General features: G+C 48.2%; 2 protein-coding genes and 1 pseudogene across 7 annotated transcripts in view; 2 read left to right on the top strand and 1 right to left on the bottom strand.

Annotated features, from left to right (window-relative positions):
• On the bottom strand, positions 11,888 to 55,028 carry LOC100625004 (annotated as a pseudogene).
• SHB (SH2 domain containing adaptor protein B) lies at positions 103,930 to 249,550 on the top strand. The gene is made up of 6 exons (XM_021066254.1): positions 103,930 to 105,264; positions 155,327 to 155,447; positions 198,051 to 198,266; positions 217,609 to 217,780; positions 224,780 to 224,899; positions 248,738 to 249,550. The coding sequence occupies exons 1-6, from the start codon at positions 104,554 to 104,556 to the stop codon at positions 248,919 to 248,921; spliced, it is 1,524 nt and encodes a 507-aa protein (XP_020921913.1). The 5' UTR covers positions 103,930 to 104,553; the 3' UTR covers positions 248,922 to 249,550.
• The window catches only part of SLC25A51 (solute carrier family 25 member 51), a 29,331-nt gene continuing 4,359 nt past the window's right edge, over positions 262,742 to 287,713 (top strand). The window contains exons 1-4 of one of the 6 annotated variants that reach the window (XM_021100847.1): positions 262,742 to 263,018; positions 267,256 to 267,380; positions 267,479 to 267,536; positions 287,577 to 287,713. The exon at positions 287,577 to 287,713 is cut by the window's right edge and continues 4,359 nt beyond it. In XM_021100847.1, the coding sequence (XP_020956506.1) occupies positions 287,618 to 287,713 (96 nt within the window). In that variant the 5' untranslated portion in view covers positions 262,742 to 263,018; positions 267,256 to 267,380; positions 267,479 to 267,536; positions 287,577 to 287,617. 6 annotated transcript variants of the gene reach the window in all.

Raw genomic sequence — 287,713 nt, 5'->3', positions numbered from 1 at the left:
TATTATTCATTCAAACTCTGCCAGCTCATCAACAGGATACCCAGATATATTCAGTTATAATTAAATTCAACTGTATTTGGTGTTTTGTTGATTTTCAGTCATATAAAAATTATAGCTTTACATATATTCTAAATTTTGTCATTTTGGAGGTATATCTGTCAAAGCAAGAAATGAAGATATGTTATTTAATAGTCTGTTAACTTGAATAGATAAATACATGGTTTCTGGGTCTCCCTTTGTATTCTTGTCCTGATCCCTGCAAATATCTGGAGCAGCCTGGGCCCTTTAGGAGGGGGCAGGCTTGGCTGCCTTTCCCTTTCTCCACTTTGACCTTTCTGCTTTGCTGGAACATAGACATGATGGCTGGAGTTTGGCTACTATCTTGTGACCATGAGGAAGAGGACAAGTAACTGGCAAAAACTTAGGCATGGCATCACTAAATCTAACTTAGTAACCACCCACCACAGACCCTCACCATGTGAAGAAAATATATCACTATATGGTTAGGTCATTGTTATTTGGGTTTTCTAATATAAGCAGCTAAACACAAACTCCTTGATATAAATTCCAACTGGGAGGTGGCTCTCCCTTCATGGTTCTTCTGATGCATCTATAGCTCCCACCACAGGCTGGTTTGCATCACAGTACATTCAGTCATTCAATAAATGTTCGCAAGTGCCTATTCTATGCCAGGCCCAGAACAGTTCTGGGGCTACTATGAGGAACTAGAGAGAAATACAGAGAGAGTTCATCATAAGGAGCTCACAGCCTGGTGATGGAAACAATTACAATGGATCCTTGACTTACTACAAAATAAATAAGTTAGGAGTTCCCATCGTGGTGCAGTGGTTAACGAATCTGACTAGGAACCATGAGGTTGCAGGTTCATCCCTGCCCTTGCTCAGTGGGTTAACGATCCGGTGTTGCCATGAGCTGTGGTGTAGGTTGCAGACGCAGCTCGGATCCTGAGGTGCTGTGGCTCTGGCATAGGCCGGCGGCTACAGCTCCAATTGGACCCCTAGCCTGGGAACCTCAATATGCCGCGGGAGCAGCCCAAGAAATGGCAAAAAGACAAAAAAGAAAAAAAAAAAAAGAAATGTTAGACATTTCTTCAAAGAAGACATATAGATGGCCAACAGGTATGTGAAAAGATGCTCAACATTGCCAATTATTAGAGAAATGCAAATAAAAATTACAATGAACTACCTCACACTGGTCAGAATGGCCATCATCAAAAAGTCTACAAATAATAAATGTTGGAAGCCAAGACATGGAAACAACCTAAATGTCCATTAACAGATGAAAGGATTAAGAAGAATGTAGTACATTTATACAATGGAATACTACTCAGCCATAAAAAAGAATGAAATAATTGCTGCTATTTGCAGCAACATGGATGTAACTAGAGACGATCATACTAAATGAGGTCAGAAAGAGAAAGACAAATACCATACAATATTACTTATATGTGGAATCTAAAATATGGCACAAATGAACCAATTAACAAAATAGAAACAGATTCACATTAGAACAGACTGTGGTTGCCAGGGGGAGGGGAGAGGGAATGCAATGGACTGGAAGTTTGGCATTGGTAGACACAAACTATTATATTTAGAGTGGATGGGCAATGAGGTCCTACTTTTGGGATAGACCATGGTGGAAGATAACATAAGAAAAGGAATGTATACATATGTATGACTGGGTCACTTTGCTGTACAGCAGAAATTGGCAAAAGACTGTAGATCAACTATACTTTAATTTGTTAAAATGCTTAAAAAAATAAAAATAAACACTGGAGAGGCTATGGTGAAAAAGGAACCCTCCTATAATATTGGTGGGCATGTAAATTGGTAGAGCCACTATGGAAAACAGTATGGAAGTCCCCTAAAAAATTAATTACCATATGATGCAGCAATCTCACTCCTGGGCATATATGTGGAGAAAACTATAAATAAAAAAGATACACACACCCCAATGTTCACAGCAGTACTATTTACAGGAGCCAGGACATGAAAACAACCTAAATGTCCATAACAGATGAATGGATAAAGATGTGATATATATACACAATGGAATATTACTCAGCCATAAAAAAATAATGAAATGATGCCATTTTCAACAACATGAATGGACCTAGAGATTCTCATACAAAATGAAGTAATAAGTCAGATAAAGACAAATACCAAGTGATATCACTTATATGTAGAATCTTTTAAAAATGATATAAATGGATTTGTTTACAAAACAGAAACAGACTCACATGCATAGAAAACTAACTTATGGTTACCAAAAGGGAAAAGGGGTGGGGAAGGATAAAGTAGGACTCTGGGTTTACAATATGTACATCATTATATGTGAAACAGATAATCAACAAGGACCTACTGTATAGTACAGGGAGTGCTACTCAATATCTTGTAATAACCTCTAATAGAAAAGAATCAGAAAAAAAATTCATCTACACACACACATAATTGAATCAGTTTGCTGTACAACTGAAACTAACACAACATTGTAAATCAACTATATTTCAATAAAACTTTTTTAAAAAGAAATAGATTAGATACTATAAGTCTGGGCTGATATGGCAGCTTTGGCTATGAAGCTACTATGGGCCCAGGCTTCCTCTCTCTTGTTGCTCTGCTATCCTAAGATTTCCTCATTCTCCTGGTTCAAAATGACTCACCATATGTCCATTTCAAGCCAGTTAGAAGGGGCAGAGGAGAACATGCCTCTTCCCTTTTAAGGGCACAACCTCTAAGTTGCATATATCTCTCACTTCCTATTGAGCAGAACTTTATTATACAGCTGCAGGGAAGTCTGGGAAATGTAGTCTATTTTCCTTCAAAGTAGAAAGAATGTGGTACTTTAACTAGGTCATCTTGAGCTATATCAAAACATGAAGCTGTTTGGAGTTCCCGCTGTGGTGCAGTGAGTTAAGAACCTAACTGCAGGGAGTTCCTGTTGTGGCACAGAAGAAACGAATCTGACTAGTAACCATGAGGTTGCAGGTTCCATCCCTGGCCTCCTTCAGTGGGTTAAGGATCTGGCCTTGACATGAGCAGTGGTGTAGGTCGCAGACTCGTTGATCCTGCATTGATGTGGCTGTGGTGTAGGCAGCAGCTGTAGCTCTGATTTGACCCCTAGCCTGGGAACCTCCATATGCTGCAGGTGTGGCCCTAAAAAGCAAATAAAATAAAATAAAATAAATTAAATTAAATTAAAATAACCAAGAATCCAACTGCAGCAGCTCAGGCCAGCTGCAGAGGCACGGGTTGATCCTCTGCCAGGGACCTTCCACATGCTGCAGGTGTGGCCATTAAAAAAATTTTTTCAATGTAAAAGTTGTTTGCTTTCTGTGTACACCCACCTTAATCTCACCCTACTTCTCAGCCTCAATCCACTTCTTGCTCTACTCCCTCTTCATTCATTGTCATTCAACCACAAAATTTATGACTGTAGCAAATGGCCCATGATAAATGGCCCTAGTAAAATATCTGTTAAGTCCTCCATTCTTCTCCCATGGGAGATTTAATAAAAATGAACTCAGATAAAAATACTCATTAAAAATTGAAACAGAGACTGATAGACAGTGCCTAATTTATAATTAATACATGAGAAAATTATGGTCTCTTTCTCAAGGGTATTTGAAAATATTTTAGTCTCGTAATATTTTACCAGTATCAAAATTGTGCCATCAATTCTCATATTTTAATAATGCCATGATGGGGTTTTTCTTTACATAGATATAGTATTCTAGGTCTCTTTTGGGCTGGTCCCTCTACTGGCAAATCCCCAGATGGCTTTGACTGGGTTGACATTTTTAGTCTTTACCTTTCATTTGCCTTTTATGACCTGACCTAACATTGGTCAAAATAATGAGGTTTAGTGGGGTTTATTTTTCACAACTTTGGTGGCTTTAAATAAGTGTCTTTGACCCAATTTTTCAATGGCTGCAGATTTTAAAGTATATTATCTACTAAAGCATCACAGAGAACCTCTGGGTCATTAGCTGCCGAAAGCAGAATCATTTGAGATACAAGTGGTGAGAATCAAGCCACTTCTATTTGGTTCGTTTTTTTTTTTTTTTTTTTGGCTTTTTGGCTTTTTGGCTTTTTGCCATTTCTTGGGCTGCTCCCGTGGCATATGGAGGTTCCCAGGCTAGGGGTCTAATTGGAGCTGTAGCTGCCAGCCTACACCAGAGCCACAGCAACATGGGATCCGAGCCACGTCTGCGACCTAAACCACAGCTCATGGCAACGCCAGATCGTTAACCCACTGAGCAAGGGCAGGGATCGAACCCGAAACCTCCTGGTTCCTAGTCGGATTCGTTAACCACGACAGGAACTCCTATTTGGTTCTTTTAACTCTTTCTTGGCTACTGCCTTTTACAGTTTGAGGGGCACAAAATGGAAAAAAATGTTTAGTAACCAAGAGGACTGAATCGGTTGCATCTAGTGTGTCCTGCTCTCAAATCATTTCTACACGTACTCAGTTTCCTCCTCTAAGAAAGGGAATAGTAGTGGTACCTAACTAACAGTGTTTGCGGATTAAGTTATGGAAAATACTTAGCAATGGTACCTGGCATATAATAAATGCTCATTGGATAAGAGCTACTGTTCTATTTTTGTTATTCTTTAGGGCAAAGTTAAATTGTAAATGTTTTACTTCCTCAAAAAGGCATCTGTGAATATTGGCATAGTCTCATAGCATGACCCTACAAGTTACTGAGGGAGAAATGGTGCCATCATAGTGGAGTAAGTTAGGAGACAACAAAGTAAACAGGTGATTAAAACTAAATCGACAGTGGTGCAATGACTGACATCATATGCTCTCTGATGCAGTACACTGAAAAAGCCCAGTGTCACTTTTATGTGATTCCTGCCAAGAAAGCATAGCCTGGGTCTGAACATAAGAAAACACTGGATGGATGATGGCTGAGGAACCTGAAGGACGTGCATGAGCAGGAAAGACTGGGGGATGGCTCCAGATTGAAGGAGACTGAAGAGTCACGATGGCTGAGTGCAATGTGTCAGTCTAGGTTGGTCCTGGACCAGACAGGGAACAGAGATTCTGTAGGACAGTTGACAACAATGGGACTTCTCTGTATAACTGGTTTTGCAACTTTTTACTAAATTTGCAATTACTTCAAAATGAATTATTATTATTAAAACGTCTGTATATTTCTTCATGCCTTGAGGCAATGCACTCCAAACTGGAAACACAACTGTTCATTTCAGTTGAAACTATACACCTGCTGCAAGGGAGTGGCCACGAGGCTGAATGTACCTGAAGTGCTTTCTCCTGGTGACTCCAGGTAACCTGAGATCATCAGGAAAATTGCAAACTATGAGTCAGGGCACTTCCACTACTGCTCACAAAGGATTAAATGCTACAGAAATTGCCCTCCTAGCCTAAACAACCAAAAACTAAACAAAATGAGTAAAATATGTCTTACAGATATTGGACCCAGGATACAGAACTGTGATTTCTGACTCAGGAAAAACCACAGGTGAGTCTACAGTTGTCTCAGCTGACTGCTCCCTCCAGGCCACAGCATAGGGAAGGGGACCCAAACCAAGACCAGCAGACCTACTGATCAGAGTTTGACGAGGCAGAGGCAGCTAGAATCTGCAGTATAAAATGCCGAAGAGAGGAGTTCCCATCGTGGCACAGCAGAAACAACTAGGAACTATGAGGTTGCAGGTTCAATCCCAGGCCTTGCTCAGTGGGTTAACCATCTGGCGTTGCCATGAGCTGTGGAGTAGGTCGAAGATGTGGCTCAGATCTGGCTCGTTGCCATGGCTGTGACTGTGGTCAGGACCTGTAGCTCTAGCCTGGGAATCTCCATATGCCTCAGCAACAGCCCTAAAAAAAATAAAGCAAAAAAAAAAAAAAAAAAAAAAAAGAATGCCGAAAAAAGCAGAGATGCTCCAAGAGAGCTTCAGAGACCCACAGTAGAAACAACTAGAGGGAGTTGTGGCTCAGGGGTAACAAGCCCAACTAGTATCCATGACGATGTAGGTTTGATCCCTGGCCTCCCTCAGTGGCTTAAGGATCCAGCGTTGCCGTGAGCTGCAGGGTAGATCACAGACGCAGCTCAGATCCTGTGTTGCTGTGGCTGTGCTGCAGGCCAGCAGCTGCAGCTCCGATTCGACCCCTAGCCTGGGAACTTCCATATGTCATGGGTGCGGCCATAAAAAAGACAAAAAACAAAAACAAAAACAAAAAACCACAACTAGAAAGCAGATTACTAGTTGCCCACTACCAAAGGGTGTGCAAAGGAAACTGGCTGTAAAGAAATGCCAGGAAACTGTTGGGGGTGACAGAAAAGTTTTATACCTTGATTTCAGTTGTGGTCACACAACTGAAAACATCTGTCAAAACCCATCGAATTGTACACTTACAATTAATGATACTGTACATAAATTATATCACAGTAGAACTATCTATAAAAACAAGTAAAAATGTGACCAGAAACCATCTTGAAGACTCAGACTCAAACAGCACAGTAGAACTATCTATAAAAACAAGTAAAAATGTGACCAGAAACCATCCCATCCTGAAGACTCAGACTCAAATAGCAAAATCCTTGCAGCCCTGAGATGTCTAGAAGCCAAGTCTGTGTTAGCCCTGAGAATCTCTGCCCTCATCCCTCACCTTCATTGGACTGCTTTTTGTTGTTGTTGTTGCTTCAGGATTTAGCAATTTCCCTTCCCTGGTCTTTGAAGCACCCTGAAAAAAGCTCCACTGAGAATTACAGAGGAGCCTGAAGAGTTTCTCAAATGCAATTCCTGTCACATTAAATTTTGGGACTCTCTTCCACACTCAAGAAATTGTTCACCCATGGCTGAACTTCCTCTGCTGTCTCAGAATGATGCAACGTAGCTTTTTATTCACATGAAACACCCTTGTCACCACCCCAAAATCAAATGGCTTCTTAAGGCTAAATCTATCAAAGTAGCAAACAGACATTACCTTTGTCCTACTGGCTTCTGTTTGGCACCTGTGCTAGAGGAATAAAAATGCCCATGTGAACAGGTTCCCAAAGCAATGACCTGTTGCTGTGATAAACTGCATCAATGCACTTACTAATCTGAGTCATCCCTACATTCCTAAAACAAAACTGACTTGACCGTAATGTATCATTCTTCTAACATACTGCTACTGTACCGAACCCTATTTCACTTGGGATTTCTGCCTTTATGTTTTTTAGTGTGTGTCTTTTTAGGGCCACACCCACGGCATATGGACGTTCCCAGGCTAGGGGTCGAATCGGAGCTACACCTGTGCCACAGCAACGCCGGATCTGAGCCATGTCTGTGACCTACACCACAGCTCATAGCAACGCTGGATCCCTGACCCACTGAGCAAGGCCAGGGATTAAACCGGCATCCTCAGGGATAATAGATTCATTTTCTCTGCACCACAACAGGAACTCCCTGCCTCTATATTCTTAAGTGTGAAACCAGTTTATCAAACAGTCCAACATCAGCATAAACACAAAATTGTTTCACTTCTTTGTTCATCTGCTTACCTTCAAATGAATTCTGTCAAATCTCTCCTTCCTGCCCCATACTGACATTTGAACAGATCACATGGATCTCTGGTCACTTTAGTTTTTGAAAACCTATAAAGTTATTATAGGTTTAAACTTTCAGTTACAGTGTGACAGCATCTTGCCTAAGTCCAAGTCTATCAAAAAAGTTTCTTAACCTAAGATTGCTGAGAAAAGTTTAGGCTCAGAACCCTACAGAAGAGCTTTAGAAATGTGCAGACACCTAAAATACTTTTGATCTTCCTCTTGGTCAGTGTGAGTTACGGCAAGCAGAGGAAATCCAGAACATCTGGAAATAGCAGATGTCCTTTGGCAAAATCAAGGGGGTGATGGCAGCCTTGGGTGGTTTATCTAAAGTACTAAGATAATCCACACCAGGCCAGCAAGGAGTTACTAGGAGAAGTTACATGTCTCTGGTCCATAGAACTTGATATGAGCCACGTTCACCACCAGCCTGGACGTGGAGGTCTCTGGAGACACTCCCCCACTCCATGGATCCACACCTGACCGGCTCACCACCCTCAAGAGGAATGTGGAAGAAATGAAGCACTGATGCAGACTACAATTTGGACAATCCTTGAAAACCTAATACTAAGTGAAGGAAACCGGTCATAAAAGACCACATGCTATATGATTCTATTCATCTGAAAGTCCAGACAAGAGAAATCTATAGCAACAGAGAGTAGATTGGGCAGTTTCTTGGGGCTGGGAGAGGGGGTGGAGAGATAGAAGGGTGATAGTTGAAGGGTACAAAGTTTATCTTGAGGTGATGAAAATGTTCTAATATTGAACATTGACTATGGTGATGGTTGCACCTATCTGTAAATTCACCAAAAATCACTGAATGGTACACACTTTTAATGTGTGAATTATATGGTATGTGAATTATCTTTCAATAAAGTTACTGAGAGAGAGAGAAATTCTGCCAGCCAAACTGTGTAGGAAAAGCAGCATGTTAAGGCACAATAGTCGCCTGTCTGCTGGTTTGAGATGAATTCCTAACAACCATCTGGTCCATGCAGCAGGCACAGTTGGGAAGGTTCAAATCAATGGTGATGAGGCATCAAGCACATCTAAGTCTTCAGAAATAGGGAAGGAAGGGGATCATGGGTCATGACTATGGGTACTCAGGCCTAAGGGCACCCCTAGCATTCCAGGACATAAGACTCCTCTTTCTGCCTTTCTCTGGGAAGAATTTATTTTGTTCTGATCTGGGGACAAGGAAGGGAGATGGAGAAGGACTGACTCTTTCTAGGAAAATTAATAATTTTTGTCTGTAACACACTTTCCTCTGGATTTCCAGTATCAGAGCTTCTCTCCAGCCCTGGCCCCATGCACTGGCAGCCTTCTCGTACAGGGAGTGAGCATCAGAAACTTCAGAGCTGGGATTTCTCTCCTTCCTTTGCCTCTGGTTGGAATGAAGTCTTGCTGGGACATGAGCTCCCTGGCCCTTGCCCTTGCCCCACCCCCTACTCCCCCTGGGAAGAGGCCTGGGTCCTGCTGTGCCTTAACCCTATGAACATCAACTAGAAGAGAGAAGAACTTAACCAAGGCAAGGAGAAGGCCCCTGCTGGAGCTTAGTGTGAGTAGGAGTGTTAAGTGATGTTTTTAACAGCCAACAGAGATCTAGGAGGTTTTAGAATTCTCCCCCAGGGGTGACTGAAATGGAGGATTTTACCAAAATTATTCAATTCATAGACAGAGAGAGGTTGAGGGAAAAAAAGCTCCTTTGGTGCATGGCCCCCCTTTTCTATCATCTTCAACAAAGGGAAAGCCATTGCAGACCCCACTGTTGAGAGGCTAGGCTAATTCCCTACTTCACTGATGGATCCTGGGAGCAGCGATACCCCAACAGGAATGAGCACCCATCTGAGATTCCAGATCTTGACTTCTAAATAACAGTATCCACTAAAAGGAATAAGAACTCCTTAGAGAAATGGCTGACTCCAGGATTTAGGGAAAGTACACATGAGCTTGGAACATCTTGTCATCCTAGAAAGTAACGAAGTCCTCAAAGATAATGCAGCCACAGGAACCAGCTTAAAGGTGCTACCAAACACAAATCTACTGGCCAACCTCTAATCTACTTTCTATCTCTATGAATTTGCTTATTCTAGGTACCTCGTGTAAATGGAATCATACAATATTTGTTTTTTTATATCTGGTTTCATTCAATTAGCATAATGTATTCAAGCTTCATTCATGTTGTAGCATTTATCAGAAATTTATTTTTATGGCTGAATAATATTACTTTGTATCCATACACCACATTTTGTTTATTCATTTATATGTTGATAGACACTTGGGGAGTTCCTGTCATGGCGCAGTGGAAACGAATCCACCTAGGAACCATGAGCTTGTGGGTTCAATCCCTGGCCTTGCTCAGTGGATTAAGGGTCTGGTGTTGCTGTGAGCTGTGGCATAGGATAGCAGCTGTAGCTCCAATTAGACCCCTAGCCTGGGAACTTCCATATGCTGCAAATGCAGCCCTGAAAAGCAAAAAAATAAAATAAATAAAATAAAATATAGATACTTGGGTTGTTCTCGCATTTTAACTATTGTGAATAATACAGCTATGAATATTGGCATACAAGTATCCATTTGAATTCATGCTTTCAGCTGTTTAGGTACACACCTAGGAGTGGAATTGCTGGATCCCATTTAATTTTTTTTGTTTTTGTTTTTGTTTTGTCTTTTTGCTATTTCTTGGGCCGCTCCCGCGGCATATGGAGGTTCCCAGGCTAGGGGTTGAATCGGAGCTGTAGCCACTGGCCTACGCCAGAGCCACAGCAACTCGGGATCCGAGCCGCGTCTGCAACCTACACCACAGCTCACGCAACGCCGGATCGTTAACCCACTGAGCAAGGGCAGGGACCGAACCCGCAACCTCATGGTTCCTAGTCGGATTCGTTAACCACTGCGCCACGACGGGAACTCCCCATTTAATTTTTATATTCCTATTTTATTTTGTTTTGAAAGTTTCTCTACTAGATAGCATATAATCTAAGAGTTTTTGTCTTGAAGAAATGTAACACATTTATATTAATTGTTGTAATTTTGATATTATATCTATCACCTAAAGATAATTAGAAGAATTCATTCTGATAAGAATTTTTGTTTGTTTGTTTTTAGCTTTTTTTGGTGTTTTTTTTGGGAGCCACACCTGTGGCATGTGGAATTTCCCAGGCCAGGGAGTAAGCCCATGCCACAGGTGCAATCTGTACTACAGCTGCAGCAATGCCAGATCCTTAATTCACTATACCATAAGAGAACTTCCTGATAAGAATTTTTATGATCTACTCTCCCTGTCAAAAGGTACAATCTTCCAGTTATAAAATAAATGTCATAGGATTTAATGTACAGTATGGTCACTATAGTTGATACTAGATTGCATATTTGTTGGGATTTTTTGAAAGGATAAAATTCCTTAATTTTTTTTATTGGTACCACTACCACAATTTACAGAGCAATATACTTGATATAATGAAAGATAAAGCTACAACAGACAAAAGACTTTAGGAATGCATGTCTATTTGACATATCATATTAATCAGCAGCTGTACTTTTTGCAAACTGTGGCTATCAGAGTCCTGAACAAGAAGGGTTTTGTGTTTTGTTTTGCAGGGTTTTTTGTTTTGTTTTGTTTTGTTTTGTTTTGTTTTGTTTTTGCTTTTCAGGACCACACCTATGGCATATGGAAGTTCCCAGGCTAGGGGGTCCAATCAAGGCGACAGCCGCCGGCCACAGTCATAGCAACTGTGACTGTGAAGTATCAGGTATCCCAGCCACATCTGCGACCTATGCCATAGCTCACAGCAACGCCAGATCCCTCACCCACTGAGCGAGGCCAGGGATCAAACCTGTATCCTTATGGATACTAGTCAGATTCATTTCCCCTGTGCCACAGTGGGAACTCCCAAAAATGGTTTTCTGTTTAAGCTTTTCTATGGATCATTGGTCCTTCTGTTGTAGATTTTTACAGTTCCTCTAATGCGTTAGGGACAACTGTCTCAAAGCAACCTGCAGCTTTCCTGACAACTCCTCACTCTCTCTCCTGCTAAGAACTGTAGCCCTTTTTTTGCTGTGTTTTTAGAACTTTCTGCTACTATATCCACCACTTCCACCGCTGGATCTATAACCGCCACAGGGACTACTGAGCTTCTTCTACCAAAATTGCTGTCCTTCATGGGTCTATAATTGAACTGCTGTTGTCCACTATAACAGCACCACCATAGTTACCACCAAATTTCTCCTTTCATTGTAACCATCATATCCTCCACCACTGCCACTATATCTACCACCCTGATTTCCATATCCTGGTCCACCACCACCTTAACCTCTTCTTCCACCAAAGTTGCCGCCACAGCCAGAATTACCTCCACCATCTCCAAAGTTTCTTCCACAACCCATAAAGTTGCCAAATCCACCCTCACGTCCTCTTTGTAATCCAGCAGATTGCATTTCTTGTTTAGAAAGGGCTTTTTTCACTTCAAGGTTATGCCCAGTAATAATGTGGTATTTCTGAGCAACAATTTTATCAACTATATCATGCTCATCAAAAGTTACAAAAGCAAATGCTCTCTTTTTCTCATTCTGCCTGTTTTCCATAACATCTATGGTTTCAATCTTGCCATGTTTTTTCAAAGTTGTCTCTCAAATTGTATTCTTCTGTATCATCTTTAGTACACCAACAAAAATTTTCTTCACTGTTAGATGGGCACTAGGCTTTACAGAATCCTCTCTAGAAGTGTCTCTCTTTGGTTCTACTATACACCCTCAACCTTGTGCGATCAAGCACATGTTGCTGCACCTCCTCTTCAAACACAAGAGTAATTAAATCACAAAACCAAAGCCTGTGGAACGTTCTGTTTGGGGGGGGGGGTCTTTCATCACCACACAATCAATAAGTGTGCCTCATTTCTCAAAAATGTTCTCAAACTATCACCTGTAGTTTCAGAGCCCAGCCCACCAATAAACAGTTTTCTCAACTGCTCTGTTTACCTTGGATTACAGCCCTCCTCCGGTGGGTGGTGGCCATGGCAAGGGTCAGGCTGGGGGAGACCAGGCAGTGGTTTTACCTCCGTTTTGAGACTGAACTTGGCCCTTTCAACTCCTGGATTGCATATTTAAAAGTTACTAAGCAAGCAGATCTTGAAAGACCTAAAAATTATTTTAACGCTTTCTTGCTCTTTTAATGTTTATGGTTTGGTATGTGGACCATGTGTTCTTTGCTTTTCATCTTTCTGAGAGAGAGAACACAAACATACATATTATATATTATACATTATAATGTATTTTCTATTATGTATATTTATATATAAGTAGTTTATAATTCAACAGTTTTAATTTTATTCTTTAATCCACTTTTATCCTAAATATCAGACAAGAGTACATCACAATTTCCTGAATCCTCATGTCCTTTTTTTCAGAGTATTTTAAACTTTCATTATTTTGTACCATTTTTACAGCGTCTTATATTTTCCTCTCTTTAACAGGCACTCGCTCTCTGTCCCTACATACCAGGGCTTCTCTACTCTCAGTTCTTAATTTTGTTTCATCTATTGACAATCTTTACTACTTTTTCAAGTTCCTTATTCAAAAGGGTGCAAGATGGTATGTCCTTTAAACTCTGGAATATTTGAGAGTATCTTTCTCGAGACTTCAAATATTAAATGTACCTTGGTGGGGCATCAAATAATTTGATTTCAATCTTTTTCTTTATTCTTCTGAAAAGTCTATAGATGTTCTCCACTGAAATTGAGGGCAACGAGGAGTTTTCATCGTGGCTCGGCAGAGATGAATCTGACTAGTATCTGTGAGGATGCAGGTTCGATCCCTGGCCTCAATCAGTGGGTTAAGGATCCAGCGTTGCCATGAGCTATGGGGGTAGGTTGCAGATGTGGCTCGGATCTGGCGTTGCTGTGGCTGTGGTGTAGGCCAGCGGCTACAGCTCCAATTCAACCCTTAGCCTGGGAACCTCCATATGCCATGGGAGCAGCCCTAAAAACACAATAAACAAATAAACAAATAGATAAATAAATAGTTTTTTTAAAAAAAAAAAAAAGGAAAGAAATTGAGGACAACAAGAGTCTGAAGGCAGTCTGATTTCTTGTAGGTTTCTTCTTTATTCTGCACACATACTCGTAGGATTTTAAAAATCTTTTTTCCTTCTTCTTTTTATGGCCGCACCCACAGCATGTGGAAGCTACTGATCTAGGGGTCAAATCGGAGCTGTAGCCGCCAGCCTACACCACAGCCTCAGCACCATCAGGTCCAAGCCACATCTGCAACCCATGCCATAGCTTGCAGCAATGCCAGACCTTTAACCCACTGTGCAAGGCCAGGGATGGAATCCCCATCTTTATTGACACTATGTCTGGTTCTTTGCCTACTAAGCCACAATGGGAACTCCAAAAATCCACTTCTTCCCACATTTTTGTGAGTTTCTAGATATAGGTCCATCTTAAGCGATTTTGCCTGGCACACTGATCTCTTCTGAGCTGCACACTCAGGACTCATGGGGTTTATCTTGTCTGTTGGACAATTCCTTCTCTCTGATCTCACCAACAGAAGTGAAATATCTGTTTGGCACTGCTTTATACTCCGGTCTCCATACCTATAAACTTTCTTCTTGTCATTTTAATTTCTTTATCTTTTCCCCTGCATATTTGATGAGAGTTTTCAACCTTGACCTCTACAGCACTGATTTAATATTTTACAGCACCAATTCTGTTCTTTAATCTAACCAAGGGATTAATGGTGAGTTTTAATTCTGTGATTACATTTTTAGTTTCTCTCACAGTGTTTCCTTTTCTCATTAATTCCCTTTTCATTTAATCTTTTTTAAAAAATCTCATTCTGTGCCTTTTTAAAGAATGTCTGTCCCTCTTTTCCTATGGCTTTCTACCTTTATTTCACAGGGCCCTATCTTCGGATGTATGTAACAGAGCATTGAATAGGTTTTTCCTTATTGATCCAGAGTTGATGTTAAAACTCAAAATAAAGACAAAGGGCTGGATGCTCAAGTTCAGGGTATGCAGCTTGGGTGGACCCCATGACTCAACTGTGTAAATTTGCCTCCTTGGGGGCTGCAGGCCATTCGTGGGGCTCCTGAACAGACAGCTGGGCTTGCATTTCTGAGAATGCTCCCACAGAGGGAAGACAAAACCTCAACTCCTAGCTTCCCTCCCTTCCCTTGAAGCTGGCAAATCAGGTCTTCCAGAGCCTAGGAGGCTTCTTTTATAGGAAAAAGCTTTGGGGCTTCACCTAGTCAACATCATCCCTGAAGGGAAACTCAGCCTCTCACCAGCTTCAAGCTCTTTCAGTTTTCTCCCCAGCACTTCCTCCTTGCCTCAGCCTGAGAACAAAGACAATTGAACACATCCACAGGAACATGCTAATCGGCAAACAACTCAGGCTCCCGTTGCCCTGAGGGGTTCATAGGCCTCTTGGGCACTGCCAGAGGAAAAGAAAAAATGAACACCTTGGCAATGGCACCCACTCCTATATTTTAATGTATTCAAATACATCCCCTCAAGGAGTTTGCAGGCCCTCAGGGGTACAGGGAGTCTGAGCTGAAACAATTTCTCCTAATTGTGAAGCAGACACCCAAATAGAATCCTGGATATAAGGCTCCCAAATGGAAATTGGCTCACTCTGGCTAGAGGGTCAGCAAAGACCCACTCTAAATCAGGATCTGCCAAAGTGGGTTTCTCAGAGCACTAATTTCCACAAAATGTCGACAGTTATTTTTGAAAATAGGGTTCCAGTGCAAATAAATTGGAGATGTGCATAGTAAAAATGGGGGCTGTTTCCTTTCTGCAGGACTTCTTGGCATCTTGCACAAAATGGCCTATTTTTCGGTCAGTCATTCTGCATTCACTGAGCATATACTGTGCGTGAAGCATTGCAGAAACAGGTGAGATTCCACATGGTCCACACTAGCCAGCACCTCTCAGCCGAGCACTGCAATAGCTTAGTACTTAAGTCCTGGTTTGGGCTGTAGCTGCAACACCAACTGAAAACTTGCTAGAAATGCAGTCTCCAGACCTACTGAATCAGAATCTGCATTCTAACAAGTTGCTCCAGTGACTTATCTATGTTAAAGTCTGAGGAGCCTGGGATAACACATTGCTGAGGGGCGAAGGGGAGAAGACAAGGAGAAAGGCTGTCTGGGATGCTGAAGACCTTCTGCTATGGAGCCCAAGAAAAACAGTAAGCTGCAGAGGTGGGAAGGAACACATTGCCTCACTCCAGCAGAGACACAGAGAGGCTTTGGTCAGGAGGATGGAGGAGAACACAGTTCCACTTTGGCATTAGTATTAGTTGAGGTAAAGAAAAACTCTTACTGTAGAGTAACTATATCCAGTCTCTTGAAATAGACCCTGCTGGAAGATAATGTAAGAAAAGGAATGTACATGTATGACTGGGTCACTTTGCTTTACAGCAGAAATTGGCACAACATTGTAAATCAACTATAATTTTTTTAAAAGTAAAAAAAAGAAAGAAAAACCCACCAAATAGTGTCTTAAACAAAATAAAATTTTATTCTCTCTTACTTTTGAAAAGTCTAGCAGTAAGAAATACTGGGCTGGTGTGGTATACTACAAGATATAGAACCCATGTTCCTTCTATCTTGCTACTCTATTGTGTATTCCCAAAGTTGACTCATGGTCCTATGTGACTGCTGGATCTCCAGCCATTATAGTTTCATTCCAACAAGGAAGAAGTAATAAAGAAGGGCATCACTTCCTACTTTTATTTATTTATTTATTTATTCTTTCTTTCTTTCTTTCTTTTCACAACTGCACCTGCTGCATATGGAATTTCTCAGACCAGGGTTTAAAATGGAGCTGCAGCTGCAGGCCTACACCATAGCCATGGCAACACCAGATCCAAGCCACATCTGTAGCCTATACCACAGCTTGTAGCAGTGCCCAATCCTTAATCCACTGAGCAAGGCCAGAGATTGAACCTGCATCCTCATGGACACTGTGTCAGGTTCTTAACCCACTGAGCCACAAGAGGAACTCCCTTTTCCTACTTTTAAAGGCACTTCCTAGAGTTCCCTTGTGGTACACTGGGTTAAGGATCTGGTGTTGTCACTGCAGCAGCTTGGGTCACTGCTGTGGCACAGACTCACTCCTTGGCCTGAGAACTTCCACATGGGCATGACCAAAAAAAGACACTTCCTTAAGGTTTATATACCATCTCTATTTATATCTCATTGTGTGAACACATGTGGGATACACTCAGGGACCAACCTGGAAAGAATTAAAGAAGTGACTGAAGAACTAGCAGAATTTAAATTATTCTTGTTAGAGTAACCTCCTTTGTACCCACAGTGAGTGAGGATCAAGGAATTGAGGAGACTCTGTTTGCTAAGGCTCATTCTCCAGAGAGAATGAGACAATTGGACATGGTTCTCCAACTCTGGTGCTTTGGGAGTTAGATGGGGTCATTTACTCAATGGTTTTCATATAATGATAATATTACATTCATGAGGAGAATTTTCTGAAATTAAAAATTTTATTTGATACATTTTTCTTAAAACTCTAGTGCTTGCAATTGCTTGTCTACTTTTGAGCAAAGATTTTTTTTTAAGAAGTGAACAAATGGTAAGTGGAGAAATTAATATTAATGGGAAAAGAATAAAATTGTGAGTTCAACAACTTTTCCATGAGCGTATGGTTTTTTCTGTATTTTGCACACACAGAAGAGAGCCATGTTTCCTACAGGAAAGCTGTTTCTGATTCTCATTTACATGATGGGCTTAAATGTGTTGAGATTTCCCAGGGAACTGCAAAGGGAAAAATGATGTCCAGACGCTCCAGCCCTGAATGGAGTTGAGCTCTACCGCTCTAGGCCAAGGCAAGGCAGTCCCTAATACCTGAGAGGCTGAATCAAGGGACCCTACCATCCTCTGTGGTCCAAACCAGAAACCTGCGGTGTCAACCCCCACAGCCCTAGTAGTCATAAGGCCTGCTCAGGGCCCCCAAATTTTCTCCCTCTGCTGTCTCTGTACCCTGAGAGGCAAGAGAGCATATGGCAAAGGATGTGGACTCTCATTAACTGCCAAATTTTGGCTTGATTTAATAGCTGTGTGACCATGGGCAAATCTCCTAACTGCTCCAAGCCTCAGTTTTCCCATCAGTGAAATGGGGATAAAAATACCACTTCACACGGAGGCTGTGAAGGGTAAAGGAGTCCATGGAACTGAAGCAACCAAAAGGATGCCTGACTCACAGGAGCCATGTGAGCATCAGCAATTCCCCCATCACTATGGCCACTGCCTTAAACCAGGCCTCACAGAGACTACTGTCTCCTCAAAGCCAAGGTCCAAACCACTAAGACAGCAAGTGCCCAAAGCCCTGAACCCTTCACTCACTCATTGAGAAACCTCTAGGGGTTTCTTGTTCACCACAGAATTAAGCAGAAACTTCCTTTCTTTCTTTCGTTCTTTTTTTTCTTTTTGCTTTTTAGGGCCGCACCCACAGCATGTGGAGGTTCACAGGCTAGGGGTCAAATCAGGGATATAGCTGCTGGCCTACACCACAGCCACAGCAGCACGGGATCCCTAACCCACTGAGCAAGGCTAGTGATCAAACCCACAACCTCATGGTTACTAGTTGGATTCACTTCCGCTGTGCCACAACGGGAACTCTCTTAAGCAGAAACTTCTAATCATCCCTTTCAATGCCCTTTACGATATGGAGCTCCACAGATGACTAAGGAAAGAAGAGGATAGAGTAAAAGAATGTAGGAAAAGAAGGAAAAGATGAACTAGAGAATTCCATCATCAGCCCTGTTTGTTGGCTACTATCCTTAATAAGTGGTCAAGTTGACAAACTATCTATTAATGTGTGCTTGTTCCACATCAATCATTTGATTAAACTGGTTATCTCAGGAGACTATTCCCTGTGCATTTCACAACCTAGACTATAAATGGGTTAATGTCAAAAGAAACTTACCACTCTGAGATATGCATTTGGGGATTTGTCTGTAAATGTCCCAAGGGGACACAGCTCTACAGATCCCCTCAGTGTTCAGGGCCCTTAACTAGTCACACCATAGCTGGACAAGACCAACATGGGGCTTGAAGCACGTGGAGCCATCACAGAATTTGGCTATACTTGCTCTTTTGAGCAAATCAAAGGCATTTGATGGTAAGGGGACCAAATGTCCCCATAGTGGCAAAGAAAGTCCTGCATCTCAGGAAACCCTTCAGTCCTGGGCAAACTAGGGTGGTCAGTCCCCTCATGGACCCAGCATCAGTGGATTTATTCAGGCTTTCAGAACTCCACGTTTGCTCTGAGAAGTCACCAAAAGAATCAAAATTCTTCAGGACTGTGTGTGCACGCATGCATGCGTGTGTGTGTGTGTGTGTGTGTGTGTGTATACGTGCATGCACACAGGTATGTGGAAACAAAGAAATACCAAGCTAAATGAAAGGCTCTGTCCTCAGTACTCACATACACATTCATGTTCACATTCATTCATTCATGAACACATGTTCTCATACACATGCAGAGGCATATGTCCACACACTGGACCACAGTTAACAGGCATACTGGCTTATTCACCTACCCATACATATTCACGCATTTCACATGCACATCCAGGCCTGAACAGACACCACCTCCTGAGTCCCACATCTGCTCCCCTCCCCTGAGTGACAGTGATGGTGCCATGTCAGTAGCACTCAGAGGTCCATTTCCAGGTGTGGTAGAACCACATGCTGCTATCCTGGCCAGTATACTGCTGTCTCCAGATCTTTCTGTCCAGATTGCTAGACTGTACTGAGCCTTCCAACCAATCTGTGGCAATCCATTCCCAGAACAGCCCTGGGACAAGTGAATCACCATAGCGATTTGTTATCTTGTCTCTGTGTGGCTTCCATCTCTACCCTACCTCATAGGATATGAGTTGCGGGACCTCCTTTTTAGTTGAAAGGACTTTAAGGGATCATCCTTTCTGACGTCTTCAATGTGCAGAAGGGAGGCTGAGGCCCAGAGAGGGATAGGATTTACCCAAGTTCACAAAGCAAATCAAAGGCAGAGCTGAACTTGAACCCTAACTCTAGGGCCAGAGCTCCTTCCACTTCATAGCCCCCAAAAGAAGCCCCTCTCCCCCACTGGAGTCCTGATCCTACTGCTGAGCCTTCCTGGAAAACCTAGAGGTAGAACAGCACAAAGTAACAACTATAAGCGGCCAAGAGTGCCCAGTGACATGCTGACCACATAGACAAGAAGGGCCAGAGCTACTGCTGTCCAGCCTATGAGAGGCCTCCATCCACTGCCCTCACTTCTTCATGCAGGCCCCTCAAACAAGTTACTATTGCTAGATCCCTGGAGCTCAGAGTGAAGGAGCCAGAGGAGGGAGTGGGCAGAGAAGCAGGCAGGGGAGGCAGCCAGAGCTCCAGCACCTCCTTTTTCTAGAAGATAAAATATGGGCCAGTCATTCCATAAATTATCTTCTTGCTCCCTATGCCTATTTTGCTCTCCCCTAGGGCCACCCATTCTCCCTGCCTGATGTCCAGATCCATGACAAGCTTGGGGGTACCAAGAGGAAACAGAGCTAGGGCTATCACCTCCCCACAAAACCCACTACTGCCACCCAGCATAGAAGGAGCTCTGTGGAGGGGCACTTTCCAGAGAAGGGGATACCCCAGCAAGCCTGGCAGAGGTTAGCCCCATGAAGCGGGAAGGAGAGGCATTCCAGGAAGAGGGCAGGCAGGTACAAAGGCCTGGAGGAGAAAGTGCTCAGATTGATCATTAGCAAGAGTGGGGCAGACATGCAAAGCAGAGAAGAGTCAGAAGAAAAGACAAAAGACACCATGCAGTCAGGAAGAGGGCAGCACTGGAAGAGGACATTGGAGCACTCTGGTGATCCTCAGGGCTGAACTTGATCCCAAGTTGGCCTCATCACAAGGCTGCCAGAAATAGCATACTGAAGAAGAACAAGATCAGTCCTCTCTTAATACCAAAGGGGTAACTGAAGCCCAGAGAGAGGTGGAGATTTGCAGCAATGTGAACACAAGAACATCGGCTCCCTAACTAACAATCTAAATATTAGGTCAAATCATTCCTTGCTGCTTGCAAGTTTTGCCCACCCCAGGCTGGGGTATAAAAACATTCCTAGCAAGAGTGGTAAGAGCACAAGTCTGAGGATGATGGTGGCTGTTCCTTGCAAGAAACAACCTGCTGAGAGCAGAGAGAGGACCCCTAGAGGGACCCATGGCTGGGTTCCCATGAGACAACATTCTAAGCAGTGCACACCTTGAATGCCCAGGCCTATGACCCTGAGGTAACACACCACCCAGGGGCAGCTCCAGGAGGATGCTCCCTTTTCATCTGCCTCCCTTTGCATAGTTGGGGGGAGAACCCCACAGACCCTCCAGCTCTGAGGCTGGGTAAGGCCCTGAGCCCACGGAAGCCTCTGGAGACAGAACAAGCAGCTGTTCGGGTCCCATCTGTTGCTATGTGTATACCTGGTCAGGAGAATTATCTCAAGAGAAAAGAGGGAATTATATTTAGCATTTTCTGCCCCACACATTCAGTTGGAAAAAGAATGTTACCTTTGCTATAAAAATCAACTAGAATAAGGGAAAAGCTTTTAAACGCAACAAAATTCTCAGCCACAGGATGCACAAGCATTAATTAACAATGCTGCTGCTCTATCTTTACCATCATCTCCAATCTCAATTCAACAGGAGAAAACATAGGGTCAAAGAATTCCTATGGTGGGAAGGCCAGGAAATACCCCTGTGAAGGGATCCCTGGGCTCTGGAAACAGACCACCCCCTAAATTCCTGCGGCAGCACTGGCTGAGGCACAGAAGTGGGGAAGGGAGCATGTTATCCCAGAAGACAGGCAGAGGGGACCTTGCCAGAGCCCAAGCAAAGCTCTCAGATGCCCAGCTCAGCACAGGTGTCAGTGAAGGGACCCAACATATAGCCCAGCCCTCTGTGACTCAGTTTCCTCACTTGTATGATAGTGAGGGAGTTGGCTCTTCCAGCTGTTATGTTCTCTGACCCTGCAGTCTAGACCCTGTTGGCAAACTATAGCCTGTAGACCAAATCAAGTCCATAGCTGTTTCTGTATGGCCTGAGAGCTAAATTTTTTTTTTTTTTTTTACATTTTTAAAGGGATAGAAAGAAAGAGAGAGAGAGAGAGAGAGAGAGAAAGAGGAGTTCCTGTAATGGTGCAGCAGAAATGAATCTCACTAGGAACCATGAGGTTGTGGGTTCGATCCCTGGCCTCGCTCAGTGGGTTAAGGATCTGGTGTTGCCGTGAGCTGTAGTGTAGGTCGCAGATGTGGCTCGGATCCTGTGTTGCTGTGGCTGTGGTGTAGGCCGGTGGCTACAGCTCCGATTCACCCCCTAGCCTGGGAACCTCCATATGTCAGGGGTGTGCCCTTAAAAAAAAAAAAGGAAAGAAAGAAGGACAGGAAGAAAGGAAGGAAGGAAGGAGAGGAAGGGGCAGAGAGGGTGAGAGAGAAGGAAAGAAAAGAGAAAAGAAAGAAAGAAAGAGGAAGGAAGGAAGAAAATCACAAGGAAGGCTATGTGAAGGAGACTATGTGGCCTGCAAGTCCTAAAACACTATCTAACCCTTTATAGAAAGTCTGCTGATTTCTGCTTTAGATAATGTTAGATCTGTGCTCCTTCTCCTTTAAAGTTCATAGAACTCTCTGAAACTCTGTAAGATAAGTAGGGTTTCTCACAGCTGTTGCAATCGGTTTTTAAATCTCTCTCTTCCTTCTGTGGCTCTAGGGCACTCTTAGACCCTGCCAAGAAGCAGACCTTCAGTTTAAATGAATAAAGTCTGTGTTGCTTTGCATCCTTGTAGCCTGTATGCACACCACACAGGCTGAACAATTACTTCTGCATAATAGAGACTGTAACCATACACTTATTTTATCCAATTAACCATCACTGAGGGTTTTACTAGGATGAGGTTCCATGCTAGACTGGTGCTCAGCGCTGGCTCTGCTCACTAGGAGCTCACAGTCCAATAAAAAGATCAGACATAGACACAAATAACTATAATACAAGCTAGATCATGCAGAAAGGCAAAGAAAGTAATATGCACACACAAAAGAAAGGAGCAATTAAATCTGAACAGAATTAACACATTACTAGATAAATGTGCAAAACCAGGAAAAAAGACAATTCACAAAAGGGACTATATTCTAATAAAACAAATATATGAGGAAATCTTCAGCCTTACTAGTATCCAGGAAAATGCTAATAAAAATTACAAATATATCTTTTTATGATTATTAAAACAGTAAAAAATCTATTTCAAGTCATAATACCCAATGCTCTCAAAGGTACAATGAAATGGCTCTCTCAACGATGAGAGTGAAACCTAATAGCTCTTTGAAATCAATTTGGTAATGATATCATGTATAAAAATGTACAAACTTTATGATCCAGTCATCCCACTTCTAAGAATTGGACCAAAGCAAATAATTCAAAATAAGAGAAAGTTTATACGCTAATACATACGACACTACTGCAGAGGTTATTTGGCGGCAATGTAAAATCTCACCATGGAATTCTCTCCCCTGGATCCCCTTTCTATACCACCTACCTGGTTGCTCAAGGATGACCCACATTCGTAGAATGTGACCCTGCCCCTAACCACACAGGAGGAGTCTGCTCCTAAAAGAGAGGGACCCGTCTCCAAGGGGGTGGTTGCATTATTACATGAAAGCTTGGACATCTTATGCGAGTGTTTTCTCCCATGTGGACAGGAAAATCAGAAAGAGCAGATCAGCTGGGTGCAGGAGGAAAGAATGAAGGAGACACAGTCCTCTCATGACATTTACATCCCCGTTCTGGGGGTCCCCAAGGCCCAGGCAGAAGCCTACCCTTGACTTCTCTGCTTAAAGATCCCTTTTCTGCTGAAGCTCATTTAGGTTGAATTTCTGTCACTTAAAGCCAAAAGATTACTGTTATACAATGGAACGATGCACAACCATTAAACACTGTGATGAAGACTATGGATGTAATGTGGGAGAAAAGCCTTTTGACTTAATAAGGATAAAAACGAAATCAGCTACAACATTACAAGTGTGCTACATATTCAAAACACATGGACAGAAAAAAACTAGGAAGGAATACATAAAAATGATAAACATCGTGCCAGCAGTGGGATATTAGGTGATTATTTTCTCTATTCCCATACTGTTGCATTGCTTTTCTTAAACTTAAGAAAAAATTCTGAGTGAAGAGATGAGTCATAGACCAGAACAACTGTGATTCTGAGTGAAGCAGTGCTCGCTGCCCAGATGGAGGGCAGATCACAGGGCCATGGAGCCCAAAGGAAGGATATTTTTATTACCTTTATCAGAGAGATCAGAGAAAAAGCCTTGAAGGAAGAAGCATTTGAAATGGGCATTCTGCAATGAGAAGAACTTGAACAAGTAACAACGTATCCAGGAGAGGAAGGAAATTGAGATGGAGGGAAGGAGAAACAAAAGGGTGGAGGTAGAAGGGTACCATGTTTGGGAAAAGATGAGCCATTCCTTTTGGCTAGAGAAGAAGGACCAAGTGAAAATCAGTAGTAAGTCAAGTTACATTGCAGAGGTTTTAAACTGGTGACCTCTGGGTCACATTGGCCCAGTTTTTTATTCAGTCAACACAGCAATCACATATCCCTAAAGTAGTTTCTATGTCTTTCATCTCTAACCTAGTTCGGGCATTGTGATGCCAGACCTGGGACTCTGGTGTTGGACTTGGTCAGCTGGCGCCTTCTTACCCTCTGTGGATAGGGGCCACTAGAGGGAGACCACAAGGTAGAGAAGGGAAACACACACTTTAGGTGGGAGCATTTGCTGATTTGGCTTTAACTTATATAGAGCTGAGTGTTTACATACTATATGATCCAGCAGTCCCACTCCAAGGTATATCTTTGAGAAACTCTTCCATGTGCACTGGGAGACATGTCCAAGAATGTTCATAACAGCATTATTCATGATAGCAAAATACAGGAAGCAAACTAAATGTCTAAGGCAAAGGAATACTTCGATAATATGTGACATCCCACACAGTAGAATATTATACACCCGGGAAAATGAATTAACGATAGCTACATGCATCAACAAGAATGGATTTTAGAAAAAATAATGAGTTTAAAACAGTATTCACAGAAGATAATATACAATATGATACTACTTTTATGAAGGTCAAATGCTAGCAAAAGTAAATAATGTATCCATATGCAGTCGATACAGACATATGTGCTAAAACTATTACAAAATAGGAAGGAAATGACAAACACAAAATCTGGGTTGTGGTCACCTCTGGGGGAAGCAACAAGATATCATCCTTTGCTGTGACTATGTACATCACAAATATTGGGCAGAGGGGTTGTGTGTGTTAATTCACACACACACACACACACACACACACATATAAAGTTTCATAATAAACATCTTGAAAAATTCAGTCACAAACCAGCTTGTGACCAACAAGTAGTGTCCTCAGGCGGTCCCTGTGGGCTCTGCCCACAAACATAGCAATGGCTGAGGGCTGGAAGTGGATGGAAGATGGTGGGCTGGACCCTGACAAGCACCGCATCCAGACATCCCACCTGTTTGCTGCATCCTCAGGGCCTGGCCACTTCTGAGGGGAAGCAGGAAAAGACCTGGCCTGGAACTCTGGGCCTCTGGCTTTCTAACTTGCCTCTAATTTACTGGGTAACTTTAGTCAAGCCCTCCAGGCTCAGATTCCCCATTTATTCAATGGTTGATCAGAACAGGTGCTGGCTCAGAGCCTTTGTTCTTAGTGTTATTGACTTGCCTGGCACCTTGATGGCAAGATCTGCTGGGAGCTCAATGGTCCTGCCATAATGAGCTGGGGAACTCTGGGCAAGTTCCTTGACTTCTCTGTGCTTATTTTCCTTAAATGTTAAATAAGGATGGAATTAGTATCTGTCTCATCGGATTTTGTGAGGAATGAAGCAAATAATACTTGTAACGTATCTAGCTCAGAATCTAGAAAGAGGAGTCCCTAATAGACAACAGCCACGGAGGAAACCTAAGCAGCCAGGTGACCACACGCATACATTAGAAGGTGTCCTCTCATAGTGTCACACTCCAGAGGTGATGCCCAGCCAGGCCATTTTCACCTTTAGCTTTAGTCATGGCTGGAACTGATCAAATCACTCTTGTCTCCACTTTGTTAACTCCTTGGCCTAGCATCCAAATCCCACCAAAGTCGAACTCCAACCTCCTGCCCTGAATTCTCCCTCATGTCCCTGTAACATGGCTCATTATCTGGATGCTCCTTCTGGCTCATGCAACACTGCCACCCCCTCTCTGAGACATCTCTCTTGGGCCAAAATCCTCTTCCATTCATCAGGAATGGGCCCTCTTCCAGGAAGCCATCTCTGATCTCAGCAGCTAGGGGTATACCCATGCCCTTGTCTCACATCCCTCCACCCTCCACCTAGACCCCAGTTCTTTGTCCCCATCTCAAGACCACAAGCTCTGTACCCCAGCATTACAGCTGTTTGTATCAGCTCTAGCTGAAAGAGAGGCTCTGGAGACCACAGCTGCACCAACAGGATCTGACTCTGGTTGGCTGCACCAGCATGGATAACTGCCCCACTTCAAAAGGAGGGTGCTAGTCCCATTCACCTCCTTCATGGATAACAGGGCTGAGGTTTGCTCCATGGCTCACAGGGTGCAGGGACGACTTCATGCTTTCCGTAATAAAGTCCATTTGCTCACACATGTCCACAGTCAACAAGAAGTCCCTTCACCTTCCCTGGACAGTACAAGAAGCCCCCAGGTTTACACAGTGCAAGTCTCAGGCAACTGTCCCTCATGGTCACAGCTTCCTATGTTCTGGTTTAGGCCTGTGGGGCCATCCAAAGGCAGGTTACCCTGCTGCTCATCGCTCTCCTTCTTCCCTAAGAAAGCTGTTGTGGGGGGCAGTTTGCTGAGCTCCTGAGGTTCCTGGCCACCTCAGGCCACCTGCCTCCCAGGAAAAAACATGCTGTGGTGAGGTTCAGGCTTCCCCATGCAATTAGGAACCTGCTGTGCCACCCCCCTCCCAGGGTAGAGGAGGGAGAAGAAAATCAGGGAAGAAGCATACCCTCGAGTGGGCCCTCCATTTTTCAACCCCCAGAATACAAAGCCTCACGCCCTCTCCTCCAACTTCCCAAGGTAACTCCATTCACAGAGGGCCTCAATTCACCTCCATAAGGCCAATTTTCTACTCCATCCAAAGGACACTAAAAAACCTGCTTACTTCCCCAACGAAAGGTTACACAAAAGGCCCAGACCCTTTGAAAAACAGGCAGGTTCCTCTCTGGATAGGGAGGTATATGGGGCTATGATAAAACCTGAGGGGAAAATGCTTTTGTTCCTTCTGGAAAGCCCACAGGAGTCAATAAAACAAGATATCAATTAATTTCTCAAAAATTCTGTCTGTTACATATCCAGTGTTAGCTAAAATCCAATCTAGTCCACTTTAAAAGAATAATTCTTATCTTCCCCACCCCATAAAGTACAAACTAAAAGGACAGAAAGCTGCACATAGCAGGTAAGTAATGATCTTCAGGGTGGCAGGAAAAAGTCTGTCTTGTCAGTGAGAGAGCTGTTGAAATGCATTCTGGCTCCCTCTCAGATCTGTGGTTGGCTGAGTAATGAATGACCCCAAAGATATCCAGGGTTCTCATCCCTGGAACTTGGGAATATCATCTGATACGGTAAAAGGGGCTTCACAGATGAGACTGAGTTTAAGGTACTGAGTTGGGGAGATTATCCAGGATTGTCCAGGTGGGCCCTAACTGTGATCGCAAGGGACCTTACAAGAGGGAAGCAGAGGAAGATTTGACACAGAGCAGGAAAGGACAATGTGACCTTGAAAGCAGAGGCTGAAGCGATGCAGCCACAAACCAAGAAATGCCCATAGTCACCAGAAGCTGGAAGAGGCAAGGAAAAGAAAATGGAATATCCCCCAGGGCATCCTGAGGAATGAGAGTTAGCCCTACAAGAGTATAAGATTCAACTTGGATTTCTGATCTCCAGGACTCTTAAGAGCATAAACTTTCCTTCCTTCCTGCCTGCCTTCCCTGCACCTATAGCTTACAGAAGTTTTTGGACCACGGATTGAACCTGAGCCGCAACAGTGACAATGCCTAATGCCTAATCCCTAATCACTAGGCCACCAGGGAACTCACATAAATTTCTATTTCTTTCTTTTTTTCTTTTTAGGGCCACATCTGTGGCATATGGAAATTCCCATGCTAGGGGTTGAATTGGAGCTGCAGCTGCAAGCAAGCCTATGCCACAGGTACAGCAATGCTGGATCTGAGCCACATCTGCAACCTACACCACAACTTGAAGCAATGCCAGATCCTTAACTCACTGAGCAAAGCCAAGGATCGAACCCACATCCTCATGGATACTAGTTGGGTTCTTAGCCCACTGAGCCACAATGGGAACTCCAAATTTCTATTTCTTAAGCTACAAAAATAGAAAGTTTGAGGTGATTTGTTAAAGCAGCCACAGGAAATTAGGACAAGCCCTGACTGCCAGGGACCTGACCTCAGTGGCAACAACCTTCTTAGCCTCGAAGGCCTAGATAATTAGTTTCCCCCTGACTTATCAATAAGGTACAAAGAATCTGTGTCTAGGAAGGAGGAGGGGCGTGAAACTGAAGAAATAAACTGAGGCCAGACCATGAAAGACTTTAAATGAGAAACTAAGGACCTTTTCCTTAAGGTTCTAGGAAGCCATAGAAGGTTTGGAGTGGGGAAATGGTGTGAATAAATTTTTTTAAAAATGCACTTCAGTTCAGTAGAAAAGGAAATGGGAGCTGCAAAACCATGTGCCAGGAGACCATGTGCCTCCTGGGCAGAGGCGGTTGCAATAATGCAGGAAAGGGATGAGGATGAATGGAAGAGAGGTCAGGTGGAGGGATGCCCATAAGGGCATCTGGCAGAGGAAGTGAAAAGAAGGGATGTAGAAGGAGAGCGGGTAATTTCTAAAAAGGACAGTCCAGGTTCCATCTCACTTTGATGACTTAGACAAGAAAAGGAAGCCGTTTGATTGGGCATGGTGAGCCACAGATACTTCCCTGGAAATGTTTTCAAATGCCAAAAGCCAACCAAAATAATGCACTTAAAAAGAGAAACTCTTTTAAATTTCAAGAAGAAGCACTTTTAATTTGGACTCTGGCTGGTCCAATGATCAGTGAAAGCCAGCTTACACACTCACTTTGAGCCCAATTTTGAAGAACATCCAGCTGCATTTCACATGGGCCTTATGTGATTAATCCAAGCACACAGACGTGGGGCTTTTACAAAGGAAGTGTCCTGGGAAAGAGAAAGGTCCTTCAGGCTAAGGAGGCAGGGTCTTTTGGGTTTAGTCCTCGCTTTGCCTCAGGCAAGTTCTTGCCCCTCTCTGGGCCTGTCTCCCCCATTCAGCAATTCAAGTGGCAGAGCTCTCAAATTCTGAAGAGATGCCTGGGGGCATAAAGTCCTGGGAACTGCAAGGAGAGGGTAAGAGTCCCTCTCTTGTCCTGGCCACTTATGGTCTTCCCTTGGCTGACAGTTATTGACTACTCATTACCTGCCAAGCACTGGCTAGGGCCCTACTTAGAGTACTTATTTGGCACAAAGAGATGAAATAGCTTGCTCAAGGCTGCAGAGCTGAGAGAGGACTGAGCTGGGATGTGGACACACAATCTGGCTCCAGGGCCTGTGGTTTCAGAGGCTTATTTCCTGTGCTGGGTTTTGTGCTCTCCTTCCTCTGTGCTCCCAGAGCCCCGGGTTGTCCTCCATCAGCCCTGTAGCACACTGTCCACTTTGCTCTTCCTGGCCACACTGGGAGCACCTTGAGGATCAGGGCTGAGTCAGGATTATCTGTCTCCCCCCTGGCCATGGGCGTGGCTCCTGGTGAATGAAGGTTTGAATGGAGTCAGAATGGAGTCAGAAGGAGTCAGAAGGAGCCCAGCAATGAAGCAGGTCCTCTGCCAATGCACTGGGCACAACCTGTGTGCCAGACCCTGTACCGGCACTGTGACTCCAACAGCCCCCTGACTTCCGAAAGAGCTGCCTGGCCAAGTAGACAGATCTGGAAGCTGATAACAGAAGCCCTGTATGCTATTGTCTGGTGACACCCAGACAAACTGCACTTTGCATTGGGAAATAATAATGAAATCACATAAAACCTGCCTCTGCCCCTGACGGCTACCCAACCTCACCTGCAGACTTGGAACCTGGCTGGTCATGGGGGCAGGCAGATGGCCGCACTGACAGGCCAGCCCCCCACCCCCATCTGCCACAAAGGGCCCTTCCTTCCCTGTTCAGCCAGACACAACTGAGGAGTGTTGGGGCTGGCCCTGGAGGGTGCAGACAAGATGGATCAGACACAGTCCCTGCCCTTGGGGATTTTGCACGCTAGTGGACATGGTAAGCCACAGACACATAACTGCCTCCACTAATACACAAGACTCAGACGCTGGCAAAGCACCTCCAGCTGCAAGGTGGGGAAGTGGATTCGTGAATCACAACTGCTCAACACACATTTAACCAAACCTTGACTTTACAGGTACAGAAACTGCGTGCCAAAGTGAGGAGGGGGCTTTCCCACGATCACACAGATGTCAGCAGCAGAACCAGAACAAGAACCCAAGCATTCTCTCCCTCTTCACACCCTTTTCCCCAGTTTGGAAGGTAGAAATCTTGAAGATTTAAAACCTGTTCTTCCAGCAGGTATTAATCTCTTCCTTGCTGAGATCTGAGGAGCAGCAGACCAAAAAGCCCATGCTTTTGTTCCCAACACCCCACCCCCACCCCCAGGCCCACATGGACAGCAGCCACAGCCTTGGTGCAGCCACAGCCTCGGTGCAGCCGCTGCTCTCACACCCAGCCTAGACCAGGGCCTGTCTAAGGACCCATCCCTGACCATCACACCTCCTCCCAGAGCCCCAGGGGCTTGTCACCTTCTCAGGTGCTGGCTGCTCCCAACCCACACTGGAAGGCATTTCTGTCCAGGGCAGGAATCTCAACAAAAGGGAGGAGGTAAGGGGGACTCCCACTTGCTCTGCACCTACTAGGTGCTGGGGGGAGTGCTAAGACCCTCCCAAGTGCTGTCTCCATTCACCCTCAGGACTCTCATCTGGCCCCAGAGGGCAGAGGATGGGGTAGGATGACCCCATCTTTCAGGTAAGGAGATTCAGGCTCAAAGAGGGGCTGCAGGGGTCACTGCTGGCCAATCACCAAGCTCTGCAAGTCAGAAGAAGGCTCAGCATCAACCTGAGGACTGCAACTTACTGTCCATTTGTGAACACTATTTCCTACAGCTTCTCAAAATCCTGAGAAGGAGGAGGTGAGAGGTCAGCCTCCCATTTCACAGACAGGAAGCTGGGGCCCAAGAGCCAGTACATGGCTGAGCTGATGCTAGGACCCTGATCTCCCAGACCAGAGCTCTCTGGGAGCCCTAAGCCCAAAATAAGTTTTTGCCAGGAGTTATTGTGGGGTTCACTGAGATCCTGGGTTGAGATGGCAAGAAAGAAGAAAGCTGCCAATAGCTTTCCACCAAGGAGGGGAGGTAGTGGGAACATCAAATAGGGTTCAGGGTGGGTTCAGGATGGGCCAGGGGTTCCATACAGAGACACATGGTCTGGGTCCCTCAGCCCTGACTCACACTCTCAGTCAGACCCAGTCATTCAGGACCAGGGCTGTTGCCAGATAGAGCCAATATCACCCCCCTAAACAGGCTCCATTTTCAGCCCCTTGCAGTGCAGGCAGATGCTGTAATGGGTCACAGGGGGCTGGACACAAGCCAATAGTGGGAGTGTCTTGCCGGTGTGTTGAGCCATCAAGAGGGGCTCCCAGAAGCAGTGAGTGTGGTCAGCAGGAACATGGGCTCTGGAGGCAGAAGGAATGCAATCTCAGGTGAGGGGCTTAGCACCCCTGAACCTGTTCCCTCATCTGTAAGATGGAGACGATGATAGACACCACCTCCAAATGGCTGTGAGGACCGAGTGAGTTAATGAATGTAAAGCACTGAACACAGTGCCTGGTAAGCAGGGAGAACTTAGAGGACACAGCTGCTGGGAGTAGTAACAGCAGTATGAGTGGTGTTAACAGTGGTATCCCCAGAATGGATAAAGGCCATGGGTTTCAGACTGGGTCTCAGGGCTCAGAGTTCAAGGGCTACCAGACATGGTGGAACCAGGTAGGGCTCATCCTATAAGGAAGCAGAACCTGGGGCAATTCAACTAATGCAGAGGCTACATTATCAACTATATAAATCATGAATGCTATAAAAAGGTAGGTGCTTGATGGCATCAATCTTGTGCAGCACAGCCAGCAATGCCCCTAGGTACCCTGCCCCCTCCCCACATGCAAGGGGTCCAGAGGAGCAGGGAAGTGCAAAGTATTTTTGCTCATATCCTCAATGAGAACAACCCCAGTCAAAGAAGAGACACTTTTTTTTTCTTTATATAAAAGGCCTCAATGCAGAATTTCCAGTTTTTATTTGTTTATTTTTGCTTTTTAGGGCCATACCCACAGCAAATGGAAGCTCCCAAGCTAAGGGTTGAATCAGAGCTACAGCTGCTGGCCTACATCACGGCCACAGCAACGTGGGATCCCAGCTGCATCTGGAACCAGCTGCGTCTGTGACCCACACCACATCTCATGGCAATGCCAGATCCCTGACCCACTGGGAAAGGCCAGAGATCCAGCCAGCATCCTCACGGTTATCTGTTGGATTTTTTTCCACTGTGCCACAACAGGAACTCCATCAATGAAAAATTTCCTTTGAACAAAAAAGGGTCTTTAGGAATTTACCATGTGGTACAGTGGGTTAAGGTTCTGGCTTTGCCACAGATGTGGCACAAGTTGCAACTGCAGCGTGGGTTCGATCCCTGACTGGGAACTTTCACATGACACAGGTGCAGCCAAAATAATAAGGGGTGGGAGTCTTTTAAAAATACAATTGAAATCCAATGACCAAGTTCATGCTCCTTCTTTTACAGAAGGAAAAACCAAGTCAGAAGGACCTGCCCAAATGCACACAGCTCAGCAGAACAGTGAGTTCCCACAGACTCAGGCTTTCTCCTCCACCCTGTTAGGTCATCTTCCAGGACAGGGCTGGGCTGGGTGCTGCTGGAGCTGCAGCCTCTGGGCGCCCGCTGCCAGAAGTGCAGGGAGGGTAAGGATTCTCTGATTGCTCTCATCACTAGAAACAGACCCTGAGTGCAGTCAGAGGTGCAGCCCAAGATTTATGCACCAGGATGTTTATCATCATGTTATTTATAATACTGAAAAATTGGAAACGACCTAGAAACAGGTTAATAAATTATGCCACAGTCTTTTGATGGAATATAATGCAGCTACCTAAATTCATCTCCTTGGAGACTGTTAAATGGTAAGTTAGAATCAAGGCAAGATAAAAACCTCTAAGGCTGACACCAATTTTTAAAAATACATATATTCCCAAAAAAAAAAAAAGGCTGGTTGGAAATATATCCTAACGCTAAGAATGATTATTTCTGGGGAGGCTAGAGTGAGTGGTTAATGGGTGATTTATTTTTCTTCTACGTAATTTTCTGTATTTTCCAAATTTTCTACAATAACTATTATCTTTAGAATCAGAAAGGGGAAAAAAATTAAGATTCCCTGACCAGGGCCAGGTCTCCCTGAGAGAGCCAAGACTCACTTATCCTTTGATCTAGCAAATATTCACTCAATGTTTTTTTTCAGGCCCAATGTCTCCATACATTGGAAATGTCTCAGTTTAAAGGCACAGATGCAATTTTAAATCAATTTCATGAGTAAGTCACTGTATATTAATAGGCTGCCTCTTAACTGCTCAATCAGCCATTAGAAATTCTGAAAAGTGTTGTAATATATATTTTGCATTTATGAAAGCAATTTAAATGTTCAAGCATTAAAGCCCCAAAAGATACTATTTGTGCCTTTTGCACCCTATAGACTGTTTTTTGTCTTCTAAGAAGGAATTATGCCAGCTCTTTCCCCTGCATAGACTGATGGTTCCTTTTCCTGCCACTTTATCACTGGTGTTAATATTTCCTGGTATACCGTGTGATTTTGAACCAGTCACTTAACCTCTCTGGACTTCAGCATCCCCTTCTGTAAGGGATTTTCCAGCTTGAGTCTTAACTTCTCTCAATTACTTGGCAGTAGGCAGCTTCCAGTTCCAAAATAAAAAGTTTTAGCCTACAGACAGACCCCTTAACTGGGTCCTTACAAGATACCCCTCAAAATCTGGGCTGCTGATTTCCACATCCAGACTTCCAGGCATTTCAGAGAAGAAGTGGCATCCTTCAGGGGTGGGGTGCTAAGATAAAATCAGAATCCTAAATGGGCAAATCACTCTGATCTAAATCTTTATGGGGCTCCCAGTGCCTCATTAAACATCCAAGGCCTGGAGGCTCTGAATCACAGCTCCTCTTTCCTCGCAGCCCTTCAGGAAGACTTCTGATTAACCTATAAATTACATGGTGTCGGAGGGTATCTGCAGGCCCTTCATCTTGCAATCCAGCCGCCAACGTTTTTATAGGATATGGATCCTGCCAGGCTCCCACTCTCTTCCATCCCCATGGTTACCAGGGAGGGCCCAGTGGAACGTCTTGCTTAGAGCCCTGGCTCACTCACCACTGATGTTTCTCCCCTCCCAGGAACACATTAAATCCTCCCAAATGGATAGTTCTTTCTATCAGAAGCCTTTGTTCTCAGCTTTCCTGCCAAAATAACATCTAGGTGGCCTGCGGATCCTGCTGCCTCAATGAAACTGAACAAGCCACTTTTCCAGACATTCTTACTCCTCTAGGGAGCCCCAGGGGCTTAACCCAATGGTCCACTATGAGGACTCCAAGCTCAGGGCCAGACCCCAAATAGTAGCCATGGTGACCAGCCAAGAAAGCACCATAATGATGGAGCCATCAGGTAGGGGAAGCCATTAAAACCAGGTGTAAAGAAGGTCAAAATCCACTCAGCTCACCCTCTCAGTTCAAAATCTCTGTCTCTCAGCTCCAAGGGGCCTGCCTTTGATGTCCATGCCTAGAATGTCTCTATCTCACCCCTCTGGCCACTTAGGTCCATTACCTACTGTGTTACTTGGGTTTTCCCAAATGTTGACCAACAGACAAGAATTCAGGTATAAATACATATTCGGGAAGTGGCCCCAGGAAGCACCTGCTGGAGTCAGGGAAGGAAAGGCAGCCAATAAAGGTGCATGATCGGGAGTTCCCTTCATAGCTCAGTGGTTAATGAACCCAACTAGGATCCATGAGGATGCAGGTTCAATCCCTGGCCTTGCTCAGTGGGTTAAGGATCCGGCATTGCCGTGAGCTGTGGTGTAGGTTGCAGACACAGCTCGGATCCTGCGTTGCTGTGGCTGTGGCGTTAGGCCAGCAGCTGTAGCTCTGATTCGACCCCTACCCTGGGAACCTCCATATGCCTCGGGTGTGGCCATAAAAAGAAAAAAAAAAGTGCACAGTCTAGTTTCAAACCCCTGGGGAGCCCTGGGAGTTAAGTTCTACCCCCTCCCCTGCCCGCCCTCAGTGATTCTTTGGAGGCCACTGAGGAGCACACTTAGTTCTCTGGCACTTCTGACCTGCCATGGGCTCTGGTCAGCAGGATATAGCCCTTGGACAAAGAGATACAGATGCTAACACTGGAAACCAGGTGTTCGTCACAATGGGAAGGGTAAAGGGGTCATCCGTTACAGCTACTTAGACACTTTGCAAGCAGCTCACCTCCCCTAGGAAGATGCTCTGGCTGCCATATCCTGTGCAGAGTTAGGCCAGCTTGATCCCCTTTTGTAACCTTGCCTCCCTGTAAGGGAGCAAAGAATGTGTGGACACTGGGCCCCAGGGAAGACAGTGAGTGCCCTCACAGGCAGTGGCTATGAGGATCAGACCCACCTGCTGATATCACCAGGTTTGATGGTCTTTCTCCACCCTGATGTCCCTTCATTCCCAAGGCCAAGGTGATGTATTTGCTCTCTCAAGATGATCTGGGGGACTCAGAGGTACATGCTTGATGATGCACATCTATTGGCTGCCTGCTCTTCTCTGACTTACCTTCTCACTCCCCTACAACTTGCACACAAACCCTTGCCTCGGGTCTACCTCTGAGGAACCCAAACTAAAACAGCAGGCAACAGAGTTCTCAGTGTGGTACAATAGGATCGGTGGTATCTCTGGAGCACTAGAACATAGGTTCAATCCTTGGCCCAGCAAAGTAGTTTAACGATCCAGTGTTGCTGCACCAGGGGCACAGGATACAACTGTGACTCAGATCTGATCCCTGGCCCAGAAACCCCATAGGCTGCAGGGCAGTCAAAATAAATTAATTAATTAAATAGAAGGCAATGGGCAGACATGGTCAGAAAGGTGAGACGGAAACACTTTTCTGGAGAAGTCTGTATAGCAAGACTATACATTTATAGTATAAAAATGTCAGTCCTTCCCAAACTAAATTCTCTGCTTAGTATAATACAATCACAGTGGAATAACATTTAGAATTTAGGTTATAAAAGGAAGTGTATCAGTTTCCTATTGCTGCTGTAACAAATTGCCACAATTAGTGTCTTAAAATATCAGATTTATTCTCCTACAGTTCTGGAGGGTCAAAGTCTGAGGTGAAGCTTAAGGAACTAAAATGAAGATGTTAGCAGGGCTTATTCCTCCTTAAGGCTCTAGGAGATACTCTGCTCCTTGCCTCTTCCAGCTTCTAGGTCTGTCTGCATTTCTTGGCTTGTGGCCCCATCATCATCTCTCTGCTACCCCTGCCTCCCTCTTATAAGAAACTCTGTGATTACACTGGGCCCATCTGGATAATCCAGGGTAATCTTTCCATCTCAGGTCCTTGACTTCATCACACCTACAAAATCCCTTTTGCCATGTAAGGTAACATTCACAGGGTCTAAGGATTAGGACACAGACATCAGTGGGTGGGTGGGGGCACTATTCAACCTACTAGACTCAGATTAGACAAATAAATAAATTGGAATTGCTAAGAAACTTTTGAAGAAATATAGAGTAACGAAAGTGAACTTGCGTACTTGATAAATTCCCAAACCTAACAGTCAAAAAATTTTCTATTAGAAAAATCAACAGTAACACAGTAGCATAGAAGCAGATCCAATTATATGTTTAAGATAAATTAAATAAGTGGGGAAAGAAAGAAGTGATTGTTCAATTTATAGTTAAGTTGGTTAATTATATGAGGACAAAACTTTTTCTTACAACTTAAAATGACCAAAATTATAGGTAGATCAAAGAGTTTAATGTTTAGGAGTTTAATCAATAAAGTAGTAGAAGGAAATATAAGTAAAAATATTTACTAGTTTTTGGTATTAAGAAGGATATCTCAGTGTAAAAGCAATAAAATTCATAAAAGAAAAAATTAATGAATTTGATTACATTAAATTTTAAGTCTCTGAGTCGGGAGTTTCCATCATGGCTCAGTGGAAATGAATCTGACTAGCACCCATGAGGCCGCAGGTTCGATCCCTGGCCTTGCTCAGTGGGTTAAGGATCCAGCGTTGCTATGAGCTGTGGTGTAGGGCACAGACACAGCTTGGATCTGGCATTGCTGCGGCTATGGTGTAGGCCAGCAGCTGTAGCTCCAATTCGACCCCTAGCCTGGGAACTTCCATATGCACAGGTGTGGCCCTAAAAAGACAAAAAAGCAAAAAAGTCTCTGAGTCAAATTTACTATTAAATGACTGACTAATAAGCTCATGAAAAAGTGTTTGATATCCTAAGTCATTAAGGAAATGAAAATTATTGTTACTAGGAGACAACACTAACCCACTAAAATGACTAAAATTTTAAAGACTTACAACACCACATATTGGCAAGGATATAGAGAAACCAGAATCTTATGTACTGCTGGTGGGAATGTAAAACGGTACAATCACTTTAGAAAATAGTTTTGCAGATTCTAAAAAACTTAAACATACAATTACAATGTAATCCAGCAATTGCATTCTTAAATATTTATCCAAGAAAAATAAAAACATATGTCTACAAAAAGACTGGTACAAGCATGTTCACTGGAGCATTATTCATAGTAGCTAAATACGAGAAACAACCCAATATCAATGGGCAGTACAATGAATAAACAAACTGTGCTATATTCATACAAAGGAATACCACTAAGCAATAAAAAGGAACAAAGTGAATCAACAGTAACGACATGACTAAATTTCAAGTACACTACATTGAGTGAAAGGAGCAGATGGAGAAAGGTATGAATTTCATGCTTCCTTCTGAATGAAATGCTAGAAGAAGCAAGACTGATCTATGGTTGTAGAAATCAGAACAGTGATTGCCTCTGGCAGAACAGGTTGGGGCTGAGGATTGACTGGGATGGGACACGGAAACTTTGTGAAGTAATAGATATATTCTATATTTTGAAAGAAATGTGGGTTACATGGGTATATGAATCATTTGTCAAAACTCCTCAAACGTAACATGCTCTGTGCATCTCAATAACAAAAAGAGAAAAATAAAATTAGAAGATAAATAAAAAAATAGGTATAATATTTGTTAAAAATATGACAAAGTCTCATAAATTTAATATTAAAGATTATTTGGAACTCAATAGGAATCAACATCCTACAAGAAAAAAAGTGAACATGAAGAGTCAATTTCCTTCAAAAGAGGGACTATACATACACACACACAACAGGTATAAAAAGTAGTAAGAAAATATATGAAAAATCACAAAAGAAATATATCCATATGGAAAAGCAGTGATAAAAGAAATAAGAATTAAAACAATAACTCTAAAATTAATCAACAAAGACTGTTCAGTAATGATGGAACTAAATGGCTGTCTGGATAAAGTCTGGGGAGGATACTCAACAGCTGGTAAGAGTAATTAATAGTAATTCTCCCTCTTCCCAACTTTTTTCCTACTTTGCAGCACTGGCCTTGGGAGAATTTCTCAACAAGCAGAAATGACACTCAGGTTGGAAATCTGAAATACAGCCATGGCTACCTGGGTCACCTGAAGTTCTGTTCAGAAGCTCAGAGATGAAAAGCATGGAACCCAGCATGTTCTCTATGCTGATCACAAATTTGTATCCAGGCTCACAGATTCCTTCCCACCTCTCTTACCTCTGCAACCCACCGTCATTGCCGAGAAAGTCCTAGACATTCTGTATTCCTGACTACACTCGTCTAAGTCTTTTTAATCACTGCCACCACCACATCTCATTCAAGAGATTGGCTTAATTTTTTTTTTTTTAGGGCCACACCCCCAGCATATGGAAGTTCCCACGACAGGGGTCAAATCAGAGCTACAGCTGCCAGCCTACACCACAGCCACAGCAACACCAGTCCTTAACCCCCTGAGTGATGCCAGGGATCAAACCCACATCCTCATGGATACTAGTCAGATTCGTTTCCACCTCCCCACAACAGGAACTTCAAGATTGGCTTAATAATTTGATATCAGTCAAAAACCTCCCAGAAGATCACAGAGCCTGAGGAAATAAGGGCTTCCCTGATAACACATTATCTTATTTTCTTTGGATAAGACTGTGCTATCCATCAAATGAGCAAAGAAGAGGAATGGGCAGTTCAGAGGGATGAAAATGCAGTTAATTAACAAAAATATAAAACTTTTTACTTCATTGGTAATAAAAAATACAAATGGGAGTTCCCGTCGTGGCACAGTGGTTAATGAATCCGACTAGGAACCATGAGGTTGTGGGTTCGGTCCCTGCCCTTGCTCAGTGGGTTAAGGACCCGGCATTGCCATGAGCTGTGGTGTAGGTTGCAGATGCAGCTCGGATCCTGCGTTGCTGTGGCTCTGGTGTAGGCCGGTGGCTACAGCTCCGATTCGACCCCTAGCCTGGGAACCTCCATATGCCGTAGGAGCGGCCCAAGAAATAGCAAAAAGACAAAAAAAAAAAAAAAAAAAAAAAAAAAAAATACAAATGAAATTGAGGGCCTATTTTACCCATAAATTAGCAAAAATTAATTTTTATTAACAAACCCTATGCTGCTAAGAGTATTACAAAATTGGGGGTGCAATGTATTATACTGTTCCCTTAAAAAAGCAATTTGACAATATGTATTTAGTCATAAAAATGTTCACACTATTGGCCCAGCAGTTCATCTTCTGAAATGGTACACTAAAGAAAAAAGTCTAAAAGAAGAAGAGAAAATAACTTTATGTAGAAAGACGTTCACAGTCATTTGGAAATAATACACGTGGCCCACAAGAATATTGTTAAGTAAATTGGGACACATACATAAAATGAAATATTCTGTAGGCTTTAAAGGAGTGTAACTCACTAGAAATGGAAAAGGCAATTTACTGAAAAATGATAAGCCACCTTTGTGATTAAATTAATGTGATTAAAGTAATAAAGATATACCATTTTTCATTCTTCAGATTGGTAAAGATTAAAAATTTCATTAATGTCCTCTTGTGAAAATGGAGGCATGTTCATTTACTCTTCATGGGAAAGTGTGTGTGTGTGTATGTGTATGTGTGTGTGTGTGTGGTGTGTGTGGTGTATGTGTAGTGTATAAGCTATCCAAACATACAGAAAAAATATGGGCGGGAATATAAATATCCACATATCTCCTACCCAAGTTTTGAAATATTAACATTTATAGAAGCTCTTTGAAGAGCAACTTATTATCTTTTAAAAGTATTACTCTTATATACTGCAAATAATTCCGTTTTAATAATATGTATTCTCTTTGAATGAACATATTGTTATATACTCCAATAATTTCATTCCTAGAAATTTAATGTACAAAAACAGTTCCACCTATGCACAAAGACGCATGTAATAAAGTGCACACCGAAGAATTATTTCTAATGAAAATAGATTGGAGACAATGGTAAGTCCACTCAGTGGAGAACTAGTTGAACAGACACTGCTTCACTTCACAGTAAAACACCATCCTGCTTTTGGAACAGAATGAGTGATGTCAATATATGTTAATAAGAGTCTCCAAGATACAGTATTGAAAAAAAAAAAGGTAAGGTGCAGAGCAGAATGCATTGCAGGAACCCACTTGTCTATTTTAAAATATATGCATATATACACTTATATATGCATGAGAAGCTTTTGGAAGAATTCCCACGAAAACTTTAAAAAGCAGTTACCTTGAGGAAGACAGCCTGAGAGAAAATGGAAAAGACTTTTACATTACATCTTTATTTCTTTCTGAATTGTTTGCATTCTATTTTATCATATACAAATGTGATTTCTGTAATTTAAAAACCAATTGTAAAAGTTAAGTATAAATACTGTAAGGCAAACGGGGAATGCTTATGATACAATACTGTCACCAAAACAGTAAAAAACAAGATGGATTGTGCTCTCTGCATGTAGCATGGCTATGTGCAGGGGTTCTCTTGGAGACAAAGGTAATCCTGCTGCCTCTGCCCTTAATTCCAGCCCTGCTCATCTCCTCCAGAGTCTCCTCCCTGTCCCCAAACTTCAACCTCTCCCTTAAAATCTCTCCCTTAAGCATTAACACATGATCAGGAGTTCCCGTCGTGGCGCAGTGGTTAACGAATCCGACTAGGAACCATGAGGTTGCGGGTTCGGTCCCTGCCCTTGTTCAGTGGGTTAACAATCCGGCGTTGGCGTGAGCTGTGGTGTAGGTTGCAGACGCGGCTCGGATCCTGCGTTGCTGTGGCTCTGGCGTAGGCCGGTGGCTACAGCTCCGATTCAACCCCTAGCCTGGGAACCTCCATATGCCGCGGGAGCAACAACAACAACAACAACAAAAAAAAAAGACAAAAAGACAAAAAAAAAAAACAAACAAACAAACAAAAAAAACACATGATCAAGTGTCTCCTCATTAAGACAAAAACTCACCAATATTTCTGGTTCCCTTGCTCTCTTATTCCCTTCATAGCCCCTCCAAGCTGGCTTCCCTCCCACCTCTCCCTGGCTTTTTCCGAGCTCATCAGTGGCTTAATTGCTAAACCATGGGTACCTTTTCATTGCTGATCCCCTGGACCTAGCTATCATTTCCTCCTTGAAATGCCTCTTCCTGAGGCCTGGGTTGACCTAGACCCTGCCTGCCTCTCTTGGCTCCTGCATGACTCTTTCTGGCCAGTCTTCTGCCTGTAAGTTCACCGTGAATTTGGTCAAGTTGAGCCTTAGTCCTCTTCTCTCTCTAGTCTCCCAAGGTGATCTTATCCACTCCTCTGGCTTCAGAATGACAACCTATGCAGTGGAGTGTAGCCCATGGATGCTACAGTGTACACTGGCCCACGTGCATCCCCAGAAACAACACCCCATTTCTACTTTGGGGGATTTCTCTCTCCCCATCCCACACGATCATAGTAGAATTGCCAGTCATAATGGCAGCCCTCCCCTCATCCCAGGGCTCGGTACCCTTATTCATATCCAGTCCTAGTCAATCAGAATTTCCCCAGAACTTTGCTACTGACAGAAATTAGCCTCTTCCACTGGAAATAATAAGCCTGTCTCGTAGAGAGAGGCTACATACAGAATGAAGCCAAGCAGGAGTTCCCGTCGTGGCGCAGTGGTTAACAAATCCAACTAGGAACCATGAGGTTGCGGGTTCGGTCCCTGCCCTTGCTCAGTGGGTTAACAATCCGGCGTTGGCGTGAGCTGTGGTGTAGGTTGCAGACGCGGCTCGGATCCTGCGTTGCTGTGGCTCTGGCGTAGGCCGGTGGCTACAGCTCCGATTCAACCCCTAGCCTGGGAACCTCCATATGCCGCGGGAGCGGCCCAAGAAATAACAACAAAAGACAAAAAAAAAGACAAAAGACAAAAAAAAAAAAAAAAAAAAAAAAGAATGAAGCCAAGCAGAGACCACAGCAGAACTGAGATATGGACAAAGAGACAACTTTGAACCCCTAGATCCAGACACATTTAAAGTCAGTACCAATCAACTCTTGGACTTCCCCACTTACATAAGCCAATAAATTGCTTTTTTGGCTTCATCCAGTTAAGGTTGGTGTTATGTCTCTTACAAATAGAAAAACCATGGCTAATACACTTGTAAACCTATAGCCAAAACTTCAAATTCATGAGCACAACAATATGCTGGGTGGCTCCACTTGGGAGTCACCGTGCACCTTAGGCTCCACACAGCCAGAATTAAATGTCTTCCCCTCCCCCAGCAGACACACTCTTCCATCTGCATCTCTTTTCTCAGCCTCTCCAGCTGCTAGACACCCAGGCAAAAACTGAGCCAAGAGGGAAGCTTAAAATGACAGCTCTTTCTACCCCGTTTGAGATTTTCCAATTCAATTGTTAAAGCATCAAATATTCAGTTGTACAAGCTCCAGGAAACTAGGTTAAAATGGCATTCTTAGAAAGACTGAGGATCAGCTGAGCAGGAGCTGTGCATTGATGCCTCAAGCAACTGCTTTCCAAAAGGTTCGACTTGCTCCCACTTCGTTGGCCCAGAAATCATTACTAATGAGTCCACACAGATTGGATTTCACTTTTCTCAAACCTGATACTTTTAGCTAATGGCAGTCCCAACACTACCAACAGAAGTGACTTGCTAATCACTGCATATCTCCCATTCCACCCCTCCACTCTTCACGAATCTTCTGTGTATCCCTGTCACCAAAAGGCTTCAACTGTCAGGGATCCATACCATTCCCTGAACATAACACACAGGTTCCTGCCCCTGGGGCTCCTCTGATTTCTTGTCGCTCATCCTTCTACTTCCACCTCCTCTCTGCTTCCCTTCTCCCAAGGTCTGGCTCAAACTCTGTCTAATCCAGGATGTCTTTGTGACACCTTCATGCCCAAACAGAAAAAGATGTCCTCTTATTCCAAAACCCAAAGCACTTCTTCGTGTCTCCTATGCCTCTGAGAACATACTGCCTTTGGTCTATGTGTTCACATAGTTCATCTCCCCAGGGAGGTTGTCAAGTCTACCTGAAGCCTCGTCTGAGGGTGGATGGATGTCTTCCTCCTCCAGCTCCCTCTGCAATAGGGCATGGCTTCCCACTCTGCCTATCACAGTGACTGTCACTACCGCTCCCCAAATCTGGCTCTCCTCTTGAAGTACAGGGCCAAGCAAACTCCTCTCTGTCTTCATGGCAAGACTAGATGCAAGAAGAGCCCCTGATTGCCTTTACCTGGTTGTCTCTAGTACTATCCCTCTAACCAGATGCCCAGGTGCTTCTGGGAACCTGAATCAATTCAACTCAGCCATAAAGGAGCAGGTGCTGGGATTTCCCTTGTGGCACAGTGGGCTAAGGATCCGGCATTGTCACTGCAGCAGCTTGCGTGGCTTCTGTGGTACAGGTTGGACCCCGGGCCCAGGAACATCCACATGCCATGGGTGCAGCACACACACAAAAAAAGGAGCAGTTGCTGCTTTATCTAGGGCAAGAGATAGGAGAAGACACAGTGGGACTCCTCTGGGGGCACTAGCAGTGAGGCCAAATGCACAGAGCTAGTCACTCCTTCAACTGCTGACAGCCCTGCCCTGGGATCCTGATGGCAGGTTTGCATAAGCACATCATACTGAAAGCTGCCAAGCCTTCTCCCTTAGAAACATTTCAGGAGCTAGAGGAAAATCAGAGAAGACAAGGAGGAGCAGTCTGAGAAGAGCAGAAAAATCAAAAGAGCCAGGTATCCAGGAACCAAGGAGAGTTTCAAGAGAAAGAGAGTGACCTTCACGGCCAAATGCTGCATTCAAGGAGAGGTCTAGAGAAGGAGAGGGATGACTTGGCTTCCCCACCCTAAAGGGAGCGCAATTTGACTGGCAGGGATGGGGAGGGTGGGGTACGTCCAAAGATGCTGGAATCCTTCAGACCTGCCTCTATAACACATAGGAGGAGAAACCCTCTAATGACGCTTCCTTCCTGCAAAGTCCTCTCGACCTTGACTGCCCAGTTGATATCACCTCTCCACATAGCTGCCCCCTGGAAGTCCCCAGACGGGAGGGACTGCCCCATCCTCTGAGCCCAATGCTTTGACTTGACAAAAGGGGTTCATCCTGCTGCACCTCACAGTTATGTGTGCCCTCTGAGCTATGAGAGCATGATGGAAGGCAAGCAGAGAGGAGGAAGGGCAGCAACACCTGCAGACCTACTGTGTGTTGAGTTCAGGCCCAGATGCTCTCCCTGCCTCTGATTTGAAAGCTCCTGTGGGCTGAAGACCCTGAATGCACACACTACAGGCTCTAAGGATGAAATTCAAAACAGCTATCAGAGGTGAGATATTTCTTTTCCTTTTAAAAATGTGTACACAGGAGTTCCTGCCATGGCGAAGTGGGTTAGGAATCTGACTACTGCGGCTCAGATTGCTGCAGAATGTGGGTTCCATCCCCGGCCTAGCACAGTGGGTTAAAGGAGCCGGCATAGGTCACAGCTGCAGCTCAGATTCAATCTCTAGTCTGGGAACATCCATATGCTGTAAGTGCAGCCATTAAAAAAAAAAAATGTGCAGAGTTCCCATTGTGGCTCAGTAGATATGAACCCAACTAGTATGCATGAGGATGCAGGTTCAATCCCTGGCTTTGCTCAGTGGTTAAGGATCCAGCATTGCCTCAAGCTGTGGTGTAGGTCACAGATGCTGCTTGGATCTGGCATTGCTGTGGCCTCTGGTGTAGGCCGGCAGCTGGAGCTCTGATTTGACCCCTAGCCTGGGAACTTTCATATGCTGGCCCTAAAAAGCCAAAAAAAAAAAAGCACATAAAACCATAATGAAATACTATCCCATACCTATTAGGATGGCTACTATGAAAAAGAAAACAGAAAATAACAAGTATTGTTATTGGAAAACTGGAAGATTATAAACTGTGGTGGGAGTGTAAAATGGTATAGCCAGAGTGGAAAACAGTATGGCAGCTCTGCAAAAAATTAAAAATAGAACTACTATATGATCCAGTGAGTCCACTTCTGGCTATATACTTAAAAGAATTGAAAGCAGGGTCTCAAACACTTGCAGACTCATGTTCATAGCAACATATTCAAAATAGCCCAAAGGTAGAAACAAGCTGAGTATTCATAGATGGATGAATGCAAATTGTGGTGTATACATACAATGGGATGTTATTTAGCCTTAAAAAGAAGGAAATCCTGTCACATGCTACAACATGGATGAACCTTGAGGATATTATGCTAAGTGAAACGTCATTCACAAAAAGGCAAGTGCTGTATGAGACCACTTACATGGAGTATCTAGAGTAGTTGGATAGAGACAGAGACAGAGAGTAGAGTGGTGGTTACCAGGGACTAGGGGGAGGTGAGGATGGAAAGTTATTGAGTGGTTTCTTTCTTTCTCTCTCTTTTTTTTTTTGTTTGTTTGGGTTTTTTGTTTGTTTGTTTTGGTCTTTTTAGGGCTACACCCATGGCATATGGAGGTTCCCAGGCTAGGGGTTGAATTGGAGCTACAGCTGCCATCCTACATCACTGCCACAGCAAAGCCAGATCCGAGCCACATCTGTGACCTACACCTCAGCCTGTGGCAATATGGGATTCTTAACCCACTGAGCAAAGCCAGGGATGGAACCAGCATCCTCATGGATACTAGTCAGGTTCATTTTTGCTGAGCCACAAGAGGAACTCCAGGAAAGTTATTGTTTAATGTGTACAGAATTTCGGTTTTGCAAGATGACAAAAGTTCTTGAGATTGGTTGCACAACAATGTGAATGTACTTAACACTACAGAACTGCACACCTAAAAACAGTTAGGGTAGTCAAGTTTATGTTATGTGTATTTTACCAAAATTGTTTAAAGTATGCAATGTACATTCTACTCCAGAATACATCCATCTGATTTTAACATAAAAATATACGTAATTTTTCTCTCTCAAAATCTTTCATAACAACTGATGCTCCAGGAAGATGCTCTATGTTTATCCTGACCCAAGAGGGAAGCCCAGACACTAGGATCCCTATGAGGGGAGGCTGTGTGTCTGACCCTTCCTGCCCTCCCCATGCTCAGGACCTCAGGTGCTCTCTGGTAACCAGCCATGCTGACAATATCTGCCTCCTCAGCACAGTGGCTGGCCAAAGCTTCAGATTACCCCAGGCCCTAAAGGACAGAACCTAAATCTGCCTACCTCAACTAGCTGATGGCAGAGCCAAGGCCAGGGAAGGAAAGCTAAGTGAGATGTTATGATTTGAGGAAAGCAGCCTCTTTGGTTGATGGAGTTTCACAGAGCAATCCCTCTTCCCTTTCCTTAGAGTAGTGCTGTCTCTCTCCTGGCTCCTGTGGAGATACAGCTGCACAGAACAAAGGCGTTCAGTTATGCTAACATAGCTTCTCCATAATTGTGCATGGAGTCCTGAGGCTACCCTAGGATAAGCCCATAGCTGCAACCCACCTCCTCTTTTGACTTCAATCTCATCCCCTTCTTTCTACACATCATTGAAAGGGAATTCCCAAAACAGGTGACTTAGCAACCCTAGCCAAAGCACTAAGCTACATAGGACAGAGTCAGATGAGTGTGACCCCATCACTTTCCTGTCCTCTGTGGCCCCCTCATTGCCTCCAGGTCAAATCTGAAGCTCTGTAGCCTTATTAATAAGCCTCACTTCCTACTACTTGCCCCATACTCTAGTGGTTCCCCGCTCTCATAGCTTTTGCACACTCTGCTCTCTTTAGCTGATTCTAAAACTACTCTCATCCCAGAGCACCATCTCAGTCTCCCATTTATACCTGGAGCACTTCCTGCCTTGTGCTTTGTTTTCCTGTTTAACTGCGATGGCCCTGAACTTGAGGCTGCTCACAGCTCAGCCCCGACAGGGCGCAGCATGTAGGAAACTTCAGTAGGCTCTCCAAAGAAATGGACCAGTGTGGGCTCCTGGAAGGAGGATCCCTAGCTCACTGTGGTTTTCTGTTTTGAACTCCTGTGGTCAGGCCATGAGTGGACATCTCACTCAACTCCAGAACAGTTTAAGACCTTCTGTGGATTTCCCCATCTGTACCTTGAGGCAAAGCTCTGAGCCATAGGTCACCAGAGAATGGTCAGCACTGTGTCCCCTAACACAGAAGGAGCTGATAGAGAATGGAGCTTAGTTACAGATAAGCAGAGATGAAAGATAGGAGGAGGGGCTTGACCACATTTGAGTTCCTATGTCCCTGAAGCCAACCTGGACATGATTTGTTGATATGGGAAAGGCCCTCCCATGATTTAATGACATGGGAAATCCCAGTATCTTCCCAATAACCTCCTCTCACCCTTTGCCTACGCATATGAGTTGGGTTTATGTGATAACCAAAAGCATCCTAAGTGAACCAAGTGCATTCTGATTTTTGCCTCTGTTATAAGGAATCCTGAAGTCAAGCTTGGAACACTCCCTGTAGGAAGAGGTCCCATTGTGCCCCCTCACCTACTTGGGGCAATAAGAGTTCTCGGCCATGCCACTGCTCCTTCTTCACCTGCTCTAAATTCTACCTTCCCTTCTAGAGAATTCTGTGAAATCTCAAAGGACTTATCCTCACAGTGGCTTCCTGTCCTTCCTCCTTGGTTCCATGAGCACAAGACCTAAAGAGTGGTATACTTGCTATTACTCACATCTCCCCCACCCAGACTTTGTCCTGAGACCCCACAAAGATGGCCTGGCCAGCAGAGGAGCCCCTGGAAGGGAGGCCTAAGGTGGGTTCCACTGCTGGGCTTGAGTAGGGGGCATGGAAATGGGGAAGGGTTTGTTTCAGATGATGAACTGTACAAGCCAAGAGCTATTCTAAAGTTGATGTGAAGATCCCGTTTCAGAGCTGCCTCTCCAGCTCCTCTTCCTTAATGAGATGAGACAAGATAAGATAATGGGTAGGAGACAGCTCTGGAAAACCCCTGGCTGGTTTAGAAGCCCTGGGCTCTAGTCCCAGCTCTGCCCTGACTGGCCATGTGGCCAAGCACACAAGCCCCCTTCCCTTCTTAGGGCCTCTTTCTCCAGCTGTAAAATGAGGACACTAGAAAATTTCTAAGGGCCCTTCTGATGTTTGTGGATTCCTCTGTTACATGGAAAGGGAAATCAGGGAATTTCCAGGGGTGGGAGGAGAAAGTACAGCAAACATCAGTGGTATGGAGCCACATGGCAGGCTGGGATCCCGTCCAGGCACAGCCTGAGACCAGTACTTGCCACCCTACCCTAGCCCCTCACTCCAGACAGCAGGGTGATATGGGGACCCCATAACTAGAGGTAAGGCCCTCATGAACAAGTTCTTGGCTCCAGCCCCAAATGGCATCTCTCTGCATCCTACAGGTCCCCTACTGTGTTCCACTTTATCTTGGCCCCTTTGGTGGCATCGAAAAGGCAGGAAGGACTAGAGGACAAATACGAAAAACAGGCATCTTTGAGGGAGGCTTTGAGAGTCGGGGAGGAGTCAGGAGACCCAAGTACAAAGCCCAGTTCTGCTATCTTCAGCTGTGTGCCCTCAGGCAGTCCATTTCCCTCCCCAGACCCAGGTCTCCACAAAAAGATAGGTGAGAACATATGACTGCTAAAGACCCTTCATTTCTGACATCCTGGGGTAGGAGGGAGGGGCTACTCCAGTAACAATTCCAGATCTCATTCTCCCAAGGATAGTGCAGCTATAACCTCATAATCTCATTCTCCAGGGCATCTGATGACCATCCTGAGAAGGAGAGAGACAAAGGACCCCTCTCACTCAATTTATAATCTTCAAGCATCCATGGGCAGCCAAGAAGCCTTACAGATAAGACTGTGCCACCTCCCCATGCCAACCCTGCCACCATTCCCATCTTCAACTGACAGGTCACATCTTTTATGTGGCACAGAGAAGTGTTATGAGAGGGGTTTGGGCAGAAATAACTACCTCCCTCCCCCAGGGAAGATGTGGCCCAGCAGAGCAGGCACCTGTGCTGTGGAACAATGCCAGGATCTAACAGTCAGCTGTGTGGTCTCAAGATGACCAAGGGAGAGAGGAATGCACAGTGTCAGGAAACAGGAGGCATAAGGGAATTGTGGTCTCCAGACTCCTTTGCATCCAGAGCAGCGAGCTTCCTTGTGGACCTCATACAAACTACCTGAGTAAACACTCCCTCATTTAAACACAGGCCCTCAGGCAGCCCAAAAATGTGTAAAAAATGATTTGTGAATTATATCAACCACAGCTTCACTCTATGTAAACAGATGAAAAGTTGGTTCTAGCCCCACTAGACCCTGCCCTCTAAAGTCAGGTCCCTGTCCTGGGACCTTGCTGTGTTCAATCACTGAGACTGAAGGACTATTTGTTAATACAGGTCACTTACGCTAACTAATACACTGCCCAAAGTAAATAACTATATCCATCTTTCTTAGAGTGCACAGTGCTTAAGGTTCTCCTTGGTATTTTGAGGATCCCCAGGATCTGTCTGGGGAGTCCTCTGTCCAGTCCAGCTCTGCATGCCTGCACCCAGATCATTGCTCCCTCATTCCCAGCATTTCATCACCAGCCTCTAGGCCTGGCCCTTTCCCCATGACTTTTAACCCCACCCACACCCCAGAACCAATAAACATTAGAGCCACATAAGTTCACTAAAAGTCTGAGGGTCACAGCAGGTAATTACTTCACAGAATAAGAAAACCATTCAAAATTAAACATCAGGGCATTCCCGCTGTGGCTCAGGGGGTTAAGAAAACAACTAGTATCCATGAGGATGTGGGCTCGATCCTTGGCCTTGCTCAGTGGGTTAAGGATCCAGCACTGCTGTGAGCTGCAGTGTAGGTTGCAGACATGGCTCAGATCCAGCATTGCTATGGCTGTGGCTGTGGCTGTGGCCGGCAGCTGCAGCTCCGATTCCACCCCGAGCCTGAGAACTTCAATATGCTGCAGGTGTGGCCCTAAAAAGGAAAAAAAAAAAAAAAAAAAAAAAAAACTCAACATCAGGCATTACTCTTGCCAGAGCTTTCCAGCCAAACATACCATGAGGAGTCCCTTATTGCTTCAGCTTCTGGTAAGACTCCAGCCTCCTTATACTTACTTATTCACTCAGCAATACCAACTGTGCACCTACCATGCCATGGGCATCTAAATGCTGGGGATATGCAGAAAACAGGACAAAGTCCCTACTATTATGAAGTTTACTTTCTAGTAGGGACAAAAGACAAAAGCAAACAAACATATGATGTCAAAGTTAAGAAAAATTACATGGTGCAGTGGTAACAAATCTGTCATGGTGCAGTGGTAACAAATCAGACTAGGAACCATGAGGTTGTGGGTTCAATTCCTGGCCTTGCTCAGTGGGTTAAGGATCTGGCGTTGCTGTGAGCTGTGGTATAGGTTATAGACATGGCTCAGATCTGGCATGGCTGTGGCTGTGGTGTGGGTCAGCAGCTACAGCTCCAATTCAACCCCTAGCCTGGGAACATCCATATGCTGTGGGTGCAGCCCTAAAAGGACAAAAAGACAAAAAAAAAAATTATGCAAAACATGAAAAGAAGGCCTTTTTAGCTACAGCATTGTCTAATAAGCTGTCTAACTGTCATTGGACTTCCCAGGGCTATGCTGTCCAACAGGGTAGCCACTAAAATGTACAGTGGCCATTTAAATTTAAATTTTATTAACCTTATATTAATTATATTTATTATAGTAAATTATGTATTTATATGTAATTTATATTTATGTCATAAACTATATTACATTATATTTATATTCTATTAAGTTACATATCTTCTTGGTATATATTTCTTTCATCGATATAATTTAATGTATCAATTAAGTTTATTGAGATTTCATTTAATCTAAATAATTAGATATTAAAATTCTGTTTCTTAGTCACACCAACCACATTTCAAGAGCTGACTAGCCCCATGAGGTTAGGGGCTATTATCCTGGATGGCATAGATACAGGACATCTCCTTCATTATAAAAAAAGTCCTTTTGGACAGCATAGCTCTAGGAGAGTAATGTAGACGTAGTATTTGCTACTGATTAAGCCCAGACTCTAAGAAGTGAAATGTTAAGGAAGATTGATAGGCTGCAAATGATTTTTGTCCAGCAGAGTTCCAAATGATTTCTGTCTGAAAGAAAAGATAACTCCAAAGGTTACCATTTCATTGTGCCATAAGGCATTAACCAATTTAGTATCTAACTTTACAATCTTACTCCAGTGTTCTTTTTCCATCGATTACACACATCTGCTTCTCATACCCCCTTTTAACCAACATTGTCATCCTGCCAGTTCCCTCACTCGTGAGTTAAATAAGTCACTGACACATCCCCCTGGATGCTTATGTAAGAGTCATGTTTTTGACTCTTTGGAAATTATACTTTGACATCAGGTAATGATCGGAGCGTGAAGAAAATTTAAGCCAAGTAAGGAGACAGCAACAGTGTGAAATTTTAGCTGGGTAAGTCAGAGGAGGCCTTCCTGAGGAGGTGACATATGAGCAAAAACTGAATGAAATGAAGGGGCAGGCTGTTTGGATATCTAGGGGTGCATGGTTCAGTAGATGGACACAGGTGCAAAGGCAGGTGTTGAGGCTGCCTTGAGCTTGGAGTTTGAGGGGAGTTAGGAAGCTGGTATGGGCTGAGCCATGTGAATCTGATAGGTAAAAAGCTATGGGAGAGGCAGAGCCCTGATATGTAGGGCCTTGAGTCTAAGGTAAGGACCCTGGAATATATTTTACAGGTGGCTGAGGATTTTAAGGTAGGAGTATATCTCCCTCTCATAATCCAGGGGTAGTGTTGAAAAACATTCTTTGTGATCTGTCCTGCTGAGACTCTCCTGGGCAGGGGTGGCAGGAAGGAATGGGACTCCCTTTACAACATACTGTGTCCCAGAGGTTGCATTCACATAGAAGCACTGTGAGTGGGCCCCCAGAGGTGTGCAAGGCTGGACCTGGGAGTAAGCTCCCCTGATCACTCTAGCACCACTCACCCCATGTCTTACCTAAAGGCTCTTAAAAGAGCTTCTCTAAACAAAAGGAGCAATTTTCTCTGGAAGAAGACTTTGGCAGACCTTCCAGAAGGCTCCAAAACAGCCAGCTTTCAAACAAGAGTTTTTTGTCTCATTCCAGATAGGTGAAACCGGGTTTTCTCCAGACATGGGGGCAGGTCTGGGGCTTCAGAGACCTAATGAAGTTGCTAGTATGAGTGCAAGGATTTCGGATGATAAAGAGAAGACAGGACAGGCTAGGAGACTGGGAGAAATGGAGGAGAATACAAAAGGCACCTAGACATGTCTCTAAGGTGGAGGAACAAGGGCAGAGGGAAGCTGTGCCCAGGGAGTGACAGCTGAGATTTCAGGGATGGTGAAGGCCCTGGTGGGTGTGGGTCCTGGCACAATGGTTCCTGCATCAATTCCCAGCTCTGCTGATTAGGACTTGCATGATCTTGGGCAAATCATGTACCCTCTCTGTTTTGCACTTTTCTCATTTGTAAAATGACAGGATAATAGTATTCCCTCCAAAGAATTCATTTTTGGAGCACCAAATGAGATAATGTGTGGAGGCCCTAGAACAGTGCCTGTCATGGGGCAAGTACGCCATAAATTCTGCTGTTGTTGTAAGGGGTGATCCTGAGACTGCAGAGCCAAAGCTGAGTGTGAGTCCAGGGGACAATGAGGTAGCTTAGGATAGTGGTGGGGCTTGGGTAGAGAAGAAAGATGTATTGAATTGAATGCTGCCAGCCAGAGGCAGGAGAAGGCTGGGGCTAACTCTCAGAATGATGACCTGCCTGCACAGGCACCCTTGAGGGACATCTTTCAGGCTCCAAATCCTGCTCTTCTTCCCCAGTGGCACCCAGAGTAACCCCAGGCCATTCAGAACTCTCAGCATTATGGAGTCCTGAGAGCTTCACATGCATCATCACATTCCATCCTCCTACAACAGTGAAAGCCAAGTATGATCATCTCCATCTCATGTATCAATCCATGGCCTGGGGTGAGTTAATCAAGGGCTCAGCTAGGCAGGATCCTCTTTCAACCAGAGCATCCTTCTTTTTCTTGGTGTCCATGTTGGACTTTTACTGAATATATTGCTTAGCAAAAGGATACCACAGCTTATGGAGTTCCTGTTGTGGCTCAGCGGGTTAAGAATCCAACTAGTATCCATGAGGATGTGGGTTCAATCCCTGGCCTCACTCAGTGGGTTAAGCATCTGGTGTCGCATAGCTGTGGTGCAGGTCTCAGATGTGGCTTGGATCCCACGTGGCTGTAGCTGTGGCTAGGCTGGCAGCTGCTGCTCCAATTCAACCCCTAGCATGGGAACTTCCTTATGCCGCAGGTGTGGCCCTAGAACGAAAAACAAACAAAAAACGATACCAAACAAAAAAGGATCAAAGGACTGAAAAGACCCGGCCTTGATCAACTTTAAAGGGCTTTTAAAATTCTGACATTTTTGACTCCCAAACTGCACTGAAAACCTCCAGGTTACCCTTAATCTCAGTATGATTCAAAGAAGTCTTTTCCCCCAAAGTCTTTGCTAAGCACGCTCCTTTGGTGTCACACGGATCCACTAATAAAATGTCAGGGATTCTGGGAGGCTCTGCTCATGGGCAAAGGCAAAGTGCCAAAGGGAGAAAAGAAAAGGAATATGATCTTGTTCCTTTCCAAATCTCCTTTGCTCACTGAGATTTGGCAGCAGCCTTCTTTGATACACTTCGATACGCTCCCCGGGAATGACACAGAGAACGCAATGATCCATGAAGCTTATCTGCTCACCCAGGCGGGTCACAGGACAAAGGGCAGGCAGAGGAAGAGCCCATTCTGCTCCACCCTACCCCACTCCACTCGTGTCTAACTCTGTAAGCAGTATGTCTGCTTTCATCACCCCACGAGCCACTTCCCTTCCCGAGAGAGGGCAGGACCCTCGTCCCTGCTGATGGACATGGCTGCTCTGGAACAATCCCTATCCACAGACACTTTCCTTCTGCCATCCATACTGCTTCCTCCAACTAGAAGGGAGTGTTCTTCTGAGTCAGGAACCTCCTACCTCCATCTCTGAGTGTAAAAATGACCCCTCTCCTGGATCTTTACGGCTGGGAAATGAGCCTTTGGTTAATCTGAAAGTTTTCTTATTTGTACTTTTCTATGCTCCTTGGTTCTATTGAATTAGCAGGTATGACAAATATAAAGCAATAAAACTATTATTTTCATTTAGATTTCTTTTTTTCTTATGGTTGCTTACCCTTCAGAATCCAGAAAGAACTTCCTAATTCCTAGCCAGGAAACTTCTACCTCCTCTGAGCCCCTAAGTCTCTTCACTTCCTTCTCCCACATCCCTGAGCACTGTAGGTCTGCAGTTACGGTGTTGTGGCCAGGTCATACGTCCTTCCCAACCAGATTGTGAGTGCACTGAAGACCAAACTGGGTGATCTGTCTCCACTGCCCAACTCCCCACTTCCAGTATCTCCGTCATTACCACTACCGTTCCCCTTTTCAACAACACCTCACTATTATATCCACCAGCTACCAACATCATCACCATCACCTCTACCTCCACCACTACAACTACTATCACTCATCACTCACCATCACTAACACACAACCAACAACCACCAGAGTCACCACCACCACCACTCCCACCATCACCACCATTACCTTCACCGGTACTCCCAACTTGATTTTAGCCTAGTGAGCCCGGGACTTCTGACCTAGAGAGCTAGAAGGTAATAAACTTGTCTTGTTTTAAGCCACTAAAGTTGTGATAACTCATTGTGACAGAAATAGAAAATATAACCTCCATCAACAATACTGACACAGTCACTCACCCACCGTCACTACCCTCTAAAACACTATCCCATTACCATCATTAAAACACCACCACAACTACCACCTCCAAAACCACAGCTATCATAAATAACAACAGATCACCACTGCCATTACCCTTATTAGCAATACCTTTACCCTTGGAGTTCCCTTTGTGGAGCAGTGGAAATGAATCCGACTAGGAACCATGAGGTTGCGGGTTTGATCCCTAGCCTTGCTCAGTGAGTTAAGGATCTGGAGTTGCCATGAGCTATGGTGTAGGTCGGAGATGCACCTCAGATCTGATGTTGCTGTTGCTGTGGCTGTGGCGTAGGCCAGTAGCTATAGCTCCAATTAGACCCCTAGCCTGGGAATCTCCATATGCCATGGGTGTCACCCTAAAAAGCAAAAAAAAAAAAATTTAAAAACTTAAAAATAATTTAAAAAGACAATACCTTTACCCTAAAACACCTGTCACTACTATCCCAACCACCACCATGAAATGACACTCCCTGCCACACCCACATCAGCACCACCATTGTTACCACCCACCAGCAACACTACAATCACCACTGCCCATCAATACACCTCCCAAAAATACCCATCTACCATCACCACCCATCATTACCATAACTACCAACCTATCACCACCATCACCCCCACCCACTACTACCACAATCACCAACAAAAGCACCCCCTACCATCAATGCTACCCACCTCCACCACTCCCGAGCATGTGTACCATGAATGATTGGTTGTTGGTTACATGAATGAATAAGTAAAGGAATAAAGAAAAAGACAGTCTCAGAATGTCTATGAAAGTCAGCTTCATCATTCAGTGATTTGTGGTATGTGATGTAAATAGATTTGTATGTCAGAGCTCCATCTTTTTAATATCCTTTTCATCTTCCCAACTACCTCACCTGCTGCCTTCTTCAGCCACTGTCTAGCACTTCCCAAAGCCTGAAGCAACCTCCTCCGAGATAGTGCTGTCAAGATGTTAAGACAGAAGAGCTGAAAGTCTAAGGTCTCAGTGAATGAAGGGTAAGTGTACAGCCAGTGACCTCTCAGCCTCGGGGGCTATAAGGTGGGGCTATCCAAGGAGTTCTGAATAACAACCTAATTTAAAGTAGAGATCAGGAGTTCCCATTGTGGGGCAATGGTTAATGAATCCAACTAGGAACCATGAGGTTGCAGGCTGGATCCTTGGGTTAAGGATTCAGGGTTGCCGTGAGTTGTAGTGTAGGTCGCAGACGCAGCTCGGATCCCACGTTGCTGTGGCTCTGGCGTAGGCTGGAGGCTGCAGCTCTGATTGGACTCCTAGCCTGGGAACCTCCATATGCCTCAGGGGAAACTCTAAAAAAGAAAATAAATAAATAAAGTATAGAACAGGAAGGGAGAATCAGTGCCGCCCACCCCCAATTCTTGGGATGTTTCTGGAAAGCAGCTATGCTCACCAATATATCACCAATGTGCACTGGGGATGTTTCTGGGGCCCTGGCTATTCTCACTGCCTATGAGACCCCAGGCTTGTCCTCCCAACTTCCCTCCCTGCCAGTCGGTATATGGCCTGATGTCCTGGGATATGGCCAAGAGTGAGCAAATCTAAATTTTATCTTCTAGTTCTGAAGGGTCTCTGCCTCCCCATCTGAGCAATGAGTAAATTAGGAAAGATGTGTCTGGTGTTCCTCCAGTTCTGATGGTCTATAACGTAAGATTTCTATCAAGATTTTTTTGGAGGCATAAACATGTGGAGTCAGTCTTCTTGGATGGATAATCCCTCTCTTCTCACATCTTTGATGGCAGACATGATCCCAAAATAAAGATTGAGCATCCAAGAAGAAGGGATAGAACCCTTTATCTTTAGGTCCAGTAGCTGTCATGAGTTTTAAAGCTAGAAGGCTCAGGAATCAGTTGCTCCTGGGTTGAAAACCTTCTCAAGATACCCAGCCAGGCAGTGGCATACCCCAAATAAGGGCCAGAGTTCCTAATGTCCCTGCTCTGCTGAGCTCTTTCTGCAGCCCCAGGAAATCTAGAAGAAACTACTGGATCAACACCAACACTTTTCTTGAAGTCCCATCTCATACCCACATAGCTGCTACAGCCCACACATCAACTGAGGAGCTAAAGCCCTAGCCCCAAGTAAAGATGTCTTAGGACTTCTGGGGCCACATCATACTTTGCACACTGAGAACCCAAAGGGAGCAACAGTTGCATTCAACTTTGAAGATTTCCCAGGGCTGGGTAGAGAAAAGAGATTGGACAAATAGATAGAGGGCTGTGTTATAACTTTTCTCCATCTCAGCTCCCTGTCTCACACACTGTCTCTTTCTGACTCTTTTGGTTTCTTCATTCATCTGCTGGTCTTTGATCATTTTTCATCTCTATCTCTTTCTTTGTCCATAGCTCATTCTCTCTGTGTTTCTCTCCACATCTTCTCTCCCTCTTCCTCTCCCTCCCTCTCTCCTGTCTCCCCTACTCATCATCAGTGGCTCTTTTCTTGAAATATAAAAGTGCCAATTTTAAGGTCTTACTAATCCAGCTCTAGGAAAATCTCTGATCGTGAAACAAGACATGAAGGAATTACAATTTTTACAAAACCCTGTGACCTAGTGGAGAGGGAGGAGCTCAAGCCTAGGAGTGAGTGTTCTGGATTTGTTTCTCAACCCTGCCCCAACCTGCTGGGTGATCTTGAGAAGCCTTCTTGGGGCTTTAGTTCTGCATTTGTTTAGACAACCGATCTCGAACACCAGCTCCAGCTCTGACAACCCAGTATTTGAAAGGCTCCAGGTGTTCAGATTCCCGAGCTCAGTCAGTGCAAATCCTAGCTGTGGGTGTCATCAACCACTTGCTTTTGTGCAGACTGGCAAGGAATTCCACCAGAGTTCCCCATGCCAGTAGGCGTCTCTGTGCTCAATGATTAGGATCTTGCACTAATCCTTGCTTCTTCCTGCTCCTTTGTTTAAATGTGGATGAATATGATGTGGGTTTGGCAGAAGATGAACCAAGCCACCCTTCAGGAAGATCTCTCTATGGCAGGTAGATTGGAGAGGGCCTCTCCATTTGCTAAGGGAGTAAATCTAAAGCCAGAAAACCAGAAAGGTTATTTCCTTTTTCAACAAACATTTACTGAGCACCACTATGTGCCAAGCAACTGACCTAAAAATCAGACACTATCTTTGCCTTTATTATATTACGAAGAAGAAAGAAAATGATTCTTCTCTGTTGATTAAGTAGCATTCTGTGAGAATCCAGAAGTTCCAGGGTTTTACTCTGACTGAAGATCTCAAGAAAGGCTTCATAAGAAAGCGATAGCTTACTACCCAAAGCAATCTACAGATTCAATGCAATCCCTATCAAATTACCAATGACACTTTTCACAGAACTAGAACAAACAATCCAAAAATTTATATGGAACCACAAAAGACCCAGAATTGCCAAAACAAAAACCAAGCAGGATGCCTGTAATTACTTCAGGCAATATTACAAAGCCACAGTCATCAAGACAGTGTGGTACTGGTACCAAAACAGACAGACAGACCAATGGAATGGAATAGAGAACCCAGAAATAAACCCGGACACCTTTGGTCAGTTAATCTTTGACAAAGGAGGCAAGAACATAAAATGGGAAAAAGACAAGTATTGCTGAGAAACCGGGACAGCTGCATGCAAATCAATGAAACTACAACACACCCTCACACATGCACGAAAATAAACTCAAAATGGCTGAAAGACATAAATATAAGACAAGATACCATCAAACTCCTGGAAGAGAACATAGGCAAAACATTCTCTGACATCAACCTTACAAATGTCTTCTCAGGTCAGTCTCCCAAAGCAACAGAAATAAAAGCAAAAATAAACCAATGGGACACAATCAAACTGACAAACTTTTGCACAGCAAAGGAAATCAAAAAGAAAACACAAAGACAACTTACAGAATGGGAGAAAACAGTTTCAAACGATGCAACTGACAAGGGCTTAATCTCTAAAATATACAAGCAACTTATACAACTCAACAGCAAAAAAGCCAACAACCCAATGGAAGAAATGGGCAAAAGACCTGAATAGACTGTTCTCCAAGGAAGATATGCAGATGGCCAACAAGCACATGAACAATGCTCAACATCCCTGATTATTAGAAAAACGCAAATCAAAACTACCATGAGATACCACCTCACACTAGTCCGAATGGCCATCATTAATGAGTCCACAAATAACAAATGCTGGAGAGGGTGTGGAGAAAAGGGAACCCTCCTGCACTGTTGATGGGAATGTAAGCTGATTACAACCACTACGGAGAACAGTGGAGGTACCTTAGAAATGTATACATAGAGGGAGTTCCCGTTGTGGCGCAGTGGTTAACGACTCCGACTAGGAACCATGAGGTTGCGGGTTCGGTCCCTGCCCTTGCTCAGTGGGTTAACGATCCAGCGTTGCCATGAGCTGCGGAGTAGGTTGCAGATGTGGCTCGGATCCCGCGTTGCTGTGGCTCTGGCGTAGGCTGGTGGCTACAGCTCCGATTCGACCCCTAGCCTGGGAACCTCCATATGCTGTGGAAGCAGCCCAAGAAATAGCAAAATGACAAAAAAAAAAAAAAGAAATGTATACATAGAATCACCATATGACCCAGCAATCCCACTCTTGGGCATATATCTGGACAAAACGTTCCTTGAAAAAGACACATGCACCCACATGTTCATTGCAGCACTATTCACAATAGCCAAGACATGGAAACAACCCAAATGTCCACTGACAGATGACTGGATTAGGAAGATGTGGTATATATACACAACGGAATACAACTCAGCCATAAAAAAGAATGAAATAATGCCATTTGCAGCAACATGGGTGGAACTAGAGACTCTCATACTGAGTGAAGTCATTCAGAAAGAGAAAGACAAATACCATATGATACCACTTATATCTGTAATCTAATATATGGCACAAATGAACCTTTCCAAAGAAAAGAAAATCATGGACTTGGAGAATAGACTTGTGGTTGCCTAAGGGGAGGGGGAGGGAGTAGGATGGATTGGGAGCTTGGAGGTAATAGATGTAAACTATTGCTTTTGGAATGGATTAATAATGAGATCCTGCTGTGTAGCACTGAGAACTATGACTAGTCACTTACGATGGAGCATGATAATGTGAGAAAATAGGATGTATACATGTATGTGTAACTGGGTCACCATGCTGTACAGTAGGAAAAAAATTGTATTGGGGAAGTAATTTAAAAAAAAAATTTTTTTAAGTGATGGCTGATCTGAGGCCTGGTAGGTAAGTAGGATTTCAATGGAGAAGTGCAGAGGAAAGGTGCAGTCCAAGCAGAGGAACAGAGAGCAAAACAATAGAGGCGCCATTCCTTAGGAAACAGCTGAGTAGAGAAACTGAGTTGAGATCAAACTCTAGAGGGATATGGGTATCTACAAAAGGAGGCTAAAGAAATAACCCTTATCCTAGAGATGTGGAGATCCATTGAACGTTTTTTAGCAGGGGAGTGACTAGCTCCAATTTATGCTTCAGAAAGACCCCACTGGCCACCAAGTAGCAGCTAGATGGAAAAGAAGAGACAGAAGGCAGAAACTCTCCAGAAAGGCCAAAAGAACCAGAAGTAGAAGTTGTGACAACAATCAGGATAAATTTGTACATCAGTATACATACCCTAGGCTACAGGGTAGGGGCAGAACCAAGAGAAGTGAGTCAGGGACAGGAAATGAGGTCTGAGTAGAATGCGGCAAAGGAGAATTTGCTGTAGAAGACAAGTCTGTCAAAATAGGGAAAGAGGGAAGGAAGAACATTTCAGAAGCCCCATAAATGACCCTTGTATTCCAAAGAAATCAAATGTGATAAATCAGCAAGCATCAGAGCTGGCAGAGTCCTTCAAGACAGTTCAATTCTGCATCCCCATTGCATGGATGGGGAAACCAAGGCCCAAAGAACATGTAGGGCTTTCCTGGGTTCTCTGGCAAGCCCGTAGCAGAGCCTCAAATAGAATCAAGATCTCCTGCCTCCAAAGCCCATAGTTTACCCTCTTGCACACTTTGTCTGACTAGTGTGTGGCTCCACCTTGCCAGGAAAAAGTACAAGAGGCACAGGGACCACAGAAAGTTGCCTGGAATCCTAGCTCCTATGAGGTAGGCAGGTAGCAGTCATATCAGGGGGTGTCACTCCACTCAGAGCTCAGCGAGGGCAGAGCTAGGGCAAAGTCAGTGAAGCTAGAAAGAGAAGGTAGAGAAAGGAATATGTGGGGGGAAAAAAAGTTAGCAGGATTAAATAAATGATACTCTAAGAAGAGAGAAAAGAACCTGGGCATCCAAAAGCTCTGGTAATGCTGGATCCATGTGGGATTCATCATCGTTAGTGAACATGACCTGATCAGAGGTGACCTCTGAAGTAAGGAGGCTTGGGGACTTATTTGGAAGGAAATGACAAGCTTGGTTTGGATAGGCTGAGTTCCAAGAGATGGTGGAACCCCAAAGCTAATATTTTTGAGTACTTACTTTATCATAAGCACAGAGTATCTATGCTATCTCCTTTAAGCCTTACAAAAACTTCTTGAGACAGCACAATTACTATCCTTATTGGGTAGATAAGAAACTGAGGAATAGAGCTATAAATAAATTTGTCCAAAGTTCACCATCTTGCAGATATCAAACACATTCACCTAACTCCAAAGCCCACTCTTGTGCTACAGTTTCATCACCAAGGAGCTACAGAGAGAATAGTTGAAGAAGTAGATAAACTCTTGGAAATGGAGAGGAGGGAAAGTATGGTAAACCCCAAGCACATGATGAGCCCTGTAAGGATTCAGAGAGGAACAGAGATGGACGGAGAATAAATGAGTCTTTGTCACAGAAGCCAAAGCTGGAGGAAGTTTCAAGCCAAATGTCAAGACAAGTCTTGAAGTCAATCCAAAATGCCTTGTGTGAAGATATGCTGATCACAGTAAACACAGAAGAACTTTGGGGAACAAGAAATCCCAATGTTTGCAGGTGCCTGGCCTGCCCAGAAGACTCAGAAGGGAGAGTCAGAGTGAAAATGAGATTTCTGGTTGGGGCAGGATTAAAAAAAATCAGATCTCTGAAGGCATATCAGAAAGCATGCCCTGACACACTCCAGGGAATAGCAACAACAAACTCTAGGAATGCGGAGAAAATCTTATTTCTGGAGTTGCCTTTTGTATTACTGGGTATGTCCAGTTTTCAACAACAAAAAGAAAAAGAAAAAAGAAACCCTATGTCATACACAGGGGGAAAAAAGCAATAAATAGAAACTGTACCCAAGGAAACATAGTTATTTTAAATCAGCTATCTTAATTATGTTTAAATAATTCAAGGAAACCATGTCTAAAGAACAAAAGAAAAGTGTCAGAATAATACTTCAGTAAACAGATATTAACAATAAAGAGATAGAAATTATAAAGACAAGCCAAATAGAAATTCTGAGGTTGAAAAGTACTATAACTGAAATGAAAAATTCACTAGAGGAGCTCAACAGCAGAATTGATTAGGCAGGAGTATAAATAAGCAAACTTATAGTTAGGTCAGTTGGGATTATCCAGTTGAGGAAGAGAAATTATAAAAGGGTGAAGAAAAATAAACATACCCTCAGAACCCTGTGGGGACACTATCAAGCAGTCTAATACTCACATAGTAAGAGTACCAAAAGGAGAAGAGAAAAAAATCAGAGAGAATATTTGAAGAAATAGGGTCAAAAACTTCCCAAATCTGATGAAAAACATGGACTTACCCATCCAAAAACTTTATCAAACTCTAAATACAATAAACACAAAGGAATCTAGACATAGACACATCATAACCAAAATATCAGAAGCCAAAGGTTAATGGAGAAGAATCTCAAAAGCAGCAAGAAAGAAGCAGTCCGTGTATAAATGAGGTCCAACAATATTAAAGCTAATTTTTCATAAGAAATCATACAGACCAATAGCAAGTGGGATGACATATTCAAAGTGCTGAAAGGAAAAAAACCCGCCAATCAAGAATTCTATATCCAGGGAGTTCCCCGTCGTGGCACAGTGGTTAACAAATCCAACTAGGAACCATGAGATTGTGGGTTCGATCCCTGGCCTTGCTCAGTGGGTTAAGGATCCGGCATTGCTGTGAGCTGTGGTATAAGTCACAGATGCAGCTTGGATCCCGCATTGCTGGGGCTGTGGTGTAGGCCAGCGGCTACAGCTCTGATTAGAACCCTAGCCTGGGAACCTCCATATGCCACAAGTGCAGCCCTATAAAAGGCAAAAAGACAAAAAATAATAATAATAATAATAATAATTCTATATCCAGGAAGTTCTCTTGTGGTGCCGCAGCAGGTTAAGGATCTGGCATTGTGACTTTGGCAGCTCAGGTTGCTGCTGTGGCACAGGTTCAATCCCTGGCCCTGGAATGTCCACATGCTATGGCCACAGCCTCTGCCCCACAAAAAAGAAGGAATTCTACATCCAGACAAAAAGATTACAAGAGGAAAAAAAATACAAAACAATATATCTTATGAATATACATGCAAAAATCCTCAGCAAAACACCAACAAACTGAATCAGGCAAAATATTAAAAGATTTCATACACAAGGACCAAATGGGATCTTTTTTTCCCCAGGAACGCAAGGTTGGTTAAATATATGAAAATCAACCACTGAGATATCATACTAATAGAATAAAGGGGAAATAATCACCTCTTTAAACACAGAGAAGGCATTTGACAAACTCCAACATCATTTCATGATAAAAGCACTCAAGAAACTAGGAATAGAAGACAACTTCCTTAACGCAGAAAAAACCCACAGATAACTTTACACTTTATGGTGAAAGTCTTCATGGTGAAAGAGTAAAATCATTCTCCCAAAATCACGATCTTGTCTTTCTGCTTCACAGCATTGTACTGGAGGTTATAACCAGGGCAACTGGGCAAGAAAAAGAAATAAAAGGCATCCAGATTGGGAAGAAAAAAGTAAAGTTAGCTCTGTTTGCAGATGGCATAATCTTAGAAATACACATACACACACATACACACCCAAACTATTAAGCTAATATGTTTAGCAAGGTTATGGAATACAAGATCAATGTACAAAATACAGTTATATTTCTGTACACTAGCAACAAATAATCCAAAAATGAAGTTAAGAAAACAATTCCGGGAGTTCCTGTTGTGGCGCAGTGGTTAACGAATCCGACTAGGAACCATGACGTTGCGGGTTCGATCCCTGCACTTGCTCAGTGGGTTAACGATCCGGCGTTGCCATGAGCTGTGGTGTAGGTTGCAGACACGGCTAGGATCCCGAGTTGCTGTGGCTCTGGCGTAGGCCGGTGACTACAGCTCCGATTCGACCCCTAGCCTGGGAACCTCCACATGCCGCGGAAGCGGCCCAAGAAATAGCAACAACAACAACAAAAAAAAAAAAAAAAAAAAAGAAAAAGAAAAAGAAAACAATTCCATGTGCAATAAAATCAAAAAGATCAGGAGTTCCCGTCGTGGCGCAGTGGTTAACGAATCCAACTAGGAACCATGAGGTTGCGGGTTCGATCCCTCCACTTGCTCAGTGGGTTAACAATCCAGTGTTGCCGTGAGCTGTGGCGTAGGTTGCAGACACGGCTCGGATCCCTCGTTGCTGTGGCTCTGGTGTAGGCCGGTGGCTACAGCTCTGATTCGACCCCTAGCCGGGGAACCTCCATATGCCGCAAGAGCGGCCCAAGAAATGGCAAAAAGACCAAAAAAAAAAAAAAATTAAGAAAAGAAGTATAAGACACACTTTTTTTTTTTTTTTTTTTTTTTTTTTTTTGTCTGCACCTCTGGCATATGGAAGTCCCCAGGTCAGGAATCAAACCTGAGCAGCAGCTGTGACCTACAGCACAGCTGCGGCAACACCAGATCCTTAACCCACTCTGCCAGTCCAGGGATCAAACCCACACCTCAGCAGCAACCCAAGTCACTGCAGAGACAATGCCAGATCTTTAACCAGCTGCAGCAGAGCAGGAACTCCCAGACACACTTAAATTCCAAAACATCATTAAAAAAAAGTAAGACCTAAATAAATAAAAAGACATCTCAGGAGTTTCCTTGTGGATCTGGCATCTGGATCCCTGTGGTGCAGGTTTGATTTCTAACCCAGAAACTTCTATGTGCTGCAGGTGTGGCCAAAAAAGAAGAAGAAAAAAAAAAGACATCTCATGTTCATGAATGAGGTATTGTTAAGAAGGCATTATTTCTCAAAGTGATCTACAGATTTCAACTCAATCCCTATCAAAATCTCAGATGAGATGTTTGCTTATTTTTAAGAGGCTGATAATCTGATCTTACTAATCTTAAAGGGAAATGTAAGATATCCAGAAAAGGCAAAACAACCTTGAAAAAGAAGAAAAATGTTGGAGGACTTACACTTCCTGATTTTAAAACTTACTACAAAACTACAGAAATCAAGACTATTTGGTTCTGGCATAAGGACAGACTTATAGATCACTGTAGAATTCAGAGTCCAGAAATAAACCTATACATTTATAAGCAATTGATATTCCCCAAGACAATTTAATGGGGAAAAATAGTCTTCTCAACAAATGGTGCTGGAACAAGTACATATACATACATAAAAGACTGAAGTTGGACCCTTCACACATTTATGAAAATTAACTCAAAATGGACTAAACATCTAAATATAAAAGCTAGAACTATAAAAACAATTACACAAAAACATGGGTGTAAATCTTCGTGATTTTATATTAGATAATTATTTCTTAGAATGATATCTAAAACACATACAACAAAAGAAAAATAAATTGGACTTCACAAACTTAAAAATTCTTGTTCTTCAGGAGTTCCTGACATGGTACAGCAGAAATGAATTCAACTAGTATCCATGAGGATGTGGGTTCAATTCCTGGCCTTGCTCAGTGGGTCAGCAATCCGGTGTTGCCATGACCTGTGGTGTAGGTCACAGATGTGGCTCGGATCCCAAGTTGCTGTGATTGTGGTGTAGGCTGGCAGATGTAGCTCCAATTCTACCCCTAGCCTGGGAACTTTCATATGCCACGGGTACAGCCCTGAAAAGCAGGGGGGAAAAAAAAAAAGTTTGCTATTCAAAGAACACTATTAATAAACTAAAGAGATAAGCCACAGATGGGAAAAATATTTACAAATCATATATCTTATAAAGGTCTTGTATTCAGAATTTTTAAAGAAATTTTTAAATTCAGTAATAAAAAAAATCCCAATTAAAAAGTGGACAAAGCACTTAAAGCAATAGACATTTCTCTAAAGAAGATATTCAAAATACCATAAACGCATGAACATTATTAGTCATTAGGGAAATGCAAATCAAAACCAAAGTGAAATACTACTTCATACTCACTAGGATGGTCATAATAAAAGACAGACAATAACAAGTGTTGTAGAGGATGTGGAGCAGTTGGAACACTTATACGCACACTCCTAATGGGAATGTAAAAAGGTACAGCTGCTTTGGAAAATAGTTTGGCAGTTCCTTAAAAAATTATGCATATAAAAATCAATGAAGTTAGAACACTCTCATACCACAGACAAAAATAAACTCAAAATAGCTTAAAAGACTTAAAGACACCATAAAACTCCTTAGAAGAGAATATAGGCAAAACATTCTGACATAAATTTTACCAACATTTTCTTAGATCAGTCTCTGAAGGCAATAGAAATAAAAGCAAAAATAAACAAATGGGACCTATTCAAACTTGTAAGATTTAACACAGCAAAGGAAACCATAAGCAAAATGCAAAAACAACCCAAGGACTGGGAAAAAATATTTGCAAATGATGCAACCTACAAGGGCTTAATTTCCAAAATATACAGACAGCTCGTACAATTCAATAACAACATCATCAAAGAAACCACCCCAACGGAAAAATGGGCAGAAAACCTAAAGAGACATTTTTCCAAAGACATAAGGATGGCCAGTAGGCAAGTGTAAAGATTCTCATCATCACTAATTATTAGAGAAATGCAAGTGAAAACTACAATCAGGTACCACCTCACACAGGACAGAATGGCCATCATTAGAAAGTCTACAAATAAGGAGTTCCTGTCGTGGCACAGCAGAATGAATCTGACTAGGAACCATGAGGTTGTGGGTTTGATCCCTGGCCTCACTCAGCAGGTTAACGATCTGGATTGCTATGAGCTGTGGTGTGGGTCACGGGCATGGCTCGGATCTAACGTTGCTGTGGCTGATTAGATCCCTAGCCTGGGAACCTCCATATGCCACAGGTGTGGCCCTAAAAAGCAAAAATAAAAATTAAAAAAAAAATCTACAAATAATAAATGCTAGAGAGGATGAGGAGAAAAGGGAATCCTCTCTTACACTGTAGGTAGGAATGTATACTGGTGCAGCCTTTATGGAAAACAGTACGGAGGTTCCTCAGAAAACTAAAAATAGAGTTGCCATATGATGCAATAGTTCCTCTCCTGGACATGCACCCAGACAAAACTATAATTTGAAAAGATGTATGCACCCCTGTGTTCATAGCAGCACTATTTACAATAGCCAAGACCACCTAAATGTTCATCATAGAGAAATGAATAAAGATGCTGTATATATATACAATGGAATACTACTCAGCCACAAAAAAAGAATGAAATAATGTCATTTGCAGCAGCATGGATGGACCTAGAGATTATCATACCAAGCAAAATAACTCAGAAAGAGAAAGACAAATACTATATGATACCACTTATATGTGGAATCTAAAAAAAAAAAAAATGATAGAAAATGAACTTATTTACAAAATGGAAACAGACTCATGGACACAGAAAACAAATTTGGTTACCAAAGGGAAAAGGGGGTGGAGAGGGATAAATTAGGATTTGGGGATTAGCAGATACAAGTGACTATATATAAAACAGATAAACAAGGCCTAACTGTATAACACAGGAAAATACATTCAACAGCATTTGATAAACCATAATGAAAAATAGTATACACATATATATATGCATAACTGAGTCACTGCGCTGTATAGCAGAAATTAACACAACATTGTAAATCACCTATACGTCAACAACAAAAAAATGCTTTAAGTTATACACAGAGTTTCATAGGACCCATATATTTCACTCCTAGGTATATAACCAAGAGAAGTGAAAACATATGCTCAGATAAAAACTTTTACATGAAAGTTCACAGTAACATTATTCAAATAGCTAAAAAGTAGAAGCCACCCAAATGTCTATCAACTGATGAATGGATAAACAAAATATGGTATATCTATACAACACAATATTATTCAGCCATAAAAAGGACTGAAGTACTGACACATGCTACAATGCAATGAACTCTGAACCCATAATGCTAAGTGAAAGAAACCAGACATCAAATGCTCCATTTGTATGAAATGTCCGAAATAGGCAACTCCGTAGAAACTTTAGAGACACAGAGATTAGTGGTTGCCAGGAGCTGAGGGGAGAGATGAATGGAGAGGGACTGCCTAATGTGTATGGGATTTGGGGGGCAGTGATGAAAATGTTCTGGAATTAGATAATGATAAGAGTTGCACAATGTGAGTATCCTAAAATCACTGTATTATATACTTTAAAAGGGCGAATGGTATGGTATGTAAATTATACCTCAGTGAGAGAAAGAACAGGTAGAACTTTCCAAAGCAAATATTGAGTGATTATTTAACATCTCAAAGAACATCAAATATTCATTTAGATGGTCTAGAAAAAAAAACAGATTTTATTCAACTGTTAAATTCTTTTAAATTTAGTGTTCTGAAGGCTAACTTATGTTGCATTTTGTACTACCTTCTTATAAAGTGATCTATTAATTACAGCTGGATTTATAGAGAAATGCCTGGAAGGATGTTATCTGAAATGTCAACAGTGGTTACCTCTGGGAGATGATACCTTGTGTGGTTTTAAATTTATTCTAACACTTTTATGTATCACTTACATTTTCTATATGCATATTTATCAACTTTACAATCACTAAAGTCTATAAAGCTCTTTTTATTTTGGAAAAAAAAAAACATAAAACCCTGGCTATGTTGAGAAAATGTTGATAGATAATTTTAAAAGTTCTTTCTACTCACATGAAACCAAAAGCATTTTGCTAGTTGCTCCCAAGTGGGTAAAAATGTCTAATTAGCCAAGTGATTACAATTCAAGAATTATTTTTTGGATACTGAACAAGGCCCTGTGCTAAGCCATGCCGTGTGAGAGAGAAGGACATTTAGGGCATGGTTCCTGCATTCGAGTCTTTTGATGTAGTAAAGGACCTCAGATATGTAAATAAATAACTGAAAGAAGACAGAACAGAAGTCTAGCAGAGAGGCACCTGAGACGCTGCAAAATCCCTGAGGAAGCTGCCGAATGGCTACTGTTTTTATGCAAAAAGACTGACAGCTTTAGAGTTTGGTCTTGAAGGCGAACTGGATTTCACTGGCAGAGGCCGGAGAAGCCAAGGCTGAGATGAGGCATTTCTGAGCCCTGCCCACCTTTCCCACACCCCTACCCCAGCATCCCACCTCCCCTTCAAGGCCCCAGCCTTCCTGTATCACCACTGGGCACCAGCTGCCTTTTCACACCTTCACACTGTTGTTCACCTGGAATGCCCTTCCCTCCCTCATCGCCTAGCTCACTCCTGCTATTCTATAAGACTCAGGTTCCTCACTCTTCCAAGAATTCTCCTGACTGAGGTAGGTGGAGTTCAAGGCCTCTGCCCGTGCTCTGATAGCACTGTACACTCTGCATTGTAATGATCTGTTAAGTATTTGTCTGTGAGCTCCAGTGAAGGAAGGGCTGACACCCAGGCACAAAGTGTTGGTGCTCATCTCACTGAATGAATACATGCAGCAGCTAGTCTGGGAAGTAGGGGTGGTAACCAAAAAGCTCGGTGTGCCCAGCGTACTCTCCTACTCCCTTCTTCTAAGAGCCCACACTGCCCTCCTGGCCCCCGAGTTGAGGAGGTCATGCTGGATGGGCCAATTATCACTTCCCATGCCCCACATACTGAGATTTGTCCAGGGATGCAGGGGTCTCAAGCCAGGCCTCTCAGAGTCCTTCCCTCAGGGCAGGTGGGAAGAAGTACACTTTCCCCTAGGGCAGTTCAGCTGACTGTGGCCTTACTGCTTGCCAGGTAGAGAAAACCTATCTGCAGAAGAGAATGGTACACGAGCCAAGCAGAAATGAGAGGAAAGCAGAAATGGTGTGATAATAGTTACTGACAGTCTTGGAGACGCTGGTTCCAGTCCTTGAGATTCCCAGAGCTGGGCCAGTTCAGGCAGGTCTTTCTTCATACCGACATCTTTCAATAAACTCCTTTGTTGGTATAAGCTAGTCAGGCACGTTTCTGTCCCTTACATGAATATCCCTGTCCAGTGCTGGGGTCAGTAAGACATAGAGCTGGAAAAATCAGCAAAGGCCAGATTGGGGAGGAGTCTAAATGCCATTTGAGGGTGGTTGGAGTTTATATTGCCAGTGCAGTGTGGGTAATGGTGCCTCAGGAAGTGGCACCAGCAACATGTAAGTTTTGAATTAGACGGAGAAAGGAGACAGAAAGCCAGCTGGAAATGCAAAATAAAACTACCCCCATATATCACAGAGGTCAAAGAGAAAGAAGGTTGAGGAAAATCCTGATTTTATTATGTAGGAAAGAGCGGCAAGGCTTGTGATAAATGGGAAAGTAAAGGAGAAAGGTAGGCATGTTGAATAAATAGTCATTTCTAAAACACTGCAAACAGCCCCATGTGCAAACATTAGTCACTGATACAAATGGGATCTCAGGGGTTTTATAAACAAGCAAGCCACTGCCAAGATTCACATCTGGCAGATGATACATCCATCATGTGTAAATACTTCACATAGCATCGATTACCCTGATCAATTTTAGGCATCTATCACTTTCCAGGCCTGCAAACCAGCACAGGGAAATCACAAACAAATAGAATGTTCTGATCATCCTATGCCTACAGCTGGCTCATAGGAAAACAGTGAAGAAAATGTAGCAAAACTCAAGTGAGTTCTGGGGCATAAAGAAAAAAAAAATGCTGTTTTGTTTTTCCATAGAATTCTTTCTTAAATTGGATCAAGAAACCACCATTTTCAAAATTCACTACAAAAACCATCTTCGTCTTGGAAGGGAGAAATATCAAGAACAATACCAAGATATATGGACAAAAAATGGTTAAAACTGGGAGCCACAGCCATCGGATCTGATACAGTAGCATGACTTCTGCTTAAAGGAAGAGAAAGTGAGACTGGAAAGGTGGAAGATGGTAAGGAGTGTACGTTTTATCTTGTAGGCAAAGGAGAATCATACGAGTTTTTGTAAGCCAGAAAAAAACATGGTCATAACAGTTTAGAGCCTTTTCTAGGCAAGTATGAAAGGTAATAAGGTCTCTGCACATGGGGAGAAAATCAGCAGACTCAGGATTGTCAGTCAAAAGAGATGATGGGGGTTGCAGTGGGATGTGACTGAGGAGCCATTAAGACAAAGGTGGCAGCCAAGGCCCTGCAGTGGGCAGGAAAGCGTGACTGACATACTAAGGAGAAAGAAAGCAGCTGGCGCTCATTGAGCCCTTATTGGGTACCAGCACTATGCTGGGCATTTCCTACACATTATCTCATTTAGTCCCTAGAACAAATCCTGCAGGGTAGCAGTTATTACTTCAAATTTACAAATGACAAAAAAGAGGGTCAGAGAGGTTAGGAAGTTGCCAGAAGCCATGCAGATATTTGGGGCACAACAGCCTGGGTCTTTTTCAATATAAGACACTGCCTCCTGGTGTACATTATTTATCCCTCTCAACCTCATCAGGAAGGCTGAGATGTAAAATTTTACTGATGCTCCCAGCTGATGAGTGCCCAGTTCTGGACAGGAGCCCAAGCCAGGCTTGCTCTCATTCCCCCTCACCTCCCTATCCAGCTGACCTGTTAAACAATAAGCCTTTGTTCTGCCACATTGTGTAGCTCCTTGGCGTTTATTGTTAATCCAGAAAGTCTTACTGGGTTTGTTTTAAACGGGCCCCTAGGAAGGGCCTGGGGGAGTTTTGGAATGGGGGTGGCTCTTCCATCCAGAAGGAGCCTCAGCACCTTTGAAAATAATTCTCCCAAAGTCTCCAAAAACCCTAGGTCTCTACCCAGCAGCCCTGGCCTGCCAAGGTAATTTCCAAAGCCCCAGCCTCGAAGGCTCACAAATCCTCTGTTCATGTTCAGACATATAAATTGCATTAGCGGAGAGGAGAACTACGGGTCTGGTGGTGTGATCTCAAAAAAGAGAAGTCGCTGGCGTTCAAGTGCACCCACGCGAGCACGCTCAGGGCCTGGCCCATCGCCAGCAGAGCCCGGTGGGAAGGCTGGGCCTCTCCAGCCCTCTCCAGGCTGAGATGAAAGGAGCCCATTTCCTTCTTAAGAGTGTCCTAGAAGTGGGGAAGAGGGATGTGCTGCACTGCAGGCTGATGCACATGCACTCCAGGTCATTGTCACTGGAATTAACATGTTTGCTCAAGAGGCTCGACTCAGAGGGTCTGCTGGAGTGTGTGGGGCAATTATCTTTTCCTATGGACAAACCAAAACTCCTTTTTTTTTTGTTTGTTTTTTTGACTTTTTGCTTTTTCTAGGGCCACTCCCTCGGCATATGGAGGTTCCCAGGCTAGGGGTCTAATCAGAGCTGTAGCCGCCAGCCTACGTCAGAGCCACAGCAATGCAGGATCCGAGCCGCATCTGCGACCCGTACCACAGCTCGGGATCTAAGCTGCATCTGTGACCTGCACCACAGCTCACAGCAACGTTGTATCGTCAACCCACTGAGCAAGGCCAGGGATCAAACCCGCAACCTGATCGTTCCTAGTCGGATTCATTAACCACTGAGCCACCATAGGAACTCCATCAAAACTCCGGATTTTTTCCTTCAGCACTTCCAGCTAGTGGTTTATCAGAATTCCCATAAACAAAATATTTTTCAATCTCTTCATATTTACCTTAAATCCCTGATCTGTTTTAGGTTCTGTGCTGGGTTCTAAGGACCCAGAGATGAATTGGAAATGGCCCCTGAAGAGTTCCTGTCCTGGCTCAGTGGTAACAAACTCGACTAGCATCCATGAGGACACAGGTTCAATCCCTGGCCTCCCTCAGTGGGTTAAGGATCCGGCATTGCCGTGAGCTGTGGTGTAGGTCACAGACACAGCTCAGATCTGGCGTTGCTATGGCTGTGGTGTAGGCTGGCAGCTACAGCTCCGATTGGACCCTTAGCCTAGGAACCTCCATATGCTGTGGGTACAGCCCTAAAAAGATTTAAAAAAAAAAAAAAAAAGAGAGAGAGAGAGAGAAAAGAAAGAAAAAGGTGGGTAGATTTTGACACAAAAAAAGCCAGGAAAAGTCACTGTGAGGGGTTAAAGGGAAGGATACATAGGTGGAGTGGTGAAGGGGCTTTTTAGGAAAGTGAAATTCTTCTGTATGATACAGTAAACAGTGGATATATGTCAGCATGCATTTGTCAAAACCCACAGACTGAACAACACAAAGAGCGAACCCTAATGAAAGCTATGGACCTAATAATAATGTATCAACAACTGGTTCATCAGTTGCAGGAAACATACCACACTAACACAAGATGTAAATAATAAGGGAAACAGGAGGGGGTAGGGTACGTGGGAACTTTTATTTTCTGGTCATTTCTTCTGTAAACCTAAAAAAAAAAAAAGCCAATAAAGAGGACATGTGGTGGGAGCATGAAGAACCTGGGGAACAGTGAGGCCAGAGAGGTAGGTCAAATATCAAGTTAATGTGTTTAAGCTTTATCCTGAGAGTATGGAGACACGGCGAATATTTCAAACAAGGTGCTAAAATGATTAGTCTGCATTTAAGGATGATCAGTTAAGACTGCCCCTGAACAGACAGGAAGCTGTAACACAGGCCAGGACAAAAAATGAAGAGAGTCTGAGCTAGGACAGCAGCAGCGGGATGGAGAAAGAGGCCAGGCTGTTAGATATCCTGAAGTTGTCTTGGACGGGACTTAGCGATTAACTGATAGATTGACTGACGGGAGTGGGAAAGGGGGAAGAGTCTAGGAGAATGCCTGGTTTCTGGTTTATGCTAGATGAGGGGCAGGGCCATCCCTTCAGAGACCTGGAATGAAGGTGAGCTAGATCTGAAGACACACATGACCTGACCAGCTTCAACACGTTTTTAGGAGAATATGATTTCTGATGTTCTGCAAAACTCTTTCTAGAATTCTCCTGACCTGGCCCCTTAGGCTGAATAGGGGATCACAACCTATAGACATGGGCCCATGCTTGCCCGTGTGAATACTTCGCCTGTTATAAAGGTCTTTCCAATGCTCACCTGAAGGCTGCCTCCCTGCAGCTCTCCCCACTGGGCCCAATTTGGCCCTTGGGGGCCTAACAGACGGGATTTCTCTGCCTCAGGACAGCCCAGTAGAGACATACAGGCAGTATGCCTTGAATCTGTCCTTCTTCAGTGAAACATCCCTCAATCCTTCACCTGTTCTAACACAGTACAGTTTCCAGGCTCCCCTCTCCTGACATTCTCCAGGACACAAAAGCCCAGGAGTGTCTGGTACAGCCCAGAGTGTGTAGAAATTTAGCCTCCCTCCTTCTAGACATTATTCATCAGTGAATCCTGAGATCTTCTTGGCCCACAAAAGTAGCCCCTCATACTTCTCACTCATCTCCATCAACTCCGTCACCTGACCCCTTCTCTCATTTTACATCTGTGGAACCAGAATTCTACAACTAGATTTTTGGCTCCAAGAGTAAGACTCAATATTGACCCTGAAAAAACTTCACCCTGCTTTGGGGCCATCCACAGGACAAACTAGTTGGAAAGGGGAATCACAAAGAGCTCCAGCCAAGCCTTCAGAGGACTCAGAAGCAGGTGAGGGGCAGCTGAGATGGTCCTGGCCCTACTCTGGCCTCAGCTTCTCCATCTTCCACATGGGCATGAATAGTCTGCTTTCCTGCCACTCCAGGAAGTGGTCACACCCAGGTGATCATATCCCATCCCCCAGGAGCAACAGACTCTGAGAGGTCAACCTACACATTCTTCTTGTGCCAGACAACAATTTCCCTAATCCATGTGAACAGAAAATTCCGCAGAAGCTGTGAAGTGCAAAACCACATGCAAGCAAAAGTCCCATAACACTTTCCAGGACAGAGCACCCCACTAGCCAAGGGCACTCAACACCTCACAGTCATCCCCATCCTAGCAACTTGCTCTGTGGGGAAACAGGTCATCTCTTTGAGGAATACAATTGTGCTGTTCCCAGCTCTGAAGCCCTATCCAGAGGATGATTAAAGGTCTGATTTGCCGGAGTCCCTGTCGTGGCTCAGGGGTTAAGGAACCTGACTAGTATCCATAAGGACGTGGGTTCGAGCCCTGGCCTCACTCAGTGGGTCAAGGATCCGGCATTGCCATGAGCTGTGGTGTAGGTTGCAGACATAGCTCAGATCCCGAGTTGCTATGACTGTGGTGTAGGCCAGTGGGCTACCGCTCCTAGCCTGTGAACCTCCATATGCCGTAGGTGCGGCCCTAAAAAGACAAACCAAAAAAAAGGTCTAACTTGCTTATTCAGCCCCTGATTTCACTCAAAATTTAGCCCACTGGAAACAATATATTTGAAAAAGAGAAGCAGGTGATGTTGCTGACCACAGCAATGATCTAGAAGACTAACCTCGGGTCATTTACCTTTAAAATTCAATTAATTTTGATTCAGAAATACCAATATAAGGTATAAAATGAAGTGATCCAGGAGTACCTGTTGTGGCTCAGTGGTAACGAACTTGAATAGTACCCGTGAGGATGCAGGTTCGATCCCTGGCCTCACTCCATGGGTTAAGGATCTGTCATTGCTGTGACCTGTGGTGTAGTTTGCAGATGCAGTTCAGATCCCAAGTTGCTGTGACTGTGGCTGTGCCTGGCAGCTGCAGCTCCAAGTCAACCCTAGCCTGGGAACTTCAATATGCCACAGGTGCAGCCCTAAAAAGCTAAATAAATAAAGTGATCCAGAGTGACAGTGACAAAATGGCAGAGTAAGGGTCTCCAAAAATCCTCTCCATGCAAGCAATGAAAAAACACTGGCAAAATTGTCAGAATCAACTTTTCTGAACTCTGGAAATTAACCAAAGGCTTGCAGCAATCCAGGGAACCGTTGTTCAAGAAACCATATGTTCATTCAGAAACTTGTACATGAATGCTCATAGCAACATTCTTTATAATTGCCCAAGTGTGGAAACAACCCAAATGCCCATCAACTGAGGAAAGGATAAACGTGCTATATTCTAACACCGCAATATTACTTGACCATAAAAAGGAATGAAGTACTGATACAAGCTACAATATGGATTAACTTGAAAACACCTTAAGTGGAAGAAGCCAGTCACAAAAGCCACATAGTGCATCATTCTATTTCTATGAAATATTCAGAATAGGTAAAATCATGAGGACAAAAAGGAGACTAATGGTTGCTATGGGCTGACAGGAGTGGTAAATGGGGAGTCATATGAAAGATTATGGAGTTTCCTTTTAGGGTGAGGAAAGTGTGCTGGAAATAGAAAAACAGGGTGGTTGCATGGCCTTGTGAGATAATAAAAACAACCAACTGTACACCTTTAAAGGGTGAATTCATGGTATATCAATTATAACTCAATTTTTAAGAAAAATCCAGTAAACGAAAAATAAAAAAAAAAAAAAAAGGAGTTCCCCTCATGGCACAGTGGAAACAAATCCGACTAGGAACCATGAGGTTGCAGGTTCGATCCCTGGCCTCACTCCGTGGGTTAAGGATCCAGCGTCGCCGTGAGCTGAGGTTTAGGTCACAGACACAGCTCCGATCTGACGTTGCTGTGGCTCTGGTATAGGCCAGCAGCTGTAGTTTTGATTAGATCTGTAGCCTGGGAACCTCCATATGCTGCGGGTGCGGCCCCAGAAAAGACAAAAGACAAAAAAAAAAAAAAAAAAAAAAGCGACTATAGCAAAACACAAACTATATCTGACGAAGCCCGTTAAATAAAATAGAATTTGGGTGATAAAATAAAAGTCTAACCTTTTTTTTTTCGTTTGTTCTTAGCCTAGTTTCACTTGCTCATAGCGGTCACGAGCAGAGGCCTCCCACCCAGTTCTTCAGAACTGAGTTCCTGGTGCAAAGTGGCTGCGCTGACACCTCGGCTGAGAGCCCCGGGCTCACACTGTGCACGACGCTCAACTCAAGATGGCGGCGGCGGGCCGTGTGCAGAGCCGCCGCCCCAGTGCTGCCACCTGAGGTGTGAGCAGCGCAAATGCGCCTGCCCGGCAAGAACTCCACCCCCTCTCTGTTGACTGACAGGAACGGATAAAACAGCCCCCCAGAGAGCCTGAGGGGAAGTGTTTGGCCCAGTAGAGTCTAAGCTCTAGAGTAAAGTATACTACTTTCCGCTGCTTGTGAACTGAACTTTGTCTACTCTTGCCTTGGGCGACACCAGGCAGGAGGACCCTTGTTGGGGCAGGACAGGAAAGGGTCTGTTCCTCTACTGTTTAGACCTCGTCAATAACTCCCAACGGTTCTTAGATTGAACCAGACCCTGCATAATACCCCCGCCCCCGCCCCGGAGCCCACATCAGCCTGCCCATGCTGGGAAACCACACTGGCCCCCGTTCTATCCCCGTACTCCGGAGAGCCCTTCCCTGCAGGGCTGCTCACTCTCCATCACGTCCCCTTCTCATTCACCCATTCCACAGCCCTCTCAGTTCCACATACCCACTATGTGTGGTTCCTTGTTTGCTATCTAGTGCCCACCCTAGAAATAAACTCCATGAGGACAGGGACTTGCCTGTCTTGCTCACCATAGCACAGGTCAGGCACTCACTACATGCTTTTTCTTTATTTTTATTTATTTATTTTCTTTTTTGGCCTCCCGACAGCATATGGAGTTCCCCAACCAGGGATCAGATCTGAGCAGAAGTCCTGACCTAAGCGGAAGCAATGCCGAATCCTTAACCCAATGTGTTGGGCTGGAGATGGAACCTGCATCCCAGTGCTTCCAAGACGCAGCCGATCCCATTTCACCACAGTGGGAATTTTACTACATGCTTTTTATAATAAGCATGTCCTCTCAAAGCTTATTGTCTTTTGAAATTAATTTTTTTTAATTTTATTTTATTTTTGGCTGCACCCCTGCATATGGAAGTTCTCAGGCCAGGGATAGAAACTGCACCACAGCAGCCACCCAAGCTGCTGCAGTGACAACACTGGATCCTTAACTGGATGCATCACAAGATAACTCCTGGAATATTTTTTAAATTTCTTCCATTCCTTGCAATATGTCTCTTTCCAAAAAGGACATTTAGTCTGATTGGTCCCCTGATTAGGATCCTTAGACTTGGCTCCAATCCTGCGTTGCTATGACTATGGCACAGGTCAGCAGTTGCAGCTCTGATTCTACCCCAGCCTGGGAACTTCCATATGCCACATGTGTGGCCCTAAAAAGAAAAAAAAAAAAAAATAGGTCAAAGGAGCCCAAATTCTAAGACTGAATTAAGCAGAAAAAAATCTGCTTCTGAAGATGGCCTGTAAGAAAGGGCTTGGCCGGCCAATGGTCTGGGCATCCACACCAATGGTCCACGTCATGCTCACCACTCCTTGGGCACATTTGCTGCCTCCCTTAGTCTCTGGGCCTTGCCATGCTCCTTAGAACCTCAGGGCCTTCACACCTGTTCCCTTGGCACGTTCCCTTTTTCTCCTTCTAACTGGCCATCTCCTTGTTATCTGTCAAGTTCAACTTGTAATAGGCTGTTTGGGCCCTCCCATAGCCCTCTTCCCCCTTACCCTTTCCCATAATTGTCATTCAGTCTTTGTGTGAACATTTGCTTTTTGCTTGTCTCTCCTGCTTCACTGGAATCCCCAGGAAGCCAGATCTGTCTTGATTATGTCTGGTCCCAGCCTTTGGCATGGAGCTTGGCACCATCATGGGCTGAATGAACGAAAGGAGACAGATGACATAGAAAGGACCTGGCACTTAGTAGGCATATTTTTCCACTTCCCTCCTTCCTGAGATCCCAGAACTGATCCAACTCCGCACAGTCAAGCCGAAGATGTGGCATCAGAGTTTTAGAGCCAGCCAAGGCACCGAGAGGTGAAGAGGCACACAGGGCACACAGCCTGTCTACTATAGAATGGGGTCCAGACTCCTGGCACAGTGCTCCAAAGAGCTAGCACGTGGGGTTGGCTGCAACCCCAGGCTGGGCTTTGTTTTCCCATTGCCCAAATCCCTTCCAGGAAAGGAGTCTCGATATGGTGGAAGGGAGTGAATAAGTCTTTCATGCCACCACTGATCTCCAGGGCAGGGAAGCCTGGGCTCTGGGCTGTTTGGATCTTGTTCAGCTCAGCAGTAATCCCATGCGTCTTTACACTGTATTTTCATTTCCAGAGCACTGTTGTTTTCTTATTCTAGCCTCACAGAAATCCAATGAGGATGGTCAAGCAGCTGATTACACAGGAGAAACAAGAAGCCCAGAGAGGCATGTCAACTTGACCAAGGCCACACAATGGGTGAGTGGACGAGCCAAGCCTAGAAGCCAGGCCTCCTGATTCCTAGTCCAGAGCTCTTTCAGTATTTCCAGCATCTGACCGTGACACTCAAATCTTTGTTTTTGTTTGTTTGTTTTTTGGCTGCACACCAGGTCCTTAATCCACTGAGCTACAAGGGAATTCCAAATCTTTTTTTCTTTTTAGGGCCACACCCGGGGCATATGGAAATTCTCAGGCTAGGGGTCAAGTCGGAACTACAACTGCTGGCCTACACCACAGCCACAGCAACACCCGATCCCAGCTTAATCTTCGACCTACACCACAGCTTGCAGTAATGCTGCATCCTTAACCCTCTGACTGAGGCCAGGGATCGAACTCACATCCTCGTGGATATTAGTTGGATTCTTAGCCCACTAAGCCAGCAGGAACTCCCCCAAATCTTTGTTTCTTACAGCACTTTTTAGTCAGTCATCTCAGTGTTGTTAGCGTTTGATAAACAGCTGAGGGAGGAGCTGAGGGGGTGATGGGTGAGGCCCCCCCCCCCAGTGACCCTGGCTATCACCGGGCCTTGGTTTCCATCACCCCTATCATGTGATCTGGACCTCGTGGCTGTTCCTTTCCTGGCCCCTCTGCTGTGATCGTGACTCTACGAGCAAAAGGGATCCTATCTTCTCCCTCCACGTGAAGCCCCTGCAAAGCAGGCAGGTCAGGCCTTGGGGAGCCCGGGGAGTGTTTGCCATGGAATCAGAACCAGGGATTATGTGTACCAGAGAGGAAAGTACAAGCACTCTCTGGTTGACAGGAACCTGGGCTGTGAAAAGAGAGAAGAGAAAGGGGTGGGGGTGGGGGCAGAATTCAGAACGCTAAGCATCTGACATAGAGAGCATTAAGAACAGAGAACAGGAGTTCCCATCGTGGCGCAGTGGTTAACGAATCCGACTAGGAACCATGAGGGTTCGGGTTCGGTCCCTGCCCTTGTTCAGTGGGTTAGGATCCGGCGTTGCCGTGAGCTGTGGTGTAGGTTGCAGACGCGGCTCGGATCCTGCATTGCTGTGGCTCTGGCGTAGGCCGGTGGCTACAGCTCCGACTCAACCCCTAGCCTGGGAACCTCCATATGCCGCGGGAGCGGCCCAAGAAATAGCAACAACAAAAGACACAAAAAGACAAAAAAAAAAAAAAAAAAAAAAAAAAAAAAAAAAAAGAACAGAGAACAATATGTTGGGAAAAGCCCAGCTTGGATGTTTAGTTCTCACTTCCAGTCAGATTTCATGCTGTAACCTTAGACAAGTCACTTCTCTGGGCTTTGATATTCTCATTTGCACTATTGCATGGGAGGAGCAGAGGAGGTAGGATGTCAAGCTTCCAGTCTTTGCAATTTATTCTGACTGACCCTCAAACTGTCACTGTGACAGTTTCCACGAATACCTTACATGAACGATCACTTAGTAAAATATCCACAGAAAGAAAGTCCTGGACTTCCCATGTGGCTGACAACAAAGAAAGAAAGTCCTCATTATCTGGGACATCTTAGACCAAGTGCTTTTTGCTTTTTTTTGTTTTTTTTTTTTTTTGGCCACGCCCATGGCATGTGGAAGTTCCAAGACCAGGGATCAAACCTGTGCGAGAGCAGCAACTCAAGCTACAGCAGTGACAAAGCCAGATCCTTAGCCTGCTGAGCCACCAGGGAATTCGGGAACACAGCACTTTAAGAGCATATGTTCAGAAGCCAGAATCCCTGGGTTCGAATCCAAGTTTGCCACTTATTAGTTTGACCCTGGATAAGTTACTAAACCCCTCTGTGTTTCAGTTTCCTCCTTTGTAAAACAAGAGTAATATATATGCAATTACATAGGGTTGTTATGTGGATCAAAGGAGTTAATACAAGTAAAGCACTTAAAATAGCGCCTGAGATGTGGTAAACATTCATTAAGTGTGACTCTTATGATTACCCAGCAAAATCTGGTACTCTCTATTCCACTTAAATGAAATTTACTGATAACTGAAACTTCCCTTTGGCCAAAATATTAAAAACTATAATTACTTTGGATATAAATAAGAATTATAATCATTTTAAATGTAAATCTTTCTAAAGCACACTGTAAAATGTCTTGCTTTCTTAAACAGTATCTATTAATTATAGTTCACCTCCTTTCCTGACTCAGGTCAACAAGAATGGGAGATCATCGAAGACTAGATCATTCCTTTTTTTTCCTAGGTCCGCACCTGCGGCATATAGAGTTCCTGGGCTAGAGGTCGAATCAGGGCTATAGCCGCCGGCCTACACCACAGCCACAGCAACGCCAGATCTGAGCTGCATCTGCAAACTACACTGCAGCTTACGGTAACGCCGGATCTTTAACCCACTGAGCAAGGCCAGGGATCGAACCCACATCCTCGTGCATACTAGTCATATTCTTAACCCACTGAGCCACAATGGGAACTCCTAAACTAGGTCATTTCTAAAACCCTTCCTAGTCTAAGTTCTAAGATCTCCAAGGTAGAACAGGTAATGAAAGCTCACCTCTATCCTGTGCTGGCTTGTGACATACTCCTGTCACAGCTGAGTCCCTGGGAGCCCAGGGCCCATGTCTAGCCCCTCAACCTGTTGTGCTGTTTGACTCTCTAGAATCTTCTTGGGCCCACCATCAGGGTCAACAGAAAAGTTATGCTTTCAGGTTCCTGTGCTCTCCAACATGTTGAAACTCAAGCCCATTTGGCAAGAAATTTGGCTATAGTGGTGCCAAGGATGGCAGTCTGCCCACTGTCCCGCTGTGTGCCAGGGCTGGCCTGCAGGCTGGAGCTTGCTTCCCTTCTACCCAGGGCTTGTCTCAGACCAGGCAGGGACCACGGGCCACCTGGCTTCCCACGTGGCCCAGGAGAAGGTTTCTGGCAAGAGCACACCAGCACTCCACGACGCCCCTCTCGACCCCTTTGAGAAGAGACCCTCAGTGCTGAATGGGAGCCAGTGATAGTGTGGGTTCCTTGTCACTGGCAGAAAACCTCCTAGCATTCCCAAACTAAGAGCCTCTGGTGTTTTTGTACCCCCCACCCCCGCAGATGGGGGGAACTCTGCTCCTTGAAAACTTACCTGAGGCAAAGTTTGATTTGAACTCTTGAAACGAGGGAAGAAATCTCTCTAATGGTCCACAGAAAATAGACAAAATGTCTCTGCTCAGGTTTAGGGTCAGGCAGACAAACCTGGTCCAAATGTGTTATTAAATTTCCTGATCTTTCCTGCAAGACTGGTGGGGTTGATGGCAGGGGCAGGGATGGGAGGGGGGCTTATTTTTGTTTTTAACGTTTACAGTGGTGTCTGAGAATTCCCACTGTGGCTCAGTGGTAACAAACCTGACTAGTATCCATGAGGACGCAGGTTTAATTCCTGGCCTCACTCAGTGGGTTAAGGATCCAGCATTGTCATGAGCTGTGGTGTAGGTCACAGATATGGCTTGGATCCGGCCTTGCTGTGGCTGTGGCCCCTACCTAGCCTGCAAACGACCCCTACCTAGCCTGCAGGCGTCCCTTTGCCACAGGTGCAGCCCTAAAAAAATAAATAAATAAATAATAAAATTAGGAGTTCTCTTCATGGCTCAGCAGAAACAAATGTGACTAGGAACCATGAGGTTGCAGGTTCAATCCCTGGCCTCGCTCAGTGGGTTAAGGATCTGATGTTGCGGTGAACTGTGGTGTAGGTCACAGATGCTCCAGCTGCGTTGTTGTGGCTGTGGTGTAGGCCAGCGGCTAGAACTCCAATTGGACCCCTAGCCTGGGAACCTCCATATGCCGCAGGTGCAGCCTTAAAAAGCAAAAAATATAAAATAAAAATTTTTTAAAAAGAATGATGTCTAGTTTATCGATTAATAAATATTAGCTGACTCTTCCACTTCCTGGAGGCGTCCTCATCCTACACAGCCAACACACATGCACACAAATGCACGTCTGCACAACACATGCCGTTCCCAATCAAGGCCTAGAAGCCTAGATTAAAGAGCAATTAGAGAGTAGGCAAGGGACCAACCCACTCCCCACCAGTCTCCTTTCCAAGTATGACTTTTTCCCACCCCCATCACACTGCCAAGAAGCCCTAAAGCCCACTCCCTCTTCCACCCCAGATAATTAATTACACATAACACTTGTTGAGCACGTCCTCTGTGCCAGGCCCAGGGCTAAAAACACCTTTCACGTGTTATTCTACCAGCCAGGTCAACCATCCTCAGGCATTCTAGCCAGGCCCGCCCATACAGATAAAAACTTCTGGGTCTCTTGCGGCCCCAAAGTCCAATTCTTTTAGACAACGCCAGCCCAGAAGATCTCCAAGTATCCTTTCCTGAATTCAGAAATTCCTAGAAAGTAACTTAGCTTCAGTGCTCTCCCACAGTCCACCTTTTAAAAAAAGTCGTTTATTCATTTGGCCATGTCCTCAACAGGCAAAAGTTCCTGGGCCAGGAATGGAACCCACACCACAGCTGTAACCAGAGCCACAGCAGTGACAATGCTGGATCCTTAACCCACTGCATCACCAGGGAACTCATTCCTTCACCTTTTTTTAATCTTCAGATTATCATTTAGATTTTTTCCTGAACTGATATAGCAGTGCTCTTTAAAAAAAAAAAAAAATTACATGACAATTTACCAAAGTCATTTTTTTGTTGCCTTTTAACTGGCTGATCAACTTTGCTTTTCAGATGAGTTTTACTGATTTGGACAAATTGGAACTACAATAATAGCTTTCCAGTCTTTTAATAAATATAGAGACCCTCAGCTCTGAAACTTGAAAGGGAAGGAAATTATCCGTTTAAATAACCAGTTGTTTTGCCCATCAGCTCCCTTTCCCCTTCCTTTCTCTCTCTCTATACATATTAACATAATTTCATAAGATGTCTCCAGGCAGCGTTTCCACTGTAATTAATTGCCTTTCACTCAAAGTGACACATTTTAGAAGTGAAATAGCACCAGGAAAGATATATTTAAGAAATTGAGAGCTCAGTTAACTTTGTTACTGATTGCTGTGAAAATGAGGCGCTCTTCTCTAGAAAGAGAGGGACTCTCAAGGATTAAAGACATTTGCCTCACTTAGAGGAAAAAAACCACAAGAAACAGATCAAAATGTTATCAGTGGTTGCCTCTGTGTGATGGAGTGATGGATAAATACTCCTTGCTTCTAATGCTTTTATGAGGTTTATAACTTTTATAACGAAAAGAAAGGAGGGAGTCCCCGTGGTGGCACAGCGGAAATGAATCCAACTAGTATCTTTGAGGCTGTGAGTTCAATCCTTAGCCTCACTCAGTGGGTTGGGGATCCAGCTTGCCATGAGCTTCGGTGTAGCTCGCAGACACAGCTCAGATCTGGCATTGCTGTGGCTGTAGCATAGGCTGGCAGCTGTAGGTCTGATTCAACCCCTAGCCTGGGAACTTCCATATGCCACAGGTGCTGTGAGGAAGGTGCATATCTAAAGAGTTATTTCCGGTCTCTCACTTCCCTGGTCTGAGCCTCTTAAGGAAAGGGTAGAGGACCACTGTGGGAAGAGGACCACTGTGTGGCAGGAAGCTAGGAAGACAGTTACAGTCCAGTTCCTGCAGAGACATAGAAGCTTTAGGAAACAACGATTAATTTCCAAAGCAGAAACTGGAAGAAATCAGCCCCTGCCGCTGCTGAGCTGCCTCATATGCCCAAGTCATTGATGGCCTCAGATTTGTTCCATAGCTTCTTGGTATCTCCCTGACTTTTCCAGCTTTTGCTCAGACACCTACCTGAACCCCCACCTTCTTGTGTCCTCCTGATTTTAATAACTGTTTGCTGCTTCTGCTCATGCATTCCCTCGTTTGTTCTTGCATTCATTCTTCTGTTCATCCAACCATGTGATATATCACAGCGGTTAGGAGCACAGACTCTGGAGCCTTATAGCCTGGGTTCCTATCCAAGCTTTTCCTTTTTCCAGCTGTGTGATCATGGGCAAGTTACCTCTTTTCTCTGTGCCTCCATCTCTAAAATGACAATCAACACAGTGCCTACTTCAAAGTGTTACTCAGAGATGAAAGGACTTACAGCCACGTGAAGCATGTCAGGTATGATCATTTGTTCATCAAATATTCGGAGTACCTACCACATATCGGGCATAGGCTAAGCTAGACTGGGGTCATGAGAAAAAGAATCTAGATAAAGTGCCCTTGAGTTGTTCCCAGACTAGCAGGAGAAACAGACTTAAAAGCAACTAAAGGAGTTCCCGTCGTGGCGCAGTGGTTAACGAATCTGACTAGGAACCATGAGGTTGCAGGTTCGGTCCCTGCCCTTGCTCAGTGGGTTAACGATCCGGCGTTGCCGTGAGCTGTGGTGTAGGTTGCAGACGTGGCTTGGATCCCGCGTTGCTGTGGCTCTGGTGTAGGCCAGTGGCTACAGCTCCGATTAGACCCCTAGCCTGGGAACCTCCATATGCCGCGGGAGCGGCCCAAGAAATAGCAAAAAGACAAAAAAAAAAAAAAAAAAGCAACTAAATATAAACCCAAATGGGAAATAAAACCCTATGGGGCAAAGGGACAGAGAGAAAGGAGAAAAAGAAACCGATTTAGGAAGGAAATCTTCACAGAAATCTGGCAGCTGATGGAGAGTTCCCATCTTGGTGCAGGAGAAATTCATCCGACTAGGAACCATGAGGTTGCGGGTTTGATCCCTGGCCTCGCTCGGTGGGTTAAGGATCCAGTGCTGCTGTGAGCTGTGGTGTAGGTTCCAGACGCAGCTCGGATCTGGCGTTGCTGTGGCTGTGGCATAGGCCATCGGCTAGAACTCCGATCGGACCCCTAGCCTGGGAACCTCCATATGCCGAAAGGGCTGCTCTAAAAAGACAAAACAAAATAAAAAGGAATCTGGCATCTGAGCTGGACATTGTAAGACAATATCAGCTTCAAGAAGCTGAGACTGGAGAGCACCTTTTCCTAGTGAAGCTTGAACCCAGAAACATGTCAGTACTCGGGAAGTGAAAAGAAGTGCTGTGTTCCTGGGGAAGGGTTGCCAGAGAAAATACAGGCCATCCAGTTAAATCTGAATTTCCAATAAACATATAAATTTTTAGTACAAGAATGTCCCAATACTAAAAAGTTATTTGTGACCTGAAGTTCAAATATAACTGAGCACACTGTATTTTTATTTGCTGCATCAGACATCTCTATCCTGGGGCGAAAATGAGCCCTTTCTGAAGCCTGTGTCCTGGGCCTGAGCTGTGTCCCCGCCTCAGCCATGTGTGGTTTGCCACCTTCATGAGTCACTTGGCATTGTTGACTTCCGGCTCCAGGGAGACCCTGATGGACTGTCAGCGAATCATTTGGTGCCACTTTGTTATTAACAGTCACCCTCTCCATCTCCTAGACAGAGATGATGGAAAAATACCACATTTGTTCATTGCGTTGAAGGTCACTGGGTCTGCCGTTTTTATGTTAGCGTCTTTATTTTTTCTGAGAGCACAGCTCTTTTTTTTCCCCCCTTGCGATTCATTAGGACCATGATGGAACTGGATTTATTCCCTTTGCCGTTAGAGAAAAAGAGAGAAGAAAATAAAAACATACACACACTGGAATTTCCTGGCAGCCTAGAAATTAGGGATCTAGCATTGTCCCTGCTGTGGCTTCAGCCACTGCTATGGCACAAGTTTGAACCCAGGCTGGGAACTTCAGCATGTCTCGAGCATTGCCAAAACAACAACAGCAGCAACAAAAACAAAACTAAACAAAAAAAACCCCAGCAGAATGAAGTATCTGAAGACGATAGCTCTGGCTGTGAAATGTACCCAGGGGACCAAGGTCTCCACGTGGAGCCAGAGGGTTACAGGCTGGTAGCATTTTGTGCCAATTCTTTTAAGTTTCTCTCTGTAGCTTCCACCCAAGCTGGTGGGCCTTTAAAGCTTCAGATGAGCAGCAGTGGGCGCAGAGGCCTGTCACCTGCAGAAGAAGAACCTGGCCATGGGCAACCCGGTCGGAGGCTGAGGAAATTAAAGGTGGTCCTCAGGACCCTCCCTTCCCTCATCCATAAAACATGCCTCGCAAAGTCATTTCACGCCCCAGCATCTGCCCGCTGTTCCAGAAAGGTACACCTATTCATCTCTCTCAAAAATGTTTATGGAGAGGAATTGTCAGCAAGAGAAAACAAATTCTCCAGCAAGGTAGTGCCCTTTGTGAGATAACTATTTCTGTGGAAACCTTGACAATGGGGATGGTGTCTGGCTTGAAGGACTGGGAGGTGCCTGTCTACAGAATTCCCCAGCAGGGACATTCTGCCACCTCCATGCCTGCCTCTCTGACTCGGCTGCAAGATATGTTACAATGAAGTTTCTCAGATGAAAGGGAAGTGGGAGGGGGTGTCCTTTTCTTGCCGAGGCACTCAAAGCTTGCTCAGGCTCTCAGGCCAGAAGACACAAGACAAAATGTAATCACTGAAAGACGTGACCTACCCCCAACCCTGTCTCAGCTGCCTCAGGCAGGAGGATTTTATTCATCAGGTGCCATAGAACATAGGACGAAGGACATAAAAGCTTTTCAAGACCTTAGAAAAATACTCGCACACCACAAATGTTCTCATCGACTCCAAGATACAAGATAAAAATTCCAAAATTGAAATTTAGCTAAAAGTCCATGAAATACAGTATTTTGTCAACTCCCTAAATTGTTCAGTTTGGTATCCATCAAAATATTATATTTGAAAACAACTGTTTTGGTTTCTCGTCTTTTTTTTTTTTTTTTTTTTTTTTGGCCGCACCCTCGGTATATAAAATTTCCTGGGCCAGGGATCCATCCCTTGAACTTGGGCAGTGCCCTGTGACAATCCCAGATCCTTAACCTGATGTGCCACAAGAGAATTCCTGAAAACAATGAATGGATTCTTTCATTTCAAGGAATCCCTAGCTATGTACAATAAGGTCTGAGAAATCATAGCACTGAAAATTAAATTGGCAAAGTAATCTTTTTTTTTTTTGTCCTTTTAGGGCCGCACCTGTGGTACATGGAGGGTCCCAGGCTAGGGATCAAATCGGAGCTGTAGCCGCCGGCCTATGCCAGAGCCACAGCAACTCAGGATCCGAGCCGTGTCTGCAACTTACACCACGGCTCACAGCAACACCGGATCCTTGACCCACTGAGGGAGGCCAGGGATCGAACCTGAAACCTCATGGTTCTTAGTCGGATTCATTAACCACTGAGCCACAATGGGAACTCTGGCAAAATAATCTTGAATGCAAAATTATTTTTAAATGCCCTCAAGACTATCTTAAAGCAAAATAATTGCACTTTTAGTGGAGTATAGGGACATTTTTATGTGTGCTCTGACGTAGCATCTAAAAGTTTAGACTGCTTGGCTATTTAATGATCTTTGAACAGCCCGGGTACCACAGGATCAGGCCCATCAAAAGATTTAAAGAGAACAGGTGGACACAGACACCTGTGAAGGTCTTTGTAGCCAACTGAACTGCTTTGTTCTCATAAACCCAGACCATCTAAGCTGGAAGGATCCTTGGCCATCATGGAGCCCAGTGCAAAGACAGGGCTAGTCTCTGAGTCTGCAGATACCAATCCTCTTTATATAAAATGAGATAGCTCGGGCTCAGACAGGGGCAGGTCATCCCACAGGTCACACAGCAAAAGCATTCATCAGTGCCATAGACAAAGGGCTGAGGACTCATAGGCTTAGAGGTGGAACTCCAAAACTCCTCCCTCCTAGGCTTTGCTTTGGCCAATATATCATGCCAGGATTCCTTCTTCTTTCACCAAAGTACTGAGCAAATGCTTGCCCTTAGCGAAATATCTAGATATCTAGATAACATCACTCACTACTTTGATTTGGAAAGGTCTAGCTCATATTTTACATGCCTGTTGATGACTGCCATCCACCTGTTCATCCTCTGGCTTACCCAATTTTGGTTTAGGCACCTTGCTTTCAGGTCTTCTGATTGGATACCTGCCTTATCCCATGCAAGGCACCTAAACCAAGATCTCCTCAGCAGAGCTCAGATAGCTGACCTGGTGGCAAATGCAGGTGCCACATCTACAGCTTGATACCTTGTGCTCTCTGCCGCCGCCTTGTGGCCACTATGAGGGGTGCGCTGCTTGGGGCTCAAGGTCCACCCCTGTGTGCCAAGCATTTTTGAGCAAACTTGATTACTCTTTCTGGAAAGGCTTCCCTATTCCTGGATAGCTGGCACCTGAATAGCATTCCTCGCCTCCACTCCCACTCTTTCAATTTATTGCCCATGGCAATTTCAGCATCCCTGTTGAGCAATCAAGCCATCAATTCCCTGGTATTAATTGAGTGCAAGTCAATGGTGATAAACTCGGGGATGGGGGGTTGCAGAGGGGATGTAAAATGTAGTTCATGACGTTGAGGAGTTCAGAGTCAATAAGAAGAGTCAAAGCACACAAAAATTGTTAAATAATTCGATGTTCAATTCTTCTGTGCTAAGAACTTCCAGAATTCAGAAATGAGGTGAAACAGTTGAGGAGGCCTTGGAAATAGCAGATTTGAACTGGTGTTAGAAGACAGGAAGTATTTCAGAAACAGAAAGAAAAACACTCCTATATGTCTCCTTTCATCTCGTACTACCTCCACACGACTTCTGCCACCAGATACACAGGTTTTCCAAACATCAAGCAATTCTGTGACACCAACTGGCTTTCCAACAATATAACTAAATTCTGACACTATCTGCCAGAAGACAGCATCAGATCGGGTAGATTAAGGGCTTCGTCCCACAAGATTGCACACATATAACCCCCTCGGGAGGGCCAATTACAAGTCCAGTTATCTGTGCTTCTGACAGACCAATTATAGCTTGGAGATTCCCTCTACCCCCCTCAGGTTTGATTAATTTGCTAGAACTGTCCCCAGAACTCAGGAAAGGTTAATTTACTAGATTACTGGCTTATTATCAAAAGCTATAATTCAGGAACAGCCAGATGAAAGAGACACAGGCCAAGGTATGTGGGAAGGGGCACAGAGCTTCCACGCCCTCTCCAGGGCACTACTGTTTCCAAATCCCAGTGTGTTCACCAACCCAGAAACTCTCCACACTCTGTCCTATTGAGTTTTTTAAGGAGGTTTCATTACTAGGATTTCGCATAATGACTGATTAAATGATTGGCCATTGGTTATTAATTCAACTTTCAGCCCCTCTCCCCTTCTTGGAAAGGGGCGGGGGCTGAAAGTTTCAAAACTCGAATCACGAGGTGGTCACCCTGGCAACCAGCCCCCAGCCCGAGGAGTTTTCCAAGAGTCACTTCATTAACATAAACTCAGGTGTTGTTGAAAGGGACTTGTTTAAAATAACAAAAAACAGCTATTTCACTTCTGTGCTCCTAACTTTTATTAAGAAATTCCTAGGATTTTAGGAGCTCCAAGCAGGAACAGGACAGAGACAAGATGTAACTTCTTTTTTTTAAAATATCTTTTTTTGGTCACACCCATGGCATGTGGAAGTTCTTGGGCCAGGGATCGAACCCGGGCCAGGGATCAAACCCTTGCCACAGTAGCAACCTGAGCCACTGGAGTGAAAATGCTGATACTTAACCCACTGTGCCACAAGAGAACTCCTGTATATTTTTTATTATACATCACCTCACAGGAAGGAAAAGAAGAAACATATTCTGGAAGGAAGGAAGAGCCATGAGAAGTAACAACTAAGAAAAAAATTATGGCTAAAACAATATTTCCATGATAAAAAATAAAATGGAGATGAACTCTTATTATCTTCTCTGGATGATCTTACTACTCTCTTCACTTCATTCTTTGCATAGCACACCGTGTCCTCCGACTCTAATGTTCACGAGTCCCCTTTCTGCTAATCATTAGGACTCTGGTGGTTGCAACTAAGCAGCAAATTAAATTAGCTTAGGTGAAAAAGAAATTTATGAATTGGAATAATTGAGAAGGACATAAATAGCAATGGCAAAGGGTATGACCAAACCTAGGGTTGACACAATGTCACAGTGTCATCAGCTTGTGCAAGCACTCTCCCTCCATCTCTATTTCCACCTGTTTTTCATGTTCTCATTCTTTGAGGGCCTCATTCTCTCCCATCACAGCTGGGCTTTCTCTAAAAGTCAAGGACAATGGCCTCTAAGATAGTCAGTTTCATGTACTTCCAGTTGTGGCTTTAAGCAAGAGAAAGTCTTCCCCACTTGTGCCATCAGAAGAGTCCCTGGGGGGAGTTCTCATTGTGGTTCAGTGTGTTAAGAACCTGACACAGTGTCCATATCCATGAGGATGTGGGTTCAATCCCTGGCCTTCCTCAGTGGGTGAAGGATGCAGTGTTGCTGAAAGCTGAGCTGTGGCATAGGTCTCAGATGCAACTTGGATCTGGCATTGCTCTGGCGCAGGCTGACAGCTACAGCTCCAATTCAACCCCTAGCCTGGTCCATGTGCCACAGGATGCGGCCATAAAAAAAAAGAAGAGTCCCTGGGAAAGACTTCCAGGGCCCAGCAATAGTAGAAGCAATGACCATGACCATTCTATGCTCTTCCCTTTATCCAGGGGCCAGAAGCCTGGGAAGTGCATGTCCCAGAATCCCTGCCTATAGAGATAGTTTTTCAAGGAGAAGCACTTTTCAGGATGTAAAAGGCAGAATAAAGTAGGAGCCAGTTAGTGTCAAACTTTGGGCTTAAGCAGACAGGACAGTTTGTGGTAGTCTCTTAAGTATTTTCCTGAAAATCTCGGGCCTCATGATGGGAGGCAGCTGTGATCATCCTCACTGGTTTCCTGAGTGCCTCCAAATTCCTCTGTATGAAAGCTAGTGACAAAACTGGTGGCCTTCCTTGATCTTTGTCCAGGCTTTCCAATGATTCTGTAAGGACTGTATGCCCTTTATTTAAACCCTTCCTACTTAAAATACCTTGAGCGGTTCCTATTTGTGATCATATCCTAAAGGATACATGCATACACCCCAAAGGTGGAGCATGAGATAGGGTTTCTAACTGTAATGAGGAAAGAGGAGGAAGAGCAGGTTAGTACAACCACATTTCCCCATGAAAACTAGTGGGAGGTATGTTCAGGTGCGTGGAATGAGGTGAGACTATGGAAGGCACTGAATGCCAGGCATTCAGGCTTGAGGAAGAAGGAAGTCAGGTGAATGTGATGGCAAGGGTCACATCTTAGGGCATGAGTGGTGGTACATGTGAGACAGGTTAGAGTGTGGGCGATGGAAAGGAGACAGGGTCAACCAAGTTGCCCTAGAATGGGAGACATGGGAAAGCACCAAAAAAGGTGTATCTGAGACATGTGTTGAAAAAAAGAAATAGGATGTTTGGTATATTGCATTTAAGCACTTAGTAATAACTGCTATTTATGAAGTTACAATTAATTATACATCAGATAATCTGCTAAGGTTTTTACTTAGGTATAATCCTACCTAAGGCGGAAATCATCTGTGGTTACAAATGAGAACACCAGGGGTCAGGAAGATTAACTAATTCACTCAAGGTAATCACCTAGAAACAAGAGCCAGGAGTTGAACCTGCTTTTTTTTTTTTTTTTTTTTTTTGGCCATTTCTTGGGCCACTCCCTCGGCATATGGAGGTTCCCAGGCTAGGGGTCAAATCGGAGCCACAGCCACCAGCCTACACCAGAGCCACAGCAACGCGGGATCCGAGCTGCGTCTGCCACCTACACCACAACTCACGGCAACGCCGGATCCTCAACCCACTGAGCAAGGCTAGGGATCGAACCTGCAACCTCATGGTTCCTAGTCGGATTCGTTAACCACTGTGCCACAACGGGAACTCCTGAACTTGCTTCTCTTGCTCTTCAAGGCCTGCACTCATTCCAAGCTAGGCTACTTTTCTTCCAACACTGGTCCTTGTAACAGTACAAAGGGCCAAGCTTGATCCTCACCTGGCAAGAGGCAGTGGAGGACAATCAAAAGGGCAAAGCCTTTGTCCCTCGGACGTGAAGCCCTAAAAAGACTACGATCATGAGGAAGCAATGTGGCAAATCCACACTGAGGGATATCCTGCACAACAACTGTCCTGGCCTCTTAAAACATGTCAATGTCATAAAAAACGAAAAATAAAGACTAGAATGCCATGGTCTAGATGAAAAGAGACTACAGAAATGTGACAACTAAATATAATGAGTGATCCTGGACTAGATGCTGAATCCAAAAAAAAAAAGCTACAAAGGATATTTTATAAACAATTGGTAAACTAGATATTAAATAATAATGTATTGATGTCAGGCATGTCATCCAATGTCAGCTTCCCAAGTGTGATAATTTTACTGTGGTTTTGCAGAAGAATGCCCTTGTTCATTGGAGATGAGCTGAAATATTTAGAAGTAAATCTACACAAGGCTTCCCAGTTGCTCTCAAATGAATTAGTGAAGATAGACAGACAGACAGACAGACAGGATGAACTAAAAAATGTTGCTCACAATCTGGTTCTACAAGAATTAAGTTACTAGTCACTGCAGTCACTGACCTTTAACATACCCTGAAAGGAGTTCAGGAATGAGGCGCCCTGCTCTGGAAAAACTGGCAGAACAGGCCTTCAGATAGATATTTTCAGGAGAAAATTTTATGAACCCCATTTCTTACAATTTCTCATTCCTAGAGGAGCCTAAAATCATTAACAGTGACCAGCCGCCACCTCTGCACAGATGTGTGCTTGATTGCATGTACCCCCTTCACCAAAATCAGATATATATTGACCTCCCCTCCCACTTCAAAGCAGTTCCTCAGAGCTATTCTTTGAGAGGCTGTCTCCCAGGCTATAGTCCCCAGTAAGCCCCAAAGGAAACTGAACTCGTGTGCGTTTTTGGTCTTTTTGTTGACAGTGGGTAGAGCCCAGATGTCAAAAAATGTTAACAAGGAGTTCCTGTCATGGTGCAGAGAAACGAATCCAACTAGGAACCATGAGGTCGTGGGTTTGATTCCTGGCCTCACTCAGTGGGTTAAGGATCTGGCGTTGCCGTGAGCTGTGGTGTAGGTCACAGATGTGGCTCGGATCTGGCATTGTTGTGACTGTGGTATATAGGCTGGCAGCTGTAGCTCTGATTCAACCCCTAGCCTGTGAAACTCCATATGCCGCAGGTGCAGACCTAAAAAGCAAAAAAAAAAAAAAAAAAAAAAAACAAAAAACAATTAAAGGGTCTATGGGTTTGGCTGGACTATTCTTTTTTTTTTTTAATCTTTTTAGGGCCACACCCTTGGCATGTGGAGGTTCCCAGGCTAGAGGTTGAATCGGAGCTGTAACCGCCGGCATATGCCACAGCCACAGCAACGCCAGATCTGAGACACATCTGCAACCTACACCACAGCTCACAGCAATGCTGGATCCTTAACCCACTGAGCGAGTGCTGGGATTGAATCTGAGTCCTCATGGATCCTAGTCAGGTTCATTACCACTGAGCTACAGTGGGAACTCTATCTGGGAAAATTTTAAATGCATTGTCCCCATGCTACCCCACCACCACCCCAAAAAAAGGAATGAAAAGAAGAGGCCCTTAAATTGAACATGCTGAGTTCAGCTCTTACTAGCTGTGTGACCTGATCCCTCCCGTCCTCAACTGGAAGGTGGGTGCTAGTGCCCACCATGCACGCTTCTGTGGGACCATGAGCCTGGACCACAGTGGCCAACACAGTGTTTCCTTGTGTTCTGTGTTCACATTTATTCTCTGCCCTTCCTCCTGCCTGATCTCCACCTCTTTTCAGAATCCATTACACGGGCCACTGAGGGAGATCTGCTCAGAATAAATAACAACAACCGTATACTCTGTAGTATGCACAGCTGAGATGACGTTACACCCTGCAGGGACACTTAGTGCCTGAGAGGCAGGCTGGAGGACCCTCGGAACATCAAGTCACAGGGACAAAATTCGGACTGCCTCCACCCACAACTTGCTGGTTCATGCCATGGATAGGAGCTCAGGGACTAGGCAGAGCTCCTCCAAATGGGATAGCTGGCCCATCTGAGCAGAATCAGGTGTGGTTCGTGTAAATGCAGATTCCTAGGCCCTGCCAAGCTCTGCGACAGCGTCTCTGCAATGTGTTGGTGTTGTACATTCTAACACTGTTTTCTAGGCGATTCTGAGGCACAATCAGAGTTTAAGCGCCCCTGATCCACATTTTGGCTGTGGTGGATGCGCTACTTTATAACAAAACTGGTCCACTGGAGAAGTGGATTCCTGCGGTTAGAGCCTAATAATAACATTAAAAGGTTATACGTACAAATGGGAACAAACAGAAGCACAAGTCGGGTTGTACATAAAGATAAAAGCAGGAGACTTAGGAAAGCAACACTCCTCTCTGGGCTTTGCTAACTCCAAATTCAAGTATATGAATGAAATTCTGCCCCAGACTTGGGGGTGAGGGGAGCTGGCAGTTTAAGGCCCCAGATCCATCACTGCACCTCAGGACTAAAGGGGAGGAGCCCCTACAATCACTGTGACACCGAGAAGCTCCAAAAAGCAAAGTTCCCTCCCCTGGACCTGGATGTGTGTGATAAGCAGTGGTTCGGTAGCGTCTTATAAACCCCAAGAGCTCCAGAAATTCCACTGACAGAAAGGTTCACTTAGATTCTGCCCCTGATCTGATGGCACCTCTCCTCTCTGGGGACAATCACTCTGTAGGATGCCATCTGGGTGAAAGAAGCTGACACTGGTCAACCTGGTTTCCCTATGGCCCAGTGACAGCTTGTCGGTGGACATGTGCTTGGGAAGGTGCTGGGTTCCTCTCTCTTCCAGCCAGGAGATCAGGTCCTTTGGCCGGGAAAGCTCCCCTCAGATCCTGAGAATCTTCTATTGCAAACCGGCTCTGGGCAGACATTTACCCACAGGGTAGGAGTTATTTTGGGAGATTCAACATCCTGCACTCAGCCCCAGGGAGGGGAAGAGAAGAACAGACAATTGGGCAGTCTCCACCCCCAGCCCACCCCCAAACTTGGAGGACTGCTGCCCTTTGCAAGTTTAACCCTTTCCTGCCTCTGGCTAAGACTAGTGCATCCCCTTTAGGAAAGCCTCATGTGGCAGCATGGGAACCATTTTTATTTAAGAAAAAATTAAAATGTAGAGGGAGAAAATTATACATGGAAAGCGACTTTTAAAAATTGTCTTTAGGAGTTCCCGTTGTGGTGCAGTGGTTAACGAATCTGACTAGGAACCATGAAGTTTCAGGTTCGATCCCTGCCCTCACTCAGTGGGTTAAGGATCTGGCGTTGCCATGAGCTGTGGTGTAGGTTGCAGACTCGGCTTGGATCCTGCGTTGCTGTGGCTGTGGTGTAGGCAGGCAGCTACAGCTCCGATTTGACCCCTAGCCTGGGAACCTCCATGTGCTGCAGGAGCGGCCCTAGAAAAGGCAAAAAGACAAAAAGAAAAAAAAAAAAAGAAAGAAATTAAAAAAAAAATTGTCTTTAAATATTATAACCAAAGTGAGAGGATGGAAATTGCATCAGAAGATCATTTAGTGCGTGTGTGTGTGTGTGTGTGTGTGTGTGTGTGTGTGTTAACACTGAAGAAATAAATCACTTTCCCAACTGTAGGCCTTAAAGTAATACGGTACCTTTTCAGGAACTCTGAGGTTTATTTTGAAGATGAGGAGAAGCAGAGTACTGGCTTCAGATTTATAGTTTTCCAAACTAGCACACAAAGTTGTTCACACTGGACCCCAGGTAAGTGTGATCTTGGAGGTTTCAATGGCTGCTGCCTTTATGCCTTCTTTCCCAATTGTTCCCTGCAGTGTGCAAAGCCCCCGCTGGGGAGCTGGGCCTTGCACAGGAGGGGTGCTCAGTGGAAGGAAGAAAGGCAGGCAATAGGGAGGAGAGCCTGCAATGATTCTACAAGGGTGACAAGTGCCCTTTTGCATGTGGAATGTCTGTGGCTCCTCAGTGGTGTGGTGTATTAAGGCCTGAGGTGATAACTCACATTTTAAAATGCTGTTTTGGAGTTCCCGTTGTGGCGCGGTGGTTAACGAACCCGATTAGGAACCATGAGGTTGCAGGTTCGATCCCTAGCCTTGCTCAGTGGGTTGAGGATCCGGCGTTGCCGTGAGCTGTGGGGTCGGTTGCAGACGAGGCTCGGATCCTGCATTGCTGTGGCTCTGGCATAGGCCGGTGGCTAAGGCTCCAATTAGATCCCTAGCCTGGGAATCTCCATATGCCGCAGAAGCGGCCCTAGAAAAGACAAAAAAAAAAAAAAAAAAAAGTGCTGCTTTGTTGGATCACTCAGGGCCTAGCATTTGGCAGGTGCTGAGCAAATCTTGATGGTGGACAGAAATGAATCATGCAGGGCCTCTGCTACTTACCCTCCAGAAGTCTCTTGAGGACAGCAGAGTCACACACCCTGGGAACCTGGCATCCCCCCAAGACCAATCAACCTGGGTCTCTGAGACCCCCATGGGTAAAAACTGACAGGTGCTAGTAGGCTTACATTTTAGTCTTCTGAGGTTGCAGAAAAATGCTCCTCAGTTCTTGATCATTGCTTTCTTCTTAAAGCAAAGCAAATCAAAGCAAGCACAGCCTTCCTTCTCCTCCTCCTCTAGTTGGGCTCAGCTTTGGCCTGCCCTGGTCCTGGCCCCTCGCAGAAGCAGTGCCTGACTCAGCCTAACCAGCCCTGGAGATAACCTTGTTTTCTCACTGCCCCCAGCCTCCTTGGGACCTGGGCTGACCTTCTGCCCCCCTGACCCTGTCTGGTTCCTTTCGGTCACACTTTCTGCTTCCTTCTTGCCCACGGCTCCAAACCCCTTCTGCTGGGACTTCAAGCCACCTGACCCAGAACTGTATGCCTTCAGACCCCTCTGGCCCACGTCTGGCTTTTCTTGGCCTAAGCTGTTGTGCTGTCAGGTGACAATGAAAGCCTTCAAGACTGCCATCAGGACCAGAGTCTGAGACTGAAAAGGTCACTGCTCTGGATGAGTTTGCAAACCCCATAATTTAGGCTGCAATTGCCAAAGGACAGGCAGTTTGACCATTAAGATGCATAACTGCAAAGCAATTCAACTAATTCACTTTCCTAGCACCCACTTGTTAATCAGGTGCCCTACTGTCATCAAAAGAACTTTCAAACTTGCTCTAAAACTTCAGCTACAGTGCAGTCACCTGGAGGGTTTGCTGGGCCACAACCCCCACTGTCCAGTTCTGAAGTTATACAAGTTGTATAACTTGTATACAAGTTATTTGTATTTCTAGCATATTCTAGGGTGAGGCTGATACTCTGGTCCAGGGACCTCACTTTAGGCACCCTTGCTCTAGTCCATTGGTTTTCAAACTTGGCTGCACATTGGACTCACCTGGGGAATTAAAAAAATTGTAGGCAAATGCCTGAATCCACCCTCAGAATTCTGGTTTAACTGGTCTGGAATACTGACTGGTCACTAGGCATTGTATAAGCTCTGTAGGTGAGTCTAATGTTCAGCCAGGGTTGAGAAGTCTGCTCTTGTCCATTTCTTTTTTTCTTTTTGCCTTTTTCTAGAGCCGCACCTGTGGCATATGGAGGTTCCCAAGCTATGGGTCCAATCGGAGCTACAGCTGTCGGCCTACACCAAAGCCATAGCAACATGGGATACAAGCCGCGTCTGTGACCTACAACACAGCTCACGGCAACGCCGGATCGTTAACCCACTGATCAAGGCCAGGGATCGAACCCGAAACCTCATGGTTCCTAGCCGGATTCGTTAACCACTGAGCCACGAAGGGAACTCCTGCTCTTGTCCATTTCACTTGCGTGAGCTCTCCAGATAAAATGTAGGACACTCAGTTAAATCTGAATTCTAAATAAACAAATACTATTTTACCATGTGTCCCCCCCCCAATATTGCAATGATGTCCATTTTTGTTGTTATTTTGATTTTTCTAAAGCTGGCAACCCTGCCCTTAAACACTTTGCCCACACAGAATGAGACACAACAAACGATCTGTCAGCTCCCATTTCACAAAGTAACACCGAGGCCCCAGAGGTCGTGTAGGAAGTCAGAAGAGAAGTTTTTGGCATAATGCTATAGCATTACAATAATAAGAACTCGGGAGGCTTGACTTCCATCCAGAGCTCTTTTCCTTCCATCACACTTAACTATGCTAAAGACACCTGGGCCCTTCTCTTGTTAGGAGGCTATTGCCTGGAGGTGACTTCAAAGGGGTCAGTATGATTTACATCCTCTGCTCCTGTCCCAGTCCTCCACCCCCTTCCTACTGCTGCTGGTATCACAGAGGCTGTCCTGGGCTATGGCCATTCTCAGGGCCGAATCGTTAGTTAATGGCCACCTCGGGGAGGAAGTGGGCTGGAAGTGCCACCAGCCAGATACAGCTGTGAGCAAGAGCCCATAATTGGGTAACACGAGGACAAGTGGGATTTGGCACAGGCAAATGACAGGCAAAGCATGTTGGGAGAGGCCCACTTAATTCACAGAGACACTTGGAATTAGTTGTAAATTCTCTGGGAAGAGATCAAGGCAGCAGCATAAACAGCTCAATTAAACTGTCGGCTCAATGTTCAATGCACAGTAATGGTCAAAACACAGCCTTTAATCTAGATATAGAGGATTATCTTTCGACCAGTAATGAGATTCCTAAGATTAGTTGTACCTGAGGTAGAGGGAACAACAAAGCTGGCTCAGCAACACCACAATGGGCTTGCATTTCAGCGTGCCAGGGACTTGATTGAAAGGGGCTACCTGGACGCCACAGCCTTCCTGGAGGTCCCTCCGGATGCTGGGAAGACAGGGATGAATCTCATTCTGCTTCCTCCGAAGAAGAGGCACGTCTAGGAATAGGACCTCTGAACTGGCTGCTGTCTTGTGAGAGAAGCAGGGAAATGGGCAAGAGACACCTGCAATGATACGGACAAGAGATGGAGTTGCACCAGGATGGAAGCAGTGGAGGTGGCGAAACATGGTAGGACTGTGTATACTCTTTGCTGATGTGCTGCATGGAATAGGAATTAAAAAAAAAAAAAAATCTCAAGGATGACTGAGGGTTTTGCTTCAGATCTTCAATGAAGATTAATGACTCACAAATTTATGCTTCCAGCTCAGACTCCTAGGCTGGTACATAGCAAGGGACTGACATTAACAGTTGATGGGCTGAAGTGAAAAGTAGACAAATCTGTCAGGTTGGTGGCACCCTTTTCCCAGGCCTTTACCAATGGCATAGCCTACCTCCAGATACTGGAAGTGCAGAGAAAAGAGTTGCCATTTACCCACCTTCGTCTAAAGTGAGAAGATGAGACAGGGCAGAAACAGAAATGGGACCACAGACAACCCTTCCAATAAGAAAATCAGGGACAACAGGCAGGATATAAAAGTTTTTTTTTGTTGTTGTTGTTGTCTTTTTAGGGCCACACCCCATGGCATATGGAGGTTCCCAGGCTAGGGGTCTAATCGGAGCTGTTGCTGCTGACCTACACTACACCACAGCTCACGGCAACGCTGGATCCTTAACCCACTGAGTGAGGCCAGGGATCGAACCCGCAACCTCATGGTTCCTAGTCGGATTCGCTTCTGCTGTGCCACAATGGGAACTCTAGTATATAAAAGTTAAAAGTGCCGAGAATGATGGGCAAAGTGTTGGGTTTGTGATGTCAAAGATACTGAATGCCAATCCCAGCCATGCCTCTTGATTCGATCTCTTCCCTTCACTGGTCCCAGTTTTCTCTCTGTGAAATGGGGTGGCTGGCTTTCTGAAAAGTCTGTCCAGCTCTAACCATCTATAGAGCTCTGATCTTTTTCTTACAAGTCCCTGTCTCCTCTAACCACTTGACACACTGCTTTTCCAACATTGTCTTTAGGGAACTTTTCTGCTTCCTTTCAGAATGATTATTTCTGACTCTGAGTCTTATAAGATGTCTCTACTAGTTCCCAAAGGAAAACACCCATATGTTTTTTGTTTTTTTTTTTCTTGCCTGCTTGAAATAAATACTACCTTAGGCCAGTTACCCCATCTGTAAACTGGGAATAATACCAGATTGTAGGGATGCTGAGTAGGGTTAATTACATACAGAACGTGTAGGGGTTGAGCAGATACACAAGCGCTCTGGAAGCTTTTGGCATAATGCTATAGCATTACAATAATTTTGGCTTGCAAATTATACCCCAGCAGAGGCATCACATGGAAAAGTGGGTCCGACCCTATGGCCCGCTGAAAGTGAAATGGAAAAAATAAGTTGTGAAGTATTACTTCTCTTCCTAAACCTTTGGAAAAGGCAGAGATAACACTTCCATGTGCAACCAACATGCAGGGAACACGTTTCCAGATCTTGGAGAAGAATTTCTTGCCCATGGTCACCTGGCCTGTTACTAGGGTCTGGCCATTCTTCCTGAACCTAGAAGCAGAGATGGGAAGGGAGGGAGCAAGGGAGGAATGGTGGTTGGTGGAAAAGGAAAGGTGGGGCTCAAAATGAGGACGTCCTCCCTTTTCAGGTTTTCTATTCGAGCTTCCCTTATTTGCAGGATAATTAAGTGCTTATACAGTAGAGGAATGATTTAAAGGATAATTTGAGATAGTTAAGTCCAGGGACACCTGAAATAAACATCTTGGCCCAGGTCAACTTCTGGGCCTTCTCTCCCCCAAGACACACCACACCACACACACACACACACACACACACACACACACACACACCCCCTCCACATCCTAGATTATTTCCTGTGAACTTCTAAATAAGTAGATCTCAGGCAATGAAGAGGCTGAGTAGTTGGTAATGGTGTCTGTGACTGTCTGGGTCACATAGTGGGTTTGTAAAATTTAACTGGCTCATGGAAGATGACAGTCCTGTCTAACCAGAGGGAAACAGCAAATAGCTTGATCCCGAAGGGACAATTTGCAGTCAATACCATTGCATCACTGTGTGTCGCTGAGTGGACAGAGCACAAGCTTTGGAGTAAGACCCAAATTGGAGTTCCGGTTCTGGCACTACCCCCTCTGTGGCCTCAGGCAGAGGAAGAGTCAACAACTTTCCGGTCCTCCTTGTCCAGGAGCCTCAGACTGAGAGTTTGACCTCCACCTCCAGTCCTGACCAAAAGAGCCAGTGGCCTTGCTCCCTGGTTTTTCAGGTGCCAATTTTCCTATAGGATATAGGAAAAAGTAGATTCTCCCAAAGCCCATCTGTAATGTACATGTTGCAAGTGGAGATAATTAATGATTTGGACAACCATCCTAATAAATCAGCATTTTTAGAGAATTTCTCAGATCTCAGTTCTTACCCATCAGGGTATGTCATATTCTGGGGCTTGACCAGCCAAATTCAAAGGAGCTCTAGTGCATTTACTTCCTTTCCAGGCAGTTCTTCAGTCTCTGGAGAGCGTATCTGCCTCCCAGGGAAAGCTTCACTGAGCATGATATGCCCCTGACTCGACCATGATATGCCCCTGACTCGACCTCAGTTTCCTCATTTTAATAATCAAAGAACGATGGGAAATGACACAATTTCGGCACCATCAGACTACTTAGCTGGCATTCAGGCCCACCTGGGTGACCTTGCTCTGAGCCTCAGTATCTCCATCATGTAAAGTGAGAGCCCTGGATTAAACGGAGCCTTGCCAGCTCCTACAACTTTAGGCATTAAATGTTCCAACAGTTCATTCTGCCAAGCTGGCTGTGAGCTGGGTTAAAGCCATGGCTTCCTCAGAAGTGAAAAGGTAAGCAAACATTTCGACCTCTCAGGTTGGCTCTCCCATTGGTGCGGAGCCGGGCCCCTGCCACCTATCCTGGCTGCATCCTTCATCTGGATTGCTAAAACACTTATTAGCATAAAGATTTTTTCCGATGATCTGGCACAGGGGGAGGAACGGGAGTCTTCGTGTCTTTAAGCAGGGGATAGGCACCCTGTTCCTAAGGGGCCTTGGCACCGCATTTCCTCCAAGTGGATCAAGCTGTTAACTAAAAATGTCCCATGTCCCCAACAGTGGGGATCCCTGCGTAGCATGGCGCGTGGATCTCAAGGGAGGGTTTGGCTTCTGCGCACAGCAGGCTCAGGCTGGCAACCTCTCGCCCTAGGCGGCGGCGGGCCGCGAGTGAGGCGGGGTTGGCTGCGCCGCAGGACCCCGGCGCCCTCAGGCGCGACCCGGGGACTGGCGCCGAGGCGGCCGCGGGAGGTGGCGCTTGCTGAAAGGGAGAGAAGTACTCCAGCCGAGGACCTGGGCGCTAGCGGGGTAGGGCCAGGGCCGAGGTCTGGCAGCAGGGCTGGTGGGGGTGGGCGGGGCGGGGCCTGCGGGGGCGGGCTGGGGGCGGGGCGCGCACAAGCCCGGGGAGGGCGGGGCCGCGGCGCGGGGCGGGCTCTGGCGGACAGAGTGTCACACACGCGGCGGTTCGGGAGGCGGCGACAGCGGCAGCGGCAGGCGCCGCCGGGACGGGCACGGGCGCGCGGGCTCGGGCGGGCGCCGGCTGCCTCCCTCCCTCCCTCCCTCCGTCGCTCGCTCGCTCTCCCGCCTGCTTGCTTGCCGGCCGGGGGCCGGGCTCACCCCACCACTCTTGGGAAGGAAGAAAGGGGCGGGGGGACCGAGGAAGCCGACAAGTTCCCGCAGCAGCGGCGGATCCCGGCCAAGGCGGAGCCTGCGGCTCCGACGGGACAGGAGCGCGCTCCGCGGCGGAGCGCACTGCCAGAGCGTCCGAGGAGGGGGGCGTCTGGGCCTTTCGCTCTCCTTGGGGCCGGGGCCGGGATCCCATGAGACGCGCCCGCGAGGGGCGAGAGATCCGAAGCCCAGGAGGCGCGCGGCGGAGGCGGAGGGCGGTGCTGCAGCTGCCGGAGCCCGGGAGCGGCCGGCAGGAGGCGGCGGAGAGAACTTGAACTTGGCGTCGGGAGCAGGCGCCCCGGACGCCCCTCGCCGGGGCCGGGGCGCCGTGGGACCTGGGAGGCAGCGCTGCCCCCCGAATGGCCGCGGCGGCGGACCGGGCTCCCGCGCCGCGGCCCTAGGCGGCCTCTCGCCATGGCCAAGTGGCTGAACAAGTACTTCAGCTTGGGCAACAGCAAGACCAAGAGCCCCCCACAGCCGCCGCGGCCAGACTACCGCGAGCAGCGGCGCCGGGGCGAACGGCCCTCGCAGCCCCCCCAGGCCGTGCCGCAGGCCCCCGCGGCCGCCTCGGCGTCCTGCGGTACGGCCGCCGCCTCCTGCTTCTCGGCCTCGTCCGGGTCTCTGCCCGACGACAGCGGCAGCACGAGCGATCTCATCCGTGCCTACCGCGCACAGAAGGAGCGCGACTTTGAGGACCCCTACAACGGGCCCGGCTCGTCGCTGCGCAAACTGCGAGCCATGTGCCGCCTGGACTACTGCGGCGGCGGGGAGCCGGGCGGGGGCCAGCGCGCCTTCTCGGCCTCGTCCGCGTCGGGCGCCTCGGGCTGCTGCTGTGCCTCCTCCGGCGCGGGCGCCGCCGCGTCCTCGTCCTCGTCCTCTGGCTCCCCGCACCTCTACCGCAGCAGCAGCGAACGGCGGCCCGCCACGCCGGCCGAGGTGCGCTACATCTCCCCCAAGCACCGGCTCATTAAGGTGGAGAGCGCCGCGGGCGGTGCCGGAGACCCCCCGGGGGGTGCCTGCTCCGGCGGCCGCACTTGGAGCCCGACGGCCTGCGGAGGCAAGAAACTGCTCAACAAGTGTGGCGCCTCGGCGACGGAGGAGAGCAGTGCCGGCAAGAAGGACAAGGTAAGGCGCCCCTCGGCCTCACCCGAGCTTCCAGAGCCACTGTGCGCACGGGGAAACTGAGGCACCGCTCTAGTTTCCAGTGCTTACATATGTTTCAGGCTAGGACCCTGGGGTCAGGGTTCCCACGCTGCTTCCCAGTTTTACATCCTTGCACGCGCTTTGCCCCCAGTCGTCGGCCTCCTGACACAGTCTCTTTTGCTGCTGCTCCCAAAACGTCCTCTCTCTCAGCCCACAGCCAGGTAACCACTTCGAAAGTAATCTGACGAGAGCGCCCTGCCCAACCTTGACCAAGAGACACCCATCCAGCTCCTTAGCAACCCCCGCCCCCGAAAAAAGTCAGAGAGAGCTGTCACGGACTTGAAAGAGCGTTTACTCTTGACCACCCTCTCTCTCCCCGCCTCCCCCCGATTCTGTAGATGGGAAACTGAGGTCCAGAGCCAGCAAGGAACTCGCCAGATATCCGGCTGTCTCTAAACGGATATATGTAAATCCCTCTAAATGCCCCGCCCTGCCCCACCCCCCCGCGCCAGGTTTCCCAATGGGGCGGCCTTTTGTACTGGAGCTGCACCGGGATGCCCCACGCGTGCTTTTCCGGCCTGAAATGCTCTGGCCTGCAAGAGCGCTCCACTTTGACCTGCCAGTTCTCCAGCCCCAGCACGGCAGGGGTCCGCCTACTGGGCCAGCAGGAAGGAGACCCACCCTTGCAATCCTCACCTTCCTTCCTGAATTTACCCCCACCCCATTACTGCCCCAGGGATGAAGGGGACGATTTTGTGCATCCCCCCACCCCAAGATCAGATCATCTTGATCTCCCACGTTTGAAGCAGGCTAGTTAATTACAGCCAGACTGGGCCCTCTCCTTCCCTTAACACTCCTGTGACCTCCTCCCGTCCCCCATACAATAATACTTGTTCTGTCTACTTCTTGTGGAAGGCAGTGTTTTGATTCCGTCCGAGGCTCCGCGCCCTGCGATGGCTATCAGGCTGCTGTCCCTCTTGTTCTCCCCCTCCTCCCTACCTTCTTCAGAAGGTAAACTTTTGCCCAGGTGTGTGGGCTGGGGGAAACTGATAAAGTCTGAGTTTCTTTTAGGACTGGATGTCCACACACAGGAGGAAGACAGCCTCCTACCTGCCAGCTTGTTTTCCAGGAGGAGGGAGGGAGGAGTCGCCCCTCTTAATTTTTCTGCCTGACTTCCTCTCCCCAAGGTCCGGGTCCTCAGGGTACCCCTTACCTGCTGTTTCTCCCAAAGGCAGTGCGGGCAGTTTATGGATTCCACCTCCTCCTGTGGCCAGTTTGGGCACACATCTTGGAAGTGTGGACTCTGGGCTTCGTAAGCACCCAGGATGCCACACCTAAATGACAAGGAGCTGGGAACCAGGTGGTCACCCAGGTGCTGTCTTGGAAGCAGAGGAGATTTCTCTGCGAGCCCCCAGGAGCATGGATTTGCGGGTGATCTGTAAGGGAAACAGCAGAGAGTTGCCCTGCCGCCTTAGGTATGGCCCAGGCTTGACTTGGTGCCGGCCTGGGAGAACCTGAAGTTCCTGGGGATGGAAGGTGTGGGAGCCCAGCCTAGCTCTCCACAGAGACTCAGGCAGTGGTGCTGGACTCCCCTCCCTGCCTTCCCCCTGTTATGCCATGACCACCTCCCACTATCTCATTGCCTGTGGTTCTGCCTGCTCAGTAAAGTCTACCGTAATGGTTTTCAAAACTTTAGCAAATGTTTTTTCCTAATTGTAATTAAAACTGTTTCAAATACTGAGGAATAATAAGTTTTATAGCTGGAATGTCAGGCATGTTGAAGACTTGGCTTCATTCTACTAAGTATTTCTTACAGGTCTTCTCTGTGCTGTCCCCTGCTGGGTACTAGATGGAGCAGGGTCCAGGGAATACTGTGGGCCAGGCCGCAGTGTGCATGATGCGTGCTGTGATGGGAGGGCTGAAAGGTGGTCAGGCAGAGCCGTTATTATGGTTGCCTGCAGAAGAGAGCCTGCTACTTTGGGGGACTGCAGGTAAAGACCCTGTGGCTGGAATTCAGAGGTTAGAGGTGGACAGGACCCCAAGGCGGTCAGGAGCGCCTGGGTCAGGGAAGATGTTGTAAACTAAGCACAGTGAAGGCCAGTGGGGGGATTGAGCTACTAAATGATGTGAACAGATAGGGTTTTTTAAATTTTTAAAATTTTATTTATTTCTTTTTTTATTATGATTGATTTACAATGTTGTGTCAATTTCTGCTGTACAGTAAAGTGACCCAGTCATTCATCTATCTATCTATCTATCTATCTATCTACATTCTTTTTCTCCCATTATTCTCCATCATGTTCCATCACAAGTGATTAGATATATAGTTCCCTGTGCTATACAGCAGGAGATATGGTTTTTCTAAAAGAAGATCTCTGGGCTGCATTTCACCTACTAAGTTGTGACTTCGAGCCCTTTGATCTTTTAAGAAGTTGTTGCAATCCTTGATCCTTGAAGAAGGAAGTTGGAGGAATGGTGGCTACCAGATGTTCTTTCAAGGGAGCAGGAGGGGCAGCAGCCAGGGAGTGTCATACTATGCAGTGGATCTCAAAGCAGCATCTGGAGGACTGGTTAAAACACAGACTGCAGGACCCATCCCCCGAAGTGCCCAGGCGTGGGGCCTGAGAATGTGCATTTCTAACAAATTCCCAAGTGCTCTCTTGCTGCTGATTCTAGGATCATGCTTCGAGAACACCAGTGCCACAATGGCTTCTTAACCCTCCTCTGGGTCTTCGAGGTGGAGCTGCTTTGGGATGCAGATGCCCTAACCTGTAACCTCTGTGTGCAGCTGCCTCCTAATCCCAGGGCCATCACCCACCCCCATTCCTGGCCAGGCAGCAAGGAGGCAGCCTGGTTTTCACATTATTTCTAACCAGACAGCTTTTGGAAGGCCAGGCATACTGCAGATCGAGCCCTGAACATCCCCCAGAGCCTGCCTTCTACCCCTTACCCGTGGATCCAGGAAAACCCACCTCTAGTTCACTTAATCTCAGGCCCAGCTGCCTTTTGTCAGTTGTTAGGGAATAGGACAAGAACCGATAGACTGTTGAATACCCCCTGTGTACCAGGTACCGTGTTTTTCACATCAGCCTGTGTTGAGAGTTACTGTGGTGTGGAGTAGGAGCTGTTTGTCCACAGCTCCTCCTTCCAGGGCTTCTCTTGCCACCCTCTCCCCTGCTTTATCTTTGGGGGGCCCTTGTCCTGCCTCCTCAATTCCTGTGCCTCCCTCTGACACATACTCAGGCATCCTCCTCTTCTCCTAGGTGAGTCCTGGGGCACACACACATCTGGTCACATATGCCCCACTACCAGCCAGCCTCTAGTTTGGGGCATTTTCCCTTTTAGAATCATGTGGAAGAGAGACTGTGTTTTCAATTTAACCAGTTTTTACCCAGCACTTATTTTCGGGCTCAGCAATCTCTCCGTACAAGGGTGAGCTAGGAAGGAAGGGAATAAAGGCTGCAGAAGACTTGGCAGTAATCTCTGGCCTAAGCCTCCAAAGGAGATGGACACACATTGTCATTTCATCATTTGTCTCCCAGTGTTCAATTTGTCTTGGGGAATTTAGAGAGGTCTTTACCTCAGAGGCAGCTTTGAGCTGGACCTAGAAATGGAAGTGCAATTTCAGCACATAGGAAGGGCTGATTGCAGCCTGCAGGAGCACTTGGGTGCCCGTGCTGTGAGCATACATGCATATGTAAGTGTGTGCATACACGTATGTGTGGGAACGTATGTATGTGTACCTGTATGTATAAAACCTTAATGTGGAAGGTATTCTTGGAAACCAGAGCTTTCTTGCAGTGCACCTCACTTGGGGAATGAGAGATGACAGTATGAGATAGGCAGGGGCCTGAGTTTAAACCCCACAAGAGAATCCCTAAAGACTGTTGAGCCAGGAGAGGGATAGACTCAGAGCCATGGTTGAGGAGTATCCCAGGCTTTAAATAGCTGCTGCGATCTGGAGAAGATGGATTTGGAGTAGAGGGCAATTGCAATATGGTCTGAATGAGAGACAGTGAGGGCCTGAGCTCTTAGGAAAAGAAAGCAAAACACTAGTAGGTGGAATATTACTCCTTCAGGTTGTCTTAAAAAAAAAATGATGACAAAAGAGGCCGGTAACTTGGTAGATCTTTTGCGCAGCCAAACAGGTCTCATCCAGTTATGTTTTCTGCTGAAGCCCTGTTTCTTTTATCATAATTAAGTGAATGTTTCCACTGTAACTGAGGAAGTCAAGATGCACCATGACATCAGTTTCCCAAGTTTTAAATACATGCTGATGTGTACCAGTACTTTATATTTTGTCAGCATCCACAGAGTTGAGTTAAATAACATGTTTCCTAAGGAATAAAGAATATCATGTCTAACTTTCTTTTTTTTTAAAACACTCAGCAAACAATTTCTGAGCAGCGAGCTAGGCAGGGGGAATTTAGAGAGAATAAATGGTGGCCAGTTTTCCAAGAGAGAAGCTTCTCAGTTTGCAGTTGAAGAGCAGCTTCTCAAGATCGGGTATGGGAGACGGACACAGCTACTGAGGCAGTGTCGCAACCTGAGGCATGCCAGAACAGAAGTGTGCGCACAGGGCTGGGAAGGCCTCAATTCTGTCTATGAATTCAAGGAGGGCTTTCAGGAGGTGGCGGCCCTTAAGCTTCTTTGTGCAGAAGCTTGTGCCAGCAGAATGGTTGGAGACTCTGAAGGGCCGGTGTGGTGGGGGATTACAGAGGGAGGTTGGAGCCACAGAAGGAAGAGAGTGTCTCATGTGCCTTTTGGGGTAGTTGTGGCTTGTCTTTTGGTCCTTTTCACATAAAATCATTGATAACGTGGCTTGATCGAAGCCAGGGTCAAGCATGAGCTGTCAGTCATTTCCTTTTGGTTAGCAGCTACATTCTCCAGTTCTTGGGAAGTAATTGATTCAAAAGGTAAGAGCCAAGCTTGGTGGCTGTGGTTTGGCTTGGGACACTTTTTTCTTTGAAGTCCTGTCCCTTGAGGGTAGTGTAGGAGAAATGCTGCATATCAAATCCAGTTTTTCCCATTGATTCCCCAGAAGAGCAATATCTTCTCCAGGCTTCAGGCTAAATCACTTAATTAGTCCTTTAATCTTCACAATCACCCTAGAAGAGTAACTGTATCAGTTAGCTCTTGCCCTATAACAAATCACCCCAAACTCTGGTTTTAAACCAGGGGTTAGCAAACTTTTCTTAAAGGGCCAGTAAATATTTTTAGCTGCAGGCCAGAGAGCCTCCATCACAACTATTCAGCTACCATTGTAGCTTGAAAGCAGCCATAGACAATATATAAATTAAAGGGTATAGCTATATTTCAATAAAACCTTATTTAGAAAAACTGGCAACTGGCCTATGGTCTATAGTTTCCAACCCCTGCTTTAAAGGACAAGCTTTTATTATTCTCCTCACATGTCAACTGAGTAATTCTTCCGCCCTCGGTCGGGTTCAGTCGGGCATCTGCCATCAGCGTGGAGTGGGTGTGTGGCCCTGCCAATCCTCTCTTACATGTTTGGGGGGGGCCTGGTTTAGGATGGCCTTGGCTGTGTCCGTTCGGCTCTGCTCCACGAGATCTCTCATCTAGCGGCTCAGCCTTGTTCATATGACAGTGACAGTGTTCCAAGAAAGTACAGAAGCCCCTGTAATTCCTTGAGGTTAGAAGCCAGCACACTGTCCATTCTGCTGTATTTTGTTGACCAAAGCAAGCCACAAGGCCGGCCAGGATTCAAAAGAGAGGAGGAGCTGCGGAGTCCCATGGCAGAGGGCAGGGATACAGGCAGGCCACCGATTAGGGCCTTCGGTGCCCCATGGGTAATATCGCCCCCATTTTACAGATAAACTGAGGCTTAGAAGTGATGACTTGCCTAATGTCACAGCTCCCAAGGGACAGAGCCAGGATCACACCTGTGTGGTCTGAATTCAAAGCCTGTATGTTTTTTGTCAATTTGTTCCACTCTTTTCAGTGATTTAGCTGGAGATAGTAAGGCTCTGATCCCTACTGAAATATGTATTGTATGTTTCTTCCTCCCTTTCACTTAATGTTTCCTCTCTTGTATCCTTCTGCCCTAACTCCCATCCCATCCCTTGCAGTCCGGGCTTTGGTTGTCCTCAAAGGGGGCCCAGAGCTGGCTTTTCTCTCTCCTTCCCCATCTGCCTCTGAGTTCTTATATGAGATGTTAATGCAGCACTTGAGTTATTTCATAGAGAAATTCTGTGCACAGAGTTGGCACTTCCCAAGGGACAGCTGCACAAAACGTGTGTCTTGTAACTGTCATGTCTTCTCATTCTGCCACCAAGTGTTCCCTCCCTCCAAGGACTGGCGAGCCTGTGTGTGCTCTTTTTTTTTTTTTTTTCTCAATGAATTTATTACATTTATAGTTGTACAATGACCATCACAATCCAATTTTATAGGATTTCCATCCCACAACCCCAGTGCATCCCCCCACCCTTGAACTGTCTCCTTTGGAAACCATAAGTTTTTCAAAGTCTGTGAGTCAGTATCTGTTCTGCAAAGAAATTCATTGTGTCCTTTTTTCAGATTCCACATGTCAGTGAAAGCATTTGATGTTGGTGTCTCATTGTCTGACTTCATATTAGCGTGATAATTTCTAGGTCCATCCATGTTGCTAAAAATGCCAGTATTTCGTTCCTTTTAATGAATGTGTGTGCTCTTTTAAGAAACAAAACAAAGCAAAACAAAACACTGGTACCTTGGCCCTTGTCAACAGGGAACCTGAGTTTCCTTGAAGGAGATCAGGTGACCGTCCTCTGATCTGACAATCTCAGAACATGACTGATTTCCCCAGACTTAACCCCTAAGACTTGACCTTGTCCTCTCCCCGCCCCCAAAGCATTTCTGACCCATAAAATAGGCGTTAAAAGGCAAATCTGAAACAGGTGTGGTTTCCTCTGGTCATTTAAGCAAAGCTGAACTTGCTTGTGGTCAGGTGCTCCGCTGGGCAGTTGCCCTTGGAGCTGACTTCTCATCTTGTGCTGGGAGAGCCAAGTGGTGGTGGCCCATGGGGAAGCAGTGGGTCAGGCTGGACCCTAGAAAATAAGGTGGGATTTGTGGCTTTGAAACAGAGAGCTAGGCTGCCAGCCTGCTGATGGTTGCGTCTCCGCTGGCTTTCCAGAGACAGGGTGGGGGAGCAGTATTTCTGCAGGACGGAGACAGAGACTGCCGTGGTCTCTTCCATCCTGACTTTAACTTCTGTTTGGCCTGTGTGGATGGAGAAATGGCTATATGCAGGCTCCTATCAGGAGGTGTGGATACAGGGGAGAACCAAGAGGCAGGTAGTTCCTGACTCTACGGAGCTTATCTTCTAATGAGGACACAAGGACCAAGGTTAGAACACAGCCTGTGTGGCAAAGTTTGTCGATAAACAAAGTGGTGTGGGTGAACTGAGTGCCATCCTGGCACAGAAGCTGTTCTGGGCAGACTCTTGATTCCTTGGAGCTAACAGAGAAGCAGGGTCAGGAAGAGGTTTTTTTCCAACCAAGCAAAGTTGGGAAGGCTTCTTGGAGGAGGCGGCATTTGCAATAAGAAAGAGGAGTCACTTGAAATGAAGGAGCTTTCCACCATAGCAGTATTAGTTAGCCAGTACTTCCACTGCACATACTCTGAGCCAGACACTATTGGTTCCCTATATGCATTAACTCTTCCTGCTCACCAGAGTCCTTTGAGGGAGGTGCTTCTGTCATTCCCATTTGACAAAAGAGCACTGAGGCAGAGAGGTTAAGTAACTTGCCAGTAAGTGGCAGAGATGAGATTTGAGGCCCGATGCAGAGTCTTTGTTTTTAACCACTGTCGTAAACTGCACAATCTCATGCCTGAATTTCCTCTGCCTTACTTATGGCTAGACTTAAACTCTTTATAAAAATCCCTCTAGCATTGTAGGAGCTACTGAATCCTACATTTGGGTGAGTATTCCACAGCTTTAAGTACGCTTTTTTCACCCATAATGAATTTGATTCTCAGAGTCACTCTGTGAGGAAGGTGCTGTAACCCCCATTTTGCAGATGGAAAAACCAAAGGTTCGGGGAGGCATGGAGTCTGCCTGGCCTTACAGGAGGTAGTGGCTGAGCCCGTGGCCAGGCTGTTGACCTTGTGTTCTGAGCCCAATGTCCTTTGTGCCAGGGTATTGTGGAGGTGGTTTGGCCAAAGCTCCGGTCCACAGGAAGGGTGACAGCCTGATTGATTTCCGGTTCTTTCTGTGTTTTGATTCTGAAACATGTTACTGAGGCCATTAAGGAGCATCGACAGAGGACCTTGCTTCCACAATGGAATTTTCCTTCTCTTCCTGTTTGGTATTTTCCAGTAATATTTCTATTAATGTTTCACTTTCGGAGGCACCGGCTTCCTGAGAGTTTGCGCTTTCTCAACTGCTGAGCCAGGAAAAGTTGAATTTTCCTCTAAATCATTCAGTTCCTTTCCATTTTCTCCAAGAGGAGCTCTCTCTGGATTTCCCATTATACTGTAGAGGAAGGATCTTGGAGGTGGGTCCAAGGGATGGAGAGAGAATTAGTCAGGGCTCTGGGGAATGACTCAGGCCCTGTGTTTTCCAAGCAGAACTTAAGAGTAACGGTCAGCAAGATGCTGGTAAGGGGAGAAGTGACTTGACAGGTGGGCGAAGCGGGGGGAGGTGGATATCCCTGGCCCACCGCTGGACCTACACTTGTAGGTTGGACCCAGAGTCCTCAGCTGGGCCATGAGAGCCCTCCTCATTCATTCATTCGTTCATTCATTCAACAGACATTGTTGAGAGCCTGCTACGTGCTGGGTATTGTTCTCTTTAGAAGGGATAGAGCTGTGAACTAAACAAAAAATTTATGCTCCTCTGAGTTTGTTCCCCTCTCACGAGAGGAGTCAGGCAAATATAGACTGTCGGGTAGAGCGTGGAGAAAAGTCAAGCTAGGGTGGGCCTGAGCTTGGGGTGGGTGCTATTTCAGATGGGTGGTCAGAGAGGGCTTTGCTGAAGGGTGTGATGGTGTGATTCACACGGCTCAGGGAGAGAAGCGCATTCCAGGCAGAGGGAAGAGTCAGGGCAAAAGTCCAAGACGGGAGCACGCCTGGCTGCTTCAGGGAGATCAGCGTGACTGAGTGCAGCAGGTGGGAGGAAGTGGGGAGACGGGGTCCGAGAGGTGGGAGGCCGAGTGTTTGGGGCCTTGGAGGCGCTGAAAGGGTCTCACTTTAGCTCTGGGTGAGATAGGAAGTCGGTGGAAGTTCTGAGCGGAGAAATGACGTGATCTGACTTGGGTATTGAAAGGATCACTCTGGCTGCCTAGTGGAGAACAGGCTGGAGGGGGGCCAGCCGGGAGGCCAGCCTGGGGGGACCCACCGCCCCTGGAACTGGGGCACTAGTGGTAGGTGATGAGAAGAGACCAGATTCAGCGTGTGTCCTGAAGGTAGAGCTGCAGGATTTCCTGACAGATGAAAAGTGAGATATGAGGGGGTGGAGAGTCACAGATGCCTCCAGGTTTTAACTTGAGGGTGGATTGCTGTTGGCCGAGAAGGGGAGGACCCCGGTGGTGCCGTCACAGCCAGGCTGGTGGGGTTGATCCAGCAAGTGAGTCCTGGGCCTGAGAAGGAGACATGCTCCGAGAACCGGGAGAAGGCACGAGTGGCCTCTGTCTGGGGCTGCGGAAAACCACCAGGAAGAGGAAGTCATCTGGGAAGATGGGTCCAGTGGAAGCTGCACCTGCATCCCAGACTAAAGGGGGCCTGTCCACAGTGATTGAGATCAGAGAGGGAGCCCTGCTGGGGACAAGCAGGTGTGCCAGAGCACGGGGATTACCTGGTGTATCTGCAGGTGCAAAGGAAGGAGGCAGGCGATTACGTGTGAAGAGATGGTCTAAAATTGCCCCTGTTCTTGGAGTGCCCGTCATGGCTCACTGGTTAACGAATCTGACTAGGAACCATGAGGTTGTGGGTTCGATCCCTGGCCTCGCTCAGTGGGTTAAGGATCAGGCGTTGCCGTGAGCTGTGGCGTAGGTTGCAGACGTGGTTCAGATCCCACATTGCTGTGGCTGTGGTGTAGGCCGTGGCTACAGGTCCGATTCAACCCCTAGCCTGGGAACCTCCACATGCCGCGGGAGCAGCCCAAGAAATGGCAAAAAGACAAAAAAATAAAAATAAGAAAATTAAATTGCCCCCTTTCTTTTGATTCAGGAGGTCACCTGCTGTGTGGCCTGGCTGAGGTGGGCACCAGGGCAGGGTGAGGACGAGGCTGGAGCCTACCTTTTTTGCTAAGCAGAGCATTTCATTGCTGAGCACCTGTGATTGTTGGAAAAGTTCTCCCTAGGACGTGGGAGGAGGCAAACAGAAATAGGAGAAATGGAACTTTCTTGGTTTCTCCGGGCCCTGGATAAATTCTAAAAATGAAAATGACCAGAAAGTTCTTCACAGAAAAGCTTCACTGTTTGGTGGGATGTGCATTCCCGGAAAGCCAGACGCCTCGTAATCTTCCTGGTGCATTCCAAAGCCACGCATGTGACTAGGGGCCCGCGTGGCATCTGTGGAATGGTGCAGCCCCTACCTGCCCTCCCGTGTGGGGCAGTTGTGAGTTGGCTGTGTTCTGAGGCAATTCCTCAGAACAGCAAGCTTGGGTTTTTGGTGTTTTTTTGTTTGTTTGTTTTTTGTTTTTTTTGCTTTTTAGGGCCACACCTGTGGCATATGGAGGTTCCCAGGCTAGGGGTCGAATCATGCCTACCTATAAATCATGCCTGCCTACGCTGCAGCCATAGCAATGCGGGATCCAAGCCAAGCTGAATCTGCGACCTACACCACAGGTCACAGCAACGCCAGATCCCTGATCTGCTTAGTGAAGCCAGGGATCGAACCTGCATTCTCATGGATACTAGTCAGACTCGTTTCCACTGCGCCACAACCGGGACTGGATTTTTTGATATATTTCAACATGTACCTCTGTGCTAACTTTTCTTCCTCTTTCAATAAAACAGACGTGTTTGGTATAAAAATGCAGATGAGCAAAACTAAGAAACCAACTAATTCCACAATTCAAAGGAACTACTGTTAACAGTTTTACTGTTTTTCCATCTAGACTTTTTTGAATGTGTGTATATATACATATATTTTTTTTTCCCCTCTAAAAAAATTAAGCAGTCTTTTGTGTATTTATGTTCTTTTTGCTGAAAGACATGGAAAGATGTCTACATTGTCTTAAACATTCGACAACAGTAATTTAATGTCTGCCTTGTATTCTTTTTGCCTATTTAGGCTCTCCCTAGTTTTCACAAATTTAACAGTGCTATAATGAACATCTTTGTAACTTAATTCTTTGCATAAGTAAGCCTGTGATTATTTCCCTGGGATTGATTCCCAGAAGGAGAATTGTTGGGTAAGAAGGTAAAAATTTTGGTAGATGCTTTCAAATTGTATTCTAGAAAGACTTTTCAAGTTCACTCCTGCTTTACTCTAATAGAATTTAATTTAATTTCTTGGGTTACTAGGGCATGTGTGCGTGGACCACTCGTATCTCTTTCCCAAATTTGTGTACGTCTATCTGTGGTCCATCCTTTCTGCCTCAGAGTCTGTCTTTTTATTGATCCGTAAGAGCTCTTTATGGATTAAGGAGGGCAGCCCCTTGCCTGCCATTTGAGTTAATAGGATATTACTTTTACAAGTGTGTAATTTGCCTTTTGGCTTTATATCTGGTGGTTTTTGTTGCTTATGCTGAATTGTTTTGACGTTTCTAAATCAGTCTTGATGTTTTTCATGACTCTCGAGTGTGCTGCCTAGAAAAGTTTTCCATACTCCAGTATATTTTCTTCTAAGAATACAGTTTCTTATTGTTCCCGTTGTGTCACAGTGGTTAACAAATCTGACTAGGAACCATGAGGTTGCAGGTTTGATCCCTGGCCTTGCTCAGTGGGTTAAGGATCCAGCATTGCTGTGAGCTGTGGTGTAGGTTGCAGACGCGGCTCAGATCCCGCATTGCTGTGGCTCTGGTGTAGGCCAGTGGCTACAGCTCCGATTAGACCCCTCGCCTGGGAACCTCCATATGCTGCGGGAGCGGCCCTAGAAATGGCAAAAAGACAAAAAAAAAAAAAAAAAAAAAAAAAAAGAATACAGTTTTCTTATTTAACGTGAATTTTAATCTGGAGTTTGATTTCAGGGTATGAGGTAGGGTTTTATTTTTATTTCTGTTTTCATTTTGGTAGGGTTCTAATTTTATTTTTCGAATGACCAGTCTGTTCCCTCCTCTCCTCCTTGCTTGCTCTATGATCTGTCTGTATTTCTTCAGATACCTGTTCAAACTTCAATATTTTGACTCTGTCTCACTCTGACTCTGTTGAGGTCTCATCAGCTATTATGATAATGATGATTTCACCTTGTCTTCATAAAATGACACCTTCAGTCTGCAGATACCCATGCGCTTATTACACATTCAGCTCCTGACACCTGAGGGAAATAACTGGGTATTAGCACTTCATCTTTGGATGCAGACCTGACGCTCTAGGTGGGGTGAGGCCAGGAAGATTTTGCCTCCTTCTGATGGAGTCACCTTCCCCTTCTAGGACCAAGGGGCCCGCTAGCTAGATATATCTAGGGCAGCCACTTGCTGTCTGCCCTGCCTGTGTCGCCTCATCTGGGTGTGTCCGGTTCAGCTTTCACACGGTGACTTTTGCGGAGAAGGAATGGAGCATTCAGTCATCTGTGCAGCAGATGTTTTTTTAGACACTTGCTATGTTCCAGCAATGGGCTGAGTCCTGCAGACAGTCAGCAGTAAGCCCCAGCACTCGAACTCAGAGCCCAGGAGGGGATATTGGAAAGGCCCAGGAATATCTCTACTCTGAGGCTGAAGGAGTTCAGCGCCAAGATGCAGAAGCAGGTACACGACTCTGAGTAACAAGAAGTGTTAGAGCCTGAGGTGGGCGCAGGCAGTCAGAGAGTAGACTGTGGGTAGCAGGGCTCAGGCTTTAAGGACGGGGAGGACTTAAAGGTATGACTTGTGGGGACTGTATTATTATGGTCATTTAGATTTGTTTCATACCCACCAAGACCAATACAAGTGACATGAATTCACAGACGTCTTCCCCCACCCCTCCCCCGACCCAGCTATCCTATGTCTTCAATCAGTGAGAGACCCTCTCTGAATCTCTGTTGCATGTTCTTCTTTGCCTGGCTCAGGCCAGTGTCAGGATAATCCATCCTGCAGTGTCTGCTGTGGGGTTTGTGACAGTAATGAATTGCTGTCAAGGAACAGATTAAGTCCAGGAGTGTTCACGGGAAATATAGATCAAGGGGAAAAAAAAAGCAGATTTTTGAACACTGATGAACAGATCTATGGTTCAAGAGGCCGAGGGTGTCTATGTAATTCACTCTACTATGTGTCACACCACGTCAGGGAACCGTACCTAGACCAGCCCTGGTGGCACATTAGAATTCCTGGGAGAGCAAAATTTGTTCAAAATTTTTAGTTGCCTGGGCTCCAACCTCAGACTAATGACACCATGGTTTCTGGGAGAGCGTCAGTAGTTTTGGAAGGTGCCAGATGATTCTGATATGCAGCCAAGGTCGAAAGTTGCTGTCTTGGACCTTAGTTTGGGGTTCCAGGGGAACCTGGGGATCTCCAGTCCAACCCTTCTGCATCTGTGCCCAAAAACTGCCAGTGATGAGGGCATGTCTCACATAACCACACACTCCTTTGCACAGCTGGGCTTTCAAGTTTTTTTTCTGCTCTTCCCTCCAGTTTCGTATGGGTTTGTTGAGTACCTGGTATTTACCGGAGCTCTGCTGGCTACCTCTTTCTCTCTGTAGATTCTCTTGTTTTCGTTGGATTCTTTGCGGTCAAGCAGAACCAGTCTAACCTTACTTCTTCCACATGACGACCCTCAGGTGTGTGATTGTATCTTCAAAGGCAGAGGGAAGCTGCAGGCTGTAACATTTCCCTCCCAGAGCCAGATTCCCAGCCAGGACACCAACTGTTAAGGGCAGGTACCCTTTAGCATCCCCTGTGTGGGGGGCATTGATGGACCCTCCCAGTCCGGGAGCTTCTTGGGCAGGAAGCAATAGTAGATTCTGAGTGGATGTCTGAGGTTGACACTGAGAAGTTAACGGTGCTGAAGTGTGACCCGATGGGGAGCAAGGTTGGATTCCCAGGTGAACTGGGGGAGGGGTCATCTCGGGGCACGGAGAGCAGGAGAGCAGCAGTCAGGACTAGCTTCCGGGGGAGCCAGGGGGATCTTACCATCAGGACCTCAGCGTGAGCAAGTGGGAACAGAAGCATCCCGGCTGAAAGAGGCCAGGGATTCTCAGTCCTTGGCTCTTTGCCCTTTGTAGAGGTAGCTGGCGAGGCTGCACACCACAGGTGCCCAGAGCTGTCATCCAAACATGGCAGGACCTTGGTGATATCCACTCTGGTGGTGTGAAATGAGCGCTGGCTTTGGGGTCAGAAGTCTGGACTCAAATCCCAGTCAGGGGAAATTCCTTGGTGGCTCAGCTGGTTGAGGATCCAGCATTGTCACTGATGTGGCTCGGTCGCTGCTGTGCTGAAGGTTCCACCCCTGGTCCGGGAACTAACACATGTTTTTTGGGCATGGCCAAAAAACGAAAAACCAAAAATCCTGACCTTGGTGCTCAGAAGCTTAGTGATTAGGGACAAGTGTTTCGTTTCTCTGGGCCTGGAATGCCCTATTTGTCCTAACCTGGATATTGTAATAATAGATGATGTTTTCTGACCGCTCGCTCTGTGCCTCGAACCTATGGAACACTTCACAGGTGTGATCCTCACACCTAGTCTTTGAGCTGTCTTGTTAGAATCCCCTTTTGACAGATGACGAAACATTCTGGGGATGAGTTTCAGGTACATAGGGTCATTGTGAAGATTAAATGAAATTATTTGTTTAAATGGCCAATGAGCACAATGTCTTGTGTGTAGGAATTTTTATGGACTCTTTTGGCGACAGCCTGACCTGGGCCTTAGCCCAGCCTCGAATTCTGGGCTTCCTATAGCCATTGCTAAACCAGTGGGACTTCCCTTTCTGGCCTAGTGAGGTTGTCCTCAAAAAGTGGCCCTGTCCTTATCTTGACAGCCAGTTGGTGTTTGACTCATAATTCCATACAGTGGGAGAGTAGAAGTAAAAACTCTACCTGGATCACCACTCGGTTCTAAGTGCTGTATGAATATTCACTTATTGAACTCATGACACACCCTAGGTTTTAAGTTCTATTAAGAGCCCCATTTTGGAGTTCCTGTTGGGGTGCAGTGGGTTAAGAATCCCACTGCAGTGGTTTGGGTTACTGCAAAGATACAGGTTCAGTCCCTGGCCCGGGAACTTTCATATGTTATGGGTGCAGCCATAAAAAACAAACAAAAAAAGAGTCCTATTTTACAGGTGAAGAAACTGAGACAAAGAGATGTGGGGGATATTATTTTTTAAAGTATCGCATCATGGATGACACAGCTGCAGATAGTGCTGTCAAGCCCAGGCAGTTAGTTTGCCTTGTGTCTGCCCTTAGCCTCTTTGCTACAGAGCTGTAGGGAACAGTGACAGTGGTCCCAAAACCATGAGGCCAGAGCCATTGAAAAATCATAGATCTCCACTCCTTTTTATGTTCATTTTTGTCTTTTTATGGCATATGGAGGTTCCCAGGCTTGGGGTCCAGTTGGAGCTGTAGCTGCTGGCCTATGCCACAGCCACGCCAGAGCCGAGCCATGTCTGTGACCTACACCACAGCTCACTACAACACCAGATCCTTAACCCACCAAGCGAGGCCAGGGATTGAACCTGCGTCCTCAGGAATATTAGATGTGTTTCTGCTGAGCCATGAGAGGAACTCCTCCACTCCTAATAAAGCATCTGATCTGGGCTAGGCACTCTCTGTCTTCTCAGGATAATGCTCCCAAAGGGGCATCAGGAAGGTTTCATGGAGGAGGTGGCATAGGAGCTAGGCCTTCATAGATACGGAGGATTCAGATATTTAGAGATTGGTGGATGTGAGGAGGGCATTCTGGGAGGGACTTCATGAATGGTCCAAAGTGATAGAAGGAGAGGCTATTAAGAAGACGCAGGAGGAGTTCCCGTCGTGGCGCAGTGGTTAAGGAATCCGACTAGGAACCATGAGGTTGCGGGTTCGGTCCCTGCCCTTGCTCAGTGGGTTAACGATCCGGCGTTGCCGTGAGCTGTGGTGTAGGTTGCAGACGCGGCTCGGATCCGCGTTGCTGTGGCTCTGGCGTAGGCGGTGGCTACAGCTCCAATTCAACCCTGCTGGAACCTCCATATGCCGGGAGCGGCCCAAGAAATAGCAACAACAACAACAACAACAACAAAAAAAAAAGAAGACGCAGGAGAAAAGATACAAGAGTAAGAGATGAGGCCAGGTGTTGGAAGGCCTGCAGGGCCAGGCCACAGAGTTTGGTCTTTCCCTGTGGGTACCAAAAGGTGGTGGAGCACAGGAGTGACAGGGTCAGATCTGTGCTCTAGGGAAAGTCTCCCTCTTAAGAGGATGAGTTAGAGATGGTGGGGGAAGGGAGGCCTAAGCTGAGCCTGATGGTGGGGAACCTGGTTAGAGGACTCCAAGTGCTTTAGGCAGAGGCGGCAAGGGCCTGAGTCCGGGCTGCATCCTTGAGCCTTGAAATTGTGACTGTTCAGCCAGCTCTCAGATGATGTTGGTCAATGGAGGGAAATGGACCAAACACTTGTCAAGGGGATAGAGTCTCTGGATTGCTATTGTCAAGAGCTGAGATATGCCCTCTCTGGAGTTTGTAAGTCACCCAGCCCGGCAGAGCACTCATCCGCATTCTGGCAGAGTCGGATGGATTGTGCCCCAGGCGTCCTGGTGCTTGGGTCAGGTGCCTGCTCTTGGTCTTTCTGGAGAGCAGGGCAGGAGGAAGCCTCTTAGGAACCATGCAGAACCTCGGCTGCTTGTTTTCGTAGAAACACAGAGCGGGAAAGGGCAGAGCCACTGAACAGCTCCTTGATGAGGGAGGCTGTGCGGGGTGAAGGAGATGGGGCATAGACGGTCTTTGTCCTGGGGTGGGGGCCACAAAGCTAGTCACCTGAACTTGAGACTGAGGTTCAGCTCTTCCATCCGATGGCAGCACCTCAGGGAGTTGGAGGCATCATAGGACGTCCAGGCAAACGATAGCGGGTAGAAGGCGCCACGGTAAAGCTGCCGCTGGAGCCTTCAGAAGACGGGAGGGCAAGAGGGAGAAGGGAGCCCTGGTGTCTGACCGCCGCTGGGCTGCTGACCTTTAGAGGTCGTTCTCCGCAGGACAGGCGCTGGGAGGCAGTAAGTGCTCAAGAGCCTTTGGGTCCCCAGAGAGGCAGAAACATTAGCGTTGATGAAGATGTTTGCTGGGCTCAGTCGAAGGGCCCCCTGAGAATCTCTGGCCATTTCCTCCCTCACTCACTGCTGAATCAGAAGCCCCTCCGGCTGGCAGAGCACGCTTTCCAATTCCCGTAGAGATGCTTTGTAAATAAAGATCTAGGAATCATGTGCCAGCAGGCCAGCTCAGGGGGCTCTTGCCGCACGCTGGGGGCACAAGCTTGGGGAATTCAGCTGTCACTCAGCTCCTGCTTGCTGAGCTTCTGCGGAGCTCGGAAGCCGTCTGAAAGCCATCTGTGGCGTGACTGTGAGGTGACAGGGTGGAGATGGTGGGAATTGGTGTCATCACTTCCAAGTCATCCACAGGACATCTGAGAACATTGTCAAGGCCTGGATCACACACGCAGGCCTTGGGCCTGATGTTGTCAAAGTGCAGACCCCCAACCAGCGTGCGTCTAGGGTCTTGCCTCCCTTCTCTTGTCCCGACCCACCCTGATTTTAGTCTGCACCCTAGATTCTGGTTCTCTTGAAATTTTTATTTTATTATTTTTTCTCTTTTTATGGCTGCACCTGCGGCATATGGAAGTTCCCAGGCCGGGGATCAAATCAGAGCTGCGGCTGAAATCTGCACCACAGCCATAGCAGCGTGGGATCCAAGCCATATCCTGGACCTACGCTGCAGCTTGTGGCAATGCCAGATCCTTAACCCACTGAGCAAGGCCAGGGATCAAACCTGTGTCCTCATGGATACTAGTTGGGTTCTTAACCCGCAGAGCCAGAACGGGAACTCCTTGATTCTGGTTCTTTATCACACGTGGACTAGGACAGAAGTGCCCCTGGTTTTGAAAAAGCTGAGAAACTTTTCTCTACCCAGGCAAACCCTCTCTGTTTGGAGTCCTTAAAAATATTAGACATGAAGCCTCCAGAGGAAGTAGAAATTGCTCACAATGACAGCTCATAGAGGACCCCAAATGAGGAGTTTGGAAGTGAGGAGTCAGTGGATGGGGGTGAAGGCACATTCTTTATTTTGGGGGTCAGGGGAACTATTCACCTCCTCTCCCCCTAAATAGGAAATACCTTTTTTTAACACCTCTTTATCATAACCCCTTTGCTTTTGATGGCTTCTTCTGTTTTTACCTATTTCTCTACAACCTAGAAAGTACTTGGGGGCATTAGATTCCTTCAGGTTCAGAAGCTTTAGTTCTGTGCTCAGACCTTTCTTACTCTGCAAGTAAATTTCCATTGTACACTTTCTCATTCAGTCATTTTGTCTAGAATTGCTGATGGCTACTTGTTACAGGTGGGAAAGGGACTATAAATCTGCAGAGAGTACTGAAACAAAACTAGAAGTTCATGTTGTCTGTGTTTGCCCAGACTTTTCTTTAAAAACATTCTTTAAAATTCTTAAAAATTTCTTTAAAAAATTTAAGCCTTCCCTTGTAGGAAGAAGCCTAGCTTCCTCAGAAGATCTATAGTTTTGAATTTCAAAGACTTGTTTGAATGTGAAGTCTAAGGCCGTCTTGTATTCACAGTCTAAAAGTCGAAAGGGGAGTTTCATTGTGGCTCAGTGGGTTAAGAACCTGTCTAGTATCCATGAGGATGCAGGTTTGATCCCTGGCCTTGCTCAGGGGGTTAAAGATCCAGGGTTGCCATGAGCTGTGACGTAGGTCAAAGACGAGGCTAGGATCCCCAGTTGCTGTGGGTGTGGCGAAGGCCCGCAGCTGCAGCCCTGGCTCCACCCCTAGACTGGGAACCTCCATATGTCGGTGGTATGGTCCTAAAAAGAAAAAAGACAAAAAATAAAAATAAAAATCAGGGAGAAGTGAGTTAGATTGTCCTTATTGAGTTTACTCGTGTCGCCACTAAGGGCATGACATTTCCTACTCCTTAGTTCTTTAGTGGTAAAAGAGAGCCTTCCTCATTACTGAATAAAAGACCACTGATCCTTTTTGCTGAAGAACTGAGGCATGTTTCCCTGCATTGGTCTGTGGTTGGAGAGTCAAGACTGACAATTGGCAGGTAGATCCAGAATCACAGGATGTGTCTTGGGGATTTGTAGCAAGCTGTGTATGTAGATCATTGTGCACTTAATTTTAACACACCCTCGTAGTACCTGCTCTGACACCAGCCCAGGGGCCAGAGAGACGCAGTGGGGAGCAGTGAGGGAGCACTGGCTGCCTAGGCTTTGCCTGGGTTCAAGTTGAAGGTCTGTGACTTTGGGCAAGTCGCTTCACCTCCCTGAGCCTATTTTCCCATCTTTAAATGACGGTGTTCTTCCCTGTCACGAGGTCAGCCAATAAGGCCCCTGTAAAAGGACCTTATAAATCAACGTTGCCTTCAAAAGGTTGTAGACTTGGTTCCAGGTCAGAAAGAGCGACAGAAAATGGAGGGAACAACACAGAGAAGCTGTAGTCAATGGTTTCTCTCTTAGGAGTTTATCCTAAGGAGAAAGTGGAGAGAGCCACAGTGATTTAGCTACTGGTGTCCTATAGCATTTGGAAAAACAGAAAAGTGGAAATCACCTAAATATCCAACTGTGGGAAATGGCACATGCATAAGGTGGAAAGGAATGTGCCCACCCAAAGCTGGGTTGAGTAACTCAGCGGCTGAAGGGTCAAGAAGGGAAAGGCTCAGCATAGAAGACTTTTTAAAAGTAGGATAGAAGCAACCCAGTGCTAGTATTCTCCCTCTACCTCTGTCCGTCTGTCTGTCTTCCTTTCCTTTCTTTTTTTTCTTTGTCTTTTTAGGGGCGCACCCTCGACATATGGAGGTTCCCAGGCTAGGGGTCCAATCGGAGCTGTGGCCGCCAGCCTATGTCACAGCCACAGCAACACCAGATCCAAGCCTCGTCTGTGACCTACACCACAGCCCACGGCAATGCCAGATCCTTAACCCACTGAGGGAGGCCAGGGATCGAACCTGCAACCTCGTGGTTCCTAGTTGAATTCATTTCCGCTGCGCCACGATGGGAACTCCTCCCTCTACCTCTTTCCACCTTCATAGGCAGAAACAAGGCCAGAAGTAAATAGACCCAAATGTGAATAGTGGTAGTCATTGCAAGGTTGGCTATCTTTCAGGTTTTAAAAACAAACTCTATTTAACCACAAAGGTATATATTTTTTTCCCAAATAAACTAATGACATGTCAAGGGCAAGGGGACTGGGAAGGTGAGCCAGGGCCGGCTGTCTGCCTCCCAGCCCAGCTCTGCCCAGCCTTGTGAATGAGCCGTTGAACTTCAAAGCCAGGGCTGAGAGCGTCTCATTGTGTTGGAATGTGGGCAGTGAGGCTCACAGGAAGTGGTGACAAGCCCATTGTTATATAAGCTCAACAGGCTTGCTCAACGGTGCCAGCGCTGGCCCTTGGTGCCTGATCAGGTCATCATCTGTCTGTGTCCGTGGTCACAGCCCTCACCGGGGCAGGGACCTTTATCAGAACTGCACAGCCAGGCAACGGAAGCTGCAACGCACACTCCCTTGCTTCACACCCCCCCCCCCCCTGCATTGGGCTCTTCCGTGAAAGGAGAGAAGCCAGCATTGGAGGGATTTCCTGGTGTGTTATTCCCGCCCAGGGGAGGTGTGGGGATTTTCCCTGGTCCCTTTGGAAGACCTCTATCCTGGCTGCCTCCAAAAGCCAGAGCAACCTGCCCTTCTCCTGCTTCTGTTTCTCAGTCCCTGTCAGTGCTGTGCTTACAGTTGTGGTCCTGCTGGAGGAGTTAATCCCTGGGAGCAGGGGTGGTTCCCTCAGGCTGGGAGCAGGGCGGCTCCAAAGGCAGATAGTTGTTTCTCCCTCTGTTAACTTACCTGCAGGAGGCAGGGAGAGTTGCTCTGCACAGGACAGGTGCCTGATGAAGCCGTGCAGCCTTGGAGTTTCCCATATGGAAGGTTGTGTGTGCACACTCTTTGTGGGTGAGGATAGTGGAATGTGGCAGCAAGAAACTCTCCCCCTCATTAGAACATTCACACCACCTGGATGAGTTGAACCTTGAGGCCCCATGGCTGGGTGGCTTTGGACAAGTCCCCTTCCCTCTCTGGGCCACAGAATCTCCATTTGTAAGGGCCAGGTGTTCTTCTGTGTCACCAGGCCTGCTCTTTCCCCAAGACTTCCCAGGACTGCCATCCCCGGACTGCAGGTTCCTACGGAATGCGGTTCATCTCGTAAGAGGTCTTTTACTGTCAGGCTGAGGCCCGAACATCAGATGACTGTTGTCCCCAATTAACAAGACACAAGAAATAAAGTTGCGCAACTTTATAATGAAACCACATTTCTCACTGCCACTTCAATTCACCCAGTGTTTAAGGCACGAGTCCTGCCTTTGGCAAGCTTGTCTGTTTCATTCCTTGGCGTGATCACCCACCTTTTCACCTGAATTGGTTTGAAAAGCCTGGGGCTGTTTCCAGAAATTAAATCCATTTTAGAGAATGGACATTTTACCAGCTCAAGATGTTCAAAGAAGTGTGTGGCCTTGTCTGAGGGCCCTTCTCAGAGAGGAGTTTTGGCAACAAGGTTGTTCTTCCTGGGGGAGCCCCTCGTTCTTGTTTGCACATATCAGTTCCCATGCATCAGCAAACTTTCCATAAAGGGCTGGATGGGAAGTATTTTCGGCTTTGGTGACGACATGTAGTTGCTCAATTCTTCCCTTGTTGATTGAAAGTGGCCATAGACAATATATGAATGCATGGGTGTGGCTGCGTTCCAATAAAACTTTATTTACAAAGGTAAAACTTTGCAGACCTCTGGTCTAAAACATTAGGTACATTGCTTCATAATCACAGCCCATTTGACTTGTTCCCTCTGTGTTTTGTGCATAATTGTTTTGACCTGAGTGTCTGGAAGTCCTCCTCCCTCACCCAGTTCCCACCACCCCACACCTTGAGGTTTCTTACCAAGCTGTCTCTGACTTGACGTGCCATAAGAGCTTTCATCAATACTTAGTTGCACAGAAAGTATGTCTTTCTAAAAAGCACCATTTTTTCCTACAACTGTGTTGTCCAGTGTAGGATCTCCTGGTGTATAGCCTGATTCATTATAAAGATGTAGGAAATTGGGAGTTCCCACTGTGGCACAGCAGATTAAGGATCCAGGATTGTTTCTGCGGTGGTGCAGGTTGATCATGGACCTGGTGCAGTGGATTAAGGATCCACTGCTGCACTGCAACATAGGTGGCAGTGGTAACTTGGATTTGATCACTGGCCCAGGAACTTCCATATGCTGTGGGTGCAGGCCAAAAAAAAAAAAAAAAAAAAAAAAAGATGTAGGAAATGGATATATTATCAAATTGCTTACTTTTTTTTTTTTTTTTTTTTTTTTTGGTCTTTTTAGGGCCACACTCATGGCACATGGAGGTTTCCAGGCTAGGGGTCCAGTCGGAGCTGTAGCTTCTGGCCTGTACCGCAGCCACAGCCACAGCAGTACTGGATCTGAGCTGCGTCTGTGACCCACACCACAGCTCACGGCAACGCTGCATCCTTAACCCACTGAGCAAGGCCAGGGATTGAACCTGTGTCCTCATGGATACTAGTCAGGTTCGTTAACTGCTGAGCCATGACAGAAAAAACTCTTCAGATCGCTTACTGTTAAAGCTTTTTCAAATGTGTCAGAAGAAAAGTCCCCTTTCTGACCTCCCATCATGCTTGAGTCTTGACTTTTCTAGCTGGTCATTCACCTTTTGTCTTTCAAAAGGGACTCTAGACATGCCATTAAACAGTCTCCATGGCTTCTTTCATATCTAGACTCAGAGCGTGACACCCAAGCTGACCCTTACCTCTGGGAAAGTCTGACTCTGGAGCTACGATTCCTGGCCACTGAGTTAGAAACCGCTTGCCTCTGTGCCCCTGTGTCTTTACCTGTAATGTACCTTTATCTTCCTTGTCCTTCCCAGTGGGGGCACCTCACACAGGGCCTGACCTGGAGTGGGCCCAGGACTGCTTGTCAGATAAGGGTCCTCTGAGGTTGATTGAGGGTCCTTTGTGCTCTGAACCCCCAGAGTCTCTAAACCTCCAGTGACTGTAGCACATGGAAACACCCAAACCCCAGTGCCCCCTGAGCAGCCAGCACACTCTACAGTATGACACCTGGTGGGCTTCCAACAGGCGGAGTGGCTTTTCTGGTGTGGTGGTGAGACTTACAGGAGGATAGGGAGGTGGGCGTCGGGGAAGAAGATGATAATAAGTTTGCAAGCATTGAGCACCTTCTGTGCAGATCTCTAAGCCAGGGGCTTTGGGGTGTTGGGGCGTAGGCATCCTTCAGCTCCTTCAGTGTTGTGCCTGGCACCTAGTAGGTGCTCAAAAAAACCCTTTTTTGCCCTTTTTTTTAAGGGCCACACTCATGGCATACGGCAGTTTCCAGACTAGGGATTGAATCAGAGCTTCAGCTGCCAGCCTACACCACAGCCGTGCCAGATCCAAGCTGCATCTGAGACCTACACCACAGCTTGCAGCAAAGTCAGATCCTTAACCCACTGAGTGAGGCCAGGGATCGAACCCGCATCCTCATGATTCCTAGTTGCGTTTGATACTGCTGAGGCACAACAGGAACACCTCCAAAAATTATTTTTTGGACTTCCTGTTGTGACGCAGCAGAAACGAATCCGACTAGGAACCATGAGTTGTGGGTTTGATCCCTGGCCTTGCTCAGTGGGTTAAGGATCCTGCATTGCTGTGGCTGTGGCATAGGCCGGCAGCTGTAGCTCCAATTAGACCCCTAGCCTGGGAATCTCCCTATGCCACAAGTGTGACCCTAAAAAGAAAAAAAAAATTTCTTTTTTGAATGAATAAATGAATTATACTAGAAGGAAGCTTTTCTGGAAAGGTTTGTGGTGGCCAGATGGAAGAGCCCCAAGTGCCTTACTCAGGAGTTAATTGAGCCTTTGCTCCACGGGCAGTGGGGACTCAAGGACAGGTTTGTGCAGGGAGGGCCGTCTGCACAACATGTGTCACGCTTACCCCATTATTTGCCCTTTCCGGTGTGGCCGAGATGCCAGATAATGAGGTGTTGGGCTGCACAAAGCGCTTCCTTGTGCCGGGGAAAGGCAGGGCCGGCCTTGAAGCCACTTGGCCGCCGGCCTCCTCCCTGTAATTCATGTGCAGTGGCAGGTAGGAGAGGGCTGCCAGGCAGAGCCAGGGCTTGCCTGCCTCTCCAGGTCGCTGCCTTGGCTTGCTGGCTCCGGCACAGGGGCCGTGGCCCTGACGCAAGGCCTGCCCCTCTAGCTTTCCCTGCTTCTGGCGTGTTCTGGGAGGATTAAAGGCAGCGGGCCGGCTCTTCCCAGGACTTGCTGACTCAGTTGATTGTTCCTGTGGCAGGGGAAGGGGCGGGCACCATGGCCTCTCGATTTCTCTCTCCTCATCGCCCCCTCTCCAGCTCCACGTTTCCAGGCTGGGTCACCTTGGGCTTCTCCCATTTAAAGGCAGCTGGGCCCATAGCTAAGTGCTTTTGCCCCCACTTTCCCCAGAGACCACTCTTACTGGGAGGAGCAACTCATTACTTTCAAGTTGGGAAATGCACAGTTAAAAGGCATCAGTGTCTGGAACCTAAGTTTACAGAACAGCTACCTTGTTCACGGGGGCGGTTTTAGCAGCTCAGGTCCCTACGCGTGTACTGGGTGAGCGCCCTGGCGTGGGCACAGTGAAGAGTGCAGAACGGGGCACTGTGGAGTAGACGGTGAGAAGCTGGGGGCCAGGGCAGCAGGCACAAGGCGTTGCACTGCACAGCACAGTGATCAGGGCTGTGGGGGCGTCTGACTGATGGATCCTGGGAGGGGGAATCTGGGCCAGCCTCTGGAGGAGGTTTTGGTCTGGCCCTGAAAAGTGCCTGGGGGGAGAAAGAGAAGTACTCTAGGCAGGAGGCACAGCTTGGCCAAAATCATGAAAATCAGCAAGTACAGCTGGGGTCTGGTGGGAACGTCCGGGGCTGGAGCTCACAGTGGGAACAGGTGGGGCTGTGGGTGATCTGGCAGATGGGGGCCTTTGAGTGGCTCTGAGGGGCCTGGCTAGAGAGTTAGCCAGGCGGTTTTATAAGTAGTAATGGGTCTGAGGGACCCAGGGAAAACCCAGGGTTGGGCCCATGGTGAGAATTAACAGCAATTTGACATCTAGGCTGGGCTGGGTCGCCCCAGGAAAGCCCATGCTTGGTCAGGCTGGAAATGAGCCCCTGCTGTTCTGGCTGTGGCATCTGCTTCTTTGGGCTGGCCTTCGAAGAGCCTGTCACAGGGACTTCTGAGGGAAGCCAGCAGATGGACAAGATGGAAGGGCCCCTCCTGGGGAGCAGGGGAGCACAAAGCCTCACACAGGCACTTAATTCGCTCTGGGCCTCACCCCGCTGTTATCTCAGCTGCCCCCACACGCAGAGAGAGTATGCATCTCCAGCTCCCGTTTTAGGGATGGAGTAGGGAATTGGTTGAAGCCCCCCCCCCCGCCCGGGTCAGGGAGCCCCCAATCATGGCTGCCTCCCACCCTCACCCCCTGCTTCCCAGCACTGTGTTTTCAGCACCACTAAGTCCCTCCATAATTAAAGGGCAGAGTCACAGTTAGGAGGTGAGGTGTGCAGTTAAATGACAGCTGAAGAGGGTGGCTGATTTCTGGCTTCACTAATACATGTTAAGCTCCTACTGTGTGTGCCAGAGGCCATGCTGAGCTATTCTTCATTCTTCAGATGACTCTAGGTACTTTTCTTTTTTGTCTTTTTAGGGCCACACCCGCGGCATATGGAGGTTCCCAGGCTAGAGGTCGAATCAGAGCTGTAGCTGCCTGCCTATACCACAGCCAGAGCCACAGCAACACGGGATCTGAGCTGCGTCTGTGACCTACACCACAGCTCACGGCAACCCCAGATCCTTAACCCACTGAGCAAGGCTAGAGATCGAACGTGCATCCTCATGGATACTAGTCAGATTCCTTTCCACTGAGCCACATTGGGAACTCCAAGTAGGTACTTTTCTTATCCCCAGTGAGTGGAGACTAGTGTGTAGGAGTTTGAGTAACTTACGTTACAACCCAGCACAGGACAGGCGGTGCCACCCCAGGGCCTGCTCTAACCCATTTGCCCTGGTGCCTCTGTGAGGCCAGACATGAGCATGATCCCCTGTCTGTCTGGCACTCCTAGCATGCTTTATAATTAGAACAGACTGCAGCTCCTGCTCATGAGTTCAGAAGCTCGGGAGATTATTGAAGAACCAGAGAGGAAGTAGGTAGAGAATAAGGTTGTTTCCATTAGGGCCTGAAGCACTCTCTATATAAAGTATGCAAGCTGATTTCAGCTGGCTATGTTTTGGCAGTCGGCTGGCTCCCGCCATCACTGTCCTGTCCTGGGTACATTTGGTACTGGCCCCACTGACCACTCCCATTACGGAGGACAGCTGACATCCTGTCCCTCCAGTAGAAGCACAACTCTGATCTGGTTCCTTGGCTTCTCAGACCCTCCAGTGGCTTCCCGGTGCCTTTTGGAGTAACGTGGAGTTGCTTTCCCCCGGCATTCAAGGCCTCCTGCAGGCTGGTCTCTGACTCTCTTTCCTTTCCTGCTGTGCCAGAGAACATCCTTCCCCAAACTCACTGACTCTTACCCCTCTGCACCTTGCCCGTGGCCATTCCCAAAGCTGGTGTGCCTGTCCTCCCTCCTGCCCCTCCATCCTGACCAGCAAGTGCAGGTTCAGTTCAGATCTTGCCCCTTGGCAAAGCACTGACACAGCCTATCTCGTCTGGCCCCCAGCTGTGGGTCATGCCTCTGGGCCTTGCTTGTGACCACCTGGCCCACCTCATAGGTAGTTGTGTGGTGCCATGACCTGGCCACTCGCCCGTACAGAGCTCCTTGTTGGGTGGTAGATTCACCTGCATATGTGCCTGGTGATGGGAAGGGCGGCTCAAATAGAGCCTTTTTGGGCAAAGGTAAAATGAAGGCTCCTGATCAGTGAAAATGGCTTTCCGGGTATCAAGCATGAAGGGCCTAGTTCCCATTGTGTAGAAAAAACAAAGGACCTGGTGGTGACTGAACTTTGACCCTTCCTCCCTGGGTGGGAGAAACTGAGCTGTGGCTTTATAGTCTGAAGAAGAGAAGACTTGAGTGAGGATAAATGTCCTAATCCCTTATCTGTTGCAGTCCTGCCAGGTGCCAGGTCCCCTGGAAGTTACCTTCCCCATAAACACCTGTGGGGGCAGTTGTCTTCTAAATCAGCCCTGTCACCTTCCCCTGGGACAGCTGCATTCCCTTCAGACCCTATCACCCCTCATCTTGCTGACTGCATGCATGATATGCCTCTGCTGCGAAACGTTGACAAGTTCTGTTAAAAGTCCCAAAGCAGAGCCCTCAGTCCACCCCCCAAACTATTTCCATGTGTTTTTGTTATACATTCCACCATCTAGCCCATCCAGCATTATAGCCTGGTCACTGGACTGTCCCTTCCCTCACCTGCACGCCCCCCTCCAGATGCCTTACTGCGCACCCCTGCCTCAGGTGCAGTCATTCTGCCTGAGCCCAGAAGAGATGTGCCACCTCCTCCAGGAGGCCATCCAACCCTGCCAGCACTCCCTGCCCGCTCTCTCTGGTGACCCCCATCTCATCCCTTTTAGCAGGGTGGCCCGAGCCTGTGGGTCCCCTCTCTGCCTCCTGCCTTCTTTCCACCTCCCACTGCGCAGGTGCCAATGCATGTCCCACCATTGTGTGGCTTCATACACGGTCTCATTCCTACCGGAGACAGCCCTCAGGTGACCAGAGTCTCTGTTTTCTCGAGAGATGGCTGAGCCTTACCCACGGTCAGACACTTAGCCAACCAGCTGGTGGCCCAGGAGGGACCAGGATGTTTGCTGGCTCTCTGTCTCTCTGAACCTGGAAGTTCAGCTACTGCTTGCATTTCTCCAGGGAACTGAGCCTCCCGGAAGAGAACCGTGGAGGTGGTTTGAGAACAGATGAACAAGTCCTGTCCTCTGAGAACAACCGCACTTCCAGACAGGCTGCTATCAACACTGCCGTCGGTGTTGCAGCTTTAGAAGTGGCCTCAGAACCCGAGTCAGCCATTCCAGCTCAAAATACAGCTGTGGCCCAGGGATTTGTGGAGAGCGGGACACAGGCTGCTAGATCCTCTGTCAAGAGCCACTGGCAGAACTCCCCCTTCTCTCCCCGGTCTCTTCAGGCTGAGCTGTCCTGGGGAGGGCTTGGCCTGTTGGAACCAAGTGCTGGGCTGGGCCCTCACCAGGACTTGCAAGGTGCCTGAGGTGATTCTTAGGTCAGAGCTGTTTCTGGACAGCTGTGGGTTGTGTGGTCAAGTTAGAGAGGTCGTTCAGAAAGCCAGACTGGCATCCACAGGAAATAGTAGTACAAGAAGACCTTGTGGCTTTGTGACTTCTGCTGTGTAGATGGGGAAGGAGGAGGGGGGTCATAAAATCAGAGTAATCAGAGCGGTTGAGCTGAGAATCATGGAATCCTTTCATTCACACACCCCTTGGCCACACAATAGGATGGAGTCTTTGGCTGTGGGGCCATGACCCCCTTTCTTTGAATCTCGCAGCCTTGCACCAGGCTGATTTTGACTGAGTAATTCCCATATTGTACGTAATTTAAAGTCTTACACTTAGCTTTCTCTTGGGTTTATCGTTTAAACTGCATTTTTTTGGGCGAAAGAGCCTATTTTGTCAGTGTTCTTATTTAGATGCAATGACAAATCAGAATAAAATTTTGAAAAATTTTTTTGTTCTCTTTACGGCCACACCTGCAGCATATGGAAGTTCCTAGACTAGAGGTTGAATCAGAGCTGCAGCTGCCGGCCTACACCACAACCACATCCCACAGTGTGGGATCCGAGCTGCGTCTCTGACCTACACCGCAGCTTGCAGCAACACTGGATCCTTAAGCCACTCAGTGAGGCCAGGGATCAAACCCACATCCTCATGGACACTATGTCAGGTTCTTTACCTGCTGAGCCACAACAGGAACTCCACAATTTTGAAAATTGTGAGGACCCCAGTTGCCTGGTTTGGAGACTATATTGGAAGTCTAAAGCCTGACAGTGGCATTTGGCAGAACATTTTACCTTTTAAAAAAAAAGAATTGCATTAAAGTATAGTTGATGTACAGTGTTGTGTTAATTTCTGCTGTACATTATAGCGATCCAGTCATACATATACCCGTATCCGTTCTCCTGTAGGTTATCACAGGATATTGAGTTGATTTCCTGTGCTACACAGCAGGTCAGTGCACTTTATCTTAAGAAAGCTTTTTATCATTCTAACAACAAATCATCTACATTTTCCAAGAGAAGAAACCGACTCTGGTGAACCCTTTCCTGTGCTGTGTTGTCCGGGGGGGCTGTCACACCCTCCTGCCTACCCTCCCTGCCTGATAAGCTTCAGGAGCTCAGAAACATGTTCCTCACGGCTGATGGTCTGTCTTGGAAACTTCCATCTCCTCACTTCCTCCGGCCTCTCCAGCCTTCTCCCAGTGCCTGTCTTTTTCCTCTCTTGGTCAGACACTCCCTTCCTGGGGCTTCATCTGTCTTTTCCCACTTTTCTTGTCACATTCCAGTCACCACTGCCCTCGTACGTGGCTCCTGCCCACTATCACTGAGGTACACCCAGCTTCTTCTTGTCCCCAGGCAGCCCTGCTACTTTCTTTTACTATGTGACCTCAGGCAAGTTTCTTAATCTCTCTGAGCCAGTATCTTTCTTTCTTTTTTTGCTTTTTAGGGCCATACCTTTGGCATGTGGAGGTTTCCAGGCTAGGGGTCCAGTTGGAGCTATAGCTGCCAGCCTACACCACAGCCACTGCAATGCAGGATCTGAGCCACGTTTGTGACCTGCACCACAGCCGATGGCAATGCCAGATCCTTAACCCACTGAGTGAGGCTAGGGATCGAACCCACAACCTCATGGTTCCTAGTCGGATTTGTTTCCGCTGCGCCACAACGGGAAGTCCCTCTGAGCCAGTTTCCTTACTTGTAAAATTCTTTTTTTCTTTTTTAACTTATTGTGCGCTGGGCCTGCATTAGTTACAGATAGCAAAAAGATAAGTAGGCATAGACCTGGAACCCCAATTTATGAGGTCTTAATAATCACGGCAAGAGTTCCAGTCATGGCTCAGAGGAAACAAATCTGACTAGTATCCATGAGGATACAGGTTCGATCCCTGGCCTCGATCAGTGGGTTAAGGATCCAGCGTTGCCATGAGCAGTGGTGTAGGTCACAGACTCGGCTCAGATCTGACGTTGCTGTGGTGTGATATAGGCTGACAGCTGCAGCTCCAATTCAGCCCCTAGCCTGGGAACCTCAATATGCCATGGGGGTAGCCCTAAAAAGACCAAAAAAAAAAAAAAAAAAAAAATCATGGCCAGATGACCTCACAGGTGTTTGGGAAGAACAAGTGACATTCTGCCATGGAAGAATTTATAACCATAAAGTACAGTGCACATGGAAAGAGTGTTGGTTACTGGGGCTCTTGGGTCCATTGCTTTGATAATAGAACAGAGCCACTCTTTGAGTCTGGAGGTCCCTTCAAGCCTAATGCCTGTGCACCCACCCCGTTATGTGGCATCTGAGCCCTGGCATACCTGGGCACATATGTGTGGAGGGCAGAGAGGTGGGGCAGGCGAGACCTGGAGACCAAATCCAGACTGTAAAGTACAGGAGGGAGAAAATTCTCAGAGCCATTGGGAGTTCTCCAAATGTAGTTTGACCTGATTTTGAAAAAACTCTTAGACAACTTGTCAGGAGTTCTTGAAACTGCCTTTAGTCAATAGGAAGAGGGCCAGTTTAAAAAAAAAAATCTTGTGAGAGTGTCATTGGATGTAGAATGTCACTTAGCCTTCATAGCTGTTTTTGAGCTTATGTCTGTCCCCCTGACTGGCCTGGGAACTCCTGCAGGACTGTGGTGGTGTCTTGTTCTGCTGTGTCCCGGAGCCCAGCACAGGATCTGCCCCAGACCCCAGTCCAGGGAGGCTGAGCAGAGGAGCAGACAGAACTATGGGGCTCAGAGGAGAGAGAACTCACTTCTACCTTGGGTGGCAGGGGTGGGGGTCTGAGCCATGATGATGGTACTATGGGTGAGCCCCTACTGCTGCCAGGCACTAAGGTGGGCTCTCTTACGATCCTTACTTTATAGATAAAGAAACCGAGGCCCAGAGAGGTTGAGCACGCTTCTCCAAGTGACACAGCCAGGGTTTGAACTCAGCTCTAACTCCAGAACTCAAGTTCTCAAGCCCTGTGCCTTGGGTCTAGGCAGTAACTAGAGGGGGGAGCGCCCTAGGAGGGCACAGTGTGGCAGGGAGCATGGTGGGGGATCCTGGGGGCCGGTGACGTCACGTGTGCGTGTGGAGGGGGACGACAGTGAGGGGCTGATGCTGGAAACAGGCAGTCAGTCCTCTCCTCCAGGCTGGTGGGCAGGGAGTTCCTGAGTGACCTGAGGTCTCCTAGCAGGTCCTTCACACAGGCTGGCACACAAGAGCCCTGTGAGCAGACTCTTTCTTCAGTTCCACAGCCTCTTAGCACAGTGTGTGAGCTCGTTGTGTGAGCTGGCAGGACCCTTCTCTACGAAAAGAGAGGGCTCTGGAGGGGTGCCACGTGGAATTGGTTTGGCCCCAGCCCCCCGTGTATGGCCCCACACCAGCCCCTTCCTCTCTCTGAGTCTGTTTCACCATCTCTGTAGGGAAGAGTTGCCTTAGTAGTGTCACTTTTAAGTCCTTTGAGCATCACATTAAGAGCCAGAACCTGGGACAGAGCAGCTGAGTTTGAATCCTGACTCTTAACCTGCTGCCTTGGTGACCTTGAGCAGGTTACCCAGCCATCTATCTTGTGCCTCAGTTTTCTCATCCATAGAATGGGGCAATATAAGAACCTACTCCCGAGGAGTTGTTGAGAACATCAAAAGAACTGAGTGTAGGATCAGTCTTGTCCCCTCCTTGCTCCCTCCAGCTCTGATGGACCCGGTGACTCAGTGGAAAGGGAAGGTCTGAGGCTCAGAGGCTCTCTGGCCACCCGCGGAGCTCCTGCGAAGCCAGGGATGCCAGGGTTTGCTGCTGGAGCGCATTTGTGCTGTAGACGTTGAGATCATCGCCGCCAGTGGCTGCCCAGCCTCAGCCAAGCTCTTGCAACATTCCCCAGGGCTCTGGGGGTTCCTTGTGCCCCAGTCCTGTGTGGGCAGAGCTCCGGGCAGGCGGCACGTTTTGGCAGGTCCTCCGTGGTGTCATTGGTAAAGAGTTTCCTGTGGCTGCGCTTGTTAGGACTGAGGAAATGAAGTTTTTACAGTCCTCTTTTGTTCTTCCCAGATGCTAATAAACGGTTTTAAATTTGGTTAAAATGCTGCTTCTCAAAAGAAAGATGTTTTGGGAATTCTGTTCACCTGTTAGTTTGAGGTCATTGCGGTTGGTCTGAGGAAAGGGCCTGGTCCCACACATTAGACGTGTTGGGTGAATGTGTTTGGCGTTTATTTCTGCAGGGTCGTATCTGCCTGGAACAGTGGAGCATGAGCTCTGGGATGGGAATGTGAGTCCATCAGTGTGGCTGTGGTGCAGGGAAAAGCTCATGGGCAGGGTACCTCTTGACTCACTGTTTGACCTTGAGCGAGTCACTTCCTCTGGGCTGGGTTTGTGAAATCCTCTGGATTATTGTGAGATAATTGTGGGATTACACGTGCCTCTCTTCTGCTAGAGATCGGTGATTCTCAGTCTTGACTGCCTGGTACAATCACCTGGAAGAGCTTTTAGAAAAACGCTGATCCCAGGCCCCGCCTTAGACCATTTAAATGTTATTTGGGGCAGAGCTCAGGCCTTGGGGCTTTGGGAAAACTCTCTAGGGGATTCGAAGGTACAGCCTGTTGCGAACCAAAGGACTAACCCAGAGGTGGGCACCTTGCAGCCCTTGCGCCAAATCCAGCTGCTGTTTTTTAAAATAAAGTTGTACTGGCACACAGCCATGCCCATTCATTTAGTTCACAGCTGCTTTTTGTGTTGCAGTGGCGGTTGAGTTGAGTTGATGCCCCAGACACTGTATAGCCTACAAACTGAAGTGTATCTACCGTTTGGCTGTTTACGGAAGGTATTTGCTGACCTCTCTTGCTAGACTCTCCCCTCTTTGAGGGCAGACGCGGCGCTGTTTGCTCTTCGGTCCCCAGGACCTAGCCCACCTTGGGCCTTTTGAATTCCCGGACAGAGTGGTTGGGGCCTGTCCCAACTATCAGATGGTGCTGGGGAAGAGGCCTCATCTTCGCTTAGACTGAAACCCTCCCTCACTGAGTGGCCTGGGTCCACCGTGGAAGATGCCGTGGCTCACCTCTGTCTGGATGTGATGCTGCCTCTCTGCGGGCAGGCCTGTGTAGCCTCCCACCCCAAACCCTTCTAGGAAATGAGCCAGTTGTCCTGCAGAGCTGAACCTTTTGGGCTCTAAAGCTTGGGGGCCTCTTAGGGAAGTGAGAGAAGGGGGTGTACTTCTAATAAGGTTGGACCAACCCCTGCTTCCCCTACCCTCAGTCAGTCCCATGCTTTGGGGTACTGTAAAAATCCCAGGAGGCGCCTAGCATTTCTAGTGGCAAAGGATCTTAGTCTATGTCCTGCTGGTTCAACCAGGCTCTGCCTGGAGATTCCCTGTGGCAGGGAGCTCACTGCCTCCAAAGATAATCCTGTTCTGTCTTGAACAGCTTTATCTGATCAAACAGTCTTCCTAAAACTGAGTTAAAATCTTTCCCATAACCTCCACCAGTTGGTCCTTGTTCTGTCCTCCGTGATCCCAAGAACACGCTGCATCTGGTTTCAGGGATTAACTACCCATCCTGCGCGGCGCACACCCATCCCTGAATCTTATCTAGAACACACTTCTTGGGCCCTTTAATTATGCTCATGAGACATAGAGTTCAGACTTTTTTTATCATCCTGGTGGCAACTTTGTTTGTTTGTTTGTTTTTTGTCTTTTGTCTTTTTATGGCCGCACCCTCAGCATATGGAGGTTCCCAGGCTAGGGGTTGAATCAGAGCGGTAGCTGCCAGCTTAGATCACAGCCACAGCCACACAGGATCCGAGCCTCGTCTGCAACCTACACCACAGCTCACAGCAATACTGGATCCTTAACCCACCAAGCGGGGCCAGAGATTGAACCCGAGTCCTCATGGATACTAGTCGGGTTCGTTAACTACTGAGCCACCATGGGAATTCCCGGGTGGCAGCTCTTAATTAAAGTTGCAGGGCCCATGTGATTGTCCAGTGGGCTTGGGATTTGTATAAATTGGAGGGAAATGGTCTCCTCCCTGGTCATGGAACTCAAAGGGTCACATCACTGTCAACGCAGCCCGGGGGCAGGTTGACTTTGGGAAAGCTGTTAGACCATGTGGGCACAGCGTCACTTTAATAAAGGTCCCAGGCACCCGAGACCCCTGGATTCTTGCATACCTATGGCAAATACAGCGTTAGTTCTCCTTCCTGCCCACAGTCGGGCTTGTGGAGCATCAGTGGACTTTCCAAGGGCTCCATTCCTCCCTGGCTTGCCCAGGGGATGGGGGCATGTATCCAGCCCCCTGATATGGCAGATGGGGAGAGGGGTCATGAGAGAGCTTCCAAGGCCTTGGGTTTATGACACCCCTGGGCCAGGAACGAGGGTAATATTTTTAATGGCAAAGGGTGAGCCCCATTATTACTCCAGCTCATTCATCAATGGTGGAACCCGTTTTACCTGTTAGGTGCCCTGGTGTGGGGAGTTCATGAATAGGAATCCAATTTTCTCTTTAAAACTCAAGCCACCTCTCCCCTTCTTAAATCTGGGAGGCGGTTCTGGGAAGGGTGTCTGAATTTTACAGCAGATTTTTTCTTGGTTGGAAAAGGCTGTGGGCAGCTTTTGAGGGCCCTCCCTGACTTACTCAGCAAGCAGACTCACGTGGCCAGGGATGCAGAGGACGCAGCAGCAGCTGTAGAGCCTGCCCAAGCCAGTCCCTAAGCCCAAAATGCTGGGTCAGGACAGTTCCAGTTAGGGGGCCCAGGATGGATGGGGAGCTCAGGGCCATCTGTTTAAACCTGTTTCCCACAGATCGGAGGATGGGTGTGGCAGAATTGTGGGGAGAAGGGGGCGTGTAGCCAGACCACCTAGGTGGACCAAATTGAAGCCCCTTCAGATTGGCTGGTCAGCTGGCTTAATGTCTCTGGAGAGTGCCTTTTTCTGGGGCCTGTGGGTTGAAAGAACCCCTTCCCCAGTATGTGATCCAGTCACTAGTTATCGCCATCTAAGAAATGGACATGCTGGAGCATCCATAAGGTGATGAGGTGTCACCCCCCCCCTTTTTTTTTTGCTTTTTAAGGCCATAGTCACGTCATATGGAGGTTCCCAGGGTAGGGGTCGAATTGGAGCTACAGCTGCCAGCCTACGTACGCCACAGCCACAGCAACACAGGATCTGAGTCATGCCTGCAAACTCTACCACAGCAACGCCAGATCCTTAACCTGCTGAGCGAGGCCAGGGATTGAACCCACAACCTCATGGTTCCTAGTCAGATTCGTTTCCACTGCATCACGACAGGAACTCCGGTGTCACCTTTTTATCTTGGGAGAGCACTGCTGTGTGTTCTTCATGGCCCACCTCTGGGCTGTGAGAACCCATTGGGGATTTCAGGCAGGCCCCCCCAACCTTGTGCAGAGGGGTCACCCTTCTGCAGATGGCATATCTCCCATTCCTCCGGTCCTCATTGCATGTATGGACACTTAGTTTCTGCCAGTCCTGCTCAGCTTATCCTAACAAGGTAAAAAATGAACCATCTCTGCTATAAAACCCCCTCCCATGTTACACTGAGAGAAATGAGACTTACTTTACAGTCACCTTTGAAAATAACAGTAACTCACTGCATGTTGGATGCTGTCCAAGTATTAACCCTTGTCAGTGAAGCAGGGGGCTGGCGTTCAGGTTCCCCTTCTGTGCTGAGTGATGCTTCTGGGTGCAGAGGTTTGAGGATGTGGGGAGGGGGCCCCAGAGCCTCTGCACTGCCTCAAGGCTGCGGTGAGCACCTGCATGACAACCCTGGTGCTCAGCCTCTCTAACGGAAGGACACCCCCCTGCCTCCTGCACTATTTTTGGTGGAAGGCTGGGGGGAGTAAGAGGAGGTGGGATCCTGGGTGGGAAGAAGGAGGCAGTAGGGGATGGAGGTGATTGGAAGCACAGAGCTCTGCTGCAGAAGCGGCTGCTTCCCCAGGTGTGGCCAGGCAGGTTGCAGGTGTGTTCCAGTCACAGGAAAGGAGACTTCCAGCACCCAGCTGACTGAGGGTGTGTCAGGGGTGGCCCTTGCCTGGGGTTGGCACATCTGAGCCAAGTTGGCAAAGCTTCCTTTTCTTCCTTTCAAACTTCCCCTCAGAGGCTTCCTCCTGCTGTCAGGAAGGAACGCAGGCTTTTAGAAACCCATGTGAAAGACTGTGGGTGGCACAGAAGAGCCAAAGGTTTGGAGGGAGGCCGGCCAGCATTGAACCCTGCACTGCCTTGTGTGCTCCGAGGCCTCGGAGAAACCACGCCACCTCTCTGGGCTTCGACGGTCTCTTCTGAAACCTCTGTAATTAGGAGGATGAAAGAAGATGATGCATAAGAGCACAGCTGGGTGCCTGACACATAGGAGGCGTTCCCTCCATCATCAGCATCACCTCTGAGCCTCTTGCCAGTTCTAACTAACCTCTCAGGCTCTTGGAGGGTCTGGTTTAAGGTTGTCAGGTTCTGGCACCGCAGGACCCGGTCTCAGGCATCATCAGTCCAGTTGTGCAAGGTCTCACTTGCCCACAGAGACGTGTGTGAAGAGAGACAGCTGATGGTGCGTTGGGGATGTCTTGTGATGGTGTGTTGTCAGGGAGGGACTGGGTCACCCTGATTGCTTGATCCACACGGCAGCAGGGGATCAAAGTTTGCCCTTTGAAATTGATAAGTCTGGGACTCCGTTCAAGATACCTTTGCCTCCCTTTCAAGATAGAACATTTCCGGTGGCGGTGATTTATGACCTTGTTTGGAAAGAGATTTTACAATGTGCGCCCATAATTAGGGCCACTTCGTGCCTGATTCCTGAGGCTACCGTCAGGCATTGTGTCGGTGTTTCACAGAGACCAGTCCTCAGTGGCTAGAATGTACACTTGAAGTGAGTGGCAGAAAAAAAAAGCCAGTGCCCTTAAGTGGTGGATGGACACCAGACCTTTGAAACCCAAGGAGGGCTGGATTTTTAAAATAATGTTGGAAGGACTGAAATGCCTGTATGGATGGCCCAGTGCTTCCCCTGAAAGCATAGGAATTAGAAAAATGAAAAGTTAGGGTTTGTTTTTTTGTTTTTGTCTTTTTAGGGCAGCACCCGCAGCAAATGGAGGTTCCCAGGCTAGGGGTCGAATCAGAGCTATAGCTGCTGGCCTGTGCCACAGCTCACAGCAACACCAGATCCTTGACCCACTGAGCAAGGCCAGGGATCGAACCTGCATCTGCATGGATACTAGTCAGATTTGTTTCTGCTGAACCATGATAGGAACGTCTAGGGATTTTTTAAATGAAGCTAAATCCATTCACTTTAAAGGTCTTTGATTTATTCTCAGTTTCCTTTTTACTGTTTGTTGTTCCTGTTTTTTCCCCTAGCCTGGGAACCTCCATGTGCCACAGGTATGGCCATAAAAAGACAAAAAATAAAATAAATAAAATAGAACCTATAGTGCTTAGCTTAGAAATGAAATGCAGTGGACTGTGCTTTTGAAACTCCATGAAATCCATACTTAGAACATTTTCTCTGCCTTCCACAGCCCTCTGTGAGGAAGCTTGAGGTTAGAGACAGAAGCTAGTGGGAGGAATTAAGAGAGGTAAGGTCTCTCATAAACCTGGAGGAAGGAGGCAGTACAGGTGGTGGTTATCAGGGCTTTTTCTGGCACCTCACCTGCTAGTGTTGGTTCTGGTGGCTCCATAGTCCCTTGCAAGGGTGGAGAGGTGTTGTGCACCATTGAGGACTAATGGGTCTGGGGTCACCTGTCGCAGGAGCCTGGGCCAGGCAGATAACCCTGTTGTACGAAAGACCAGAGTTCACGGCCATGGCTGTCGGTCAGTGCTCTTGCTGGACTTTGCTCACTGGACTTTTTTTGGTTTAGGGCAGACCGCAGCCCTTCTCTGTCTGCCCATTGTGGTAGCATGCATGCATCTGACCTCGCAGCACACTTGGAAAAAGCAAAATAAGGTCCGTGGCTTGCTGTAGCACGTTGCGGCGAGGGGGGTCGGGGGGGGCGGTGAGGGGAGTCGGGGAAGGGCATGTGTGCCTTCATGGACATACATGTTCATGCACATGTAGGCACAGGTGCATGTGCTTGGTGTATATGTATGTACTTATTTATTAAGTACTTAAATTATGTCTGATTTGTGCTACGTGCATGATTCTAAGTGTTTGACACATATTTAAGACACTTAATTCCATAGCAATCTCATAAGGTAAATCTTAGTATTATTCCCACTTCATAAATGAGGAAACTCAGGAGAGAGAGTAAGTCACACGTCTTGCCTAAGGTCATGCAGTCATTTGATGGCCCAGCCAGGAAGTGTGCAGGAGCTTGAGTCAGAATGTGCGCAAAGGGTCCCTTGTCGGCATGAACATCAGGCTTCCCCCTGGAGAGATGGCCCAGCAGACCCTCTGTTGATTCATCGACGCATTGACTCACCTGGCATTTACTCGGACCCCTTTATGCCAGGCTGGGGCTGGCTGTGGGGGGGTGGGGATGGGCAGAACCAATCGGACCACCCTGTGTTGAAAGTTTCAAGCACTGTGGCATCACCCCGGAGTTCTCAGGGCAAAGGCTACACACAGGCCTGCAATCACTCCCATGTTTACTAATCAGGTATCTCTGGTGAGGGCGTCCAGGAGCACAGAGGGCATTAAGAATGTGTTCGTGAGCTTGCAAATCTCCGTGGTCCTGAGCCTGCCAGTCCACCCCCCGGGCTGAGGAGGGCCTGCTCAGAGAGGAGCCTTGTAGGCGGCAGATGACGGAGAGAGGGGGCCTGTGTGCATGCCCACCTGTGTCTTGTTTTACTATATTTCCTTCCAGTCCTTTTGCTGTGATTTTTTTTTTTTTTTTTTTTGGTCATGGTGTGCAACTGCTTCATTTGGGATCCCAGTTCCCAGACCAGGGATTGAATCTGGGCCACAGAGTGAAAGCTCCAAGTCCTAACCATTATACCACCAGGGAACTCCCATCCATGCTCTTAAATGTATCTTTCTTTCTCTCTCTCTCTCTCTCTCTTTTTTTTTTTTTTTTGGTGTTACAAAGTTAGAAAAATGGAATGCTCCCATCAGTATCATTTTGAAACCTGATTTTTGTCAGTTGCTGAGGTACCAAGAATAATTTTTTTTTAATCAATAAAGAGTCTGTGACCTCTTTTACTGGCTTCATAGTGGGTGTCCTCAGGAAGCTCACCCCATTGCCAGGTCAGAATTTTCTTCCTTCTGCACTTTGGTTGTGGCCTGAGCCATATATATCTGCACAAAGGAAGTTAATTTTTAGATTATATCAGGAAAGGTCCCGAGAGGCCACTTGCTTCTCTGCCTGTGAGGTCGGGTGCGAACATGGGCTACTGGCCTCTGTGGCTGCAGGGTGGGAGAAGAGCGGGCACCACAGTGCCCTGGTGCTCCAGCAGCCAGCCGTGAAGGCCTGAGGCCCGTCTACACGCAGGTTCACAGTGGTGGGGTCTGTGCCCCTCCAGGGCCTTCCCCTATGCTCAGTGCTACACCAGCCCACCCACCGGACAGCAGCCTGGGCTGCTCCTGAAGCTGCCAGGTGACCTTGCAGGCCTCTACAGGGACTGGTGCTGGCCATCATGTTATCCCTCGGTTCATTGATTCAATGTCTTGCTACCCTTGGAGGAAGATGTTTTTCCAGTGAAAGAGGGAGAACTCAGACAAGGGAGAAGACGTGCCTGGAGCTCCGCAGCTGATGAGAAGGCAGGAAGCGCTGAAGCTCAGTCCCTGAAGCCAGTACTGCTCCCTAGGGCCTTGCCTACCCCAGCTTCTGCTCAGCATAACTTGCAGGGGCCCTGCTTTGCCCAGGGACTGGCTGCCATATGGAGGGCACCCACTCCCAAACCTGCCTCCCAGCAAAGAGTTCATCTCCTGGCATGTCAAAAGCACAGGGGAATTATGATCGAGCAGGCCAGCGACACCGGTACAGACGGGTGTGACGCTGCAGAGCTCTGTCCCTGGCAACCCTTCTGTACATCAGGAGGGTGCCAATTACGAATAAGAAAAAAGCACTTTGGGGTTCAGGGACAGCTTCTCAGCCTAGAGGACTGCAGGTGAGAAAGAGTTCATGGCCGCTTGGTTGCTGGAGGATTTGAGAGCTCGGTGTTATTTTAAAAAGTGAATCACCATTTATTGAGCACCCGCTATTAAGCTGAATATAAATCAGAAACCCTCAAATATATGGTGGTGATAATTATGGCTGATGCTGCGTGTACTCCATAAAAAGGCAGCGACTGGGGAGGGCAGCTGTTTAGTGCTGCTGGAGTCTTGAAGACGCTCCAGCCAGCCAGCCCTCCCTTGAGGCTCCCCTGCAACCTCGAGGCTCCCGTGTTGGAAGTGTGCATGAATCAAGCTAATGGGTCTCATTCAGAGAGAGCCACCCTTCGCGTAGTACAGGTCCTGCACCACTGTTGCTGATTATTGAAAGGTGCGCTGTACCAGCCTGAGCCCCATCTCCCCTTACTCTCAGCTCTGAGCAGGGAGCACATACTGGTGGGAAAGCCCCCCTCACTTGGCTGCTCCTGCTGGCTCCCGAGCCCTGTGATGGGGCACGGAGACCTGGTTTTCCGAGGTTCCAGAGGTGCACAGCCCTCAGGGAAGGCCCTGGCTTCTGGGCTGTGTATCTTCCTCTATATACTTTTCCTCTGAGCCAACTGGAGAAGTTGTTCTTATTGACGGAGCCTCCTGTTACCGTGAGAAAGCCTCACAGGCATTCCCCATCCTTTCTTGGGAAGGGAACAGTGGATGGGACCAGAAAATGATGCAAATTCAGTCATCTAAAACCCATTTTGGAAGCAGGCAGGCTATAAATATGTATGTAGGTCACCAAATGACTTAGGTTTTCGTGCGGCTGGGATTTGGTGGGAGGCTGGTCACTCTGCTAATGAGCACTCTGGTACTGGACCTCCTGGTGACCTCTGCAAGACCCTTCCCCTCCCCAGGCCTTGGTTTCCTCCCCAGTAAGAGGAGGGAATCCGTCAGGCTGGGTGATGCTCGAGATGATGATAATTGCAGTGGACATTTCTCTTGGGCGCTTGTTGGGTGCCAGGCCCGTTCCAAGTACATCACTCAGATTGGCTTATTTCATCCTCACCCGCTGTCATTTTATAGGCAGGAAGCTGAGGCTCAGAGAGGTAACTGACTTTCAGAGCCATCCTGTGTCCCACTCCTGATGATACAGCCTCCTGCCCTTCCAGTCCTGAGTGCCCTGCCAGCAAAAGAAGAAATTCCCAATCTCCTGCTCTAGGTCTGGTCTGAGAGCACTTTCTCGGCAGTAGCCCAGACCCCAGGAGCGGCACTTGTTCTGCCTTGAGCAGGAAGCTTGGCAGAAAGGACTGTCCGGAAAGGTGGGTGGAGGCTGGTGGCGTTTGCAGGAGGGCCACCGAGCCAGAGCTCAGGGGTGGACCAAAGAGAGGCCCAGTGGGTGACCCCAGGTGCACTTGGCCTGGCCTGTGGCCCACCTCCCACAGGGAGCTGTCTGCAGGGATGGGTGGAGGTCCTTGCAAGAGGAGCTAGAGGGCTTTTCCTTGGGGGGTGGGGGGTGGGCGCCTGTAGCAGATGTGCCCTGAAAATTTTAGGAAAGACTTTTAAGAGAAAAATTAGGTAGGCATCCAGGCATTGCAGAAACTATGTGGACCTGGGAGTGAGGAAACATTTGGTTACCTGTTTTTGGCATTGACTTCACCACCACCTCCTCCCCAGGAGCTCCTGCTCCCCAGTAGAGTCCAGCTTTTCAGGCTGTGGTTAGTGGAGCATCTTGCGGTTCTGTGAGATCGGTGAGATTTTCTTCGCACAAACTACACACTGAAACGTTTGATACCCACGGGACTAGACCATCTCCCAGGGCCCTTCCAGCTCTGACCTCACATGTAATGACTGGAGATCTCCAGGTGCGTCTGTCCTCCGGAGGATGCACTTGAATTCTCGGTCTGCACAGCCCTGGCTGAAAGCAGTTAAGAAATTTTAGGATTGAGCTATTTCTGAGTTCAAAATAGAACCTCCCACTGCTTGAGAGATGCTGAGAAGCCAGTCCCTACCACGTTAACAGCAAGGTTCTGGGGTAAACAGAGGGCTGGCCTGGGCTCCGCTCCAGCAGCCTCCCACCCAGGACCCACAGCCTTCTCCACGGGGTGAAACTGAAGGAGGGTGGGGTCTGCATGTGAGGGGGAGGGGGGCGTGCAAGCAGGGCCGGAGAGGCGCTGACGAAGGCTGTAATTTGGAATGCATTTTTCCTGACAAGTTGGAGCCTGCAGGTGTCTAGGCGAGCAGCTGTGGGAGGGGCCGGACTGGAAAGACCAGTGGAGCCCACCGCTTCCTGACGTGCTGGCTGGGTAATCGGCTGGTCTGTAAAGAAGCCTTTACCATAGGGCACCCAAGGTCTGCACAAAGAAACGGATGGCGGCCGCTCGAATAGTGACAACTCTAGAATGACTGAACCGTGAAGTTGTGAGCTCCCGCCCCTGGAGCCATATGGGCAGAGCACTTGACCTCCGTGTGTGAAAGAGGGACCTGGCACTTTGAGGTGACTCTGCACAGCTGAGTCAGACCTTAGAGGAGAGAAAGGGAACTGATCCCAGGTCGGTGTGGAAAAGCACCCTCCCCACCATCTGATTTCCAGGAGTTTCAGCCGAATGCCTGAATGTGGCTAATTAATCTTCCCCAAATTAATTTTCTTCCCATGTCAGAAATGATTTATTAGTGCGCCTGTAAGGAGAGTTGGTCCATGATGGTCAAAGCCGGGGACAGGGGAGGGGAGAGCAGGGGCTGTCTGCTCATACCTCCTCACGGGGCGGGGTGTCCCCAGAGCCCCATGTGTCACAGCCCAGTTCTGTGGAGCCCTCGGAGCCCTGGATTCGGGTGGAGACTGGGAGTTCATGCCGTCTCAGCACAGGGGGGCCTGGCCCTGAGGTTCTCTGCCTCTTAGCCAGGTGCCCCGACCCAGAGGTGCAGCATAAAAGGTGAAAAAAAGGATTGGTCACAAACGTTTTTCTTTTTGTGGTTGAGAAATAGGACAGTTGTTGCCATGCCTAATTGCAGCCAATTTTCTCTGTGTAATCACCGCGGCCTCAACTGGGATTTCTCCTCAGGTCTTTGTTTCGTCTTCCCCCCTAGATGTTGACTTCTCATGCGCAGGGACCCCAGCACTTAGCTGGACCCTGGGCTTCTAGGAGGTGCCACCATAACCTATTCTTTATAAACTGATCCATCGCCAAATCTTCTCAGTATTTGCTCTTTCCAAAATTCATGTGAAGCTGAGAAAGCACACAATTTTGCCCCGTTTCACAAATGAGTTGCTGAAGCTCCAAGAGATCAAGCGGGTTGCTCGGTTACCCAGCAGGGGATAGTAGAGCCAGCTCTGCTCCAGAACTCCCTGTTTGGGCTGTTACTGCTTGGCGGTGTCCTTTCTGTGGTCCACCCTCCTTTCTGTGTTTTTGCACAGCCTGGGACAGCTGCTGCAGCCCTGCTGCCACTGGTCAGCCTTGGGGCTTTAGAAACACCACCTGCCTTGGTGACCATGGGGATTCTGCAAACAGCCACCCACCTAGGTATTCCTTGCAGCCAGAGTTCGGCTGTGGGGCAGCGGAAGCTGCACTGAGTAACAGCATGGACAGGTGGTATCCAGCTAACTAATCTCTACTCAAAGCAGACGCCCATTTTAGAGCCTCCACTTGGACACCCATGGCAGGAGCTTCAGTTCCCAGGCAGCATGTCCTGTTACTGGCTGTTAAATGTCCTTCCTGACTCACTGAACTTGCTTCCGTATAGTTTTGGGTCTCTGAAAAACATCTGTCCACTGCCTCTTCTCCAGGCAGCCCCAGCCACTGGAAGCCCTCTCCAGACCTCCAGATCTGTTTCATTGATGCCATTCTCAGTTGGTACGGCAACAGAGCCTCTGTCTTGAGGACAACAGGCCTGCTAGGGCCTATGTCACTGTGGGTCCCAAAGGAAGGCTAAGACTCTGAAATGTGCCCAGCACTTTGTGGGCATATATAAACATCATGGAGGGAGCGACAGCTTCGTGAGTTATCAGATTCCCAAAGACATCCATAACTCCCAAACCATTCGGAAAACTAGCACAGTCTTAACAGTGAATTGATAAGGAAGTGACCCAAGTGAGATCATGTGGCATATTCCCAAGTGTGTTCGTATGCAGTTTGCTTTTGAGTAGAGCAGAGAGAAGTCAGGGGCCTGGAAAGAACCCAGGACCTCATGGGGTGCCACCCCCTCACTTTCCAGGGAGAGGAAAGCAGCACAGAGAGGGAGAGACTGGTCTTGCCTCATCCCGCAAGTCGTTGAGCTGGGGCAGCCCGGTGCTGCTGGTTCCCACAGACAGCAGAGCAGAGGAGCCCGTGTGGCTTGGAGTTGGCACCCGTGGGGCAGGGGAGACAGTGCGGGCCACCCACTCCTGGAAGGTGGCGGCCTCCTTGTTAGCAGGCTTGAGTGATTTCAGTGGAGATACCGGTGCATTTCAAGCAGTGGCTCCTCTCTGTGGTCCCACCAGCCCTCCCTGGAACCAGGTGCTCTTCCTGGAGAGTTTGCTGAGAGCCAGCCAGGTAGCCTGGGCCTAAAAGGGTTGATGCTTCCATCCTCTCTGTTGGGGAGCATAGGCCCTTGCACGTCCTCATGGCCAGGACCAGCATCGGCTCATGCTCCCCTCACGGAGCGGGCCAGGGTCTTGCCCCCTCGACTCCCCCCGCCATCTCCCACCACTCAGGCGTGTTGCTCAATCTGGGCCAGCCCTCAGGATTGCATAGAGGACACCATCACCTCCGTGTTTCAATTCTGGAGATGGACCAAGGCATGCTGGATCATTTCTGACTCCAGTTGACCCCCAGGGAAGGCAGCAAGGGAGAGCTGCGTTTAACACCAACTTCTTGCTGCACTTTAATGAACAAGGCTGAGAACTGCCTGGGAAAAGTGGAATTCCAGAGTAATATCTGGAGGCTTAACTTTGAGGCTGGTAGGCAAGGGGGCTGGCTCTCATTTATTAACATTTCCCAAACTTTCCTCCTGAGAATCACCTGAGTTGCTTATGAGGCCTAGGAATCTGGTTTTTTTTTTTTAAACAAGCATTCCACGCCATTCCTGTCTTCCCAAGGCAGGTTTGGGAAACAGTTTATCTACCGTACTGAAAATAACCTGTGGAGAGGAGTGCTTTGGGAAAAGTTTTGGTTTGCGTTTAACACGTTAATAAGTTTTTCTTGTTTGAGAATTGCGTTAACATTACAGACAAGCCTCCTTTTATTTCCTCTCATCCCCCTGCTCCCAGTCCCTCCCTCCTCTCAGAGGAGGAGTCAGTGTCTGCCTCCCTAGACGGTGTCTTCACAGGAGAGATACAGCTTTCTGTTTTATTTTTCGTAAATAGATATCATCTTGTACTTATCTTTCTACAGCCTGTTTCTTTTTGTTCAAAGCTAGGTCACGGAGCACTGTATTTGTGCTTTTAGAGCTATGGCGCAACTGCTTTTTTAAAAAAAAAACCTGCTACATAATATTCCATAGTATGAAACGGGCCACTGTTTACTTTTTTTTTTTTTTTTTTTTTTTGTCTTTTTGCCATTTCTTGGGCCGCTCCCGCGGCATGTGGAGGTTCCCAGGCTAGGGGTCGAATCGGAGCTGCAGCTGCCAGCCTACGCCAGAGTCACAGCAACACAGGATCCGAGCTGCGTCTGCGACCTACACCACAGCTCACGGCAACGCCGGATCATTAACCCACTGAGCAAGGGCAGGGATCGAACCCACAACCTCATGGTTCCTAGTCGGATTCGTTAATCACTGTGCCATGACAGGAACTCCAGGCCACCGTTTACTTCGCCATTCTTCTATCATGGATATAGCAGGTGCTCACAGTTTCTCTTTATTATTTGCTTCAATGAGCATCCTTGCCTGTGTCTTCTGGTGCACATGTGGGGATAAGTACTGAAAATTGAAAGTGTTGGGACAACCCATGTGCATTTTGGGATTTGAGTGGATTCTGCCCAGAGTTCTCCTTTGCAGCGGCTCTCCCAATTTCCCTTCCACCCAGAGCCTTCTCCTTGTAGGTGCCTGTCTCACTAAAGCGCTTGGACCCATGGAGACACCCGCTTTTCTCTAATACTTCCCCATGGGGATGAATTGGAGGATTACCTCCAATCACAAAGCGAAATCCTCAGGAAAAAAGGCAACCAGGCCTCAGACTGCTGGAAGGAGGGACTCCGTGTGCAAAACAGGAGGCCTGTGGAGCCGACTCCTCATCTGCAGTCAGCTCCCAGAGCCTTGTCAAAGGCGTTGGGTGTGGTAGAATTCTAGAGCTCTCTGGACTGCAGCGGGCCATGTCTAAAACAATGGGAGGTTGGAACAGATCTGTTGAGGGGACCCCACTCCAGTTCCGTTTCATTGCTTGTAAATGTCCTTTGGGACCCTGGGCTAACCTAGGGTCTCCAATGTTATTTGAAAGTAAAAAAAGCCCTGCCTGGACTTTACATAATCCTGCTTCTTTCTTCAGAGATGGGCCGGCACGCCCATTCCAGGAGACCTTTCTTGGTGGCCAAAGATGAGGCCTACTGGTGGGGAGCGCCGCTGGGACAGCCTGCCTTCCTTCTGCTCTGCTCCAGGGTGGAGCGCTGGAACCTGTGGCTTGGGTCCTCCCCTCAGCTCTGCGCCTGCCCCGTGTAAGGCAAGCAGGCCACGCGAAGGGTCCAGTGCTCTGTCGGGTCTTTGCCAATCCAAGGTCAAAATCAAGGAAAGTGTCTCCCATGCCCAGGTGGCCTGACCGGCAGAGGAGTCCCGGCTGGCTCCCTTTTGCTTGAATTGTTTAATTAGATTTGAGGGACTTGTCTGCTAACTGGGGCGTTTTAAAGCAAAGCAGGAGCAACCCCACCAGGAATCCAAGCCCACTTCTTTTAACTCAGAAAATCAGCAGCCCTCGCTCAAGCCCCCTGCCTGGCCATCCTGATTTACAGTGTCCCTGAGCAGCTTGGACAGTGGTCACACTGCTCAGTGCTTGCGCCTGAAGCCTGTGGCACGTTGCACGGCACTCTAGGCTCAACTCCCCACTTAACTCTCCTAACACCTGGTTAAATTTTTACTCCAGAAACAAGGACGTGATTTCGTGAAAGGTCAGACAGCTCAGTGAGTGTTTGCTCAAACCTCGAATTCCCTTCCCTCTCCCAACCTCACTTTGAAGTTTGAAAGCAAATTGATTAAATATACATTTTAGGAACCTTCCAATTTGCTTCTTAAACTAACAGAATTCTAAACTTTTTTTTCTTTTAAACGGAAGGATTTTTCAACTGTCAGCAGGTATAACTGGAACCATATGTCAGCAGAGACCAGGGGCTTTTCCTGGTTTTAGGATCTGTAAATTCTTATTGAAACGGAAGTAAGCAGGGCAGGCAGCTGGAGGGCCCCGTGACAGCCTGAGCTCAGATCTCATTTTAATTAGAAAATACAGATAGCGCCTGCTGAACTGAAGGCCTCCCAAAGCTCCCGTCCCAGGGCGAACAAAGATTTGGTTTATATCCTGCAAGCCTCCGTGTTTGCAAATTACAGAGCACTTCCGAGAGGAGCTGGAATGTTGATTTCTAGATTATGGGGAGGCTGCAGCCCCACACCCTCCCCAGCTAATCCCCTCAAGTGATTTTGTTTTCTTGGGGAAATATTTGCTCCCTTCTTCCCCTTTGCAGAATGGACAGAGGGTGTTCACTTTGAAAAGGAAGGTCTGGATGAGAGAAATGAGATTGGATGCTCTCCACAGCAGGTCCATCATTTTCTCCACTGGGCTTCTGGCCCCTTGCACTCTGAGACACAAAACCATGCATACACCGGATTGGCTTCTGAGCTGTTCTCTGTGACGGTGGTTTGTTCCGTGTCTCATTTTCTCCCTAATGGGTTCTGCAAATGGTAGAGTAGAAATATCATATGAAAGACATTGTGGGCCCTAGCGCTCCCTCACCCCCATCTTTCCCTGCCTGGTGTCATTTGAGCTCAGTGAGTCTCCAGAAAGGCCATGATTACAATGTCAGCATCTGGAAGTGTCCCCGATGGGACTCAAGAGCCTGACCCAAGGCTTAGGAGAAGCCGCACATGCTCAGGAGGTAGGCGCTCCAGCTTCGGATCTCTCACCGATAAGCTTGCTCTCGTTCGGGGAGTGGTGGCTGCTGTGTGCTGTGCCTCCCTTTGCGGCCCCTCCGGGCCACGCGCCAGTGACAGGGCTGCTGCCCACTCTCCCTCCACGGGCACTGCATTCCCGGCAGCTGGAGGTCACTCGCTCACCCTGCCAGGGCTGCTGCCACAAACTGCCATTTACTCAGCAGACAAAGGGGGATTTTCCCCTCCCCTGGGTTTACAGGCCCCTCAAATGCCTTACATTCCAGGAGCTGGGAGAGAGTGAAGGCTCCTGTGGTTTCTAATTAAACCTACAATTTAAATAACAATTCATGAAACCCCAAGGATTGAGAGAATTGCTAACCCACCCCCTCTGGAGAGAAGCCGCTGGGTGGCCCTGGCTGGGAGGCTGAGGACTTGCCCTTTGCCAGATGTGTGACCGAAGGGGCAGAAGTCACAGTGAGTTTGTGGTGGATCAAGGATGCGCTGACTTTCCCCTTTGGTGAGGTTGCCCCTTCTGAAGATCAGGAAGTACGAAATGGGAAGGAAAGTTGCTGGGTGTACTCTTAGCCTCCAGCTGAGGATTTTTACCCTTTTCCAGGGAAACTGTAGAACTTCCAAGTGTTCAAAACTCAGATTCTCAGGCTGTCGGGGGACTCATCTCGCTGCCCCCACCTCCTAGCTCCAGGTGACTGCCCTGTTTGTGGTGGAACTTTGCTGTTTTCTGGAATACAGATAAGTAAGGAGGACAGGAAGGGCTCCAGGTGGCAGGGGATCCAGCCAAGGGTCTTGGTCGAGCCCCGCCCACTCTGGACCTCAGTTTCCCCATCTGGTAGAGAAGGGTCTTCTGACGTGTTGCTTCCAAGGCCCTTTCTGGCCCTGGCCGTCTATCCCTCCATCCCTGAGCTGCTTTCTGTTTTCATTGGGCTTGTCTGGGGCCACAGTCATCTTTACAGAGTGTTGATCTCACCGAATTGTTGTCTGATTACCCAAGGCATGGTCGTGTTCCAGATTTGGGGAAAATGAAACGCTGAACGTAATTATCTCTAGACAAGCTCTTCTATGCCTCAGCCAGCACCAGGAGCCTGTCAGCATTTCTAGGCTTTCTGTGAGCTCGTTTCCAACTTTCCTTCGTTTCCATTCCCTTAAATTGAGCAAGTCATGTTCCCTGAAGACACCGGCTAGTTTCTTGCCTCTGCGCTTCTTTACCGAGATGCCCCTTCTCTTCTCACTGAGCTACACCCGAGCCACCACCTTGCACACCAGGCCTAGGCCTCTCCTTTGCGATGGAGCACTGCCTGCCGCGTGGGTCCCTTGTTACCCCTGCAAGAATTGGAGCTCCCCGCAGGTGGGCACCAGCTCTGGTTCCTGCCTTCACCTCCACTCCTTGCTGGTCTGGTACAGACTCTGGTTATAGTTGTTGGAGCTACATCTGGGTGTGAACAGAAGTGAAGCAGAAAGCCAAAGGTGAACTCATACCCCTGCCATCTTTCTGCAGGTGACCATCGCAGATGACTACTCAGATCCCTTTGATGCCAAGAATGATCTCAAAAACAAAGCAGGAAAGGGGGAGAGCGCTGGCTACATGGAGCCCTACGAGGCCCAGAGGATCATGACAGGTAAGCAGAGCCCTTGGCATAGAGGCTTGCAACTCAGCAAGGGGGGTAAAGGGGACCCGTGGTCATCCGCCAGCCTCCTCAGGGGAAGGGATGTACTTTCAAGGTGCTGGCTGAAGGGCAGCACCGTGGTGAGTCTTTATCACAGTTTATCTGTCCTTGTTTCGCCGACCTCAGGAAGAACCTGGCAGGTCACAGTGACATTCTAGATACCAGATACCAAGTACTGTTAACCAAGAGACTAAGAAGTAAACGGGGAAGGAATTCCCGTCGTGGCTTAGTGGTTAATGAATCCAACTAGGAACCATGAGGTTATGGGTTCGATCCCTGGCCTCCCTCAGTGGGTTAGGGATCCAGTGTTGCCGTGAGCTGTGGTGTAGGTCACAGATGCGGCTCGGATCCCACTTGCTGTGGCTGTGGTGTAGGCCGGCATCTACAGCTCCGATTAGACCCCTAGCCTGGGAACCTCCATATGCCGAGGGTGTGGCCCTAAAAAAAAAGACAAAGGACAAAAAAAAAAAAAAAAAAGTAGTAAATGGGGAAGATACGGGGGGAGGGGAGTTCCTTAGGAATTCCTTTCTTTTTTTTGTCTTTTGTCCTTTTTTTAGGGCCACACCTGCGGCATATGGAGGTTCCCGTTAGGGGTCGAATCGGAGCTATAGCCACCAGCCTATGCCACAGCCATTATTAGGGACAAAATTATTATTAGGGACAAAATTCTCCCTGACCCCATCCAAGAAAATCTTTATTTTAGGACTAGAAGCAGCTTATAGAGCCATGGTCTTCATGGCAGGTTTGTAGGAGACACAGAGACTTTCCTTCTGTGGCTGTTCTCCTGTTGGCCTTCGACGATGAAGCCTGTCAGTTAATGGCGTGGGACCCAGAAGGATGTGGCTGGAATGTGGTGTCCTGGGGGGTCTGTTTTCACCAGGATAATACTTGGAGCATCTTTTTTTTTTTTTTTTTTTTTTTTTTTTTTTGGTCTTCTTGTCTTTTTTTTTAGGGCTACTCTTGCGGCATATGGAGGTTCCCAGGCTAGGGGTCTGATCCACATTTGTGGCCTACACCACAGCTCACAGCAGTGGATCCTTAACCCATTGAAGGAGGCCAGGGATCAAACCCGAGTCCTCATGGATGCTAGTCGGGCTCGTTAACTTTCAGGAACTCCAATACTAGGAGAAACTTTAAAAAATGAACATTGATCACACATCAGCCACCTTGACAGACCCAAGGCGTGGGCGGGCGGTAGGGAGATCACGAGGAGAGGAGGAACCCCCATGAGAGTCTTGGCTCAGGAGGACCCTCCAGACACAGAAGAGCAGCTGTGTGAGTGGCCCCCTCTGGCCCTGCCCCCCGCCCCCAGCAGCTCCCACCAGTCTTGCACTGAGCAGGCCTCAGCCTGGATTTAAAGCAGTGGTGGGTCCAAGTGTGACTTTGGGACACTGGCACATTCAGACACCAGGGCAGCAAAGGATCTGTGAGGTCATCCAGACCCAACAGCCTCACCTTACAGATGGGGAAACTGAGGCTGGGAGGGAGAAGCACATGCCTGAGGACACATGGTAAGTTGGGGGCAGACTGGCAGGCGTGGCCTGTGCTCAGCAAGGTAGTCTTTGTAGCTGAGGTCTGAAGGAAGTGTGATGCTGTGTTTGATGCCGGGGTATCTAGGACATGAGGAAATGCCAGGAGCCTTTGAGGCCGGAGCCTCTGCCAGGTCCCAGGCTCTGCCTTGGGCCCTTTGACACACTCGCTTCCCACCGTGTCCCTGCAAAGGAAGTGTTGTCCCATTTCACAGGTGAGGGAGACTGAGGACTTCGCAGAACATGGAGACAGGAGGCTGAAGGCAGTGGAGAGAGAACATGTTGGGAGCCCAGACTTTGGGGAGGGTCTGCCACTGCTGGGCATCTTTGGAGTGGAGCTGGGCTCTTCCTGGGTGCCGCTGTGGGTAGCTGATCAGCAGGTGGAATTGTCCTGCGTGACTTTGGCTTTTTAGTCAGGCACACCCATGGCGGCCAGGTCCAAGGCAGAGCAGTTTGAGTTCACCGGAAACTTGTTAAAATCTCGGACGTCCTCTCTCCAAAGAAGCATCCTTCTGTTTGCTGCTCTGTGCTTTCCTCCTACCTTAGAAACTATGCCCGGATTTACCCACGTGTTTTGTTTTTAAGGAAATAGGTGCTTCAACAGGACATTTTCGGGTTGTAATGACCTTGCAGCAGCTCCCTCTGGACTTGGAATTCTTTATGTGTAACGTCATCATCACCGTGGTGACTGATGGCAGGGAAGGGGGCTGGGTTCGCCGGCACCCTATAAGCGTTCCAGGAAGTAGCTCCCTGGAACTCCATGACTCTCTGCTATGAAGCTCCTGAGGGAGGGGAAGGTGACAGAGTGGGTTCTGGGGACAGTGGGTAGTGGAGCAGGGGGTGGCACAGAACAACTTACATCCCACCTTTTAGAGGGACTTTTTTTTGATGCTGTAACATTCATGCGTATGTGTGCACGTAGCTTCTAGGAATGGGGCAGGCAGCTTTGGTTCACAGGAGTAAAGCTGCTGGGAAGAGCCTGGCCTGTCTGCCTGAGACAGCGTGCCTCTCTGCCCCGGTTTGAAAGCAGCCCAGGCTGGAGTCAAGCCGATCTGGGGTGACCACCTGCCACCTAAGTGACCCTTGGGCTTCTGTTTCCCTCGAGAAGCGGTAGTCTTAGAGTGGGCAGTCACTCATCTAGCCGCTTTGGGCTCCGAACTGGCTGTTTGACACAGGGCCGCGCATTCTGTGCCTCTGTTTTAACCTGTTTATAGAATGATGGGTCAGTAATAACACAACAGCAGTGGAGTCCACTGCTCAGTTCTCTCGTACTTGTTTACAACTCGTACTGTGAATTCTCACTGGATTTTCACCATCCCTCTTTAAAGTGTAGCTGTGCGTTTCACCTCTTAACTGAGGCACAGAGAGATGAAGTAACTTGTCCAAGGCAGCACAGTTGGGTAGTCAGCTGGAGGTGGGGGGCGCCTGTCTGCCAAAGGCCCCGTTTAACTGCTAGGCAGGACTTCTTTCCAGGGCCCATCCAGCCCCAGTGCATTTACTGCAGCTTGGTGTGCAGACTCCCCAGCATGGCCCACGTGGCCTGTGATTGACTGCTGAGAATTTGTTCTCCGCGTTCTTGGGGCCATGCAGCAGGTGGCGGGAATCTTGTGGGAGGTGGTGCTTTTGTGAACAGAGAACTCGGCCAGCCCATTGGCTGTAGCTAGGATGGAGGGCGTGGAGAGGCATGTCTGTTTTCCCAGGGGCTTCTCTTAACCCCTTCTCTCTGTCTGCCTCAATTTACCCTCTCCCATAGACTCCCCTTGTGTCACCCACAGGAGTTAGGTTCTGGCTTCAAAATGGAGCCTCTGCTTTCCTTGGAACCTCAGAACCCAGGCATGTCTGGGTTACTCCTGTGAGCCAAAGCTGCCTCATTTTCTGCCCTCAACACCTCTCTCACCCCAGCAGCAGCTCTGAACGTATCTCCTTAACACCCCCGGGCCCTCTGGAACCCACCTGGAAAGCTAGTGACCCAGCCCAAGCTCTCCTTTTTATAGATAGGGAAACTGAGGTTCAAAAAAGTCATGATCTTGTTGAGATTTTTTTCAACCTACTGATTAACTGTGAAGCTGTCTTGTGAGCTGGTGAGTTGCCCATCCCTAGAGGCATCCAAGCAGAGGAAAGTCAACCAGCATTGGGAGATGACATGAAGGTAGTTAAGTCTCAGAGGTGTGGCTGGCTCAAGTGATCTCTGAGGCCTCTGAGCTCCAAGATGTTATGATTCATTGTGACTGGTCCCGGTCAGGTGGACATGTAGGATGAGTCCCATGGAAGGAAGACCCCAGACCAGCTCTGAATAGTTAAGGTTGGCAGCCTCCTTTCTCAGTGCCAGCCTGATTCAGGCCAACTGTTGAGTCCTAGTTCTCCTTTTCATCTTCCTTGGCCCATCTCCCTCTCTCCCTCTCTCTTTTTTTGCTTTCTTGCTTTTTAGGGCCTTGCCCAAGGCATATAGAGATTCCCAGGTTAGGAGTTCAGTCGTAGCTACAATGAAGTTTACACCACAGCTATGGCAACACGGGATCTGAGCTGCATCTGTGACCTACATCACAGCTCACAGCAATGCCGGATCCTTAACCCACTGAGCGAGGCCGGGGATCAAACCCATGTCCTCATGGATCCTAGTTGGGTTTGTTGCTGAGCCCTGAAGGGAACTCCTTTGGCCCATCTCTTGAGGTCAGATGCTGGTCTTGGCCTCTTCTATCTGTAAATTGAAGAGGAGGACTCCTACCACTTCTAGCTTTCCTTTCTGCCCCAGTGTCTATGTATATGGTATCTCTAGGCCAAACCTCCCATTGAGCCCTAAGACTCAGGCTGCCTCTCTCCAAAGCTACTTCGCAGCCCATTCTTTCCTTTTTTCCTGAGACCTGACCCTGGGGCTTGAGGGCCCCAGATGCACAGAGACTGGCTGATGTGGTGCGAAGTGTGCTGGGCTCCAGGTCAGGCCAACTTGGGTGGCTGGGTGAATACTTAGCCTGTTGGGAACTGCAGTGTCCTTATTGTAAAATACGGCACATACCACTGATATGAATCTCGGGTGAAGGAACAAACTTTGTATGTGTGCTTGAGATTGTTGATATTGAGGGGAGAGAGCTTCTTTGGTCCTTCACGTGATTTACTATGCTGTTGAATTCTCTGGCCAGTCCCTGCAGGTGGCCCAACCAGCAGTACACTGGAGCAGGTGGCCCTCAGACCCTCTGTGGAACCCTAGGTACCCTGGAGTCCTTGTTAAGCCTTGTTGGCATCTGGACCGTGTTACCTGGGCACATAGCACCCCTGCCTCTAGGAATATCCATGAAGCAGAGAGACAGGTAGAGATGGGTCGGGGTGGCTGATTGGTGTGTGGAGGTGAACAGGTGACTCTCCAGGAGTTCAGAGGAGAGACAACAGCTTCCAGTTTGAGCCATCCAAGGGGGGTGGAAGGTGGGAGTGATGGGGATGAGAGCTGGATCTGGCAGCCAGGCAGAGGGAAGAGGTATGGAGGTGTGGGAATCTCTGCTGGAGAGGAGTGGCAGGAGATGAGGCTTCTGATAGGATCCTGATAGGAAAGGCACATGGGGCAAGAGCTGGAAAGACTGATTGGATCGTGAGGCCCTGGTTAGCCTAAAGGCACAAAACATTTCTCACCGGGATCCTTCCTCCCGGCCGGCCATCAGCCCCAGGAATTCTCAGAGGTGTCCAGGGTGGTGGTGGTGACAGGGACTATGGTTGTTTTATCAGAGGGCTTTCCTGTGGGCCAGGCACCACCCCCAAACACTTTGCGTGATTGGCTCATTTAATCCTCTCAGGGAGCCTGTGAGGTGTGGGTACTGCCTTCATCCCCATTTTACAGATGAGAATACTGAGTCTAGAGAGGTTAAATAAGCGGCAAAACCAGGAAAAGCAGCACCCTCTGGAGCCCCCACCTGCAGCGAAAACACTCTCTCATATCCATCTCGGACTCCCAGGGGGTCTGCAGAAATAACTGGGAATCTTACCATTATTTAGGTCTCTTTTTTAGGTGTGACTCCCGCCCTTCTGCCCCCACTATCCTATATAAAATGGTTCAAAGCGTCATCTCACAGGATGAATCATATAAGCATTAATTGAAAGCGTTTTCATGTAATTTTTAATATGTAAGCCATTATACATTAAAAAGTCCTTAGCATGTTTTTATTATTAAATCAACTTTATAGCATAATAAGGGGAAATTAAAGCCATTTCACCCAGCGCCCCGCTGCGCTGGCGTGGCCGTTTTCCTTGCTCACACCTTGCCTCCTGCCCTTTTAAACTCATGTGCTCCTAGGCACACTCCAGGTAAAATAAAGCCCGTCACTAATTTCAAAGGCAGCAGGGACATCCTTTCACATCTTCTGGTCCTCCAGCGTGGCCTCTTCTAGTGGCTACGTGCTTTCTGAGAGAATGGTGATTGTGGGTTCTAGCTCTGGCTCTGCGGTGGTCTCTGTGACCAGACCACTTCCCTTCTCTGGGCCTCAGGTCCCTCATCTGGAAAATCAGATTCTTCTGCCTTCTTCCCTGGGCACCATGAAGGTCTTTAGAAGCCCTTACGTCCCCGCTTCTACGATCGCATCAGGCTTCGGCAGTTGTCCTGGCCAGGATGACACCTTTTCCTGCGCTGCCCACACCCACCTGTGTGTGATACCAGCCCAGATCTTACCAGGTGGTAAGAAAGAGCTGATCCTGGCCCCCTTCCAGGAGCATGCATGCCTCCCTCTGCTCTCAGGAGAGGCAGGGCTGGGAGTGCAGGTCTGCACCCTCTGCACAGCCAGCCTCCGGAGACCCTTCCTGGAGCTGCTGTTCTTAAATCTCAGAATAAAATCCCTGAAGACCAGCAAATGCTTCTCAGATCAGCGGGCCTCTGAGTCTCAGCTAGATGTCAGAGAGGCCATCTCTGGCCACCCTACTGGAGATTTCCACCTTTCTCGCATGTTCACCATCACCTCTGCCCACTGGTTCGAGGCAGCACTGCTCTTGTCCTCCTGGTAGCAGGAAAGTAAAGGGCGTTTCTGTCCAGATCCCTGAGCCCAGGCCCTTCCCACCTGCACTGTGCCCGTGGCCTCTGCTCCTGCAGTGTCCATGCACTCGCTTCTCTCCCTCACCTGGCCTGCTCCACAGCTCTGCTCCCCAAACGGTGTCCCGCTCCCCTCCCTCCCCTCCCCCAATCTGGCCTCCCCCTCCGCACCTTCTCACCTTAAATTTCAGCCCATCCCCAACACGTCCCACCCCTTCTTTGCTTGATTTTTTCCCTTAACTCTGCTTCTTATTTAGCACACTCTGTATTTTACCCACACTTTATCTGTTTATAGTCAGTCTGCCACTAAGATGTGGGTTTCACAGGGGCAGAAGTGTCTGCTTTGTTCCTGCTGGGACCTCAATAGCTAAAGTAGTACGTGATACGAACGGGCTTAGTAAATAGTTGCAGAATGCATGAGGCTAGTAGTTAATTCCAGGGATCCAGGGCTGATAGACGTGTTGGGGGTAACTCATGCTCCTCGCTGGTCTGTCTGCTCCCCAAGTGGCCTCAGGCTTCAGCCTGTCCTGTGGGTCACAGCTCTCCCCCAGCTGGGGGATGTCGGGATGGAGCTGTAACTGAAGAACAGTCTTTCTACCCAGCCCTCTTTCTGCTCGAGGCCCAGAGAAGGGCACCAGCTGGCCAGAGTCACACAGCAGCAAGCCTCTGGACTTCTCACAGAGGGCTCACGGGCCTTGTTTTGAAATATTTTGAAACGTGCCCTTGCACCCTTCTGCCTGACAGATGGGAGGCTTGGTCATGGACTGCACGGAGTTCCCTGGCTGGTCTGTCATTTACCAGAATGACTTACCTACTGGACAGGAAGGAGATAATCAAGTGTAAATAGATTTTGTATTAGTCACCCGATGACTTTCCTGTTCTTGAGAAACAGCCCAGCTCACACACACGCCCAGCCCAATGGTGTTCACCTGCTGAGCTCCAAGCCCAGGGAGGCCCCGTAGGGAGGGGAGTGGGAAGCCCAGGTTTCCATGGTGACCAGGGGGCCCAGACGGGCAGTTGCTTCCTGTTCTCTCACCACACATGCCCCTTGCCCTTTTGACCCTTGACACTGAGCTTGTCCAGCCTTTCAGGAAAGTTGCAGCAGGACTGAAAGAGGCCACGGAAAGCTGACAGTCATTGACAGGGCACCTGCTGTGGGCTAGACCTCGGTCCCTGCCCTCCAGGTGCCCATGTCTGATGTGGGGGGTTGACAAGGACCTAGACAAGCTCTGCTGTCTATAGTATAAAACAAGCCAAGCAGAGCGATGCTGGAAAGAGAACAGAGGAAGGGGTGGTCCGGCTCCTGAAGACCAGTGTGGGCTGCACAGAGAGGGGACATTGAGCAGAGACATACATGACGTCTTGACTCACAGTGGCCTTGCCTGCCATTTACCTTAAATTTCAGCCCACCCGAAACACGCCCCCCCCACCGCCTGCCCCAATCTCTGCTTGATTTTCTTCCTTAACTCTGTTCCTTATTTAGCATACCCTATATTTTACTCACACTTTATCTGTTTATAGTCAATCTTAGTGCTGCTGCTAGGTGTGGCTTTCACATGGGCAGAAGTGTCTGCTTTGTTCCTGCTAGAAGCTCAGTAGCTAAAGTATGATGTGGCACAAAGTAGGGGCTGAGTGAATAGTTGTTGAATGCATGAGACTATTAGTTAATTGCAGGGACCCAGGGCTGGCAGATAGACATGTTGAGGCCGCCTTAGGAGCCCAGAGACCTCCCCTCCTCTGAGGAGGAGTGCCACATCTGGAAAGCCCGAGTTTAACCGGTTACTAAATGGGTCAGGGAGTTCCCAATGTGGCTCAGTGGAAACAAATCTGACTAGTCTCCATGAGGTTGCAGGTTTGATCCCTGGCCTCCCTCGTGGGTTAAGATCCAGCGTTGCCGTGAGCTATGGTATAGGTCGCAGACGTGGCTTGGATCCCACGTTGCTGTGGCTCTGGCCTAGGCCGGCGGCTACAGCTCCGATTGGATCCCTAGCCTGGGAATCTCCATATGCCTTGTGTGTAGCCCTAAAAAGACCAAAAAAAAAAAAAAAAAAAAAAAAGAACCTAAATGAGTTGTAAGTAGAAAAGGAGCTGGCTTGGCCTCTGGGTGGGGTTGGGTGGGAGTCGGGCAGGAGGCCCTGGGTGCCTTGCTCCGTCTTGGAGACCAGTTCTGTCTCCAGGTGGGGGGCTGCATGGAGGTGTCTGGTTGTGCCTCTTTTCCCTGCCCCCTCCCTGGCCGAGAGCTCCTAGAAGGAGGGAACTGGGTCTTAACCGTCCTCATGTCTCCTCTGGGCCCAGGACATGTTTACCAGTTGAATGAATGAGCCCAGGAATACAAGTCTATGTGGAGAATAAATGAATGAAAAGGAAGCAAACAGTTAATAGCTACTTTCTGTAAACAGCTCTTCCCATTCTGCCAAGATACAGTTGTCTGAAGTCACAGGACCTTAGCCAGGGAGCACATTGCACCATGTGTGTTGGTTCTTTTCTGTGCTCTAGAGGCTGAGCAGTGAACAAAGCAAAGTCCCTGTCCTTGTGAAGCTTTCACTCTGGGTGCAGGATTGCAGGATCAAAGGGGAGTGTTATATAACTGTGACTCCTGTGAACTCACTTCTGGGGGCTCTGGTACGGGGACATCTGTATCCCAGACACTCTGCAGCCTCTGGTCACTGCAGCTCAAGGGCTCCTCTCAGAGGGGCTTGTCCCCAGATCCTTGGCCACCTTCGGGAGGTAGGATGGTCTCCGTGCTGTCTTCAGGATGTGAGGACACAGGCCTGGCCCAGTGGCTGGCAGCTGTGTTCCTCTCTCTCAGTAGCCTCAGTGCAGGAGCACAGACTCTGGGGGTTGTCATGGATTCTCCCAGAGCAGCGAGTACCATCCATGTGCTGGTACTCCTAGGTGTGAGGGTCTAGACCCCCAGGAATGCAGCCCCTAACTCCTCTCCCTCTCCCAGCAGCCGTGAGAGAAATGGGCATCCTTCCAAAGGTAGAAGTGCAGGAATGGGGGTTAGAGGAGCTCACCCCCACCCCACCCCTGCCCCTTGCCCTTCGGAATCCCAGAGAGACATGAAACGATCTGAAACTGATGGGAATGGCTCTCTAGAAGTAGACTCAGGTTCATCAGCAGCACGGTTCCTGGCAACTTCTGCCCGCCCACCAGCCCGCCTCCTGTGTGGGAAGAGCATGCAGGCTGTGGGGAAGCACCACCCATCCTGAGCAGGTTAGGAAGTTGTTAGGAAGTCGTGCCCGCCTGTGTGCGTAGGATGCCTTATAGCAGAGAAGCAAGAGGCAGGGAGACTGGTTCTGTGGTTCTGTGGCTACAACAGTCATCCAGGCCAGGGGGCTGAAGCCAGAGCCAGGGCCGTGGCTGCAGGGTGCTGCAGGCGTGAGTGGGTGGGTGGGGTGGAAGAGCCTGCCAGCCTAGGGGTGCAGTGGGTGCCAGGGAGGGAGGCGCTAGGATCCTGGTGAGTGGGAGGATGAGCGCGTCAGTTCCCCAGTGGGGACTGTCCTGCCCGAGAAGGGGAAGGAAGGTTCTTGAGTGAGGATTCAGTGGGTTCAGATGTGTACCCTTGCATTCTGGTGTTCAGAGGAGGGCCATGGGGCTCCAGTGGGCTTGGGGCCCTGGGGAGAGGAGCTGATTGGCAGGGGCTGACGAAGGGACAGCAGGCCACAGTTTCTGCCCCTCCAGAAACCTGAGGACGGAGATGGAGTGATTTGCCCCACACCCTGTTATTTGACTAATTAATTAGTACCCTTCTCTAACTAGGGCTCAGGTTGGCTTTCTGGAAGTTCGTAATGATGGCAGAGGGCTGTATTTAAAGGACGCTTTTTATAGATTATGCCGGGAAGCTCCCTAAGGCTCTGGGAGGAAGCGGTGTCATTATTTCCATCTTGCAGGTGAGAAAGCTGAGTCATGGAGGCTCACTGGAACTGTGCCCAATGTCAGGCCCCTTTCTCCCTGTGGGGTCAGTGCCTGGCCGGGCGGGGGAGGGATGCCGAGTAACAGTAGGTTTGTGCTTTTTTGATGTGGCCTTTCATTCGGCTGGTTAACTTGGCAGGTGCCTAAAGTCCAGGCCTCCTCCTCCTCCTCTTCCCTCTCCTCCTCCTCCCAGGTAGTCCTGCCTTTCAGCTCTTTCACCTGGTTTAGTCTGTGTGTTTTAATGTTGTACTCTGCTTCCTTTTCCGTCCTTTTTCAAAACTGTGAGCATAGGGAGTTCCCTTTGAGGCTTCGTAGTAACGAATCCAACCAGTATCCGTGAGGACATGGGTTCGATCCCTGGCCTCGCTCAGTGGGTTCTGGATCTGGTTTTGCCATGAGCTGTGGTGTAGGTCACAGATGCAGCTCAGATCCTGTGTTGGCTGTGGTGTAGGCCGGCAGCTAATTCAACCCCTAGCCTGGGAACTTCTATATATCGCACATTTAGCCCTAAAAAAAAATTTTTTTTTAACTGAGCATAAATAAATAAAATGCCACTTTTATCTCCCTTCCAGAATGCAGGCTTCTGATTGTACATGGTGACCTAAAAAATGATGCATTGGAGAAGGGGTCACCTCCTGGTATCTAAGCCTTACTGTGGGTCCTCCCTGGTGGGGCCCCACAGTGCTGATACAGTGTTACCACAACGTGTTGCAATTTATCTGCTGGGTTGGGGGCCCCTGGAGGGCAGGGACCACAGGGTTTGGAACTCTTGCCCTCAGACTGTCAGTGCTCTATGTTTGACATGTTGGCCTGGAACTTTCCAGTGGAGAATGTCCCCAGGTCAGAATGTGCTGTTGGGGTGGAGTGTTGTGCAATGATAGGTAACCTCTTCCCCCAAGATTACGGGCTTTGCCCTCCCGAGCTGGGTTTCAAGTCCCCAGCCAGCTCACCCCTCGGTCCTGGCCAGCTCACCCATGTCCCTCTCTCTGACCCTGGGCTCAGCTCACCGCCTGTGCCTTGGTAGGTTCACTCCCCTCGCCAGGCCTCAGGTCTCTGTGCAGGGACTTGGATATACACTCATGTCGCTGAGCTCCAGCCACAGAGCTCTCCAGATTGGGGGTCCTTCCAGTCCACCCTGTCCTCTTTGTCGCCCTCCCTTGGCCCCTGGATTTGCCGGCTGCCTCTCCCTCTCCCCCTCGAGCTGGGTGCCCGAGTGTCTGAGCCCTCATCTCCCTCATGTGACCAGCCTTCCTCATGCCTTTCTTCAGCACCAGCCTCCCTGCCAAAGCTGGGGCACCTCTCACCCACCTGACCTTCCCAGCCAGCTGGCCGGCACAGTGCCGAGTTGGGAGAGTCTGCTGCTGTCCACTTCACTGCCCTCCTGCTTGGCGCCTTCACTCCTGCTCTGCCTTCCCATCTAACCCCAGCCTGCCTGCTCTGTCAGCTCAGGGTCACCTTCCCTTGAAGCCTTTCCATCCCCCATAACCAGCATTTTTCCCCCAAACTCCGTGGTTCTCATTCAGAACTGACCATCAGCACCTGTCAGGGACCTCGCCTGCCAGAGCTTCCTCCTCAGCCTCCCTAAGGCCCAGGGAGGCAGGACGTGGGTTGTGTCCATTTTACGGGTGAGAAAGCAGGTGCACGGGCTGGAGTGACAGCCAGGGGCCATGAGGAGGATGGTTCTGGTGTCCTGGGAGCTGTGTTCCAAGGCCAGGCAGGGGCGGGGCAGGTGCTCAATGGGATGGGGGAGGACCCCTGGCTGGGGGGACACCACGGGTCTGAGGATGGTGGAGGCGGGGCAGACGGGATGGATCCGTGGGAGCCAGCTCCCACCTTCCTCAGTGACAAAAAGCAGAAACCTGAAGGGTCGCTCCAGCAACAAAGTTGCAGCCCAGCAAAACTGAAAAGCAGTGCCCCCCTCACTCTACCGCCACCTTCCTTGGCCTCTTCTAGGACTTTATCCCTGTTCCTTAGCTCAGAGCTGCTTCTGCAGAGTGTCTGCTAAGGAAAGAGTTAATGTTGGGCCCAGCTGCTCTTAGAGGAAAAGGCATGGGGTGCCAGAGCCTGTAAGGTAAAGGAGGGGCAGCCCTGCCCTTCAAGGTGAAGCCAGGAGGGGGCTTTGTCCAGCATCTGTTGAGCAGCTGTTGTGCCGGGAGTTTTGAGCCCACCTGGGGCTGCCCCCTGGAAGGCCTTTCCAGTGGGAGGTGGCACGTGCCGTGTAACTGCATCATTCGTTGAGGATGTCAGGTGTGGGCATAGCAGTGAGTACCTGGGGGCTGCAGGGGAGGGTGTGGTCTGGTTTTCTTGGGTTGGGGACTGTAGGTTAGAACAGACTGCTTGGAGTTACCATCGTGGCTCAATGGAAACTAATCTGAGTAGCATCCTTGAGGGCTCAGGTTCGATCCCTGGCCTCGCTCAGTGGGTTAAGGATCTAGCATTGCTGTGAGCTGTGATGTAGGTCACAGACTCAGCTTGGATATGGTGTTGTTGTGGCTGTAGTGTAGGCTGGCAGCTACAGCTCCGATTCGACCCCTAGCCTGGGAACCTCCATATGCCATGGATGCGGCCCTAGAAAGACAAAGAAACAAAAAACAACAAAAAAAAAAAACCCCACTGGACTCCTCCACCTGGCACTGGACTGGGAAGAGTAGTAGGAACAAAGGCGGGGGGTGGGGGTGGCATGCGGCCCAGTGCCCTGCCCCAGGAGGTCTGGAAGGAGGAGCTTTGGGCTGCACCTGTCTGTGTTTTGCTTAGGATTGTGGAAAGCACCCACCTCTGCTCCGCCCCGACCCCCACCCCCAGCTCAGCCTAGGCTTTCATGCGAAGGGACTTTGTTGAATTGAGCCTCAGAAGAAACTCGGTGATATTTTCATTATTTTCATAATTTACACCCAGAAAGTAGGAGGAAGGGTTTGTTTGTTACTAATACACTCAGCCTGTTTGCCCCCTAGTCCTGAAACTAATTTTCATCTGCACGAAGATTTGCTGTAAATTCCCACGGCTCCTAGTGCTAATGAAAAGCACGGGGCTGCCTCTTGGGCCCCAGCCCTGAACATTTGAGGGAGAAGGGCAGAACTGAGGGATCACCTTTGGTTTCACAAAACCCTCAGGCCCCCCAGCCTCCCAGGGACCTGATGTCCAGCCTTGGGGTCTGCCGGAATCAGTGCTTCATCTCACATCCTCTGTCTGTGTTTAGCTGACTTTGACCTGAGCCATGTGTGCTTCTGGTTGAAAAGCTTAAACTCAGGTGTTGAAACCTTTCTCCTCTCTAGGAAATCCTCCTTCGTAGGGTGAGGATTTTAGAGCCGCACTCGAATGGGGGACTATTTGGTTGCCCTCTTGTTCTCTAGGTTAAGAAAAGGAAGGTCTGTGGCCAGGCCTGCCCAGTGAGTGGTGGACAGGTGAGGTTCTAGCCCAGTGTGGTTCTGAAAGTCATCCAAGACCCCCTGCAGCCAATGCCCCCTTGTGTCTGGGGAGTTCTTTCTCCATCCTCCCTCCTGCATGCATTCCTCAGGCGTTGCACTGGCTTTGGGAGTTGTCACCTCTTGTCCAGCCACAGAGGAGAATGAAAGGCACCCCCCACCCCCACCCCCGCCTTCCTCGCTGGCGCCCGTCCAGGTCAGTCCCTTGCTCTGCCTGTGGGGCCCTGGGTACAGGGAGTAATGGCCCTTCCTAGTCTGGGACTTAAGAGGCTACAAGGAAAATGTCTTTGCTTCAGGAAGCCTGTGGGTCTGTGACTATTTCTAATTAATTCTATCAGATTCGTTGGCCTTTCTCTCATTTTTTCCAGGACCTGGCTATCAGTTATACACGTGGGATGATTGTGGTCACAGTTTATGTTTACTTCTCCTTTGACCGGCTACAAAGCGCTTTCTTAGACATTATCTCATTTCACCCTCAGAACGACCCTGGAGGCAGCCCTGTTATTTTCGTTGTTAAGATAGAGAAACTGCAAACTAGCGGAGGGAGGTGGCCTGCTCAGGGCCACCCAACGTGTGCTCAGGTCTCGGGACTCCACAACCAGTGCTCGCGTGTTATATCGCATCAGTCCCTGTCCTGCCCGTTTCTTCCAGAGCCCATGCTCAGCTAGGCTTGTGGAAGGGGTCCTGGGGAATAAAGACAATCACAGCCACTCCTGCCCTCCAGAGCTCTGGGGCCGGAAGGGAAGGGGACCGCCTTGTACCCACAGAGGCCTCGTGGGAAGTGTGGGTGAACTGCTGAGTGCTTAGGTGAGCGTTCCGGCTCGTTGGTGGCCTCTGTAGGAGAGAGCCCTGTGTGCCAGCAAAGTGAGTGCATGGCCTCCGGGGGAACCAACGTGGGTTCCCTCAGGAGCCAGCTGGCCATCCTTCCTGCTCTTAGGCCAGGGGCTGCCTGTCGCCCCTGGGGGTCCTCCCACCCCGACACCTGGTTTCACATCCTGCAGTGAGACAGGACTGCCAAGGACCCAGCTCTCCTGGCTGAGGCTTCCAGGTCAAACTATCTAAAGGGCTGGGCCCACAGAAGCCACCTGAGGCTAAGGGACAGGGGTGCCCAGGCCCTCCTCATCCACAGAGAGCCTGCGTTTTCACACTTAGGGAGAGGAGAGGCACAGCCGTGTCTGGAGAGAGCCCCGGGTTTGACACTAGACACAGAGCTGTAATTATCATCTTTAATTATATGACAGTGCCTCTGCCACGGAGACGTGCTGGACAATTATCTCCTCTCCTGACAGGGGTGGTTCCCTCTCCCTTTATAAGTACTGACATAAACGGTAGACATGCACTGGAGATTTCAAAATTATGAAAGGCCCATTCAGAGTCGCCTACCAAGAACCCCTGGCTTCTTTTCCCTGAGAAAGGGGCCAGCCAGGCAGAAGCCATGCAAGTGCTTTCTTGCCTGCTGCTGAAAAAGAATGCCCACTTACCTCAGGTATCCAACAATGGAAGGAAAGAACACACCTTTACTCCATGCTTAAAAAAAAAAGAGTGGGGAGTTCCCATCGTGGCTTAGTGGTTAACGAATCCGACTAGGAACCATGAGGTTGCGGGTTCAATCCCTGGCCTTGCTCAGTGGGTTAAGGATCCGGCATGGCCATGAGCTGTGGTGTAGGTTGCAGACGTGGCTCGGATCCCACGTTGCTGTGGCTGTGGCGTAGGCTGGCGGCTACAGTTCCCATTGGACCCCTAGCCTGGGAACCTCCATATGCCGAGGGTGAGGCCCTAGAAAAGGAAAAAAGAAAAAAAAAAAAAAGAGTAGTAGAAAACCACATATCCATAGTCTTTGTGTTTATTTTGATGTCCTAAACATATCCATGTTCCTTTGTTTTATTTTATTTTATTTTTGTCTTTTTTTTTTAAAGGGCCTCACTCACAGCATATGGAGGTTCCCAGGCCAGGGGTTGAACTAGAGCTATAGCTGCCAGCCTACACCACAGCCACAGCAACACCAGATCCGAGCCGCATCTGTGACCTACACCACAGCTCATGGCACCACAGCTCACGGCAGCACCAGATCCATAACCCACTGAGTGAGGCCAGGGATCAAACCCACATCCTCATGGATACTAGTCAGGTTCGTTACTGCTGAGCCACAATGGGAACTCCTTTTTAAATAATTAATTAATTAATTAATTAATTTGTTTGTCCTTTTTTTCCATGCTCCTTTGGTTCTCACATCACCCTGGAGAGGTAGACAAGGCACATGATGTTATCCCCATTAGGTAGGTGGGAGATGAAGGCTCAGAGAGGGGAGGGTACTTTCTTAAAATCACACAGGACTGGAGCCTGCCTAGAACAGGACCATAAGCCAGGCTTCTGCACACACAGGGCAGGGCAGTATCTGGGGTTCATTTTGGAAGCTCCCTAACCCTGAGGCTCTCCTGTGCAGGTAAAGCCGTTCTGACTCCGGAGGACCTTGCATATTATGGGGCTCTAGGGAGGGCAGCCCCCAGAGACCTTGGCGGGCAAGTCATACGAGAGTCCCCAGGTAGAGCGCACAAGGCAGAATGGGCCTGCTGGCCTCAGAACAGGTCCACCAGGGCAGGAGCATGCAGGGCAGGAGATGTGGAGGCTCAGTGGGGCACCCATCCAGGCTCTCTGCCCTCGGCCCTGCTCTCACCCCAGCCAGTCTCTAAAACATGAGGAGTGTCAGTCCAGCACTCTGCCCACCGCCCTGGGTCCGGGCGAAGGGTAGGCTGCCCTGCAGACAAGAGTTCAGGGCCTTCCAGTGTCAGTGTGCCACAATCACATGGGGAAGCCAAGGGAGGCGGGTGTGCATGTTGTAAATGCAGATTCCTAGGCCCCGGTCCTTATGGGCACTCTCTGGAGCCTGGGAATCTGTATTTTAATGGCTGGCTCCATGACTCTAGAAGGATAGTCCCCTGGTGTGCGAGGCCCTGCTTTATCCTGGGGTCTCCTTCAGTTCCTGGCGCTCTGGTCTGGTCTGCCAACAGTATCGCATGCCCTTGTTGCCTCCATCTCTTTCTGCCTCCACTGCAGGGGGCGGACATCCATTCTGGTGTCTCCTTGACTTCCCCCTGCAAGTCCTAAGCACCCGGGGCTGCAGAGAGGAGCAGAAGCCCCTGCTCTGGGAGTGGACAGTGTGAGGGGCCAGCCTTGCAAGCTCATCTTGTTAGCTTCACAGCGCTGTGATCTTACATCAAGAATCTGGAAAATCTTTGGCCAGTTAGAACAAGGCCAGGGTCGGGGATGTGTTGTGGTTTGGGGGAGGAACTGTGAGCTGGAGGACTCTGGAGCACCTTCCGGCTCTCCTGGCTCCTGGTTTGAGCAGGGCAAGACTCTGCCCCCTCTGGGCTTCAGTGTCTCCGTCTCTGAGGTCAAAGCTTCAACCTGATTCCGAGGTGATTTACGTGCTCATCTCCTTTGGTGGTGGCAGTAGCAGCAATAAGACCCACGAGAAGTGCACAGATCTCCCTGGGCCCAGGGACATCATCTCCCCAACACAGAAGCCCTTGCGGGCGCTCCCTGCCAGGCTGCAGTCTTCTGTGCCTTTGTTTGCTCGTCACCAGTCATGAACAGACCTTTGCACAGTGGCCTGTTTCACTCGGTGACAGCAGCTTCTACTCAGCACCCTGGAAACCTGTTTGCAAGCCAAAGTCACACTCGAGACCCTGGGGGATGTCTTTCCAGAGAAGCCTGCTTCCAAATGGAGCAAATTTCACTCTACCTACTTAAAAAAATTTTTTTTAAATATATATTTTAAAGGGCTGTCCATTTTGCATGTGCATCATCTCAGTAAAGAGGAGCAGCATTTGAGCTCCTGGGTACCCCGTGTCCCTGCAGCACAGGCCATTCCCCTTTGACAGGGGGAGCTCTCAGAGAGGGGAGAAAGGCTTCCAGGACCAAGTGAGGGGCCACGAGCCAACTCCGTGCTCACCCTTCCCAGATCCCTCCTTCCTGCTATCACTGGATGGTTTTCCCAGACATGGTGCGATGGTGTTATTCCCCTGCCCAGAGGCCTTCACTGAGTCCCATAGACCCAAGTGTAGACTTTCCAGGCTTCCTCAAGCCACACCTCCCTCCGCACCTCCACCCACTCCAGGGACCCTGGCCTCCAGCCAACACTTCCAATACCCCACTGCCGTCCCGTGTCAGTTCTCACCGGAACCTCCTCCCACAAGCCTTCCCCAAGCTCCTTGCTCCCACGGGACTCATGTAACGCTTCTCATCTCTTTTTCTGTCTTGCCTCTGGGTCCTGAGCGAGCCTCTCTCCCCCAGCAGCTCGGGCAGGGCCTGAGTCATTCCCCAGAGTCTAGCCCGGGGCTCAGCACTCAGGAAGAGCTTGCTCAAGTGGGATGAAAACAGGCCTTTCCTCTGCACGTGGCTGAGCCTCGCCTTTGAAGTAGGTTTGATGGCTGCAAACAGAAGCATCTGTTGGGCTGTTGGGTCTCCTGTTTGTCGCTGAAAAATGAACAAATAGTGATTTTGAGGCTGTTGGAGCACATGCTTTCCTGAAGGTGGAAACAGGCCAAGCAAGAGACAGTTGACCTCACTCTGGGGGGAGAGGTCGCGAGTCTCTGGGGTGTCTGCGGTTCCGGGAAGTTTACAGCTTATGGAGCCATTCGTGGTTGGGAAGTCCAGGCCAGCAGGGACCAGTCTGCTCTGACCCTGGCCCTGGGGCTTGCCCCCTCCCTCCAAGCTGCCAGCTGCTGGTCGCTGATGCCCTGGAATCGTAACTCTGAGATCTCAGAGCACAGGAACACTCTAAATCCCCATCGTGTTTTCTCCATCACAAGAAGGCAGGTGAGTGGGGTGTCGCTTTCCAAGGGAAAGAAGTTCTGTCCCAGCAAGATGCGGCAGGTGTCTGTCACACGGCTTGCCTGCCTCCCACCTCTGTTGGTACCAGGAGCCAGGAGGAAACGTGGCTCCTGTCCTCCCCCCACCCCCCATTTCAGGGCCCTCTGTCCCTCAGTGGGGTTTTGTGTGGCCTCAGGCCCCCACAGCCCTGTTACCTGTTCACCCACCTGCCCTTGTCACACAGTCAGAAGCTCCTGTTCACCCTGGACAGGCTGGCTGTCAGCCTTTGGTGAAGGAGCAGAGCCTCAGCCTCATCTCTCCCTGCTGAGTGAAAGGCATGGGACTGCAGGCAGGCGTGGGCCCAGGGGCCGGAGGAGGGGCTGTCAGCTGTTGCTGCCTGGGCCTCTCAGGTAGGCCACAAAGTGATGGCTGGGATAGGGGTGAACTGGCAGGACCTCAGGGGCATTTTGTCCACTCAGCAGTCATTTCGCAGCCTCTCTACAAGCCACTGAGGACATAAATGAGCCCCTGGGAGGTAGCCCTGGACCCAGATCAGACACCAAAGTTCTTGGACTTCACTTTGTGGGGCGGCAGTCCCCACCAAGATGACACCCAATCACTCGGGTTCCCAGGGAAGAGGAGGCAGGAAAGACTTCCCGAGAGTTGCAGCTTGACCCAAGTCTTGACAGAGGAGCAGGTGAGGGGGAGGGGACCCACCAGTGGTTTCGCAGGTGCTCAGGTGGGTCCTGCGGAAGCTCAGAAATGGGCACTGTGTGGGGAGGGGAGAGACAGCCTGTGGCACCCACTGTAAAGAGAGCAGCCCCGAGTGGCCGGTGTGGCGCAGCTTTGAGGCTCGTGGAGGGCACTTGGGGAGACCTGCAGCTATGGGGTGTTTGATGTCCCGTTTACAGAGGGCTTTCTGAGCCCTGGATGGAGTTGGGCTTTACCCCAAGGACTCTTGGGAGTTACTGAACTGTCATCTGCAGCTCCCCCACCTCCCACCCATCAGCTTATCTTTCTTCCCAAATCAAATCCAGCTCATTGAGACTCCCCCACACACACCCCCACCGCCCCTGCTGGTACCAGGCAGGCCACATCAGGCACTTAGGGTGCACAGATGGATCCCACTGAGCCTCTGCTCTGAAACTGAGGTCAAGTTGGAAAATGAGTCAAGGATAAGAAGTTGGGGACACAGAGTTATGTGGCAGTTAGAGCCAGCACTGGAAGAAATGTCTCGAGGCCTTGTATATCTGACCGACATACGAAAAGGATGGATCATCAGGGCTAGAGTGGGCAGCAGAGGGGTAAAACGCCTCCCCAGGGCCGCACTTGAAGAAAGTGAGCTCAAAGCCTGGCCTTTGGGAGCTGAAAGGAGAGGTTGTTGCTGGCGGGGGCGGTGGTGGGGGTTGTGGCATGGAGAGGAGAGCAGACAGTGATCTTGACCCAGGGCCTGGCATAGAGTGAATGTGCTGACTTTGTGACTCTTGAACATGTCCCGCATTCAGGGGTTGGGGAACCAGCTGGCGTAGAAATGAGGGTTTTAGACTCTCACCTAAGTGTTAGCTGACCTACCAAATATTTTTTAAAGGACTGCTGTACTATTTAAGTCCTTAAAGCAATCATCTGCCATTTGGGCACCTATGCACCTAATCATAGCTCTTGCACACACCCAGGCCATGGGACCTGGATCAGGGACCCTCCATCCAGGGTTGGCCAAGCCACAAGGTGGTTCTGGTGACCTGCTGCTTCTCCCTCCTCCTGAGCAGTTTTCCTTTGGGAGCCCCAGCTGAGCGCGAAGGCCATCACGCAGGCAAGAACCTAGGAAGCTCTTCTAGGGCATGAGGGCAGAGGTGGGCTTCAGATCCTCTGAAAATTGAGACAATCCAGCCTGTGGTCTGTGGCTGCTTCCACCTGTGGACTCTGGCTGCCTGCAGGCTCACAGAATGGCTACAGTCACTCCAGCTCAGGCGTTTTTCAAAACAGTCCTTTCAGGTTGTACCACGTAGAAAAATCTCCATAAATCACCCCAGCACGCCTCATTTTAAACAGCGGGAGCTTCCTGGTGAACCCTGTAAGAGGAATTAGTTGCAAATTAAACCCCCAGGAAACAGAATGATTTGACCTATTGTATAGAATTGTTGGACGTGGGCCAATTGGCTGTTGAAAGACATCTGCCTAAGATGATGATTTGGCTCTTAGAGTAATTAGTCTTGAGCCATTCCTTCTGGCAGATATGAGGGAGTGCCGTCGAGGGTCCTACGGTCATGACCTTCCCTGCAGAGCAGATGAGAAAACTTTGAGCACTTTGCTTCTCTCTGCTCCCCCTTCCCTGCCCCCAACAGTGTTACTCCCACTCTTAGTGTCCTCGACATCCTCAGGAAAAGCAGGCTAGGCAGAGGGAGGCTTCGTCCCAGGGAGGGTGGATGAGATTTTCATGGACTTGGATGACAGAAGGCTCCTCAGTGGGACCCCCTGAGGCCCTCTTCTCCCTCAGGCTCCGAACACACTGTGACCGGAAGTTGTGGCTCAGCCGGTTAAGAATCTGCCTAGCATCCATATAAGGATGTGGGTTCGATCCCTGGCCTCGCTCAGTGGGTTAAGGATCCAGCGTTGTTGTGAGCTGTGGTGTAGGTCACAGACGTGACTCGGATCCAGTGTTGCTGTGGCTGTGGCATAGGCCGGCAGCTGCAGCTCCAATGCAACCCCCTCGCCTAGGAACTCCCATGTGCTGTGGATACAGCCCTAAAAAGAAGAAGAAAAAGAAAAAGAAGCACTGTGACCATGCTCAGGGGAGCAGTTTTACAGACCGGCAGCCCGTGACAAGGGGCTGCCAAATGCCAACCTCACTGAGTTAGCAGGAAGGCTCAGCACAAGAGCGCCTTCTCTGAATCAGCGGTGGGCAGGTGGTTGAGGTCTTGGGCCCAGAGGCCAACAGGTTTAAACACCAGAGGAGCGCTTGCCCCGAGGAGGGGTTGAGAAATGCCTCAGGAGCCTGGGATATCCCTGGCGAGGCACGGCTCTTTGTCTCATCAGGACAGATGAGCGTGGAGCCCTGGCGGTCATGTGGCCTGTGGTTGGTGCCTCCGTTGGGGGGACGTGAGTGAAATCTGAAGTGCGCGTGGGTCTGGGTGGCGGCAGCTGTAATGTGACAGCTGCCACCCCTCCTCCCCCACTCCTTTCCCTCTCGCTGCCCCCACCCTTGTTTCCGAGCGAGCAAGGAGCTTGTCTGGCAGCACCAACTCAGCTGTCATACCACATCAGTTTTTCTAGGTTCCCAGCTAGTGGAAAAGTGCCAAACACGAGCAGATGATATACTTAATGAAACGCTCAGGAAGAAAGCTTCAGTTCCAGTTACTGAGGGCTTTATAAATAACATAAGGACACTCCTTTCCCCAGTGTTCCCAAATTGTTCAGTGGTAGGTGCCATGCAAAAAAAAAAAAAAAAAAAAAAAATGTGTCATGTTTCTGAACCTTGGAATCTGATCGTGCCTTTTCGGAACCTTGTCACACATTGTAGGGTTCTTCCTTTTGGGGATAAAGATGGAAAATATCGAATAGTGAGATAGAAGTTGATTCCATTTGTTCAGCATCAGTGAAAGGCCCAGTACATGACTGATATTAGAAAAGAAAAATGAAATGGGACATATTCTCCTTGTGAATATAAACCAGTGGAATGGTGAGTCATTTATAGCAGATGTCAGCTAGAAATAAGGCTGTATATCTATCCGTGCTCATGTATGTGCTGCTCTAACCTGTAACATCTGCGTAAAGTTTTATGGTTTAGAAGCCTTTTTTTTTTAATATCCTTTGTCTGGTTTTATTTTATCACAGCCCCATGAAGTTGATATTAGTATTCTCCCCACTCCACACCAGAGGATGCTGAGGCTCTACTGGGGCAGATCGACTCCCAAAGTGTGTGAGCTGACAAATGGCAGAGCCAGGTCTTGAACCTAAGACTCCCAAGTCTGGTTCCAGAACATGCACCCTGGTCTATTCAAGTTGCCAGTATGTTTGGGACCGGGGACTGAAGCCCTGCATTATTGGAGGAAATGGAAGGTTAATCATTTGCGTTATATTTGCATTTATCCTAAGCTTGTCAAGGTTTGAAATATGCTGAAGTGCAGAGAGGGGCAAAAGACAATCCTATTTTCACGCCCAGCACCCTTCCCTTGCTCCTCCTTGGTTTGAGTGACATCACTTGGCTGCTGAGGAGCTGGAGGCTGAGAGGTTGGAGGACTCCCTCAGAAATGGCCTGGATTTCAGAGTCTAAATTGTACACTTCCTTCTTTTTTTTTTTTTTTTTTTTCCTTTTTAGGGCCATACCAGTGGCACATGGAGGTTCCCAGGCTAGGGGTCAAATTGGAGCTGCAACCACCGGCCTACACCACAGCTACAGCAACGCCAGATCTGAGCCAAGTCTGCAACCCACACCACAGCTCACAATCATGCCAGATCCTCAACCCACCGAGTGAGCCCAGGATTGAACCCGCATCCTCATATGGATTCTAGTCAGGTTCGTTAACCGCTGAGCCACAAAGGGAACTCCGGCTGTGTTCTTTGTATTTTTACTCTCCTGTGCCCCTAGGTTACTACAACCGTATATAAATGTAAAATATGAAAATGAAGGAACAGTACGAAAAGGGGTGATTTAGTAAATAAATGATCCATGGAGAGCCATCAGCCACCTAACCTTTAGTCACTTTACAGACAGGGGAGCTGCAAGGAACCCAGGGTCTGCTGGCAGTGATCTCAGCCAGGCTCCTGACCCTCAGCCCAAGCTATGCACATCTTCTTCCCTCTCACCACCACCCCCCACTGTCCGCTTGCTTGTCTGAGTTTTCTGCAGGTCTTTGAGGTAAAAGATAGAGATGCTCCTGAGTTGCTCTCTGTCCTCTACTGCCAGCTTCCCAGTTGGAAGAGAACTTTAAATTCCAGACTGCAGCAGCCCCTCCCTACCAAGTGCGACTGCAGTCTCGGGCTCATTTCAGAAATTCTTATTTCTCGACGGTGAGTCCGTGTTAGTACTCTAGTTATTTTTAGGTGGGAATTTTGTATTTTCTCTTTCATACCACTTTGGCTTCCCTTCGTAGCAGGGGTTATATTTTCTGTCTAGCAATAATGTTGGCGCTGCCTTATTTTTAGCTCAATTCGTTTTTCTTCCTGTGATTTCTTTTTTCTTCTAATTTAATACACATTCAAATAGGTTTTCTTTCCCAAACCCCCCCCCCCCCCCAGTTCGCATTCACTGAGTCCTAAGACCTAATCCAAAGGCAAGTGCTGAGCCTCATTTTGTTCCTGGAGAAAGGAAGAGGAAGAATCTTCAGTAAGGCTTGAGTATCTCTTGTCTCATGGGCTGCTGCTTGTCATTTTATTAGTCTCTTCACCTCACTCGCCCCAGGTGCCCCTGACTCCTGGCTGAGACGCTCACATGTACACACCTGATAAAAAGTGCTTTTGACCCCTGTATTCCACTCCACCTCTATAGAGGAAAGCTGCTGACCAGCGTGGCATGGGGGACTTTGAGGGGCTGGGTCCTTAGGCTGCTAGAGGGCTTAGCATGTGAGCATGTAGCTGTGCATGTGTATGTACATATATGCGTATGTATGTATGTTTGTACATGTAAGTACACACACACTCTGGTGCTCCCCAGACTCTTTCTTTTTAAAAAAAAAAAAAATTATTATAGTTGATTGACAGTGTTCTGTCAATTTCTGCTGTACAGCAAAGTGACCCAGTTATATATATATATATATATATATATATATACATACATACACATACACATTCTTTTTTTCACATTATCCTCCGTCACGTTCCATCGCAAGTGATTAGATATAGTTCCCTGTGCTATACTGCAGGATCTCATTGCGTATCCACTCCAGATGTAATAGTTTGCATCTACTAACCCCAGTAGATCCCACTCCCAGTCCATCCCACTCCCTCCTCCTCCCCCTTAGCAACTACAAGTCTGTTCTCCATGTCCATGAGTTTGTTTCTTTTCTATAGATAGGTTCATTTGTGCCACATATTAGATTATAGATATAAGCAATATCATATGGTATTTGTTTTTCTGACTGACTTCAGTTAGTATGAGAGTCTCTTGTTCCATCCATGTTGCTTCAGATGGCGTTATTGCTCTTTTTTACGGCTGAGTATTATTCCGTTGTGTATATGTACCACATTTTTCTTAATCCATTCACTTGTCATGGACATTTAGGTTGTTTCCATGTCTTGGCTATTGTGAATAGTGCTGCAATGAACATAAGGGTGCATGTATCTTTTCCAATGAAAGCTTTGTCTGGATATATGCCCAGGAGTGTGATTGCTAGATCACATGGTAGTTTTATGTTTAGTTTTCTGAGGTACCTTCATACTGTTTTCCATGGTGGTTTTACCAACCTATAATCCCACCAGCAGTGTAAGACGGTTCCCTTTTCTCCACACCCTCTCCAGCATTTATTATTTGTAGACTTACTAATGATGGCCATTCTGACTGGTGTGAGGTGGTACCTCATGGTAGTTTTGATTTGCATTTCTCTAATAATTAGTGATGTTGAGTATTTTTTCATGTGCCTGTTGGCCTCTGTATGCCTTTGGAGAAATGTCTATTCAGGTCTTCTGCCCATTTTTCAATTGGGTTGTTTGTTTTTTTGCTGCTGAGTTGTAGGAGTTGTTTATATATTTTGGAGATCAAGCCCTTGTCAATTGCATAGTTTGAAACTATTTTCTCCCATTCCCTCAGTTGTCTTTTAGGTGTGGGTTTTTTCTTGTTGTTTATTTTATTTTATTTATTTATTTTTTTAATTTGTTTTTTTATGGTTTCCTTTGCTGTGCAAAAGCTTTTAAGTTTGATTAGATCCCGTTGGTTTATTTTTGGTTTTATTTGTATTGCTTTGGAAGACTGACCTAAGAAAACATTTGTGCTGTTGATGTCAGAAAGTGCTTGCCTATGTTCTCTTCTAGGAGTTTTATGATGTCTTGTCTCATGTCTTTAAGCCATTTTGAGTTTATTTTTGTGCATGGTGTGAGGGTATGTTCTAGTTTCATTGATTACATGCAGCTGTCCAGGCTCCCCCATTTCTGTCTCTGGCACCCATAGCATTTGATTCTGATTCACAGGCCCCCCATAGATAACACTCCTAATAGGACCCACTGTTTACCTCATTTATGCTGCCCTTTGTGCGTGCGTGCGTGCGTGCGTGCGCGCGCGCGCCTGCGCAGAGTAGCAAGTCCCTGGGGATGAGGCTGTGGTAAGGTGGGGCAGGCCTGGGGCCCTGCTTACCCGTTGTCTTCCTTAGAATCCTTCCATGGCTCCTCATTGCCTCACTACTAAAGTATGTTCCTCTTAGCCTAGTGACACCTAAGCAGATGACACATGTAACTACATAACCCCAGAGAAGACTGTATTTTAAGCTATGGGCTTCTTTCACTAGGCCAAGGACCAGGCTTGACTAATCAGCATTTTCCCAGAAACCAGCAACACGGGCGCTCAGCAGAGTGAGCGAGTGATAGAATGCACTAATGAAGCCGGTTGCCATGTCCAGGCTTCCTCCCTCACCCTTTCTGGCCATGCTGGTTTCCAAGGTCAGGATCTCCCTCCATTTCCCAAAGCACCTTTCTTGTGTTGGAGCCAAAATCCTATGTTCTATGAATAAGATCTTGTCAGGCTGCTTGTAATCCCTTCTGAAGCCCTCACGAGGAGTCACCTTTTGGGAGGCAGCCCCTTTTGCAGCTGGGTGTTGAGGTCTAGACCTGCTTCCCTGAGTACCTATCCTCCAAAAGGCAACGTGTTTGCCATCACCTATCTCAGGTTGATTTTTGGCTCACAGCTTGCTGATCAATGTTAGTTGCTGGGAAGGAAGTACTTTCACTCCTCACTTCGAAGAGAGGATCAAGCCTCTCTAGGAGGGTGGGGACCTTTTTGCAGTGAAACAACGGGTCCCAAATCGTGATCAGGTCTGTCCTCGAAGCCATGTTTTGGGAAAGCTTTCAAGTTTCATGGTGTTGAGACTATAGCTACCGTATTTAATGTGTCTTTAAATATCCAGTGCCTCCCCGGATGACCACGGGCATGTTTGCAGGCTGTGTTATAATTAAAATGTACGCCTTGGAGTTACAAATCAAAACATGATCTCCTCCAAACTCTGTTTCCTAAACTTCCAATGTGTAAACATGACATGAAACGGAACTTGTTTAAAAACATTCACAAAAGCAGAAGTTGTTGATCTGAAGCCTGTTCCACAGGAATGTTAAGTAGAAGATGAGGGAATTCCACAGCCGTGGAGCTTCCTGAAAGCAGCAGGAGCGATAAGGATGGCGTGCAGGGGCTCTGATAAAAGCAGATGGGGCAAATCCCAGCTCCTCCAGCACAAGCTCACTTATCTACTCTTCCTGTCTCCGCCTCAGTTTCCTCATCTGTCCTGAAGTGAACATAAAGCTGCTGGCACCATGCCTGGTTCAGGGTAGACACTTAACAAGTGCTGTCATGAACAATCGTCACAATAAAGAGGCTAGTTTCACGTGCCATGTCTGCGCATGACGCTTCCTTACAAAAATATATATTTTTTAGGGCTGCACCCGAGGCACGTGGAGGTTTCCAGGCTAGGGGTCAAATCGGAGCTGTGGCCACTGGCCTATGCCAGAGCCACAGCAACGCAGGATCCAAGCCGCGTCTGTGACCTACACCACAACTCATGGCAACGCTGGATCCTTAACCCACTAAGAGAGGCCAGGGATCAAACCCGCAACCTCATGGTTCCTAGTCAGATTCGTTAACCACTGAGCCACTAAGGGAACTCTATAAAAATATTTTACAAATTAAAAATACATTTAAAAAAATACATGCAATGGTAAGGAAATTCAGCATACAGCTGTATGGGACATAAAACGTGAACTCTTCCTCCACAGAGTCTTTGTTAATTGGTGTATATTTGTTTAGCCCTCTACCCACTGGTTTACAAAAATATACAATTCTACCATGCTACCAACCTTTTTTTCCTACATAAATGCTATCCTATTGAACATCCTGCTGCATCACACAGCTCTCATCCAAGGTCATTAGTCCTTTTGAATGGTTCTTTTATATGACTGTAACACAGTGGTCAGTCATTCCCCTGTTCATAAACTTTTAATTTGTTTCAAGTTTTTGCTCTTCCATTCTGCAGCAAACATCCGTGTACATTTGTTTCTGCTTATGGGTTGGGGAATTTCTATAGAATTTATTTTCAGAACTGGAACTTAAGGCCATAGGATATTTAATTGTGTTAGGGTCACCAAATTTATCTCTGAAAAGGCCATTTCCAGTTTAGACTTCCTGCAGCAGGCACTGAGTTTGGTTCCCTTCCTCAGGTAGACAAAGGTTTTAAAAATATTTTTTTTCCATGCTCAATTCTGACTTTGGAAAAGACCGTCTTAGGTTGTTCTTTCAACCAGTATTTATGGGGCATCTGTGAAACCACATTCTGTGCTAGGAATTGTAAGGGATGTGTCCCAATGGATTGGACTTGAACTCGGCCCTCCAACACTGGGCCTGAGGGAGTGGAGTGAGTAGGAGCTGAATGTGCAGATGGCTAGGACCCTGGTAGAGTCTCAGGGGCTCTGGGCAGAGGGATGCTCCCCACTAGCATTGGGGGGTGGGTGGGGGCTGAGCACCGTCGTGGCGTCTTGAAGGGACGTGCTGGTGACAGTGTCAGCCTTATCTTTGAGCTGCTGCACCGCCTCTAACACATGGTGGGGTTCGGTACAAGAGGTCTCAACCCAAACAAACTGGCACTTGGAGCTCAGGCTCCCAGAGGGGAGCGGTTTGGAAAAGACCCCCTCCACTCAGCATCATGTTCCTCCGCTATCATGTTCCAGGCGTTCATGGCACTTTTCACACAGTACCGAGTCTCTTCAGGACGCTTTTTCTTGGGGCCCTGAGAGGGGCTGTTCTTATGTTTCCTACCGTAAGAGCCCTCATTATCCAGATGTTTCCTTCCAAAAATTCTTGAGATGGTCGTATGGGTGGCGTAATCTGTGATAGCTGTTGACAGGAAGGAGCCACTTGAAAGCCGTTCTGAACAGTGGTAGCTTTGGGGTTCCTCATTCTTGTGTGTGGCACCGCACACACACCTTCCCCTTCGCTATGGCACTTTCAAACAAAACAAAGACATGTCATCAGGTTTTTTGTGCTGTGACACCAAGAAACATAAGATGTCATGGTAACGTTGGAGAGCCTAGGAGTGTAGGGTTCGTGCGGATTTCTCACTCTGACCTAGCAAGTCCCTTTGATGCTGGGTTTCCTGTTTGGCCTGTTAAATAGGGGTGCTGGCTCTGCCCACCAGTATCTGACTATGATCAGATGGTTATAAGAACTAAATAGGAGTTCCCATTGTGGCTCAGTGGGTTAAGAATCCGGGACTAGTATCCACGGGGATGCAGGTTTGCTCCCTGGCCTTGCTCACTGGGTTAAGGATCCAGTGTTGCCACAAGTTGTGGCATAGGTTGCAGATGAGGCTCAGATCTGTCGTTGCTATGGCTGTGGTGTAGGCTGGCAGATGCAGCTCTGATTCAACCTCTAGCCTGAGACCTACCATATGCTGCAGGTGCAGCCCTAAAAAGAAAAAAAAAAAGAAACAACTAAATAACACAAAGGGGGTGTGGACCTGAAAGTACTATGTGGAATGAAGGAGTCTTGCTCTTGGTCCTTTTTAAGTTTGGGTTGGCCCTTGGCAGGTGGTCACTCTTGGGCCAGGTAGGGAGCCCCTCTGAAATCCCCAGGCTTTGCCACTGTGAGGTCTCCTGAGGGTGAGCTTGCAGGTTCCTCTTAGGGAGCTGATGCTTGGCCGGGACCCTAGTTCCTCAGGGTCAAGAAAAGGGGCAGGTCCCCTCCATGTTGTGACCTGGATCTCTATGTTGATACACAGTCTTTGCAGAAACTCTTTGGGAAGGGGAATAGACAGGCAGCCCATCCTAGGCTTGTGGGGAAAGGCTCTTTCACGAGGCATGAATAAGTCAGGGGTCTCCAAAGAAACAGAACCAGTAAGACAGATTTATCATCATCACCACTGGCTCAGGTGATTATGGCGGCTGACAAGGTCCAAGATCGGCAGGGTGAGTCAGCAAGCTGGAGACCCAGGCGAGCCAGTAGTTTAGTTCCAGCCCAGATCTGAAGGCCTGAGAACCAGGAGAGCGAATGGTGTGGTTCCAGTCTGAAAGCCAGTAGGCTCAAGACCCAGGAAGAGCCAGTGTTTCAGTTTGAGTCTGAAGGCAGGAAAAAAGTTGGTGTCTCAGCACCAAAGGTGTCAGGCAGGGAGAATTTCTCTCTTTATCGTAGGAGGGTCAGCCTTTTTATTCTATTCAGACCCTCTGATCGGACAAGGCCCACCGCTTTAGGAAGGGCAACTGCTTTACTCATTTAACAGATTTAAATGTTCATCTTGCTCAAAAGCAGTTCCACAGAACTTCACAGACCTACCTAGAGTAATGCTTGACCAAGTATCTGGGTACCCTGTGGCCCACATAAAATTAATCACAGGCTTAAGAAGGCACGGCTTTGTGCCGGAGTAGAGCTTCTCACTCCAGAGGGTTCTTGTTGCCTTTTAGGGTTGGATTTGGGAGGAGTTTGCCAGAAGGTGGTTAGGATGCTGAGCTCAGGGACCCCACACCCTGTAGGATGGGTGCTCTCACATATGTCCCCTCTTCTTCATGTGCTGGAGCCGCAGCTTTGGAACAAGAAGCCTGTGTGAACATTCATTCTTTGTATAATCAGACAGAGGGATTCTGGAGCCAGAAAGGCCTCCGAGACCATCTGCTTCACCCCCTCCCGCCTACCTGTGAGGAGTCTTAGCCCCAGTGGATCAGGCGACTGACAGCCATTGAGTCACACAGCCATTGAGCGGAGGACCAGGCTGGTCCCAGGCCGGCAGCCTTGTCATCACCATCCAGAAGGCTGGGGTTGTCTCTTAAGTCCCCAGAGGGATTAGTTCCTCTGTTGAAGTAGTTCCAAAGCAAGGAAAGCTGAGGCCGAGAGTTTGCCAGGTCTCAGCAAGTTGCTTCCGGCTAGGCAGCTGTGCTGGGCACAGGCACAGTGCCAGCAACACCCCTCAGCATGAGGCAGTGACCCCATGATCAGCCCCAGGACGGCTGCCACCACCAGATGGGTACGGGTGGTGTTTGACCAATTTGACTGTAAACCTGGCACACGGCAAGGGATGCTGTTAGGTACAGATGGAGTAAAGGGTCATGCCCGGAAGGGGGCCCTGGCTCTGCCCTCGGAGGCTGGCACCCTACACCCGATGCCTGTTTGTAATCACTTGCTTAGGGCCAGCCAGCCTGGGACCAGCAACATGTGTTGGCCACGCCTCTACACATCTAGAATGTGTTTTAAAACCTCCTTGGTACCACCTGATTCCTCCTGATACCACTGTCTGCTTTCCTCCCCGGCTGCCTAACATTTCCTGTAAGGACCTATGTGTGTCCTAGTCAGGTAAACCCCAGGCTGACCCGAGTTACCCTGACTAATGAGCCAGCGGATGACCAGAGGGAGAAGGTGACCTGCCTGGCATCACTCAGCACAGTGAAGCTGGGACCAGCTTAGCTGGAGCTAGGACCTGGCTCTTCTGGTGCTCGCTTCCCCTGCTGCCCTGAACATGTTTGTGTTATGTTGCACCTAGACCTAGTGTTTCAGAGCTGGTGTAGACAGCTGCATGGTTACCAGCATGGGCTTGGAGCCAGGCTGCCCCCATCACTAACTTGTGACCATCTTTTTTTTTTTTTTTGAATTTTTATTTTTTCCATTATAGTTGGTTTACAGTGTTCTGTCAGTTTTCTACTGTACAGCAAGGTGAACCAGTCATACATACATGTATACCTTCTTTTTCTCACATTGTCTTCCATCGTGTTCCGTCATAAGTGACTAGATATAGTTCCCCGTGCTATACAGTAGGATGTCATTGCTTATCCATTCCAAATGCAATAGTTAACCCCAGATTCCCAGTCCATCCCACTCCCTCCCCCTCCCCCTTGGCAACCACAGATCTGTTCTCCAAGTCCATGAGTTTCTTTTCTGTGGAAAGGTTCATTTGTGCTGTATATTAGATTCCAGATATAAGTGATATCATGGTATTTGTCTTTCTCTTTCTGACTTGACTTAGGTATGAGAGTCTCTGGTTCCGTCCGTGTTGCTGCAAATGGCATCATTTTGTTCTCTATCGTGGCTGAGTGGTATTCCATTGTGTGTATATACCATATCTTTTTTTTTTTTTTTTGCCTTTTCTAGGGCCGCTCCCGCGGCATATGGAGGTTCCCAGGCTAGGGGTCCAATCGGAGCTGCAGCCGCCAGCCTACACCAGAGCCACAGCAACGTGGGATCTGAGCCACGTCTGCAACCTATACCTCAGCTCACGGCAACACCGGATCGTTAACCCACTGAGCAAGGGCAGGGACCGAACCCGCAACCTCATGGTTCCTAGTCGTATTTGTTAACCACTGCGCCAGGAAGGGAACTCCTATACCATATCTTTTTAATCCATTCATCTGTCGATGGACATTTGACATTTAGGTTGTTTCCATGAACTTGTGACTATCTTTAAAGTGGTGATGCCCAAGCACCCCTTACAGGGCTTCTCATTAAAAGAGCACCAGGGAGTTCCCATCATGGCTCAGCAGTAACAAATCCAACTAGTAGCCATGAGGCTGTGGTTTTGATCCCTGGCCTTGCTCAGTGGGTTAAGGATCTGGTGTTGCTGTGAACTGTGGTATAGGTCACAGACTCAGCTCCAATATCACATTGCTGTGGCTGTGGTGTAGGCTGGCTGCTGTAGCTCCAATTCGGCCACTAGCCTGGGAATTTCCAAATGTCATGGGTTTGGCCCTAAAAAAAAAAAAACCTGGAGATGGTGCACTCGGGACTCAGTAATTCTTAAAGCCTGTTATTGAGAGTTGCGTTTCCCAGACCTTGACTTGAACCACTGAGGCCATCTGAGCTGCACACTTGGTACCAGTCTGGTGAGGAAGGGGCTTGGGTGTGACCATGGCTGCTCCAAGGCTCGCTCTGGGAGGTTCCATGAGAAAGGGCAGATGATGCTCCCCCTTGAGGGGTATAACGAAGCTGGTCTGGCATGAAAACCTGTCTCCCGTGGCTTTATCATGTTAGAGTGTGGCCTGAGGCCTCTATGGAAGCTGAGACCTCACCATGCCCAGCAGACGGGCAGATGGCACCAGGAGGGTGGCTAGCCCTCTTTAAAGTACAGTCTACCAACACTAGGAAGATGCAAGGTGAGACTGCGTCTGGCTCTGTTTGGTGAGGCCTCAGGCTGCCCACCCTGGGTCCTAACCTCTGTCTGCAGCACAGGGGTCAGGGAACACCCTCTCCTCGTACGGTTGACCTGAGGGTGCTGGTGCCACCCTCATCTCCACCACTTATCCCGGTGGAAACGCTCAGGTTTCCATCTTGGGGGGTTGGTCACAGGAGTGTGTTTTTTTTTCTGGAGCCTCTGCATCCTCTATCCCCTTCTTGAAAGGGTGGAGTCCTCATTGTTTGGACCTTCTTGTCATCAGCAGCTGATCACCACACCCTGGTGTTTCCTGCTAGCATCTAAAAAGGCTCTTTTTGGTGTAAATGCAAATCTGGTGAAGACTCCTGGTCCACATTTTCTTTTTTCTTTCTTTTTTTTTTTTTTTTTGTCTTTTTGCCATTTCTTGGGCCGCTCCTGCGGCATATGGAGGTTCCCAGGCTAGGGGTGTAATCGGAGCTGTAGCTGCCAGCCTACACCAGAGCCACAGCAACGCGGGATTCGAGCCGCATCTGTGACCTACACCACAGCTCACGGCAACGCTGGATCATTAACCCACTGAGCAAGGGCAGGGATCAAACCCGCAACCTCCTGGTTCCTAGTCGGATTTGTTAACCACTGCGCCACGACGAGAACTCCTCCTGGTCCACATTTTCTAGTATCCTACCCCTCCTCCTGGTGTTCAGGGCCCTCCGTAGCCCAGTCCCAGTTTCCTTTTCTAGCCACTCCCCACCTCCTCTTCCTCAGCTGGGCTCATAACAGCTCAGTCTTTGGTTTTACCTCCCAATTCCTGAAGCTTTCCTTGCTCATGACTCAGTTTGTGTGTGTCCTGTCTCGGTTGCCCTTTCTCCAGGGGCGCTCATCTTCACCGTCTGAATCTTCCCTCTTTCCTGAGTATGTTTACCTGGGCCCCCCATTCACTGTCTGCAACACCAAGCAAGTCCCTCAGCTTCCATGGCCCTTGAGGGGCTTCCCTGCACTTGGACTTGAGATCCTATGAAATGCCACCTCCTTCCTAAGGTTTTTCAGGATCCCTGGGCTGCCTTTGCTTTCTGCCTCCACCGAGCTGCTGAGGTCTATTCCACTTGAGAACCGGATTGGTGCCAGCAGAGGCTCTGAAGCTGCCTGAGCCTCCGTGTCTGCACTGTAAAATACAGCCGCCCTTGTCTGTCTGTGTCCTGGGGACAAAGAAGGACATGCAACCAGCGCCCGGGACAATGCCTGGCAAAGGCAGGTGTATGGTAACTGTTATTAATTGGGCGCTTATGCACGTTGGCATCCAGACTCTCCTGCTGAACCACGAGTCCTTTGCAAGTGGCGGGAGCCTTGTCTCACAGCACGTGAGTTCTTAGCCTTTGGCCTTACACCCAGTAAGGGCTTCGGGATGTCTGAGGAAGAAAAGCAGGCAGGCTCCCTGCTTGCCTGTGAATGTGGGCCTTCTGTGAATCAGAAAGCTCTCTCCCGAGAAAGTTGCTGCTCTGAACGGATGCTCGTTGATGCACCACCTTGGGCCCGGGAGCAGCCAGGATCCTGGAGCAGCGAGTTCGCCTCAGTGCCTCCATGGCGGGGGGCGATGGCGACAGAACCCAGGTCAACAGCCGCTCAGGGCCTCTGCACGCAGTCACTGGACGGGTGCAGAGTGACGGGTAGGCTGGAGGGCCCGGCCGTAATTGCAGACAGCTCCCGAGAGCTCTGTGAAGAGGCCCGGTGACCTTTTAAACCGTGAAGGGGGACACATGTGGTGTCATCAGGTGTGCAGGCTTGTCAGCACTGTGCCCCCCACCCCGGCCCTGGTGACAGAACAGGGCACTCGGGGGGGACCCTGTCACCATGCAGATGACAGAGGGAAGGAGCAGACCTGGCTCCCTGACTCGGACCTGGGCCTTCCCCTTGCCCTCGGGCTTCGAGTAAAAGAGCAAGCGGTGCAGTCTCATCGGGCAGTGACAGGCCCGTGCTGCTCCTGCTGATGCGACCATTGTTCTTGTTCCACACCCCTGATCTGCAGAGCTCACCCTCTTTTTCTGGGGTGTTTCTGGGCACGCCTGGGGAAGAGATGGTGAGAGAGCTCCAATTAGTCGGTCTCCTGGCTTCTACACAGCTCCGGAAACCAGCCTAGATGGGGGAGCGCAAGGCGGGGCCTCTGCCCGCGTCGCATTGGGTTTGTGTTCGGGCTCCGTCTGCCACCGCCTGCCCGGCCCTTGCTGGCCTGCAGTGTCCACCCTGAGGACCCCTGCTGCCCCTGGGGGACCCCTGAATTCAGGCATTCGTTGAAGCCCCCCAGTTAGGAGGCAGTCTTTCTCCAGCAGATGTTTTAACAGTTCAAATGGAGAGAGCGGCCCGTCTTCCTTTGATGTGGTGCCCAGACCTTGACTGGGTTTCGGCTGCATGTCTAATTAGGAGCAGCCGCCTGCCACTCCTGTGGAGCGCCTCACTCAGGCTGTGGTGCTGGGTGTACTTTTAACACCTCAGACCTCACTGAAATAGATGCCCCTGCCTCCGGAAGATTACAGACAGGATGGTCTGATAAAAGAGATGTCAGGAGTTGCTGTCATGGCTCAGCCGTACGGAACCTGACCCGTATCCATGAGGCTGCAGGTTCTATCCCTAGTCTCACTCATTAGGTGAAGGATCTGGTGTTGCCGTGAGCGGTGTTATAGGTCACAGATGTGGCTCAGACCCCACATGGCTGTGGCTGTGGCATAGGCTGGCAGCTGCACCTCCGATTCGACCCCTAGCCCAGGAACTTCTGTATGCTGCAGGTACAGCCCTAAACAGCAAAAAAAATTAAAAAATTTTAAACTCCCTTGTCTGGGAGTTAGAGGACCTGCGGCCTTGTCCCTGCTACATTCTTCCTGTCCCCAGGCCTCAGTTTCCCTGTCTGTAAATGTGGTTTACAGTGTGGTTTACTGACCCTCCCCTGTGTGCCTCGTGTTACAAGAGTTGATATGGAGCCAAGCTCCCGTGTAGAGGCTTCAGATTGCCCAAGCAGCAGCTGAAGGTGGAAGTTACGGATCCAGAAATGGAAGTAATTCAGAGTTGGGTGGTGCAGCATTTCCCTTTCGAACACAGGGCTGGCCTGTGAGAGTTCGTAAGCAGGCCTTCTGTGGCTCTGGGGGACAAAGGGTGATCTCAGAGAAGGTGAGATCTTTAAATTGTGTTCCAGGGAGGCCCTAGTAGTGGTACCTGAAATAATAACAGCGCTCCTGGAGTGCTTTCTGTGCATCAGGCACTCTTCTAAACACTGAATGTAAGTGAATTCATTTGATCCTTATAGCATCCTTCCAAGATGGATACTGTTGTTCCCCCTCCAGAGATGAGGAACCTGGGGCAGCTTGGCACACATCCCCCACTGGAGCCAGGATCTGGGCCCCAGCAGTGTGTGCTGTGCTGTTGAACCTGTCACTACCTGGACCTAGGGCTTTTCCTCCTACCTTGTGGCTGGTGCAGGGCAGCTCTTGGTGGTGCGTTGCTCTAGTAATTCAGCCGTAGACCGTGGAGGTCTGATGGCACAGCCGGCCATGCCCACCACTGGCTGAGTAGAGGTTTCCGAAGCTGAGAAGTGACAGGGCCTGTGAGTGAGGCCTTGGTGGACGCACATCTCTACGGAGCCCTGCCACCCTGTGATCTAGGGTCTGGTATGGCCTCCTGGACAAGCCAGCTGGGAAAATTAGAGGTGAGGGCACTGCAGGCCAGCGTCTGTCATTTCCAGCTAGGCTCCTGCACGTCTGAACCAGCCTCTCCCCTCCCAGCTCCACCCTGCCCAGAGGTTTTAGGGCACCTCTCCTTAAACCCTCTTGGGGGTGCCGTCCCGCAGCACTCTAGGCCATCCGGAACCTCTTCAGCTCCCTCAGCTTCCTCTCCAACTGGGCCCCCTGGACAGCCCACCTTTCCCACCTGGTCCTTCTGGCCCTGGTGACTCCACTTTGGTCCTTCCCTCATCAAATGCCCATTATCCCTGCCATACCACCATGCCACACCCTCATGTCTAAATTCTTTAAGGCCCTATTGAGGGCCCTAAGTCGCCTCTGTGTTGGGGGTTCGGGCCATCTCTTCCCAAGGGCTCCCGAAAACCAGGACAGTGCCTGGTTCATTTCCATCTAGCTTGTGTGCTGGGCTCTCAGTAGATGCCCTGCTAGGTGTGAGGACAGTGGATTCCAGTGCTCCAGGAGAAGGCTGGCCGCACCAGGGATGCGCCGAGTTCCTCAGCCTTGGTTTCCCAGAGGGTGAGGCCAAACCCTGCCCTCCTCTTTTCTGTTCCTGAAGGGAAGGGAAAGGGGTGAAGAAAGGATTTCTTTTCTCCCAGTCTTTTTCTTTCAGTTGCGTGCCTGCCTGCTTTCCAAATACAGATTTGAGGCTATGCATAATAAAAAGAAATGTGTATTTGCATGAGACTGTTATAATAGGTATCAAGATCCAGGAAGGGCAAGTGAAAGTGAATCTACCCAATATCTATGCTAACCTAGCTATCAAGGTTAAGTATCAAGTTAACGCTGAGCTTCCTGGCGGCCAGAGGAAAAAGAAAAACTGTGAGGGAAAGGCACAGAGTTGGTGAACACCGGAACAAAGTGTAGCTTGTTGCCCATGAACTTGGGGAACCCTAAACATGTCTCAGAGCCACTCCGGAGGCTCCTGGTTTGCAGCAAGCTCTCTCCCGGCCCCTCCCTCAGATGATGGTTTGCTCAGATAGTTGCTCGGGTCATCCCCCTGGCCCTTGCCTCTCAGGCCACCATCCTCGGTCAGCCACCAGCCTCGCCCTCCTGGCTCTCTGCCCCTGTGAATGCACCCAGGGCCCCTTCCAGTTCTAACACTCTCTGATTCTAAAAGAAAGTGCTCTAATTTTTTTTCTTTCTTCCTCTGTATGTAGTTCCACTTGAAAACCTTTCTGCTCCAGAGGTCAACACAAATCCCTACCCTGTCAATTTAATGTTTCTGCTCCCTGCCTAACAGGCATAAAATCACAGCCTGCCACCCAATATTAAAGGTCATTTTCTATGAATTTATAGATGGTGATGTCTAGATAACTTGCACCTTGAAACATGCGGTCACCAGCTCCCCCATTAGATCAGTCTCTGGGCCTTCACAGGTCAGTCTGGGTAGTGAGGAGCATGGGCCTGGTCACTAGGCAGTAGACAGTGATATCTGGCGAGCTGGCCTGGCACAGTGGCCCTTGGCTTCCTGGGGCTCTTGGCAAACCTCCCTTGGGAGAAGGGATGCTCCCTAAATGGGTGTTTTCTCGGGCAAAGGCAGCTGCTTCTAAAACACAGCTCCTATGAGCCCAACCTGCTTAAAATCATCATATTTACTTTCATGCAATCCTGTCTTAATTACATTTTTTTCTTTACTCACATCCTTATTCATTATTGAAAACAGCTTTCAGAAATTATTATGCAATAATGCTTTCCTCTATACACAGTAACTGTTTACCTTCCCGTATCAGGTTTTCCGCCCCTTATTCATGTGCATCTGTACTTACAACATCGCTGTCATCCAAGTTTAGCTATTATGGGCAACGCGCGCGATGATGGTATTCAGCGATTCCTAAGCAAGGAGCAGAATTCCTCTGGGGCATTGTTCACGTTGCCCAGGACTTGTTTAGAAATCCCACATTATATGGTTTGCTCAACACATAAACAGGCTTGTGTTTCTCTTTTTAACTTAGCATAATTTCATGTACGCTTTTCCATGTAGCCGCAGACTCTTCAAGCTTTGTCATTTTAATGACTGCTTAATATTCCATCCAGTTAGCGTGCCATAATTTACTTAACTGCTCCCTATTGTTGAGGCCTTAATGAAAATTTGAATTCAGCATGTAATACAGGAGGAAGCTCGTTTTAATGATTACCGTTATAACATCCTCTGCCCTAACTGCGTGCCATTACTAACCCCGCGTTGGTAAGGCGCAGATGCTTTCAGAACAATAAATCCTGTCTGAGAGGTGTATGCACCACAAGTCCCTCTGATTTAATAGCTAATCTGTTCCCTGCACATGTTTTCCTTTAAGGCTGGTGTTTATGTAAACTATCTCCTGTGAATATTGTGTAATACTCAACTATACGCATTTGTCATATTGTTTCCAGGTACCTTATCACTGCAGTGAGGGACTTTAATCAATTAACTGGAATTTGGGGGTCAAGAGGGGTTTCTGGCTTTCCGTCATCATTCATTTATCCCAGCCACATTCATGGACCGTGTGTTTGCAGCTGGGCTCTGAGCAAGAGAGAGTGCTCAAGGCCACTCGTGATGACTGGGGACCTGTAGAAGTGCATTCACAAGTTGCTTCGTGGCTCAAGATTAAATGGTGATTTGCATGCAAAGTGCTTGGTAAACTGTAGAGTACATATTAGTGGTTGCTAGAATTGCTTGTGAAAGAGATTGAAGTGGAAGGTGATCTGCCTGGGTCAGTGCCTATCAGCTGCAATGCCAGTGTCCCCAGCCATCGGAGTACCCCAAAGACAAGAGGCTAGACTGCACTCCCAGGAACCAGGGCGGGAGTGGAACGGATGATGACGACCCCACAAAGCACTGATCAGAAGTTTGGTAGATGACGTGATTTACAGAGCTGTCTCCAGGACTTTCCAGTGGGTCTTTGCCTTAAAGTGACCAGGTCCTGCCTTTTATAACTCTTGTCTTCTTCGCTTCCTCCCCCAGAAAAAGGAAAGCATCATCCCCAAAATGAAATCATCCCAGTTTACGCATGGAACCCAATAAAGCTGTGTTTGCCAAAATATGGAACATCTCAGAGGAGATACGATTTTAGGTGGCTTGAAACCAATATAGTGAGGTTTTTCCCTTTTCCCTCTCACTCTTTCTCAAAAGAGAAGGTTATTCTTATTTGCCAAAGAAAGTGTCTCCATATGCAGCTTGCATCCCCACCAGCTCTGCAGTCCTTGCCATCTCCCTCTCCAGCAGGAGAAGGGGAGCCGTGGGCTTGCCTCCCAGCAGTAGTACCCACCTAGCTGCTTTTGTTCTCCTTCATTCTTTTCATGTTTATCATCTGTTTTTGGTAAAAAATAATGACTCATGGGATGGTGATTAAAAATCTCCTTTTTAGGTGAGTTTATTTACTTCTAAAAAATGAGGCAACAGCAATGAAAATGGTAAATAATAACCCAGGTGGTACTCGAAAACAGCAAAATCACAAAGTTGGTATGTGACTGAGTGGCATTGGGCAGATTGTGCTATTTAACATCCACGCTAAAAGTCACTCACTGCCTAGCATACGGTGGTTTCTGTTATATCAGGGCCTGTGCCCAGGGTGGGGTTTTGCCATCTCTATGAGCTGGCCTTGGATCATGAAGCCCAGTCTAAAAGAATGTTCTTGGGCGTTCCCATAATGGCACAGCAGAAATGAATCCGACTAGGAACCATGAGGTTGCGGGTTGGATCCCTGGACTCCCCCAGTGGGTTGGGGATCCAGCGTTGCCGTGAGCTGTGGTGTAGGTTGCAGACATGGCTCAGATCTGGCGTTGCTGTGGCTGTGGCATAGGCTGGCAGCTGTAACTCAATTTGAGCCCCAGCCTGGGAACCTCCATATGCTGTGCTGCAGCCCTAAAAAGTATTAAAAAAAAAAGTGTTCTGGAGTTCCCGTCGTGGCGCAGTGGTTAACGAATCCGACTAGGAACCATGAGGTTGCGGGTTCGGTCCCTGCCCTTGCTCAGTGGGTTAACGATCCGGCGTTGCCGTGGGCTGTGGTGTAGGTTGCAGACGTGGCTCGGATCCCGTGTTGCTGTGGCTCTGGCATAGGCCGGTGGCTACAGCTCCGATTCGACCCCTAGCCTGGGAACCTCCATATGCCGTGGGAGCGGCCCAAGAAATAGCAACAACAACAACAAAAAGACAAAAAGACAAAAAAAAAAAAAAAATAGTGTTCTTACCGACATCATTCACACGTTTTATCAGCTGCTCTTCAAGGTACATGGCTCCCAGGGGCTTGTACCTTATCTTTATGCCACGAGTTCTCCAATTTGGAGAATGCCTCATGAGCCCCTTTAAACATTTCACTCTCACCAGCTTCACTGCTTTTGTATCAAGCCCTACCTCCCCGGACCTGGAACTCCAGCAAAAGTAAACCATGCATAGACACGATGGACTATTACTCAAGCTTAAAAAGAAGTGAAATTCTGACGCAGGCTACTATATATGGGAAAACCTTAAAAACATTATGCTAAGTGGAATAAGACTGTCACCAAAGGCCAAATACCATGTGGTTCCATTTATCTGAGGTACCTGGGCAGTCAGATTCCTAGAGACACAAAGTAGAAGGGTGGTTGTTAGAGGCTGGGGAGTAAATGGGGAACAGTGTTGGTTTAGGATGATGAAGAATTCTGGGGCTGGAGGACGGGGATGGTTGCACAACCCCAGTGTGAATGTATGTAATGCCACTGGCTTGCACACCTAGAGATGGTTAAATGGCAAATGTTATATATATTTTACCAAATAGACGAGAAAGTAGGCTGCGAGCATGTTCTCTCCAGCAGCACTGCCTTGGCGCACCCTGGTCCTACACAGGGAATCCTGCCCCCTCCCATTTCCAGTTGCCAGAGCTGTCAGTTCAGTGTCATCTCTCCTTCTGCCTCAGCCCTCACGGGTGCTGCAGGAGCCCCTTTGCTGCAGAGCGTCATGGTGCTTCAGATGCCGGATGTAGCTCTTCTGGAAACAGTGGGCTTGCTGAGAGCAGCCTCGATGCCAGACCCTCTCCTTTCCCCCATCTTCGCTTGGGCCCTGCAGCGGGTATTTTGATCAAAGCAAGAAAAGGGTTTGACAAGGGGGCATCTGATCACAGCATCCCAGCCTCCGTCTTTCAGCCACCGCTGGCCTCTTAGGAGTCAGTAGCCGCTGAAAGGAACGTGCCCTGTCTGGGGCCTCATCTAGACGGATGGCCACCCCTGAGCCCACACTGGAGTCAGGCCTTGGCATCCTCTGCAGAAGATTAAGAGCTTGCTTTCTTCATTCAGAAGTGAAACTGGACATCTGCTCTCAAGTTTCTTGGCTGTATTCAGTGTGATAGAAGACAGGCAGGCCCTGGGGGAGGTAGAAATGCAGGAGAAGGGTCACTCACGGGGCTTTGCAGAGAAGACAGTGCCTCTGGGTCCCCTGGGGGTGGCGCTGGGCTTCTTAGGTCTTTACAATGAATGTGTCAGCTGGGTGGAAACTTCGGGTCATTTGGCCCAATCTCCTGGTTTTACATTTTGCAGATGGGGAATGACAAGTCCAGAGGATGGGGAGCTACCCTAGTGGGAAGGACCCCTCCCTCCTTTCCCCACTCATCTGTAAGTGAAGGGGGTGAGAGCTGCATGTTTGGGGCTGGTGTCAGAACAGACCTGGAATGTCATGCTCACATCTGGGCCCTGCCCTTGAAAAGACTGCGGATGGTCCAATGAGGCTTCTGGTTCTGTCGTTTGCTCCAGAGCCCGAGATCTTTGTGAGGAAGCCTTGAGCAGTGAGAGCAGAGACGCTGCCCTCAAGGCAGCAAGGGGGCCTGTTCTGTGCTGTCCCCCCACCTCCCTGGCCGACGGCTCTGGGTGTCACCTGGTCCCAGGTGAGGAAGTATGTGCTGTGTGCATCCTTTACATCTTTGCTTTCTTCTGTTTGGATTGCAGAGTTTCAGAGGCAGGAAAGCGTCCGGTCCCAGCACAAGGGCATCCAGTTATACGATACCCCTTATGAACCCGAGGGCCAGAGCGTGGACTCAGACTCCGAGAGCACGGTCAGCCCCCGCCTGCGGGAGAGCAAGCTGCCCCAGGACGACGACAGGCCCGCCGATGAGTACGACCAGCCGTGGGAGTGGAACCGGGTCACCATCCCAGCTCTGGCAGGTAAGGAGCCAGGGGCCCTGTTTGGAGGCGGCTGCTAACCCACATGACCCTCACCTTTGTACAGAAGAGCTCTGGTCCCTGCCTGCTCAGGTAAACCGTAGAGTTTCTAGTATAGCTGGACCCCTGGAAGATAAGGAGGGTCCTGGAGGGATGCGAGGCTAGGCCAAGGAAAATCTTGGGTCTGGCCTCCAGGGTCTCCCTTCCAGTCGGCATCCCTACCGCCCTGGTCCTGTCTTCAGGGATGGCCCGGATCATCGCAAGGTCTGACTCTGTCTTGGTCCCGATGGGAATGCTCTATTTCAATGAAGCCAAGATTTCAAATTTCAGAAGGAAATCCTAGAAACTAGATGAAAACCAACCTGCAGAGTGCTTTAGTGGCCCCATCTCGTCATACAGCTGCAGTGGGCATGCCTGCATCCAGGGCTGCTGGGTTTCCTGTCCCAGCTTCAGCAGAAGCCCATTCACAGCACAGGCCATGGGCACATCTGGGCCTCAGGGCCTGACCCTTTCCCTGGCCAAGAGCCTCTTGAATGACTCAGGGGCCTCTCCTCTCCATCCCACCCAGACACTGGGTTTCTAGAATCTTGTGTCCATCACAGTTCTAAAACTCCTCTCCCAAAGCCTTTTGGAAAGCAGTCGGCCACGTGTGTCACATGTTCACACCATTTGATCCTCATCCCAGTCCTTAGGATCTGGGCCAAGGTTACGATCTCAAGTACAGAAAAGGCATGATGATCCTGAGTGAGGGGGAACGACCTGAATGTCCACCGGTGAGGGTTGGTAACCAGGAATATCGTGAAGCCCCGACAAAGTGACGTTGACAATGAACTTTATAGCAACCTAGGGCAATGTTTATATCTACTGTTAAGAGGTGAAAAATCAAATGCAAAAATATGTTCATACATCTAAGAGCCATATGAACAAAAAGATACCGAGTGACTAGTTCTTACCACATTGAGTCATAACGGAGAGTTCGGATTCATTTTGCCTAGAATCTCCCTTTTTTCATAAACACCTAGACCCTTCCTCCCTTTCGAGCCCCCAGAAGTGAGGCCTCTGCCCTCTGTTCATCTTGATTCGCTGCATTGAAGTTGTGGCTGCTCTAGCTCCCATCACACACGGCTCCCTGGGTGTGCAGGACACCATGCAATCCCAGGCCTCCTGCTGAGTGCCCTTCCCTGCCCTATCCTGTCTGGAAAAGTCCCGCGCCTCCTTCACCATCTCTGCGAGCCCTCCTGGTTCACCTGTCCCAGGGCTTCCTTGCTGCCTCTTTGGGCTACTTGAGCTTCCTGCACATGATCCTGGTGGGGCATTTTTCTCATCATATAGAATGAGCGCCGTAGGTGCCGGGCCCGCCTGCCAGGCTGCGGGCGCCTGGCCGAGAGCCAGAAATGAGAGTGGTCATGTGGTCACCTCAGGTCTCTCCCGTGCATTTCACAGCGTCCTCTTCCCTCGGCACAAGGGAAACCAAGGACTGTCCCCTGATGTGACTGGTAAGGCTGTTCTCCTCCCAGGTGTGAGAAGAGCCAGCACAGGGCTGATGCTGCCCCAAAGGTGGCTCTTCACAAACACCAGTTTGATTAAAGGACTGAAAGGCTTATGTGACAACTCTCTTAGATACCAAGAGCCCATGGCAAGAGATGCCACTGCAGGCAAATGTGGCCTCTCACCCTTTCCTGGACTGACTGTCCTTCAGGTCATGTTATCTTTGATGCTTTTGTTTCGTCTGGTGCTTTGTGGCTCAAAATGTGGCTCCTGGACCAGCAGCATCACATCACTTGGGATCTGGTGAGAAATGTAGGGTCTCGGGCCCCACCCCAGACCTGCAGAGTCAGAATATGTTTTAAAAGATTCCCAGGGAGTTCCATCATGGCGCAGCGGAAACGAACCTGACTAGTGTCCATGAGGATGTGGGTTTGATCCTTGGCCTCGCTCAGTGGATTGAGGATCTGACATTGCCGTGAGGTGTGTGGTGTAGGTCACATGCGGCTCGGATCCCGCGTTGCTGTGGCCATGGCGTAGGCTGCCAGTTGGAGCTCCAGTTCAACCCCTAGCCTGGAAACCTCCATATGCTGTGGGTGCGGAGCTAAAAACAAAACAAAACAAAAGCCCCCAGGTGATTTGCAGGCCTGTCAAAGTGAAAAGCACTTGCCCCCACAGGACATGGCTCTCAGTCCAGAACTTGCCCACTTCCACCCAAAGCTGGTTTTAGAACTTCTATGCATTTAGTTTTCCACAAAGGATCACAAAGTCTCAGCTAGAACTCTGTCTAAATAAGTTTCTGAGCCACGGGTATCCATTCTGGACTTGGTTTTATGTTGCTGAGCTGCTGTCACAAGTGTCATTTAAGGTCAGCTTCTTAAGCTGCCAATAGAAGACAGACTCAGCATCATGTCTGTGTCTCATCAAGTCACTTACCTCATCAGTTGTGGGACCTGCTCTGGAGTGGATCCTGGTTGTGCTTTTCCTCAAGAAGCTTTTGGCTCAGTTTTGATTTCTGGAGCATAGAGGGAGGCTGTTTCACCCGGGCTGGAGGGGTGCTGTGAGCCCCACCCCTTAGTCTTGACCGCATCCCTCCCCACGTCCGTGGACAGAGCCCGTCGGGTGTGGCGTTGGCAGGTGAGGAGCATCCTCCTGTTTCCCAGCCCAAAGTGCAGGTAGAGTGAGGTGGATGGGCCACCTTTCAGGCAGTAAGGATGAGTTGAAACAGCTTAACTGGGTTGCTGACATGCTGCCATGGTTCCCTGTGTGAACCCAGAAGTGAGGCTGCTCAGAAACGAAGGATAATGTCCCCACCGGAATTAGCAATGTGTGCCACATGCTTTAGCACGTCATTGGTGGTGTCAGGGAGCAAGGCAGTGCTTGGCTGGGCCCCGTCCTCCTTGTCATAACAGCTGTTTGAAGTGCCCCACGCTTTCTCTGGGGCCTCGGGAGTTCTGTGGTGGGCCCCGAGAGCCTGGGTGCAGGATCTGTAGCTGGGGTGATGTCTGCTGGGCGAAATCGTTACCGTTTCTTTCCATCCCTTGTGTTCTGATTCTGCCTGTTTCGCTCCCATGAGGGAACCTGGGCAGTGTTTTCAGATTTCCAAAGATGTAGAGCGTGGGGACTCCCACAGGCAGAGCTGGACCCACCAAGGGGGAGTCATAGGAGTTTAAGGTCCCGCTGAGTGGCAAGAATTTCAGATAACCTAAAAGTAAAAGAATTTCAAGTCACCGGAACTTGCCAGCAGACATGAACAAGGCGGGGATGGTGCTGGGAGGGCTTTGGCCTGCAGCCCCCCCCCCCCCCCCGCCCCGGGCTGTTTCCACACTTCATTCCATCAGGACCTAAGCATGCTGGTCAGAGGCGGGGAGAGGGGAAGGCCTCTAGACAACCTCTGGATTCAGCCCATGAAGCAAAAGTGCTTTCCGCCTTTCAAAGTGCTGTCCTACACTGCATTCCTGAAAAGAAGCTCTTCTCAAAAGGAGGCTTTGGTGCTCCTCAGAGTAGACCTTTGCCACTGCTTCAGCTTTTTAGGAAGGCTTGGTTATCACTTTCCACTTGTTAAGAAGACAGCTACTGTAGGGTGTGAGGTGGTCCTAGCTTCTCTGGAATGAAAACCTTGCCTTCTCTCAGAATTCTGTGACCACCAGCTCTCCAAAATGCCCTGGGCCTTCCTTGCCAGCCCTCCCAAGGGACCAGGAAGCTGATGGTGGCCTCAGCCAGAAGCTCTGCTCCCAACCACCCAGCACTGGAGTCCCAACCCACATGCATGGCCTTAGTAGGTCCCAGCCCCTGGGACAGGTGCCGGGTAGGGTCACTGCTGGCTGCAGCTTTGCCATCCACAGAGAGGTGGTGTGGCCTCCATCAGGCCGTCTGCTCCCCTCCCCATCCCCCACAGCAGACACACCTACCTTCAGAGCTGGCCTCAGTTCCCCACCTGCTTTCACTCACGCCCTGGGAGTCCTTACAGCCTACAGGGGGCAGCTCCCTGCCCCAGGTGGGCAGGAGAAGCAAGCCTGGGTGATCCACCCGGTCTCAGGGTGGTGCAGATTGGAGCAGAGGGTCTGAGCAGCCCCTGATTTGTGGCACGAAGTGCAGGATGGACAAATGGAGCCTGCATAACAGGTGGCAACGCCGGGAGGGGGCTCAGAGCGGGGAGGATGGCCAGCCTGGGATCAGGATGGCGTGGATTTAGTCTTCGCATCTCTGAGGGGCCATTGAAGGGATAGGGATTGATCGTGTCCTGGGGGCCTCTTCCCTCCCCCAGGAGACATGCTTACTGTGGAGGGGCCTGGTGAGGCTTAAAGGGCACTGCATTGGGGAAGTGCTGGTCTTGGCAGGGCACATTCTGTGTGCATTATCTCATTCAGTCCTCACAACCACCCTCTGAGACATGAGTTTCCTCCTTTTACAGATAAGGAACCTTGGGTCCAAAGAGGAGAAATCACTTGCACAAGAGCCATAGCTGGTCACCCCCAGAGCTGGGATTTGAACCTGCCAAGTCCCACTCCAGAGCCCAAGCCCTAACCCTGTCCATCAATGTCTGGGCTCCCTGACGTCATCCAAGATGCCGCATATAACATGGCTAGAGCCCTCACCTCCCATTTCATCCATGGAAAATGTCACGTGCCTTTCACCACCATTGCACCAATTTCTCCCTGCACCCGCCACTGGTAGCATTACCTGCGTGGAGTGTGTGTCCCCACCTGGAATGGTTCCAGCTGAGGATTCTGTGGGAACCCAGGTTCTGGAGGTTCATGACCAGAGCCATCCCACGGGTTGGTCAAGCTCTGCCACCCCCTCGGCATGGAAGGGGTCTCCACACCATGGCACCCCACTCCCTTTTGTCCAGTGAGGGAAACTGAGGCCCAGGGAGGGGACGGGCCTGCTGGAGGCCTCATAACAGAGCCAGGTGGGCCACACACGGAGGGTAGATCAGCATTTGCTTTTAATCCAGTGGGTCGAGTTAAAACCTACATCCTTAATGATTTGTCCTGGCCTCTGAGAAGCAAGTGACCGGAGGGCTTGCTCAGGGAGCTGGGCAGCAGGAGAGTGTGTGAAGGGCACCCATGAGATCTTTCAGAGAAACCAAATCATTTCATTTTTGACTCACCGTCTAAAGATTTGTCTCACTGAAGCTCCTTTTCAGGCAATGTCCTGGGTTCAGCCAGCGACAGGCCTGCCTGCCAGCAAGAATAGAAGACAGACATATGACTCAACGCTGAGCATACTTATTTGGGGTACTTGTCTGTCTTCCCCACTAGCTCCTAGGCCAGTTTCTTTGCCCTGGAAAGCAAGGAAAGCCCAACATGTTGTCTTGCCTGTCAGGCGCCCTTGGGACAGTAGCGGGAGTCAGACATCCCAAGTTCCCACGCCAGCTCCAGCACCACCAGCTGTGGGCCCTCAGACAGGCTGTCCAATCTTCCTGAGCCTTAGTTCTCCCATCTGTAAAGCAGAAAGGGAGGTCTCTTCATGGCTCAGTGGTTAAAGAACCCAACTAGGAACCATGAGGTTGTGGGTTCGATCCCTGGCCTTGCTCAGTGGGTTAAGGATCTGGCATTCCTGTGAGCTGTAGTGTAGGCCGGAGGCCTCAGCTCCAATTCGACCTCTAGCCTGGGAACTTCCATATGCCACGGGTGCGGCCCTAAAAAGCAAAAAAACAAAAACAAAAAAAACCAGGGATAGTCACAACCGTTGTCACACTGGACCGACCCCTGTGGTGATCAAGAGAAAAGGTCTGGACCAAAAGATTCCATAAACTCTAAAGGGTCATGCATGAGAGAATGGTTATTGGTGCTCCGGGAAGGCTTGCTGTATTAAATAAAATTTAATTTTATATATTAAAACCATAGTGCATAAAGAGGTGCTTAGGAGCAGGAGGGCCCATTTATGAAGTGCGTGCCCAGTTATTCCTGGCAGTGAGAGGCATGGGGGGGTGTGGGAAGCAACACTTCGGTTAGAATACTCCATCTCGATTCCAGCAAGAGTTCTCACCACAAAGCACCCGCTTCTTCCCACCCTATATTCAGTCCCTCCCGAGGACTGGGCCACTGGTCCCCAGGCGTGTGAGAGAGGGTCCCCATTGCCGTTCTCCCCCCATCCCCTCCCCATTCTAGCTGTGACATGTTTGTGGATTGGTTGGTTTGCCTGAGCGTGTGGAAGAATCACCTGGAGGAAGCATTACAGGGACCCACCCCCAGAATTCCTGATTGGTAGGTTCCAGGGATTAGGATTTGCATTTCTTTCTCTTTTTTTTTCTCCTTTTTTTTTTCTTTTTTTTTTTTTTCTGTTCTTTCTAGGGCCACACCCTGCAGCATGTGGAGGTTCCCAAGCCAGGGGTCCAATCAGAGCTATAGCTGCTGACCTGCACCACAGCCACAGCAACATCAGATCCAAGCCACATCTGAAACCTACACTATAGCTCACAGCAACGCCAGGTCATGAACCCGCTGAGTAAAGCTAGGGATCGAACCCGTAACCTCACGGTTCCTAGTCGGATTCATTTCCACTGCGCCACAATGGGAACTCCCTAGAATTTGCATTTCTAACAAGGCCCCAGGTGTTGCTGATGCTGCTGATCTGGGTGCCCCCACTTTGAGAACCTAAAGCATACTCAGTATATACTATGTGTTGGGTGCTGGGGTCAGGGAGAAGTTAGGAAGGAGCTCAGCTCTGGTCATGTCGGTGCCACCAGGAAGCCTCCCTGACCTGACTCATCCCAGGGTGGACTGGGGCCCTTCTGTGCTTCTACCACATCCTGTTCGTGTACCTTGGACTATTCTGGAACAGCCAGATACATGCTTGTTACTGTCAGTTTGGGGGTGCTAATGCTGTGTTAGGCACCCTCTTGAGTTTTGACATTTTCCCAGCCTCATCAAGTGAGGCTCTTTTAAGGGCAGAGGAAGGGGAAAGTAAGGTCCCAGGTATACCTTTTCCTAAACAACTGTGAGTCATCTCTGAGCCAACCCCGTTGGCTAATTTAAAATAATCTTACTAAGATAAGGGGGGGAAAGGCAGGAAATTAACATAAGGTGAGCACCATTTCTTTTCTTTCTTTTTTTTTTTTTTTTTTTGGTTTTTTTGCTATTTCTTGGGCCGCTCCCGCGGCATATGGAGGTTCCCAGGCTAGGGGTCCAGTCGGAGTTGTAGCCACCGGCCTACGCCAGAGCCACAGCAACGCGGGATCCGAGCCGCGTCTGCAACCTACACCACAGCTCACAGCAACGCCGGATCGTTAACCCACTGAGCAAGGGCAGGGACCGAACCCGCAACCTCATGGTTCCTCGTCGGATTCGTTAACCACTGTGCCACGACGGGAACTCTGTTGAGCACCATTTCTGAGGTTGGCATGGGTTAAGCCTATGAAGCCCTGCAAGGTTTGCGTGGTTTCATTGTCATCACACAGATGACGCTGCTCAGGCTCAGAGAGGGTAAGTGGCTTGCCCACAGTCACACGGCCTGAATTCGGGTCAGGCTCCCTCTCTACTGCTGTATGGACATCTCCAGTGTGTAAAGGGCAGGTCTGAACGTTCCCTTGACCTGTGCTGATATGAGGTGGCTTGAAGTTGTTTCTGAGGCAGAAGCAGTTGTGCCCAATCTGTGCTGAGCTCATGACTTGTCACTGTCAACATGAAATGCAAATGATCTGAGACTGATAGTGCTGACTTTGTGTCAGACCCTGCCCCAGGCTCACGATTCCCACCAAGCCCATGACTCATCCTTGTGTGCTCAGAATAAGCAGGCTCAGCCTCTGCAGAAGGTTCCATGGGGAATCTTAGACCTGCCACCATCACCTGGCACGCCCAGCACATGCCACCTCCTGCTCACCACTGGCCCCACCAGGGCTCCAGCTATGCTTCCTGCCCCCTGCTCAGCTTCCCAGAATGCCTTGAGCCTGGAAGGAAATTACCAATTGTGTTTGTACTTGGAGCCTTTTGCTATGTAATGAGTAACAGTTGTAATTAATGTTTAACACGTGTGAACAGCAGGTCTGCAGAGAGAAGTGGGGATTTAAACTAGAGAACTGGGATCACTTGCTTCCTTTGGCTGATACGTTACCGAGGGACAGGTTTTTCCAGTTGGTTTTTCTGTTTGACATATGAATGAATTCATTTAGTAACCTTAGAAAAAAAAAAAAAAGAAGAAGAAAGAAAAAGAAGAACACTGGTGTTTCATAGCTTTGGTTTGCCTGCTAATTATGTTGATAGGAATGTTTCTTCAAGTGCCTTTGTCTCCTGTGTGGGGTGGCGGGGGGAGGCTTAGGAGAATATTTTTGCTCTTCTGTTTGGCAGGTCAGAGATCTTCATGTGGAGAGAGATTTTTAAGCTCTGAGGTCACAGATGCCAGCCTTGCTGACACCTGTGTCCCCACCTAGATGAGTGCCTGGCATGTAACAAACGTACAAATGTTGGTTAAATTATGGAAGAAATCAGGTCTTAGGAAAACCAACCCCAAGTTCTCTTCAGGACACAGGATACGTAGGTAGCATGCCGCCTACCCACACAGAGATGGTTGGTGTTCACATCGTTCTTCTGTGCTGTCTGCCTGCCTTCTTTTCAGATGAGGCTGAGGGCTCTGCGCAAAGAGGGGTGCTTGTGAGTGGCTGTGCTTGCCACCTCTGGTCTGAACTCAAAGCCGAGAGTGCGTCCCTGGATGTTGGAGGATTGGCTGGTGAGACCGAATGCCACACGGGCGTGGGGAGCCCGGTGTGCCAGTGGGTGGCCAGCAGCCCCCTGAGAGCCGGGCACCTGCTTGTCCCCTCCTGCCGCTCCTCCCTTCCCCCACTGCCGTCTCTGGAGGGGCAGCAGCAGAAACATATAAGCAGCTGGGCTGGGGCTTCAGGGGCTCCTGGGAGGGGAAGAAAACGCCACGTCCACAAATGCCCTGCCTGCTCCCTGAAGGTCCTCTGAGGCTTGTGGATGGGGAAGTCCCTTTCCAGAGCCCTAGGATGGATTCTGAGTAGGTGTCTGTGGGTGTCCGGTCAAAGTTTCTGGAGACACGCTGCATCAGACTTGAGCAGACATTCTCCTTCTGACCATGAGCTTGGCCCAGAACCAGCGGAGTTGTAGGGTCTGGATGAGAAGCCCTGTGCTGCCACTTGCCAGCAGGCTGACCTGGGGCAAATTGCCTGTTTCCTCATTTATAAAACCAGGAGGTAATTGGTGCCAAGAGTCAGAAGCACAGAGAGTACTCAGTGGATGCTGGCTTTTGGTATCATTGATACTACTGTTGTGTTTGAGACCTTCTGCTGTTTCTGAGAACATGTTGCACTCTAGACAGGATGTGTGCCCTTGTTAGAGGCCCCTGGGATTCAGAAGACTTGGGTTCAAGTCCACATTCAAATCTAGCTGTTGACATGGGGCAAGTCAGTCTCTCTTGTGGCCTGTCGTTTCTCATCTATAAAATGAGTTATGATGGTGAGGGTGGCTGGCTTTGGCAGCTGTAAAGGTTTCTGCATTTGGGTCATTTCATCATTTGCATCAGGATTTATCTCACTTTTCCTACAGCCAGACAGCAGCCCTTGGGGTGAGGTCTGTGTACCAGGCAGTGGTGTCCATGTTTCCTTTTGGGAGGGGGTGCAGAATAGGAGGATGAAGGCACCCCACCTCGTGCCAGGCCCTCCTTCCCCCATCCAGGCTTGGTTGTGATGCCTGGACAGCTTTCCTGGAACCCAGGTGGCATTCTGATGTCCATCTTACTGCCTTCCTGTTGCCCTGCCTCCCCCCGACAATGAGGACGTCTGCTCTGGGGCACTGCCCACGAGATAGGGCAGCACGGTGCCCTGGGGCCTGCGTGTGCCTGTGAGGTGAGCACCGAAGCCTCTTGTTGACGATCCTAGAAGAGCAAACCAAACCTTGGCTGAGCTACTCGTTGTCTTGCAACCTACCTGGAGGTACAGCTTCCACTCGCCAGGGAGAGGGGAGAGTGAGGCCTGCTCTTGAACTGCAGGGGAGAAGGGGGCTTCACTTCACTGGGCCTTAGTTTCTCCAACTGTAAAATGGGTGTTCTAATACCTCTCTTACTGTGAGAAGTGGGTGTGATGACACCAAACCCATGTTTAGGAAGCTGAAGCAGCAGAGGACCGTTGTCATGGGAACAGTCAAGTGCAAGTGCACCTTGTCGTGAAAGCCTACAGTGTTTCCATAGACTCTGGGTCATGGGGACCCCTCCCCCCACAACCAATGCACAGTCTCCTTCCTTGCCCCTTCTTGGGGGCTCCCACTGCCTGGGCTGCAGTCCCTTCTGTACCTCCTCACCTGTGTCCCCACCACAAACCCGTATGGCCATGAGCAGTGTGGACGAATCAGCACCCAGGGCCCAGGACTCTGTGGAAGGGGTGCCTTGAGCGCCTTCCTTCTGCCGTCTGTGCCCTGGTGTTTTCAGAGTCAGAGGACCTCCATGAACAAACTCCAGGCCTGGAACACTGTCCAGGCCTCTCCTGTCAGCCCTGTATTCATTCCCACCTCATCACATAGGGCTTAGGATTCTTTAGAGAAGCCTCTTTAGCACCTGAGAGCTCTGTGCTCAGGGTCTTGGTCTCAGTCCTCTCATCCTCGTTGCCTCTGCTTAAAGGACTGTGACCTACACTGGAAAACTGGGAGGGAGACTCCAGACCAGTCAGGAAGGAGCAGCCATTGAACCCGGAGCACATCACAGGCCTCGCCTGGGGCCCAAGGCCCCCTTTGCTCTCTTCTAGTTCCCCATGACTGTCGTTGGGGGCCACCATCCACACTCATGGTTAGCCCGGGAGATGTGTGGCAGACTGATTCCTCTCTCTGCTTGTCCCCAGAGAAGGGCACTCCTAGAGCACCCCTAGAGGAGAGGCTGCCCAGGGCTTCAGTTCCAAAGCAGAGGGGCAAGGGCCAGGGGCTGGGGCCCCAGGCCCACTGCCTGGTGTGACAGCCTGCTCCTATCTGCTGGGCCAGCCTGCTTGCCTGCACCAGGCCCTTTCATAAAAACAAACAAGGTATGGGAGCTCCCTGGTGCCTAGTGAGGACTTGTTTGTCTCACCATTGCAGCCCAGGTTCAATCCCTGGTCTGGGAACTGAGATCCCACATCAAGCCACTGCGTGCTGCAGCCAAAAAAAAAAAAAAAAAAAAGTAAGCCAAGTAGCGCCAACCTCCTTGGTTCGTTGTGAGGGTCAGAGATGTCACATCAGGTCCTCACATGTGCCTGCCCTGTACCAGAAGCACTCAATAAGAGTTAAGCCATTTTTAGAGTTCCCTTTGCGGCTCAGCAGGTTATGAACCTGACTAGTATCGAGTTTGATACTAGTTCGAATACCAGATGCAGGTTCAATCCCTGGCCTCTCTCAGTGGGTTAAGGATCCAGTGGTGCCATCAGCTGTGGTGTATGGTCCTAAAAAGCAGGAAAAAAAAGTTAAGCCATTTTTCAAAACTTTTTTTTTTTTTTTTTTTTTTTGGCCATTTCTTGGGCCGCTCTCATGGCATATGAGTCTAATCGGAGCTGTAGCCACCGACCTACACCACAGCCACAGCAACGCGGGATCCGAGCCGCGTCTGCAACCTACACCACAGCTCATGGCAACGTTGGGTCCTTAACCCACTGAGCAAGGCCAGGGATCGAACCTGCAACCTCACAGTTCCTAGTCGGGTTTGTTAACTACTGAGCCACAATGGGAACTCCCAAAACTATTTTGAAATAATTTGAAGTGGGGGAGTCTATCTCCTAAGTTTCTTCTCTTGATTGATGGAGTGGGGGTTTTTTGGTCCTACTGACCATAAGTCTGGGTGGAGATTCATTCATTCAACAGATTCTAAGCAGCTGCTATACATCAGGTACTGTTCTAGGAGTTGGGAATTAGGCTTTGAAAAAAAAAAGGTATGTCCTGTCCTCCTAGAGCCTCCAACTTAGGAATTCTAGGACAGATTGGGGAAAAAGAAGGTGGCTTCTGATACGAGGCACATTATCCTTCTGAGTACATGAAAGGGAGCTACTCTGAGCATGGCCATGGCCTTGGGGAGAGGGGACCACCACATACGGAGAGCCTGCCTGAACTTCGGTACCTCATCTGTTACTAACCCCCTCCATAAACCTTTATGGTGTCGGTATTGTCCATTCCATTTTATAGAAGGGGCAGCTAAGGCTCAGAGAGGTTTAGAAACTTACCCAAAGTCACACAGTAGTGACATAGGCAGGGTTCAAACCCAGGTCTTCCTCGATTCCAGAGTTCACATCCTTTTCGTGATGCCAAGCCGCTGTAGTTTCTCTATGCTCTGGTCTTGTTGCCGCCCAAGGGGTGGTCTTCCATTGCGGGTCAAGCATGGGGAGGTTCAGAGGAGGCTGAGGCATGGGGCCCCATCTCCATCCGGTTCTGAGAAGACACCTATGTACCACGCTGTAGTACAGACTGGAGTGGGATCAGACAATGGCATAGACAGAGGAGGGGGGTTTCAGAAGAAGAGGGGAAAGGAATTCTACCTGGAAGGGCTACACCAAAACTTCCACCTGGGAGGTGGCACTGGGGCTGAACTTTGAAGAATGGCTAAGATTTTTGCACACAGAACTAGTGAAGAAAGGGATGCTGTTGTACAATAGAAACTGAAGAAACGTTGTAAATCAACTATACTTTAGTAAAAAAAGAAAAGAAACAGAAAAAAAGAAACGGATTCTAGGGGGCAGGCACAGCGAAGCAAAGGCCCAGAGGCAGGAAGGCAAATGATGGATTTAGGACCAGCCATTCTTTGTGATTGGAGCCTAGAGGTGGGTGTGGAACCCAGAGGGGTGTTTTAGGGGAAGATGCATCCAGGAGGTCAGGTTGTCACTAAGTCACTGAGGTGACACCACAGTGAGTTCTCCATCCCAGGGAAGGAGGAAGCAGCAAGGCTTTCTGAGCCCAGAGAGCTGTGCTTGAGAGACCCTCTGGCTTTTTGGAACCTGATCTCTTTGGCCAGCCCTGAATGATAAACAGGAAGGAGCTGGACCCCAAAGAAACACAATTATTTCATGTCAACAAACGTTTGCTAAGCCCCATCTCCATGCCAAGCATTGCAGTCTGTTCAGGGGCAGACAAGAAATTGGAGAGGAAAAAGAGAAGTAAAATAAAGCCCAGGCGCTGCCCCCACCACACACCCTGGCTGACCGGGGAAGCGCGAGCTGGGGACCCACGGAGCTCTAAGTGCCATGAACCACCAGGAGGAAGGTGGTCCTCAGCAGGTGGCCGCAGGGGTGGCTTTGTGGACGGGGGGCTTTTGTGCCAGACCGTGGGAGCGTCTAGACATCATACAGATGGTGGTCATTTCAAAGACTAAACGAGTGACACACAGCCCCTGCCTGCCCTGCCCTGCCCTGCCAGCGTCCTCCCAGGGAGGGTGGACCTGAGGGTGGGGTGAGCCTGACCCTGGTGACCCACAGGACTGGGCTCAAGCCTCGGCCCCGCCCCTTAGCTTTGAGATCCTGGAGCAGTTCTTCCTCCCCTCTGCTGAGCCCCTCCCCGCACGCCCATTAGCCACAGGGTAGCGGGGTTATTGTGAGGAGTAGACTGAGTGTGGGAGCCTGAAAGCCTGTCTCTAGTTATTGACAGAGACCCAACTTCAGGACCCACTGGTATAAAGTCTATCATAGAAGTAGGAAGGTGACCACCAGCCTCAGAGGCTAATCTGGATGGATGAAAAGCCTCCCAGAAGGTCTGAGCTGGGTCTTTATAAATGAGACATGTAGGAATTCCCTTTATGGTTCAGCGGTAATAAACCCGACTGGTATCCATGAGAACTCGTTTCGATCCCTGGCCCCGCTCAGTGGATTAAGGATCCGGTATTGCTGCAGGCTAACAGTGTCAGTCACAGATGCAGCTCGGATCTAACATTGCTGTGGCTGTGGTATCGGCCGGCAGCTGCAGTTCCGATTCGACCCCTAGCCTGGGAACTTCTGTGTGCCGCGGGTGTGGCTGTAAAAAGAAAAAAAAAAAAGGAATGAGACATGTCATCAGACCAGAACTTTTGGAAGGACATTTGGGGCATCGCAAAGGGCCACCTCACCTGTCCTGGAGACAGAGGCTGGTGGAGGCATTAACCATGCCACCTCTGCCACTACCACCAGGGATCTGGTCCCCTTCATCACACCAAAGGCAGAAGGGCTCTGGAGGCCTGGCCCTGCCTGCCTGCCACTCCCCTCCCTCTCACAGAACTCTGACTGCCATCTGTAATTGCCTATAGGTGGAATTAATTAGATTCTATCATTCTAACAACTCACAGGGGTGGCATATTTTTTTTCTCTAAATGCAGATATTCTTTTGAGGGCTGTGTCTTCCTTTATCTTTTGCAGAAAATCGCTAAATTAAAAGAATTGCCTTTTTAAATTGCAGATTAAAGAGAAACTTAATTAGAAGGAATGAAAGCAGTTGTGTTTAGAGCTTTTGTTCTTAACATTTTTTTTTCTTGTGCTGCTGAATCACGGCACTTGGACTTTGTATATTTTTATTTTAGGTGGAATGATTTGCCTAATTAAGCCTGTCATTCATCACCACCTGTTCCCTCTAAAATGTATGGCTGTATTATTAAGCTTGCAGGCAAATGTATAAATTAATTCAGTGGGGATTTATAGTGTTGACTAGGACGTTATTAGGCTTTATCCAATTTATCTGGTATGAAAACCAGGTTTTTTTCCCCAATAAAGTGAAACAGTAGCTCATTAAGCTTCTTCATTCAGCCATTCGTTGAGCACCTATTATGTTGTGGGCATGTGCTAGGCATGGGGATGGGGCCGATGTGCTAGAGCCCTTGCCCTTGAGGGGCTTATGGGGAGCCACCTAAGGAAACTGGCAATCAGGGTACCATAGGCTGAGATCAAGGTGAGACTGGGAAGGGGATGAGGCCAGGGAAGGCTTCCTGAAAGAGGTGACTCTTGAAGAGCAAGTGATGTCAGTCAGGTGGACAGGTTGGAGGAAGAGGGGAGGGGAGGAAGTCCCAGTAATTGAAGCAGAGAACTGGGCCTGGAAAGGGATGTAGTGAGACCTGAGACTAGACAGGTTGCTCATCGTCGGCCATGAGAGCCTGGGTTCCTCCCATGATCCTATGCTCCATGCCTCTTTTCTCACCTCTGTGTCAGGGAGGTGTGTAGTGGGATTTTATAAGGGCAGAAATTCCCACATTCTGATTTTAGTAAGTGGAACCCCAGGTTATCAGAGGTGAAAGTGCCTTGCAACTCATCTGGTCTCTCCCTCTCCTCAACCTGTGGCAAAACCAAGCCTAGGACCTCAACTTCCTGCCCAGCCTCTTCCCACACCCTGCAGCTCTGCAGCCCCCTTCAGCACTATTCACCTCTAGGGGCCAGAGGCCTGCTGAGCCACCTCCTCTTCACTCCTGGCAACCAGAATGCTAGCAGAGGGAGGCGTGGTGGGGACATGCACTGGTCCCTGCCCCCTGACCCATCTCCTGCTGTGCCCTACCCTCTATCTCAGGGCCACCTCATGCAGGGGTCTTCCTGACTCATCCCGTGGATAGTCACAACCTATTGGAGTCACCTCCCACATCCCTCTCATTGTGGAGGGGTTCAGCCCCCATCCCCTTCCCTAACTGGTCTCTCCGCCTCCAGGGTTGCTCCCAAGCCCACCCTCCATCAGCAGTCAGAGAGATACAGTTTCTGAAGCCCAGTCTGAGAATGGCATTCCTTGATTGAACCCATCCATAGGATCAGGTCCCAGCTCTTTAGAAAGGTGACCAAGCCCTCACCTGTCTACATGATCCCAGCACTCACCCCTGCCCAAGGTCACTCATCCAGGGTGTTCCAGGTCAGCAGCTCAGGTCAGAACCTGCTTCACCTCTTCCTCACACCCCTTCTCAGAACAGACACCCCATTTGACTGGTTGCCATGGGGGCTGGTGTGGTTCAGTGGGAGCCCTGGTCGGGGAGTTGGGAAGCTAGGGAAGGGCCCGTGGTGATGTCTGTGCCAGGGCCCCAGCTGAGTGTCACCCCCTGATCAACATTGTGAAAACCCAGCTCATCAGCTAGCTGAAGGAGGCCTTCTCAGACACTCAGCCCCAAGACCTGTTCCCTAGAAGGGCATGAGGTCATTGCCCCCTTGCTCTCTGTCCCTGTGGTTGGACACAGGACAGAACCATAGCCAGAGAGAAGGACAGGAGCCGCCAGAAAGTCCCCATTCTGCCCCCACTCCACACTGCCAGTCCTTCTATCAAGCTGTGGGTTTGGCCTCCATCCTGCTTTCTCACAAAGCTTAGAGTTTTCTGTGAGTCCTCTTCACCTGGACAGTGCCTGCCCCATCCTCCAGTTCTCAGGTGGAAAGCCTGTAGTGACCTTGACCCTCTCTCACTCACTCTACGTTGAATACACAGACAAGCCCTGAGCCTCTGCCTGTAGAATGAAGCCAGAATCGGACTTCTCACCCTCACTTCCATCCTCCTCTCTCATGCCAGCCTGTCCTACAGTGCCTTCCTCCTTGCTCTGCTTTGCTCCCCCTCCATCTCTCTGTCTCTCCCTTTTTTTTAATTTAGCAAAATTTTTTTTCTTTTTTTTTGTCTTTTTAGGGCCACACCCATGGCATATGGAAGTTCCCAGGCTAGGGGTCAAATCGGAGCTACAGCTGCCAGCCTGCGCCAGAGCCACAGCAGCTCGGGATCTGAGCTGTGTCTGTGACCTACACCACAGCTCACAGGAACACCAGATCCTTAACCCACTGAGCAATGCCAGGGATCCAACCCAAGTCCTCGTGGATGCTAATTGGGCTCGTTAATCACTGAGCCACGACAGGAAAGCCAACAAATTTTTTTAAGAGTAGTTTTAGGTTCACAGCAAAATGGAGACAGAAGCATGAGGGCTTCCCATATACCCTGTCCTCCACCTCTTTTTCGCCCAGCGATTCTGTTGAAAAGTACCACATCCAAAGCCTTCCCCATCAAAACGTCAGAATGGCTGTCCACTTCTCTCAGGATAAAGCCAAAGTCCTTTCCAACCCGGCCCTGCTCCCTCCCACTCCCCTTGACCTCAAACCCCACACCCACCTCTGTTCCCTAGGGTTGCCCTGGGCTGTGTCATTTCTCAGTCACCCTGAGCCTGTTCCTAAATTCAAAGCCTTTGGATTCGCTCTTCCCTCCGCCTGGTCTGTCCTTTCCCCAGATGTCCACGTGGCTCGTCCTCCTTTCCTTCTGGCATTTATTCAGATGCCATCCTTCCAGAGGCCGGCCCTGCCCCGCTTTAGTTTTCTCCAGTGCACTTGGCACCAGCTGGTGTGCTGTGGCTCTGGCTCATTTCAGTTGTCTATCTCTCCTCACTCGGCGGAGTTCCAGAGGCAATGGTTTCTGTCTGTTTTGCTCACTCACTGCTGTTTCCCCAGCCCTGAATTGTGCCCAGCACATGTGAACCAGAGTCTAGCAGTGGCACAGGTGGATGGACAGCCCGTTGGACCCTGCTGCTGTCATGAGAGTGACCACACACACACACACATGGGTCCAGTGTGTCTGGAGCCTTCCCTCAGCAGGAACCTCCTTTCCCACTGTTTTCTGTAGTGACTAATAGAGAAGAGTGTCTGGGAGGGATATGCTTCACAGTCCTGATGGATGATCTTGCTCCGTGGCTAAGACACATAGCGAGTCCTTTCCATCCCCTGGTGCCCCTGACATCACCACAGTCAGGGCAGGGGTTGCCCACACTCCCCCCATGAATGTGAGGTTGATCTGAGTGACTGGGTCACAGGATGGCTCACCACGTCTGTGCTTGCGGGTTGGGGGTAGATATTTACTGTGGTGTCTGTGGGCCCACACCTGCGTGTGGCCTTGGGGACATGGTTCCACGGGTCCTAGCCTAGTTTACTCAGCACACTGTGTGTATTGGGCCCGTAGGATGTAGTCCCTCGGGTGATCTCCACAGCAGCCTGGTAAGACAAGAAGGAAATGGGGCCTCAGAGGCGTTGAGTAGCTTAGCCAAGGCACACAGCTAGTCACTGGCCGGCTCAGGCGGGGGACTCAGGTCAGTTTGGAAACTTCTGTGAAGAGCTTAGTACCAGGTCCACGTTGAACAGACATGATAATAATAACAAAAGAGGAGTTCCTGCTATGGCGTAGCAGGTTAAGGATTTGGCATTATCTCTAGGGCTTTGTGGGTTCAATCCCCAGCCCAGTGCAGTGGGTTAAGGATCTGGCATTGCCACGGCTATGGGGTAGATTGCTGTGGCTATGGGGTAAGTTGCAAATGCAGCTCAGATTGGATCCCTGGCCTGGGAACTTCCTTATGCTGAGGGTGCAGCACCCCCACCAAATAATAATAATAAAAGAAAATATTTATAAGAACATTGATTGAGTCTACGGGTCAGGCACTCTGCTGAGATCACTGTGCATCACCTGACAGAATCCTCACAACAACTGCAAGAGGTAGATTTGGTCATTATCTCAATTTTTCAGATGAGGAGACCGAGGCCCAGAGAGATAACTTGTAAGGTGGACTAGCTGGTCTCCGGGAATACTTCTGACAACTCCAATTTCAGCTCAGTGTTTTCTGCTCTTTCTAGGGTGTCTCCAGGGTCCTGCCCTCGAGAGGCATCCTTCTCAGCCTGGGGTGTGAACGATACTCCGGCAGGTCCAGGGTGGGGAGGAAAGCACAAGGGAGAGCCCATCCCACTGTGCCAGGCACTGTTCCAGCCTCCCCTGGGTGCTGGGTCCAGGACAGGGCTAGCTGCATGGGGGGCCCAGCCAGGGCCGGGGGGGCGAGTAAAGAGAAGCAGATGTGTGTGATGCAACACCACCCTCAATCGGAACTCTTCCAGGAGAAGGGGGGCAGATGTGGCCAGTGCAGCCCCCAGTGGGATGAGAAACTGGAAGAAGAGCCACTTGGTAGGTTTTAGGTCCCTGAGAACTGTCTAGGGGACTGAGCCCCATCTGGGTGTGCTGTGTCTCCTTTGATAGAGGTTGCAGGAGGGTTCCTTTAGGGGTAAGGCTGAGCTCAGGGGCCTCTGGAGAGCCAGCCAGCCTGCCCGTTGAATGCACCACCTGGTTTTGATGGCACCTATTTTTGTGTGTGTGTGTGTGTTTTTGTCTTTTCTAGGGCTGCTCCCGCAGCATATGGAGGTTCCCAGGCTAGGGGTCGAATCGGAGCTGTAGCCACCGGCAACGCCGGATCGTTAACCCACTGAGCAAGGCCAGGGATCAAACCCAAAACCTCATGGTTCCTGGTCGGATTCGTTAACCACTCAGTCACAGCAGGAACTCCCATGATGGCACCTGTTTTAAGAAGCTCACATCTTTTGAGCCATGTTTGTTCATTGCCTGGAACTCTTCTCTGTACAGATTATAAGGTCCCAACGAGAACCCAACTGTGACCCCACTATGGTGCCACCCAGTCACTCCTTGGGTTGAACTCTGGGTAACCATGCTCTTTCTTCTCTCCCCCACAGCCCAGTTTAATGGCAACGAGAAACGGCAGTCATCCCCCTCACCTTCCCGAGACCGGCGGCGCCAGCTTCGAGCTCCTGGCGGGGGCTTCAAGCCCATCAAACATGGGAGCCCCGAGTTCTGTGGGATCCTGGGAGAGAGAGTGGATCCTTCTGTCCCCCTGGAGAAGCAAATGTAAGTTCTCAGGGAGCAAAGCCCAGTCTTAGCAACCGGTTCATGGAGTTACTGTCAAGGCTCATAGAAGGTCAAGGTCACCATCAAGTCTGGCTAATCAGGGTTCGAACTCCTGTCTCCTGATTCCTGGCCCCATGCCCTCTCTCTCCATACTATATCACCTGCCTTACTTTGGAGGACCAGCAGGAAGCATTGCAAAATCGTCCATATGGTTCACCCTTCATTTTTATATCCTTTTCTAATTTCATCTCACAGCAAGTGAGTTTTTGAAAATGCTGACTGTATACTAAATCCTGCCCTCCTCATTGTGTAATAGATTTCTTTTCTAGCCATGGTGATGCTTTTGCCCTGTATCTGCTTGGCATTGGTTGGGCAAGACCTTGACACTCTTGATTGGGGTGTTCCCCGGAGATTTCCCAGCTTTACTCAGTGGCCGCGTCCCATCCCTGCTGCTCCTCTTCTCCCCAGCATGGGCAGTGCTGACTGCCCCTCTCCCTTGGCCATGATCATGATCATCTCCCTTCTCTGCCAGGGTCTCAAGTCCCTGCTCTCCTTTGAAACCTTCCGTGGCTCCCCATCACCTCCAGGATCCAGTCCCATTTCCCCAAACCGCCACTCACTCCGCAAATTGCCCCCAGACTGCTTTTTGCCACCTACCTGCCCTCAAATGAGCTACTCCAGGAGCTTGGTATAGCAGGCCCTAGGCTTGTGCCGGTACCATCAGGTGTATCATCTTCTTAACAAGCGAATGTGGGGAAGTGGGGTCAGCATCTCATTGCAAAGTGAGAGAATTGGGCTCCAAGAGGTGCAGATCCTTGGCTAGGATCTCATGGCTCCAAGTGCAGGGGTAGGATTCCAACTCCAGCCTCGTGACGCGGCCCCACATTCTCCCCTCACTTCCCTCTCCTGTATACTTCTCCCCAACCCTTAGCACACAGCCGGCACAGAGTAGGCACTAAGTGAGGCCCGGAGATTAGCTGACACCAGGCCAGTTCTTGCGAGACTGTGCCGTATGCATCATGTACTATATTAGTCTGCCCTGGGATTCTGGTCTTGCCTGGCTGGCAGTGCATCCCTCACAGGAAATGCTTGCTCCGTGAGCAGGATGCAGGGTTTTCCGAATGATGTCATGTGCTCCTGTGCCCCCTTTTAAGCATGTGCTGCAGCCTCCTTTGTGACGGCCCCATGCCTGCTGTACCGAGCACGTGGCGGGGAGCACTCCCAGCGGGTGTTGTGTTAATCACTTCTCGCAGCCACGCAGATTGGGTGGCAGGTTTTGCTTATTTCTGATCAAACTGCACTTTTTCATCAACAAACAGAAAATGATCCAGCGATGCCTGGGAGCTCGGAGCTCTTCCTTGTGCATCCTGACTCAGGTCTGCCGGGGGTCAGCGGCCCAGCCAAGCCTCTTCCCATCCCTGGCCAGAACTTCACGGGCCCCTCGAGGGCAGTTCTGCCCTTCCTTTCCTGTCCCCACCCACCAAGGCCCTCAGCCAAGTCCAGAGTCATGACTGGCTTTTCCTCCCCCATCGTCTCATCTCCCCAGAATTAGTCTAGCCCTGATTCATTTGCAGCAGAGGGGTTCACCATGTCCCCCACCTGGGCTGCTACAGCTTCAGAGTTTAGGGGGCACCTCCACGTCCCACTTCTCTCCACCCTAGCACAGGGGAGGGGGAGGTGGGGACACTGAGAGGTTTGTCCCAGTCTCAGAGGGTTGTGGAGGATGGGCAGTTACACACCTGCCCAGGCACCCATACTACCTGCTTTCCCTTCTGGGACAGTAGAGAGGCTGCTTACGTGCTCAGGGGCGACTGCTTCCCCACCTCCTGGAGATAACCCACTGCCCCCTCCATCCCGCATCCTTATCACCACCATCAGCATATAAACATGTTCTAGTCTTGAACTTCTTTTTTTTTTTTTTAGGGCCACACCCAAGGCATAGCAGTTCCCAGGCTAGGGGTTGAATTGGAGCTACAGCTGCCAGCCACAGCCACAGCAACAAGGGATCCAAGCCATGTCTACAGCCTATACCACAGCTCACAGCAACGCCAGATCCATAACCCACTGAGCGAGGCCAGGGATTAAACCCACGTCCTCATGGATACTAGTTTGGTTCATTAACCCCTGAGCCATGATGGGAATTCCATAGTCAGGAACTTCTTAAAGCAAATAAATAAATTAATCTCTTTTTTTTACTTTTGCTTTTTAGGGCCGCACCCTCGGCATATGGAAGTTTCTTGGCTGGGGGTTGAATTGGAGCCACAGCAATGCCAAATCTAAGCTGCATCTGTGACCTACGCCACAGCTCACAGCAATGCCGGATCTTTAACCCACTGAGCCAGCCCAAGGATTGAACCGGAAACCTCGTGGTTGCTAGTCGGATTCCTTTCCACCTCCCCCTCTAGCTACCAGCCCTTGTCCGGAACATAAGATCCATGAGGTCAGGAACTTGTCTGGGCCACCGCTGTGTTCTCAGTGCCTAGAACAATGCCTCGCAGATAATAGGTGTTCAGTGAATAGCTAGCTGTCCACTCAATGGACAAAGTCCTTGAAGAGCTGTCAGCACTTTCTCTCACCCACCACAGTCTATTTCTCTTTTCTGGCCCAGGTCACCAGGGGACCTTCTCTATCGTCCATAGCAGCCAGCACAATAGACAGCTCCTTCATTCAGAAATACTCTCTGCTCCCGGTTTTTTTCCTGCTCCTTCCGTCTCCCACCACTGGCTCCTCACCTCACCTTGACCTGAAGGTTAGACTGCCCGGGGCTCCTTTCCAACTACATGCTCCCCCTGGGTAGTCTCTTCAGGATGCTGGTGGTGATTCACTAGGACACACCCCCAGCCCACACCTCTCCCAGAACTCCCAACTCCTACATCCAGCTGCCTTCTTGGCATCTCCACTTGGCTGACGAATGGGCATCTCATATTTAACATGTTCAAAACGGGACTCCTGATCTTCTCCTGGACACCCACTTCTCTCCACAGATAGCGTCACATCCACCTACGTGCTCAAGCCACAACCCTGGAGTCATTTTGATTCCTTTGTTTGCATTATACCAGCATCTAGTGCGTTACTAAATTTTGCCAGTTTTCCACCCAAAACACAGCTCGAGGCCAGTTCCTCCATCTGAACTACTGCAGAAGCCTCCTCACCTGTCACCTACTTCGCTTCCCCTCTGGCCACTCTTTAAGGCAACCTTGCTAGTCTTCCGTAACATCGTCCAGAGCCAGTATCTATAAAGCATCTCTGTTTAAAACTCCTTGAGATCCCTGGCAGCTCAGCAGGTTAAGGAGCCATGTTGTCACTGCTGTGGCATGGGTTGCTGCTGTGGTGCAGGTTTGATCTCTGGCCCAGGAACTTCTTCCGCGTGCCAAAGGCATGGCCAAAGAAATGCAATGAAATAACTCTCATTGCCCTCCCTATGCTTAGAATGAAATCAGACTTCTGCTCTTGGCCCACAAGGCCTCAGGGAGCTGGACCTGCCTCGCACTCCATCTGCATCCTGTTTTACTCCCCACACTCCCAGTGCTAGACCGTTCTTGCTACCTTTCTGCTTCGCGAACACCCCAGGCTCACTCCTACTTCTGAACCTTTGCACTTGCTGGTTCCTCTGCAGAGAACAGGTTCTTTGGCTCTTGACATGATTGGCTCCTTCTCACGACGCAGATTCCCAGGTCAGATGTCCTCTCTTCGGGGTCCTTCCCTGTCCATTCTTTATTAGGCCCCTCCCCCACCCCAGTCCCTGCCTTACCACAAACCCAGTGTTCCTACATACACTTGTCACTCTCTGAAATTGTCCCCTGAATCTTTCTGTTGACGCTCCATCTCCCTGTATCAGCTCTGTGAGATCGAGAATGTATGGAGTTCCCGTCGTGGTGCAGTGGAAACGAATCCGACTGGGAACCATGAGGTTGCGGGTTCGATCCCTGGCCTCGCTCAGTGGGTCAAGGACCCGGCGTTGCTGTGAGTTGTAGTATAGGTTGCAGATGTAGCTTGAGTCTTGCGTTGCTGTGGCAGCTGTAGCTCCAACTAGACCCCTAGCCTGGGAACCTCCACATGCTGCGGGTATGGCTCTAAAAAGCAAAAAACAAACCAAAAAAAAAAAAAAGAAAAAACTAAAACAGAAAAAGAATATAGTAAATGGTGAGTAAATAGAGTGTATGGGTGTTGAATGGACTGGATGGTGGTGGTTGAGTCTTCTTAATTCCCGTGGTTCTGGCCTCAGTGGCCAGCCCTGAAGACCAGCACATCCCTAGGCCTCCATCCACGGCCTCCTGCCTGGATTCGTTTTGCAATCCAGGCAACCCTCCTTGGGCCCAGGAGTTGGCCCCTAGCTTTGCCCTCCACCCCCAGGACCATCCAGGCCCTCCCGTCCTTTCTCCTGGTGGCTCTCCTCCTGCCGAGAATCTGGCCAGTGGCCGCCCCCGCCCCTTTTGTTTGTGTCCTTTGCTCCTTCTCTCCAGACTCCTCCTAGTTCTCCTTTGATCCTCGGCCCTGTCCCCTGCCTTTCTCTGTGTGTGGAGTGGCTGGAGCAGCCGGGGACGGAACCACCATCCCTGTTTACCCCAGGGATTATCCTTAACGAGGATCCAGAGCCCCTGGAGGCCCATCTGCCACCGCCTCTCTTAGAGCCACTTGCTCCTGTCCTCAGGGAGGGCAGACGCAGGCAGCACTTCCCTGGAGACCATGTCTAGGCTTTTCTCTAGGGACAGCTCAGCTTCAAATAGCCGAAACTTGTTTTCCGAATAAAACAGCATTTTTTTCCCTTCACTGGGGCTGTTTTACACAGGTGAAATTTTCCAGAAAACAACCTTGGTGAAACCTGTTAACTCTTATTTCTAAAGTCAGCTCTGTCCCTGGCTAACCATGTCTCCCAAACACAGTCACATATCCTTTCTTAAGCACCCCTTGAGCCTTTGTGTCCCTGGGAGTGTTTTAATTATGGCAGCCCACGCAACCTCAGCTTCACATCCTCTGAATTTCTAAGTGTAGACAGAAAGGCAGGTCTGCAGCCTGCACTGCCCCTGCTTTTTCCCTTGGAAAGTCTCCACTCCGAAGGTCCCACCACCCAGGCTGACCTGCTGTGAGTGGTCACCGCGTGGGCAGTCAGCGACTCAGGGACATGGTGATTGGACAAGGATACTCAGCAACTCTCTCACTCTTCAGTCTTTGCTTTCTTAGAGCCGGTTGGGTTTTAGGTTATAATTATGTCACCCCACAGCTGCTAACTCTTCAGAGCACTGCCTTATAAATGGCCAAAAGTGGAGTTCCCGTTGCGGCTCAGTGGTTAACGAATCTGACTAGGAACTATGAGGTTGCAGGTTCGATCCCTGGCCTCGCTCAATGAGTTAAGGATCCGATGTGGCCGTGAGCTGTGGTGTAGGTCGCAGATGTGGCTCGGATCTGGCATTGCTGTGGCTCTGCCTGTAACTCCGATTCGACCGTTAGCCTGGGAACCTCCATATGCTGCGGTGCGGCCCAAAAAAGCAAAATAAATAAATAAATAAATGGCCGAGAGTGCAGAGAAGGGAGTGCAACGCTCTTCTCCAGGCAGGTCTGTAACAGATCTCTCACAGGTACTGTTTGCAGGTGCTCCTGGGCCAGGACCAGGAGGCAGCATCCCCCACACCTGGGAGCTTACAGTGCTGTCTGCACAGCATGTAGCGGCCTGAAACAGTGGTAGTTGGGGAAGTGACCCTTGGCCGTCTGCAAGTTCAGTCTCCTTTGGCTGATGCCCATGGCTGCCATTTGTTGAAACCCACCCCATCACAGACTCTGCATCAGCCCTTTACTGCATCGGTCATCCTGTTCAAGCCTCACAACCCTAAAACGGGGTTGGAGTGGCCCTAACATGATAGTGAACCCCGAGGTGCACCAAGGCTTAGCCGCTTGTCCCAGACTGCCAGGCTGTCCAGGAGCAGAGCCATGTCTGGGCCTCAGTGGCCAAAGCATGATCCATCCTTGGCCATCCGGCACCTCTGATTCTCTTCCTGATCCCATCTCTGGCCACCTTCCCACTGACCCAGCCCCTCAGAGGCTGTCGTAAGCAGAGAGCCGTTCTGAGGATACCCACTGACCAGCATGTTAGGATCTTTATTCTTCTACTGAAATTTTACCTTCAATCTTTCCAATCTCGAAAATCAACATTCCCCTTTTGTCCTGCAGTCAGAGCCTTAGTCAGGCATCTGCCATCGCACCCCTCCCTTCGGATTCTGCCGCTCACCACGTGATGTCCGGAAGCGGTGGCACTGGGATTCCCACATGCCCTGTCGATGCCAGATGCACTTGGCAGGAGCACTGGTGTGGCCATCCCACCCCAACTGCCTGCTTTCCGCAGATGTCACAGAGCCAGCACGTGTCCCTCCTGTCAGCGCCCTCTGACGGCTTCCGAGTCCCTCTGTCGCAGAAAGCCAAGTCCTCCCACTGCCTGTGTGCAAGGCCCTGACCTGCCCTCTTAGGCCTCACAGACCCCCTGCCTCCCCGAAGTGCCTCACTCCAGCCATGCCAGCCCCTTGCTGTTTCCAAAAACACACCAGGTACCCCTGCCTTTGCTGCCCTTCTGCCAGACATGCTCTTTCCCAGCTGCTTCCTTCGTGGCTTCCTCCCTCACCTCCTTCCACTGAAATGTCACTTTCTAAAAGGCTTCCCTGGCCACTGCTTAAAATAGTCCCTCCTGCCAGCTCCAAGCCAGGCGACCCTGCTTGGTTTCCTCTGTAGCACCCACGCTAGATCGCAGGCTTCATTGGGGTGGAGACCACATGGCCTGTTCACTGTTCTGTCTGCAGGACCTGCACGCAGTAGGCTCGGCTCACGTCTAGTGAATGACTGATGCACGAACACACATGCGCACACATACACACACACACACACACACACTCACACACACAGCCTCGTGATGAGGCCTGGGACACTGACAGCTGCCTTCCAGGGGAGGAGCAAACTTCAGGGTGTCACTGTGGGGGTCCGTCCTTCCTAGGTTCTGACTCCGTTTCTTCACAGATGGTATCATGGAGCCATCAGCAGAGGAGACGCCGAGAACCTGCTGCGACTCTGCAAGGAGTGTAGCTACCTTGTCCGGAACAGCCAGACCAGCAGGCACGACTACTCCCTCTCCCTGAAGTGAGTACGCCCCGGCCACCCCTGGGGCCCTTGGCTGCCTCCAGCGATGCATGGCCAGACCCTTCTGTCTGTGGCAGAAAGACCCACCCGAGTTCTCCCCTGGGAAACTTGCCAGCATGAGTTATTTCAAGCCTTGCTTTTCCAATTTGATCTTATTCTCCTGGGATACAGAGGAGTTTTTATGTTCTCTGTTTCCGCCTCCCCAGAAGAGGAGGGGCCTTTTCTGAGGATTTATATTAAATATCCAAGAATAGCTTTCACATCTGCAGTGAGCCAGGGCCTGTGGAAGCTGTTAGCATGCCTCATCCTTCTCTCAGACCTCACAGCAGCCCTTTGATGAGAAACATCTTGTCCCCATTTTGCAGATGAGGAAACTGAGGCTCAGAGAGGGGCCCTGGCCGGCCCAAAAGGCAGGGCTAGGACTTGAGGCCTAGTGTTTGTCTCCCCACTGCTCCTGCCGCCGCCCTAAGAACCAGCCTTTTCCTTATGTTCTCGGTTGCTGTTTGGGAAAGTCTGACTTCTGTGTGTCACACAAAGGTTGTGAGGGACATTGTGAAGATCCAGGAAGGATCCTGCCGGCGTTATCACCTATAAGCCCTTTGGAAGCTGTCAGGTCTTTCTGATCCATGAGACATTGCTTTCAGGATAGATGGACTGGGAATAAGGAAAATGTCTAAAACCCATTTTACAGATAGGAAAACTGAGGCCTGGTGAGAAGAGGGTTTTAAAGAGTTCGTGACAGGATTGAAGGATGGACCCAGGCCCTTCAGCCAGCACAGACCACGAGGAACAGTGCAGCCCTCTGCCTGCTTCCTTTCTGCTCTACTTGCCTTTATGAGAAGCCATGTGATGAAGAGAGGGTCTGCCAGGATGCGAGTGTCAGGAGCCAGTGTACAGGCCAGGCTGTGTAGGCAGCAGGATCAGTGTATCCAAGGAGAGAGATTGTACTGTGCTCTCTGCTCAACTGACCCCACCTGAGAGGGACAGTGACAAACCACAGAGCAGAGCAGGGGCAGGAAGCAGAGGCACTGGAAGTCTGCCTGGAAAAGACAGGATGTGTGGAGACATGGGGAAACCACATCTTTCAAGGACATCAGGGCAAAAGGAGCAGCATTGGTGGTGAGGGGCCGGGGTGGGGAGGGGTGCGTGATGGTTACGGGTGGGCAGATTCCAGTTCAGTGTGAGGCAAAGTGTTCTAACAGTCGGGGCCGATCAGGAATTAGAGTGATCCAAAGCTGCCTCACGAGGTAGCTGCTCTTATCCCTGTGCAACCAGGAGCTAGACAACTGCTTTGCCAGGGAGGCTGTGGAGGGGTTGCCAACCAGCGGGGAGGGCATTCAGAACAAACAGCCCCTGCCTACTTCCTTGTCCACCATCAGGCCTGGCGGCTTAAAGAATCAGGCCAGTTATTGCAGCCAAGGCAAATTCAGTGCACTAAACCGCAGCTGGGGCTAAAGGCAGCCAAAGCCAGAGGGCTGTCACTGCATAAAGGAGAGAACAGTGGTGGGGGTGGGGACGGGTACAGGCCGCTGGCCATGCTACCAGGGGCAGGGGGTCTCAACTGCTCCACACAGCCCCCTCCCTCCCTCCCTCCCTGTTCAAGGTAACCTAGTAACCCGGGTGCCCGTGAATGATGCTTCCAGATCTTCATCTTCCCACCTCCAGGTGAATTGTGCCTTTCTGGGCTGCAAGAGGTAGAAGAAGCAGGTGACATCAGAGATGAGACTCCATGTTACCACCCTTTCCTGCTGACCCAGAAACCTGCCCACCTCCAGGGCTTCTTCACACCCATCACACTGGCAGTCTCTGTTCCTCAGTGGAGCACATTCTTCCTGGAATCCCGTTGTCTGGGGCCAGGCTGGGGGCGTTCTTCCGCAGAGAGCTGGTTGATTGCTTGGAGTGGGGGAGGCATGCCAGGCCCAGTCATTTGCCATGAGGGCCCTGCCGCCCATCTGCTTAGTCACTGGGGACTTGTTGGGCCCCAGCAGTGGGCGGGCGGCTGGCCACAGGGGCCCCTGGTGATCCCACTACAGTCCTGCACACAAGGTTGCAACAGCTTCCTGAGTACCCTGGTTGTGTGGGCAGAGGCACCAGCCTGGGGGCACATGAGGAATCTCGAACCCTTGGCAGAAGTACTCATACCAGCAGTGCCTGCGTGGTCCCTTCCTCACTGCCCTGTGCCTGTGCCCTCTGTTAATGCCAGCAGACCCAAACACCAGCTCAGATGGGCCTTCAGAAGAGTGTTTCTGGAGTTCCCGTCGTGGTGCAGTGGTTAACAAATCCGATTAGGAACCATGAGGTTGCGGGTTTGATCCCTGGCCTTGCTCAGTGGGTTAAGGATCCGGCGTTACCATGATCTGTGGTGTAGGTCCCGGATGTGCTCGGATCCCGCGTTGCTATGACTCTGGCGTAGGCCGGTGGCTACAGCTCCAATTTGACGCCTAGCCTGGGAACCTCCATATGCCGCGGGAACAGCCCTAGAAAAGGCAAAAAGACCAAAAAAAAAAAAAGAAGAATGTTTCTGTCACAATCCATTTCCTCTCTAGCTTGTTCCCTTCTCTAGAGAGTAGGACTGTTCTCGGAATGGACAGCACCTCGATTCTCTTCTGCTCTGTAACAGGCTTATCGTCCAGGAGCCAGGCTTCCCCACTCCTTGGCTCTGTGGCCTTGGCAGCCACGTCCCCTCTCCAAGTCTGAGAGTCCTCACCAGCACACGGGAGGTGACATTGCTCTCCTTACAGTCAGACAGAGATGCTTTTCAGTGTCTCTGGCTCTCTTGATTTCCCCAGTTCATAGGCTCAGCCACCCTTTGCCCTTGGGGTGCTCCGGCCTGATCCCTTCACCACCCAGGCAAGGGGAGGAAGCTGAGGGCACAGCCCAGGGGCCCATGCTTGGACCCCGGATCAGAGCTCTCTGCTGTCAGGCCCCAGTTTGTCTTCCTACACCCACCCCGTCAGGGCGCATCATCAGGAAGCATGGTTTAGATGACCGGGCTTTGCCCACGGCTGCTGGAGCTGGAAGGTGTAGTTTTGCATGCTTGTCCAGAGTCATTAGCTCCCAAACGCCAGAGGGGCCATCTCATCTGGTCAGTGTTCCCTTGAAGGAAGCGAGAGTGGGGAGGAGGGCCAGGCCATCATCCTCTGGCTGGCCAGGGCAGCCCGCTAAGGGGAGGTGGGCTTATTTTCCAGAGCAGCCCCAGTCAGGCTGCCAGCCAGGCCATGACACCTGGCATTCCTCACCTCAACCACAAAGAGAACTGCCCTGCTATTGAATGTCTCAGCTCCTTGGGGCAAGTGTCAGCTTTGCCAGCCACCGCAGAGGTTCAGGCTCTCTTAGATCTTGAAGCCTGCCCGGCTGGGGCAGGCTGGAAGGTAACATTATCGGGAGCCCGGTGCACATTGACAGTGGAATTCCAGCTATGTTATCCTGTGAGCCCTGGGCCCTGCTGTGAGAGTATCCTAGGGTGGAGAGAGCGTTTGGGGGAGTCCAGCCTCAGAGGACCGGGCCCTCCACCCCTTGCATCCTTCCCTTGGCAGATATTTATCAGAGCTCTCGGTACCAGGCACCAGGCTGGGCAGCAGAGGGTGCAGAGCTGAGGACAGCCCCGCCCAGGCTGCAGAGCACCCAGTCTGGGCCTCATTGCTTGCAGGTCTACACAGAGCTGAGCGCGCAGGGGTAAGAGGGTCTGGCAAAGCCGCGGGGCAGAGGTATGCTTGAGCCTTCCAGAGAGGGTAGGTGTTCCCCAGACAGGGACAGTCGGTGGGTATCTCAGGTGGAAGGGACAGGCCAGGCAAAGCCCTGGAAATGCGGAAAAGCCTGGGCAGGGCTCACGACCTGCAGAGGAGCTGAGACTTGGTTCTTAGTGACCAGGGCACTGAAATTCAAGGGCCACTCTTAAGCACGTGTCCGAGTGCTGGAATCCCAGTCTCACCTTGCATATCCACAGCACTTCATGACGTAGAAAACCTACACACTGGCCCCGGGACAGCCCCCTGGGGTGGCCAGGGCAGACATCACCACCCTCATCCTCACCTTCGGGTAGAGGAAGCTGACCGGCCAGCCAAGACTGGGGTGGAGGCAGCAGACTCCCAGCCTGGTGTCTCCCCAGCCCCTCCCAAGCCCTCCTTACACCAGTCAGAAGGTCATCAGTGTGGAACCTGAAATGACCTCAGAAGCTTGTCTGGTCCAGGCCCTTTGCTTCATGACTGGGGGGCCTGGGCCCAGAAGGGATAAATGAATGACCACCTCCCCAGATGGCAGTGGACCACACTGACAATAGAGGTGGTGACTGCTCCCCTGTGGGGACCAGAGAGATCCCTGAACCAGCCCAAGCTGCCACCTAGCTGCCCCTTCACCAAAAAGCACCTGCACGGAGGCACTCCAAGGTGGCACCTGCATTCCTCGCCTCTGCACATCTGAGTGCCCTCCCTGTCACGTGCCCCCACCTGTGAAGCATCTTACACAAGTCGTGCCTCGTTGCTCTTGAGCTCTGCCTGCATTCCCTGCTCCTGCAGAACTTCCCCTCTCCCCATCACTAGCCTGACCTGACAGGGCGGCAGGCCCTGGTGCCCTCTCGGCTGCCAGCACACACGTTGGCCCCAGCACCTACCACCAACCCCTGGTTCACTCCCTCCAGCCTCAGGGAAGCAAAAGCTCAAGCTTTTAGAAATTGGCAAGAAAACACTACCCTCTAACACAGTTTCCTGTCTGGAAAGGCAAGCAGTGGGGGAAAGGGATGAAAAGTCTTGAAAAATCTCATTAACAGGGTTCCTTAGGCCCTTTGGACTATGAATGACTCTTTGCAAGTTCAAGTTTCATGAGTTTTTGCAAAGGAATCTGGACAAGATGAGGGAAACAGGACTTCAAAGACAGGAGGGTTTGCAGCTGGGGGCAGGGAGGCAGGGTTTGCTCCAGGGCCTCCTCTTATGCCGGGCAGGCTCTGCTGGCTCTAGGCCACTCCCTGGGAAGGGGGAGGCCAGAGTGGCCCTCCTGAGGCCACTGCAGGATGCCCCTTCTCCTTTGACAAGGGGCCCAGCCGGACTTTAAGCAACAATCCCAGGGATCCCTCACTAATGGGCCTTCAGTTTTCAAATCCCCAAAGGCAAATTGCACTGCACCCTTGCAAATGTGGCCCAGAATCTGACCTCAGGAGACATTTCTGAGGTCTGACCTTTTCCATCGGGCTGCAACTCAGGCTTGATCACTCAGGAGCCTTCCTCAGCCCATAAGCTCTGCCCCTTCAGTGTCTTATTTACCGGCCTCCGGTCTCCAGGAGTTCATAGCCCAAGCAAGGAAGAGGTAGTATTTATACCTGTAACTCAAATAACTCATAGAAGGCATTTAAGGCTACCTAAGGCAGAAAGTGCCCAGAGCCATGAAAGCGGGAAGGAACCAAAAGAAAGGGGTGTTTGAAGACTGGGCAGGTTTTAGACCTTTGACAGGGCAGCCAGGCAGTGGGAATGGCCCCAAGGCAGGAAAATGCAAACCTTGAATAAGAACAACAACTAACATTAATGGGGGCCGAGGAGAGGAGCGGCCCTCATCGCCAGGCTGAGGAATTAGGGTTCTAATCTGTAGGGCAGGGTTGCAGTAGGTTTTGAGCAGGGTCACTGTCATGCCTCCAGAGCTGTGTTCTAGAGCCACTCATGAACCAGAGTATCAGGTGGAACACCACTTCTGCCTCCTTCTGCCCCAGTATATCCACAGACATGCCACCTGAGCTAGCACAGTCCCAGAGGCTGGGAGACAGTGGGCAGCACATGGGCAGGCCTCCCAGGGGAAGAGCCAGGGCAGCACTTTTAAAGATGTCGAGGGAAAAGCATGGGCTCTGCAGCCAAAGATACCTGGGTTCAAATCCTCGCTCCATCTCTTACCTGCTGTGCAGTGCTAGGCAAGTGACTTCACCTCTCTGATCATCCCCTGGAAAGATCTGTAAGCCAATCTTTTTGTTTTTGTTTTAAATTTTTTTTTTATTATGGTTGATTTACGATGTTCTGTTAATTTCTGCTGTACAGCAATGTACGCAGTTATACATGTATATACATTCTTCTTTTTTCACATTATCCTCCATCAAGTTCCATCACAAGTGATTAGATATAGTTCCCTGTGCTGCACAGCAGGATCTCATTGCTTATCCACTCCAACTGCTATAGTTTGTATCTACTAACCCCAAACTCCCAGTCCAACCCACTCCCCCACCCTCCACCTTGGCAACCACAAGTCTATTCTCCACATCTGAGAGTTTCTTGCTTTTCTGTAGATAGGTTCATTTGTGCCGTATATTAGATTCCAGCTATAAGTGAAATCATATGGTATTTGTCTTTCTCTGTCTTTTATTTTTTATCTATATTTTTTTCTCTTTTGTCTTTGAGGGCCGCACCCACGGCATATGGAGGTTCTCAGACTAGGGGTCGAATTGGAGCTACAGCCGCCGGTCTACACCACAGCCACAGCAACGCCAGATCCCAGCTGCCTCTGCAACCTATACCACAGCTCACGACAATGCCAGATCCTTAACCCACTGAGCGAAGCCAGGGATCGAACCCGCAGTCTCATGGTTCCTAGTCAGATTCGTTTTTGCTGCACCACGATTGGGAACTCCTTTCTTTCTCTTTCTGACTTTCTTCACTTAGTATGAGAATCTCTAGTTCCTCCACGTTGCTGCACATGGCAGTCTTGTGAAGTTTTTGTAGTAATTAACACAGCTCGGCAGGTACAGCCCATAGCAGGTGCTTGGTACATGCCTGTTTCTGCTCCTCCCAGCTTTCCCAGAGCCTTTGGAAGTTGCCATGGAGGCAGCAAGGTGGACAGGGCTGCCCCAGGTCAAGAGCTCTAAGGGTGCATCCAGGCTATAGCCGCTTCTGAGTAACTTCGGCAAGTATCTTCCACAAAGATGATCTGGGGTTGATTGGCAAATTTCCTTCAAGGGTGAGGGCTCCATGCTTAGGACAAGCTGCCTTTCTGCTCAGTCCTAAGGATGGTGGGGAGGCTCCATCTTCTTCTCCAGGTGGGGAGGAGGGGGCAGGACAGTTTATCGAGAAAACACCTCCTGCTCTGATGGCTAAATGCCGCCCAACGTCAGGTTCCTGCTTGGAGCTGGGAGTTTGTGCTGACTGCTGGGCGGCCAGTCTTCAGCCAGCAGATCCTTCCTGGGAGGATGGTGGGTGTAGCGGGGCCGGAGGAGCTGATGGGCTGCATTCCAGGGGCTCTGGGGGTGCGTTTCTGTTAGAGTTGTTTTTCTTTCTTCTCTCCCCTCATTGATTTATATAGTAAAGGAGAGAGTTTTCAAACAGTAGGCATGTCTGGGTCTAGGCAGGCGGGCGAGTGATTAATCTTAGTTTGTTGCTGCTGACAGCCAGAAGCAAGAAATAATAAAGGTTTGCTGGCAGGGGCGGGGCGGAGAATGAAGAAAGGCTGCTCACCCTTCGTTCATCGGCAGGGAGCACGGACTTCACTTCCCCCTGCTGCCCAAGAACCCCTTGTCGGGTCCACACCTGAGGCTCCAAATCTCAGCTTCAGGGTGGTGGCCGCTCCCGTGGGCAAGCCATTAGGCTGGTTCCCCAGACCACGCGGAGCCTCCCCAGCAGCTGTTGTTTCCCTGCCCAGCAGGACCTCCAGCCCCAGAACGTGGGACTCCATCACCATTTGCCCCTGAAGACCAGGCTTCAAGAAAGGCAGGTGTGTGCCACCCAGGGCACTGCCTAGCTCTGCTGATCGGGGCCCTGGGTTCCTGACTGTGCATCCCCATGACCCTCTGACTCTGCACTTCTCTGAGCCGAGAGGTGGGTGTGAGTAGTGGAGGAGCAGGGGGAGTGCAGGAGAAAGATGGGCATCAGGCAGACTGACACAGAGGTAGCTGACTAACTCCAGGCAGATGGGGGTGGCAGGAGGAGGATTGAGGCAGTTGGGGATGGGCAGGGTGAGGAGCAGCCCAGGCTGAGGAAACAGCAGCCCAGGAGGAGAGAAGCCGCCCACTTTCCAACCCACAGTCTTCAGTATATCCCCTCACTGGCATGCTCCCTCATCTACCCAGTATGGAGGCAGCATCGTGCAGCAGAAGGCAGAGGCTCAGGACCAGTCTGGCTTGGGCTTTTGAACCCCAGCTCTGCCACTTATTAGTACAGTGGTCTTGGACAAAGGAACGTAACATCTCTGAGCCTCAGTTTCCTCATCTCTAGAAGGGGTTTTATTTATTTTTATTTATTTATTTTTTTGTCTTCTCTAGGGCCGCTCCTGTGGCACATGGAGGTTCCCAGGCTAGGGGTCGAATCGGAGCTGTAGCCACTGGCCTATGCCACAGCCACAGCAACGCAGGATCCAAGCCGCGTCTGCAATCTACACCACAGCTCACGGCAACGCTGGATCCTTAACCCACTGAGCAAGGCCAGGGATTGAACCTGCAACCTCATCATTCCTAGTCGGATTCATTAACCGCTGAGCCACGATGGGAACTCCTAGAATGGGTTTTACAGATGTATTCATGAAGAGGTGATGTTTGTGAAGTGCTCAGCGTGTGCCTGGCAGGCAGTAAATGAGTGCTAGCTCACTGTCCTTGTTACAGACTTTGGAGAGCCAAGGGTTATTGAGGAAAGAGCTTGGTGTGGTCCAAAGCCTTGATAATTTTCTGCGTCTGTCCATGCCCCATCTGTTCCCCTTTTGGGTAGTGGGTATTGAGAGTTTATGCAGGCTGCAACTTGGGAAAATCCTGCATTGCTATTTGACTGAGACACAAATCACAGAGCTAGAGTCAATCCAGGTTGCCTTCTTCCTGGCTGTGTGACCTTGGATACATCTCTTAACCTCTCTGATCTCCCAGTTGCACATCACCTGGCCCAGTGCCCTGCACAGGTGGAGAAACTGAGGCCCAGAGAGGGGAAGAAGCTTATCTGCCTCCTGGTTTCCCAGCCAACCCCTGTTTTCTGGCAGCATTTGTGCCAGCCTGAGACAAAGGGGTGTCTGTGTCTTTGCTGTCACTACATGGAGGACTTCACATTCTTGCAGGGCTGATGGAGAGAAAATGAACTTTCTGCTCAATTAGCACGTGGCGTGTTTTCTCCTTCTCAAAGGTTTAAAGGAAATGCTGCAATTAGGAGCTGCTGCTGTAGGCAAATCAGCCTTCTCAAACGCTCCTCAAACGTGCAGGAGACTAAATGAAAACAGAGGACTTTAGGGATAGAGGTTTTCAGAAGCCACATCTGACCATGGATGTCTGGAAGGCAGATCAGGGTGAAGGGCTGGCTGCTGAAGAGCCTGCAGCAGTTCAGCGAAGGCCTCAGGCAGGTGAATGGAACGGAGGATGGTGAGAAAGAGGGAGAAGTCAGGGCCTTGTCCAGATTTCAGAAGGGCTTGCCAAGTGAGTGGTGGTGCAGCCAGCTGCGACATAGACCTGGAATCGTCAGTTTTGAAAAACCCAGGAAACTCTACCTAATTCAGCTGCCCTCTTTCCATCACTGCCCAACATGCAGAGGCAAGAGGTGCCTGCACTTACACTGCCAACCCCATGGCCAGACCACCCGCTGGCTTGGCAGTGCCCAGCCTGCCTGCCGATGGCCTGGGGTTTCCCTCCCTGACCTGCCGCGTCCTCCCTCCCGGCCAGGCACACAGCATTCATTGCCCTTTGCTCCCCCGAGAGCTCCCTGGTCCCCTCTAGGATCTGAGCCACTGCGATTACATTTCCAGCTGGTTTCTAATTATCTCATATCACCCGCGTAAATCTGCCTGTGTGGCTCACTCGCCGGGGGTGGGGGGTGGGGGGGGAGGCGTTCCAACTGCCCAGAAAGCCTCTCGTGCCCTGGGACAGATTCCCTTCTGAGTCACTGGGTGGTCTCTCCAAATGAGAAAAACATTTCCTTTAAATCCCATTTCTAACATCTTGTTAATAGGACTTATTTAATAATATTTTTGCAAAAGCCATCTGGGAATGGCTTGATTGGGGACTTACAGGGGTGTATGGGGCGTTGCAGGGATAGGCCATGGTGACAGATACAGACCTTGGATCTGCCATCAGTGAAGGAACAGCAACATGGACAAGGATGCAGTCAGGGACCAGAGGACCCCGGCCTGAATCCCACTGCTTCCATCAGCCTACAGGGTCACCGAGGGAGTTACTTCATGTCCCTGAGCCTCAGACCGGACACAGCAGAAGGGAAAGCTCTTTGTAAACCCTGAGTAGCTGTGTGAATGCAGGTGGGGTCAGTCACAGAGCCTTTGTGCTTACCCCAGGAAGGTATTGGAGGTCCTGTTTTGCTGATAGGTAAATAATGCAAAGGCTCCCAGAGGAAATATGATCAGCTCTCACCTAGAGGCCTTTGGTGACACTTGAAGCAACCAGTTTCATGCAGTAAAATCCCCAGGTTTCCTGTTCCCCAGACCTTCAGGCCCTTGAGACCAGAAGGGTCTCAAACCATCAGATCAAGACCCTGGCTTTCGGATGAGAGAAACAGGCCCAGGAAGCGAAAAGCACCTTCCCAAGGTCCCGCAGGGAGTTGCTGGCGGAGCCCAGAGGTCTTAACCCCCATCCCAGGGTTATTATCTCTTCTGAACGTCTTGGCACTATGTTTTCTTCTCCCATTTTCTCCATAAACGTTCTTGGTATTTCAGGCGGATTTATAAAATCAGATGTCAGATTTTATAGCTCTTGTCTTTGCTCCCACCGTTCAAATGCTAAAGCTATAAAAATGTTCTGCTGTGTATGAGACTGTGTGTGTGTGTGTGTGTCACACTCGCACACATACACTCTTCCTCTTTGCGGGGGTGGAAGCCCCTCCACCCCTGGTTCCTGGGGTGCCTCCAACCTGCCCTGTTTTGGGCAGCGCCCCTGGTGAGCAGCCGCCATCCTCCTTCCAGCCATGGGTGCTTCCTGCCACTTTTAATGCCTTTTTTTTTTCTTTCTTTTTTTTAAAGATTGTTTCACTCAGGAGGAATATCAGAAACAATTGGTTTTGGCAAAGCTGGCTTACTAGATATGCTTTAATTAGAACTTTTTTTTCCCTGCTGTTTTCCTTTTGAAAATCTATGCGCTGCTCACAGCCCCCGGGTGGCTTGGAGATCAGCCTGCCACATTCTCAGCACAGACTTTCAAGGCAGAGGCAACAGGTCAGCAGTGAAGTTGTCACTGCCGTGTTCCTACTGGGCACCAGGCCTTTGACTGGATAGGGAGACAAAGATACATCAGGCTCTGAGCTCATCGTCTGGGCAGGGGGACAAGCAATAGGTGAGTGCTGTGGTGAAGGGAGCTGTGACGGAGAATAAATGAAGGAAGAAAGTGAGTCTGACTGGGGGCATCTTGGAAGGCTTTCTGGAGGAAGTGGCCTGTGAGCAGAATAATAACGTTTTCGGAAGTAACAGTGGAGGAGGAGGATTAGGACTGAGGTTAGAGGACAGGCCTCTGCAGTGTCCCTCTCCCTGTGCTGCCAGCTTGAGTTTTCAATTGTCCCTTCCACATAAGCCGCCGGCTCCAGGCGGCTAATAATATTGTGGACAGAGACATGCCTTGTCAACTCTGAAGTCCCCATCAGCTCTCTTTGTCTCCCCACAACGTCTGCATTTCCAGTCCATTATCTTTTCCACAGTTCCTCCCCAGCCCCCAGCTTGTCCAAGAGCAATCATGTGCCCATCACTTGAACCCAACACTAAAGGTTGACACCCCACCCGCGCGGAGCACAGCCTGCCGGGGGAAGACGCCTTTACACGGTGCCAGGTGGGCTCTTTGCAGTCCGAGGTACCTGGTGTTAGAAATTAATTTGAACAGACTTCTGTGGCATATCCTCGGAGGCAGGTAGAATTGTGCCAATAACAATGATTAAAAACTTGGGGCAGTATATGAGTTCTGACACAAGTGGCGATGAAACCACTGAAGTGGCAAATGCACGAGATAGTGTGTTCTGGGCACACTCAGGTTTCAGATTCACAGTCTCCAAATGTTAGCGTAATCCCATTTTGAGCTCAGACTTTCAAGCTTGAAAAATACTCTTTCCTCCTGAATTGTTCCAGGCTTATCCCCCCCAAAATCTTCTGTGACGAAACGAAGGTTGACTATTTCACTTTCGTGGGAGTTGTGCTTTTAAAAAGCAATCAGTTCCAATAGTAAGTAACTTTCTGGAACTCAATTACTTGCAGCCATGCTGAAAAAAACTGTAATTAATGTGGTCAGACCTTAGCCAAATAATAAAATGAAAGCTTTGTTGTGTATCAAGGCAGAAATCAATTTCATTAGGGAGCAAAGGGCCAGAGATTTAATTTTGAGAAAACTCTCCACCCTGTGGACAGAGGTTGTCAAGAAGCTTCCAGAATGAATGCCCAACATGAGAGGACTCGCCCTCCAGAGCCCAGATTACTAAGGGCTGACAGTGACCTTTCAAAATTGCATTTGCCAACTTTCCAAGTGGAGCCAAAGCCAGCAGGCTTTTGCTTCTTAATGTTCTTGGACTGGTGTCCCTTTTGGTTTTGGTCAAGAGGGGCATGTTGTCTATACCCGCTGACATTTGCATGCCAAGGAGATCCTGTTCTTTGGGATTGGGAGGAGGAGGGAGACAGAAGTGGATTCCAAGGTCAGCAGACTCTAGAAAGCAGTTCAGCGAAGGCTCCAGATGTCCACAAGGTAGTGGAGTTGGATCCAGAGTTTGGGGCTAATGGCCGAGTGGGACAGATCCACTGGCGACACTGTCCACTTGCAGGCCCCCGACGAAGGAGAGATTGTGAGCAGCAGGAGGGACCAGGATGGGAGAGGACAGGAGCTTCTGCCCTGTGAGCACAGCTGGAGAGAGGAGCAGCCTCAGGTTGCACCTGCTTCTGTGTTCCGCTCTCCAAGGGGCCATCCCAGAGCAGGCACAGCAGCTGTGGCCCACAGGGTCCAGAGCTCAGAGCTGGTATCAGTAAGCTGTGCTAAGTCATTTTCAACTCAGAACATGGGAGGACATGGGCAAAGCCATCGGAGGCTGGAGAAGATAAGAAGTCAGCTCCCCAGCACTGGCGGTTAGCAACCAAAGCTGGACATGAGCCGTGAACGTGGACTTTCCATCATCAGAGAGAACTGGAATGATGGTTCTCAAACTTGAATACGCACCAGAATCTCTTGAAGAGCATATTAAAGTCAGGTTCTGGTTCCAGAGAGGCCCAGGGAGCCCCAGGCATAGCTGGTCCTTAGGGACTTGGGTGTGGGCGTCTGGGGCACATTTGAAGAAACTCTGTAATTGAGAAACCTGCACTCCCCTTCCAGCCCTGGGACTCTGGGGCATCTGGAATGAAGGTGAGTCCTTTTGTTTACTATCTCAGCAGTCATTCCTCTTCATTGTGTGGTGTGAGCATGTCCTGTGTGCTAAGTTTCAAAGCTTTGGAGGTTTGCAGGACCTCAGGGGTCGTCCTGAGAGGGCTGGGACCAGGGCCCTGATGTCCAGTTTAGAGCACTTCTCACTTGCTTTCAGTGGACTTTAGGGAACATCATAAAGTTCTCCCCACTTCACAGTAAAGAAACTGAGGCGCAGACCCCCAACAACTGTTGGGAGCTTTTCCACTGAAAACCACTGACATTCACATGATTTGCAAAAGGCCTTTGGCCAGGGGGTCTGGGTGGCTTAGAGTCAGCTGTGTGCCTTTGAACATCAGGCAGGAGGAATGGACCCTCAGGTTAGAGGCAGGACCACTGAGCAGGTAAATCTGTTTTAACTTGCAGTTTTTAAAGGCCCCTCTGGATTTTCCTTCTTTTTTTTTTTTTTTTTTTTTTTTTTTTTTGCCTTTGTCTTTTGTCTTTTTTTAGGGCTGTACCTGTGGCATATGGAGGTTCCCAGGCTAGGGGTCGAATCAGAGCTGTAGCTGCCGGCCTGCACCACAGCTACAGCATTGCGAGATCTGAGCCACATCTGTGACCTACCTACACCACAGCTCACAGCAACGCCAGATCCTTAACCCACTGAACGAGGCCAGGGATCGAACCTGGCATCCTCATGAATGCTAGTTGGGTTTATTAACCACTGAGGCTGGATTTTCCTTCTTTATTTGGCTTTTTTTTTTTTGTAAAACTGTAGCTTGCATCAGGAGCTTTATGAGCAAGTACCCTTTAATGAATCAGTGATCAGTTAGCAAGGGACTCCCCCACTAGCAACTGGTCCCATTGACCTCATCTCACCCCCCTCTTCTCACTCACTGGCCTCACCTGGGTCGACCCCAGGTTTCCAGCTCTTTTGCCTAAAAAGCCATCCTCGCTCTCAAAGTCCTTTCTACAGCATGATGCTTACCCCCAGGCTGCCCTTGTCCAGTGTCTGCCCACCCCTGTTCTGGCCCTTCCTTTGAGTACCGTGGATTCCCCCTGCACCTGCTGGTTGAGGCTCGGTGGGGATTGCTCCTGGGAAACAGCCTGGATCTCTTTGCGGCCCTTTGGCAAATTCTGTAGAGAGTGCCCGTCGTGGCTCAGTGGAAACGAATCCAACTAGTATCCATGAGGATGCAATTTGATCCCTGGCCCTGCTCAGTAGTTTAAGGATCTAGCATTGCTCTGAGCTGTGGTGCAGGTCACCGATGTGGCTTGGCTCCAGCATTGCTCTGGCCATGGTGTAGGCCAGCAGCTGCAGCTCCTATTTGACCTCTAGCCTGGAACTTCCATATGCTGCAGTGTGGCCCTAAAAGCAAGCAAACAAACAAACCAAAAAAAAAAAAAAAATCTGTGTTGGGTCTTAAGCCCTTAAATAAGGAGCTGAGTGGCTAACCATTATCAGGCATTCATGCTTCTTTCACACAGACGTCCTCGTTTCCCCCTTCACAGCTACTGTGAGGGTGGGCTCTTGTTACTCCAGATTTCATAGATGAAGGATTTGAGGTACTGGTGACTAATGAGTTGCCATTATTGAAATTTGAGGCTGGATTATTCTGTGTTGTGGGATTGTCCTCTGCATCGTAGGCTGTTAAGCAGTATCCCTGACTGCGAAGGAGGTAAAGTCACCCTAGTTGAGAACCCATGGGTTCCACGGAGAGTATGAACAGAAAGGGGCTTGCCCTAATAGAAGGAGACCCTCCCCTGGGCCTGAATGCACTCTGTCCACCCTGTTGGCACAGGTGTGAAGAAGCCCGCTTTGGCCATTGTGCTGTCCTCAAGCCCAGGATTCGCTGTGCCTGCCCCTCCCCCTGTGTGAGGTTAGCCACCCTGCCCTGCTTTGGTACTCCCGGCCCAGGCTGGCACGGCCCCTGGGCCCCTGTGATGTCTCTCACTGGCTTGAGAACTTCAGTGCTGGAGAACTTCCTCCACCTTTTCCAGATGGGGCTGCTGAGGCCCAGAGAGAGGGGAACCTGCCCAACCCGTGACATCACTGGGATCACAGTTTGAACCCAGGCATCTGACTTCAGTCCAGCCACCACCATCAACCCACCTGCTTCGAACACAGAAGGGTCTTTGTGTTCCCAGAAAAGTCCTTGATCAGAAGTAAAACAGAAGAGTTCCTGTTGTGGCGCAGGGGAAACGAATCTGAGTAGTAACGTTGAGGTTGCAGGTTTGATCCCTGGTCTTGCTCAGTGGGTTAAGGATCCGGCATTGCTGTGAGCTGTGGTGTAGGTCCCAGTCTCAGCTCGGATCCTGTGTGGCTGTGGCTGTGGTGTAGGCCGGCAGCTATAGCTCCGATTAGACCCCTAGCTTGAGCACCTCCATATGCTGTTAGTCTTCCTGAGAAAACTGCCCCAAATGGGTTCATTTTGACCTACTAGTGTTTTGTGTGGCCAAAGCAAACCCAGCGCCTCTCCAGGTTTGCCGGGAGAGGCATCTGCCAGCTGTCCTTCTGCCTAGAGATGGCTTTTCATTGTGATTTACTGAAGGCCCTCACCCTGAGCCGCCAACTTAGAGCTTGAGAAATGCCCGGGCTTCTCTGGGAGGCTAATCGCTGCCGATGTATTTATTGAAAGTCTAATTATTTGGTTGTAAATCAAGTCGTTTGGCTCAGCAGTGTTCTCACTTCGATGTTTATTCGCTGTAACTTGGCACGTGTGTCTATGGCTTGTCACCCTGAAGGCTTTTTCGGAAGGCAGTGGACGGCATGTGACCTCGTAAGCCCCTTCCCCCATGTCGCTCAACCCCTAGAGCATCTCGGCTGCAAGGGGCCTCTGTGCCCCCCACTCCATACATCACACAGTTGGAGAATCCCATCACAGCTCGAGGAACTCATGTCCTGGTCCCCTGGTGTCCCCTCAGTGACTCAGGCAGGTGGCTCCTCACTCTGGCCCTTGGTGTCTTCGTGTGTGCAGTGGGTGTCTCACAGACATTGCCAGCCCTCCCAGCTTCTTTGCAAAGCCACAGGTTGGTCCAATCACAGACCAAGGGCAACAGTGGTTATCATGGGGGACATGTTTGTGTGCCAGGCTCCCAGACCCTGTGCTGGAAGTTCACAGGATGAGCAGATGCTCGCCTGCACGCTGTAGGCCTCTGGGATATGTCAGCCAGGTATCTTTTTCCCCGAAGGCCCCCATCACTTGAGATCTGGGTATTTTTCTTACCCAGCAGGTCCAGGATTCTCCTCAGAACATGCTTCTCTGCAAGCACTCAGGAGTGTTTCTGGATTGGCAGCACCTGTTCACAGGTGTGCAAGGAGAGTTTCTCTGTAGACACTTACCCAGCAAAATATCCCATCTCCCTGGAGGTCAAAGAGCAGACATTCTGAATCTGAGCTGCACGCTGGCAGAGGTAGCCCTGCCAGCTGTGAGGTGGGGCTGGGGCAGGAAGTGCCTGTTTTGTACACCCAGGACAGGTGGCCATGGAGGCCCAAGTTATCTTGCCATGGTCACCTTCCAGGCTGGCTCCCTCAGGATGCTCCCTCACCCAAGGTCACTGCAGATCAGCAGCAGAGCCAGACCTCATTTCAGTAAAGGGAAATCAGGCCTTGAACCTCTCTTACCCCCAGTTAATTCAGCACAAATGTCTATGTCCACCCTGACTTGACTGCACACCTATGGGGACAGAAGGGCCCAGTAGACTGGCCTCATGCACTCTCCATGCTGGTCACAGGGCCTGTGTTCTGAGGGCTCTGGGGTGAGTGCTGGTTGCCCTTGTCATGATCCTGTGACACCTCCCTCCCCTGAGAATCCTGCAAACCCATTGTTGAGGGCATTTCAAGTGCACCACTTCAGCCTTTCTCTTCTCTTACTGATCTGGCCCCCAGGATCTTTGCACAATGTAAGATTCAATTGCTTTTTGTTTTTTTTGCCTTTTCTAGGGCTGCTCCCATGGCATATGGAGGTTCCCAGGCTAGGGATCTAATTGGAGCTATAGCCACCAGCCTACGCCAGAGCCACAGCCACGCCAGATCCGAGTTGTGTCTGCGACCTACACCACAACTCACGGCAACGCCGGATCCTTAACCCACTGAGCAAGGCCAGGGATCGAACCCTCAACCTCATGGTTCCTAGTCGGATTTATCAACCACTGCACCACAACGGGAACTCCAGATTCAGTTGTTTAATCAAAATGACCCCACAGGAAGAGGAAGAGATTGAGCCACTCAGAGGTCTGCTGGCTCCACAGTGGGGAGGGCCTGGGCTCTCCGAAACACGTGATCTTAGGGGGGATTTTGTGTCACATTCATTCTATCTAGGCCTGGGCAGGGGTACCGGCCAGCTCTGTCCCCAGAAATGATTTCTTTTGGAATCCCAAGGAAAGAGGGGGCTTTGACCCATTGTCCCTGGGGCTCCTCAGACGAGACTTCTCTTTCTGGTTTGAGAGGCAAGTGCTTTTGTACCCCCTGCAGCGTGACCCTCTAGGGGCTCCCAGGCCTCTTCCCCTCACTAGGCTGGCTCCTCTTTGGACCAGTGCTGACCAGGCGAAGTGGTCACTGTGTTTGGCTTTGGAGGAGGCAGCTTCTACCCTGGCTGGACCACACTGGGGGACCTGGTGGAATGACCACCAGCCCTCAGGAGCTTACGGTCCAGAGGGGAGGAGATACGGGTCCTCGTTTCCTGGCTCAGGACAGACCCTTAATAGATAGCTGCTGGATAGATGGATGGATAGACAGATGGACGAGGTGCCCAGCTGTGTGCCAGGCATGGGCTGAGGACCCAGAGGGGACTAAGGCTTGACCTGCTGAGAAACGTAACAGTGAACAGAGTTCCTGACCTCAGGAGCTCATGGAGCTGAGGGAAGCCACGTATCAGGGCAGGAGCCTGAATGGACACCTGGACCCACCTGGAGGGAGGCTCAGCAGGGGGAAGGTGAGGCTGCAGTGGTTGTTTCAGGGCCCTGCCCAGACCTCAGAGTCAGACAGACATAGTGAGGTCCTGGCCCCATGGCACAAGGCCCAAGGCCCAAGACCTCCTTCAGCCTCAGTTTCCCCATCTGGGAACCGTGTCGGTTGATCCCAAGTAACTTAGCAGCCTTGCTGGGGGCTTAAACAAGGTGTGCACGAAGAGGGAGGACCCGGGACTCAGCCCACCGAGCCCTGGATGCGGGGGCCCAGCTTCTTGCTGAAGCCACAGCTCACCTTGCTGTGCACCTTGGGCCAGAGTACTGCGCTCTCTGACCTCGGTTTCCTCTGAAGTACCCCAGCAGGGTGAGACGGGTTTGTCCCTGGGTTGCGTCTCGCCCCAAAAGCACTGTCCAGAGCCCCACTGCGTCCCTGTGTGTGCTGGTTATGTGATGTGCTCTCTCTTCTCCCTGGAAGTGTTTATCTTTTCCTGTGCTGGACGACGTCCGGCTGAGATGTGCCATTGGCTCAGCTCAGCACCTGGTGCACAGGGGGGTTGAGCATTCCTTCTGCAGGGGCGCTGGGGAGCCCTGGGTGGTTTTGAGCTAAGGGACCATGTTCCAGGGCATCTCAGTCAAGAGAGCAGCTCCCCAGCCACCTTTCAATAGAGGGAAATCAGAGATCACCTCTGTGTGTGGATACTTGGAACCAGGTCCTCCATGCTAGTCCCAAAGGGCAATTTCCTTGCCTTTTCCTGCATAAATATTATATGCAAGTATTTTTAAGTCATTTCATCGTGAAAAGAAGCGATTTAACATAACTATTACCCAAGATTCTTCATGAAATATGCATCAAGCAATTAGGTCTAAAAGCGAGAGGTGAGGCCTCGCACCCTGCTCGGGCCGGCAGCTGCGGGCTGAGTGATGTTTTATTAAAGCCCATGATTATGAGACGAGGTGGGGCCTGTTATTAGGCCCGGCGCGCCAGGCACGTTTGATAATCCTGGTGATGAGGAGGTGCTTTTTGTGATGGTAATGAGCGATCTGAGCGCCCTGACAGCCCCCACATCCCCAGCCTCTGCCAGCCTTACAAGACTCATTAGACAGGTCATCCAGTGGAGACACCCCTAATTGTGACTTTGCTCTCGCAAGATGTCCTATCAAAGGAGACAGGGCTGACACAGGAGCTCGGCGGGCAGTGGCAGCCCTCCTGAGCTCCCCGGGAAGCCGTGCCTTCCCAGAAGCGGGGATGGGGAGGATCTGGGACTTGGCCCACCGAACCCTGGACACAGGGCCTGGGTTCTTGCTGTAGCCACAGCCCACCTTGCTGTGGGCCTTGGGCCAGAGTACTGTGCTCTCTGACCTTGGTTTCCTCTGAGGTACCCCAGGAGGGTGAGACGGGGTTGCTTCATGCCCCCAAAGCACTGTCCAGAGCCCCACTGCGTCCGTGTGTGTGCTGGTTATGTGATGTGCTCTCTCTTCTCCCGAGAAATGTTCATCTTTTCTCTTCCTGTGCTGGACGTCGTCTTCTGCAGAGTCGGGAGTCTTTAAAGCCATCCCTGGCAGTTGATTCTAAATCTTCACCTGTTGTTAGGTAGCATCTCACTCGTGGGGACCTGTGACCGATGAGGATGGATTGCTACAGCACGCCTCGTCAGTGTGTGTGGACAAGGCTGTACCTGACCTTTGCATGACTCAAGGTTTGACAGATTGTCTCAAAAAGAAAGCCTGCTCACCTCTCAGGACCTGCCGACTCTGTATGATGGTCCCTCCATAGCCAGGGGCTCCGCCAGTCCAGACACACTATCCCTGATCCCTGGGACGGCCTTTCACTGCCAGCCCCTCTGCTGCTTTGACCTGCAATCAGCCCTGCAGGGTGGGCGCCGTGGGAACTGAGGCTCAGAGTCAAGGAGTCACTCGCTCAGGGGCTGATGCCTCTAGCCCTCCACCCCACGTGGCCTCATGTGAAACACTGAGGGCTGAGGAGGGCTCTCTCCTCGAGCTGGACCGTGCTGAGATCAGGAGCATGGGCTCTGGGAAAGGGCCACCAGGGAGGAAAGCAGCAGCACCGCTGCCGATCACTGAGTGACCCTGGGTCAGCCACCTCCCACTGGAGTCTCTGTGCCCGGCCCACAGCCTGGCTAATAGGAAATGCCCAGGAAACATCAGCCCTGAAGGCCTCCCGAGCTGATGGCCAGTGAGAGCAGGACTAGAGGCCACAGGTAGCAGTGGAGGGGTGTGAGGCTTCCCTTCCTGCAGGAAACCCTCACCAAGGGGCAGCAGATCATGCTTATACACACAGAATCCAGGACCTTTGGCCCAGAAGTGCCCTCAGAGGCCATCCAGTTAGCTTCGCCATGGAGCCATTGGGGAAGGACAGAGCCCAGTACAGCTCAAGGACAGCCTGAGAGCCAGAGAACCACAGGGTGCAGTGCCAGAACCCAGGGGAAGGGCCATTCCTGCAGGCACTCCAATGTGAGGGCCTGTCCATGGTCTTTCCCCCTCTGCCAGGGAGCAGTCAGGCCAACTGCCTGGGGAGTCATGGGCCTGAGTTCTCTGCCTCAGTCTCTGAACTTCGCAACTGCCTGCCCCCTCGGCACAGCCCAGCTTAGGGTTATAAACTAGTGTCTACTGGGAGTTCTTGTCGTGGCTCAGTGGTTAACAAATCCAACTAGGAACCATGAGGTTGTGGGTTCGGTCCCTGCCCTTGCTCAGTGGGTTAAGGATCCGGCGTTGCTGTGAGCTGTGGTGTAGGTTGCAGACGTGGCTCGGATCCCGCGTTGCTGTGGCTCTGGCGTAGGCTGGTGGCTACAGTTCTGATTTGACCCCTAGCCTGGGAACCTCCATATGCCGCGGAAGCGGCCCAAGAAAATGGCAAAAAGACAAAATAAATAAATAAATAAACTAGTGTCTACTGAAATACGAGCATCACAGGAACAAAGAGTAGGCCTGAGAGGGACTTCAGGGAGGCGCCTGCAGCTGCCAGCCTCTGTTGAGGCAGAGACATCAGTGTGGAGTTTCTAATATCTGGAGGATCTTCCATTTCCGTCTCTGGCTTTGTCCTCTGCTGCCACCATCCTTGGCCTGAACATTTTAAGAATCACTGGTGGGAAAATATCCCATTAACCCATATGTGTTATCTTCCTTTACCTCCTCCTCAGCTCCCCTGCAACTTCATAGCCACAGTGCCATCAGAGCTTTAGGGTTCACAGCAGCTTGTTGTGATCTAACGTATCCTACGCTTTGCACCCGCAGCTGTAGACCGTGGTACATAGAGCCCAAAACATCACCCCATGCCGAGGGCATTTTATGTCCAAGGCCACACACCTGCCCACATCACTCACCTGCAGCTCCAGCTCTGCTCTCCTGCATACACACCCCTTCTCTGGGCAAAGCTGAGCACGTGGCCTCTAAGAGTGCAAGCCTTTTTAACAGTTCTTAGTTTTCTTGGCCACACAATTTTAGCACTGTATTCAAGCAATTACAGCCCTCTCCAGGCCAGCACAGATTTGCGATCTCTCCAGCAAGGTGGGTAGCAGAGTCTGCTCGGATGGAGTGGCACATTTTTCACTTAATGTGCGCACCAGTTCCTCTCTGATGGCTTGAGCAAGTGCGCCTCCTGCTTCTCAGATGCGTCGAGGCAATTCTCCAATGAAATGACCCTTCACTGAGGAGCAGAACTTGCCACAGGCTCTGTAATTAGAACATTGTCAGCCTTAAAAAATCTTGATTTAAATTTCAGTTCTTTATAGGAATTATTCTCTCTTGAAACATAATTGCTCTCCAAACGATTTCCTTTAAGCTGAGGGTGACATCTCTAAATACATTATTGTGAGCAAATGTATTGCTCAGTGCCTGCACCTCATTAAGCATTTGCTCTGCCCATTTGAAAATGGTCCTGGAGTCCAAACTGACACATTAATAGAGCAGACGCCCGTAGGCCTGGAGAACCCAGTCCTGGCTGGAAGGGATGTGAGAGCAACTGAAGCAAGAAGAACCAAAGCTCAAAAGGGCTGCAAACTGCAAACCTGTATCCACATAGAGCTTTTGGCCTTGCTTGGGGTGGGTCTGATCTGGAAGCTGGATCCCTAGGGCTGCTCACAAGTTATCAGTGCCTGACAATGGGTGCTGGAAAAGGCGAAGAAGGCCAGAGCCCCAGCTTTCTCACCAAGGAACACACACTCAGTAAATTGGTCTGTGCTTTGGAAACCAAGCATCCGCAGGTGTGGTGGCAAGATTATAAAAGGCCAGGCTCAGAGCTGAGCGAGCAGAGAAGGGGCGGCCTGAGCAAAGGCAGGCTGACAGAGGGCTTAGTGACAATGTGACCAGAGCCTTGGGCGGGAGGCTGAGGAGGTCTCCTAAGCCAGGAAAAGGCAGTGCCCCATCCACATGCTGGTGCAGCTGGCAGGCTGTGAGGGTCACAGGCACAGGGCTCTGCCTGGATCTCTGAGGAACCCACCCACTGACCATGTCAGCAGATCGTAAGCATGGTGGGCACAGAGCCTGGGCCCCGCTCTGGAGCTCTCAGAGAAATTGGGAATATGGGAGTTCCCGTCGTGGCTCAGTGGTTAATGAATCCGACTAGGAACCATGAGGTTGCAGGTTCGATCCCTGGTCTTGCTCAGTGGGTTAAGGATCTGGCATTACTGTGAGCTGTGGTGTAGGTTGCAGATGCGGCTCAGATCCCACGTTGCTGTGGCTCTGGCGTAAGCCCCTAGCCTGGGAACCTCCATATGCCGCGGGAGTGGCCCAAGAAATGGCAAAAAAGAAAAAAAAATTTGGAATATGGATAAGTAACCACAATTCAGAAAGGCAAGTGCTGCTGATGGAGGCATAGCCTTGGTGCAATCAGAGGAAGGAAGGAGCTCTGCCTGTGGGAGCCTGGAAGACTTCCTGACAGAGGAAACACTTGGGCTGGGCCTTGGAGGAGGCAGGGTATACTGAGCAGAGAGAGGAAGCACAGAGAAGAGAATGCCTGTGATGGGGCAAAGTGGGGGAGCCCACGTCTTCCCCACATTCCATTGGCTAAAACTATGGACATGGCTACCGTGGCTACAAGGGAGGCTGGGAAATGTAGTCCCTGGCTGGGCAGCCCCTTCCCTGATGATCGTTGTGGTTCCATACAATTGAAGGGAGCATCGGTTTTTGGAAAACTGTTCACCCATCATCCTGTCACGCTGTTTCCTCATAGGTAAACTGAGGGTGATGATCCCGGCCCTGCCCACTTGTCGGGGCATTGGGGATTTAAATTGTGCCTGCCGGGCCAGGCTTAAATTCTTGTCTGCATCAGTAACAGGAAGAGGGGCCAAGTTTGGGGGTTGTTTTCTTGAGGAAGTCCCCAAAATCTCCCAAGTCCAGAAGACGCTCCTGCAGCCACATTTGCTGCTGGTTCCCTGTCCTCTGCTGGGATTGGTGGAGCTCTTAGGTGTAGCCGTATTTCACCTGTTCTGGCCTGGAGCAGTGTAGCTCAAGGCTGCCTCTTGGTTGGGATCTCTTCTGTCCCAGGCAGTGAGGAATCTTTGCACCATGATTTATACTCATAAATAGATGACACGGCTTGGTTCAGAGCAAAACTGACCGGCTCTCTGCGAATTGCCTTCCTGATCCTCAGCCCTCCCACCCTGTCCCTCCTGGTGGCCTCGGCCTTCGTCATTCTGCAGTCCCTAATCATCTCTGCACTTTGTTCACAGGAGCAACCAGGGCTTCATGCACATGAAACTGGCCAAAACCAAAGAGAAATACGTCCTGGGTCAGAACAGCCCCCCGTTCGACAGTGTCCCCGAAGTCATCCACTACTACACCACCAGAAAGCTGCCCATCAAAGGGGCCGAGCACTTGTCTCTCCTCTACCCTGTGGCTGTGCGGACCCTGTGAGCCCCGCCCTGCCCTGTCACAGAGCCCCGACGTGGAGGAGCTGGTGGCCAGCCGTGTCCAGTTTGTGTCGTGTGTATGGTACTAGCACACCACTGCATGTCTCTAGAATGCTGTCTCCACTCTGGGGGCTGGAGAAGGCCTGGATAAAGACTGAAGGATGCCGGCCGGCGGCGTGCGCCACCCCAGCCCCCACCCCCCACCCCTCCTCGAGTTTCTGTGAATTAAAATATTTGCAAATCCAAAGAGATGCCTTCCAGGATGAACAAAGGAGAGCAGCTCCGAGGGGCGGGGCGGGAGCTCCCGGGTTGCAGCTCTTTGTTCTCCCGCAGTCAGGAATTCACACCTGTGTGCAGGGAGCAGTTTTCCCACCGGAGCCCCCACTGGTGCCAGAGCCAAATGCTGGTGCTTTGGGAGCCCAGAAGGCCCCAGGCGTCCCACCTCCCCTCTGGTGTGTGTGTCAGTGTGAGTGTGAGTGTGAGCACATACGTGGGAGAACACGGCCACACACGAACACGCTTTTAGTCACTCAGTGTAATCATTAGGAGATTGCCAAGGAATCATTGTGCCGTCAAAAAAAGGATTCAATTATTTATGAATAGGATGTGTAAATAAAATAGTCGTTTAATATATATTCTTATCCCCTTTTTTGTTTTAAGTACACCCCAGAGGGGCCCTGAGGGGGGCAGTGCTTACCTGCTGGTTTTGCTCCCAGAGCAAGATGTGTCTCCTCTGGGCACACGTGGTGTGACAGGCTCCGGGGGAGGCAGGCAGAGCCCCTGGCATAGGGCTGAGGCAGCCAGTGGAGCCAAGGGGTTTTCTTTGTCCCCTGAGAGCCAACCTGAAGCAAGGGGCGAGCAGCCACAGCGATGACAAGTCTGTGTTAACCCCTCAGGTGCACAGCACCCAGCGGTCCCTAAAGGACTCCCGTTATCTTGTCCTAGTCCGTGTTCCCCAGTGAGGCATTTAACAGGGAGGAGGGGAGGCCCTTCAGCCCAGATCGACAGGCTCTGTGGCCAGTGCTTTGGCTCCACAAGGCCTTGCTGTCACCCTGCTCCTGGGGGAAGGCAGATCCTGACTTCTCGGGGGACGTGGAGTCCACGCTTAGCCCTCACACACTCCCACGCTACACCCCTGTCTTGCCCCTGCCCTTGACCGGACCAGGGTCCTTCCTGCAGTCAGAGCAGACCCTCCATAAGGTGGCTGTTAGTCAGCTCCCCTTCCTTTCCTGCCCACCCACTACCACCACACCACGGTTTAAATGCCGTGGAAGAAACAGAAGATTCCCACCTGGCAGCATGAAAGACGTGGTTTCCACCTACTGAAGGAGGTGCAAGGAATCTAAACACAAGAGTTTTTGGCGTCTTCACCAAGCATCCGTCATCCTGCCTGCCAGCGAGCTGAGCTGAGTGGAAGTTTGCTGATTGTGGTCCCCAGCAGGAGGGGGGCTGTGTTTCAACATCACCGGCACAGCCAGGCCTTCAGAGATCCGTGTTCCGATTAGAGAGGAGGCCCAGCTTAGGGGAGAGGACTTGCCCCGGCCGCCTGTCAAGCCAGGGCAGGGCAGGACTACAAGCCCTACCCCTTTAGGTGGCTGCTGTGGATTTTCAGGGGTTGTGACCAAAGCTGTTTCCTTGGCAACTGCTTCCTGCCCAGTCTGCCTCTTGGGTCAGCCTCCCGAGTCCCTGTCTCAGTCCAGGTGGCCCCAGCCCCTTCCACCCTTGCATCCCACAGGCGCATCTGCCTGGTGGTTGCCTCTTTCCCTGTCTGTGGCCTGGGTCCAGACCTGGGTCTGGTCTCCAAAGCCTCAGTCGTGACCCTTCGCCTGTTTTGCATTTTCCAAAACATCCTCTGAAGCAAGAGTACCTGGAGTGATTCATGCTTTCCTCTTTTTCTTTCTTTCTTTCTTTCTTTTTTTTTTTTTTTTCCTACTAGTGAATGAGAAAATGAGCGAGGACTTGGCACTTGTCCAAACAGAGGTACCAAAGGAGACTGCATCCCAAGGATCCGGTTAGAGGCTGGGGGTGTGGGAGGCAACCCGTGGAGCTGGGGTTGGGGTGGACTTCGAATTGGCTTCTCCTCCACCAGCAAGTGGGGAGGTCCAGGCCCCTTCTCAGTAGAATGTTCAGAGCGGATTTCTCCACAGAAAAGGCTCTGTCTGTGATCTGAATGTGAGGCTGCTTTGCCCTCTGGCCTTACCTTTGCTCTTTTGAGGGATTCCTGGGCCCTCCCTCCTTCTACTGCCTCCATCTTCCTGAAGTTTCCTGGGGTGGCCCAACCTTCAGCTCCCCTGTGTGACTGAGGCTGGCAGAGGAGCCAGCTTACAGGATGGGAGCTGCTGAAAGGAATTTTTTTCCTTAATTTTATGAACCTCTCCCTCTTCTTCCTCTAATTGTGACTGTTTCCTCTGTCGGCATGTATTCATGTTTTCTTGGACATCTAACAATTGAAACAGCTTTTCCCTTTCAGAAACACTCACATTCAGGTTACTGGCGTTAGTTTGGGTTTTGTTTTGGCTTTTTTTTTTTTTTTTTTTTTTAATCTGCTGCCAATTAAGGGGGAGGGGAGGAATGAGCTGGGTTTCTTTGGGAAAAAAAAAACTCCCTGCCTCATGATTTCTCGCCTCAGCGTTTTGTCTCAGAACACAACCTCCAGCCCCTAACAAGCTGCATTGTTCAGTCAGAGGACTGTAGGGTCTTTTCTTTCTTTCCTTTTTTTTTTTTTTCTTTCTTTTCTTTCTTTTTTTCTTTCCTTCCCCTCCATTGCCAGCTTCATTATGGACCATAATGCCCTGGCCACTTCAGCAGTAATGTCCTTGAGTACTGAGGAGTCAAGGCCTGTCAGGCAGCCAACCCCCCCCCCCAAAAAAAACAAGATGGTAGCCCAGAAAGAAAGGAGGCTTTGTGGGGAGAGAGGGCCCATCTGCCTGTCAGGAGGGAGGCTCCCAGCGCAGCCCTGCTCAAGAAAGTGGTGAAAAGGCTCCTCTTCAGGAAGGCTGGGCCAATCCCAGCGGAGCTGTGCCTCCCCTTCAGGGCGGCTCTGGGCTGGTGCCCTCAGCGGCCAGTGGGTGAGCAGAGGGGAATCTTGATGTAACTCCCAGCAGGGGCCTCGCATCAGCAGGTGAAGCCCTTGGCAGACACTCTGCTTCTTCTGCAGTCACGAGACCCCAGAACTTGATTGCCTTTCTAAGATTTGGAACACCGAGCTCTGGCCAGCTCTCCAGGACACTCTCAGGGAAGCAGTTGACATCACTTGACCAAGGATAGACAGGCAGGCTTACCGCATGCTCTCACAGACCCCAGGGACAGTGTGTGCAGAAACAATTGGGCAGACAGGACAGGCTGGCACTTGGAGTGGGCCCATCGATGCTCATGAAGGGTCCTTACTGGATCAGATGGTCATCCAGGAAACTGCCAACATCTGTCTCTTTCTGGAATTGGTTACCTGCAAGTTGTCCAGAGGGACCAGCACAGTCCAGAGCTGTTCATGTGGGAGCACCTTCCAGAACCCCACAGAGACCCACTCTGCCCCTCTCCTCAGAGCTGTTGTGTCACTGCCAGGAGCCTTGTGACTGCCACCTACTGCTAAAAAGTGACCTGTAAAGATCAAATTCTGCCTGATAAACTGTATGATAATGTATAATGTGAAGCTTTTAATATACAAGTGTCTTGTTTAAATGTACCTCACTGAGCATGCATGTTTATTTCTTTAAAATGCAAACGTGAGCCCCAGGATCTAGTTTGATGGCCTTCTTGCAGAAGCTGAAGTTCTGCCATCATCTCCCAAAGGCGGATCGTTACAGGAAAAAAAGGAACCTTCCTGCTTCCTAATTAGGAGGAAGCCAGAGCCCTAATGAGCTCATTAAATGAAAACAAATTAATTTGTTCAGCAAACATTTGTTGAGTGCCTACTGGTCCTCAGGCCTGGTGGATACAGAAGAGAATGGGACCCAACCCCGGCCCTCGGGAAGTTTCCAGTGTGGGAGAAAAGCAAACAGGCAACGACAGGTGATGTAATAGAGAGGGGCTGTGGGTGCCCAGATTCAGCGGAGTTGAATCTGCTTGCAGCAGGCAGGAAAAGTTGGGTCTTGGAGGATGAGCAGGGAGCCGAGAAGCCTGGTGTTCCAGGCAGAGATAGCAGGTGGATCATCGGGGGAGTGGACTAGGCCATAGTAGATGATGGCAAGGCCTCTGGGCAGCAGAAGAGTGGAGCAGGGCCAGGGGAGGTGGGTTCATCCCCTCACGGCAGGAAGCAGTTCTTGTTCTCCCTGAGGAGATGCTGGAGATGCTGGCCTGTTTTCTGGAGAGAAGCAGGCAGGCCGCACAGTGTCCCATTGCTGGTCCTCACCCCACCATCATCATGATGTCCTTACACACCTGAGGCAGGGAGGGCCCCGTAGGCTCTGCAGCCCCAGCCCCTCCCTCACACACAGGTCAGCACCTGAGAAGCCACAGGATCCCCCGGCACCATCCTGCCCCCACCTCGCCCTGGTGGAACTCACTGCTTCTCCCAAGGATGTGGCCCTCTCTGCCCCAGCAGGCCCCTGCCTCCCCCACTGCCCCCAGGCTTCAATGCCATATTCCAGTGACCCAGAAAGCACTCCTCCAACTCCTGAGCCTCTCAGAGTATGCCCCCTCCCCACCTCATAGTCACACAGAGCTTGTCTGGGGGGTCGGGGGGAGGCCTGTGTTCAAGGGAAGGCAAAGCCCTGGCATGTCCCTGGGCTCGGCCAGGACCAGGGGCCGAGGCCGAGGCCAAGGCCAGTGCTCTGTTGACTAGGAATATTTCCTGAAGCGAGAGGAGAAAATGTCTCTGATGGTCCCCTATAAACACCTGTTTTATGTTTGAGGAGCTTGACATTTCTGTTTTGGTCCAATTTAACAAACATTGAGCATGAACAGGGCCTGGGATAAGCTGGTGACCTGGAATAGGACGCTGAGCACAGGAAACATCTTCCTCAAAGAATTGACAGGAAGTGGTCAACTCCTGTCCCCTCCCCCCACCGCACCACATATCTGCACAGAGTCCCAGCAGCAGGGGCCAGAAGGTGAGGTCCAGAGAGGAAGTGGGTGGCCCAAAGCCACACAGCAAGTCTGTCTCCACCTGCCATGGGTGCTTGAGGGTGGCCAGCTCAGAGTGTTACCTTGACCAGTGCAGTAGCTCTGGGAAGCCTGGAGTAGGGGACAGAATCTATGAGTCAATTTCTTCTCTCCTGCTCACTCCGGAGTGGGAGCGTCCCAGTCCTGCAGTGTGGCATCCTCTCTGGCTGTGGGGGACAGTTTTGAAGGGACCCTGATCTGAATGGGCGGCAGTATATCACCAGTGATGTTCTTGCGCCCTCATGTGGTTTCCTTTAGCATTGCAGCCGGTCCCAGGCAGCGGGGAAGGCAGCTCTGTCACCTGGCCTGTTATAGAACCAAACTGAAGCCCAGGGAAGTAAGAGGCAGGGGTATAAACAGATAAATGGCAGGTCATGCAGCGTGGTGGATGATGGGGGTGGTAGGAGAGGTACAGACAGCAGAAGGGACAGAGGAAGTGACATCTAGGCCAGATATCACATGCAGGGAGAGGAGTCAGTGTAAGCAAGAGACAGGAGTTCCCTCTAACTCCCAGTCTCCCAACTGATTTTCACTTTAAAATCTCATTAATGTATGCTGACAGAAGGAAAGTCAGTACAGAACAATCTTTTTTTTTTTTTTTTTTTTGTCTTTTTGCTATTTCTTGGGCCGCTCCCGCGGCATATGGAGGTTCCCAGGCTAGGAGTCTAATCGGAGCTGTAGCCACCAGCCTATGCCTGAGCCACAGCAATGCAGGATCCGAGCTGCGTCTGTGACCTACACCTCAGCTCACGGCAACGCCAGATCGTTAACCCACTGAGCAAGGGCAGGGATCGAACCCGCAACCTCATGGTTCCTAGTTGGATTCGTTAACCACTGCACCACGACGGGAACTCCAAGTACAGAACAATCTTATGCAATATTTTTTAAAACTACTGACTTTCTGATGAGAAATTAATGTTTGCTTACTGAACGAAATTCGTATTTCAGGAAAATGTAAAGACGAACATTAAAATTACTCTAAACCCAAAGAAAAGTACTGTTAACATTTTCAAGTATCTTCTCAGTCTTTTTTTTCTATGCATATATACAATTTTTCCCAGCTTTATTGACATATAATTGACATATAATAATATGTCAGTTTAAGGTATACAAGGTAATTATTTGATATACATAATAATAATAATATGAAATGTTTATCATAAGAAAGTTGATTAACACATCTTTCACCTCACATAATTACCATTTTTTGGTGTGTGGTAAGAATATTTAAGATCTGGGAGCTCCCGTCGTGGCTCAGTGGTTAACGAATCCGACGAGGAACCATGAGGATGTGGGTTTGATCCCTGGCCTTGCCCAGTGGGTTAAGGATCCAGCGTTGCCGTGAGCTGTGGTGTGCGTTGCAGATTCAGCTCGGATCCTGAGTTGCTGTGGCTGTGGTGTAGGCCAGTGGCTACAGCTCCTATCTGACCCCTAGCCTGGGAACCTCCATATGCTGTGGGAGTGGCCCAAGAAAATGGCAAAAAAGACCAAAAAAAAAAAAAAAGAATATTTAAGATCTAATGTCTTAGCAATTTTCAAGTATATAAAACATTACCATTAGCTATGGTTGCCATGCTGAATATTATGTATCACCAGAACTCATTCACCTTATAATTGGAGGTGTGTACCTTTTGACCAACATCTCTCCTTCCTCCCAGCCCCTGGCAACTACCATTCAACTCTGTTTCTTTTCTTCTTTTGGCCACACTGACAGCCTGTGGAGGTTTCTGGGCCAGAGATCTAAACCTGAGTCATAGCCATGACCTGAGCTGCTACAGAAGAATGCCAGATCCTTAACACACTGTGCTACAAGAGAAATCCTTCTCTGTTTCTATGAGTTTGTTTTTTGTTTTTTTTTTATAAAGATTCCATGTATAAGTGAAATCATATAATATTTGTTTCTCTGATAGTTCACTTAGCAATATTACCTCAAGGTCCATCCATGTTGTCAAAAACAGTGGGATTTCCTTCTTCTGGGATATATAATATTCTGTAAGAAGTGTATATACGTATAAAGACATCTCACATTTTCTTTACACATTCATCCATCAAAGGACGCTTAGGTTACATACATTGTTTTAAACAAAATGCTGTGCTTATATAGTTTTGTACCCTCCATTTTCTACTTAAAATAGTGTCATGTGCTTTTCCTGCCTGCTATTAAATCTCCTATGATATGATCTTTTTTCTTAGCTGTATCATATAAGTTAACTTTAGTTAACTTCAAGTTTTTGTATAACCAGTTTTATAAGAAATAGCTTTGTTCAGAAATCACTATCCATATTTCTGGTTTTTTTGGTTTTTTGTTTGTTTGTTTGTTTGTTTTTTCTTAAGGAGGAACTCATAAAGGTGGCATTACTGGATCAGAGACTAAGTACATCTTTAAGGTTTCTCATCCTCCATGGCCATGTCTAGGGTACCCCCAAGAAGAGCCATTTGGTTGCCTGAGAGATCTGTCAGCATCTTACATTTGACCTAAAATATGAGGTTTGAGCCAAGCAGTCTTCTTTCATCAAAGACAGCCTGAGTTCGGGCATGGGGGGCCATGGGGGCAGGATAGGAGGCTGTGGGCTCTGCTTGTAGGTGACAAATCATCCCAGTCTGACCAGAATGGAGGAGCTTTCCAGTACGCAGGACTCTTGGCACCAAAACTGGGATGGTCCGAGGCAGACTGAAACCGTCACTTTATCTACCAGATCCTGCGTCACTTTGAGCAAACCCCTTACCCTCTGCCCCTGTGAGGGTGTTATCTGGGGCCGCAGCTGGGCAGTGTGGGAGGCAGCTGAGAAGAGACACTGCTGTCATATCTTAACTCCATCCTTTCCAGCTGTGTGCTCCGGGTCAGGTGCAAAAAGCTTCCATTTCCTCCACCATAAAATGGCACGGGAGGTGACCTCTGGGGTTACTGCCAAGATTACACACAGTGTTGGCTGAATGCTCCAAGCACGCCTTAGCTGTCATCAACCTTCAGACAACATCTGCTGGGATGAGAACAAGGTGAGTTTTCATAGGACAGGCAGGGGCCATCACAGCCACACGAAATTTCAAAGGAAAGAGGGTGTGGGGTTCCACGGAGGCTTCCTGTAGGAGGTGAAAGTGGAATCCACCTTACAAATCAAAAATGCCCCAAACCTACTGAACATCATGAAGTAAAGATCCTTAGTCACTCAAGATCCTTTTCCTCTCCAGATTGAAGTCCAGAGCTGCTCTCTTCATTTCCCCACCTCGGCATCTTCTGCGTCCCAGCTTTATTTCAACTAATGCGAACGTAGTGTAATTATTATGTAAATGATAAGCAGATGTTGTTTCCACTACTTAAATAATTACATCTGTTTATTTCTTTTTTTTTTTTTTTTTTTTTTTTTTTTTTTTTTTTTTTTTTTGTCTTTTGTTGTTGTTGTCGCTATTTCTTGGGCCGCTCCCGCGGCATATGGAGGTTCCCAGGCTAGGGGTCGAATCGGAGCTGTAGCTGCTGGCTTACGCCAGAGCCACAGCAACGCGGGATCCGAGCCGCGTCTGCAACCTACACCACAGCTCACGGCAACGCCGGATCATTAACCCACTGAGCAAGGGCAGGGACCGAACCCGCAACCTCATGGTTCCTAGTCGGATTCGTTAACCACTGCGCCACGATGGGAACTCCTGTTTATTTCAATATTAAACCTATTTGTTGTATTTGTTTAAACACCAAATCTTTGCAGTGTCTTTACTGCTTAAATATTAAACATGTCTCATGTTCATTATTTGTCTGTCTCCACCCACTAGAAAGTGGATTCCACACAAGCAGGAATCTCGGAGAGCTCCTGGCACATAGTAGGTGCTCAGTGAGTATTTGTTAAATGACACAATGGTAATAAAATTTCCATTTACAGAGGGCTGTGTGTGCCCTTCTGGTCCCCCCTGATGAGACCCTGCACTGCAGATGAGAAACAGAGGCTTAGGAGGGGGCGCCCTGGAAAAGCAGGTGTTAGCTGTAGCGCTGGGGGCCCGGCACTCCTGCTCTGTACCTCACGCCCCAGAGGAGAGGCACAGCCTAGAGGTTAGCAGGATCTTGAGGGAACTACAGAGTCCCTTCGTCCTGGGAGCAAGAGAGAAGGGTGACGTTTAGAGCTTCTGGTGACCTTGAGCTCCACTGCCCCCTCCACACCCATGTGTGAAGGAGGATGAGCCTCTGGGTCTGCCTGTCATTGGGGTAGCCTCGCTCAGGGCAGCAGAAGATGGGCTCAGCAAGGACCCTCATTCAGCTGTGCTTCTGTTCTCAAAAATGGTGGAGGTGATGAGGTCCCTGCCTCACTTCTCGCTACCTACCGAACCCGAGCAGGTCACAGGACTTCCCTGAGCACACAAATGATGTGAAAACCACAGGGAATAATTCTCACGTAACTGCTTGGAAACCCCAGAGACCATTGTGCAAATGTTTGATGTTATTTTATTGACTCAGCCCTTGCTAGATAAAAATGTGTTTGTATTTCACAAGTCTGTGTCACTTAGATACGAAGCGAGGTGTTCCACAATCCCACCCAGAGGTCAGCAATCATTCTGAGCCCTGAGAGCTACCAAGGGGCATAGGCCCTGCCCAGGTGCTCCTGGGACGGAGGCAAAGTTGAGGGACGGCAATGAGGTCCAGGAGAACGTGACGCTGGGGGTCTCCTTCCTCATCCTCCTCCCCATCCCACGCTCTTTCTGGGCCCACCCTGTATAAGTTCTGGTTGTGCTTTGGGGGTCACATCTTCCAGGTCACTTCCTGATCAGAGCAAGTGCATCTCTGGCCTTCTCTGGACACTCATAGCACTTGCGCTGACCAAGCGCTGACCATTTCTCCCTAGGACTAGAGCCCAGTTTACTCTCTGGGCTGCAGGCCCACTCACTCACACATTCCTGAGCCCTGCAGAGCCCTAGGTTTCAGAAGTTAGGTTACTGTAAGGGTCAGAATATCAAAATTTACTTATTTATTTATTTATTTATTTTTATTTTTTTTTGTCTTTTTGTCTTTTCTAGGGCTGCACTCGCAGCATATGGAAGTTCCCAGGTTGTGGGTCGAATTGGAGCTGTAGCCGCCGGCCTACGCCAGAGCCACAGCAATGCGGGAGCTGAGCCACATCTACGACCTACACCACAGCTCACAGCAATGCCGGATCCTTAACCCACTGAGCGAGGCTGGGGATCAAACCCGCCGCAACCTCATGGTTCCTAGTTGGATTCATTAACGACTGAGCCGTAAGGGGAACTCCCAGAATATCACTTTAGAGCTGTTGTTTGCCCAAAATTGTCTGAGAAGAATCACCGGAGGCTTGTTTTAGACATAGGCCAACTGGCCTCTCCCTGGGAAATTCTGATTTCACAGTAGGTCGGCTTTTCAATCTGTCAAGGGCATACAAGCCCCAAAGGACAGCCTCGTGGAGGAGCTCTGTAGGCAGTGAGGTCAGGGTCAGGGAAAGCAACAAGAAGCCCCTGCGTAAGCTGAGCCATTAAGGGGGAACAGGACTTTGCCACGAAGCAGGCAGGGCCTCTGAGGTGCAGAGGACAAAAGGTACACCGGGAAGCGAAAGTTCAGGGGAGGGAACCGGTAGCAGCTGGCCTGTGGCTGGAGCCTAGGGGTGTGAAGGGGTGTGAAGGGGAGTGACGAGATAGGCTGAGAGGATTGCAGGGGCCTGGGAAATGTGACCTAAAGGGAAAGGAAGGTCAGTGACCTCCGACTAGCAAAAGAAAACCGGCAGGTGACCTTATCTGGGCAGAGCCACTCACGGTAGCCAAGAATCCAATGACGACAGCGTGAGCAAAATTCTTTTTGTGGACATAACGGTCCATGGAGCCTGAGTGCACTAGACAAGTTTCTCGAAAGCATTTTGGTGACAGGGGAGTGGGAATAGAAGGTGCTCAAGCAAAGATCCATCAGCAATATTCCCATGGTCCTTTTTCCAAGATCTCAGACCCTCTCCACCAGCATTATTTATTTATTTATTTTTTTAGGGCCATAGGTGCAGCATATGAAGGTTCCCAGGCTAGGGGTTGAATCAGAGCTACAACTGCCGGCCTACACCACAGCCACAGCCACAGCAACATGGGATCCGAGCCGCGTCTGTGACCTACACCGCGCAGCTCACGGCAACGCTGGATCCTTAACCCACTGAGCAAGGCCAGGGATCGAACCTGTATCCTCATGGATAGTACTTGGGTTTGTTTCTGATGAGCCACAGTGGGAAGGCCCTCCACCAGCATTTTATTTGGGCAAACACCCTTTCTGCCAAGCCCTGAGTTGGAGGGCCAGAAACAAGTCAGACAGCTCTGCCCTTGTGCGAAAGGGAGACACCTTCATGAATGGTTATGACATAGGGAAGATGTTAGAACAGCTCCAAACTTTGTGCTGTGGGAAGGCAAAGGCCAAGAAAAACCATCTTTGCCTGGGGTTGAACAGTGAATGCTGTTGGGGGGAGAAGGAGAAGGGCCTTAAAGGGCTAACATGTTTGACAGCTGAGAATGGATGGTGAGAAAGGGGAAAAAGGCTTAAGTGACAGGAGGATTTGCAAAACACGGAGAAACTGAGCATGGCTGAAGCAGAGAATGTAGCTGGGGATGTGGTGGAGAGACAGGCAGAGGGGGTAGGATGCCGAGAGCCCGTGAGCCAAGGCAAGGAGTTTGGATTTGCTGGGAGAGTGGGGGAGAGGGAACCATTGGAAATTTTTAAACTGAGGAGTGAGATGATCAAAGCTGGGTTAGAGGATATTCTCTGACAGCTGATATGGAGGCTGGAGGTGTGCAGAACAGTTTAAGAGACTGAAGAATGAATGTAAGAATGAGTGGGTGAGGACAGAGAAATGAAAGGTTAATTTTATGATGATTCCTGAATCAGAAAACAGAGGGTTTTGTTTTTTGTTTTTTTTCCTTTTCTAGGGCTGCTCCCTCGGCATATGGAGGTTCCTAGGCTAGGGGTCTAATCAGAACTGTAGCTGCCGGCTTACACCAGAGCTACAGCAACGCGGGATCCGAGCCACATCTGCGACCTACAGCACAGCTCACGGCAATGCCACATCCTTAACCCACTGAGCGAGGCCAGGGATCAAACCCACAACCTCATGGTTCCTAGTTGGATTCCTTAACGACTGAGCCATGACGGGAACTCCAGAAAACAGAGGTTTTGACCTCCAACATTCATATGCCCAAGAAGAGCCAAATAAGCATGTAGGAGGGTTCTGACAAGGAACCCAGTGCTGGAGGGGCAGGGGCCTGCGCTGTGACCTACAGCATAAAAGAAACAGACTGGCTGGGCTCCAGACATGAGTGTTCCTATCAGCTTGGGATTTCCTGACTCTTTTGAGTCTTTTGTGCCCCAATTGTGTGTTTAATTTCAATCTCTGCCTCCTCTTCGGGTTTTACCCTAGGAGAAGAACCTCTCCATTCTAATTTGAAATGAATTATTTATGCTTATGAACACACTGGCTGCCTGCCTGGTTTATTTATTTTTTGAATAATACAGCTGATTAGGGATTCACACAAGACAGGGCAAACATAATTCCAACGTAAATGCCCTTCCCCAACTGCTGCCCAATTTTTAATCACTCCAAACTACTGTGTGGCCTGGTCATTATCCTGTGGAGCCTGAAATCTATCCCCGAACCCTAATCAGATGCCCGGTGCCTGCACTTGAAAGTCAAGATCTGCCCTATCAGACCTCACCACCTGTCCTTGACAACCTTATCTCTTGCCACTATGAGTTTCTCCACTCATCCAAATTCCATTCATTCATCCTCCAAGGCCCAGTTCAAACGCCTCCACCCTGTGAAGCCCGTCCTGGTTGTCCCTTAAGGGAAGAAGCCCCTCATGCATATAAACTTCCAGAGTTTTTGTTTTTATATCCTTACTTGGATTCTAAGTTCCCCCCAAGAGAGTTCAGGTGAGGACGATGGCACACAGTAGGTACCTCTGGAGAGTGTGTGGTGAAATTAGGTAGCATGGTTTCCCACACCCCAAGAAGCTGTTTATCAGGCCAGCTCAGGCAAACTGGACACAATTTTGGAGTCAATATCTACAAAATGCTCTCAGGGGAAGTGACCAGGGAGAGCCATCAACCTATACCCATACCCTGACCAGTGTTTCATGCCAGGTGAGTTGCCTATTTGACAAACCCCACTTAAAGAGCATACACCTCACAGATCTGATGAGCCTCCTGTAGAGCCTCACTCTCCTTCAACGCCTCACATCTGCGTGCCTTCCAGTATATAAGGTAGAGTCAGATCATTGCTCCCAGTGCTTGTTACAGGGGCCAAGGGCTGCATGTAAGGCAGGTGTTACTTTTCAGGATCTGGGGCTCAGAGACATGTCCAAAGTCACTCCCAGGAAGGGTCAGGACTATGATTTGACTTATGCCTCTTAATTCTCAGTGCAGTGGCATTCAATGCGTGCAAGTTGTTTGAGGTTGAAAGGAAACAGGGTTTTTAAATGACTTGTATAGTCTAAAGCACACACAGGTGTTCTGTGACCTGCAGTAATAGCAGCTGACAATATGCCACTCCGAGGGTTCAATGAAAGCTAACCAAGGCTACAAGGGGAGGGAGGCGGAGACTTTCAAGGCCTCAGCAAAGGCGCGCTTGCAACCCACAACTGTCAGTACCCAGGGGTCCTCCCGGCTACCAAGCACTAGAGAACGCGTTGGCTGTTTCTGGTACGGCAAGGCCACCGTAGGGCACCCACGGTATGGCATTCCATCCAGCGGAATCTCAAAGCCCTACGACAGATGTGATGGGTGACCCCCCAAGTGCCTTCGCTCGCCGCACAGCTGCCAGGGGTGGGCAGGCGTCCCCTCACCCTCCGCAGGTTTAGAGGGAGGCAGCGCGGCGTAGTCTCCCTCACGTGACCGGGCTCGGCAGCGTCCAGCGCGTCACGCCCCGCCCCGAGCTCTGGGGTCGGTCAATGTCTGCGCCTGCGCCGGCGCCGGCTGGGCTCGCGGGCTGGCCTACCTGCGGGCGGGCGGCTACCGGGCGCGGAGCCGGGCCCGCGGCGATGGGTGAGTGTGGGAGGCGGGTGAGAGGGAAACGCGGGGCTCCCCCGGCCTCAGCAAGGAGTGCCTGGAAGCACGAAGGAGGGTCCGAGGAGGCCGTCTGCCGCGTCCTCTGGCCCACCTACCCCTCAGCGCGCGCGCGCGCACTGCGTCCCCTCCGCCCCACGGCGCGCCCCGCCACTGCCGCTCGTGCCCTCCCGGGTGGGGCCTGCAGCCGCAGGGGCCGGCGGCCGCCGGGTTTCGCTGAGCCAGGGGCGCTGTCCGGCTGCCGGAAAGAGCTTTTCCGGTGGAGGAGGCAGCGCGCTCTTTTGGGCGCGCCTGGGGCGGGGAGGTGCCTTCTGCCGCGCACCTAGAGCGGGGCGGGAAGGGTTCTTGCTTTGCCTGCGCGGGAGGGGAGCGGCGCCGGCACTGCGAATGGGCCCCGGACCCCTTATTCTGTCCGGTGTCAGAGACGGAAGGGGCTTTGGCGAACCCACCACCCTCCCCTCCCTCTTATCACACACTGGGGAAATGGACGCCTGGAGAATGGTAAGTTCAGCCGCACAACCAGACAATGCTTATTCTGCGACACCATGTTGCTTCGCGTTGTAGGAAACTTGTAGTACGAGGCTTTTTTTTTGGTCTGGTGGTGGTGATGGGATTATGTTGTTAATTGTAAATTTGTACCAATTATTGGGTATTAAGCTTATCTAAGTGGGGCGTCTTAAAGGCTATATTTACCCTTTTTTTGGCCCTATAACTGTATACAGCTGGTCTTAATCCCCACCTTCTGTTTCACTACGTGCAAGCTGTGAAACAGAAGCCCTTAGAGTAACGGTAGTGACCTTGCCAATCTGAGCTTCCTCTGTACTTGTTTTTGAAAGGGTTCCGTGAAAGCAAAAGGTTCTAGGACTGGTTAGGTCCGCGGGTGATTTCAGAGCACAGGTTAGGCGTTTTGGATCTGGAGTCACCTTGAGTGCATCTCAGGCAAAGATCACAAGCAGTCTCTTTAAAAAGCAGTGGACTTACCTGGTCTTTCCTTTGGTAGATTAAGCCCAGAGAAGTGGATTTTTAAATCATAGACATTGCTTTAAATTTATAGTGGCAAGATAGTGACCACTGGATCCCAGGTTTATCTTATGTGAATGCTGACTCAGACCTGCTGACTTGTAGGAGTTAACATCCTTGGAGAATTACAGTTGCCTTCTCCGTAGTTTTTGTACAAAGACCTTTGTGCTGGGTTCACAACTGTGTCTTATCCATGTGGGCTATAAATTATGGTGAGCATTTAGATTACACTGTTTTCTTTTACCATAAAAGTTTGACACTTGGAGTTGCTTGAAAGTCATCTTGATTAACTTTGCCTCCTTATGCTGACATAGGTCGAGTGTTTTAGGTAGCAGGCAATGTAAAATTATGGTATATATATGTTGCAATAAATTGGAGTGAATTATCCATGTTAAAGAATTTAAATATGTAGATCAGTTTAGCAAAGAAATTTAGTCATGTTCAAGTATAAATATACAAAATTTTTAATTTCATCGCTACAGAATACTCTGTACACTATCCTTCCTTCTCCTGGCTAAATTAAGAACCTGTTTACACTATCTCCTTATCTAGGAAGAAATGAGAGGGAAAGCTTTAAATCTGTAAAGTCCAGAAGGGTTTCATTGCATTCCTTTTCCCTATGTCAAGGCCTAGTTTTAAAAATCTGAGACCCTAAATGTACAATAATGTTCTTTAAATTCCTTAAAGTAGTTAATTGCAGTGGTCAGTAAATGACTGGCTGGGAGTTCCTCTGTGGTGCAGTGGGTTAAGGACCTGGCATTGTCCCCACAGACAGTTGGGTTGCTGCCGTGGCGAAGGTTCAGTCCCTGGTCCCGGAACTTCCATATGCTGCAGGTATGGCCAAAAAAAAAAAAAAAAAAAAAAAAATTTGCTAACTTCTGTTAGTCACAACTTTCTATTTGTTGAGTAACAGTCCCCATTATCACAAAGGATCATGACAAAACTAGTAGAAGTCACTTTAATTTGCAAAATTTTGGAAAGTAATGCAGGTACCATTCCAATAAAAATTAAAAGTGAACATGGACAAAATTTTATTGTTCAAGTGTGCAAATAACTTGGTTTGTGTTAACAAGGAACATATTGTTAAGCAGCTTTTAAATGTTATGTGTTTGGTGTGTAAAAATGAAATTTTTTTATGTTTGTAAATGTCTCAGTGAGTTAGGAATAGTCACATAGATCTGAATATTTTTGTTGATTTTAACATGGTTTAGTCCTGAAACTCTGAAGAAGAGCAAAACATTATGTAGATACAAAGTATTTCTGTGCTGTTGTTTTGTAAATTTTTATTTTTGGCCACACCCTTGGCATATGGAAGTTCCTGGACGAAGGATCTAGTCCAAGCTGCAGCTGCAACCTACACCACAGCTGTGGTGATGCCAGACCCTTAACCTGCTGCACTACAGCAAGAAATCCATTAAACTGCTTTTTTTTTTATTTTTTATTTTTAGGGCCACACCTGAGGCATATGGAGGTTCCCACGCTAGGGGTCAAATCAGAGCTATAGCTGCCGGCCTACACCACAGCCACAGCAATGCAGGAAGCAAGCGAGCCACATCTGCGAACTACACCCACAGTGCACAGCAACGCCAGATCCTTAACCCACTAAGCGCGGCCAGGGATCTAACCCACATCCTCATGGTTCCTAGTTAGATTTGTTTCTGCTGTGCCACAAGGGGAACTCCAGGACAATTTTTCTTTGACTGAAAATGCCATTGGCTCCTTTAATTGCTTAAGAGCACAAAATGTAACGGGTCTGTTTTAAACAAATTTAAAAGCTATGGGTTTCTTTCTTTCTTTTTTTAAATTCTCCTTAAGTCAGATTTATGCACACCCACAAAAATTGTGTGTGAAGGACAGCCATCAAAAGGAGTTGTGTCCTAAGGAAAGAAAAAAAAGAGTTGTGTCCTGAATTAAGGGAAACAGCTGCTGAAGCAGGAGTTAGCACAATTAGTCAGTAATAGGTAATCAGGTTTAAAAATTGAGTCTTCTAAAATGCTCCATGGCACAATGCTAATACTACATAAAATACTTCAGATATGAAGAGGAAAGTCTGTACAGATTTTAGCAAAAAGGCTTTTCTAGAAAAGCAAGTCAAAATAACATGATTGGCAAGTCAGGCCACAACTAGATATCAGAGCTACAACTTCTCATATTGGTGCTAGAAAATCCTCTTTATCCTGGATGGACTAAAAGTTCAAAACAAAACAGAATTTTTTTTTTTTTTTTGCCACACCCACAGCATGTGGAATTTCCTGGGCCAGGGATTGAACCCACACCACAGCAGGGACAAACCTGGATCCTAAACTCGCTGAGCCACTAGGAGACTCCAAAACAGAAACACTTTACATGTTTACTTCTTTTTTCAAAGTCTCAGTTTCTTTTCCTGTCACCATGTATTTCATCATGATACAGCAGAAAGATGGGTTCTTTTAGAAGTGGCTGTTTTTTCTTTCTGTGGTAAGACTGTTACAGAGCCTGGATGCTTCAGGCTCATATGCATCTGTGACCAGTGTCTTGCTGTGGTTAAAAACTTAGCAATAGCTTAGCTGTCTGCTGCTGCTTTGTCCCTTCAGTGATGAAGGTCAGCTTCAGGGTTATTTGTCATTGAACCTTTATAGACTGGAGGGTAGTCAGGATCCATTCCTATAGCATCTTTCCTGTGGCTGCGAGAAAGATGCTCTTCTCCTGAGTGTAAATTAAGGTTATGCTCTGATGCACAAGCCTGAACTGGCTAGGACTCTGGAATGGGTGCGTGTCATGCCAAATCAAAGCCACAGTGGTAAAGAAGTAGGAGGTGGTACAGATGGTAAAGTGGCTGCCACTAAGACCCAAATTCTCCATAGAATGTCTTAAAAAGTAATAATAAAGGTTTTGCTTAAAAGAGAATACATAGCCTTAAAATCTCATCATGAAACAATAAATGAAAATAACATATTTCCTTTTTAAGAGATTAGTATAAACTCAAAGGAGAAATGAGATGATAAAGAGGAAAAATTTAAAAACCGAAAAGTGGTAAAATTGGTAAATTCAAGAGCTGAGTCTTGGCTGGGATGAGAGGAAAGTAATTTAGGTAAACCTGCTATGCTGCTCAAGAAAAAAGTGAACATAACACATAAGATTAGAAGTTTTTTTTTTAAACAGCAAGTGCATTATAAGACGATATTTGTATTAACCAGACTTTTTTTTTTTTTTAAAGGAAATACAGTTATCAAAGTTGACTCCTGAAGAGAGAACCTAACAGACCATTAACAATGGAAGAAATTGAGAAAGTTATCAAAATGCCACCATCCCCCAAAACACCAGGTCCAGATGGCGTTTCAGGTGAATTCTTTTAACTTTCAAGAAAAAGATAATTATGTTAAGATTTAAATTGTTCATCAGCATAAAGAACGAAAAAATGACAGATTTCTTTTACAAAGCCAATGGAACATTGACACCTGAACTTGATGTGAAGATAGTACCGAAATTGGAAGCTTGGTATGTTATGAAAAGTGGTGTGAAATTTTAAAATAAGCTATTAGCAAATTTCTTTTAATGGTACATTAAAGGAATATTTCTCTCTGGCCAAGTAGGATTCATCCCTCTGTTGCAAGGGTGAGTAATTACCAAGAAATATGCTTATGTACACACCAAATAAATACATCAAAAAATGCACGGTAATAATAGTTCATCTTTGTTGAACCACCTACTATGCTGTAGACTGCTTTCCTGGGTGCTTTACCTGTATTAATTAATTGGCTGGCCTCTGGGGTAGATAATATCCTTAATTTATAAATGAGGAAACTAAGCCATGGAAACCTCTAGTAACTTGCTGGAGGTCACACAGTGTGATGGAGCCAGGATTTGAACCCTGGCATTTAGCTCTGTCAAGTTTACACTGTCTCTGTGTCCAGTGTCTGTATGATCTTCTGAGTAGCTTCCTAAAAGCATCTGACCAAGATTCAAGATAAATTCCTGATGTAGTGGTAGTGGGAAGGGATGGAGGTGGTAGTAAAACAGGAATAAAGGAGTATTCCTTTGCCATGTTTGAAAACTCAAAGAGGCCCTTACTATCAGTTGATCACTAGGACTAGAAACTGGAAGCCGTTTTTAATGGGAAACCCAGTTTCCTAGTAAATAGCAGGGGGCAGGGTTTCAAATTATACCTGCAGGTGTGCTAATTCTTTGAATGAATGCAGCATGGAGTTTTGGGGGATTATGGTGTAATTTGTCAGATGAAGTTATATGGCAGCACTGGGAAGCATGCTTGACTGCATGTTTGTAGCACAATCCTAAAGATGGGCGGGCCACCTGGTAAACAGGGAAGGTTACTTAAGTGGAAACAAATTTTATGTGGGCCAATCGGTAAATATTTTTGTGTCATGATGACTTGTTTCCCTGTGTAAACTTAAAACCGCTAGGACTTGGATTATGAACGCTCAGATGACAAGAACTTCCTGTTCCTCAAATCAAAAGCCAATGTCATGCTTCACACTTAACCCCTAGCAGTGTTCCACAAATGTCGAGAAAAACAGAAGGATGTTTACTAGTACCATAACTGAATTTTGTTCCGGAAGCATATGCCAATTCAGTAAGATAGAAGAAAGATATATACTATAAAGGAGAACACAAAATTATTTGATATTTCTGTGATATTTAGAAAATTAATTGGAAGAGAACAACCCATTCATAATAGGGACTGAAAAAGTAAAATACCTAGACATAAGAAACATTCGAAGTCTGTAGAAATTTTTTTTTTTTTTTTTTTTTTTTGGCTTTTTGCCTTTTCTAGGGCTGCTCCCTTGGCATATGGAGGTTCCCAAGCTAGGGGTCTAATTGGAGCTGTAGCCGTCAGCCTATGCCACAGCCACAGCAATGCAGCCAGATCCGAGCCGTGTCTGTGACCTACACCACAGCTCACGGCAACACTGGATCCTTAACCCACTGAGCGAGGCCAGGAGTCAATCCCATATCCTCATGGATACTAGTTGGATTAGTTAACCACTGAGCCACAATGGGAACTCCATGTCTAAAAATTTTTTTAATATTACTGAGCTTTGTAAAAAGAAACAAGTAGGAAAATACCACATGCTTGTAAAGTAAGGTTCAATTTTGAAAAAGTGACTGTACTTTTTTTTTTTCTCTTTTTCTATTCTGATGCTACAGGTTAAAACAGGTTGGTACTAGGAAATTCCCATTGTGGCCCAGTGGTAACAAATCTGACTAGTATTCATGAGGATGCAGGTTTGGTCCCTGGCCTAGGCTAAGGATCTGGCGTTGCTGTGAGCTTTGACGTAGGTCACAGATGCAGCTCGGACCTGGCGTTGCTGTGGCTGTGGCGTAGGCTTGTAGCTGTAGCACTGATTCAACCCCAACCTGCTGTGGGTGTGGCTGTAAAAAGAAAAAAAATGGATTGGTACTAGAGAAAACGTACTAGGCAGTTGTGGAACAGAGTGGAGTGCAGAAGTAAATGCAAATGCCTGTGAGTATTTAGGTTACGCCAACCAGTGAGGAAAGGAGAGCTCATCAGTCAGGTTTTAGGCAGTCTCATCTTTGCTTCCTTCCAACAGTGAAGTTCCAGAGAAACTGAAATACAGATGGTAAGTGAAACCATAGAAGTTGTAGAAGGAAGCATGGATTACTTGTTAATAATTTTAGAGTGATGAAGACCTTTTACAGAAGGCACAAAACCTAGAATCCAAGATTAGTTGATTTAATATGCATATTAGGAATTGCAGTATCACAAAAATGTGAAGTGAGAAAAGTACTTACTACATCTTGGTTAATATAACTAGGATTGATTTTCTTCATATACAAAGAAATTTTACAAATCAACAAGAATAAAGTGCCTATAAAAAATAGATAATGGAGTTCCCTTTGTGGCGCAGCGGAAACGAATCCGACTAGGAACCGTGAGGTTGTAGGTTCGATCCCTGGCCTCGCTCAATGAGTTAAGGATCCGGCGTTGCTGTGAGCTGTGGTGTAGGTTGCAGACGCAGCTCATATCCTGCGTTGCTGTGGCTGGTGTAAGCCAGCAGCAATAGCTCCGATTGGACCCCTAGCCTGGGAACCTCTATACACCGTGGGTGCAGTCCTAAAAAAGACAAAAGACAAAACAAAAAAAATGGATAATGTAAAAATTTATAGTAAAAGAAATTCAACTGGTCAATATTCTATAATCACCTAGATGAAAAAATAATCTGAAAAAGAGTGGAGATATATGATATAGATAATGGCTGATTCACTTTGCTGTACACCTGACGCTGAGACAACGTAAATCAACTATACTCCAATATGTTTTTTTTTTTGTTTGTTTGTTTTTTTGTCTTTTTGCCCTAGAAAGGGCCACTCCCAAGGCATATGGAGATTCTCAAGCTAGGAGTCTAATTGGAACCATAGCCACCGGCCTACGCCAGAGCCACAGCAACGTGGGATCCGAGCCGCGTCTGCAACCTACACAACAGCTCACAGCAACGCCGGATCCTTAACCCACTGAGCGAGGCCACGGATCAAACCCGCAACCTCATGGTTTCTAGTTGGATTCATTAACCACTGCACCACGACGGGAACTCCCAATAAGGTTTTTTTGAAAATTCAAATTGTTAATAAAAATGAAAAATGAATTTTATTCAAAAAATGTAAATGACAAAACAAGATTTTTTTCACCTATCAGATTGGCAGAAATTACTATTTAATACTTGCTGCTAGAAATGGTAGGGAAATAAGTGCTGGCATATACTTAATGGAAATGTAAATCATAATAAGTTTTCTGGGTGCAATTTGGACTAGCTGTCAAATTAAAATGTATTACTGTTTGTGCCAGCAGCCCATTCTAAAGATTTACTCTGCAGATAAACTTGTTAGAGAGTTCACCACATATAAGTACAGTTTCTTTCCCATTGCAGCATTGTGTAAAAGCAAAAAAGGAAAAACAAAACAAACCAAAAATAGCAACCATAAGTAGGAGATAGAATGAATTACATATACTACGTTCATTTAATAGAACACTACATAACCATCAAAACACTGGGGTATCTGCTGTTATTGTTGACAGATTTAGGTCATTGTTGTACACCTTGCTTTTTGACTTAGTAGTATGTTCTTTTTGTGTATTTTTATTTTTTTATTTTTTATTCTTTTTTGTCTTTTTGCTATTTCTTTGGGCCGCTCCCGCGGCATATGGAGGTTCCCAGGCTAGGGGTCTAATCGGAGCTGTAGCCACCGGCCTACGCCAGAGCCACAGCAACGCAGGATCCGAGCCGCGTCTGCAACCTACATCACAGCTCACGGCAACGCCGGATCGTTAACCCACTGAGCAAGGGCAGGGACCGAACCTGCAACCTCATGGTTCCTAGTCGGATTCGTTAACCACTGCGCCACGACGGAACTCCTTTTGTGTGTGTGTGTGTGTGTGTGTGTGTGTGTGTATTTTTAAAATGATCTATAGGTTGGTGGGGATGGGATGGAGTGTGTGACCAGAGTTGAGGTGACTAGTAAAAAGGGACTGGTAGTAAGTAGTCAAGCGGGAGATGAAGAGGACCTAGGCTAGGGCAGCAAGCCTAGAGGAGAGGATGTATGTGTATTCAGTTGATTAACAACTTAATTTTTCTCCTGAAAAAAAGTACCTTTTTAAAATGTGTTTTTTGGAGTTCCCATCGTGGCACAGTGGTTAATGAATCTGACTAGGAACCATGAGGTTGCAGGATTGATCGCTGGCCTTGCTTAATGGGTTAAGGTTCCGGCGTTGCCATGAGCTGTGGTGTAGGTTGCAGATGCAGCTTGGATCCCACGTTGCTGTGGCTCTGGTGTAGGCCGGCGGCTACAGCTCCGATTTGACCCCTAGCCTGGGAACCTCCACATGCTGTGGGAGTGGCCCTAGAAAAGGCAAAAAGACAAAAAAAAAAAAAGCTGTGGTGTAGGCCGAGACTACAACTCTGATTCAACCCCTAGCCTGGGAACCTCCATGTGCCATGAATGCAGCCCTAAAAAAAAAATTTCTACTGCACAGCAAAGTGATTCATTTGTACATATATACACATTCCTTTTCTTTTTCTTTTTTTGTCTTTTGTCTTTTTAGGGCCACACTAAAAGCATAAGGAGGTTCCCAGGCTAGGGGTCTAATTGGAGCTACAGCTGCCAGCCTTACAGCAGCACCAGATCCCAGCCGAGTCTTGGACCTACACCACAGCTCACGGCAATGCCAGATCCTTAACCCAGTGAGTGAGGCCAGGGATGGAACCCGTGTCCTCATGGATCTTAGTCGGGTTCCTTAACCACTGAGCCATGATGGGAACTCCTACACATTCTTTTTCATATTCTTTTCCATTATGGTTAATCACGTGATATTGAATGTAGTTGACGGACCTGGTTGTTTATCTGTTCTCTGTATAATAGTTGGCATCTGCTAGTCTCAAACTCCCAATTCATCCTTCCCCCTTGGCAACTACAGATCTGTGAGTGGTTCTGCTCCTTGATAAGTTCATTTGTGTCATTTTAGATTCCACAAATAAGTCATATCATGATATTCGTTTCTCTCTCTCTCTCTCTTTTTTTTTTTTTTTTCTTTTAGGGCCGCACCCACAGCATATGGAGGTTCCCAGGCTAGGGGTCCAATTAGAACTGTAGCCACTGGTCTACAGCAACAACTGCTCCAGCAACTAGGGATCTGAGCCGTGTCTTCCACCTACACCACAACTCACGGCAACACTAGATCCTTAACCCACTGAGCGAGGCCAGGAATTGAACCTGCGTCCTCCTAGATGCTAGTCAGATTCGTTTCCTCTGAGCCACTACTCGAACTCTTTCTGACTCACTTAGCATGACAATGTTCAGGTCCATCCATGTTGATGCAAATGGCATTACTTTGATCTTTTTTTATGGCTGAGCAGTATTCCATTGTGTATGTGTACCACATCATTTTAATCCATTCATCTGTCATTGGACATGTAGGTTGCTTCCATAGCTTGGTTATTGTAAATAGTGCTGCAGTGAACATAAGGGGTGCATGTATCTTTTAAAATTATAGTTTTGTCCTGATACATGCACAGGAGTGGGATTGCAGGATCATATGGCAACTCTATTAAATATGTACTTTTAATGTGTAAATTTTTCTCTAAAGAAGTAATATACTTTAGTGAATTTTTGTTTAAATGATTCACTTGTTGTTTTATTGGATCTACAAGCAGCCCAACTCCAAGAAATCTAGCCTCTTGATAGAGCGTGACTTCATAATCTAACTGCTTTAATATCTGCCAGATTTTAAAGTAATTTCTTTCTCTGAGCTGGGCCATCCTTTGATTACTGAAATTGTAGTGGAACAAATTTTCGGAATTCCAGGGGACAGTTTTTACTGCCCCTTGATTCTCCTTCATGATAGTGCTAAGTGCCATTAACAAGTCCCACTCCTCTAGGCTAGAGGAGAGGTTTGTTCAAATCAGTGCAGCATTTTGGTGCCAAGGGGTGGTGTGGCTGCCCTGGTGGCGGGGTGGACAGTGAAAGGTTGTGGCTCTGTTGATGTCTATTTCTGTATGTGTGGCCAGATGACAGATGAGTTTCCCCACCCCTTCGATTACCTTCCTTGGGGCAGGCTTTGGGCCTGCAGGGGCCCATTCATAATTCTTCTCATCTGAGGGCGTGTTTATCTTTTCTAATAGAAATGTGATAGCAGGCCAGCTCCAACTGCAAAGAGGCTTTGGGCCAGAGTGTGCAGTTAGTGCATTTCTTCTTGATATAGTCTGTCTTCTGAGAAAAGGTGCACAGATCTTGGTGTAACATCCTTAAGGAAAATTGTTTCTCTTTGCTTTACAATGAAAGGAAAAAAAATAGTACATAGTAGCATCTGAGGGTCTCATAATGCAGGTCCTAGCCTGCTTTTTAATTTGTCTTTGTCTGCTACCCATCCATCTCCCACCCACATTAAGCTCCAGCCAGACACACTTCTCGGAAATGTGATGTTGCTGCTCTTTTGACACAAGTCGTACACCTTAGCCTGTGCTGCCTTTGGCTAAAATGTGCCTCACCCTTAGGTACATTCTATTCAGCTTTCAGAGCCCTGCCCAGAGGGCATAAACCACACTTTCATTCCCTCCAGACACCTTCTCTGTGAGGCCATGTACATATTTCTGCAGTTGCATTTATCACACTGTAGTTCAGTTGTTTGCATGTCGTATCTTCCCTGAGTCCTTATTTATCTCTAATCTCTGACACCTGCGGGGGGGGGGGGGTGCCTGAAACATTGCAGGAGTTAAATAAGTTCGTTGAATTAAAGTCTCTTGGAGTTCCCTGGTGGCCTCACAGTTAAGGATCTGTTGTTTCTGCTGTGGTTCGGGTTACTGCTGTGGTGTAGGTTTGATCCCTGGCCTGGGAACTTTGGCATGCCTCAACCTTGGCCAAAAAAAAATTAAAATATCTTGTATACTGAGGAGGCCAGTGTGAAAGCAGGCAAAAAAGAATTCTCAACAAAAGTAAATGAATGTCTTCTTGACAGGGTGTTATCCTGTAAGTCTGAATGAAGCAAACAAATTTTTTTTTTTCCTCGTGGCCTATGCTGCAACCACAGCAATGCTGGATCCATCCAAGCCCTATCTGCAATCTACGCCACAGCTCATGGCAACACTGGATCCTTTAACCCACTGAGCGTGGCCAGGAATCAAACCCTTGCATCCTCATGGATTCTAGCTGGGTTAATTACTGCTGAGCGAAGATGGGAATCCACAAAAAAAAATTTTTTTTACTTAAAAGAATTTGGGGAGGAAGGAAACAACTGGGAAGGCTGACACATGCTGAGTGGACCCTGACTGCAGTGCCCGCCGTGTCCCCAGCACACCCTTGGGGCCTGGTATGCTTACTTTCCAGCTGATTTCACGCTATTGTGCAGGGTGGGTGGAAACGGCCTCAGGGAGTCACAGAAATTTGCCTGTGGTCACTTGGGAATTTTGTCATCTCCTTCTGTCACAATTAGCCTTTTATTGTCCTGATCAGATCTTAGTTTTGTCACTGTCTCCAACATTTAAAAACATTTTTTAATTGACACATAGCTGATTTACAACGTTGTGTTATAATTTCTGCTGCACAGTAGTGTTTTAGTTGTACATATATACATACTCTTTGAAAAATACTCTCTTTCAGAGCTTCTGCTGTGGCGCAATGGGATCGGCAGAGTCTTGGAAGCGCCGCGACACAAGTTCAGATCCTGGCCTGGCACAGTTGGGGGTTCACAATCCAGTGTTGCTGCAGCTGCAGCTGCAGCTTAGGTTGCAACTGCAGCTCAGATCTGATCCCTGGCCCAGGAACTCCGTATGCCACACAGGGTGGCCAAAAAAAAAAAAAAAATATATATATATATATATATATTGCATTATGGTTTATCATAGGACATTAAATATAGTTCTCTTTGCTATATAGGAGGCCCTTGTTGTTTATTCCCTCTGTGTATAATAGCTTACAGTTGCTAACCCCAACCTCCCACTCCATCCCTCCCCCAACCCCCTCAGCAACCACAAGTCTATTCTTGTCCTTGAGTCTGTTTCTGTTTTGTAGATAGGTTCATTTGTTTCATATTTTAGATTCCACATAAAAGTGATAGCATATGCTATTTGTCTTTTTCTTTCTGACTTCATAGTATGATCTCTAGTTGGATCCATATTGCTGCAAATGACATTATTTTGTTCTTTTTTATAGCTGAGTAGTATTCCATTGTATATATGTAGTACATCTTTATCCATTCACCTGTCAGTGGACATAAAAGTTGTTTCCATTTCTTGGCTATAATAAATAGTGCTGCTATGAACATAGCGATGCATGTATTTTTTTGAATTATAGTTTTGTTTGTATATATGCCCAGGAGTGGAACTGCTGGATCATATGTATGTAACTCTATCCTTAGTTTTCTGAGGAACCTCTATAATATTTTCCATAGTGGCTGTACCAACTTACTTTCCCACCTATACCAGCAGTGTAGGAGGGTTACCTTTTCTCCACATTCTCTCCGGCATTTGTTTTTAAACCCTTATTTTGAAATGTTTATAAATTCGTGGGAATTTGCAAAAAAAAAAAAAAAATGCATAGAAGTCCCACATACTCTTCACCCAGTTTCCCCTAAAATCTTGTGTAGTACAGTATCAAAACCAGGCAATTGAGGAGTTCTCTTTGTGGCTCTGTGGTTAATGAACCCGACTAGGATCCATGAGGTTGCGGTTTTGTTCCCTGGCCTCGATAAGTGGTTTAAAGATCTGGCGTTGCTATGAGCTTTGATGTAGGTCACAGAAGTGGCTTGGATCTGGTGTCCCTGTGGCTGTGGCGTAGGCCAGCAGCTGTAGTTCCTATTCAACCCTTAGCCTGGGAACTTCCATATGCTGCTGGTGCGGCCCTAAAAAGCAAAAAACCAAAAAAAACCCCAAAAAACAAACAAACAAAAAACCCCACAAAAAAAAACACAAAAAAAACACCCAGGCAAGTGACATTGGGGCTTATTCACATTTCACCACATTTACATGTGTGTGTATGTGTGTAGTTCTGTGCAGTTTTACCACACATGTGGGTCTGTGTAACCACCACTACAGTTAATGTTGAGAACTGTCCCATCACTGCAAGATTCTCTCATGCTGCCTCTTTATTGCCACACCCTTTGCCCTTGTCCAGCCTCTCTTAGCAACCACTTCTCTGTTCTCTAGCTCTGTAATTCTGTCATTTCAAGAATGTTGCATAAATAGAATCACACAGTGTGTGGCTTCGTTCACTCAGCATGATTCCCTTGAGTTCCATTGGCGCTCTTGCGTGTATCAGCAATTCATTCATTTTAACTGCTAAGAGGTATTCTGTAGTGTGGATGTACTCAAGTTTGTTGAATCTTTCACCTACTAAAGGACATGTGGGTCGTTTCTAGTTTTCAGCTACTAATGAATAGAGTTATTATGGACATTTATGTACAGATTTGTGTGTTAATACAGTTTTCAGTTCTCTAGGGTAAATGTCCAGGAGTGAAATTCCAAGGTCATACAGTCATCTCATGTTTAGTCTTTAAAGAAACCCCCCAACTATTTTTGAGTGGCTGTGCAATTTTATATTTCCAACAGTAGTGTATGAGTGCACAATTTTCTCTGCATCCTTGCCAGATTCAGTGTTACCACTACTTTTGTAATTGAAGTATATTTGCTGTACAATATTATATTTGTCTCAGGGTGCAGCAAGGTGATTGAGTATTTTTGCAGATTATATTCCATTATAAATTATTACAAAATATTGACTAATTCCCTGTACTGTACAATGCATCCTTGTTGCTTATCTGTTTTATACATAGCAGTTTGCATCCGTTAATCCCATGCCCCTAATTTGTCCCTTCCCTGTCTCCTTTCCCCTGTGTTAACCACAACTTTGTTTTCTCTATCTTTTGAGTCTGTTTCTGTTTTGCATATACATTCATGTGTATTATTTTTTAGGTTCTACCTGTAAATGATATACAGTACTTGTCTTTCTCTGACATATTTCACTAAGCATAGTATTCTTTTTTTTTTTTTTTTTTTTGTCTTTTTGCTATTTCTTTGGGCCGCTCCCACGGCATATGGAGGTTCCCAGGCTAGGGGTCAAATCGGAGCTGCAGCCACTGGCCTACGCCAGAGCCACAGCAACTCGGGATCCGAGCCGCGTCTGCAACCTACACCACAGCTCACGGCAACACTGGATCCTTAACCCACTGAGCGAGGCCAAGGATCGAACCCGCAACCTCATGGTTCCTAGTCGGATTCGTTAACCACTGCGCCACGACGGGAACTCCCTAAGCATAGTATTCTTTAGTCCTTTCATGTTACTGCAAATTGCAAAATTTCATTCTTTTTTTTACAGCTGAGTAATACTTCATTGTGTATATATAGTCCATATCATCTTTATCCATTCATTTGCTGATGGGCACTGGGTGCTTCTTTGTCTTGGCTACTGTAAATAATGTCCAGCATTTGTTATTTGCAGACATTTTAACAATGGCCATTCTGACCAGTGTGAGGTGGTACCTCGCTGTAGTTTCGATTTGCATTTCTCTGATAATTAGTGTTGAACATTTTTTCATGTGCCTCCTAGCCATTCATGCGTCTTTGGAGAAATGTCTATTGAGATCTGCCCCTCCTTTTTTTTTTTTAACCTTTTACAGGGCTGCTCCTGCAGCATATGGAGGTTCCCAGGCTAGGGGTCCAATCAGAGCTGTAGCCACCAGCCTACATCAGAGCCACAGCAACGTGGGATTCGAGCCACATCTGCAACCTACAACACAGCTCATGACAATGCGGGATCCTTAACCCACGTGAGGCCAGGGATCAAACACGCAACCTCATGGTTCCTAGTTGGATTCGTTAACCACTCAGCCACAACAGAACTCCCTGCCTATTTTTTTGATTGGGTTGTTTTTTTGTTGAGTTGTATGAGAAGTTTGTATATTTTGGAAATTAAGCCCTTGTTGGGTCCCATCTCTTGCAAATATTTTTGCTTAGTCTGTAGGTTGTCTTTTCATTTTGTTTATGGATCCTTAACCCACAGTGCCACAGCAGGAACTTCTGTTTATTTCTGTTTTTGTTTCTGTTACTTGGGGAGACTGATCTAAGAAAACATTGGTACGACTTATGTCAGAATGTTTTGCTTATGATCTCTTCTAGGAGTTTTATGGTGTTATGTTCTGTTCAAGTCTTTAAGCCATCTTGAGTTTTTTGTGTATGGTGTGAGGGTGTGTTCTGACATCATTGATTTACATTCTGCTGTCTAACTTTCCCAACACCACTTGCTGAAGAGACTTTTTCCCGTTTTGTATTCTTGCTTCCTTTGTTGAAGATTAATTGACTCTAGGTGTGTTGGTTTATTTCTGGGCTCTCTATTCTGTTACATTGACCCATTAGTCTGTTTTGTGCCCATACCATGCTTTCTTGATTACTGTAGCTTTGGGCTATTGTCTGAAGTCTAGGATACTTAGGCTTTCTGCTTTGCTCTTTTTCGTCAGGATTTCTTTGGCAGTTCTGGGTCTTTTATGGTTCCGTATAAATGTTTGGTTTATTTGTTCTAGTTCTGTGAAAAATGTTAGCGGTAATTTGCTAAGGAATTGCCTTAAATCTGTAGGTTATTGGAGTTCCCATTGTGGCACAGTGGAGACGAATCCGACTAGGAACCATGAGGTTGCGGGTTCGATCCCTGGCCTCGCTCAGTGGGGTAAGGATCCGGTGTTGCTCTGAGCTATGGTGTAGGTCACAGACGCAGCTTGGATCTGGCATTGCTGTGACTCTGGCGTAGGCCAGCAGCTATAGCTCCGATTAGACCCCTAGCCTGGGAACCTCCATGTGCCACAGGTGTGCCCCTAAAAGGGCAAATAATAATAATAATAATAAATCTGTAAATTGCTTTGGGTAGTATGGGCGTTTTAACAATATTAATTCTTCTAATCCAAGAACATGGGATGTCTTTCCATTTATTTAAATCATCTCCAGTTTCCTTTATTAATGTTATATAGTTCTCAGCATGTAAGTCCTTCACATCCTTGGCCAGGTTTATTCCTAAGTATTTTGTTTTGGTGGGTATGATTTTAAAAGATACTGTTTTTTTTTTAATTCCCTTTTTGATATTTCACTGTTAAATATATAAGTGTAAGGAAATGCAATTAATTTTTGTATGTTAATCTGGTATTCTGCTGCCTTGCTGAATTTAACAGTTCTAGTAATTTTTGTGTGGAATCTTCAGGGTTTTCTTTTTTTTTTTTTTTTTTTGTCTTTTTGCTATTTCTTGGGCCGCTCCCGCGGCATATGGAGGTTCCCGGGCTAGGGGTCGAATCGGAGCTGTAGCCACTGGCCTACGCCAGAGCCACAGCAACGCGGGATCCGAGCCGCGTCTGCAACCTACACCACAGCTCACGGCAACGCCGGATCGTTAACCCACTGAGCAAGGGCAGGGATCGAACCTGCAACCTCATGGTTCCTAGTCGGATTCGTTAACCACTGCGCCACGACGGGAACTCCAGGGTTTTCTATATATAGTATCGTCATATGCACATAATAACAATTTTACCTCTTCCCTTCCAGTTTGGATACTTTTTAATTCTTTTTCTTGTCTTAGTGCTGTGACTAGGACTTTTCAACACTATGTATAGAAGAGGTGAGAGTGGACATCTTGTTCTGGATTTTAGCAGAAAGGCTTTCAGCTTTTCACTATTGAGTGTTGGCTGTGGGTTTGTTATAGATAACTTTTATTTTCTTATTTTTATTTTTTAAAAAATTTTAGTAGATTGCTTTTATTTTTTAATATTTTTTGTCTTTTTAGGGCTGCACCCACAGCTTATGGAGGTTCCCAGGCTAGGGGTCTAATTGGAGCTGTCGCTGCCAGCCTACTCCACAGCCACAGCAATGCGGGATCCTTAACCCACTGAGCAGAGCCAGGGATTGAACCTTTGTCCTCATGGATGCTAGTCAGGTTCGTTAACCGCTGGGCCACAATGGGAACCCCTAATAGATAGCTTTTATTATGTTGAGATGTATTCCCTCTCTACCCACTTTGGTAAGAATTTTTTATCATGAATGGATATTGAATTTTGTCAATTGCTTTTTCTGCATCTATTGAGATAATCATTTGGTTTTTGTCTTGTCTTTTATTTGGTATATCACATTGATTTGTGTGTGTTGAACCATTCTTGTGAACTTGGAATGAATCCCACCTGGTCATGGTCTTTGATCTTTTCATTTTTTATTTTTTTTGTCTTTCTGCCTTTTCTAGGGCCGCTCCTGCAGCATATGGAGGTTCCCAGGCTAGGAGTCGAATCGGAGCTGTAGCTGCCAGCCTATGCCAGAGCCACAGCAATGCGGGATCCAAGCCGCATCTGCAACCTACACTACAGCTCACGGCAACGCCAGATCCTTAACCCACTGAGCGAGGCCAGGGATTGAACCCGCAACCTCATGGTTCCTAGTCGGATTTGTTAACCACTGTGCCACGATGGGAACTCCAGATCTTTTTATGTTTTAATGGATTTGGATTGCTAATATTTTGTCGAGAATTTTTACATCTGTATTCAAAGATATTGGCCTGTAATTTTCTTTTTTGCTGGTGTCTTTGTCTAATTTTGGTATCAGGGTGATGGTGGTTTCATAGGATGTTGTATTTTCATTGTCATTTGTCTCAAGGGGTTTTTTAATTTCCTCTCGATTTCTTCATTGACCCTTTGCATTTATAGTAGTAAGTTTTTATCTCTTTTCGGTGGTTGATTTCTAGTTTTCATGCTGTGTGGACAGAAAAGATGACATCTATACTCTTAAATTTGTTGAGGCTTGTTTTGTGCCCTAGTATGTGGTCAGTCCTAGAGAATGTTCCATGTGCACTTGAAAAGAATGTGTATTCTGTTTTTTTTTGTATGTAATGTCATGGAGATGTTAATTAAGTCTAACTGTTCCGTTTTATCATTTAGGATCTTGGTTGTCTATTTCTTTTTTTTTTTTTTCTTTTCTTTTTCTTTTTTTTTTTTTTTTTGGTCTTTTTAGGACCACACCTGCAGCATATGGAAGTCCTCAGGCTAAGGGTCAAATCAGAGCTGCAGCAACTGACCTATGCTACAGCCACAGCAACTTGGGATCCAAACCTCATCTGCAGTCTATACCATAGCTTGTGGCAGCACCAGCTTCTTAACCCACTGAGTGAGGCCAGGGATTAAACCTGCATCATCATGGCTACTACTAGTCAGATTTGTTAGCACTGAGCCATAATGGGAACTCTTCAGCTGCATTATTGATTTTCTCTCCGTTGATGTGAGTGAGGTGTTAAAGTCTCCTACTAGTATTGTGTTCTTGTCAGTTTCTTCCTTTATGTCTGTTAGTATTTGTTTTACGTATTTATGTATTATGTTTTATGTATTGTATATGCTTCTGTATTAGGTGTAGAAGTATATGTTGACAAATGTAAAATCCTCTTATATTGATCTTTTTATTATTATATAGTGTCCTTCTTTATCTTTCTTTAGGGCCTTTGCTTTGAAGTTTATTTTGTCTGACATGAGTATTGCAGCCACCACTTTGTCATTTCTTTCTGCATGAAATATCTTTTTCCATCCCCTCACTTTCAATGTGTGTCCTTTGCCCTAAAGTGGGTCTCGTATAGGCAGCATATTGTAGGCTCTGTGTTTTTTATCCATTTTGCTATTTTATGTCTTTTGATCTGAGCATTTAGTCTATTAAAATTTAAGGTAATTATTGGTATGTATTTATTGCCATTTTAAACCTTGATTTCCCACTGATTTTATATTTCTTTCTCTTTGTTTTTCCTTTTGTGATTTGATGATTTTCTTTTGTTTTATGCCTATGTTCTCTTCTTTTTGGTTTTTGTGAAACTTTTGTATGTTTCTGATTTGTGGTTACTCTGTTTTTCAAGTATGTTGATCCCTTCCTGTGTCTTCTTGCTTTAGACAGTCATATAGACTCACATTCTAGGGGAAAATAATCTACATTTTCTTACTCTCCTCCCCCAGATTTTATGACTTTGATAGCCTCTTTTACATACTCAGGTTCATCCTTCTGCTGTTCAATGTGGTTGTCATCACTTTTCATAGGAATTTTTGATTCCTTTTAAAAAATCTATGAATTAAAAGAATTTTTAATTCTTAAAAAAAATAATTACATGATATCCCAATTGTGATTTTCCCTTTCCTATAGATAAGACCTTTCAATATTTCCTTTAGGATAGCTTTAGTATGCTGTACTATTTTAGTTTTTGCTTGTCTGAGAAAACTCTTTATCTTGTCTGAGAAATTCTTTATCTCTTCTTCTATTCAAAATGATAATCTTTCTGGATAGAGTATCCTCGGTTGCAAATTTTTCCCTTTCTTCTTTGAATATATCTTGACACTCTCTTCTGCAATATTTCTGTAGAAAAATCAGCTTATAGTCTTACATTAATTCCTTTGTAATTAAATCTCTGTTTTCTTTTGTTGCTTTATCTTTAACTTTTGCTGTTTTTATTATAATATGTCTTGGTGTAGGTCTCTTAGGGGCCCTCTGTGCTTCCTCTACTTGGATATCTGTTTCCTTCTTCAGCCATAATCTCTTCCAATATATTTTTGATCCCCCTTTTCTCTTTCTCCCCACCTGGAATCCCTATTATGCATAGATTGGCATGCTATATATTATCCCAAAGGTCTCTTATATTGCTTTCATCTTTTTTTTTTTTTGGTCTTTTTGTCTTTTTAGGGCCGCACCCACAGCATATGGAGGTTCCCAGGCTAGGGGTCGAATCAGAGCTGTAGCTGCCGGCTGATGCCAGAGCCACAGCCATGCCAGATCCGAGCTGCATCTGTGACCTACACCACAGCTCACAGTAACGCTGATCCTAACCCACTGAACGAGGCCAGGGATCGAACCGGCAACCTCATTGTTCCTGCTGCACCATGACAGGAACTCCCAACTTTCATCTTTTTTTCATTTGGCTTTCTGTCTGCTGTCCCGATGAGGTGATTTCCAGTATTCTATCTTCCAGGTCACTTGTTCTTTTGCATTATTCATTCTGCTATTCATTGCCTTTAGCTCAGCAGATGAGTTTTGTAATTTTTCTTGGTTCCTCTTCATAGTTGTTAGTTACTTTTTACAGTACTCTGCATTTCTGTCTAGCTTTTCTTAGTTCCTTAACTATTTTTATTTTCTCCTTTTTGAAATCAGTGTCTATTAGACTGAAGAGGATAGTTTTCATTGTTCCTTCTTTCAGGGGAATTCTCTTTATCTTTTAACTGGGAGTGGGATAAAAGACCACTTCATTTTACTTATGTTTTTCTTATTCTGAGTTTAGGAGAAGCATTTTTGTGTATTTTGGGCTCAGAGGGCTGTTTATACAAGGGAATGCCCCTTTGTAGCTTGTGTGGATTTAATATTTTTGGTGCAAAAGGCTGTTTTTAGTATGGATGCCTGTTGTCTCTTTCTTCATTGTGTGTAGGCTGTTACCCTTTGACAGTGGACGTGCAAACGCAGTCCTGGAGTTCTTGGCGATGGTGTGCACCCAGAGCAAGTGGTGGGAGTGGAGGCAGCTCACGACCACTCCTGGACTCCATGAAGGTGGTGATGAGTGTTTGCAACTGCTCCTGGAGTGCATGAGGGTGGCAGCAGACCATCTCCAGCTTTTGAAAATAGAGTAGATTGAGATAAATTCAACCTGAAAAATACTGAAAAGGAAAATATAGCATTATTATGAAATTTGAAAATATAAACTACTTACTTTGCCTTTTTTTATGTATACTGATAAAACACAGGATTGTGTCATTGTCAATAAAAGTATTCTTTATTTGTTTTCGGCAACACAATTAAAAAAAGGACTCACTGCTATCTAAGTCTTCATTAACACCATTAAAAATTCACAATATGTTGAACCTTAAATACTCCTTTATTTTTAATAATTACATGATATCCCATCAGTTGGCTACATCATCATTTATGCAGTGAGTCCCTTATTGCAGGTTTAAACTTTTTTTTTTTTTAACTTTTTAGGGCCTCACCTGGGGTGTATGGAAGTTCCCAGGCTAGGGGTCGAATCAGAGCTGTAGCTGCTGGCCTATGCCACAGCAACACTAGACTCGAGCCCCCTCTGTGACCTACACTGAAGCTTGCAGCAAAGCCAGATGCTTAACACAACTGAGCAAGGCCAGGGATCAAACCCGCATCCTTGTGGATACTAGTCGGGTTCTTAACCCACTGAGCTACAACAGGAACTCCATGTTTAATTTTTACTCTGTATTTCTGTTAAGGGTATAGTTGTAATTGTCCTGTAGTTACTTCTTTGTGAACATCTTTTGGTACTACTGATTTTCCTAGGCTATATTTCTAAAGGGAAAATTAGGGTTGTGTATGTGTCTAGTGCATATTTTATGTTACATATCCGTGGCTCCTGCACATAGAAATTCCTCAGGAACTAATGCTTTCTGATTCTGTACCTCTCACAGTGATGACATTTCTCTTTAACTTCTTTTGTCCTGAATGCTTAGCAGTTTACAGCAGTGTAGGGAGGAAAAAACATAAGGAACCTGGTTTGGTTTTTGTCATAGGTCAAAGACCTAGATAGTTTATCGGACCTTTTGTTTTTAATTTATTTACAGTTGAAACCTTTATGTATCTTTTCTCTGTGTGTGTGTGTGTGTGATTTAAAAAAAAAAACTCGTAAGGCTTACCGTCTTAACCAGTTTTTAAGTGTAAGTTCAATAACTTTAGGTGTATTTACATTGTTATTAAACAGATCTCCAGAAGTTTCTCATCTTGCAGAACTAAAACTAAACCCATTAAACAATAACTCTGTTCCCACCTCTCCCAGCCCTTGGTAACCGCCATTCATTGCACTCTTGTCTTGATGAATTTGACTGCTTTAGGCACCTCACTGTAAGTGAAATGATGGACTTATTTCACTTGTCCTCAAGATTCATGCATGTCGTAACATGTAACAGGATTTCCTTCCTTTTTAAGACCACATAATATTATGTCACATTTTGTTTACCTAGTCATCAGTGGACACTTGGTTTGCTTCCACCTCATGGGTTTTTGTGAACGATTTGCTCTGGACTTGGATATACAGCTGTCTCTTAGAGAACCTACAGTTAATTCTTTTGGATGTTTACCCAAAACTGGGATTGGTGATGACATCATATGGTAGTTCTATTTTTAACTTTTTGAAGACTTGCCGTTACTGTTTTCCCTCATGGTTGTGCCATTTTATATCCCCACTAACACTTGTTTTTCTTTCTTCTTTCTAATAGTAGTCATCCTGATGGGTATGAGGTTTTCATTTGCATTTCCCTAATAATGAGTGATGTTGAGCATCTTTTCCTATTCCTTTTGGCCACTTTCTATTTCTTTGGAGAAATGTCTGTTCAAGTTCTTTTCTTCTTGTTTAATTGGGTTATATATGACTGGGTAACTGGCAAGGAATGATCTTGCCATTTTAGAAAACAAGATGTATTCTAAGGGTAGGACCTGGCCTTCATTCCATTCAGTGGGCTAAGCCTGCTTATTTAGGTTTCAGATCTTTTTCAGCATGGTCTGGTTCAAGCCATGCTTTGTACCCGGGCAGCCTCCCAAAGTTACTGCCGTCTGTAGTGTTGACAGAGGGACATGAACTCTGGAGGCAGACCTTATTTAAAGATGCCAGCTCCACCAGTTACTAACCATACCTTGGAAGAAGAGTATTGGTTTCTTCATTTGTAAAACTAGGAAAATAATGTTCGCTTTATATAGTTGTTTCGAGAATTAAATATATGAAAATTGTGCATAGTCTATACCTGCAGGCCTTCCTTGTCCCTCTTCTCCCAGCTGCCATCTCACAGTGTATGTTTGCTGTTTATTGTGTTCTCACAGTATATATTTCTCATAGAAGGAATTACACTGTGGAGTGATTGTATACCTTGGCAGAGTCGTCGTCATCGTTGTCTTTTTTTAATGCTTTTTAGAGTTGCACCCACAGCATGTGGAAGTTCCCAGGCCAGGGGTTGAATCAGAGCCACAGCTGCTGGCCTGTGCCATAACCACAGCAGCTTGGGATCCAAGCCACTGTCTGTGACCTATGCCACAGCTCATGGCAGTGCCAGATTCTTAACCCACTGAGCAAGGCCAGGGATCGAACCTGCATCCTCATGGGTCGTAGTCAGATTCTTAGCGACTGAGCCATGAAGGGAACTCCCAGAGCATTCTATTAGATTGCAAGTTCCTTGCCTTTGAATCTCTAGCATGTTTCAGAGGGCCAAGTTCAAAGTAGATACTAAGTAAGTGTTAGTGAATAGAATGATGCAGTGTGTCTTGCTATTTTATTTCTTATGAGAGGGCTTTGAATCTGTTTCAGAAGGATAATAGTATGTACTGTTATGTGGTATAGGCATTATGTATGAACTGATCCAGAGATTCTCACATTTTTTTGGTCTCAGAACCCTGTTAAACTTAAAAAATTTTGTGGGCCTCAAAGAGCTTTTAATTGTATGCGTTAATATTCATGGTCTTAGAAATTTAACAAAATTTAAATATTAATTCACTTTAATAATAAACCCATTAGTGTTAACATAACACCTTTTCATGAAAAATAATTATCCCCTCCAAAAATTAATGAGTATGTGTTACAGTTTTGTTGGTTTTTTTAATGTCTGCCTTAAAAGATAGGTGGAAGAATTCCCTTGTCACACAATGTGATAAGGATCTGGCATTGTCACTGCAGCAGCTTGTGTTGTAGGTTTGATTCCTCACCTGGGACCTTCCCCTGTGAGTGTTGTCAAAAAAATTTTTTATAAGGTAGGTGGAGTCTCATATGTCTCTGTATTTGGTCTGTTGTGATAAATTGTTTTGGTTGGAGTGTATGCAAAAAATCCAGCCTTACGTAGGTATGTAGTTAGAAAAGGGAGGATCTCCTGGACCTTTGAAAGGGCCTCAGAGCCCTCTAAAAATGCTTCAGCAACTACTGATCGAGTCTGAAAGGAAAAATGTAAGAGTCCAGAAACTGGAGGAAGGATTAGGGGGAAATGTCATATGTTTAGCACTGTATATAAAGGTTTACCTGTTGTCATTTTACTGTTTGTAGGTTAAAAAAATCCTTCATGAAGAAGAAAGATCTTAAGCAACATGATGGATTCAGAAGCTCATGAAAAGAGGCCACCGATCCTAACATCCTCAAAGCAAGATATATCACCACATATTGCAAATGTTAGTGAAATGAAG

Source organism: Sus scrofa, chromosome 1, assembly GCF_000003025.6.
Source record: "Sus scrofa isolate TJ Tabasco breed Duroc chromosome 1, Sscrofa11.1, whole genome shotgun sequence".
Classification (NCBI taxonomy): Eukaryota; Metazoa; Chordata; class Mammalia; order Artiodactyla; family Suidae; genus Sus; species Sus scrofa.
This window is presented reverse-complemented; position numbering and strand designations above follow the sequence as displayed.

Excerpts from the sequence above, each read along its gene's own strand:
- SHB (XM_021066254.1), top strand. The coding sequence starts at position 104,554 with ATGGCCAAGTGGCTGAACAAGTACTTCAGCTTGGGCAACAGCAAGACC. Across the intron at positions 155,448-198,050 it reads GGCCCAGAGGATCATGACAG|AGTTTCAGAGGCAGGAAAGC; the intron begins GTAAGCAGAGCC and ends TTTGGATTGCAG. Across the intron at positions 224,900-248,737 it reads GACTACTCCCTCTCCCTGAA|GAGCAACCAGGGCTTCATGC; the intron begins GTGAGTACGCCC and ends CTTTGTTCACAG.